Genomic DNA, 255,978 nt, shown 5'->3' with positions numbered 1-255,978 from the left:
AATCTAAATCCCATAGGCTGGGAGACACCAGGACCAGAGGTTAGTCGCAACCCAGTAAAAGGTTAACATGCATTAATTCTCCAGTCAGTACACTATTTGAACAGTGAGGACACTTGGTGATGAGTTGTCCAGCAATACATAATGTGAGGGAGTGCTGTCCCGGGAAATGTGGTTCTTGGGGACATTTTTTACATCCTGCCTCTAGTTCTTAGAAGGCTAGGGAGTCTATCTTGTTAGCTGAGTATAATGCAATCAAAAGCCCAGACAGGGTGGGACTATTGTAAGGGTCATTTCATTGCATGGAGTACTCCCTGGTCTATGAATCCACAATTCTGTGTATAAATAGCTGTGTTATGTGCACTGAAGATGCATGCTACTCCCCTACATTCTGTCTCAACTAATGTGTGGGGAAAATCTATAATCACTGCTTTACAGAAGAGGCCAGAGCTATTACTAAGGGGTATACAGAGACACTCAGGAGAGCTTTGGCTACTGGATCTGGCGTGCTCTAATGTCTACCGCCAGCAGCGATGAGGCCAACCTAACAGATGTATTCAGCTTGAGTACATGAGCTCCGTTACACACACGTAAACAATTATATATATATATGTATTAAGGCCGTTTGGCCTGTATTTGTGGGAGGGGCTTAAATTAATTCACTCCCCTATATAAGGGACACCCCTTACCTGACTCATATCGTTTGAGGTCAGCATCAGAATGCTTGCTCCCTTTATATTATCCTACGCTTATGCTGGATCCTTACTCCATATACGGCTATTTGCCCCTTACACAAATATATATATATATTGTCATGCCTTAATTATGATATCCTCTTACTTCCTGGTTCCACGGAGCTTAGCCACACCTCTTTATGACACGGTCTCCCTATTTAATCCGACCGCACCAGCTGATCGACGCTGGATTATTGAACTACGTTCCGTACTCACGAACCGGCTGCAACATCATTGTGAAAGCCCTCTGTTACCGGACCGGACTGGAAGACTTAAAGTTCCCTTCACCTTTCCTCATCCACGACTAAAGCTGAACTCTCACCATTCAGGATAAACCGCCTCTGAGGAGATCTCGGGAACCAGTGTTCTATGTGCCGGAAGCTAAGTAAAACCTCTGTGATAAGCGTTGCATCTCAAAGCTGTTATTTCCTGTCTCCAAAGTCCTTCGTTAAAACAAACTCGTTACAGCTAACTTCAACTCATACTTTGTCTCAGTTAGCTGCATCTGTCTTACTTCAGTTTAAGTCTATGGAACAGCTATTGTAACTTCTTATCATCTAATTAATTAATACTACTAAAGGACTCTTTCTGCTTCAGTCATCGTTTACTACTTAAAGCTACAGTGCATATAATTGTGGACTTCAGTTATCGTTTACTACTTAAAGCTACAGTGCCTATAATTGTGGACTTCAGTTATCGTTTACTACTTAAAGCTACAGTGCCTATAATTGTGGACTTCAGTTATCGTTTACTACTTAAAGCTACAGTGCCTATAATTGTGGACTTCAGTTATCGTTTATGACTTAAAGCTACAGTACCTGTAAATTGGAATTAAAGTCAATACCTTTTACTTTTTATAATAAACATTCAAACTATAAGAAATCTGCAGTTGTGTTCCTTCATAACAAATGTTTAGACGTGACATATATATATATATATATATATATAAATAAAGAGTTATATAGTCTTTCTAATTTAAAATACTATTTTAAAAGCATATAAATAATATCTTGTATTATTTTGAAATTGAAATCTTTTACAATATGATATATTTGTCCTTATACCATTACATTTTAACATTTAAAATGTATCTCACACACAATTACTGAATGAAAAATATTTTGCGTTAATATTTTTTACAGTTTTAATTGAGCGGTGGGTGGGGGCCAAATATAAAAAATCCCCCCCCCAGGTGACCCCCCCAAAAATTACCCCTACCTACCCCCCTCATCCTAAAAAATAATGAGGGGGGACCCTTGTCTAAATACCTGTAAAAAAAAAAATAGACTTACCATTTGATGTCTTCTTTCTTCTAAAATCTTATTTTTTCAGCCCCAAACCGGGGTCTGGAGTGCAATAATACCCTACATGTATATCTTTTCCCCTATTAATGTCCCTAATTGAACCTTAAATACAACCTCTATCCAACCCCTAATCCAACCTCTAATCAAACCCTAATCCTACACTAATCTAATCCATAATCTAACCTTTAATCATACTTATAATCATACTCATAATCCTACTTACTATCCCAGTCATGATCCCACCACCTAATCCCACCTTTCAAGGGATTCCCTCTGTTGATGTTAGTTTCCACCTCATGTGTTCATGTGTTAATAAGTGGGTACGGGCTTAGAAAAATATCTCTCTGAGATTTTACATGTTAGCTGACAACAGCAAGGTGATTTGTTTGTGTAAGAGGTTTGGATTGATGTGGCAGGTGAGCTTACAATTAAATGGTCATTGGAATGAAACTAAAAACACCTGCAGTGCAAGTAATAATAAATATATACAGGTAGGTAAAGACTTTTGAACTAATGAACTGTAGTTTCTCACTTGTATTGTATATTGTACCTCAATACAAAATAAATAGTTGCTAGTCAACCCAACATCCATGGCACTTTAGAACATTCATTGAGAGTTTTTTAACTAAACAGTGAACTTGATGAATTTAAAACTCAAGACCAAAGTTTCAGAGTGTAAAAAAACAACACATGTATTTTGATCTCCATTTAGCAATTCCCTTTTCTCTTTTTAATGAATTAACCCCATAGTCACTAGATTTGGTAATGATATATCCACTGCCATGGATCTCCCAGCTGCTCATACAATACGACTAATCTACATCCACTCATGCTGATGTCAGCTATTACATGTTCCTTGCCACAAATTCCATGTCCCCTTTTACTTCTTTGTTTACTCATCTTCAGCCACAGATATTTTGTCCATCCCTCAACCACCCACCACATTTACTGCTACCCTCTGAAACCAACTTACAAGTTATCTAATGATATTTACTCCCAGCCAGACTCTTTGATACATCCACAGTATCAATTCTTAAATTTTTAAATGCAGCTCCTTTTGAAGACCATAGTCTGATAGTATCCTGGCAGCCTTGGCCTGTTAAGGGACACTTCAAGCAACATTAAGACTACATCCTGAATCTCTTCCTGGAGAAAAGTGGATGTGACTGATGAGAAACCTGCAAGAACCCAGATAAGGTTTTTAAACCATTTTAAAATGGTTTGACTTCTTACACTGGGATGATGCCAGGGCAGTCTTGGACCACAACCACTACATCAAGCTATGGTAGTTATGGTGTTTGGAGTATTCCTTAAAAAGCAAGTTGCAGAAAATGTGACTGGCTGCAAAAAGGGGACAGCAGATATTTAATTTTTTTATTGTGTATATATATATAGTTTGGGAGGTCCTGTACTCCAGCTTCCTAAACAGTTGTGCCCGGTGCTTAACCACACAATAAAAAGATATATTAAAAAAAAAGTCAGCACTCAAGGACTTATCAGTTATATGCCCTGAGGAAAGTTTGCATCCTGAACTGAAACATTGACCTATTTTGGATTAATAAACTGAATAAGTCCTTGAGTGCTGAATTATGGTAAGCACAGGAATGGTAATAATTGTGCTTATATCTTCTTCCATATTAGCAAATATATTCCTGCCTTGATTCATCATTCAGTCAAGAACCTGTTACTAAAGCTTCCTTGCATCCAAACTCACACCTGCAGGACTTCAACAGGAATGACCCCTCTGTATGGAATGAACTCCTACACTACATCAGAATGCGTTTGTTCCGTAAAAAAATCCTTTGGAGAAGAATATCAGTTCACCCTTTAATTCCTCTGCCTTGACAACTTTGCTCTACTGTCTCATACCCAATGTGCTCCTTCCTCACAAATTATTGTCCAATCTTTAAAGATATATCCATATAATTTGATTCCCTTCCATTCCTCTCTGTATTTATTTGTCAGCCCTTCAGGTTGTGAGCTTTATAGAGAGGGGAGAAAAACAAGTAGCAAGAGAGGTGAGAATGGACAACAGCTCAATTAGCCTGCCATTCGGTGGGTCAAATCTCAAGCTGGTTTTAGCTCATCTTGTGCCATTACAGAGAGAATATATCTGAAGCATGTCAGACTGGTCCCACCTACATGGGCAGTCCAGATCCGAAATGCCAGCAAGTTACAGCAACCCCAGACGATCGTTTCAACCTTGTAAGCTATCATCAGTGAGGTATAGCAGATATCCCTCTACACCCTGTTCCAAATTATTATGCAAATTCTATATAAGTGTCACAAAGATTAAATATTTTGTTTTTCAGTTTAACTCATAGATGGCATTGTGTCTCAGGGCTCTTTTGATCACTGAAAACAATCTCGGACACCTTTGATAATTAGATTGCCAGGTGAGTCCAATTTAAGGAAAAACTACTAAAGGAGGGTGTTCCACATTATTAAGCAGAGCACCATTTTCATGCAATATGGGGAAGAAAAGGGATTTCTCTGCTGCCAAAAAGAGTGAAATAGTCCAATGCCTTGGACGAGGTATGAAAACATTAGATATATTACGAAAACTTAAGCGTGATCATCACACTATTAAGAGATTTGTGACTGATTCAGAGCACAGACAGGTTCGTGCAGATAAAGGCACATTCAGGAAGATTTCTGCCAGATCCATTCATCGGATCAAGAGAGCAGCTGCTAAAATACCATTACATAGTAGCAAACAGATATTTGAAGCTGCAGGTGCCTCTGGAGTCCCACGGACATCAAGGTTTAGAGTCCTCCAGAGTCTTGCAACTGTGCATAAACCTATTCTATTCGGCCACCACTAACCAATACTCACAAGCAGAAACAGCTGCATTGGGCAGAAAAATACATGAAGACTAATTTTCAAACAGTCCTGTTCACTGATGAGTGCTGTGCAACCCTGAATGGCCCAGATGGATGGAGTAGTGGATGGTTGGAGGATGGCCACCCTGTTCCAACAAGGCTGTGACATCAGCAAGGCGGTGGTGGAGTCATGTTTTGGGCCAGAGAGAGCTGGTTGGCCCCTTTAGGGTCCTCAGAGGTGTAAAGATAACCTCTGCAAAGTATGTGGAGTTTCTAACTGACCACTTTCTTCCCTGGTCCAGAAGGAAGAACTATGCTTTCCGTAATAAAATGTCAGGGTACCTGTGGTCTCTACCTCCGAAAGAGGTAGAGACTTAGCTGATCCTCCATCCAGACGGTCTGATGGCTCCCTTCCCCGCGGTCTATCCGGTCATGCTAGGCCGGCCGCGAGGGAGTGACTGCCTTTTACAGCATCTAGGCAGGAAGTAGTCATCAGGACACTCCCCCGGAACGACCTGTCAGTCAATTGCTGCAGGACCAATCAGGACGCCTCGGAGGCGTGGTTACTGCTCTGAACAGGGTATTTAACAGAGCTTCTTTCATTAAGCTCATTGCCCTGTCGTGGTTCTAGCTTGTTCTAGTCACTCAGTGCTTGTGTATTCTATTATCCCTTTTGGTTTTGACCCGGCTTGTTTACCTTACTCTGCTTATCTCTGTTACCCTTGATTCGGCTTGTCTCTCGCTTACCTGTCTTCTGTTACCCTTGACCTCGGCTTGTCTTTGACCATTCTATACTGTACTACTTACGTTAGTCCAGCCATTCTAAGGTCCGGTATACGTATCTGGCTACTGTTTGTACTCTGCGTGTTGGATCCCTGTCCCGATCCTGACATAAAATCATCTTCATGCATGACAATGCACCATCTCATGCTGCAAAGAATACCTCTGCATCAATGGCTGCTATGGGAATAAAAGGAGAGAAAGTCATGGTGTGGCCTCCATCCTCCCTTGACCTCAATTCTATTGAGAACCTTTGGAGCATCCTCAAGCAAAAGATCTATGAGGGTGAGAGGCAGTTTACATCCAAACAACAGCTCTGGGAGGCTATTCTGACATCTTACAAATTCATGCAGAAACTGTCCAAAAACTCACAAGTTCAATGGATGCAAGACTTGTGAAGCTGCTACCAAATAAGGGGTCCTATGTTAAAATGTAACGTGACCTGTTAAAATGTTTAAAAAGTTAAAATGTTGTTATAAGTTTGATTGAAATAGTTTTTGATTTCAGTAAATATGCTGCAAACACAACAAATGACAATTTTCAGTTCTTTACAACCTATAAAGTGTTTTGAAACTTACTGTGCGTAATAACTTGGAACAGTGCATTGTAAGTTTTTTATATTAAAAAAAAATACTGTTATCATTAGGAGGTTTGTTCAATAAAATTTGAATTGTACACTTAATAGTTAATAACATGAGAATTATGCTGACTGTTATTTACATAAATTATTTAGGTAAATGAGAAAAATATAATTTGCATAATAATTTGGAACAGGGTGTAGGCACTGTGAGCAAGGGTACTCTACTCCTGCTGTTCTTAAATGTCAATATTGTTTTGTTAGAATTAATTGCCTTGGTTTGCCTATTATTATTATTATTACTATTTATAAAGCGCCAACAAGTTCCCTAGCGCTGTACAACGGGTGGACTAACAGACAGGTATTTGTAACCAGACGATTTGGACACACAGGAACAGAGGGATTAATGGCCCTGCTCACCTGAGCTTACATGCTAGAGGGAGTGGGATATACTGACACAAAAGGTAAGGGTAGGGTAAAAATGTAGGTTGCTAAGATAGTATTCATTGAGGGCTTAGTGTTTTGTTTTGATGACAGTTGCAGGAGCGGAATCATGGTGCGGGGAGGGGGGGAGTTGTTCACAGTTTAATTGATATGCTTTCCTAAAGAAGTAAGTTTTCAAAGATTTTTTGAAGGAGTGGAGAGTGGGTGAAAGTCTAACAGAGAGGGGAAGGGCGTTCCATTGGAAAAGTGCAGCCCTCGAGAAGTCTTTAAGGCAAGCATCAGAGGTAGGAGTATGAACAGAGATTAGACGTAGGTCTCCGGCAGAGCATAGGTGCCAAGATGGAACATATTTGGAACATATTTGTGTATTAGTGAGGATAAGTAGGTCAAAGCAGCATTGTGTAGGGATTTGTAAGCAAGTATCAGGATCTTAAATTGAGTCCTATATCTTACGGGAAGCCAATGTAGGGACTGACAAAGAGGGGAGGCATGGCAGGTATGGGCGGACAGGAAGATGAGCCTTGATGCTGCATTCATTATAGACTGTAACAGGGCAGGTTGGGAACACATAAGACCACTGAAAAGTGGATTACAGTAGTCAAGGTGAGAGAGGACAGTGGCATGGAAAGCACCTTTGCCATATCAGGCATTAAATAGGGTGGGATGCGTGCAATATTTTTGAGATGGAAGCGGTAGAATTTGGCGATTGATGATGTACATGAGGGGTGAAAGAGAGGTCGGTGTCAAAAAGAACACCTAGGCAGCGAGCCTTAGAGGCAGAGTGGATGGTAGTGCCAATGACTTGGAGGGACACAGACAAGGGAATAGCAACACTTGAGAGAGGAAAGACCACAAGTTCTGTTTAGGACAGGTTCAGTTTAAGGAAATGATCAGCCATTCAGTTGGAAATAGCAGAGAGCCAGTCAGAGGCACGAGTCAAGAGGGGTGGTGAGAAATCAGGAGAGGACAGATAAATTTGCATGTCATCTGCATAGAAATTATACCGTAAGCCGAAGGAGCAGATGAGTTTACCAAGGGATGCAGTGTAGATTGAGAACAATTGGGGACCAAGGGGAACACCAAAGGAGAAGGATTGGGGAGAAGAGCCTATTGTACCGTGCTGCAGAAAATGATGATGCTATATAAATAATTGTACATATAAATATACAGGTGTGCTCAAAAGTTTGCATACCCTTGGAGAATTGATAACATATAGAGGCTACGCAAACATATATATAATATACGCAAGGGGGTAATTAGCCATAGTGTCTAACCATTTTAAGCAGGTATATAACCACAGGAGATAAGGTGGGTGTTCAATTTGGACAGCTTAGACACGGTCGGTCTTAACATAGATTTTGATCTGTTTCATTTTAAGTGACCCCTTTAGAACAAGGATTCCTTTTTTTCCCCCTTAATTTTGTAAGGAATTTTAAATAATGTAGTTGGTGTGATTGTTTTCTTTTGATATTTTTGAACTATAAATTTTTTTTGTATAAATTAGAGTTGAGCGGACACCTGGATGTTCGGGTCCGGTGGGTTTGGCCGAACTTTGAAAAAAAGTCCGGGTTCGGGCTCGAACTTTACCCCGAAACCGAACCCCAGTGAAGTCAATGGCGACCTGAACTTTTGGCCACAAAAATGCCTCTTAAAAAACTCCTGATGCATATATTTTTTTTAATTTTTATTGTGGTAGCCCACAAAATATTGGGACATACAAAAAAAGAAACATTTGCGGCCTGCGGTGCATTTCTTGCACGCCTGATGCATGGAGAAATGCTCAACTTCTGATGCATGGAGAAAAGGCCTTCACAAGCCTTTGCTAATGTGTACCTAGTTTATACTAAGTGACCCATAGGTTGAGGAGGCGGTGACCGTGGCGGTGGAGGAGGAGGATGAGGTAGCCAACACTGTTTTTTATATATATATATATATATATATATATATATATATATATTTATTTATTTTTAATTGGGGTAGCCCCCAAAATATTGGGACATATAAAAAAAGACAACTCTGTTCCGCAGAGTAGCTGATGACATTATAGTTGCGCAGGCACTTTGTTGACTCTAGAGAACCTCGGGCCAATCGCACATCCCCGTGGCGGCGACTTTGCATGTAGATGTCATCCATATCAACTTTCGATGCCAGTTTCTGCACCTAACATGGTGACCATGGGGAATCAGGGTTCCATTCCATACAGGGACCCTGAGAAACGGCTACCACATGCAAGAAAGGCAGCAGGCGTGCAAATGACCCACTCCCGATGCAGGAAGGTAGTGATGACAAATAACAATACAGGACTCTTTAGAGGCCCTGTAATTGTAATGAGTCCACTTGCAGCAGGGTGACAACGCCAAAAGCGCTCACTGCCACTACAGTAAATGTCACATCCTGTTCCAAGTTGCGTGTCAGTCTGGTGATGGTTTCTGGTATCCAGTACTCTTTTTACTGAAGCTGCATCAGGGTCCTGCACCAGGGTGTGTGCAGTTACCCTGCACCAGACCCTGCTAGTCCATTCCACACTGTGACTCCTAACTTCAACATGAGGCATACTGGGTCCCGGTCGTCCGACTGCCGCCCAGACAGTGTCTGGGTCCTGGTCACCGGACTGCCCACCTCACTGTGAAACTACGAATGGATCGTTAAATCTGGTACAAACCTTTGCAGTTCGGGTTCACTCATCCTTTGATCGCTACATGTATTACTTGAATAACTGGTAATTCTCAAGCTATACATGCCGACGAGTGCTAGGGGACGGCCGCTCTGCTTTTGCACCCTGCTCCCTCTTATGCTGTGCTGGTGCCTCTGTGCGACCAGCGCCTCTTCCTCCAAACTGCACACGTCACTCGCATGACCTTGATTCCATGTGGGGTGTAGGACCTCATCATCCTCCACATCATCTTCCACCCACTCCTCAACCCTGCCCTCCTTGCCGGTATGCACACTGCAGAAAGCCACAGCAGTTGGCACCTGTGTTTTTCCAGCATGTAAAGTCTGCAAAGGACATATGGAAATTGTTTTAGAATTGTATCCAGGCAACAGTTTTCCCTATAAACTGACCTCTCAGTTTGACTTGTGAGGGTATTGCCCCAGAATTACAATATTTTTAAAGTACCTGTTAGCTATTGATCACTGGTTTAAATATAGCAGCTTGTTATCTGGTAGTTTCTAGTGTAGAAAATATCAATCTGTTTTCTATCACTTAGATCTGTGTAACAAGTGTAGTAGGTGTGAAACAATATTACAAGTGACCGATGTAGTAAATTCGAAGCAAAGTTAAGCTTCGATTTGACTCTCAGATATGAAGTGAACACCCCAAATATACTATTTTGCACCAAAAAAAAAAAATACTTTTTAAAACTCCACTAAAAACTCCACTCTGCACTAAAGCAGCAGATTAGCAGCAAAACAATTAGAATGTTTACAACTGTGCAGTAAGCGCACTATTTGACGCTTCTATTTGACTCTCAGATATGAAGTGCACCACAGGCCACAAATGTACTATTTAGCAGATTAGCACCCAGAAAATAAGAATGTTTACAACTGTGCAGTAAGCGCACTATTTGATGCTTCTATTTGACACTTCTATTTGACTCTCAGATATGAAGTGCACCACAGGCTGCAAATGTACTATTTAGCAGATTAGCACCCAGAAAATAATAATGTTTACCACTGCGCTGTAAGCACACTATTAGACACATCTATTTGACTCTCAGATATGAAGTGCACCCCACTAAAATACTATTTAACAGTTTAGCACCCAAATAATTTTAAGTTTTAAAACTGCAATGTGACAGCAGTATTTGACGCTTCTATTTGACTCTCAGATATGAAGTGCACCCCACTAATGTACTTTTTAGTACCCAAATAAAAATAAGTTTTAAAACTCCGATGTAACCGCGGTATTTGAAGCTTCTATTTGACTCTCAGATATGAAGTGCACCCCACCCCACTACTGTACTAGTTTGCAGAATGATTTCCTAACCTGTCCCTATCAGCGGTAGCATCCTCTCCCTACACTAATAAGACTGCATGTGCGTGCGGCCCTACACGACTCCAGCTTATATATATAAAAAGACTAGGTCACATGCTGCACCGGCCAATCACAGCCATGCCATTAGTAGCCATGGCTGTGATGGCTTCTAAGGGCACACAAGTCAAACGCTTGTTGATTGGCTGCCCTGCATCCTTTGAAAACGCACCATTAAATCGCCGAACACCGAACTCCAACCCGAACGTACAGTGATATGTCCGTGTTCGGGTCCGGGGTCCAAAAAACCTAATGTTCGGTACGAACCCGAACTTTGCGGTTCGAGTTTGCTCAACACTAATATAAATCTCTTACATTATTTTTAAGTCGACAGCAGTGAGATATATGCAACTATATAGGTTGGATGACCTTTTCTTTGAGTTAGCAATTCGGCGAAACGTTCCACAAAGTAATAGCAATCCGATCGGGAACAATCGGCACGTTTTGGTAAATATTTGTCTATGTAGTGTAAAAACTGTGGGAGGAGTTAGGGTGGCAAATTTGGCTATAATAAGAATAATAATAATAACTAGAAAAGCTACAATTTCTGGGGAAATTGTGTGAAGTGTTCTTGCATCCACCAGTAGTCTACAACTGGAGTGGGCGGAGTAACTGTTATCATTTATATAGCCCATTTAATTGCAACGTTGTTGCCCAAAGCGCTTCACAGTTACATTAAAACATACAGTTATACAAACCATTAGCAGGTGCAAAAGGCCCTGTCTATGACATCACTAGCTGCTGCAGCCTTGCCCAGGTCAGAGTATTTTTGCGGTTGCCATCTTCAAACGGTCGTATTTTAAAAACTATAAATCCTACAGTGAAGAGCTTTATATTGTGAGAATCACAAGACCCATACCTACATTTTGATGTATAGTTTGTCTCTGAGATATTAACAATGAAGGCACAGTCGCAGTTTAGAAATTGCCCTTCAAATGTGAGCTTTGCAGAGTGGAGTTTCAATGAATGTCAATAGACTGCGTGAGTAGCAAACAAATGCTCATATTGCGAAAACAATCAGGACTATGGCTTAGCCGTGGACATTTTTAGTGGCAGCAGGGATAGCTGAACGTTTTGATATAAGATTTGTGTAGGTGGGCCTGAAAATGAGGGAGTGGTGGCAGTTTAGAAATCATGTCCTGATTTTTCAGCTTATGCCAGCTCCCACTCTAGCTTTGCCATTCATTCCTATGGGACAAATTTCGCCACAAGAACGACGATATTCCGAGAACCATTCGGCGAAACGTTCCACAAAGTAATAGCAATCCGATCGGGAACAATCTGCACGTTTTGGTAAATTTTTGTCTATGTAGTGTAAAAACTGTGGGAGGAGTTAGGGTGGAAAATTTGGCTATAATAAGAATAATAATAACTAGAAAAGCTACAATTTCTGGGGAAATTGTGAAGTGTTCTTGCCTCCACCAGTAGTATACAACTGGAGTGGGCGGAGTAACTGTTATTATTTATTTATATAGCACATTTAATTGCAACGTTGTTGCACAGTTACATTAAAACATACAGTTATAAAAACATTAGCAGGTGCAAATGGCCCTGTCTATGACATCACTTGCTGCTGCAGCCTTGCACAGGTCAGAGTATTTTTGCGGTTGCCATCTTCAAACGGTCGTATTTTAAAAACTATAAACCCTACAGTGAAGAGCTTTATATTGTGAGAATCACAAGACCCAGACCTACATTTTGATGTATAGTATGTCTCTGAGATATTAACAATGAAGGCACAGTCGCAGTTTAGAAATTGCCCTTCAAATGTGAGCTTTGCAGAGTGGAGTTTCAATGAATGTCAATGGACTGCGTGAGTTGCAAACAAATGGTCATATTGTGAAAACTATAAGGAATACGACTTAGCTGTGGACATTTTTAGTGGCAGCAGGGATAGCTGAACGTTTTGATATAAGATTTGTGTAGGTGGGCCTGAAAATGAGGGAGTGGTGGCAGTTTAGAAATCATGTCCTGATTTTTCAGCTTTTGCCAGCTCCCACTCTAGCTTTGCCATTCATTCCTATGGGACAAATTTCGCCACAAGAACGACGATATTCCGAGAACCATTCGGCGAAACGTTCCACAAAGTAATAGCAATCCGATCGGGAACAATCTGCACGTTTTGGTAAATTTTTGTCTATGTAGTGTAAAAACTGTGGGAGGAGTTAGGGTGGAAAATTTGGCTATAATAAGAATAATAATAACTAGAAAAGCTACAATTTCTGGGGAAATTGTGAAGTGTTCTTGCCTCCACCAGTAGTATACAACTGGAGTGGGCGGAGTAACTGTTATTATTTATTTATATAGCACATTTAATTGCAACGTTGTTGCACAGTTACATTAAAACATACAGTTATAAAAACATTAGCAGGTGCAAATGGCCCTGTCTATGACATCACTTGCTGCTGCAGCCTTGCACAGGTCAGAGTATTTTTGCGGTTGCCATCTTCAAACGGTCGTATTTTAAAAACTATAAATCCTACAGTGAAGAGCTTTATATTGTGAGAATCACAAGACCCAGACCTACATTTTGATGTATAGTATGTCTCTGAGATATTAACAATGAAGGCACAGTCGCAGTTTAGAAATTGCCCTTCAAATGTGAGCTTTGCAGAGTGGAGTTTCAATGAATGTCAATGGACTGCGTGAGTTGCAAACAAATGGTCATATTGTGAAAACTATAAGGAATACGACTTAGCTGTGGACATTTTTAGTGGCAGCAGGGATAGCTGAACGTTTTGATATAAGATTTGTGTAGGTGGGCCTGAAAATGAGGGAGTGGTGGCAGTTTAGAAATCATGTCCTGATTTTTCAGCTTTTGCCAGCTCCCACTCTAGCTTTGCCATTCATTCCTATGGGACAAATTTCGCCACAAGAACGACGATATTCCATGAACCATTCGCCGAAACGTTCCACAAAGTAATAGCAATCCGATCGGGAACAATCCGCACGTTTCGGTATATTTCTGTCTATGTAGTGTAAAAACTGTGGGAGGAGTTAGGGTGGCAAATTTGGCTATAATAAGAATAATAAGAATAATAATAATAATATATATGTGAGATAACATTAAGTGGTCTTGCTATGCAAGAACACTTAATAATAATAATATATATGTGAGATAACATTAAGTGGTCTTGCTATGCAAGAACACTTAATAATATATATGTGAGATAACATTAAGTGGTCTTGCTATGCAAGAACACTTAATAATATATATGTGAGATAACATTAAGTGGTCTTGCTATGCAAGAACACTTAATAATATATATGTGAGATAACATTAAGTGGTCTTGCTATGCAAGAACACTTAATAATAATATATATGTGAGATAACATTAAGTGGTCTTGCTATGCAAGAACACTTAATAATAATAATAATAATATATATGTGAGATAACATTAAGTGGTCTTGCTATGCAAGAACACTTAATAATAATAATATATATGTGAGATAACATTAAGTGGTCTTGCTATGCAAGAACACTTAATAATATATATGTGAGAAAACAGTAAGTGGTCTTGCTATGCAAGAACACTTAATAATAATAATATATATGTGAGATAACATTAAGTGGTCTTGCTATGCAAGAACACTTAATAATAATAATAATAATATATATGTGAGATAACAGTAAGTGGTCTTGCTATGCAAGAACACTTAATGATATATATGTGAGATAACATTAAGCGGTCTTGCTTTGCAAGAACACTTAAATAGCACTCTATGGACAATAACCACCACTACAGGTTAGCATAGTAGTTATGGTGCCATTAGACCATGTATGTTTTCTCTGAGGGGTTTTGCCACCAAAACAAAGAGCCCCATAGCATCCGTGGCCCAGTTTCCTGGATATCAATTTCATCTAGATATTAAAGCCATTTACTGTGAGCGGATGTGTTCAGCCAGTGATTGGTTTTATAATATGAAAGCTCTGGTTTAAAGATGGCAAAGCACGGGACCAGGCTTAGCAAGCCTCAGGAACCATGGTTTTGTTAAATCACTCAAAAACCAAGATCTGAGGCATGCCACTAGAAACCACTATATAGGCATGAAGTATTTAGAGGGTCCATTTAGAGGCTCTATCAGATGTACAGAGATATTGTATCATATCTAAAAAGCTAACCAGAAATCCGCACAGTCAAACTCCTTACTTGTTTATAATAAAGGTTTATTGGCAATTTTAATGATATACTGTGCCATGCACCTTTTTATTTGTTTTTTATTATTTTTTATTACAATGCATCCTGTTTTTACCTCTACAGTAAGGATCTCACCAAGAATCCCAGGTGGGTATTATACCACCTACGCTGTATATAGTGAGCGGGTTACCTGCTCAGGAAAATGTGAGTACGTTTTATATATATCTACTCCTGGTCGACTATTTTAAACAGTGAGCACTATTGTGGATTTTGGTCTTGTGATTTTGGTCAGTGTTTTTGGTCTTGAATATACCCTGCTGTGATGATACCGGTTGACCTTCCATCGATATCCTATAAGTGGGGGATCAATATCACTGCATGTGCATCATACTAGAGCTGGTTTTAGCTCTCTTACATGTAAGTGTACTGGAGTTATTTTATCCTTTGTATTTTATCTCAGATTTACTACACTGTTGGAGTCTATTTCTTTTTTTTATCTACGGACCTTGAGAATCCTTGGTGACTAGCAAGCCTAGGGAGGAAGAAACTCTGCACAGGTGTTTAGGAAACCTTATCTGTTTCAAAGACTCAAAATTTTGGGATTGCTGCTATTTATCCCCTTTCTTGGGTATATGTCTTATTATTTTTATAAGATTTTAGCTACTGTGTTTGGCTTGTGTACTTTCCCCCCCTTTGATCCCTCCATTCCATCCTTTGGCGCACCCTATTACCTTGTTTTGCCAGAATTATAACTGTAACAGCATCATGGGAGATGTAAGCAGGTCTGCCATCAGGGGTCATAACCATGGCGGTTGTCATGGCCCCGGTGGCCCTTTGGAAGCCGGCTTGGAGGCATGTCTCCAGGGGCCAAGACCTTGAGCTGTATTAGCAGCCCTGGATGTAATACGCAACATCAAAGTGCCGAACGTTGCCTAACCATGATCTAGTTCTTAGTCTTGATACAAGCTGACACACCACACACCCAAGTTAATGAGTGTGGAGCATTTCCTAGATCTTTTGGGATTCCCAGATAACTGTGCTATTCCTTTTAACCTTATCTTGGGAATATCTACTATACAAGGCCTTTCACGAATTTACTGTTTTTACCATTAAGTGTCTAGGTATATTTCCTATACTAAACCTGTTATATTGCAATTACATTCAGGTTCTTTGGTAAATATCCTAAAGGGATATTTTAACACAGCTCTATGCAGATCTTTTTCAGATTGTGTTTACACTCATAGTATGAATTATACAACACTCCTTAAAGGGACACTATAGACACCCTGACTATCACTTCATGTAAATGAAGTGGTCTGAATGCCATGTAATCCTGTTTTAACCCTTTCAAGGGAAACAAATTCTAGCCTGCAGAATGCCAATGATTTCATTGCAAGGGTTAAAGGCCTCTATTGGCTGACATTAAGACAGCTAATAGAGGTGCTTCTTACAAAATAGAAGTGTAAAACTGATTGGCACAGTGTGGTGTTTTGCTGCAAATGTGTACTAGCTTTTCATTGCTTTCCTATGGGCACACATTGTATTGACTTATACAATGTGGAATTTTACGACACTCCTTTGTATTGGCTTAGATCATCAATCTCGATGATCTCAAGCAAGGAGGTGGAGCTTCCTCACAGACACCGGCACTGTGCAGGAGAAAAGGTAAATACACTTTTTCACTCTATGCAGGTGGGGACTGGGGACTTGATCATCCGATCTGGCACTATAGAGTTAGGATTCTACAAGGAGCTTCCCTGGCTCACTCAGCTACTTCAATCAAAGAAAATCAAGAGCTGGCTTCTTTGTCATTCTACATGTTAATCCATAGCTGAGGTAAGAAGTCCTCATACTGCTCTTTTAATACCTTGAGGAGTTATATATATTTCACCTAATCAAGAGGCATGCAGATGGCTGGATACAATATATGGGTGAAAAAGAGAAGGAGACCCAAAAGTGAACTTTCTTTTAGTTTCACATCCGAATCAGGTTGCAGAGGAAAAAATCATTGCATGGCCTAGCCATAGCCCTGTGAGATCTGCCGATCCAAAGATTTTCAACTACACACTTACTGTTACAAATGTTGCCCCATGTTGTTTAAATCAGACACATTCCGTGGGTTAATTGAGGATGTCAAGCTCTCAAATATTGAGACATTCTCTTATTTCTCCTTAGCCTGAAGAAAGACTTCTCCTTAGCCTGAAGACAGACTTAGCATTCATATTTTAGTATGGATATGTGTTATTCCCCCTATTTGATGGACTATTTGAGAAGTGCAATATGGAAACTCAGTGTAGACATCAGCTTGTCTCTGTCAGTGTAAGCGAACCTGTTTCTTTCTCTGTAATAACCTGCCATACTGTGCTGGAACATTCCTGCTTCACACAGGGGTCAGACTCAATCTGCTTTACAGTGCACCTGCCTCTACTATATCTGTCAGTCTGCATCTGTCTGCTTGACTCTGTCACTTAATGAGGCTATCTCTATCTAAGAGTGCCGCTGCCCTTTTGTCTGGATGATCCTATGTTTGTGTGCCTGCTTCAGAAATCAGTTAGAGAGATTAGAAACATGTATATTTGTTTATTTAGCAGTTATAACAATCATTTTAATTTATTTGTGCAGTAAGTGGTTATTGAGGTAAACTCCATCATCATAATCTAGGTCTCCACACAAAAAAATACACAAACTCTGGGCTAAATTAAGTACACATATTCACATAGTAAGTGTATTTATTAACCAATTTATCCAATTTATCCATTAAACATACTTTATTATAATTTATTTTTCAGCTTTAAAAAGTTTGACATTATTAGGCACATTTCTCTTTTTCCCCATGAGATGTTCTTTGGAATTCATGTGAGGTTGAAACAATATGATAAAACATTTAGGGACAAACATGCAGATAACCAGAGCCCAGCTTGATGATAGAATAGCAAACAATTCCATGGCTACTGTGTACATGCCTCGGGCACTGAGTGAGGCTGGAATATAGGACAACCAAACACTGAGGAAGGCTAGCATGCTGAAGGTGATGAATTTGGCCTCGTTAAAGCTATCTGGTAGTCTTCTGACCAAAAAAGCAACAATGAAACTGATGCTGGCAAGAAGACCCAGGTATCCCAACATACACCAGAAGGCAAATGGTGAACCTTCATTACATTGAATAACAATAATTCCAGATTTTATTTGGGTGTTGTGCTCCAGGAAAGGAGGTGAGAGCAAAAGCCATAGGATGCAGATTAATGTCTGAATAACAACACATATAAAAACACTGTAATAATACACAAGAGGTTTAGTCCACTTCTTAAGACTGCTGCCTGGTTTTGTGGCCTTGAAGGCTAAAACTACCACAATGGTTTTGGCCAAGATGCAGGATACACCAAGAGCAAAAACAATGCCAAATGTAACCTGTCGCAAAAGACATTTTGATAGTTGGGGTTGCCCAATGAAAATCAAAGCACAGAGGAAGCACAGAGACAGGGATATCAAGAGTAGACAACTTAGAGAGTAATTGTTGGCTCGAACAATGGGAGTAGTCTTATAATGAATAAAAAGTACAAAGATAACAATTGGAACTAATGAGGAGGAAACACTTGCAACAGCTAATGTTGTACCTAAGGGATCTTCATAGGAGAGAAATTCGTGAGGTTTAGGCATACATACGTTCCGTTGTAAATTTGGCCACATATCCCATGGACATTTAGAGCAATCTACAGAGTCTGAAATATAAGTAGAAAAAATGTAAATTGTTGCTAGCTCTTCTTCTGAATAATGCACACTATTAATGTCTCTTCTTCTCTACCTGTTTGGTTAGAGATCTCGCCTTGGGGACAAAGAACACATTGAAAACAACATACTGGTTTTCCAGATATGGAAGACTTTCTATATCCTGTTGAACAGCTGTCACTGCAAACTGAGATAGGAATCTGGAATAAGGAATGAGTAATAGGTTTATTGCATGTTCACAAAGATGTATGGTTTAAGAATCTTTTACGATTTGGTAAAGTTTGTTAGCGTTTTTCTATTTTTTAATTAAGTGCATAGTTACTATACTTTGCAAAATACACCATAGATCCAACTTACTAACTGAGCAAGGTATCATTAATATTGGTTATTTAATTAAAGTCTTAGAGTGCATGAAAAGGTCTCAGTATCTCAGGGTGCTTAAAGGACACTATGGGCACTCAGGCCACTTCAGCTCATTAAAGTAGTCGGGGTACACTGTCCCAGTCCCCTTAACTCTGCAATGACAATTATTACAGTTTTTAATAAACTGCAATAATAACCTGCCAGGGTTAACTCCACCTCTATTGGCTGTTTTTAATAAACTGCAATAATTACCTGCCTTCTGGGTTGTTAGAAGAATATTGGTCGCCTGGTGCTGGACATCCTCACACTATGCATGAGGACATCCATTGCCACCCGAAACCCCAAACATTCCTATAAGTGAAGTCCTAATGGGAGCACCGCGCATGCGCATTAGGTGCCCTCCATGAACATCAGAAATCAGGTAAGTGACAGAATGGGTTTCTAGCCCTTTGTGCACAATGGGGTCCGCAGGAGAAGTGGGCATTATAGGGAGCTATAGTGCCAGGAAAACAACTTTGTTTTCATGGAACTATAGTTTCATTTTAAGCAAGTTTTAAGGGAGAAAAAACTTGCTTGCTCTAATACTTGTAATTACGTTTAAATTCTTAGAACTTAGATGATTAGATTCATAGAAGCAACAAGTGATAAACCTGGTGGTTTTTGAGTCCCATAATTATTATTTTATTATAATTTTATTATTTATATAGTGCCATAAGATTCCGTAGTGCTGTACAATGGGTGGACTAACAGACATGTAATTGTAACCAGACAACTGGACGTACAGGAACAGAGAGGTGAGCTTACATTCTATAGGGAGTGGGGTATAGTGGCACAAAGGGTAAAAGTAGGTGTACAAAGTAGGTTGTTATAAAAGTATTCACTGAGGGCTTAGTAGGTCATTTTTGACAGTTGCAGGAAAGGAGTCATGGGGCTTGGGGGATAAAAACCTGCTAACAGTTTAATTGATATGCTTTCTTGAAGAATTGAGTTTTAAATGATTTTTTGAATGAGTGGAGACTGGATGAAATTCTTACAGAGAAGGGAAGAGAGTTCCACAGGAGAGGTGCAGCCCTGGAAAAATCTTGGAGGCGAGTGTTAGAGGTGGGAATACTGACAGAGAATATACATAGGTCTTTGGCAGAGCATAGGGGCCTCGACGGGAAAGACTTGTGTATTAGGGAGGATAGGCAGGTTGAAGCAGAATTATATAGGGACTTGTAAGAAAGCACCAGAATCTTAAATTGAGCCCTATATCTAACTGGAAGCCAATGTAGGGACTGACAGATCAGGGAGGCGTGGGAGGTGCTAGCGGACAGGAAAATGAGCCTAGCTGCTGCATTCATTATATATTGCAATGGTGCAATCTGCGAACACGTAAGACCACTGAGAAGAGCATTGCAGTAGTCCAGGCGAGAGAGAACAAGAGTGTGGACCAGCACCTTAGCCGCATCCGGCGCTATGTTTTTGAGATGGATGCGACAGGATTTGGCGATTGATTGGAGGGTGAAGGAGACGTTGGAGTCAAAAAGAACACCCAGGCAGCGAGCCTGCAAGGGACGGTAATGGTAGCGACATTGACTTGGAGGGAGACAGAAACGGGAGTATTAATACTTGAGGAAGGAAAGACCAGAAGTTCTGTTTTGGACAGGTTAAGTTTAAGGAAGTGAGCAGCGATCCATTTGGAAATCAAAGAGAGGCAGTCAGAGACACGAGTCAAGATGGGCGGAGAGAGATCAGGATAGGACAGGTAGATTTGCGTGTCATCTGCATAGAAATGATAATGAAAGCCAAAGGAGCTGATGAGTTTACCAAGGGAGGCAGTGTAGATAGAGAACAGTAGGGGACCAAGGACAGAACCTTGGGGGATGTGGACAGAGAGTGGTTGGGGGGGAAGAGGCACAGTCAGAGAAAGAAACACTGAAAGAGTGCTGGGAGAGGTAGGAGGAGCACCAGGAGAGACCAAAATTACAGAGAATGTGAAGAAGCTGTTGATGATCAACAGTGTCAAAGGCAGAAGAAAAGATCAAGGAGAATTAGGATAGAGTAATGGCCGCGAGATTTAGCAACAATTAAATCGTTGGATACTTTGGTCACAGTCATTAAGACAGAATGACTAGCACGGAATCCAGACTGAAGAGGATCAAGCAGAGAGTTGGTTTCGAGAAAGTCAGTAAGTCTGGTGTACACAACTCTCTCGAGGATCTTGGAGGCAAATGGCAGTAGCGAGATAGAGCGGTAGTTGGATGGGGAGTTGGGGTCAAGGCTGGGCTTTTTCAGACTTGGGGTTACAGTTGCATATTTGAAGGGTAATGGAAATGTGACAGAGGAAAGGGAGAGATTGACAATTTTAGTGAGAGGAAGAGCAAGAGAGGGAGACAAAGTGCGGATGAGATATGAGTGAATAGGATCGAGGGAACAGGTGGTGGGGTGGAAAGAGAGGACCAGAGCAGAGCAGGTAGCAGGTGCGAATGAGTGTAGAATGGTGGAGGGAGTGGGGTTGGGTGATATATTGGTAGGGGAAGGAGAGAAATTAACATATATTCTGTTTTAATATAAAATGGAGATGCTGAATCACCAATGGCACAGATGATGCAACCGCAGCACCCCTGCATTCATACTCCAACATTAAACAGAAACACACCCCTGTGTTTCAATGTTTCTATGTGTTCAAATGCCATACTGCATTTAAAAACAGCCTGGCATGCAAACACAAACAATACACACAAACACCTCTGATTTAAAATACTAATACTAAAAACCATACCGCTGAATTCAAAAACCAACATTGTACACTGTAAACAAAAACAACCCTGCATGCACCAACCCTACTCACAAACACACCTACACACATTCAAATACTAACATTATAATAAACACAACACTGCATTCCAATACAACCCTGCAACCATGGACAAATGGTAAATCTACTGCATTCATACTATCATCAGTTGTTAAGTTGTAAGAAAGTTCAGATCTTACTGATTCCCCATACGGCAGGGTTTACGGATAGTGTAAGTTTTAAGGTAATGTAGGGGTTTATAGTGTTTGAGTAGTGCAGAGCTTAGTGTTACTGTAATATAGGATTTCATGTTTTGGAATTTTGTAATATCAGGTTAACATTTAGGGACAGAGTAGGGTTTGTAGGGATTACTGTTTAGTGTAGGATAGGAGTTAATGCTAGTGATCGTATATAACAGTTCAAGGGTTAATATTTAGTGTTGTGTGTTATTGTAGTAGATAATGCTTAATATATTGTGTAGTGTAGGAGTTAATGTTTAATGTTCATTTCTGGGTGATGTAGGAGTTAATGTTTAATGCTACGTTTTAGGGTGATGCAGGGGTTAATGTTTAAGGTTATGTTTTAGGGTGATGTAGGGGTTAATGTTTAATGTTCAGTAGATATTGTAGAGTTAGGGGTTAAGTGTAGAATGGTTTAGAATGCTAGGCACATAGGTGTAATATGTAGCCTATAGTGTGCTAGGCACAATCGTGTAAGGACAGCTGCCTAAGATTAGTAGGAGTTTGTTCCTGAGCAGCATCAATTTCATCTGCTGCAATTCAAATGGCTGCAGGTGTTGGTCAAAAGTGCAGCGCCCACTAAACTCAGAGGTATTCATTTCATGGATGTCCCAGTTCTGCTTGGAGAAAAAGGAGATCTGTGAATTATTTCTTGTTCATTATGGGAAATAATTGCACAGTTGACAAACCATTGCCATCTATAAAGTTTGGGATTTAAATCAAGTCATAGGAAAAAATTAAACATATACATTTCACATATTTGCCACACATTCTTGATGTCTTTGCTATCTCACCTGTTTTTCACCAGTGCCCCACTGAACAGCATTTGTGTCAATAGTAAAAGCATTTCCCCTGTCTGCTGCGGTATCATAACTGCCCACGGTGACCTGTCTGATTCTTCCATCAGGACCGAGCTGCCAATTTACAATATCATACAAGGCTGGGGGATCTCCATTCTCATTGAAGAACAATTCCGTCCCACTGCTCATCCTAAGATGAACTCTCTTCATATAATGTAAAAGCTGTTCAGAGAAAACAGAAGCCATGTACATTTACTACGTTTACTACTGCAAGTATTGGAAAAAAAATACTGGTAACGTAAAGCAGAATTTCTTCTAATTGTTAGTTGGTGCCTTTCAGGGGATTTAAATTCATAACCAGTTGTCACTTAAAAGTAATTAGTATTAATGCTTCAAATAAAGGCTGACACTAGAGAACTTGTGAAAAATGTTACTAGTATAGTCAAGTGAAGGCATGACAGGGCCCTAAATACAGACATGCAACAAATCCCCAGATAGCTTAGGTCTGAGCGCACATTATTACTGAATGGCGCTCAGACCACACACATACAGTTCAATTGCCATGGAGCCAAAGTCTTTTATTACACAAATAGGCTCCACGGCATAGCTATCTGGGTTAAATTAGTTCAATCAGTAAATCCGAGAATCTACAGAAATACATGAATAGACCTTTCTGCATAGGAAAATAAAGTATTTAAATGCCGGTCCATAATCAAAAGGCAGCAGGCAGGCAACCAGGCTCCTCCAATGCACAGTGGCGAGATTGGTCTTGTCACACTGATAATGTCCCAACAAGCCGAGATATCGGTGAAGTCCTTCGGGGGTCCCAGAGAGCCGGATGGGACAAGATGATGCTGGGAGAGGATGAGTCATCATATACCTCGGAGGATATCCCTTTCAACTAGGGAGAGGGGCCATCCCTCAATTCACCAACGAGACCTATTGGTATGAAACTTACCTCTGCTTAAAATGTCACGGCTGTCCAGCTGAAAGATATACTTGTGAAACTCAGAGCCAATAGAGCAGCAGATATGGCCTACTTTAAAATGGCTATTTAAAGCGCCACCTCTCAGATCACTCTGCTGGAGGCCTCTTCATGCACCCAAGACCCCAGGCTTGAATTTTATGAAAATCGCTGACATACAAAAAACACAAATGACCACCAACGACAGAGTGGATGCCATATAGCACCAAAAACATTGCTATAACCTTAAAATATGCAGAGTCCTAGACTCGATGGGTCTCTCTCACTTACTGCATTATGTTCAAAGACTGCTCAATACTCTGTTGCCACCGAAGCAGGCCAAAGCGGTGAAGCTGGATAGCATGTTCTGTCTTCCAAAACTATCCACAGCACCAACAGTTGCTTATCATCAGATTCCAATCGCTATCTGACAAAGCCTTGCTACTCACAGACGCTCGGGGGAAGACCCCAGTACACTTTAAAGACTCATCTCTGATGCTGCTCTCTGATCTTAATGGTAGCAACATTAAATGGTGCAGGTCACTACGACCTCTACTACAGCCCCTTCAATCAAAAAAAAAACCTTGTACTGATGGGAAATAGCGAATCAGCTCTTATTCACCCCCATAGGCACCACCTACCGAGCACGGAGCTACGCGGAACTGGAATCCCATCTAAATAAGCTGGGCTTCAGAGGGCCACAGAGAGTGGCTGGACTGGGACTGATACACTTGGACCCCTCTACCATCGTGGAGTTCACCCCCCACACGGCTCTGCACCCGGCACCAGTGAGAGTAACCTGAAGGCTACACTCCGGCAAGTCACCTTTCCTACATCTGGGTGGCCGCCAGGTCCCATCCATCTCCACCACTGGAGATCATTATGGCTCATGAGCTTCAGCTCCAGCTTTGACTTTTTCTCTGTTCCTATGATGTTTATTTTTCTGGTAATTTTTTTTATTTTTCTAGTACTTTTCTGATATATTGAATACTCAGCCCTATTTAGTTATTAGACGTGACAGGGTGTATCACACTGCCACGCTGGCCCCTAGGAAGCCACATATCGGGGGAAATAATTGGCATTTGCATTATGTGAACCCCCTCCTGACCAGGTAATGATACAAAATCAGAGGCTTACTTATGGTACTGGGAGGGAGGTAATTCCCTACAGGGATGTAATAGACTCAACGACCCAGCATCACTTTTGTACCTCTCACGTACCCTAGGGGTAATACTAGTAAGAGTCTTATATAGACCTTTTAACGCCATACTTATCTATTTATTGTTGTTCATGTTGTTTGAAACACATACCTAACATTTACTGCCATATAAGCTCGGCCGGCTCCTCAGACAAATGTGATGTCCCCCTTTCTGTTTAGATATTAGAAGTAAATTACAGTACCTTGTGATGTTTGAATATTCAGAATGAGATATGTAATTATTCAGTTCATATGTGTTTTTATGCTACTTTAAACATAAAACAACAGTGTAGTATGCAAACTATCTTTGTTTATTATCGAGGTACCTATGCTTACTCATACCATTACCAAACTGTGTAATCACTATATGCACTGTCAAAAATAAAGAATTAAAACGATATATCTATAAAAGTTCCAAGAGTACAGACTGTCTTGCACTCTGAATACTTCTGCATCTATGAGTTTTTTAAGTGTGGTTGTATGTTTATTTTTAAAGCTTCGGTTTTGAGTAAGTCAATGTCTGCTTTCGACTGAGTTGTAATGCATAGATAAACATTTCTGCATATTCTCTACAGTTTGACCTCATAAGGAATTTTTTGTTACGAAAACAAGTATTTGTTAAAATGTGTTATCCTTGTTAAAACTGTTTAATTTTTGCTTACATGAAAAGCTCAATACCTGCCAAGGCTTGAATTTCCAAACATCCGCACATGTTCCATTTGCAAACGGACCTTTCCCTTTAGTGCACATGCTGAGATCATGCAGAGCTTTAGCAATAACATGGACTGCTAGGTAAATATTGTAGGTCACCCTCAAGTTAGATACATCATTGTAATCATTCTGGAGAGTTTCTAGGTTTTCTGATCCTGTACATTTTTTTATTGAGGATTCATTAGAGACTGTGAGGTTTTTATCAACCAGGAATTTACAACTAAAAGCCTGCTCCCAGAATATTTTTACCCATTCTGCTCCCAGAGACATAGAAGGATGAATCCCATTCAGAAAGTATTTAAAGCCAGGCATGGTTCCTCTGTAAAGAGCAAAGCCAACTGTTCCAGAGAGAAGTGCAAAATATTTCTCCACTGACAGAAATAGAGAGGTAGCCCAGGCCTCACTGGCTACCCATATCTTTCCCGATACATTCTGCTTCAACATTTCCTCTAGAATGTGGACCAGGCTTTGAACATTAGTAACAAAGACTACCACCTTTGCTGTTGACTCTTTGATAACCCGTGCAACATGTGGAGCATTGCGGTCTTCCCTGCTTATCAATATGTTCTCAGTGAAGGCCACGCATGCTCCAGCCTTTAGGATTTCTTTTTTGATCATTTGGATTGCTTGTTGTCCATAATCATTGTCAATAGCTACCAATCCCACCCAAGTCCATCCAAAATATAGCAGTAGCTGAGCCAGTCCTTGCGATTGGAAAGTATCACTGGGAACTGTCCTGAAAAAGGAGTTGAACTGTGTTCGATCACTGAGGAGAGAGCTGGTGGAAAAGTGGCTGATCTGTAAAGGATAAGTAATTTAATATATTTTTATTACAATTAGTTTCCATTGCCCAACTCATTACAAAATGAAATGCACATTTTTCTCGATTTTTCACACTTACCTGCAAGAAAAGAGCAGAGGACTTGTAGCAACTGCCTGCAGGAACCAACTGAAACAAAAGGATTCATGGAAAAGGAACGGGTGTGGAAACAAAAACCAAACATTTAAAGGAATCCAAGAGACTGGGAATTCCAGGAACGGAATACAGGAATTAACCCAGAAAACCCAGCATAATGAAAACCAGACATGGAATAGGAAACCAGAAAAACCAAGAAAACTAAACAAGAATTGAATAAAGAGTACTGGATGCCAGAAGCCAAAGCCAGACATCTCCGCAGAACAGGACAGGATGTGACACCACTAAGGTGAAAACATCTTGTGATTTATGTTGGAGATCCCAGATCATAATGGTAATGTAGAGACACATAGGAGAAACTTACACTAGCTGGACAAATCGTATAATTATAAATTGGAAGAACCTTAATTCCATCTTCTTTCAAACTTTTTTCCTTGTAAAACCCATAATGTTTTGAACTACAGCAAGAGAAAAACAAGCTTTCTGCATTCAAGGGAGGTATCTTTGTGGGTGGGCTATGAGTGAGAAGAGGGCCTCCGGGTATTGTAGAAATGTGGAATATGTGCAAGTTTTCTTTGTTTGTGATGTACACCTTGTTCATTTTGTATTTTTTTCTAAGGTTATATTATGCTGGTTTTATGTCCAAAACAATGGCCACCTGTCCACCTTGCCTTGTTCCAGTGGGAAAGTCCTGGTTTCAAGATACTAATCTAATACATGTAAACACATTTTATTAATTAACAACTGATGCATGGGAGTGGAAAATGCCCCTTGTAGGCTGTTGAACAATATAAATTGTATGTATAACTATGTGTATCTCTCCAATATTGACAATGTTGCTGTATGGTTCAATTAATCTATCTATTCAGCAACAGAACTCTGAGTCATGCCCAGGCTCAACAAGCACAATTTGGTAACCATTTTTTTAATTTTTACTGACAATACTTTCAAAAATTCATTATGCATTTGAACAGTCATTATAATAATGATTGTACAATATATTATCTGAAAGCTGTCATGGATATAGAAGGCATCTAGTCAACCTGCAATCTGAATTCTGCTAGAAAATAAAATATATTTCATGTTGTAATAGCTATTTCAGCATCATGATGTCAGGATATTTATATCGGCAGACATGTTGTGCTAAAATAGAAATTAAAAGTGTATATTGTCAGAGTCACTCAGAACAGAGCAGACTCCATTTTGGATTTCAGGCTAACAAAGAGACACATAATTGTCTTTTTGTAACTAAACACTAGCATGAGCTAAGGAATGCATTATATAAACAAACCAAGTGATACAATGAGAAAGGGGGATGGAATGCTATGTCTAAGTGTTAATGGAATAGAAATAATTCTAAACGCAGACATTAGTGACAGAGAAGATTAGTAATTAATTTTACTTTCTAAATTTTACAAGGTCCCATTGTAAAGCAAAAGTTGAAATTAAGTTTAAACTGTCAGTTTTAGAAATTACGACAAAAATTGCCGACACAAAGACTGAGGCAAATGCTTTGAACTGACAGAAAATTTAAGTTATAGGTAGTCATATAGATAAGCCAAATTACGTCAAAATCGTCATCAGGAAAAGTTAACTATTACCTGGATAGGAAGGTTTAGTGAGGCGAGACTGCCCTCTATGGACCAAATACCTAAATTGCAATCTGCAGGTTGACCACACCTTCAGTTTCCTATTGGCCTTATCAACTGATGACGTACAGAGAATCTTTCCCTTTAAAAAGTTAGGACAAAGGGAAGAGAGGTAGTTGAAGTTAGGAGTTGAAGTTGGAGTTTGGGCTTTCAGATTCGGACATGCAGAGAGGTCTATGACAGATATTCACTCTGGGACTAACTAACTGTAACAGAACCTTACCTTTGCCTGGGAACATTTATTGCTAAACCGGCCCTTTAACCACTAACCAGGTACATGCACATTAACAGAGACTATAACCACAATGGAATGTGCTTACCTGGTTCATGTGGATTACTTTTAACACAGTTCGGGACATTTAACCACTTTCGTCTATTTTATGCAATCCGTACGGTAGAGATTCATTATGTATAAGAATGAACACAAACTACCGAACACCGGACCACCCTGCTATTCAATTATGTGGTATTTTACCTCCCAGGTCGGCACTTACCATCCGTATGAAACGCACAAACTCTTTGTTCCAGTTGCTAGGTGGCCGACATTTCGGGACTTTTACATGTGTTCGCGGCCATCTTAGTTCACGAACAGCGGTGATATGCCGTCGAGTGTCTGAACCAAAATCAGACACTCGAGTAGGCGAACACCGCTGAGACCTCCATAACACCGTAAATTCGTGCTGGAACTACCGACCTTGCTGCCGTTCGGTAGAGAGACTATACCATATATAGGGATCTTAGCAACCATCAGGAAACGCACGGATGGCAGGATTTTCGTGCCTTTACATCACACGAACGAGGACCGACCGCAAGGCCAAAACGTATGGAACTATTTTTGGCTAGTGTGCCTGTGCGGTCGGTCAAAACTTTAAAGGTCCATAACTCCCGAACCCCTTTAACCGAATGGGATGATTTTTAAGTATGTTATTTTCCCCAGATTGGTGCTATCTGGGGATACTGAATTTATGAATGTACCCCAAGTATTTGGGGTACATCCAAAACTCGGGTAAAAATGTGTGTGTGATAATTATGTTAACTGTTTATCTGAGGGGAGGAAATGTGTGGGATGTAACATGTTTGTAATTGGTTACTGTCCTAATTATGTAGGTGTCTCCCTTTCATGGGCAGAATCGCATAAAAGGAGAATCCCTGTCATTAAAATTTAGTTCTTCTTGCCCCTTCAAAACGTAGCCTCGTCTCGTTCTTGGAAGGGGATTTATACTGCATTATTACTTCACTTTTTAACAGCTGAACCTGACTCTCCTTTTGGATCTTGTGGATGGGAATAACAAACTTCATTACTATACAGCAACTTACCGGGAAAAAGGACATCTCCAACGGCTGATACCCTCTCACTACCTGGGTAGCCGTTACACTAACATTCAAACTCTCTTGGACCCAACTCAAGAAACACATAGAATTTTATTCTTACTTTCAGCAACACTATTTTACACTATTACTTACACACCTCCATTCAATCAATCATTCACGCATACAACCAATCCTGGGACTACCTACTCATCTGATGAGAACATCTACTTAACTGGTAATTATGCTGGTTTTATTTAATTAATCTAAATTAATTAACAATCTAATAGCATGATATATGACTGGATAAATCACGGTCAGATTTCAATATTTAGAAATCTTAGTTAACTAAAGAATATATAGTTATAAACATTCCATTCTGCAGTTGGAATTAAGAATAATTATATATATTAGTGTGATATTATCACATGTTAGCATACCGTTGTTTTTATCCAGATGTATTGATTTGCTCTAAAATAAGATAAGGTATCTTTTTAGGCAAATTAAAATTCGGCTTATAGAATCTGGTAGATTATTCTTATTGGATGGTTCCAGGAAATGATTAATGAGCTGGTTTAATTGTTATTTTATTTGAAAATTACATAAGAATAGGATATTATATGCCTAGGAGGATCTAGCCAGCATTTAAAGGGTTATTCAGTTAACTGTTAGCCAAGGTTTTACGACTCTTCGCTGCACTGTGTGTGAAGTTTTACTTTCTGTCTGAAGTACCTCATAAATCTTGTCTTGACAATTGATGCTATTAGCCATTGAACGTGTATAGTCATGCCATTGTATTGCATACTCATGTTATACTAAATATTCACTGATTATTATCATGCATGCTGCCTAATATATTATTATTTTATTTGTCACAATAAATTATATCTATTTTTATAACAAATTGTGATTTTATTTGTATGGAATACATTTCACTTACATGATAACGATCTTCTAGATCTAAGAGAATTGAAATAGTGGGCAATTCGCGACTGTTTAATATTATCATCCCATAAATATCCCCACAATGAACAGTAAACATATGTCTTACCTGTGGGTATCGGTATAACCCTAGGATATGAGCTATCAGCATGGAGTAAGTGGAGATGGAATGACCAATAATAGCTGCCAGGGGAGTATTTTGACGGCATCTATAATTTGGCAGAGATTGACCTAGGCCAGTCAGCAACTGCAGGGTACCTGCTATTGCCCTCTGTAGAACTGTACAGGAATCGTGGATCTCGAACCCCAGTGTGATATTGGGTAACAGACCTGGGTTCTGGTTGATTTCCATCACAGCAAATATCATCGCCTGGATACGCTGATAGGTCTCGAATCGGAAACTTAAAAGATGAGCAACAGAAACTTAAAATCATATGGGTATGTTTTTGTTCACATACATAAATCATTTTTGCATTTTATCTCCTTTATATTGATTTTATTGGAACTAACATTATAAATATATTAAGCAATTTAATTTTCAAAATAATGCCTTATCATATGAGTTAATTATTTTCTTTATCTACCTTTCTTTTCTGCAAAATAGCACATTGCTTACTATCCATGGAAGACAGACAGAACACCAGAAAGACAGACAGACAGATACCATATCAAGAACACAGATTACTTAATTGTGGTGTTGCTGTAAAGACCAAATGTATGCAATGTATACATCAAACCTACTTAAAATCACATTTCATTCAAATAGATATGGTGAGATTGGGGTACATTGAAGAAGGATGCTTAAACACTGTATGATTACATGGTGGGTCTAAGTCACTGTATTTATGAAATAATTTTAATTCGCCTTAATGTGTATTTTGCATATATGTTTTTTAAAGCAGCACCTTTATTAAGAAATGTATGTTTCTTGTGTGACCCCCAATTTCCTGAAACAGATTCCTTTCGGGCTGAGAAGCCAGCACCCAGCACCCAGCAGTTAGTATGTTTATCTCCATTGTATAGGTTAGTGCTGGATTTACTGATATGCTGTCTTATCTGTTCAAACTAAGAGGAATAACAGTATATACAGGGAGTGCAGAATTATTAGGCAAGTTGTATTTTTGAGGATTAATTTTATTATTGAACAACAACCATGTCCTCAATGAACCCAAAAAACTCATTAATATCAAAGCTGAATATTTTTGGAAGTAGTTTTTAGTTTGTTTTTAGTTATAGCTATTTTAGAGGGATATCTGTGTGTGCAGGTGACTATTACTGTGCATAATTATTAGGCAACTTAACAAAAAACAAATTTCAATTATTTATTTTTACCAGTGAAACCAATATAGTTAAATAGTTAGATAGCTGAAAAGAGACTTGCGTCCATCAAGTTCAGCCTTCCTCACATTTGTTTTTTATATAACATCTCAACATTCACAAATATACATTTCTGACATTCAAAAACATAACAAAAACAAATCAGTGGCCAATATAGCCACCTTTCCTTGCAAGGACACTCAAAAGCCTGCCATCCATGGATTCTGTCAGTGTTTTGATCTGTTCACCATCAACATTGCGTGCAGCAGCAACCACAGCCTCCCAGACACTGTTCAGAGAGGTGTACTGTTTTCCCTCCTTGTAAATCTCACATTTGATGATGGACCACAGGTTCTCAATGGGGTTCAGATCAGGTGAACAAGGAGGCCATGTCATTAGATTTTCTTCTTTTATACCCTTTCTTGCCAGCCACGCTGTGGGGTACTTGGACGCGTGTGATGGAGCATTGTCCTGCATGAAAATCATGTTTTTCTTGAAGGATGCAGACTGCTTCCTGTACCACTGCTTGAAGAAGGTGTCTTACAGAAACTGGTAGGACTGGGAGTTGAGCTTGACTCCATCCTCAACCCGTAAAGGCCCCACAAGCTCATCTTTGATGATACCAGCCCAAACCAATACTCCACCTCCACCTTACTGGCGTCTGAGTCGGACTGGAGCTCTCTGCCCTTTACCAATCCAGCCACGGGCCCATCCATCTGGCCCATCAAGACTCACTCTCATTTCATCAGTCCATAAAACCTTAGAAAAATCAGTCTTGAGATATTTCTTGGCCCAGTCTTGACCTTTCAGCTTGTGTGTCTTGTTCAGTGGTGGTTGTCTTTCAGCCTTTCTTACCTTGGCCATGTCTCTGAGTATTGCACACCTTGTGCTTTTGGGCACTCCAGTGATGTTGCAGCTCTGAAATATGGCCAAACTGGTGGCAAGTGGCATCTTGGCAGCTGCACGCTTGACTTTTCTCAGTACATGGGCAGTTATTTTGCGCCTTGGTTTCTCCAAACGCTTCTTGCGACCCTGTTGACTATTTTGAATGAAACGCTTGATTGTTCGATGATCACGCTTCAGAAGCTTTGCAATTTTAAGAGTGCTGCATCCCTCTGCAAGATATCTCACTATTTTGACTTTTATGAGCCTGTCAAGTCCTTCTTTTGACCCATTTTGCCAAAGGAAAGGAAGCTGCCTAATAATTATGCACACCTGATATAGGGTGTTGATGTCATTAGACCACACCCCTTCTCATTACAGAGATGCACATCACCTAATATGCTTAATTAGTAGTAGGCTTTCGAGCCTATACAGCTTGGAGTAAGACAACATGCATAAAGAGGATGATGTGGTCAAAATACTAATTTGCCTAATAATTCTGCACTCCCTGTAATGTAATGTATATGTCATGCTTAGAATCAGAATATATCTGCTGAATAGTCAAAGGACCATCCTAGTTTAACAAATGTGAATACAAATAGGTAAATCCTAATCTATGAGTGTTGGTTGCCTCCTGGTGACCTACGTTGAAAAACATGTATTAATTTTGTAATGCATTATAAACCAATTATGCCTTTGCAGTTCACATTTCTATCTTGTAAAGAAATATTAGGTACAATGGTATGTTACATAATATTCTATTTGTTTTTCTCTTCCCTCTTTTAAACAGGACATTATCAGACAAGAAAAAATAAACATTTGTTCAATAAAAATAAGTCTCACTCTATGCAGAAAGCAAGGGGTGGTTCCTCTTTGTAGATAAATTTAGGGTATATTTTGTCCAAATGAATAGGCATCACCCCACCAATTATAATATCTCCAGGAGCTGAAATGCCTGGGAGTTCAGTGCTGGGTAATCTGCAGCCCTGATCAGTTGAATGTACTATCTGTATAACAAAGAAGACTATAAATGTCCACATGGTCTCCAACATGCCAGCCAAAACCATGTAAATGCTTTCTGGACCATGTAATGGAAGCACAATATATTCCCAAAATGTTCTAGGTTACAGCACAAGTTCTGGAGAGAAAAACAAAATATTAATAGTATGGATCATAAAATGAACGTGTTCTATCTGCAAAACATACATTGAACTACTTAGCTTGGTCCATATGGTCTTTCATTTAGTCAGTGTGGTCTCTAAATTTAGAGGTATTTTCTGTAAAGGATATTTCTGAGAAAAATGGAGGAAATATGGCAGTGAAAATCCAACATGTTTTGGACCATTTTTACAACAATTTAATAAATATGAACAGATTAGAGAACAAAAATAACAGATACTTCACAATACGTTGACACATCTCCTTTATTGTATTTTATTTCTTTTAATCATGGATCCCTGTAGAAAAATGTGTGTGCTTGTGTTCAACAATACAATCAATGTCACTTAAATACTCTCCAAACACCACTAAAGGCATTATATCTAAATTAAAGCCCAGGATAAAATATAATGAACATTAAGCTCTAATTCTATCTTAGAAGAGATAACCTCAGCTCGTGTTAGTGAATAGCAGTTCTCCATTTGACATCTAAGGGGACATCACTATTCAATATGCTCACCTCTAAAACAAAATCTAACTCTATAATTGCTATGACAAAGAGATCTCTGAAAAAAGCCCTTGAAATTGCTTCTGGTAACAATACTTTAAACAGAAACATATTGCTTAATGTAAAAAAACTTTTTTGCTAAAACACAAGATTCAATTCTCTAAAATATGAGTTTAAATTTAAAACAAAACATCAGGATAAAATAGAAAGCTCAATTATGTCCTAAATGTGGTAACATAGGTTGATAAATGAAAAATAATAGAAATATAGAAAATTAATGAAAATTTATTTTTAAAAGATTTATAAGATTTATAAGATCTGTTCTATGTTTAAAGATTGAAAGTTTTTAATTGCACAAATTTACACATATGTATTGCTCAAAGTTGTAGGTTACACTTACCTCATTCTTTCTCCATCTCAAATTATTTCGAAGTGAAACCTCATTTTATAGTCACAGCGAGGTGCCCGTTCATGGATAAATAGAAGCTACGTCTCAGCATGTGAATAGATTGTGCCCCCGAGAATTTCAATATACACTTCTCTAGTTCTGAGATTGATGCCCTGAGTGGTATGGCAGTCTTGGGATTATATACATAGTCTGGGAATTTCTTATTCCCTTATATGGGACAGACACTTTACCTGCTCACGGTATTGACTATTGTGGGTATTGTTAAAAATTTTACATTTTAGCCAAAACAACCAAAGAAAACATAGCTGACCAATAGAATAATAATTCTGGCCCTAATATGTGAAATGCACAATACACACTTTAATTAATAATCATTTATGATGTGTCAAAAGATTTTGTCTCAAACTATTTGCAAATGAACAATAATCTGCTCTTTCCATTTTAACAGCTAATTTAGTAAAACACTAAATTAATAGTTTGTGTGATTAGACATCTATTGTGAAAGTTAAAAATAAATTATTTTACAAATATAGATATGTGTTTATATAGGTATAATATAGTATTTTAGTGATTTCAATATGATTACAGAAATTATATTTAAAGGGAAAACAAACTTGTCCCACCTCCCACGCAACCCACCTCCCCCACTCCCTTCATGGAACACTTTGGAACGCAACTCAGGCTCACCGGGAGTGATATGACGCAAGACACACAGCCAGACAGCATCAGCCCAATTTTGGAGGGACATATAAACTAGCCAGAGAGGAGGTTTGACAGCACTGAGGAAGTCCACATTGGATCCAAACCGTGCCTGCTGTTACCTTCATTTGGACTTATTTCAAAGGATTACAATTACTGTGACTTTTATATGGCTTATTTGCATTGCTTATATATATTTTTAAGTCTTGCAGTTTCTTATATATATTTTTTAATAAATTAATTTTTAATAGTAAAGTATATTTTTTTAACCTTATATCCGGCACAGTTTTTTGGGCATCTATCACTAGCCTGTACAGGCACCCTTGAGGATGACACTACAGAGCCTGATATGGCTCTCATTTTGTGAGTTTTATTCCATTTGCACAGATTGAATATTTATTGCTATTATACAGAAAGCACTATGTGTATTTGTTTTTCTCTTTTACAGATTATATAATTTCTCCTGTATATCGACATATAAGTATATCTTGTGTGCTCACTGTGGGTTTAAAATCTGTTCTGTATTTATATATTGTTTTTAAGGTGGTTATTACACCCACTGTTTATATATTACAGGTTTTTTAAAGCTCCTACACAACAATCTCTTTAGCTTTGGTGGAAAATAGAATTGTGAAAAATAAAAAGAAAGAAAAATAAATATTAAAACAAAGAGAGAGGTCTGAATGAGACTATAATTGTAGTCTAGGAAGTTTCTTATATTTCACAATTCTTATATACACTTGTACAAATGTATTAACTGTCACAACGTATCAATATTGGTCACTTGATACTCTGTTAGGTAGAGTAAATGTAGCTAAAGCAAAATTAAAAAGGCAATTCCCCAGTTGTATAATTCAAAGTATTAATCTTAGAGAGAGTCTATACAATACCAGGAAGGTTCAATATATTAAATGCTTTCACAATTTGATCAATAAGACTTGATCTCTATAGGAAATTGGACAAAGAAGAGGGTTTGAGAGTTCATAGAGGTGTATTGTATTTATTATTATTGAGGTGCTAAAGGCTTAAAAGTATAGTGATAAACCTCTTGTGCAGTCTAACCCAAGTGAGTTTAAAAATCCAAATAAAAGTCTACAATGTGACTGGAGTGCTAGCATATAAGAAAAGCCACAATTTGAGTAGCATAAATTAGAAATACAATTTGATTATTAACTTGTTCCCAGGTGTCTGAGGCTAATAACTGCAGTGAATCTCAAGTCAGTGTGACCTTTCCAAGGAAGTCACAAACTGACTGAAACACTAGCCACCCTGCCACCCTGCTCTGAACACGGTTCCTCCTCCTCCTCCTCAATCCTCATCATCCTCCTCCTCATCCTCCAGACCCTGGCTGGACAATTGTGTACCTGGCCTATGCTGGTGCAGGAACCCACCCTCCAAGCCACTTGTGAATGACTGGCCTGATAACCGTGGAAATGACCCCTCCTCCTCCTCCTCTTCCTCCTGTGCCACATCCTCTTCCATCATCATCCGCAGCGTTTTTTCAAGGAGACATAGAAGCGGGATAGTAAGGCTGAGAACGGCGACATCGGCACTGGCCATGTTGGTGGAGTACTCGAAACAGTGCAAAATGGCACAAAGGTCTCGCATGGAGACCCACTCATTGGTGGTGAAGTGGTGCTGTTTCGTAGAGCGACTGACCTGTATCTGAAACTCCACTATCGCCTGCTGCTGCTCGCACAGTCTCTCCAGCATGTGCAAGGTGGAGTTCCACCTTGTGGGCATGTCGCATATGAGGCAGTGAGCGGGAAGGCCGAAGTTACGCTGCAGCACAGACAGGCGAGCAGCAGCAGGGTGAGAATGCTGAAAGCGTGCACAGACGGCCCGCACTTTCTGCAGCAGCTCTGATATATCTGGGTAGTTTTTCAGGAATTTCTGCACCACCAGATTTAGCACATGCGCCAGGCAAGGGATGTGCGGCAAACCGTCTAGGCCCAGAGCTGCTACAAGATTTCGACCATTATCGCACACCACCAGGCCGGGCATGAGGCTCAGTGGCAACAACCACTCATCGGTCTGTTGTTCCATGCCCGTCCACAGCTCCTGCGCGGTGTGGGGTTTTCCCCCCAAACATATCAGTTTTAAAACAGCCTGCTGTCGTTTCCCCCTGGCTGTGCTGAAGTTGGTGGTAAAGGTGTTACGCTGGTGGTGGTAGAGGAGGAGGAAGCGGAGTAGGAGAAGGAGGCAACAGGAGGAAAAGAGAAATGCCCTGCAATCCTCGGTGGCGGAAGGATATGCGCCAAACTGCTATCTGCATCAGGCCCAGCCGCCACTACATTTGCCCAGTGTGCAGTTAGGGAGAAATAGCGTCCCTGCCCGTGCTTACTGATCCACGTATCTGTGGTTATGTGGACCTTGCCACTGATGGAGTTGCGCAGTGCACACCTGATTTTGTCCATCAATTGGTTGTGCAGGGAAGGGATGGCTCGCCTGGAGAAGTAGTGGCGGCTGGGAACCACGCTTCTATTTGACTCTCAGATATGAAGAACAGGCCACAAAATGTACTATTTAGCAGATTAGCACCCAGAAAATAAGAATGTTTACCACTGCGCTGTAAGCACACTATTAGATGCTTCTATTTGACTGTCAGATATGAAGAACAGGCCACAAAATTTACTATTTAGCACCAAAACAATTAGAATGTTTACAATTGCGCTGCAACCGCAGTATTTGACGCTTCTATTTGACTCTCAGATATCAAGTGCACGCCCCAAAATGTACTATTTAGCAGATTAGCACCCAGAAAATAAGAATGTTTACCACTGCGCAGTAAGTGCACTATTTGACGTTTCTATTTGACTCTCAGATATGAAGAACAGGCCACTAATGTACTTTTTAGCACCCAAAAATGTTTAAGTTTTAAAACTGCAATGTGACAGCAGTATTTGACGATTCTATTTGACTCTCAGATATGAAGTGCACCCCACGAATGTCCACCCCACTAATGTCCTATTTCGCACCCAAAAATGTTTACTTTTTAAAACTCCGATGTAACCGTGATATTTGAAGCTTCTATTTGACGCTCAGATATGAAGTGCATCCCACCCCACTAATGTACTAGTTTGCAGAATTCTTTCCTAAGCTGTCACTATCAGCGTCAGCATCCTCTCCCTACACTAATAAGACTGCATGTGCGTGCGGTGCTTCGAGACTCCAGCTTATATATAGAGGCTGGGTCACATGCTGCACTGGCCAATCACAGTCATGCCATTAGTAGGCATGGCTGTGATGGCTTCTAAGGGCACACAAGTCAAACGCTTGTTGATTGGCTGCCCTGCAGCCTTTGAAAACGCGCCGTTAAATCGTCGACCACCGAACTCCAACCCGAAAATACAGTGATATGTCCATGTTCGGGTCTGGGGTCCAAAAACCCTAATGTTCGGTACGAACCAAAACTTTTACGTTCGGGTTTGCTCAACTCTAATCAAGAACACACCTTATTATCTGACTACCTCTTTGCATATATAGACTCCTCCATTAATCATTTCATCACCTGCACTGGTCCATCTACTCTTGTTCTTATCTTTAGGACTATAGCAAAGCAAAGGCACACTGCACTGTGGACATTTCCTGTCCCTTGTAGGGATGTGCATGCGGGTTAGTAAAAAAATTGTCTGCTTCGACAATTCGGACCAATGGCATTCGGTTCGGGACTTCCGAACTACCGAACTTCGGCAATTCAGAACTTCAGCAATTTGGGACTTTGGTAATTTGGAACTTTGGTAAATCAGAACTTCAGCACTTCGGACATTCGTAAGCATCCGAATGTCCGCATTGCATGAAACAAATTTGAAATGTCTAGTAAGTGGTTGTGGTGGCTATTCTGGGCAACCCTAACCCCTAACCTTAACCCTAACCTCTAACCCCTAACCCTAACCCCTAATCCCTAACCCTAACACCCAAGCCTAGCCCTATCCCTATCTCCTAACCCTAATCCTTAACTCCTAACCCCAAACACCTAAGCCTAACCCTAAACCCTCACCCCTAACCAGTAACCCTAACCCCTAATCCTAACCCCAAACCCTAACCCCTAACCCAAACGACCCTAATCCCTAACCACTAACCCTAACCCCTAATCCTAACGCCCAAACCCTAAACCCTAACCCTAACCTCTAATCCAAACGCTAACCCTAACCCCAGACCACTTACACACCTGTAGGGCTCCCAGTGCCAGGATAGTCAACACAACCACTTACACATCTATAGGGCCCACAGTGCCAGGAATTAGCTTATTAGTCAAAATTCCTGTCATCATTCACTTAAGTTTCCCTCCCTTTCTCATGTTTTGACACTTTTCAGAAATCCAAAGCACTTCAGAACTTCGGCAATTCAGAAAGTCGGTAATTCGGAACTTCGGGAATTAGATTCGGTTTGGTACTTCCAAACTACTGAACTTCAGCACTTCGGACATTCATAAGCATCCAGATGTCTGAATTGCATGAAATTCATCCAAATGTATGTTCGGAACGTAAACAAATTGCACATGTCTAGTCCCTTGAAAGTCTAATTATCCTCCTCTGCACTACAGTCGACCCTTATACCCTTATATCTTTTGTGTTATCATCTGATAAATTGATCCCGTTTAAAAAAAAATAAGAAAAGCTATAGATTGCATGACTTTAATGACTGTAATTTATTATATCAAAATAATTGTTTGTGTTTATTTTTTTCAATAAAAAACATACTTGAAACTTGAAAAAGAATATAAAAAAATCCCTGCTTTAATAAAGTAGCAAGATACCACATAGAGAATATACATTAGAGATTATGTGCTTTACTTTGAAGACAATAATGCAGTAACATATCACAGACTTTAAAGCAGCATCACAAGTCTCTTACGATGTACACTTGATCTTGTGAGGCTCTTCTTTGAAGAATGCCTTTTGCAAATATTGAACTTTTTTCCCACAGAGATAAATTGCGATAATCACGGTTCCCCTGAGGTTTTACAACTATACACTGTGGCTTGGCTAAATCAGACGCTGACAGTAATTACATGGGCAATTTAACATCCTACCCTAGAGTAAACTGTGGCATGGTTAAATGTGTGTATAAGCTGCCTTCTTAACAATTTAACCATTATATTACTGTTAACCCCTCAAAATATTTCTTATATGTATTAAGGCTGATGAATACTATAGCTGTTGCTTTAGCCCAAGAGTAGTGGGAAATTGAGTGCAGGGTGTAATATAGTGTGTTTTTATTTGCTTCGGTATCACACAACCATGGTAAAGTGCTGCCGCCCACCCCATGTGTTCCCTAGTAATGATTAATGATTAGTATAGGGTGTTTTAAGAATACCCCTCTCTGTCGCATTAGAGATTTTGACTTTTAGCTAAAAGCAGCAAGGTGAATGGCCAGTGTAGGACTCACCTATGAGGTTTGCCTTGATGTGACAGATGAGCTTACACTTTCATGGCCATCTGAGTGATACTAATAGCCTCCTGTTATTTAGATGTGCATAGGGATTTGGGACAGTGGACAGGTTACATTTTTGTTTTTGCGCAATGTATTTTGGCTGTTGAATACTATAGAAATTGCTGCCCCTCAAGAGTAGTAGGAGTTTGAGCAAAGGGCCCAATTTTGTGTTCCCCAAAAACATTTATTGAAAAAAGGAATGCATCACTAGTATGCAAAATTAATAGAAACTAGGGATATTTTAGTCATACCTAAAAAAGGTATCGATATATGTACATTTACATGCTTTTTTCTTTTCACAGCAGCTTTTGAATCTGTGTTAGATGATATTTACTACTGATAATCTAGGCATCTGCTAATATTACAACCTGTATATTGTAACATATATATTGCACTTATTGCAGGGTTTAAAAAAAAAAAAAAACATAAAAAGTAGACTAGAACAGGTGTTCTTGACCTTTTTTTGGGCAGAAACCCTAAATAAATTACACGGCAATAGCTTGGTGACTTGGCTACTCATTTGTAAAATTAGCTTTGTGTCCCAATCTTTTCAGTATAATAACCATTTTCATACTAACTCCTGTTTTGCCTTGTCATTTGGTAGGCTAGAACTGGGCAAACCATTGATTACTGTAAACAGTCAATATTATGTACCTGTTTCAGCCATTTAGAACCAGCTAACATATGACAGAGATACAATTTTGCATGCCATCAACTTGGAACGAGACTTCACACATTCATCTTGCCACTTCAAGGCTTTATGAATTGCTGAAAGTTGAAGAACATCACACACCTGGCACTTATTGTCTAATTAAAGGGACACTATAGTCACCTGAACAACTTTAGCTTAATGAAGCAGTTTTGGTGTATAGAACATGCCCCTGCAGCCTCACTGCTCAATCCTCTGCCATTTACGAGTTAAATCCCTTTGTTTATGAACCCTAGTCACACCTCCCTGCATGTGACTTGCACAGCCTTCCATAAACACTTCCTGTAAAGAGAGCCCTATTTAGGCTTCCTTTATTGCAAATTCTGTTTAATTAAGATTTTCTTATCCCCTGCTATGTTAATAGCTTGCTAGACATAGAAACATAGAATGTGACGGCAGATAAGAACCATTCGGCCCATCTAGTCTGCCCAGTTTTCTAAATACTTTCATTAGTCCCTGGCCTTATCTTATAGTTAGGATAGCCTTATGCCTATCCCACGCATGCTTAAACTCCTTTACTGTGTTAACCTCTACCACTTCAGCTGGAAGGCTATTCCATGCATCCACTACCCTCTCAGTAAAGTAATACTTCCTGATATTATTTTTAAACCGTTGTCCCTCTAATTTTAGACTATGTCCTCTGGTTGTGGTAGTTTTTCTTCTTTTAAATATAGTCTCCTCCTTTACTGTGTTGATTCCCTTTATGTAGACCCTGCAAGAGCCTCCTGTATGTGATTAAAGTTCAATTTAGAGATTGAGATACAATTATTTAAGGTAAATTACATCTGTTTGAAAGTGAAACCAGTTTTTTTTTTTCATGCAGGCTCTGTCAATCATAGCCAGGGGAGGTGTGGCTAGGGCTGCATAAACAGAAACAAAGTGATTTAACTCTTAAATGACAGTGAATTGAGAAGTGAAATTGCAGGGGAATGATCTACACACTAAAACTGCTTTATTTAGCTAAAGTAATTTAGGTGACTATAGTGTTCCTTTAATTTACAGAGTGAGACCTTCCTTCTCTCATCTCAAACAATCATGGCATTTTCTGAAAGATGAAAATCAAGGTGCAATGCCGTGTGACAAATTATTCCATAACAGGTTACACACATAGGTACCTTGTATCTTTGAAATCATCATACAAAATAGAGGGTTAGACAGGTTTTCCACAAACGTGTTACCTGATGTTAGCAATATTTAATTCCAAAGCAAATGTTTTAAACATCAACACCCAGTGTTTACTCGACCCACTTAAGAAATGTGCTTTTATATTGTAATGTTCACATTAAAATTGAATCCAATGTCTCACCAAGTACATTACAATATAAAAAAAAAATGAAATTAATCTAATTTTCACTAAGTAACATTTCACTATAGGCCTCATGAAAACTGTTACATCGTGAAATATGAAGAAATGCTTATCAAGAAAAAGTGTTTTTTCAAAGAGTTACATTTTATAAAAATTTCCCCAGAAAGCAGCATTTGTACAGTGACTTTGTATTAGATAACAAAGAACAGATATTTCCAAATATGGAATTGCAAATGTGGTAGGCAATAAAGCAGAGCGTGCAAGGAGATTAGGGAAAACAAGGTATCCTGAATTAATCTACAGTAAGTTAAAGGTACAAGATGTACAGTAAGTCACAGAATCTAGAAAAGGTTCTGAGTTGCTTGACAATGATCCTATAATTCCGTTTCTATTAAATAATTATTAAAAGCTTTTGATGATAAGAAAAGTATAGATATTTATTCAATGTTATACTTAACCCTTAGGGCAGTCATTACAGCGCTGCAGAATATGTTAGTGCTATATAAATAATTGTAAAATTAAAATGCTGCCACTGCTTCTTACATTATTTTCTTGATCAAACCAACTTTAATGCTACAGTACATTAACAAATGCAAATCAAAATCTCGGTAGCAAAATCAACTTCCTATTCTACATTTCACTTAAATAGATTATGGAAGTGAATATGTGTCTTTGTGAGAAAGTATGTATTAATATAAAATGATAGAATTCTAGTAATAAGAGAAGATGGTCATTTTGACTTACCCTGGTATTATTTGTTTGAAATGTTTTTTTCTATTATGCATTTTGTAATATAAAGCTGTTGAAATAATACACAATCAAAATACCACAACAACGGTCGTAAGATCAACATAATAAAGTGGAAATGTTACATACGGTTGTCTATAACCTTATGCAGTTATGAAAATCATAGTTAAGCAGAGACGGCAATAATCCACGGGTATAAAAAGGGGGACCACACATCATCCGTGCGGGACACGAACAAGAGGGTACTGACAACTGAACAGAAAGGGAAGGGGACTGCTACAGTATTAAGCAATAGATAAAATGGTAAGTAAAAGAAAATAGATGCCAACCAGCCTCCCCCTCCCCCCCCCCTCAAGAGTCCACCAACACTGTGGGCACTCGAAGGCCAATGCCTGTCCATATGACTGCCCCCCTGGATAGAGTACACAAATCAGCCGCCCGCTGCACCTCCGTGGCGCCTCCAGAACTTTGATGGGGCGATATAAAAGCTGCCAGTTTTCTCTCCCATCACTGGTCACTCAGAGCACAGGGTGCACAGTCTCTCAGTCACTGGTCTGCTGGAGATCTTTGCAGCTCAGCAGAGGGGCTCGCAACAGGAGCCGCGAAAGATGGCTGCCTGTTAGCCCGGCTCTCCGGCCATGCCCCCCTTACCCTGGTGTTATTTGTACCAGTAACAAAAAAATTAAGGGCTACTAATCAATCAATAATTGCATAAGAACAATAAATTATGATTTGGCTTACTGTTTGTTGTGACAAGGATCTGTATAACGTGAAATCATGAGATTATCTAAGTGAGAAGTTTAGTAGTTGGTACAATACATTATTTAAAAATATAAAGTGGCATTCTGTCTGTACAATAGTAAGATTGATTCAATTTGCATTGCATTACTTTTGCTTCACAGAAGATCATCACATCAAGGTTTGAAAATATTTGCATGACTAGTAGGGTTATTTGCTAAAATAAGAAATCAAGGTGAATTCAAAGTTAGTTTCACATGTAAAGCCAGAGTAGCCAAAATGGAATCATAGTTGACTTAAAGAATATTGCGGTTTGGCTGTTTTGATATTACATTTGAAATGCAATTTAGTGAATAACCGTGTAAGAGTATGTTAGAATTAGTTCACATATGTGTAAGAGCATTTAGAATGACCTACATACACTGATCAGCCAACATTAATTCCACCTGCCTAATATTGTGTAGATCATCCTCATGCTGCCAAAACAGCTCTGATGCATCAAGGCATGGACTCCACAAGACCTCTGACAGTGTCTTGTGGTATCTGACAGATCCTTTAAGCCTTGTAAGTTGAGGCAGAGCCTCCAAGAATTGGATTTGTTGCTCCAAGACATTGATTGAGACCCAGGGAATTTGCAGTGTTTATGTTGTGTTGTGTTCCTCAAAACATTTATGAACATTTTTTGCAGTGTTGCAGGGTGCATTTTTCTGCTTAAATATTCCACCGCCATCAGGGAACACGACTGCCATTATAGGGTGTGTGTGTGGATTGCAGCAATCTCTAGATGGGTGGTATGTGTCAAAGTAAAATCCACATGAATGCCACAACCCAAGGATTCCCAACAGACCATTACTCAGAGCATAACACTGCCTCCTCTGGCCTGTCTTCTTTCCATAGTGCATCCTGCTACCATCTCTTCCCCAGGTAAAAGATGCACACACTCCCGGCCATCCACCTGATCTAAAAGAAAACGCTGCAGCTATGCAGCAACATATGCAGCAAACTGTGATGCACTGTGCCAGAATTATGTTTTTCAGCAATTTGTGCTACAGTAGCTGTTCTGTCTGATCAGACCAGGCAGGCCTGCTTTAGATCCCCACGTGCATCATTCAGCCTTGGGTGCCCATGACCTTGACACCGGTTCACTGGTTGTCCTCTCTTGCACCACTAGACTTGTCATTTTGGAGATGCTCTGACCCAGTTGTCTAGCCATAACTATGTAGCCCTTGTCAAATACAGATCTTTTCACTTGCCCAATTTTCTTCCTTCCAACACATGAAATTCAAGAACTTAATGTTCACCTACTGAGAATATACCCCACGCATAGACAGGCACTATTGTAACATTATAATCAACATTATTCACTTCACCTATCAGTGGTTTTACTGTACCTTATTCTTTCTGCACCCCAAGCTCTTTTTATACATGAAGAGAATTATCCATCCTGCAAATCCTGTTCTTTCTTTTGTTAACTCAAAACTGCAGCTATGTCCCAGAGTACATATACCTGAGAATACAGAGACTCATAGCTCTAGCAGACAGACTGATGATAGGTTTCTTGTCATGAGCCATGTGTGCAATTTGCTTTTAGAAAATTATAGAATTTATTAGAGAAGCCTGGGGATCACTTATTCATTTATTATGAGAGCTTCCTATTTTTTGGTCACGACACAAACAATACACTTTGATGTTGGAAATGTTCTGGATGACATGGATTTCACATAAAATATCCTATGTATGATCCAAAACAGGTGCAGTTCTGAAAAAAATGCTTTATAATAAACATTCAACATGGAAGCAAAAAAAATACAGAAAAGCCAAAAAGATACTGCTCTGCAATTAGCCTTTTGACCTAAAAGTGCTATTATTTTGCACCGCTGATTACTGCACATGGAGTAGAAATTCATATTTTTGTATTGTTTATTTTTTATCATTCTTTATCTACTCTGATCAGGTACAATTTTACAAAAAATGACACAATGTCAGTGTATCATGTTTTAATTCACCATTACGTAACGGAACACATTCTATAATGGTCATTTTTCGCATCATTCTGTGTTGTGTGAGGTAGTAGCTGATGTGACACAAAGTAAGTCGTTTTTGGGCATCAAGAGAAACTAGCTTTGGAGCATAATGTCAGTGTCAGTGTCAACCTTCTGCACTCCAGATGTTGTGGACTACATCTCCCCTGATGCTTTGCCAGCATTATGGCTGTAAGAGCATTATAGGAGATATAATACACAACATCGGAGTGACGAACATTGCCTAAGCCTGGTCTAGCTCTTAGTTATAATTCAAGCAGACACAACACACATCCAAGTTAATGACTGTGGAGCATTTCCTAGATCTTTTTGGATTTCAAGATAACTGTGCTATTCCTTTTAACCTTACCTTGGAAATATCTATACTATATCTAATACTATACAAGGTCTTTCACGCATTTACTGTTTTTATCATTACGTTTCTGGGTATATTTCCTATACTAAATCTGTTACATTACAATTACATTCGGGTTCTTTGACAAGGAAGAATTTTCAGCCTGCAGAAAGCCTCACTTCAAGGTCCTAATAGAATGGATACTTTAACACAACCATTGGTATATCTTGGTCAGATTGTGTTTACTCCTCTAGAAGGAGTTATACAACACTCTTGGTTGTATTGGTTAGATCATGACTCTCAATGTTCTCAAGAAAGGAGGTGGTGAAGAGCTTCCTCACAGATACAGGCACTGTGAGAGAGGTGGGGGCTGGAACCTAAACATCTAACATGGCACTATATAGTTAGGATTAAACAAGGAGCTTCCTTGTCTTACACAGCTATTTCAATCAAGGAAAATCAACATCTGGCTTCTTTGTCATTCAACATGTTAATCCATAGCTGAGGTACGAAGTCCTCATACTGCTCTTTTAATACCTTGATAAGTTGTATAAATTTCACCAAATCAAGAAGCATGCAGATGGCTGGATACAATATAGAGGTGTGAAACAGAAGGAGACCTAAACGCGAACTTTCTTTTAATCAGGTTGCAGGGGAAAAAAACATTGCATAGCCTAGCGAAAGCCCTGTGAGAATTGCTGAATCAAAGCTTTTAAATTACACACTTATTGTTACAAATGTTGCCCCATGTCGATCAAATCAGACACATTTCAGGGGCTAATTGAGGATGTCAAGCTCTCAGAATATTGAGACATTCTCTTATTTCTCCTTAGTCTGAAGAAAGACTTCTCCTTAGCCTGAAGACAGACTTAGCATTCATATTTTAGTATGTATATGTGTTATTCCCCCTATTTGATGGACTATTTGAGAAGTGCAATATGGAAACTCAGTGTAGACATCTGCTTGTCTCTGTCAGTGTAAGCAAACCTGTAAGAACCTGTAAGAACCTGTAAGAACCTGCCATACTGTGCTGGAACATTCCTGCCTCACACGGGGGTCACACTGAATCTGCTTTACATTGCACCTAGCCTCTGTGAGCTTGCTACTATATCTGTCAGTCTTCATCTGTCTGCTTGACTCTGTCACTTAATGAGGCTATCTCTATCTAAGAGTGCCGCTGCCTTTTTGTCCTATGTTTGTGCGCTTGTTTCAGAATTCAGTTAGAGTGATTAGAAACATGTATATTTGTTTTATTTAGCAATTATAACAATCATTTTAATTTATTTGTGCAGTAAGTGTTTTTTGAGGTGAACTCCATAATCCTAATCTCGGACTCCACACAAAAACACACTCTGTTCTAAGTGAAGTACACATATCTTTACTTTAGTAAATAAACCAAATAAAAAAGGGTAGGTTAGCGCTAATAATATAGTGGATAGGCAGCGACCTTATAGAGGGTAACCCTCTAACCCTATATATGAGAAATATACAGTATGGAAAAAGAAAGGCCTTTCTTTTTCCTTACAATTTATAAACCAAGTTTATGTTTGATATAGCTGATACTCTATAAACTCTTTAAACTGAAGTAGTCCTTCCACCCATTGCTTCTGTCATTACATTTCTCTTTTAGATTATTTATTATGCACAGTGCTCATATAATATACAATAAAACATACTTTATTCTAATTTATTTTTTTAGTTTTAAAAACTTTTGACCTTAATAGGTACATTTCTCTCTTTCCCCATGATATGTTCTTTGGAATTCATGTGAGGTTGAAACAATATGATAAAACATTTAGGGACAAACATGCAGATAACCAGAGCCCAGCTTGATGATAGAATAGCAAACAGTTCCATGGCTACTGTGTACATGCCTCGGGCACTGAGTGAGGCTGGAATATAGGACAACCAAACACTGAGGAAGGCTAGCATGCTGAAGGTAATGAACTTGGCCTCGTTAAAGCTATCTGGTAGTCTTCTGGCAAAAAAAGCAACAATGAAACTGATGGTGGCCAGAAGACCAAGGTATCCCAACATACACCAGAAGGCAAAGGGTGAACCTTCATTACATTGAATGACAATAATTCCAGATTTTATTTGGGTGTTGTCCTCCACGAAAGGAGGTTTGAGCAAAAGCCATAGGATGCAGATGAAAGTCTGAATAACAACACATATAACAACACTGTAATAATACACCAGAGGTCTAGTCCACTTTTTCAAGCTGCTGCCTGGTTTTGTGGCATTAAAAGCTAAAACTACCATAATGGTTTTGGTCAAGATACAGGATACACCAAGAGCAAAAACAATGCCAAATGTAACCTGTCGCAAAAGACATTTTAATAGTTGGGGTTGTCCAATGAAAATCAGAGCACAGAGGAAGCACAAAGACAGGGATATCAAGAGAAGACAACTTAGAGAGTAATTGTTGGCTCGAACAATGGGAGTAGTCTTATAACGAATAAAAAGTACAAAGATAACAATTGGAACGAATGAGGAGGAAACACTTGCAACAGCTAATGTCGTACCTAAGGAATCTTCATAGGAGAGAAATTCGTGAGGTTTAGGCATACAAACGTCCCGTTGCAAATTTGGCCACATATCCCATGGACATTTAGAGCAATCTACAGAGTCTGAAATATAAGTAGAAAAAAAATTAAATTGTAGTTATCTTTTCTTCAGAACAAGGCACACTATTAATGTCTCTTCTTCTGTACCTGTTTGGTTAGAGATCTCGCCTTGGGGACAAAGAACACATTGAAAACAACATGCCGGTTTTCCAGATATGGAAGACTTTCTATATCCTGGTGAACAACTGTCACTGCAAACTGAGATAGGAATCTGGAATAAGTAATAAGTAAAAGGTTAATTGCATGTTCACAATTGTGTATGGTTTAGGAATCTTTTTTGATTTGGTAACGTGTGTTAGCTTTTTTCCATTTTTTAATATGCATGTGAAATGCACGAGTGCATAGTTACTGTACTTTACAAAATACAGCATAGATCCAACTTACTAACTGAGCAAGGTATCATTAATAATGGTTATATTATTAAAGTCTTAGAATACATGAAAAGGTCTCAGTATCTCAGGGTGCTTACAGGACACTATGGGCACCCAGGCAACTTCAGCTCATTGAAGTAATCTGGGTCCACTGTCCCAGTTTCCTTAACCCTGCAATGATTATTATTGCAGCTTTTAATAAACTGCAATAATTACCTGCTAGGGATAACATCACCTCTAGTGGCTGTCTAGATAGACTTTCGGGTAATTAGGTACATTTTACATGAGGACATCCATTGTCACCCGAAACCCCATAGGAAAAAATTTCTATGAGGGAAGTCCTAATCAGAGCACCACGCATGCGCATTAGGTCCCCTCCACTAACATCAGGAATCAGGTAAGTGACAGAAGTCATTTTTAAGCCTTTGTGCACCACAGGGTTCGCAGGAGAGGGGGGCATTATAGGAAGCTATAGTGCCAGGAAAACAACTTTATTTTCATGGAACTATAGTTTCCCTTTAATCAAGTTTTAAGGGTGAAAGGGTACATTCTCAAATACTTGTAATACGATTTATATTCTTAGAACTTAGATGATTAGACTCATAGAAGAAAAAAGTGTTAAACCTGGTGGAAGCAAGGAGCAGGATGGGTCTCTGAATATCAGGAACGGGCAGCAAGGAGCAGAAAGAGTCAGCAAGGAGCAGGAAGGGTCTGTAAGAAGAAGGAAGGGTCTGCAAGAAGAAGGAAGGGTCTGCAAGGGGCAGGAAGGGACAAAATGAGCTCAAAGGTAAAGTAGCAGAAAGAATCAGAAAGAGCACAAAGGTAAAGTAGAAAAAGGAGCCGAAAGGGCCAGCAAAGAGCTGAAAAGGGCAGCATGGAGTAGAAAGTCGCAGAAGGAGCACAAATGTAAAGTAGGAAAAGGAGCAGAAAGGAATAGAAATGAACAGGAAGGGGCAGCAAGGATCAGGAAGGGGCAGCAATAAGCAGGAAGGGTCTGAAAGGAGCCGGAATGGTTTGCAAGAAGCAGGAAGGGGCAGCAAGGAGCAGGAAGGGCCAGCAATCAGCAGAAAGGTTGTGCAAGGAGAAGAAATGGACAGGAAGGGACAGAGGACCACAAAGGTAAAGGAGAAGAAAGAATCAGAGGGAGCACAAAGGTAAAGTAGAAGAAGGAGCAGAACGGGCCAACAAGGAGCTGGAAAGGGCAGCAAAGAGTGGAAAGGAGCTTGAAGGGGCAGAAGGAAAAGGAATGTAAAGGAGCAGAAAGAATCAGAAGGAGCACAAAGGTACAGTAGGAGAAGGAGCAGAAAGGAACAGCAAAGAGCAGAAAGGAACAGCAAGGAGCAGAAAGGGCAGCAAGGGCAGCAAGGAGCAGGAAAGTAAAGTAAGAAGGAGAAGGAACAGAAATTAGCACAAAGGGGCAGCAAGGAGCTGGAATGGGCAGAAGGAGCACAAAGGTAAAGTAGGAGAAGGAGCAGAATGGGTCTGAAAGGAGCAGAAAGTGATCAGAAAGAGAAAGGAGTAGAAGGGTGTAAAAGAGCAAAAGAAGCCAAGGAGGAGAGAAGACAGTGTCAGAAGAATAAGAAGACTGTGTCAAATTAAGAAGAAGTAAAGGAGATTTGAGCAAGAAGGACAAGTGTAGTGATCCCTCCACTTTATTCTGGACACCACATCATAAGGCTTTGGAACCTGGGCCTGGAAGGGAAACTTTGGACCTTCTCCTCTTCCCTGGTAAAAAAAAAATCTGTGTTAATGTGTCTTTTATTTACTAAGTGTCAGGAAGCACAGAGTGTCGTTGGCTAGGGGTGTCACTGATTGTCTAGAGCAGTCAGCTGGCCCTCTAAGCCAATCAGTAGCTCCCCATTCACAAAAAGTAAAACATTTTTATGAACCGGGAACTAGCGATTGACTTAGAGCATCAGCTTCAGCTAATCAGTGGCACCCATGCCTGACGTCAATCTGCACTTCCTGACACTCCATTTCAGAAGGCGAATACCACTGAGTGACCTGGAGATCTGGAGCTGTAGAAAGCCTTTGCGGTTAAACCATTTGAGAGCGGTTTAACCCCTTAAAAGAAAGAGAGCCACGAGGGGCCTCCTGGCACCATAGCATTTTCATTTAGATGAAGTTGTTATGGTGACCAGAATGTTCCTTTAATTTGCTTAACCCCTTAAGGACCAAACTTCTGGAATAAAAGGGAATCATGACATGTCACACATGTCATGTGTCCTTAAGGGGTTAAAAGAACACTATAGTGTCAGGAATACATACATGTATTCCTGACACCATAGTTGTGAAAATGCTATTTACCCTGGCTTTATGTGATAATGACTATGCCCCTCCCCTTCATGACACTGTCAAAAAGGAGCCAAACATGGATGTCATTATAATTATGCCCCCACCTGGAAAAATTCCTGCGGACGCCCATGACCTGGTCAGGGATTCCACTGATGCCCATTGCTCTCATGGTGCCCCAAACACTTTCCTGCTGTCAAACACTGACACTACAAAAAAACACCCCTGCATTCATACTCCAAGATTAAACAGAAACACAAGCCTACGTTCATACACCACACTGCACTCAAAAACAGCCTGGCATGCAAACACCAACAATACACACAAACACCTCTGATTTCAAATACTAATACTAAAAACCATACCCCTGAATTCAAAAACCAACATTGTACACTGTTCACAAAAACAGCCCTGCATGCACCAACACTACTCACAAACACACCTACACATATGTAAATACTGACATTACAAGAAACACAATACTGCATTCCAACACAACCCTGCAAACATGGGCAAATGGTAAATCTACAGCATTAAACCTATCATCAGCTGTTGGGTTGTAAGACGAATGCCCTATACGGCAGGGTTAATGATAGTGTAAGTTTTAAGGTAATGTAGGGGTTTATAGTTTTTGAGTAGTGCAGAGCTTAGTGTTACTGTAATGTAGGATTTAATGTTTTGGAATTGTGTAGTATGAGGTTATTTAGGGACAGAGTAGGGTTTGTAGGGTTTACTGTTTAGTGTAGTATAGGAGTTAATGCTAGTGATAGTATTCGACAGTGCAAGGGTTAATATTTCGTGTTGTGTGTTATTGTAGTAGATAATGTTTAATGTATTGTTTAGTGTAGGGGTTAATGTTTAGTGTTTAGTAGATATTGTAGAGTTAGGGGTTAATGTGTTGTCTGGTTTAGTATGCAAGGCACATGCTGTAAGGACAGCTGCCTAAGATTAGTAGGAGTTTATTTCTGAGCAGCATCGCAACTCAAATGGCTGCAGGTGTTGGTCAAAAGTGCAGCGCCCACTAAACTCAGAAGTATTCATTTCATGTATGTCCCGGTTCTGCTTGGAGAGAGAGGAGATCTGTGAATTATTTCTTGTTCATTATGGGAAATAATTGCACAGTTGACAAACCCTCTATAAAGTGTGGGATTCAAATCAAGTCATATGAAAAAAATAAATGTATATGTTACAGTTAAAGTGCAGAAATCAGTTAATGTGCACATTACCTAGTTAATCTGCAGATTAACTAGGGCGATCAGTTAAAGTGCAGAAAATAAATTAGTTTCTCAAATATTTCTCACATAACCTAGGTAATCTGCACATTACCTACTAGGCACTTGTTAAAGTGCAAAAACATTATTCTGTCCTCCATCTCTCTCTTAGGGACTCACAGCTCTTGAGGACACCATGGTGTGCACAGGCTGCTGTTCTGTTCTTGTCTGAACCACATAGTCACATACCTCTTCAAACTGTTATCCCGAACTGGCAAGAAACGAGGAGCCCCCGCCGCCACAAGAGAGCGAGCGCTTTCTGCACATTATGCAGCAACACCCTGAAATGATCCCAGCAGATGCTCTCCACTGTTCTCAATATCATCATATATTTGAAGACTGTCGGAATCAGTGGTCCATGAGCAGATCTTTCCTTGGTCTCATTCTCCTTGATGAGAGAAGTATTTCTCGGACTTACGGAGCAGCAGTGTTAGTAGCCAGCCCCCCCTCTGAGAAGTAACAAGCCATGAGTCTATGCTTTGAGAATTTGTTGGTGGAGGGCATTAAAAGGAACTTGCTCACAAAAAGAATCGAGACAGGTTCACATAGAATCTTTCTGCCTTCAGACGAGAAGTGAACGACTCTGCAGAGACTGCACTGAAAGGGTGAAACACGTTCTGCGAGGACGTTTTTGTAATAAATAATTTCCTCTTTTACCGAGGTAAAGAAACAAACATTTTGCACTTTAACTAGACGGAAGCAGTTAATGTGCACATTACCTAGGTAAAGTGTGAAAAACTCTTGATTCCGCACTTTAACTGAGCAAATCAGTTAATCTGTAGATTAACTAGGTAATGTGCACATTAACTGATTTCTCACTTTAACTGTAACATATACATTTCACATATTTTCCACACATTCTTGATGTCTTTGCTATCTCACCTGTTTTTTACCAATTCCCCACTGAACAGCATTTGTGTCAATAGTAAAATCATTTCCGCTTTCCGCTGCGGTATCATAACTGCCCACGGTGACCTGTCTGATTCTTCCATCAGGACCGAGCTGCCAATTTACAATATCATACAAGGCTGGGGGATCTCCATTCTCATTGAAGAACAATTCCCTCCCACTGCTCATCCTAAGATGAACTCTCTTCATATAATGTAAAAGCTGTTCAGAGAAAACAGAAGCCATGTACATTTACTATGTTTACTACTGCAAGTATTGGAAAAAAAATACTGGTAACGTAAAGCAGAATTTCTTCTAATTGTTAGTTGGTGCCTTTCAGGGGATATAAATGAATTCAAGTGAAGGCCCTAAATCAACTTAAATTTGGACTCAGTCCCCCAATACTGTTAAGTTAATGATGTAATAAATTAAGAAGTGTAGTTTTATATACAGGAAGAGAACTGGATACAACTAATCTACGTTATTCTAGATGTGATTTGTTATTAGCCATAAAAAAGCTTGACATGTGCACAGACGTTATTCGGCATGTGCTAAATTATAAATAAAACACTGACACCGCTTATTCTGTTGGAGTATAATGTCCACAGCTTTATTAATTATAACATCTTTAAATTAACAATTTAGGGTCATTGTCAACAGTAATAACTTTGTTCCGCTAGATCCCAAATACCCCCGACAATGACCCTACCAAAACAATACAAACATAACAATTATTACATAACGAATAATACCTGGCCTACCAAAGAAGCCCCCAACATTTTTTTACCTGCAGGGGTGTACCCAGACACCCCTACACCCCTAGGTTCGTCGCCACCGACGTGCTAGAACCTACCAAACACTTTAACTCTGGCCTACTCCAGCCTAGACCTTGGCATAACACTTTCATAACCCACAAAGATCCAGTTTACCCAAGCCCTATTTCCCGCCGCTGTGACCAAACGGGAACTACCACAAAACCTAGCGAGGGAGGGACAATTCACAGGTAAGGGCAGCTCAGATTAGAATGGCCTAAACTTAAAATGGCCGCTATATAAACTACCACTCTCCTCCCCACACCAGCTAGGCCCCGCCCCCTGACCTCCAGCTCACCTGCCAACTTTCTGGCCCTGTCAATGCCCACTCCCCCCCTGCGTTGCTCCGTGGGCTTCAGGTAAAAAAAGATTCAAACATTATTAAATTTAGATCACTATATAGATAGAAATGTTTAGATCTAGAGATTTATACAGCAGAACATGTTTGATGTTATAAAAAAGTTCTGAGAGGGGGGCGGGGCTTAACCGTGGGTCGGAGCGGACGCCATTACTCGCGGCTCCCGAGAAAAACGGCGCAATCCACTTAAAATCGGGGGCAGATCCGACCATCCGACCGGCAGACTGGCACCAGCACGACCTAAAGAGCTGGTACATGCCGTTTTTCCTGCAACCCGGGCTGCAACGGCGGAAAAAAAGGCTTGCGGCCTACCACCTACCCCAGGGCCTCAACCTCGAGGAGTGGCAGCACCCGTTCCAGTTCCTGGATGCTCAGACAAAGTCAGCCACAACCATCACGCCGGGGTACTTGCCTGAAATGGGAAGGAGATCACAAAGACCCCCACAGGGGACGCCAGGAGACTCCAGGGACATCGGCTCCATGCTTCAGAAGCAGGCCCAAAGTAAGATGGCGACGCCAGAAGCAGGTACAGCCACCAACACTCCCCAAAGTCCCACACAGGAGGAAACACAGCCTCAACTTGAACAACAGAGCTGTGCACAATTAGCTCCACCTTACCCTGACCTCTCCAACTTAGCCACCAAGGAAGACATTAGGGCACTACTAGCGGACTTCAGACAGACCTGGACAGCAGATATAGCTGTGCTACAGACAGATCTGCAGATAGTGACAGACAGAGTCCGCGCCACAGAAGACGACATCATAGACGTAAAACAAACGGTGTCCACTATGGGCGAATCGCTCCAAGAAGTGCAGAAAGCCCAACAAACACTTTCCCTACAACTTACTATGCTAGATGACCGCTCCAGACAAAACAACCTGAAGATCAGGGGGGTGCCCGAGACCATCTCAAAGGAGGAATTGCCCCACTATCTGAGGCGCCTGGTGACTTCACTAGTAACACCAACACAAGCCAAAAAAGTAACAATCGACAATATATTCCGCCTACCCAAATCATCCAGGGCCCCATCGCAGGCTGTCAGCGACATCCTTATCCACTGCACATCCGCCCAAGACAAGCGGACACTCCTAGCGGCACTACGAGACCGCAAGCCCTACCAGTTCGAGGGCTCAGACCTGTCATTTTATCAAGATTTATCACGACACACCCTACAGTGGAGGCGCACAATGACCCCAATGACAAGCCGACTTAGAAATGCCGGAATAATGTACCAATGGGCGTCACCAAGACTACTCAGAGTGCTCCACAACGGGAACACACACACCTTATCTTCGACAGAAGAAGCCCCAGCTCTCTTCAGGACACTGGGACTAGCCGCACCGCCTGACGACCCAGCAAACACCCACACTTGGGACCCAGCGACGGTAGTCCCCTTCACCCCGAGACGCAGACAGGAACCACGGAATAGGACTTGAAAGACTGCCAGACAAGGCCCACACAAACAACCAAAGGCCGCACCCGCACTACCTTAGCCCCAACACTTCTGTTAAGAGTTAATACTTCTGTTCGAACTGCCTACCTAGGCCAGCCCCATACCAAGGTGGTCATGTTTTACCCCTCCCCCCGCCTCCCCCATGGTTAGGGGAACAACACAAGCCTACCTACTCGCACTCAGCCACATAGGCCCTCAACGAGCCATGCACCTGATCTCCAGCCACCACAGTCATACAATGCTGGTACATTTTTGTTTCATAAACTATACCAAGCCCATAGGCAGTGCTGTACTCTACTCTACGGTAACATACACTGTGCCACTAAACTACCCTTAAGTATGGCTCACTACACACAAACCACACTCCTGTAACCTTAAGAGCGACCAGCTCTATCCTACACATAGTTCGCTCAACAAGTAATGCCACACACATAACGCCCACATGACCGATAGCCCCTTACAGTATAACAAAAGGATGGGCTGACAAGCTACGATCCGGCCACACTTATATAAAAAAAAAAAAAAAAACGTGCGTTGCTTCTCATGTTACTTAAAAGTTATCACCCACTTGAAGATCCACTTGTGTTTAACTACTGTTCTGTTAGTACGCTAAACCTGTTAATAAAATTGTAGACAGTTAAAAAAATATAAAAGGAGGCAGACACTCATAGGAGAGGTTGTGTTATGTTAGCATGCTCCCAAACTGTATGAAAAATGTACATCCCCTTCATTCTATTCTGTATCCCATTTAACATGTGCCTCAATAAAAGAAAGATTGACAAAAAAAAAAAAAGTTCTGAGAGTACAGACTGTCTTGCACTCGGGATACTTCTGCATCCATGCGTTGCAGGATTATTTTTAAAGCTTTGTTTTTGAGTAAATCAGTGTTTGCTTTTGACTGAGTTTCTAAACTTAGATAAACATTTCTCCATATTCTCTGCAGTTTGACCTCATACAGATTTTTTTGTTATGCAAATGAGTATTTGTTAAAATGTGTTATCCTTGTTAAAACTGTTTCATTTTTGCTTACATGAAAAGCTCAGTACCTGCCAAGGCTTGAATTTCCAAACATCCGCACATGTTCCATTAGCAAACGGACCGTTCCCTTTAGTGCACATGCTGAGATCATGCAGAGCTTTAGCAATAACATGGACTGCTATGTAAATATTGTAGGTCACCCTCAAGTTAGATATATCATTGTAATCATTCTGGAGAGTTTCTAGGTTTTCTGATCCTGTACATTCTTTTATTGAGGATTCATTAGAGACTGTGAGGTTTTTATCAACCAAGAATTTACAACCGAAAGCCTGCTCCCAGAATATTTTTACCCATTCTGCTCCTAGAGACGTAGAGGGATGAATCCCATTCAGAAAGTATTTAAAGTTAGGTATGGTTCCTCTGTAAAGAGCAAAACCAACTGTTCCAGAGAGAAGTGTAATATATTTATCCACTAACAGGAGTGGAGAGGTAGCCCAGGACTCACTGGCCACCCATATCTTTCCTGATACATTCTGCTTCAATATTTCCTCTAGAATGGGGACCAGGCTCGGAACAGTAGTAAAAAAAATAACCACCTTTGCTGTTGACTCTTTGATAACCCGTACAATATGTGGAGCATTGCGGTCTCTCCTGTTTCTCAATATGTTCTCAGTGAAGGCCACACATGCACCAGCCTTTAGGATTTCATTTTTGATCAGTTGGATTGCTTCTTGTCCATAATCATTGTCAATAGCTACCAATCCCACCCAAGTCCATCCAAAATATATCAGTAGCTGTGTCAGTCCTTGGGATTGGAAAGTATCACTGGGAACTGTCCTGAAAAAGGAGTTGAACTGTGTTCGATCACTGAGGAGAGAGCTGGTGGAAAAGTGGCTGATCTGTAAAGGATAAGTAATTACAAAATGAAACGCACACTTTTATAGAGATGTATGTCATTTCATTTTTTTTATAAGCTAAGAAAGATACTTAAGAAAGCAAGATGTATTTAAACAATTAAAGTTAAGAGTAAAACAACTATATTTTTTTCTAGAAAATATCTGAATCTTAAAATATTAGAATAAAATTGTATCTGTGTGAACATCACAGATCACCTGCAGTAAATTAACCTTGGAATGATATTATTGTGCTGAAAATTGAGTTGTATCTATAGTTGTAGTAATTTATTCTCTTCTAATATAACAACTAACGGCTAAAATACGACTAGTTTCTCCTATTACAATTTTTAATGTAAATTATAGGAAAAAATGTACTGACATACTTATCATTTAAATAAAAAATAAAAAAAACTATTTATATGTCAGTATAAGTAATTAAATATTAAATGAACAGTCCTTTTTGTGCAATGGAGGCAGGGGGAGAGGGGATCTGTGCAGGGAAGAACTTAACTGGTGTCTCTGCTAGGCTGCTCTTCCTCGTTACTCCGCAGGACAGGAGAGCAAAGGAAGTGACCTTGTGGCGAAACTAACCTCACCACTGGGTTATGGAGAAGCCTGATTGCCAGTCTCCTGCCTCATGACTATGGCCCCTCTCATCAGCCCACGCTAAACTTAAACCCCATAGCGATTTGACTGTGTTTGTGGGATCTGACTGCTGTTTGGATATATTGAGCGCTCAGATCCAAGCCATCTGGGGATTGGATGAATGGGGGAATTCTGTTCAGTATGATAGGAATTATGTATTTTTATGTGTTTTTTTTACTATTGTTGTGAATAGAGAGATTTTCTGTACCTAGAGATAGTTGGCTTACCACACCCAGTTAAGCCAATTATCTCCAGGATAGAGGACTCTGTGGAACTGGTTTGGGCTGGAAAATCCATGCTTCAGTGGTCACAAAGGACTTTCAACCTAACTTTTAAACCACTGGACCAATTTGTATGATTTTGACGTATGTTTGTATTTGGAATATGCTGAAAATGTAAGTTTTATGTGAATGTGATGTATAATTTTAAAGTTATGAATATTGTGTAAAACTGTGTATTTTCCTGCCTGTGATAATTACGTTAGCCCATTGTGTTTAGTAATTATATCACAGGCAGAGGGCAGGATTTTGTGTGTAATTGCTGGGAGTTTCTGAGTGTATTGTACCTATTGATTGGTTGTTCTGCAAAACCCTGTGGATGGTACTAATATGTAAGAATGTGTATATAAGGCCAATAAAGACACAGATCTGTTCGTCGGATTGGTGTCTTTGGTAGCTGCCTGTATATCTGGAAGGGGAATATCTACTAAACTGCTTTAACCCCTTTTATGCCCGGGGTGCTGTTACAATTCGTGGCAAGCGGCGGGATCATTCCCACAGCCCATAAGGACAGCTACAAGACAACAACAGTTCCTGGGATTTACAAATTGAGGGCAACGCATGTCTGAGTACAGTGACCCTGACAGCATCAGGATGGAACCAGCAGTGTTATACGATGAGGGTGTCATGGACGATTGGGATGCAGTCCGCAAAGGCATCTGATACCAGGCACTGAATAGCATACAGAACCAGCAGAGCGAGGGACTCCCCAGTGAGAAGCAGCGACAGCAGACACGAGTGGCACTGCGGATGCCCCTTCTGGGAAGAATGGATAAAGGAACTGGAGCACCGGGTATGGCAGGAGCTGTGGCTGGAAGATGCCTACCAGGCACTCTGGTGGTATGCAGCACAGTATATACCCTGGACAACCGAGCATGACAAGCCAGAGGGAGAGGAGTTTGATGGCCCTGGTTTGTTATGGGAGTCTTTTTCGGATCATGATTTTGGGAGCTCTACACAAACCCGGTTCCGTGACATCTTCGAGTGGAATGACCCTCACGAGGTGGAGCAAGACCTGGTCCACCTAGTAACCCGAGAGATGGAGTAAGACAGCAGAAAAGCAGAGTAACAGACCCAGATCCAGAACCCTTCATCTGGGAAGATATCGTGGAGATTTACTGGGAGGAACCCCAGGTGGCAGGTGGCAGGCGGCAGGTTCACCCGCCCTACAGCGATGCTGGGTGGTTGGCATGGAGCCCCAGAGGCAGATGGATTTGTAGGGAATAGAGAGCAGCGTCTCCTTCCCCCAGCGGCAGAGTGATTTGCAGGGAATAGAGAGCAGTGTCTCCTTTCCCCAGCAGCAGTGTGACATGCAGGGAGTGGAGAGCATCGTCTCCCCTCCCCAGCGTCAGTATCCCTTGCAGGAAGAAGAGAGCCCCGTCTCCCTTCCCCAGCAGCAGGACAATGTATTAGGAGTAAAGACAGTCGGTCTCCCTGCCCCACCTTTTCCCTTCTCTCTGCACTGCACGGAGACATGGCAAGCAGAGCAGGATCACTGCCAGGGCTACCTCAGAAGGTTGGAGCAGGGACCTTGCCGCCCCCACAAAAGTGCCACCCAAGAGGGACTGCCCCCTCCTTGCTACACCACTGAATCAGGACAAAAATGTGAATTTGTACTTTCTACATTTATTATCAGCTTGACTGGGATTAGAACCTAAGCTGGTTTTGAATGTTTAAAAAAAGTGGCAGAACTAAAAAGAAATGTATCTAACATATTCAAAGGACTGAAGTAAGGTATCTAGAAAATAGTGAAAATGTATATTCTTAATTAATTTGTGGAGGGGCGTACGTCTTCTGGGGAGACCAATTAGGAGAGAATTACAGTAATCGATGCAAGAGATTACTAGAGCGTAAACAAGTTCCTTGGCAGCATCTTGCGTAAGAAAGGGGCATATGCGGGCAATGTTTTTAAGTTGGAATTAGCAGGTTTTAGCAACAGATTGGACATGAGGCACAAAGGTGAGGCCGGAATCAACGTGACACCAAGACAGTGAGCTTGAAAGGATGGGATGAAGCAGGTACCGTCAACCTGCAGGGAGAATGAAGGAGGAGGATCAGTGTTATGAGGATGAAAAATAAGAAACTCAGTTTTAGACAGATTGAGTTTCAGAAAGCAGGAGGACATCCAGTTAGAGATAGAGGAGAGGCAATTGGGGACACGTTGTAGGACAGCAGGGGAGGTCAGGGGAGGAGAGATATATCAGGGTGTCATCAGCATACAGGTGGTAGTGGAATCCAAATGAACTAATGAGTTTGCCAAGAGAGGAAGTATAGAGAGAGAACAAAAGGGTACCAAGAACTGAACCTTGAGGGACTCTGACTAAGACAGGACTAGGAAAGGAGGTGCTGTTGGAAAAAGAGACACTAAAAGAGCTTTGGGAGAGATAGGAGGAGAATCACGAGAGGGCTGTGCCACAGAGACCGAGAGATTGAAGAGTTAGGAGAAGGAGGCCATGATCAACAGTGTCAAAGGCAGCAGAGAGGTCAAGAAGAATAAGTATAGAGTAGTGGCCTTTGGATTTGGCTGCGATTATGTCATTTGAAACTTTAATAAGAGCAGTCTCAGTAGACTGGAGGGGGCAAAAGCAAGATTGAAGAGGATCGAGGAGGGAGTTGGAATTTAGGAAGTGAGTCATACGAGTGAAGACAAGTCTTTCTAGAAGCTTTGAGGAAAAAGGAAGCAGGGATATGGGGCGATAGTTGGAAGTGGAAGGTGGGGCTAGGGATGGCTTTTTTAGGATGGGTACGACAGTAGCATGGGGAGCAGGGACAATGCCAGATAACAGAGAGCAGTTGAGGATGTGTGTTAAGGATGGTACAAGACGAGGGGTGAGAGCTCTGATGAGGTGAGAAGGTACTGGATCAAGCAGACAGGTGGTGGGACGAGAGGAGAGGAGAAGCGCAGCCACTTCCTGTTCAATAGCTGGAGGGAAGTCTTGGAGGGTAGGGATGGTATGGTCTAAGTGAGGTTGAGATAGAGAGGGGAGAAGGGGGGAGAATTCATTCCTTAACTGTTGAATCTTGTCAGTAAAGTAACATGCAAAGCTATCAGCTGAGAGATTAGTTTGTGGGGTGGTCATGGCAGGGAGAAGAAGAGAGTTAAAAGTATTAAAGAGATGCCTAGGATTGCGCGAGCAAGAACTAATGAAAAAAGAAATTTAGGACTGTTTAGCAAGGGTGATGGCTGCACTGTATGAGCGTAAGACCAAATTATTGTGTAGAAAGTCTGACAAGATGCAAGACTTCTTTATGAGTGAGGAGAGGGCCTCAGGGTATGGTAGAAGTATGATATATGTGCAAGTTTTCTTTGTTTGTGACGTACACCTTGCTCATTGTGTATTTCTTCCAAAGGCTTTGTTAAGCTGGACTTATGTCCAAAACAATGGCCATCTGTCCCTCTTACCTTGTTCCAGTGGGAAAACCCTGGTTTCATAAAACTAAACTAAGACTTAAAAACACATTTTATTAATTAATAACTGATGCCTGAAGATGGACAATGCTCCTTGCACTTTTTTTTATTTCATAACTTTATGTTGCCTGGGGATGGACAATGCCCCTTGTAGACTGTTAAATACTATAAATTGTATGTATAATTATGTGTATCTCTCCTATATTGACAATGTTGCTGTATGATTCAATAAATCTATCTATTCATCAACAGAACTCCGAGCCATGCCCAGGCTCAACAACCACAATTAGGTAACCATATTTTCATTTTTACTGACGATGCTTACAAAAATTCATTATTAGTGATGTCCTGAACAGTTCGCCGGGAACTGTTCGCCGGCGAACATAGCTTGTTCGTGGCGAACACGGCGGGCGAACATATGCGATGTTCGGTCCGCCCCCTATTCGTCATCATTGAGTAAACTTTGATCCTGTACCTCACAGTCAGCAGACACATTCCAGCCAATCAGCAGCAGACCCTCCCTCCCAGATCCTCCCACCTCCATGACGAATAGGGGGCGGACCGAACATCGCATATGTTCGCCCGCCGTGTTCGCCACGAACACGCTATGTTCGCCGGTGAACAGTTCCCGGCGAACTGTTTGGGACATCACTATTCATTATGCATTTGAACAGTCATTATAATAAAGAAAATATATTAACAGAACCTGCTGAATTCTGCTAGTAAATAAAATATTTTTCATGTTGCAATAACTATTTTAGCTAGTAAATAAAATATTTTTCATGTTGCAATAACTATTTTAGCATCATGAACAGTAAACATATGTCTTACCTGTGGGTATCGGTATAACCCTAGGATATGAGCTATCAGCATGGAGTAAGTGGAGATGGAATGACCAATAATAGCTGCCAGGGGAGTATTCTGACGACATCTATAATTTGGGAGAGATTGACCTAGGCCAGTCAGCAACTGCAAGGTACCTGCTATTGCCCTCTGTAGAACTGTACAGGAATCGTGGATCTCAAACCCCAGTGTGATATTGGGTAACAGACCTGGATTGTGGTTGATTTCCATCACAGCAAATCTCATTGCCTGCATACGCTGACAGTTCTCGAATCCGAAACTTAAAAAAGAGCAACAGAAACTTAAAATCATCTGGGTATGTTTTTGTTCATATACATAAAAAATTTAGCATTTTATCTCCTTTATGTTAATTTTATTGGGACTAACGTTATATATATTAAGGAATTTAATTTAAAAAATAATGCCTTATCCTATGAGTTAACTATTTTCTTTATTTACATTTCTTTTCTGCAAAATAGCACATTGTTAATTATCCATGGAAGACAGACAGAACACCAGAAAGACAGACAGACAGATTCCATATCAAGAACACAAATTACTTAATTGTGGTGCTGCTGTAAAGACCAAATGTATGCAACATATACATCAAGCCTACATTCAAATAGATATGGTGAGATAGGAGTACATTGAAGCAAGATGCTTAACCCCTTAACGACGAGTGACGGACCTGCTCCGTCACTCAGGGGAGAGCCTTAATGATGAGTGACGGACCAGGTCCATCACGCATTAAAATTAACCCCAGATCGCTGCGGCGTTCACGGGGTTAATGGTGCTCCGGTCTACCTCTGTATTAGAGGCAGACCGGGAGCACCCGATAGTGCTGCCCCAGCACCGGTGCTCGCTCTGCACTTCCTGGTTCTGTGTGAAGTGCAGGGAGATGGATCAGTGATGATCCTTCCCCCTGTTAAAAAAATAAATAAAGTTAATTTAAAATCCCACCCCCCTTTACCCATTTTAATAACAAATTAACCCCTTCCCTGCCAATTGATCACTGACCACAGTGATCAATTGGCATGGATTACATTTTACTGTGATCTGATTTTTTTTTAACCCTGAGGGTTAATTCTTTTTTTTTTTAACCCTCAGGGGATAATTAATTTTATTAATTAATTTAAATATTTTCAAATTATATATTTAGCTAGCTGGGGTGGGGGGAAGTTAGTGGGGAATTGGGGGATTTGGTGTTAGGCTAACTAGGGGTTAACGTTAAAAAAAGTTTTAAAATAAGCTCTAAAAAGTTAAAAATTAATTTAAAAAAAGTTTTAATAATGTTTAAGTAAAAAATAAAAAACACCCCCCTTTACCCAGTCCAAATAAAAATTAACCCCTTCCCGACAGTTGATCACTGCCTACAGTGATCAAAATACAGATCACAGTATTATACTGTGATCTAATTTATTTTAACCCCTGAGGATTTACTTTTATTTATTGTTTAACCCACAGGGGTTCAATTTATTTAATTAATTAATTTCAATATTTTGAAAAAATAAGTTTTAAAAAAACTGGAATGGCTGTGTCCCAAATGTCCACATATACCTGGCAAAGGTACATACAGGGGTACTGCTGTACTCAGCCGACATAGCTGAGCAACATATGAAGTATTATACAGTCGTAGCACACATAAGGTTTGCAAAATATACTGTGCAAACTCACTTTGTGTGTCAAAAAGGTAGAAAAAACGCTTATTACCACTACACTTGGTACAAGCTAGCGGAAAAATGATCCCACGCTAAGGTTCAAAATATGCCTTTTGAAATACCCTGGGATGTCTTCTTTAAGAAATGGTATGCCTTTACGGTGTAGTTGTAATATGTAGCCTGCTCAAGTGCTCCAAATTGGAACACGGACGCCTCAAAATCCTCCATGAAAATTCACACTTAAAAACTTGAACTTGTCACGTCTCTTTTACAGCACTGTAACTTCAGAAAATAGTGTCTAGGTCATACATTGGGCACATTGTTTTACTCAGAAGAGTAAATAGTGCCATAGACATACAATGGGGGTGTCCTTTTACTCAGAAGACGTAGCTGAGCATAATTTGGGGGGTTTGAACTTAGTGGCACATATGAAATATACAAAATGCCCAGCAAAAATGTAATGCGTATGGAAATAATGCCCAAAATTATTTTTTACCACATACTTTGGCATATATTGGTGAAAAAATGGGAGCATGTTAAGGCACAATATGCACCATATGAGATACCCTGGAGTGTCTACTTTTACAAATGGTAGGCCTTTGTGGGGTTTTTTGGAACAGTCAAACTGCTATAATACTATAATGGAAGCATAGGCTCGTTAAATTCATCTCTCAAAATTCTACTGTGAATACTGAAAAGGACAGGTCTCCTGTATGGCACTGTAGATTCACAAAAATAGTGCCAAAGACATACAATGAGGGAGTCATTTTACTCAGCAGATGTAACTGAGCACAAAATAAAACTTTGTACATGAATAGCACACACCAACTTTACAAAATACACATGAGAAGTTCTTTGTTATAAGTTTGTGTGCCAAAAAAACAGAGGTTGACAGTGAAATGGCTTTGCAGAAAGTGTCAAAACAACCTTAGGTAAATAGCCTGTGATGTCTACTCTATATAAATATATACTTTTGTGTGGCAATTTTGTTTTCTTTTATGGCTATTAAGCTTACAAGACAAAAATACCAAATTCTTAAATAGCTCCACATTAAAAGTTTATTTTTCTTCTGTAACTACCAAAAAAACCTTAAAATCCCAGACACCTTATATATTCTGTAAATCAGAACAACTAAATGAATTTATTTTTAATTACTTTCCTTAACCTGCACTAATTATGCACACGTTATTATTGCAAAACCTGTAAAAAATAATAATAATTTGTTTCATTTTTTTTGCATTTTTCTGTATTTTTTTTATAATAAATAAGCATTTATATATATTTAACTGCATTTAACTGCAATTTCCGTTTTACTAATTTATTGCACTGGCATATATTATATATCTTTATATATATATATATATATATATATATATATATATATATATATATATATATATATATATATATATATATAAAGATATATAATATATGCCAGTGCAATAAATTAGTAAAACGGAAATTGCAGTTAAATGCAAACAATATATATATATTGTTCGTTGTGTGATGTGTCCTGAGGAAAGCCTGAGTGTATCGGGCTGAAACGTTGACCATTTTTATTTGGAACGAATAAAAGTTACATTTTAAAGAAGTCCTTGGAGTGCTTTCCATCTTCACTTTACTTTATATATATATATATTTGTGTTAAGGGCTCATGATAGTACAGAAGATACAGACACTGTTAGGTGTGGGATGGTATTAAAAGAACAAGTCGGTTGTGGTGTGCCGAAACCGACGATGAGGTAGGCCTGTAAATAAAGAGGGCCCACCAAGAAGAGATGTAAGAAGAAAGAGTTAATAATGAGGAGTGGGTGGGAGGGTGATGCAGCGCTGACCTCGAGCGGTATGGAGCCAGGTAAGGGGTGTCCCTTAAGTAGGGAGAAGGTGAGTCATACGCCCCTCCCACAATTACAGGCCAAAAGGCCTTAATACTTGTGTTAAGGGCTCATGATAGTACAGAAGATACAGACACTGTTAGGTGTGGGATGGTATTAAAAGAACAAGTCGGTTGTGGTGTGCCGAAACCGACGATGAGGTAGGCCTGTAAATAAAGAGGGCAAAAAGTAGAAAATCACATTTATTACGAAACGAGCAATATACATACTTTAACCAGACATATCTTGAAAGGCATTTCTAACTTCTTGTACTGGGTTAGGTATGTATCTAGAGTATGCAGAAGACTTCCAGCGTCCTAGTGACTTGATAACATGTACTGGAATGTTTGCACTGGACGCTGTAGTTGCTGCTCCTATGCGGAAGGAGTGGCCCGAATAGTTAGTTGCTTGTAGGCCTAGTTGTGTAAGTAATGACCTGACGTGGGTCATGAAGGTGGTGGTAGTGAGTACAGAACCTTGTAGAAAGAAGAGTGGTTGAGATGGTGATGCTGTTGTAACCTGGGTATATGTGTCCAGTAATGTGACGGGGCACCATGCGTTGTGGGTAGGATAGTATCTAACCTCTACCGGAGGTGCGTGTTGATTGGTTTTAGAGTGATGCAGAGCCAAGATATAGTAGTCCATGTGTTTTGTTAAGTGTGAGTGAAGCAGAATGTGAGTGGACTGGGTTGTATTGATGGCGGTAAATTCTCGTGGTCTTAAGAACCCATAAAAGGCCAAATAGATAGCTGTTTTAATAACAAGGTTTGTGTTGGTGGCAAAGGGTTTTAAATCTAGTAGTTTGGAGAGATCTTTGAAAATATTAATGTCTATGGGTAGTCTTTGTGCAGTACGTGGGGGTTCGGATCTCTGAATACCCCTAAGGATGTTTTTGATCTGGTAGGAGGACATGAAACTAGTGTTGTTTGGTTGTAATGTTAACATATGATGTTGTACGCCTGTTAAATATAGCTTGATTGTGTTGTATGATAAATTGAGTTTGAGGTGGCAAAAGGAAGCAAAACCCAACAAGGATGTCATAATGAAAGGTTGTGCGATATTGTGTGATGACAGAAATCTTTTGAATAGAAGGAAGGCTCTATCATAGGTCTTCCGGGTATTGGAGGATAGCGCTAATTGTGACAATGTCCGGCTGTGTTGCATGATAGCGTCTAATCCATTACTAGTTGTTGGAAAGGTGGAGTGGTCGTGGCTGTGCGTGCAGCTGACGGCAGTATTTGTCGAAAAGCCTGTAAATTGAAACGAGACAAATGGTCAGCAGCCGTGTTGCATATACCTGGGACATGCACACAAACCAAGAAAAAATTGTGACACGCAGCCAGCCAGGTGAGTTTCCTCAAGAACCTCATAATGGTCAGTGACTTGGATCGACCTTTGTTGATGATGTGACATGTTGCTTGGTTGTCTGAGTAGCAACGTACCGACGCACCTGCCCATAGATGCCCCCACGTCACGGCAGCTGCCACAATGGGATATATCTCAAATAGAGCTGAGGTAGTAGAAAAATTCTCCAGGTCCTGAACCTCTGGAGGCCAACTACCCCAAAGCCATTCGTTCCCGTAAATTGCTGCAAAACCTGTGGTAGACGCCGCGTCTGACCAGATGGTAGGTGAAGAGTCAGACAGTTCAGGGAGGAACATGCTTATCCCATTCCAGGTGGTTAAAAAATTTCTCCACATAAGTAGGTCTGCCGTGGCGTGGGTATCCAGGGGTAACCTGTGTGCATCATTGCCAAACAATGGGAACATGTGTAAGAGCCGTGAGATGAAAGCCCGGCCTTGAGGTATAATGCGCATGGCAAAATTTAGTGACCCAAGTAGAGATTGCAATTCTTTGCGGTTGCAAGTACCGAGGTGTAGGTAGAGGTTGATGTTGGTAAGGATGTTCTCTATCTTGGTGTGTGGCAGGCTGGCTTGCATGTTGGCTGAGTCTAATATGATCCCCAGGAAAGTGATGACTGTATCTGGTCCTTCGGTTTTGGTGGGGGAAACCGGGACGCCCACCTGTTCGAACAGACTGATGGTTTCTATGAGGCTACTGGGTGGGGAAATATTGTCTTCGATTAGTAAGAAATCATCCAGGTAGTGTATAACTGTAGGGCATCTAGCTACATTTAACAATAACCAGCATAGTGTTTCGGCGAATACGTCGAAAATGGCCGGACTACTTTTTGAACCAAACGTTAAGCGTGAGAAAAAGTAGTAGTACCCGGCCCACTTAATGCCATGCAGATGCCATAGTGTAGGGTGGATAGGCAATAATTTGAAGGCATTGGTTATGTCAGTCTTGCTGAGCCATGCTCCAACCCCTGCCTGCATGATAGCCGTAATGGCGTGGTCTATGGTGGAGTATTGCAGGGAAAATTCCTCAGAGGGGATAAGGGAGTTCAGACTTGGTGTGGCAGAGGTGTGAGGTGCCGACAGATCGATGATAAGTCTTTGTTTATGGGAAGACTTCCCCGTGACAATACCAATGGGATTTGTCCTCCATGTGGTGAAAGGAGAGGACTGAAAGGGACCTAATAAGAAGCCCTCTGCCACTTCTTTGGCTATAAGAGTGCTGACCACTGTAGGGTTTTGTTGGGCAGATTGCAGATTAGGGCATTCAAGGATTCCTGTAGGCATGTGTATTAGACCAGTATGGAATCCTTGCGATAGACCAGTGATGATGAAGTCTACCAGGTGTCTAGATGGATGTAGAGACAGTAGTGCCGTGAGTACAGAAATATTTATATCCGTTAAGTATTGTTTAGGGTACATTTTATTTGGACACATGGTTTTCGCATGTGCCCTAAAACATTTGGAACATATGTGCAACAACCTACATCCGCTGTAATTACAAGCCCCAACATTGAAATTATTACAAATTTGGGATTTCCCCAAAAACTTAATAGGACGTCCCAGTTTATCTTTGGGCGTTTTTTCTGCTGAACCAACGGGACCAGTGCCCTGTGAAGTAGTGGGTTCGTTTGCCGTGGTAGGACAAAAATTGGCCGTATGGGCCATGGAGGAGCAGTGTGCACAGGCCGGTGTTCTTAGACCTGCAAAGTGTCTGCAGAAAATGACCGTATCGATCTTACTCCAGTTGGATCTTTTCCCGTACTGAGAGAAGGCGCCAGACACTTTGGCAGAAAAAGATCTATGGTAGTCATAGAAAGCTGACCCACCATATTTGTTGCCCAGGTCCACCAGCCTGTGCATATACAGGTCAAACTCCTCACGTCTGTGGGGATATACAGTACACATCACATCTCGATAAATACCGAAAGCTAAGACAAATTCTGGAATGGTAAGTTTCCTATTTAAACGTGCATCCCTAGATTTTATCACCACAGAAACATCGTCGTAAGCGTAAGTTTTATGTTCCACTATATCCTGGGAGGCAATGAGTAGTGAGGCCAGATTGACATCTTTACCTTCCAGGATATCTTTTTTGAGGTGTTCAGGTATCATGTGAGCAGGGTGAACCTCGTCATCGTCCGAGGTGATGGCTGTGGAGACTGATTGCAATCCTGCCACTGCCGTGGGGATCGCCGCGGTCCTTCCAGCCATGGTGAGGGCTGTAGTGACCGATTCAAGTGACTCCAGCCTAGAATTAACCTTGCTCATAGAAGCCATGAGGGATGTGAGCATGCCATGAATGTCTCCTGGGTTGGACTGGCTAGATCCTTCCCCGGCATCCCTATTGTCGGTTGAGGTGTGCAGTAATTTGTAAAGTTCTGCTTTCCTTGCCGTTGCTGGGAAAGGAATATGTCGTCTCTTGAGTTCGCTAGTGATGCGAGGGATAGTCCACGACCTAAAAGAAGCTGGGCTAGCCATATCCTCCTCCCGTGATGGAGTGTTTTCTCTTGCTGGAGTACATGGGATGGAAAAATCCTCTACCCCTTCTTGAGACATACTAGATGAGAAAATATATGGTTAGCGTGAAAAACCCCAGGGGATGTACTGGCAAGCTAATTATGCCGGATAAGGCGAAACATTAATCTTGTTATTTGGTGAAAGGTGAGGCCCTACTAGTTGCCAAGTGGCTGTGAGAGGCTCTATCTATGCGTTGGCGCGAGGGGTTACTGAGGCCGCTTGTCGTAGCGGCAGGAGTTCGTAGGCCTCTCGGTGACAATAAAAGAAAAAACAGGGGAAGGGAGTGACGGGTGACGCCCTCTCTATACTTTGCGAGGCGGCTAACTTACGTGTGGCCCGGGGGGCGTTACCTCCGAAACGTTGAGGCGGGGTGTTGGCCTCGCGGACCACTAATCGATAGGCAAAAAGCCCAGAGGGGAGATACCTATTTGGGCCTATAACCCCTACCATGCCAGTACTCTAAGTCCTATGTAGGGATGGAACCGTATGTGATATACGGTGTGAGCAGGCTTAACGTACCTGATAGTATGCAAGTGATTGATAGCGACAGGTATAGAAACAACCTGGAAAACCTAGAGGTTGGAAACAAGATACGCCAAGTGTGAGATTTGGATCCTTGATACCAAAGACTAAACACTGTAGTGCGTTGATATATTCATATGTAAGGGAAATGTATATGAATGGTGTCTACTTAACTGGTCATATTATGCGTCTCTATGGTGATGGGAGTAACGAGTATGCTTGCTAGCGTTAGTAGTCTAATGTGGTGTAGTATTGTGATTATGTAGTTTAATTTAGGGTGATTAAATAAAACTTCTACAGGACTATGTAAAAAGGAAAGTAATCATGTAATTTTATTATAAAATACCGAAATATTGACGTGTGAGTGGTTGAATCAAGGCGTGTGATTTAACCCGAAAGTACATGAAATAATTTACGACCGAGTTCTTGTGTATGTAATTTGAGTACATAAAGAAAAAGTCAGCATATGACACGTGCCATGTAATGAAAAGTGTACATGGTGTGTTTACACAGGGAGAGAGAGAAAAAACAAACCGTATGTTTAAAACAAATTCTCTAGGTGCAGATGGAGGATACATAAATAATGTAAAGTTTGTTTAAGCAAAAACTATGTATATACCAGTAATTAATATATTATTATCTAAAAATACATAGAGTCCTAACCCAAGTATAATTGATGTGAAAGCATAATTGATGAAAAACCATGCTATAATCGTTATATGTATATGATACCCAGACTGTAATACTTAATGAACTAAAATCTGTATAGGAGAGGGGAAGGAGAGAAAAAAAAAAAAAAAAAAAGAGAAAAAAAAAAAAAAAAAAAGTATATATATATACACACAATAACCTACTACCAGGTATTTACAACTGAAAATATAGCAACCAACTGAAAATAACAAGAGTGAAAAGTAAAGCACATGAATACTACATACTTAGTGCAAATTTTCCGGCAACCAGAGGGTTAAAAATGCCTGAGACTTTGGCCGTAAAGCGTGTGGCCGTAAAGTAAGGCTGAAAACGATTGCGACGCCGTGGGAAGTTATCCGGGCGACGGACTTACGTTTTGAGAAGTCCTGAGGACTCGATCAGCGACGAAGACCGTTTTTTTTGTGCGTGGCTGGCCGTGGAAAGACCCTGCAAGGAGTTCCTGGACACAGCTGACACTGAAGAAAAACGCGGAGTTTCCGAAAACAAGATGGCGCCGTCCGTGAACCGGAAGTGGATTCAGGATGCAGCGCTGACCTCGAGCGGTATGGAGCCAGGTAAGGGGTGTCCCTTAAGTAGGGAGAAGGTGAGTCATACGCCCCTCCCACAATTACAGGCCAAAAGGCCTTAATACATATATATATATATATATATATATATATATATATATATATATATATATATATATATAAAGATATATAATATATGCCAGTGCAATAAATTAGTAAAACGGAAATTGCAGTTAAATGCAAACAACAACAAATGCAAAAAATGCTGTTGTCATTAAGTGCAAGACAAGCTTCTGAAGCTCTGTTCTTAAGGGGTTAAACACTGTATGGTTATATGGTGGGTCTAAGTCACTGTATTTATTAATACATTTTAAGTAGCCTTAATGTGTATTTTTCATATATTTTGTTTTTAAAGCAGCACCTTTATCAAGAAATGTATGTTTCGGGTATGCCCCCCAATTTACCGGAACAGATTCCTTTCAGGCTGAGCATCAGCACCCAGCAGTTAGTATGTTTATCTCCATTGCATAGGTTAGTGTTGGATCTACCGATATGCTGTCTTATCTGTTCAAACCAAAAGGAATAACAGTATATGATGTAATGTATATGTCATGCTCAGAGTCAGAATGGATCTGCTAAATAGTCAAAGGACCATCCTAATTGTTGGAGGCCTCCTGGTGACCTACGTTGAAAAACATGTATTTATTTTGTATTGCAGTAGAAGCCAATTATGCCTTTATAGTTCACATTTCTACCTTGTAAAGAAATATAAGGTACAATGGTATGTTACATCAGATTCTATTTGTTTCCTAACTGAAATGTGTAGGTAAGGTTTTCTCTACCGTCTACCCTATTTTAATCAGGACATTATCAGACAAAAAAAAACCCATTTATTTGATAAAAATGTCTCACTTTATGCAGAAAGCAAGGGGTGGTTTCTCTTTGTAGGTAAATTTAGGGTATATTTTATCCACATGAATAGGCATCACCCCACCAATTATAATATCTCCAGGAGCTGAAATGCCTGCGAGTTCAGTGCTGGGTAATCTGCAGCCCTGGTCAATTGAATTTACTATCTGTAGAACACAGAAGACAATAAATGTCCACATGGTCTCCAACAGGCTAACCAAAACCATTTAGCTGCTTTCTCGACCACTTAATGGAAGCACAATATATTCCCAAATGTTCTACGTTACAGCACAAGCTCTGGAGAGAAAAACAAAATATAAATAGAATGGATCATAAAATTAATGTGTTCTATCTGCAAAACATACATTGAACTACTTAGCTTGGTCCATATGGTCTTTCATTTAGTCACTTTGAGAAAAATTGAGGAAATATGGCAACACCAACAGCTTTTAGACCATTTTTACAACAATTTAATAAATATGAACTGATTGTAGAACAAAAATAACAGATACTTCACAATACTTTGACACATCTCCTTTATTGTATTTTATTTCTATTAACCATAGATTACTGTAGAAACATGTGTGTGCTTGTGTTTAATAATAAAACCAATGTCATTCAAATACTCTCCAAACATCACAAAAGGCATTTATCTAAATTAAAACCCATGGTGAAATACAGTGAACATTAAGCTCTAATTCTATCTTAGAAGAGATAACCTTAGCTTGTGTTCGTGAATAGCAGTATCCATTTGACATCTATGGGGACATCACTATTCAATATGCTCACCTCTAAAACAAAATCCAGCTCTTTGCTATGACAAAGAGATCTTTAAAATGCTTCTGGTAACAATACTTTAATCAGAAACATATTGCTTAATGTACAAAATCTTTTTGATTAAACACAAGATTCAATTCTTTAAAACATGAGTTTAAATTTGACACAAAAAAAATCAGGATAAAATAGAAAGCTCAGTTATGTTCTAAATGTGGTAATGCAGGTTGATAAACGAAAAATAATATAAATATATAAAATTAATGAAAATGTATTTTTTAAAAGATGCACACAGATCTGTTCTATGTTCAAAGCATTTCAATGCACAAACAAATCTGCACATATGTATTGCTCAAGGTTGTAGGTTACACTTACCTCATTCTTTCTTCATCTCAAATGATTTCGAAGTGAAACCTCATGTTATAGTCACAGCGAGGTGACCGTTAATGGATAAATAGAAGCTACGTCTCAGCATGTGAATAGATTGTACACCCGGGAATTACAATATACACTTCTCTAGTTCTGAGATTGATGCCCTGGGTGGTATGGCAGTCTTGGGATTACATACATAGTCTGGGAATTTCTTATTCCCTTATATGGGACAGACACTTTACCTGCTCACGGTTATTGACTCCAGTGGGAATAGTTAGGAATTTAACATTTTAGCCCAAAACAACCAAAGGAAATATAGCTGACCAATAGCATATTCATTCTGGGCCTAAAATGTGAAATGCACAATACACACTTTAAATAATAATCACCTATGATGTGTCAAAAGATTTTGTCCCAAACACTTTGCAAATTAACAATAAGCTGCTCTTTCCACCGTAACAGCTAATTTAGTAAAACACTAAATTAATAGATTGTGTGATGAGATATCTATTGTGAAAGTTAAAGGGATTCTCCAGTGCCAGGAAAACAAACCCATTTTCCTGGCACTAGAGAATACTGGAGTGCCCCACTCCCTCCCGCCCCCCATCCCATGTCGCTGTAGGGGTTAAGAAGTCAGCCGGTGGGGGAGACCTAATGCGCATGCGCTGCAATGGCAAAAAAATACAAAAAATATGACGCTGGAGGTTCGTGAGGGATTACGAATCCGGAAGCGCCCCCAGTGGCTGTCAGGCAGTCAAAAAATATACATAGATAAATATATATATACACTGCTCAAAAAAATTAAGGGAACACAAAAATAACACATTCTAGATCTGAATAAATTAAATATTCTTCTGAAATACTTTGTTCTTTACATAGTTGAATGTGCTGACAACAAAATCACACAAAAATAAAACAATGGAAATCAAATTTTTCAACCCATGGAGGTCTGGATTTGGAGTCACACTCAAAATTTAAGTGGAAAAACACACTACAGGCTGATCCAACTTTGATGTAATATCCTTAAAACAAGTCAAAATGAGGCTCAGTAGTGTGTGTGGTCTCCACCTGATGAGGTGGCGGATGGTCTCCTGAGGGATCTCCTCCCAGACCTGGACTAAAGCATTTGCCAACTCCTGGACAGTCTGTGGTGCAACGTGACATTGGTGGATGGAGCGAGACATGATGTCCCAGATGAGCTCAAATGGATTCAGGTCTGGGGAATGGGCGGGCCAGTCCATAACATCAATGCCTTCATCTTTCAGAAACTGCTGACACACTCCAGCCACATGAGGTCTAGCATTGTCTTGCATTAGGAGAAACCTAGGGCCAACCGCACCAGCATATGGTCTCACAAGGGGTCTGAGGATCTCATCTCGGTACCTAATGGCAGTCAGGCTACCTCTAGCGAGCACATGGAGGGCTGTACGCCCTCCAAAGAAATGCCACACCATTACTGACCCACTGCCAAACCGGTCATGCTGGAGGATGTTGTAGGCAGCAGAACATTCTCCACGGCGTCTCCAGACTCTGTCACATCTGTCACATGTGCTCAGTGTGAATCTGCTTTCATCTGTGAAGAGCACAGGGCACCAGTGGCGAATTTGCCAATCTGTACTGTAGGATTACTGTGCTTGATTGGCCATCAAACTCGCCTGACCTGAACCCCATAGAAAATCTATGGGGCATTGCCAAGAGAAAGATGAGAGACATGAGACCGAACAATGCAGAAGAGCTGAAGGCCACTATTGAAGCATCCTGGTCTTCCATAACACCTCAGCAGTGCCACAGGGTGATAGCTTCCATGCCACACTGCATTGAGGCAGTAATAGCTGCAAAAGGGGCCCAAACCAAGTACTGAGTCCATATGCATGCTTATACTTTTCAGAGGTCCGATATTGTTCTATGTACACTCCTTGTTTTATTGATTGCATGTACTATTCTAATTTACTGAGATTGTGGATTTGGGGTTTTCATGAGCTGTAAGCCATAATGTAAGCCATAATCATCACACTTATGACAAATCACGGCTTGAACTGTCTTGCTTTGCATGTAATGCGCCTATCTCATATATTAGTTTCCCCTTTTACGTTGCATTACTGAAATAAATTAACTTTTGCAAAATATTCAAATTTTTCGAGTATCACCTGTATAAGTATATCTTGTGTGCTCACTGTGGTTTTAATATATTTTCTGCATTTATATTGTTTTTAATGTGGCAGGGGAATACTACCTTTATTACACCCACTGTTTACCCACTGTTTATGTAATACGTTTTTTTTTTTTGAAGCGCCTACACAACTATCTCTTTATCTTTGGTGGAAAACATGATTGAGAAAAATAAAAATAAAGAATATTAAATATTAAAACAAAGAGAGAGGTCTGAATGAGAGGTCTTATATCTCACAGTTCTTATATACACTTGAAGCTCCTTTCGTTGCAAATTTATTAGCCGTCACAAAGTATCAATATTGGTGTGGCAGGAGCACTGCTTATTTGTGCATTTTACCCCATGTATTGTGTGTTTTTCCCTATATTTTGTGTGCTGTGCTTTGTTACCCCATTCAGGAGCGTTCAAACGAACGGAACGCATTCGGCTCCCGAACAGAGACCACCCCAGTGCCCCATTAGTATGTTCACACCAATTATTTGGAACGTTCGCACCAGTAACATAAGTGTGAAATCACAAGGAAAACAATTAATGAGTGCTCATATAGAATTACATAGTTACATAGTTACATAGTTAGATAGCTGAAAAGAGACTTGCGTCCATCAAGTTCAGCCTTCCTCATATTTGTTTTTTGCTGTTGATCCAAAAGGCAAAAAAAACCCAGTTTGAAGCACAATTTTGCAACAAGCTAGGACAAAAAAAATCCTTCTTGACCCCAGAATGGCAGTCAGATTTATCCTTGAATCAAGCAGTTATTACCCTACATTGAAAGATTATATCCTTGAATATTCTGTCTTTGCAAGTATGCATCTAGTAGCTGTTTGAACATCTGTATGGACTCTGATAAAACCACTTCTTCAGGCAGAGAATTCCACATCCTGATTGTTCTTACAGTAAAAAAAAACCTTTCCTTTGCCTTAGACGAAATCTTCTTTCTTCCAGTCTAAACGCATGGCCTCGTGTCCTATGTAAAGTCCGGTTTGTGAATAGATTTCCACACAATGGTTTGTATTGGCCCCGAATATATTTGTATAATGTTATCATATCCCCTCTCAGGCGACGTTTTTCTAAACTAAATAGGTTTCAATTTGTTAACCTTTCTTCATAGCTGATATGTTCCATTCCTTTTATTAATTTTGTAGCCTGCCTCTGCACTTTTTCTAGTGCCATGATATCCTTCTTTAGAACAGGTTCCCAAAATTGCACAGCATATTCAATATGTGGTCTTACCAGTGATTTATAGAGAGGCAAAATGATATTCTCGTCCCGAGAATGAATGCCCTTTTTCATGCATGACAATACCTTACTGGCCTTGGCCACTGCTGATTGACATTGCACATTGTTGCATAGTTTGTTGTCTATAACAATTCCCAAGTCCTTTTCGTGTGTTGTTATCCCTAATTCACTTCCATTAAGGGTATACGTTGCTTGTGTATTCTTTACGCCGAAATGCATAACTTTGCATTTTTCAACATTAAATTTCATCTGCCATTTGAGTGCCCAGTCCTCCAGTCTATCTAAATCCTTCTGCAGCAAAGCAATATCTTGCTCACATTGTATTATTTTACAAAGTTTTGTGTCATCTGCAAACACTGAAACATGACTTTCAATGCTGTCTTCAAGATCATTTATAAAAATGTTAAATAGAAGGGGTCCCAGAACAGACCCCTGAGGGACACCACTTGCCACCTCTGTCCAGCTTGAAAATTTACCATTAACAACAACTCTTTGTATTCTGTTTTTAATCCAATGTTCTACCCAAGAACAAGCATTTTCATTGAGACCGATTTCCTTGAGATTGAACACTAATCTTTTGTGTGGAACTGTATCAAATGCCTTGGCAAAATCCAAATAGATCACATCCACTGCAACACCCTGATCTATACTTCTACTTACTTCTTCGTAGAACGCAATCAAGTTAGTTTGACATGACCTGTGCTTCACAAAACCGTGCTGATTTTTGCTGATAACCATATTCTTTTCAAGGAATTCTTGAATATTATCCCTTAATAACCTTTCAAATATTTTACCAGCCACAGAAGTTAAGCTCACAGGTCTATAATTTCCAGGCAAGGATTTTGAACCCTTTTTGAATATAGGAACCACATCTGCCTTCCTCCAATCCTCCGGAACACTTCCTGAAAGAAAAGAATCTTGAAAGATTAAAAACAGAGGTTCACTTATTTCTACACTTAGTTCCTTAAGTACACGTGGATGGATACCGTCAGGCCCTGGAGCTTTGTTTATATTAACTTTCTTTAGTTGCTGCAGCACATTGTCTTGAGTTAACCAATTACAATTATTCTGCAAGTTTTTAGTAGCAATCATTTGCACATCTATTGCCATGGGTTCTTCTTTAATATATATGGAGGAGAAATAGTTATTTAGAATTCCTGCCTTTTCTTGGTCTTCATTAACTAACACCCCCGTTTCAGTTTTAAGTGTACCTATACTTTCATTTTTTTTTTTTTTTAGAATTTATGTACTTAAAAAATGCTTTGGGGTTGGTTTTGCTCTCTTTAGCTATCATTTTTTCATTTTGAAGTTTAGCAAGTTTAATTGCCTTTCTGCACGCATTATTTGCTTTCTTATATCTTTTATAAGATGCATCTGATTTGTCTGATTTAAATGCTTTAAATGCCCTTTTCTTATTTTGAATCTCTTGTTTTACTTCTCTACTAAGCCACATTGGTTTTAATTTGTTTCTTTTATATTTATTTCCCAATGGTACATACTGAGAAATGTACCTTTCTAATATTTGTTGGAAGATGATCCATTTATCCTCAGTGTTCTTTTCACTAAAGAGTTTATGCCAGTCAATATATTGTAAAGCTTCCCTTATCTTATTGAAATTGGCCTTTTTAAAATTATATGTTTTAGTATACCCCATGTGCTTTTGTTTTTTTGAGTTTATTTCAAAGGACACTATATTGTGATCACTATTTGCCAAGTGCTCACCTACTTGAATGTTGGTCAAAAGGTCAACGTTGTTTGTTAAAACCAGGTCCAGACAAGCGTCCATTCTAGTTGGTGCTTGTACAAGTTGTGACATGAAGGTGTCATTTAACAAATTTAAAAACCTAATTCCCTTTGCTGAGCTACTAGTCCCTATGTCCCAATTTATGTCTGGGTAATTAAAATCTCCAATAATTAAAGTGTGAACCTTCCTTCGTATAGAGTGTGAACCTTCCAAGGAAGTCACAAACTGACTGTAACACTAACAGAGCCAAGTCTGCCACAAGTAAGACACCATGAAGGATTTTTGTAAAAATAATCTGTAGGCAATAAAACACTAACAAAGTCAAAGTCCAATCTGAGAATGTAGAGGCAAATAAAAGTCAAAAAGATTATAAAGTATATGCACTTTACTTATGCGATAGGGTAGAGCGTAAGTTTAAACTTAACTTAACTGAACTTAATCCTAAATAGATCAGGCTTATACACAAGCTTCTACCCTCACACCTTGCTGCTTCAAGGTAGCCCCACTTCACTAATACTAGTAAGTGCGTCCTATTGTGATAGAAATTACAAGTAATGGTTATATCCTATCCTCAATTCTAAAAAGATTTGCAGATGCCATCTACTCAATGCACATTTTGGCACTGGAGTGTGCCTTTCTCAAAAGCAAAAAGGTGTAATTAAATAGAAATTGGCATTTTTTTAAAATAAATTTATCTTGTTACGCCTCCTTGACTGTCAATCAGACAACCAGTCCTGTTACTTCCTGGTTTGTTTAGCTCAGTGCAGCTAAACTTAAGAGGCAGCAATTGCCCAGAGCACCTGTCTTGCAAAGACTTCTAATTGATCTGCATTGGGAAGTCTGTGATTGGACAGCCACAGAAAGTCTGGGCTAAGTTAGAAGGAGAGTGTTTGCAAAGGCAGTAGACAAGAGATTTGAAACTTTTACAAGCTTTTTTTAGTTAAACTTACAATTAAAAAAATAAATAAATAAATCCATGTATATTTTCATTTGGGTTATATCTACCAAATGGCTAGGCTATTTTTTTTTTGTGGGGGGGGCGGGGGGAGGGGGGGGTAGAGGAGAGAGAACTTATGAAGACAAGTAGAAAACAACTGTTATACCTAAAATTCTTTATTTGTTATATTGATTACACAGTTGAGTATTTAGTAAATATGTATCTTATAATTGTTTTTTTTTTTTAACATGTTGACATATTTCCATTTATGTGTTTTGTGCATAGTTATACATATATATTGCTGAGCTATAGCAAGCATTATAATAGGCAGAGTAGTGCATAAACAATTTGAGAGTGTGAGATAAGGCATATTTACGATTGGCAGAGTATCTTAAAGAGACTTGGTTCAGCTGATACCCTCCTTGGGCTTAACAAAGTCCTGTTGCAATCTTGCTGTCTGTAAGCACCGCAGACTAATCGTGATCATCCACGAGGCGCGGAAGGCTAAGACAGGAAGAGGATGCGATGGAGCGTGCTGGGAGCCATCTCTCTGGGCAGACTGAGATACTGAGACCTGTAGGCTGATTTTGTGCTGCTTTTGCTGGCCCTATGTGCCTCAGTCTTCTCCTACAGATTTGGATCTGCCTTGAGCCTGGAACTAAGGCCCTGCACCAGGTCTTGTTTGGTAAGCACCAGAGTGGGAATCCACCACGTATTTGCTCAGTAGGCTGCTGCAGACGGCGGGGTAGTTTCTGCCAGAAATCTGCCAAGGTTGCATCGAGTGAGAAGGGAAAGCTGGCATAGGTAAGGTAAGCACTAATTGCACTGCATCTGCCATTTTAGCTGAGAGTTCTGGACTGCTAAGTGGTATGGTAGTGCCATGGGGTCTTAAAATCACAGCAATAGTAGGGGCCACTGGGTGTGGATCGGGATCACCCCCACCAGTCCGAAGGGGTGGGGGGAACAATTTCACATAGCCTCGGGCATCCGGTTTGGTACAGGTAGGCAGGATAGCAGGGCAGCAGCCGTCTGTCCCACTCACTGCTAGAGTAGGCCTCATAAACAAAAGTTGCAATCCTCTCTTTGCAACCAGCACCCTCTTCATGCAAAGGTCTACAACTATTAGTCGTCAGATAGGTATAAGATCAGCTTTTATGAGCTTAAATGTCGAAAGATTGCAAGAGCTGCTCTCTCATGCAACGATATAGCATCCTGTATCTTTATTTCTGTGCATTGTATATTATCAAATTTTGATTTGCATCATGTGTAGTATGGTGAATTATGACTACAGATGACATCAAAGGGGTAGTACCTGACCGTTTCCCCCCAAGAACCTTACTAAATACATTGAGAAACTTTAAAGTAGTAACATGTAGTCTGCAGTGTGTGTTATAAGAGATATAGTTCAACAGTAATCATTTAATGGTGACTTGTTTTTTTAGAAAAAAAAATATTTCTTTTATTTAATGCTAGTAAGTTCACAATAGATGTGTAATACAGTAGGTTTACAGTATGTTTAAATTAGTGCCCTGGAGAGCATAAATCTCGTTCCATGAGTGCCTAATGTGTTACTCAAAATTGTGAGTCCAGAAGCGCCATAATTGGTGGTCTATGACAACCTTCAGTGGGGTTTATGGCAGTGAGAGCTACTGTGATGAGCATATAGATTGATAGGTAAAAAGAAATGTCTCATGGGGGGGGGGGAGAAAAGGTGTAATTTGGGATCTTGAGCTATTGCGTTTTTCATGTGAGTTACTAATGGTAGTGTTGTGCACGTGGTTTCCCTAGAGCTTGGCAGCTGCTTCTAAGTGCTGCTACAAAGTGTGTGATTGGATATATTTCTGGAGAGGTTTACAGAATCTTCAACTGTCTAAGATTTTGCTAAGAGTTTTCTTTTTTACTGTTACAGGTAAGATTCATCTGTAGGAAAAGGTTACTGATTGCACAAGGTTTGATTTCCTGTTGGTAATTGGTAAGGCTTTTCATTTGATTAGCTAGGTGCTTGCTATTGATTGTTGGTTAATTAGCTATTGTTTGCAAATAAGCATATGCCTACTCAGGTGTTAAACATTCCTAGTGGGTGGTGCCTTTAGGAGTGTATATAAGGGTTGTAAATATTAGCTTGGCTAATAGAGCTTCTAAGTGTGTGATTAGAGATATTCTGGAGAGAAACTGGAGGTAATCTGAGATATTCAGGAGGATAAATAAAAAAAAAAATAAGATTTGTTTGCTTTAAATTATTCACCTCATTAAAATGCCAGACTTAGTTCAGTGTAATAGCTGTTATGCATTTGTTTCACGTTCCACTTTTTGGAGACTTGGATGCTGTCTAATCTGTAGACAGTTCTCTATATTGCAGCAGGAGATTGTATTTTTGAAGTCTGAGATTTGTAAATTATTTGGTAAACAAACTCAGGCTGGAACTGCTGCAAAGCCACTGCCACAGAGACATACTAGGAATGGCAGATGGATAACTGTAGAGTTGTGGATAAAAGGCATATTGCACAGTGTGTTGCTCTACATAATTAATTTTCTACACTTTCAGAGTGTAATGGTGTTATGGAGACAGGCTCAGGCACTGAGGGTAGTGTTGTTGTGGAGATAGGCTCAGGCACTGAGGGTAGTGGTGTTGTGGAGACAGGCTTAGGCACCAAGTGTAGTCAGTGGCGTACATACCAGGGTCGCAGGGGTCGCGGCTGCGACCGGGCCCGTCCCACCAGGGGGCCCGGCCGCCCCTGCGACCCGGTATGTAGCCACTGGGCCAGCCTCTTCTCCTGGGGGGCCCTGGAGCCGGCCACCTCAGGGCCCCCCGAGGCTGGCCCTGCTGTTACCCCATGGCCGGTCCTGCGGGCGCGCGAGGGAGCACTCTCCCCTAAGTGCTTCCTCTTCAGCTCCCTCGCGCACCGCACTGATACCGGAGCCGGAAGATGACGTCATCTTCCGGCGCCGGCATCCCTACGCGGTGTGCGAGGGAGCTGAAGAGGAAGCACTCAGGGGAGAGTGCTCCCTCGCGCGCCCGCCAGCCTGACTGCCCGCCCAGTGACCGGCCGCCCAGGAGCCCAGCAGCACCACTGGACCCCAGGGAATCCCGAAAGGTAAGGGGATTCAATAAAAAAAACTGTGTGTTAGTGTGAGTGTTAGTGTGTGAGTGTTAGTGTGTGTGTGAGTGTTAGTGTGTGAGTGTTAGTGTGTGTGTGTTAGTGTGTGAGTGTTAGTGTGTGTGTGTTAGTGTGTGAGTGTTAGTGTGTGTGTGTTAGTGTGTGTGTGTTAGTGTGTGAGTGTTAGTGTGTGAGTGTTAGTGTGTGAGTGTTAGTGTGTGTGTTAGTGTGTGAGTGTTAGTGTGTGTGTTAGTGTGTGTGAGTGTTAGTGTGTGTGTTAGTGTGTGTGAGTGTTAGTGTGTGTGTTAGTGTGTGTGTGTGTGAGTGTGTGTGTGTGTGTGTGTCTGCTAGTGAGTGTCAGTGAGTGTTACTGTGTGTGTGTCTGTTACTGTGTGTGTGTCTGTTACTGTGTGTGTGTCTGTTACTGTGTGTGTTTGTGTGTGTGTGTGTGTGTGTGTGTGTGTTTGTGTGTGTGTGTGTGTGTGTGTTTGTGTGTGTGTGTTTGAGTGTGTGTGTTTGAGTGTGTGTGTTTGAGTGTGTGTTTGAGTGTGTGTGTTTGAGTGTGAGTGTGAATGTTAGAGTGTGTGTGTCTGCTAGTGTCAGTGAGTGAGTGTGTCTGCTAGTGAGTGTCAGTGAGTGTGTTACTGTGTGTGTCTGTTACTGAGTGTGTTTGTGTGTTAGTGAGTCTGTTTGATGTCTGTTAGTGAGTGTGTGTTTGTAAGAGAGTGTGTATGTATGTCTGTCGTTGAGTGTTTCTCTGTCAGTAAATGTGTGTGTCTGTTAGCTAGTGTGTATGCGTCTGTTCGTGAGAGTGTGTGTGTGTCTTCTAGGGATCGACCGATTATCGGTTTTACCGATATTATTGGCCGATATTCGGTATTTTCGGCAATATCGGTATCGGCCAATATAGCTACCGATATTGCCGATAATACCTCCTAGGACCGTCAGGCTCATTGCAAGCCTGGCGGTCCTGGAGGGGCCGGCAGCAAGCGCTGACTTACCTTGCCAGCAGCTCCTGCAGCTCCCGAGTGTAAATCTCGCGAGACCCGCGGCCGCAGAGCATTGCCATGGGTTACCACGGCAACGCTCCGCGCGGCACTAAGGGCCGCGAGATTTACACTGAGGAGCTGCTGGCAAGGTAAGTCAGCGCTTGCTGCCGGCCCCTCCAGTACTTAAACCACCGGACCACCAGGGAATACTATATCCCCCTTCCCTGGTAAGAAGCAGGGAGGGAGGACCAAAAGAAAAAAAAAATGTAAATATAATTTTTTTTTAAAATAATTAACATAAAAAATCCCCCCCATTTTACACAAATTACATCACTACACAAACACACACACACTGCATTACACACACACTGCATTACATACACAGACACACACACACTGCATTACATACACACACACACACACACACTGCATTACATACACACACACACACACTGCATTACATACACACACACACTGCAATACATACACACTGCATTACATACACACACTGCACTACACACACACTGCACTACACACACACTGCATTACATACACACACACACTGCATTACATACACACACACACTGCACTACACACACACTGCATTACATACACACACACTGCATTACATACACACACACACTGCATTATATACACACTACACAAACACACACTACACAAACACACACACTGCATTATATACACACACTACACAAACACACACACTGCATTATATACACACACTACACAAACACACACACTGCATTATATACACACACTACACAAACACACACTCTGCATTTACTATACACACACTACACAAACACACACTCTGCATTTACTATACACACACGACACAAACACACACTCTGCATTTACTATACACACACTACACACACACATACACACTGCATTCACTATATATACACACTACACAAACACTCACTGCATTCACTATACACTCTGCATACACTATATATACACACTACACAAATACACACTGCATACACTATACACACAGCTCCGCTGTCTAAATACACTTCATCCACTACATGTGGCATGTATATTTTGTGCATTTACCGTTAGAAATAGTTTATTTTTTCAAAATGGTAAATGTACAGAATATCGGCAAGTTATCGGCTATCGGCCTGAAAGTTCAAAGATTATCGGTATCGGTATCGGCTCTAAAAAATCAATATCGGTCGATCCCTAGTGTCTTCAGCACTTACCTTTCTCCAGCGCCGGACTCCCTTGGCGCAGGGGATCCCTCTCAGCTCCGAATGCGCGGCAAGAGCCGCGCACGCATTCAAACCGCCCATAGGAAAGCATTACTCAATGCTTTTCTATGGACGTTCAGTGTCTTAGAATCGCGGAAGCGCCTCTAGCGGCTGTCAGTGTGACAGCCACTAGAGGCTGGATTAACCCTCAGTGAAACATAGCAGTCTTCTCTGAAACTGCTATGTTTTCAGCTGCAGGGTTAAAACTAGAGGGACCTGACACCCAGACCACTTCATTGAGCTAATGTGATCTGGGTGTCTGTAGTGGTCTTTTAAGTGTGTGTGCATCTGCATGCACTGGCGTACATACTGTGGTCGCAGCCCTGCAACCCCTGCGACCAGGTGCCCGCCGCAATGTGTTGCGGCCCCGGCCCGCCAGTGTAGGCGCGCGGGGGGGGGCCCACGGATCAATTTTCGCACCGGGGCCCCATGGGTCATGTGTACGCCACTGAGTGTAGTGGTGTTGTGGAGACAAGCTTGGAGACTATGGCGAGGCCTAATAGAAAGCAGTTGTTGTTGGGGGATTCTATCATAAGAGGTGTGGAGATGGACAATGGTGGTCTTGTGAGATGTCTTCCCGAAGCTACTGCTCACAGAGTCAGGAGACATATTTGTAATATTGTTAAGCGAGCAAAGCAGGAAGGAGAATTGGATGTACTTGTCCATCTAGGGACAAATGACTTGGCTTGCAATGAGGTTTCAGAGGTAAAGGAAGTTTTTAGTGTTTTTGCCAATGATATATGTCAGGTTGCTTCCACACTGTCATTCTCTGAAGTTCTGCCTGTGCATAACACTCAGAACGACAGGCGAGTGATGCATATTAGGGACTTTTACTTGTGGCTTGGTGAATGGTGCCAGGAGCAAGGATTTGGCTCTATTTCTCATGGTAGCTCTGTTTGGAATGGAAATAAATAGTGATGTCCCGAACGGTTCGCTGGCTAATAGTTCCTGGCGAACATAGCATGTTCGCGTTCGCCACCGCGGGCGAACACATGCGATGTTCGGTCCTCCCCCTATTCTTTATCATTGAGGAAACTTTGACCCTGTACCTCACAGTCAGCAGACACATTCCAGCCAATCAGCAGCACACCCTCTCTAGCAGACCCTCCCACCTACTGGACAGCATCCATTTTAGATTCATTCGGAAGCTGCAACCATTTTTTTTTCTTTTCCATTTATTATTTTTTTTTTATTTATTTTTTTAGTGCACATAAATGTTACAAGCAGATAGTCTCCCAGACACTCTGTATTACTGCAGATACTCTCTCCAGACACTCTGTGTTACTGCAGATACTCCCTCCAGACACTCTGTGTTACTGCAGATACTCCCCCCAGACACCCTGTGTTACTGCAGATACTCCCTCCAGACACTCTGTATTACTGCAGATACTCCCTCCAGACACTCTGTGTTACTGCAGATACTCCCTCCAGACACCCTGTGTTACTGCAGATACTCCCTCCATACACTCTGTGTTACTGCAGCTACTCCCTCCAGACACCCTATGTTACTGCAGATACTCCCTCCAGACACTCTGTGTTACTGCAGATACTCCCTCCAGACACCCTGTGTTACTGCAGATACTCCCTCCAGACACTCTTTATTACTGCAGGTACTCCCTCCAGACACCCTGTATTACTGCAGATACTCCCTCCAGACACTCTGTGTTACTGCAGATACTCCCTCCAGACACTCTATGTTCCTGCAGATGCTCCCCCAGACACCCTGTGTTACTGCAGATACTCCCTCCAGACACTCTGTGTTACTGCAGATACTCCCTCCAGACACCCTGTGTTACTGCAGATACTCCCTCCAGACACCCTGTGTTACTGCAGATAGTCCCTCCAGACACTCTGTGTTACTGCAGATACTCCCTCCAGATACCATGTGTTACTGCAGATACTCCCTCCATACACCCTGTGTTACTGCAGATACTCCCTCCAGACACCTTGTGTTACTGCAGATTCTCCCTCCAGACACTCTGTATTACTGCAGATACTCCCCCCAGACACTGACACAGAGCAGAATAGGGACTTTCCCCCTACATAAGGTCACTTGGCAGATATGGATTGACACCTATCCTAAGGATCCCTGATACACACTGACACAGAGCAGAATAGGGACTGTTCCCCCTACAAAGGGTCACTTGGCAGATATGGATTGACACCTATCCTAAGGATCCCTGATACACACTGACACAGAGCAGAATAGGGACTGTTCCTCCTACATAGGGTCACTTGGCAGATATGGATTGACACCTATCCTAAGGATCCCTGACACACACTGACACAGAGCAGAATAGGGACTGTTCCCCCTACATAGGGTCATTTGGCAGATATGGATTGACACCTATCCTATGGATCCCTGATACACAGTGACACAGAGCAGAATAGGGACTGTTCCCCCTACATAGGGTCACTTGGCAGATATGGATTGACACCTGTCCTCAGGGATCCTGATAGACACTGACACAGAGCAGAATAGGGACTGTTCCCCCTACATAGGGTCACTTGGCAGATATGGATTGACACCTGTCCTCAGGGACCCTGATACACACTGACACAGAGCAGAATAGGGACTGTTCCTCCTACATAGGGTCACTTGGCAGATATGGATTGACACCTGTCCTCAGGGACCCTGATACACACTGACACAGAGCAGAATAGGGACTGTTCCCCCTACATAGGGTCACTTTCCAGATATGGATTGACACCTGTCCTCAGGGACCCTGATACACACTGACACAGCTAGCTTGTACCAAGTGTAATGGTAATATGCGTTTTTTTTGCCTTTTTGACACACAAAGTGAATTTGCACAGTATATTTTTCAAATCGTATGTGTGCTACGACTGTACAATACTTCATTTGTTGCTCAGCTATGTCAGCTGAGTACAGAAATACCCCCGTATGTACCTTTGCCTGGTATATGTGGATATTGAAGGGGCACATTTGAGACACAGCCATTCCATTTTTTTTTTCAAACTTTGAATTTTTACGCTGTGTCCATGTCCCATTTTAGAGTATTTTACAAGGCTATATATTCCAATTACACCATAAAGGCATACCATTTCTTAAAGAAGACATCCCAGGGTAATTCAAAAGGCATATTTTGAACCTTAGAGTGGGATCATTTTTCCGCTAGCTTGTACCAAGTGTAGTGGTAATAAGCATTTTTTCTGCCTTTTTGACACACAAAGTGAGTTTGCGCAGTATATTTTGCAAACCTTCTGTGTACTACGATTGTATACCACTTCATATGTTGCTCAGCTATGTCGGCTGAGTACAGCAATACCCCCGTATGTACCTTTGCCAGGTATATGTGGACATTGAAGGGGCACATTTGAGACACAGCCATTCCATTATTTTTTTCAAACTTTGAATTTTTACGCTGTGTTCATGTCCCATTTTAGAGTATTTTACAAGGCTATATAATCCAATTACACCATAAAGGCATACCATATCTTAAAGAAGACATCCCAGGGTAATTCAAAAGGCATATTTTGAACCTTAGCGTGGGGTCATTTTTCCGCTAGCTTGTACCAAGTGTAGTGGTAATGAGCATTTTTAAATGTATTTTTTTTACTTTGTAAAACTTTTTTTACTTTGTAAAACCCGTTTTTAAACTTTTTTTTCTTATTAAATATTTTAAACAAACGTAACTTTTTTTACACTTTTAAATTTTTTTCTAAACTTTTCTTTTACCGTTAACCCCTAACTAGCAGTAAGCAGCACTAACCATAAATTCCCCATTTTCCCATAACTCCCACCCACCCCAGCTAGCAAAATATATAATTATAAAATATTTTAATTAATTAATTAATTAATTAAATAAATTGAAACCCTGAGGGTTACAAAAATAAATAAAAGTTAATCCTCAGGGGTTAAAAAAAATTAGATCACAGTAAAATACTGTGATCTGTATTTTGATCAATGTAGGCAGTGATCAACTGGCGGGGAAGGGGTTAATTTCTATATAGACTGGGTAAAGGGGATGTGGTATTTTTTTTACTTAAACGTTACTAAAACATTTTTAAACGTTTTTTTAACCTTTTTAAAGCTTATTTTAAAAGTTTTTTAACGTTAACCCCTAGTTAGCCTAACACCAAATCCCCCAATTTCCCACTAACTTCCAACCATCCCAGCTAGCTAAATATATAATTTTTAAATATTTAAATTAATTAATAAAATAAATTTAACCCCTGAGGGTTAAAAAAAAATAATGAACCCTCAGGGGTTAAAAAAAAAATCAGATTACATTAAAATGTATTCCCTGCCAATTGATCACTGTAGTCAGTGATCAATTGGCAGGGAAGGGGTTAATTTTTTATTATAATGGGTAAAGGGGGGGTAAAGGGAGGTGGGATTTTAATTTTACTTTATTTTTTTTCCACCAGGGGGCAGGATCAGCACTGATCCATCTCCCTGCACTTCACAGTGAACTTGGAAGTGCAGGGAGGCGGAAGGTGAGTATACACAGCACATGTGCTCGCTCTGACATGCTGTCAGAGTGGGCACATGAGCTGGGACAGCCCGATCCGGTGCTCCCGGTCTGCCGCTAGTGCAGAGGCAGAGCGGAGCACCGTTAACCCCGCGATCGCCGCGATTGCGGCGATCTGGGGTTAACTTTAGTAAATGACAGAAATTTTCCATCAACGGTCCTTAACTGAAGGACAAGGTTGACGGAAAATTTACGTCACCGGTCGAGAAGGGGTTAAACCTAATGGATAGTACTATATCTGCTCTGTGTTATTTCTCGAAATATGCTAGAGACTGAGGAGAGAGAAAAAAAAAGTCAGAAAATAGACTGAAAATGGTATCCCCCTTCCTCCTTACAAACAGTAAGGGAAGTTTCAATGTGTCATATTAATCATGGAGGAGGATGTTCAAATGAGCTGTCCCATTTAACTGTTACAGTAGCATTACAGAGATTGACAAATATTTCAATAGCATATTTTAAATAGGCATGTGCACGGGGAAAATTTTCGGTACGGTTCGGCATTCCGAAATTCGGGATTTTCGCAATTCGGGACTTCGGCAATTCGGCACTTCAACACTTCGGAACTTCGGCAACTTCGGAACTTCAGCACTTCGGAACTTCGGCACTTCGGCAGTTCAACACTTCGGAAATTCGGCAACTTCTGAACTTCGGCACTTCAGCACTTCGGAACCTCTGCACTTCGGAACTTCGGAACTTCGGCAACTTCGGCACTTCGGAATTTCGGGACTTCGGCACTTCGGGACTTCTTTTGCAGCTGCTTAGTAGATAACTCCCTAATTCCCGCGGTATTAGGGAGTTATCTACCAAAAGGCTGAAAGACCTAAATTGGTCTTTCAGACAAATTTACTAATACTAAGTAAAAATTACTTAGTATTAGTACATTTTGCACCTACTCACTATACCGCGAGTAAGGGCATGTCTAGTAAACAGTGAGCAGCCTGTGTCCTAATGTCCTCCCCCTGGCCCCCACCCCTGAGTGGTGGGTGGGGCCCCTAAATTGGAATAAGGGGGGGAACCTAATGTCCTCCCCCCTGGCCCCCACCCCTGAGCGGTGGGTGTGGGCCCTAAATACTAAAAAAGGGGGGACCTAAGGTCCTCCCCGCTGGCCCCCACCCCTGAGCGGTGGGTGGGGGCCCTAAATACTAATAACGGGGGGACCTAATGTCCTCTCCCTGGCCCCCACCCCTGAGCGGCGGGTGGGAGCCTTAAATACCAATAGGGGGGACCTATTGTCCTCCCCCCGCCCCCCACCCCTGAGCGGCGGGTGGAGGCCCTAAAAAAATGTCCCCCCAGGTGACTAGGGGTCCCCCCCAGGTGACTAGGGGTCACCCCCTCCACCAAAAAATAAATTATCCCCCTACCTACCCCCCCACTCTAAAAATAATAAGGGGGGACCTTTAACTAAGAACCTGTAAAAAAACCAACAACGTACCATTCAATGTTTTCTTTTTTCTAAAATCTTCTTTTTTCAGCCCCCAAAAAAGTTAAAAATTATTTTTAGGGTGAGGGGGGTAGGTAGGGGGATATTTTTTTTGGGTGGGGGAGGGGGTGACTAGGGGTTTGGGGACCCCTAGTCACCTGAGTGGGGAACATTTTTCTTCAGGGGTGGGGGCCGGGGGTGGGAGGACAATAGGTCCCCCCTATTGGTATTTAGGGCCCCCACCCGCCGCTCAGGGGTGGGGCCAGGGGGAGGACATTAGGTCCCCCCTTATTTTACTGTAGGGCCCCTACCCACCCCTCAGGGGTGGGGGCCAGGGGGGAGAACATTAGGTACCCCCCTTATTATAATTTAGGGCCCCCACCCACCGCTGAGGGGTGAGGGCCAGGGGGAGGACATTAGGTCCCCCCTATTCTGATTAAGGGCCCCTACCTGCCGCTCAGTGGTGGGGGCCAGGGGGAGGACATTAGGTCCCCCCTATTATAATTTAGGACCCCCACCCACCGCTAAGGGGTGAGGGCCAGGGGGAGGACATTAGGTCCCCCCCATTCTGATTAAGGGGTGGGGACCGGGGGGGCAGTTTTTTTTTAACAGTTAGCAGCCACAGACTGCTCACTGTTTAATAGACATGCCCCTACTCGCGGTATAGCGAGTAGGGGCATAATTTACTAATACTAAGTCATCTGTACTTAGTATTAGTAAATATGGCTGAAAGACCAGTTTAGGTCTTTCAGCCTTTTAGTAGATAGCTCCCTAATACCGTGGGAATTAGGGGGTTATCTACTAATTCATTCCTGTCATTCCATTGACTGGCCACGTAACTTGCATTTTATATGAATGTATGTTACTTGATTGTTGTAAGTGTTGCAAATGCTTACAGGTGAATCCTGGCTATGTTTGTATACTTTTTATTTAAAATTGTATACAATGTAACATTGTTCTTCTTTCACTGGTTAAGTATATTAGTACTTAGGCAATACTGTGCTTCGGAACTTCGGCACTTTGACACTTCGGAACTTCGGCAACTTCGGAACTTCGGCGCTTTGACACTTCGTAAATTCGGTAATTTTGGAACTTCGGGACCTCAGCAATTTGGCACTTCGGATATTCGGAAGTACCCGAATGTCCGAATTGCCCGAAATTCGGCCGAATTCATATTCGGACCAAAACGAATTGCACATGTCTAATTTTAAATGCATTTATTTAATAAGTATATGATTTAACTGTATTTATTGTAAATTGTACTAATAATAATGTCTTTAGGGTCTATACAATTACATATAAGCAAGTTATTTGACTATTTTACTTGTTTATTTTTATCTTTCATGCATGCTAGTAACATTACATTTCTGCTGTTACAGAAGTATCTGTAAGTGATGGGTGAGATATTGCAAGATATGGTATACTTTATAATTGTGCAAATTTACAAAGTAAAATGTTTCAATTTTCCTGAAAAGATATCTATATACATACTTGCTTTTATTATACATTTGTGTGTTAGCGGTGTAGCTCATATTTCAAACAAATGTTATGCTTATTATTTTTAAACAAACAGTGCTTAATAGTCAAGGGGGATTCCCTCATTGACCCTATCATGGAGTCACGACCAACCAAAATATGTTAAGGTATATATAGGTCTGTCATCAGGTGGATGTATATATGCTTCTTAGGATGTATATATGCTTCTCATCCGAAAGCTATGTTAACCTAACATTCCATCTTGCATTAATTATTAAACATTGCAACATGGGGGGAGAGGGGTTGTTAGCATGTGTTGTGCCTTGAGAATTGGAAGCCTTTTAACATTAGCAATATTGTCAGCTTATGAACATACTATACATATATCATTATCATTATTGGATCATCAAACCTATCTTTCTTTATGTGTCATATACAGGTATATTGTAAAACTCTATTGTATGTTGTTTAAAAATAGTTTCATGCAGTAAGAGTTTTATATGTATCCATCCAAAGTTATAATTCAAATCCTCAATTACTTATGATAACAAACTGTTTTTCAGCTGAATGACTTGTATGACTTACTATTGAGAAATAATTATCTATAGCATTTACATGACATCTCCAACAATTTGTCGGCTTTAGCTTAAATACATTCTGGAATGTTGACATCTAATGGATGGACATCTTAAATAGGACTGGACTCTATTACTAAAGATACGGCTAAATCTAGTAACAGTTTACAGTTCTCATAATGAAGCCCATCAGGATATTGCTATTCAGTTACAAAGTATAGGCGTGTGTCTTATAACACAGTCTACCGCAACGTTCATCATGGCAAGCACATATATGATTAGCTTTCTTTAAAAAAAAATTCATGGAACCCCACCGTTACCCCATATTAGTGGGTTAGAATTATCACCTGTTCATTTCTTCATAAGCTTTCTTAAAAAAAAAATAATGGAAACCCACCGTTACCCCATATTAGTGGGTTAGAATTATCCCCTGTTCATTTCTTTGTAATTGATATGTAAAAATAACCTGTCTATGTGATGTTATGTGTGCAATGTTTCTTGAGTAACTTCAAAATGTATTTCAAGATTTACATGAATTTTAATGTACTAGTTGAAGCAATTGGATTTACACCAAGTTAAAGGTTATGTCATCTCTTTCATTCTGAAATGAATAGCAGGCTGATGCATAAGGAGCCATTCATCATCAAAGTCCAGAAACCATTAGACAGATCAGTTAAACTTCTAATAGTGACTTTTTACTGATAGATAGCAAAACAAGATCCTTTCTATATAATAGCAAGTTAATTTAAAGCCAGTGTTCTATCGGGTGGATAAGTCACAGGTTTTCTCACCCTGGAGTACCCTGAGCTTTCTTCATGAGGTGCTCTCTGGAGTTCATATTGGATCTTAATAGTATGATGAAACATTTAGGGACAAACATGCAAATCAATAAAGCCCAACTAGATGTCAGGATAGCAAAAATTTCCATGGCTACTGTGTACTTTCCAGTGGAACTAAGAGAAGCCGGGATATATGACACCCAGACACTGAGGAAGGCCAGCATGCTGAAGGTGATGAACTTGGCTTCATTGAAGCTATCAGGAAGTCTCCTGGCCAAAAAGGCAACAATAAAACTAACAGTGGCCAGGAGACCGAGATATCCTAACATGCACCAAAAGGCTGTAGGTGAACCCTCATTGCACTGAAGAATGATACATTTGGGTTGTGTTTCAATATTGTGCTCTGGAAAGGGAGGTACTAGAGTCAACCAAGCAACACACAAGCAAAATTGCAGAACTGAGCAAATACAAATCATTGCATATGACACTGTAGGAGTTGTCCATTTCTTGAGATTACTACCTGGTTTGGTGGCCATAAATGCAAACACCACCATAAGAGTTTTGGCTAGGATGCAAGAAATGCAAATGGAAAAAACCATTCCAAATGTAGCTTGACGTAGAAGGCATTTCTCAGGTTGTGGATAACCAATAAAAGCCAAAGAACAGAGAAAGCAAAATGTCAAGGATACTAAAAGAATACAACTTAGTGAATAGTTATTGGCTTTCACAATAGGGGTTGTTTTAAACTTTATGAAAATCTTTAAAATTGCTATCGGTAGCAAGGAGGATATGGCACTTATTGAAGCCAATACAGTGCCCAAGGGATCTTCATAGGAGAGGTACTCAATAGGCTTTGGAAGACATTTAGTTTTCACTGGATTTGGCCACATATCCCATGGACACTTAATACAATTGAAGGAGTCTGCAAAAATACAATATATATAGATAATGTGTACATATTTATATCTTTACTTCAGGCCATCCATCCATCCATAAAATCTTCCATCAACCATCCATCCATCTTCGCATAGCAGTAAAACATATCAAATAAATAGAAATAAAAAAGTCAGGTTTTAGTTATTTTCACGAGGGGATCCCAATTTCTTCTGTTTCTACTATTACTAATTTTTATTAATGTACTTGGCATTTTATTCACTAACCAGACAGTATTAGTCAAACTTGAGTCCTCACAGTTCAAACCAAATTTCTCAAGTTATTGCAAACCACTGTTTAATGAACAATCCTATAGCTCAAACAAAATCACAAGTTCTGTTATTAACTTGCCTGTTTGATTGGAGATCTCCCCTTGTGGACAAGGAACACATTGGAAGCAGCAAACTGGTTCTCCTTCTCTAGTTACCTTCCAAAAGCCAGGAAGACAGCTCTGACTGCAAACCGAGACAGGGATCTTAAGGAGATATGGAGATATCTATGTTTGTTTTTATTTTAGTACTTTGAATTTTTATTGGAAAGCTTTATCTTAGGCTATACATTGCAAAAATCCAACAGAAATCTTACTTTAAATTGTTTGAGTCAAAATAAAAAGATTATTAAATCATTTATTTACAGAAGTCATCATTAAATCTATATTTTAAAGACAAAGGCGAAGATAAAGACAAGTCATTCAATTTTGTTTTCCTAACAGGCTGCAGTCATTTCTGATTCAAACAAATGAAATCAAGGCAAAAAGCTGTAATCCTAGATAGTCAATTTGATGGGAAAATGCTAAAAAATCTCTCTCTCCACTACCAAATGACAACAGAACATTCATGTGGGTATACAAATAGGGGAAATCGCTGTCTGAACCTATAAAAAATTAATAAAACATAGTGAAGACTGTTACAAATACGAAATAACAGACACGTTCTTGAGTGCACTCACAAGATGTAGGAAGGCAAATCGCTCTGAAATAGCCACCACCTACTCCTGTAGGGGGGTCACACTGAGAATACACTGGATCTTGTAGATATTAAAATCCGGAAACCAAAAGTAGAGCAGGAACAAAGTATGGTAGAAAAAAGTATTTATTCATAAATACAATAAAAGACAGTGCCTTTTATTGTATTTATGAATAAATACTTTTTTCTACCATACTACCATTTGTTCTATTTTGGCACCTATGTGGAAAGTTGCCGTTGGGAAGCTGTTGTTAAGTTAAGTTTATTTTTATTTATTTATTATTTTGTGTTTGCACAGTCTATTCGAGTGTGTATATTGTTTTGTAACAGAACATTCATGCCTGGTGAGCAGAGGTTCACCCCTGCTTAGTATCTCATGAACCTTGCATGCTTGCAGCCAGAGGCATAACTAGAAACCACTGGGCACCGGTGAGAAAATTGCCTTGGGACCCCCATGTGTCTCATTTCCCCCCAGCTACATCATGTGTCTTATTCTCTTCCCCCAGCCCCTCCATGTGTTTCATCCCTCAATGTGTTTCATTCACCCCCGCCCCTCCATGTTTCTCATTTCCTCTCCCCAGCCCCTCCATGTGTCCCATTCACCAGCATCCCCACATGTGTTTCACTTACACTGCCCCTCCATGTTTCTCAATTCCTCCCCCCAGCTCCTTCATGTGTCTCAATCCCTTCCTCCCCCCAGCTTCTTCATGTGTCTCAATCCCTTCCACCCTCCAGCCGCCTCCCCCCCCGATTTGTATAATTCTCCTCCCCAGCCTTTCCATGTTTCTCATTCCCTACCTCCTGAAACCCCTTTGTGTGTCTCATTCCCTCTTCCTCAGCCCCTTCATGTGTCTTATCCCCTCTTTCCCAGCACCTCCATGTGTATCATTCCTGTGAGGGAATATATCTTGATTCCAATGTTCAGCATAATATAATTAAGGCCTACATCTAATGCTCTTTATACGTAATTAACTTTTTCTCTTTAAAAAGCTGTATACGTGTCAGCATAAATTAAGTTCTCTATATATTCTAGCCCCCACTGGAGCACTTATTGGGAGAAACTGTACATTGTTTGACTGTTTGCTAGCTAATTTTATCTGGGACCTTCCTGTCTTATGAAATATGTAACCACATATTGTTTTGTAAACTAATTTTATATCTTATGAAACATGTAGCCACATTAACTAATTATATATTTTACTTTCCAATATTTAACTACATTATTTATTTTTAAACCTTCAAGCTAAGCTGCAACAATATTGTGTATAAATACACCCTACTTATAAACGAACAGAAGTAATTCTGGACTCACAACCATCTGTGTCATGTGTTAATTCCTTCTCCAGGTGCCTGATATAATTTGGGTTCCCCTGAATATAAGTATTGGATCCTTTGTCCATATCATTCCCTCCACCACAACACCTCTATGTGTCTCATTAAGTCTCCCCAGCCCCTCTATGTGTATCATTTCCTTCCAGCCCCTCCATTTGTCTCATTAAGCCTCCCCAGCCATGCCATGTTTATCATTCACTCCCATTCAACAGCCCCTCCATGTGTCTTTCCCCCCTCTTCTCCTGTACCTGCTCACCATGGTACCGGTCCGGTCTTACAGGAAGTGCTCTTTCAATTAGCACTTCCGTTCAGACCATGATCCACACAGTCACTCTACATAGAGGGGAGGAGGCAGGAGGGGAGCAACATAGTTGGCATAATAATGGTGGCCCAAGGTTGCAAGGGTCACAGCTGCAGCTGTACCACCTGGAGTTACGGGCCCAGTCGCAGCTGTGACCCCTGCAACCATGATAGTTATGCCACTGCTTGCAGCAGTGAGTGATTTTTGGGCCTGACTAACCCTGTTATTAATAACAAATATAATTTTGATGAAGAGATAATGGGAGTTCCCTCGTGGTTCCATTTTTCAGATTCGCTATTAACTAACTACTAGTTAGTATCTAAAAAAAGATAACGAGAGGGTATATGTTTTGGAAAAAGACTACACAGATATTTTTGTGATATTATTTTCATGGGAACTTGTTGCAAAAATATTCCATCCATGTTGCTACAATGCAATGCAATGAACTTGGTATGTAATGTTTAATCATTTTGAGATTTAAGTTCATACCTCTTGATATCCTGAGGGCCAAAGGATGGCACTAGTGTTAATGGTTAAGACTTTACCCTGGGGAGCCGCAGTGTCATAGCTTCCAACTTTGATGTTTCTCATGGCGCCAGCTGGACTCAGCTGCCAATTCACAATGTCATAGACAGCAGGTGGGTCTCCATTTTCATCAAAGTAAATCTCTCTTCCACTGTAAAGCTTGAACCTCACCTTTTTCATATAGTACAGGAGCTGTAAAGCAGGAAAATGATGAGGTATAATCTCATCATTTTATAAATAAGACTTCTTATGACTGATTGTGATCTCTATGATTGAATTGCAATCACACTGGTACAATACCATGTAGTGGAGGTCAAGCTCACAAATATTCACATTTTTTTTCTTAGAAATGAATTAAATGTCTCTTAGGTTCATGTGACCCAGACTCATCATTCTACATGGTGTAACAAATTTAAAGTCACTCTGATGTGACTTCCCATAGCCTACTTTTTACCCCAGTGTTTACAGACCTAAAATGTAACATTCTTCATAATCTAGCATATCCATTGTACTTGAGCTTCAGTACTCAGGCTGAGTAGCTCCCTGTGAAGATCCTTTTTCACAGTAGAAATTCATTCTTCAGTGATTACAGCTCATTCCCAAAACACTAGGCGTCACATAGTGTAGGGAAGAACAACAGCTTTGCTTTACTGAAAACAGCATGTCGGTTTATTCCCTCCACAGCCTCATTTACATACAAAAGGGTTACAGTGGTACAAAGTTTCCTTCCTGGTCCTTCACCTTAACACTTCCTCACCACCCTCCCTCATACCTCCCCGCTTACAACAGCACAGTGAGCCCAAGCCAACCAAGAGCCGTATGTACTTGGGATAGTAACAAATTACACTACATTTCCCAAGACAATCAATAGCAGTATGTACTTGGGATAGTAACTAATATCACTGCATATCACAAGACAATCAATTGCAGTATGTACTTGGGATAGTAACCAATTACACTACATATCCTAAGAAAATCAATAGCAGTATGGACTTGGGATAGTAACTAATTACAGTACATATCCCAAGCCAACCAGTAGCAGTATGAACTTGGGATATTAACCAATAACACTACAAAACTTAATTACATCAGTGTGAATGCCACACTGTGTTTAAAAGGAGGGATGGGGACAGACAATAGGTTGAGGACCACAAGAGAGATTTAAAGAAGTGGCATGGCAGGCACTTTGAACTTGGCTGGACTTGTCCTTGGGTCAATGGGACAACACCCTGCTAGAAAAACAAGGAGAAGGGGGAACTTACCAAACAAATATATTTCACACACCCTACACCAACACTGGGCACACAGTGATCAAAGCATATATTTCATCCCCATTGATTTTGACTACTGTCACATCTACTGTTTTTGCAAACTTTTCAATAAAACAAACACAAATTCAAAGCCAGTAGAGCTGTAATTTGGAAGGACGTAATTACAGATTTGGCTATTCTAGAGTTTATAAAATAATTAGATATCACTATGTAGTATGTACCCCAACAAAAACAAATGCACACATTTAATTATGCATTTTTTTTAATTTGATTATATCTAAAACAGATTGCCAAAAGATGCAGATGTCTTGTATTTAGCATTTGTAAGCCCCCTTCTTTCCCACCCCAGACTTTCCGTGGTTGTCCAATCACAGACTTCCCAGTGCAGCTCGATAAGAGGTCTTTGCAAGGCAGGTGCTCTAAACAATTGCTTTTGAGTTTAGGTTCACTGAGCTAAACTACCAGGAAGTAGAAGGACTTTCTAATTGACAATCATGGGGTGGAACAAGGTTTATTTAAAAAAAAAAAAAGTGACAATTACAAAAAAAGTGACAATTACTTTATAAATCTTCACATTTTGTAAAATGAAAAACGAAAGCAAGCTAATGTGTTTATTGTGTTTGGAGTGTTTTTTTTTTTTTTTTTTATATATATATAACTACCACTAGTCTTACAAAATGGATTGTATATTAAATGTAGTAATCTCTGCATTAATTGATAGAAGATTGAATGAATAATTAGTCCACTATTTTTCTAGGTTTTATTTTTTTAAATAGTCAAATCAATTATAATGGAATAAATAAGCCACAGTAAAAAGGTTATTCATTATTTTAAATTCAGGGTATAGTGTTTTGAAATAAAACTCCAGAATTAAATAACAATTTTAATTCTTAAAAAAAACAACAACAAAAAAAAAAACGTTTCTAGGAACATTTCTAGGAATAAAGTAGAAATTCCTAACCTTTTCTTTTTAATCATTTGCTTTACTATTTTGGATTTATAAGCAGTTAAAAGTTTCTGTTTTCTTAATTTTAAATTTTATAAATGTATAAATAAATGTAAAAAGGAATTAAACTATTTTGAAAAGATGAGATGAAAAACAGGAAAACAACAGATCATTTTGATAAAGAAAACAAAGCAAAATGAACTTCACAAACTGTCCACTAAATAGCGACACATAAGGACAAATAGAAATTATATTTTGGACTCAATCTCATGAATTGCCAATATGTGTAAAAATAAAAAAATAAGTTATCCAATCAAAACTGAGCTCTCAAAAGAACAGCAATAATTATTAAAAAAAAATTTGTTGTGGAAGCACATAAAGAAATATATTGCCAGGCAACACTTCCAAGTCCTAGAGTATATGACAGAAAGTAAAAGTTATAAATGTCATGCAAAAATATTGTGATCTGTCAATATTACATATCTGCAGTTAGCTGTGTGAGACATACAACTTTAATAAACAAGCTTTAATTATATGCAATATTACCTGATATGGCATGAAATTGCGAATGTCAGCACACAACCCTTGAAAATATGGACCTTTCTCTTTTCTGCACCTTTTCAGATCTTCCAGGGCATTGGCCACAACATGCACTGCAATGTAGACACTATACGTAGTTCTTAATCTGGTGACATCTGTGTAGATATTACGTACAGTCTCTATATTTTCTGACCCAGTACACTCTTTTTTTGGACTATCTAAATATCCTGTTTGGTTTTTATCATCCATGAATTTGCAGTTGAAGGCTAACTCCCAAAATATCTTAATCCATTCTCTTCCTAAAGACATGGAAGGATGTATCGTATTGAGGAATTCCTTAAGCCCAGGTATTGTTCCACTGCTGAAAGCTAAACCTATTGTACCCGAAAGAAGATTGGAAAATTTTTCCAGGGATGTCATGGTGGTTATGGACCAGGCTTCACTGGCAACAAGTACTCTCCTTGTGATATTCTGTTTCATCATTTCCTCTAGAATAGGTACCAAATCAATACTGGTAGCAAAGATAATCACAACTATAGCTGTTGAAGCCTTCATCACCTTGACTATATGTGGGGCATTGCGGTCTGGACGACTAGTAAGAATGTTTTCAGTGAATGCTATGCATGCTCTAGCATCGACTATCTCTTGTTGGACAAGCTGAATTCCTTGCTGACCATAATCATTATCCACAGCTAGAAGTCCAATCCAGGTCCAGCCTAAATGAAGCACCAGGTGTGCAAGTCCTTTGGACTGAAATATATCACTGGGAACAGTTCTGAAGAAGGAAGGGAACTTTTTCCGATTACTCAGGAGGGGACTGGTAGCAAAATGACTGATCTATTTGGAAGTAAAATTGGATAAAAGCACTGCTTAAAGACTAGTGATAAAAAAAATAATGGGCATTAAAAACAATCAAAGATAAGAATATACTGATGAAAGAAATATGCAAATACTATAAATCAATCCTTGACACCCTTACATGTTATGGTGCATAGTAGTTTTGAAAGAAATATCTAAAAATGTTCCAATTAGAAAAATGTTACTTGTACAACACTTACCAGTGGGTAATTATAGAGACCTAGAACGTGAGCCAGGAGGATTGAATGTGTGGAAATAGAAGGTCCAATTATGGAAGTTAGAGAAATATTTCTAATACATCGGTAATTTGGTATGGCTTTGTCGTGTCCTGTTATCACTGCCAAAGCTCCTTTAAGGTCATTCTGGAGAACATCACATGAATCATATGCTTGAAAACCCAGAGTGACGTTGGGGAGGATGTCTTTGTTTCTGTTGATCTCTGACACAGCAAATCGCATTGCTTGAAGTTGCTGTAAATTCTCAGAGTAAAAACTTAAGAAAATACAAGAGAATAGAAATGATTACTTAATTAATTAGCTCTATAAAATCCAATTTCACACAGCTTTTATTTTGATAAAAGAAGAGAAATGTATTTCCATGTTCTAATATCTACATCATAAACATTCAAGAGCCAAGCTATATACCAGATATACAGGGTTAGTAAAGAGCTATATCCCAGATATACAGGGTTAGTATAGAGCTATATTCCAGATATACAGGGTTAGTAAGGAGTTATATCCCAGATATACAGGGCTAGTAAAGAGCTATATCCCGGATATACAGGGTTAGGAAAGAGCTATATCCCAGATATACAGGATTAGTAAAGAGCCGAGCTGTATCCCAGATATACAGGGTTAGTAAAGAGCTATATCCCAGATATACAGGGTTAGGAAAGAGCTATATCCCGGATATACAGGGTTAGGAAAGAGCTGTATCCCAGATATACAGAGTTAGTAAGGAGTTATATCCCAGATATACAGGGTTAGTATAGAGCTATATCCCAGATATACAGGGTTAGGAAAGAGCTATATCCCAGATATACAGGGTTAGTAAAGAGCTATATCCCAGATATACAGGGCTAGTAAAGAGCCGAGCTGTATCCCAGATATACAGGGTTAGTAAAGAGCTATATCCCAGATATACAGGGTTAGTAAAGAGCTATATCCCGGATATACAGGGTTAGGAAAGAGCTATATCCCAGATATACAGGGTTAGGAAAGAGCTATATCCCAGATATACAGGATTAGTAAAGAGATATATCCCGGATATACAGGGTTAGGAAAGAGCTATATCCCAGATATACAGGGTTAGGAAAGAGCTATATCCCAGATATACAGGGTTAGTAAAGAGCTATATTCCAGATATACAGGGTTAGTAAAGAGCTGAGCTATATCCCAGATATTAAGGGTTAGTAAAGAGCAGAGCTATATCCCAGATATACAGGGTTAGTAAAAAGCTATATCCTGGATATACAGGGTTAGGAAAGAGCTATATCCCAGATATACGGGGTTAGTAAAGAGCTATATCCTGGCTATACATGGTTAGGAAAGAGCTATATCCCAGATATTCAGGTTTAGTAAAGAGCTGAGCTGTATCCCAGATATACAGGGTTAGTAAAGAGCTATATCCCAGATATACAGGGTTAGTAAAGAGCTATATCCCAGATATACAGGGTTAGTAAAGAGCTGTATCCCAGATATACAGGGTTAGTAAAGAGCTGTATCCCAGATATACAGGGTTAGTAAAGAGCTGTATCCCAGATATACAGGGTTAGTAAAGAGCTATATCCCAGATATACTGGGTTAGTAAAGAGCTATATCCCGGATATACAGGGTTAGTAAAGAGCTATATCCCAGATATACAGGGTTAGTAAAGAGCTATATCCCGGATATACAGGGTTAGTAAAGAGCTATATCCCAGATATACAGGGTTAGTAAAGAGCTATATCCCGGATATACAGGGTTAGAAAAGAGCAGAGCTATATGACAAATATACAGGGTTAGCAAAGAGATGAGCTTTATTCAACATGTACTGGGTTGATACGGAGTTTAGCTTTACCCCAGATATAGAGGGTTAGCAAAGAATCAAGCTGTATCCCATATATAAAGGTAAAGTGTTAAAGGTAAAGAGCTATACTATATATTTACATGCAGGATTAATACAACACTGAGCTATTTTACAAATGTATAGTTTAGATCTCTGAAACTTGTTACACATTCCATTCATGATTCACATCCTACTTGACCTAAAACTTGTACAATTTGTAGCATAGGCTGACTTCACACATCACAAGTTGACACACACATTTTTTTCAATTTTGGAGGCATAGAATCAGGAGAAAAAAATGAGATAATTTCCTGGTACACGGAGATATTCCTCCAACATGACCCAGAGACCGTTCACTCCACAATGAACTCTCAAATGTTTAAATAACTTTGACTGATGTGACATTTTAAATCTTTTTATGATTGGATTAAGAATTTGAAGGAATTATCTCCATGATTCATTAGAATAAATCTTGACATGGAGATCAACATCAAGAACACACATTATTATCTGACTACCTCTTTGCATATATAGACTCCTGGATGAATCATTTCATCTCCTGCACTGGTCTATCTACTCTTGTTCTCATCTTTTACTTGAGGACTATAGCAGAGCAAAGGCACACTCCACGGTGGACATTTCCTGTACCTTGAAAATCTAATTATCCTCCTCCACACAACAGTCGACCCTTTATCATCTGATAAACTGATCCCATTTGTAAAAAAAAAAAAGGAAAGCTACATATTTCATGACTTAACTGTAATTTATTATATCAAAATTATTGTTTGTGTTTATTTCTTTTTTTATTATTTATTTATTAAAGTAGCAGAATACCACATAGGGAATATACATTACTTTGAAGACCATAATGCAGTAACATATCACAGACTTTAAAGAAGCATCACAAATCTCTTACGATGTACACTTGGTCTTGGGAGGCTCTTCCTTGAAGAAGACCTGTTGATAGACTTTGTCCAAATGCAGAGGTAGCAGCACTCCTATCACGATATCCCCAGGCTGTGACATCCCACTGATCTCTGTAATGGGCAGTCTGCATTGCTGTCCTTCAGAGTAAAAAGCTGAAGTAAGAAGAAAAAAGATCGAGTGCCAAGTTGCCATGTGGAAGAAGGACTTCATGCTTTCAAAAGTTGGATAAGGCTGGACCTGTGAACACAACACAACATTGGCCAGTTTATGAAGCGATGACTCCATAAAAACAATAAGGCTTTATCAAATTACTTACATATAAATTGTTTCAATTCCCGTTTACAGAGAGAGTTTAGGAGAATGTATGAGGAGTCAAAAAACATGCCATAGATTTCATTTAGCACTCTAAGTTTGTGCTGTGAAGCAAAGTTCTTCTTTATTCTACAGGATGCAATGCCGTGAATCATGGGGAATTCATAAAAAAATTTAACTATTAGGCCAAAATATTTGAACTGGAAAACATCTCCAAGTTAGCTGTTTCTAATTTGACTATTTTAGCCTAAAATATTTTAGATCAATTTGTATACTCTACAATTCACAGTTTAGTGAATAACCATGTAAATTTATACTTAAAATGGCACCTGAAGCACCATAACCATTACAGTTTTATGTAGTGGTTATGGTACTAGGAGTGCCCTGGCTCTCCTCCCATTTTAAGTAGTCAGACCATTTTTAAATAGTATGATGTCTTATATGGGGTCTGCCGAATGCCACTCCTCACCTCCACTACTAACACCGGAGAACCAGAAGGTCGTAAGTAGGAACTTATGTTGGCCCTCCTAAGCTAAACCCTGCAGTGTACAACCTAGATCATTGGTTGAGAGTATCAGCCCAGCTTGGAATGCTCTTTGAACTCAAATTCTATGCCACTTGTTTGCCTTTACTAAACTAGGTCCTCTCCAAAATGTTAAATTCTACAGTATGTATCAAAAACTTAAATATTTTACATGGCTACATTACAGAATATCAGCAATAAGATGATTGGAATGTTCATCCACAATGAACCGAAACAGCATGTTAAGTGTCACAAATGTAAGAAATATAAAATATTTTTTTCTTTTTCATTTTTGTTGTATAGTTACATATTAGAAGATACATGTATATATTTGCAAAGAAAAGTTGTGCTGTTAAACAATATCTTGTGTACAGTGTTAGAACTCATACATGCTAAGAAAATGACATAATAACAGTGAGATATGCTACCACACTTTTAAGAAGGTAAAATATAATAGATTTTTAATAACAAAATGAGCACTGCTGAAATATTAGTAACAAAATGGCCAGTGACATAATGTTAGCTAGCAAAAGAACAAATATCAAAATAAACTGCATTAAAGCATAATTTCTTCAAAAAAGAGGGACTGCACAGGTAGGTCAAAATATATGCAATGACTGTCAGATCCAACTGTATTCACAGTATTTGCAAAGAGCCCAGGCATACGTCAGCTCTTATAGTGCAGACATTAATCAGATCTCTGAGATATAAATGTTTCAGTAGTGATATGTGGTCTTTGTCAAGTCATTAAAGTATCAGTGACCGAATGCAGTGACAAAAAAATATTTGACCGAATAGTCCATATTCTGTATGAGAATGGTGAATGGCAGAATGACCTGTAGCAGATTTAGTATTACAAGGAGTTGCCTGTAACAGAATGAGCGGTCACAAAAGAATTGAAAAGAAGATGGTCAGTTGCAGATGAACTTATGCTTACCAAGTTATAAGAAGGTTAGGATGAAGTCGGTGATGGAAAGGTATATATCTCGGTTATTGTACCTGACTTAATCTTCATGTTTATTAACAGTCCTTCTTTTACTGAGAGAATATTTATAGTGTTAAAGATATGTTTGCTATGAACCCTTTAAGTCCCACAACCATTTATGTCCCATAAGTGTGTGAAATACTATTGCAAATATAGAACTTTTTCCCCCCAGGGAGATAAATTTCGATAATCACGGTTCCCCTGAGGTTTTACAGCTATACATTGTGGCCTGGCTAAATCAGACATTGACAGTAATTACATGGGCAATTTAACACCCTACCCTAGAGTAAACTGTGGCATGGCTAAATGTGTGTATAAGCTGCCTTCTTAACAATTTAACCATTATATTACTGTTAACCCCTCAAAATATTTCTTATATGTATTAAGGCTGATGAATACTACAGCTGTTGCTTTAGCCCAAGGTAGTGGGAAATTGAGTGCAGGGTGTAATATAGCGTGTTTGAATTTGGTTCTGTATCACACAGCCATGGTACCGTGCTGCCACCAAACCCCATGTGTTCCCTATTAAGGATTAATGAGATTGTAGGTTGTTTTTAAGAATAACCCTCTCTGAGATTTTGACTTTTAGCTAAAAGCAGCAAGGTGAATGGACTCACCTATGAGGTTTGCCTTGATGTGACAGATGAGCTTACACTTCAATGGCCATTTGAGTGATACTAATAGCCTCCTGTTATTTAGATGTGCATAGGGATTTGGAGAGTGGACAGGTAACGTTTATTTTTTTGCTCTATGTATTTTGGATCATGAAAACTATAGAAATTGCTGCAACCCTAGAGTAGTAGAAGGTTGAGCAAAAATGTATTATTAAGTCCGTGGCAGACATATTTAACCCCTTAACGACGAGTGACGTACAAGGTCCGTCACTCAGGGGAATGCGTTAATGACGAGTGACGGACCTTGTCCGTCACCTGTTAAAATTAACCCCAGATCGCCGCAATCGCGGCGATCGTGGGGTTAATGGTGCTCCGGTCTGCCTCTGCATTAGAGGCAGACTGGGAGCACCGGATCCGGCTGCCCCAGTACATGTGCCCGCTCTGACAGCATGTGCACATGTGCTCTGTATACTCACCTCCGCCTCCCTGCACTTCCGGGTTCAGTGTGAAGTGCAGGGAGACAGATCAGTGTTGATCCTGCCCCCTGGTGACAAAAAAATTAAGTTTATTTAAAATCCCACCCCCCTTTACCCCCCCTTTACCCATTTTAATAAAAAATTACCCCCTTCCCTGCCAATTGATCACTGACTACAGTGATCAATTGGCAGGGATTAAATTTTACTGTGATCTGATTTTTTTTTTTAACCCCTGAGGGTTAATTCTTTTTTTTTTAATCCTCAGGGGTTAAATTTATTTTATTAATTAATTTAAATATTTTAAAATTATAAATTTAGCTAGCTGGGGAGGGTGGAAGTTAGTGGGGAATTGGGGGATTTAGTATTAGGCTAACTAGGGGTTAACGTTAAAAAAAAGTTTAAAAATAAGCTTTAAAAAGTTAAAAAATTAAGTTAAAAAAAGTTTTAATAACGTTTAAGTAAAAAATTTAAAAAAATAAACCCTTTACCCAGTCCAAATAAAAATTAACCCCTTCCCTGCCAGTCGATCACTGCCTACAGTGATCAAAATACAGATCACAGTATTATACTGTGATCTAATTTTTTTAACCCCTGACGCTAACCCTCAGGGGTTAAATTTATTTAATTAAATAATTTAAATATTGTATAATTAAATATTTTGCTAGCTGGGGTGGGTGGGAGTTATGGGAAAATGGGGAATTTACTGTTAGTGCTGCTTACTACTAGTTAGGGGTTAACGTAAAAAAAAAAGCTTAGAAAAATGTTAAATCTGTAAAAAAAAGTTTTACGAAAGTTTAGGAAACTTTAAAAAAATTAATAAGCAAAACAAAAGTTTAAAAAATAGTTTTAAATGTAAAAAAAGTTTTAAAAAGTAAAAAAATACATTTAATAATGCTCATTACCACTACACCCGGTACAAGCTAACGGAAAAATGATCCCACGCTAAGGTTCAAAATATGCCTTTTGAAATACCCTGGGATGTCTTCTTTAAGAAATGGTATGGCTTTATGGGGTATTTGGTTTATATAGCCTGGTAAAATACTCTAAAATGGGACATGGGCATAGCATAAAAATTTAAAGTTTGAAAAAAAAATGGAATGGCTGTGTCCCAAATGTGCCCCTCCGATGTCCACATATACCTGGCAAAGGTACATACAGGGGTATTTTTGTACTCAGCAGACATAGCTGAGCAACATATGAAGTATTATACAGTGGTAGTACACATATGGTTTGCAAAATATACTGTGCAAACTCACTTTGTGTGTCAAAAAGGCAGAACCACTACACTTGGTACAAGCTAGCGGAAAAATGATCCCACTCTAAGGTTAAAAATATGCCTTTTGAAATACCCTGGGGTGTCTACTTTAAGAAATGGTAGGCCTTTGTGGGGTAGTTTGAATTTAAAACCTGCGAAGAGGCTTGGAAATTGCACATAGGCCCGGCGTCAAAATTCAAAGTTCGGTAAAAACTGATATGGCTTGGTCTCCTATATGGCACTGTAGCTTCACAAAATAGTGCCATAGACATACAATGGGGGTGTCCTTTTACTCAGAAGATGTAGCTGAGCATAATTTGGGGGGTTTGAACTTAGTGGCACACATGAAATATACAAAATGCCCAGCAAAAATGCAATCCGTATGTAAAAAAATGCACAAAATTATTTTTTACCACATACTTTGGCATGTAATGGTAAAATAATGGGGGCATGTTAAGGCACAATATGCACCTTATGAGATACCCTGGAGTGTCTACTTTTACAAATGGTAGGCCTTTGTGGGTTTTTTTTGAACAGTCAAACTGTTATAATATCCCAAATGGAAGCATAGGCTCATTAAATCCGTCTCTCAAAATTCTACTGTGAATACTGAAAAGGACAGGTCTCCTATATGGCACTGTAGCTTCACGAAATAGTGCCAAAGACATACAATGGGGGTACCGTTGTACTCAGCAGAAGTAACTGAACACATAATAAAACTCTGTACAGGAATAGCACACACCAACTTTACAAAATACACATGAGAAGTTCTTTGTTATAAGTTTGTGTGCGAAAACCCCCAAAAAACACAATTTTACTCCAATATTTAGCAGAGGTTGGCGGTAAAATGGCTACGTAGAAAGTGTCAAAACAACCTTAGGTAAATAGCCTGTGGTGTCTACTTTATATAAATATATCCTTTTGTGTGGCAATTTTGTTTTCTTTTATGGCTATTAAGCTTACAAGACAAACATACCAAATTCTAAAATTGCTCCTCATTAAAAGTTTATTTTACTCCTTGTGCTTTGTGACCTGTAACTACCAAAAAAACTTAAAATCCCAGACACATTATATATTCTGTAAATCAGAACAACTAAATTAATTTATTTTTAATTACTTTCCTTAACCTGCACTAATTAGGCACACATTATTATTGCAAAAACTGTAAAAAAAACATTTTTCATTTTTTTTGCATTTTTCTGTATTTTTTTAATAATAAATAAGCATATATATATATATATATATATATATATATATATATATATATATATATATATATATATATGTTACATCAAATGAAAGCCCTTTCTGTCCTTTAAAATACGGTATATAATATGCGTTGGTGCAATAAATTCGTCAAATGCAAATTGGAGTTGAACGCAATCAGCAAAAAATGCAAAAAATGCCGTTGTCATAAAGTGAAAGACAAGCTTCCGAAGCTCTGTCCTTAAGGGGTTAAGAGTGGATACAAAGTAGACAAGGGATTGCCCATAGACAGTGCACTGCAAATAAAATTGACAATGTCCACTGCTTCCCTAATATATAAAGCCATTAAGCTGAATGTTCACATAAAGCAGCATAGATGAAGTATCCTGTAAAGCAAGCATGTCAAGCTCAAAGTCTAGCACGGGCCACATAAACAAGGTTTAAGTTTATGTGGGCCACAAAAAAAACTTCCATTTTCATAGAAACGTGGGTTTATTTTGTAAAATGTCTGTATTAAAAAAAGCAGCAACCCCCTCTACTAAATCCCATTCCCCCCCTCTACTAAATCCCATTCCCCCATATACTAACTCCCAATCACACCCCATATATACTAAATCCCAGTCACCCCATATACTAAATCCCAGTCCTCCCCCTCTACTAAATCCCAGCCCCCCCCTTTTATTAAATCCCAGTCCTCCCCCTCTACTAAATCCCAGCACCCCACTCTAGCCAACAATCAGACTCCACTCATATTGCCGCTGCCAGTATGCGACTCCGGAGTCCGGACTCTGGTATTTCCCAAATGGCGCCATCCACACCCTGTGCCAAATCTGATCCTCCCACTACTTCTTGAAACCCTGTGAAGGTGGAGCATGTTGATGTCACGTCGGAATGTGACGTGGTGTTGCGTGCCTCCATGCACCTCCAGGTACTCCACTGTCCAGTCGCAGCCAATGCAACCCTGACCAACACACACACTCACTGACAGACACACACTCACTGATAGACACACACAGACACTGACAGACACGCACTCACAGAATGACACACACACACTGACAGACACACATACTCACTGACACACACTTACTGACAGACACACACACACACACACTCACAGACAGACACACACACAGACACTCACAGACAGACACACACACTCACTGACAGACACACAAACACTCTTACACATTCTTGCACACACATACTTTTCTTTATTGCTCCTTATCTTTTGGAGCCAATGTGGGTCCTCTCCCTGGGGTCCTTCTAACTGCTCCTCACTGCTCCCTCGCACGGTTTAGTGATGCAGGGTGCCATAATATTACGTCATATTCCAGCGCACGGCTTCCCTACAGACATGACAAAATCCACATTCAGACCAAATGGTTGAAGGGTTTTGAGTCTATGGATCCAGAATCCCTCCCTTTGTCGGAGTTTGGTAGTAATATCCCCTCCTCTTGCATCTAAATGAACCTGCTCAATGATGGTCCATGAAAAATTGCACATTTTGAATTTTGGGCATGAGTTGCAATGTGTAGGAACTGAATGGTTCTGGATGCCTTTTCTTATATTATTTAGATGTTCTAAGAAGCGCACCTTCGCTTTCCGTCCTGTTCTACCCACATATTGGGCCCCGCATCCACACATGAGTAGGTATACTACATTGGTGGATAGGCATGTGGCGCAACCTTTGATTTTAAATTCCTCACCAGTTGTTCTACTTTTGAAACCCTGTATACGGCTTGGCATCAATCTACATGCCTTGCACTTTCCACAGGTGTAAAATCCCTTTCTACTATTTTTCACCCAACTTTTGTTCAATGTTTGAAATAAACTAGGCGCAAGATGGGTTGATAGATTTCTCCCCTTTCTATATATAATCTTGGGCATGTCCGGCAATCGACATCCCAAGAATTCGTCTTGTTGCAGAATAGACCAATGTTTCTTAATTATTTTGTTAATTGAAAAGGCTTTGGAATTATATTGTGTATTGAATGAATATTCAAATGGGTTCTTAGATCCCATTAATTGTTTGGGTCTATCGATCAGAAGGTCCCCTCTATTAATGTCTTTAATTCTGTGGGCCTCCAATTCTAGTTGGTTTCTCTTATAACCCTTTTCTACAAACTTTTTCGTTAGAAGATCTACTTGCTCCACATAAAGTTCCTCATTAGAACAGTTCCGTCTCAATCTCGTGTATTGGCTTTTTGGAATTCCTGCAAGCCATTTAGGGTGGTGACCACTATCGGATTGGATGAAACTGTTCGTGTCCGTGGGTTTGAAAAAGGTTTTTGTCTTAATTTTTGAATCTTCAATAAAGATTGTTAGATCCAAAAAATCTATGGTTATGGAATTGAAGGCTGGTGTGAATACCAATGAGAGTGTGTTGTTATTTAAATAGGAAAAAAAGGCCTCTAGTTGTTCATCAGACCCTTTCCAGATAACAAGGATGTCATCAATATACCGACGCCAGAGCACCAGGTTTGCCCCAAATGGACTGTCTGCTCAGACGAAAGTCCGTTCCCAACTGTCCATGAAGATGTTAGCGTAACTGGGGGCAAACCTGGTGCCCATGGCCGTACCCTTGATCTGTAGGAAAAACTCATCATTGAACATAAAGAAATTATGTGTCAGAATGAACCTGATGGCTTTAAGAAGAAAAGATCTGAAAGTAGAATCTAAAGTACCGTCTCCCTCAAGTTGTTTTCTTACTGCCTCTAACCCTTGGTTATGATCTATAACTGAGTACAATGAATTCACATCTAGCGTTATCCAGATGTAATCCTTTTGCCACTCGATTGAATCTAGTTCTTGTAATAGATGTTTCGTGTCCTTCAAATAGGACTTAGCGGCTTGCGCATACTTTTGCAATGAGTGGTCGATGAATTGGGATAATTTACATGTGAGTGAGTCTATTCCACTTATTATAGGCCTTCCAGGTGGATTCGTCTTAGACTTATGTACTTTCGGAAGAAAGTAGAAAGTCGGGATTCTAGGATGTTCTTGGAAAATAAATTTATAAATGTTGGTGTCGACGATATTATTGGTTAGGGCTTCTTCTAGTAAGTCTTTTAATTCACTCTTAAACTGTATATTTGGGTTGTTCATCAGCTTAATGTACGTAGTATTGCCTAAGTAGAATTCCGTGGACATGACCACTATACCCCCCCTTTATCTGAATTTTTGATGATAATATCATCTCTTTTTTTCAGTTAGTTCAGGGTTTGTATTTCCTTTTTTGTCATGTTATTACAAAACTCTTTTTTGCTTGTTAGTTTTTCTAGGTCTTTTGCTACCATTTTATTAAATACTTCTATTTGGCTTCCCTTATCGTAAGGGCAAAAGGTTGATCTGGGTCTAAATTTCTTGAGGGGATCTACTTCGTGTTTAGGTTAAATTTTTTGTCCCAATGGATCCTCTAATTCTTTTTTAATGAAAAATCTTTTTATGCTGAGTTTCCTAATGAATTTTTGGAGATCTATGTACACTTGAAATGGGTCTGGGGGGATGTTAGGTGTATATTTGAGGCCTTTTTGTAATATCAAACATTCCTCCTCAGTCAAATGTATTTTGGAGATATTAAAAATTCCCATAGATTCCTCTTTTTCCTGTTGTTCAATGATTATGTTTCCCTCTCTGGACTTATTCTCCTTCTCTTCCCTGGAGTATCCTGATTTGTTAGTGGGGTGAATCGATTGGTTAATTCTACCCTGTTCTGTTTTGGAGCAAAGTATTGGGTAATCTCTTTTTTCTTTTTTACTCTTTGGTCTTGCCCCCTCTCTAAAAAATCTCTATTCTGTAGGGTCTCTCTTTCCAGATGAACCTCTGCTCTATCTGATCTAAATTCATTATGTGTTCTCGCTTTCCATTTTGATTGCTGATTGTATGTAGGGACATATTTGTCTCTCCTATTCGGGGTATTTTGTCTACGACTCTCATTCTCTTTATCAAAGGGACGGATATCATATTTTACAGGTTTTCTTTTGTTAAAATTAAAATGAAAATTTGGAGTACTGCGTCTGTCTTTTTTACATTTGATGGAAAAGGGTTGAGTTTCTTTATCTTTTTTGTCTCTTCTATATTTATTATTCTTAGTCTCAGCTATTTTTTCGTCCATTTTCTGAACTCTGTCATATACAATTTTTTCTTTTTGTATATACTCAGGACTTTTTTTGTCAAAGGTATTATTCTTCTCTAAATTACCCAACTCCTGTGTTACATTATTAAGGTTTTCTTTTTCATAGTCAACTATAATTTCCATCAAAACTATTGCACATGTTTCTAACGCCTTGTCCCATCTATCGGCATGGTGTGAGTTTTCAAGCCCATTAGCAGGGGTTTTAGACAATCTCAGTCCTCTGGGTATGAGGCCTTCTTTAATATAGCCCTCTAGGAACGAGATCTCCCACCACTTTTTAGTCTCTTTGATAGATAGTTTTTCTAATGTTTTAAAAAACATTTCAATTCCCTGATTGCTATTCTGGGATTTATCGTGGCTTTCTGTGAAAAGGGATTGGAACTTGTCTGCCCTCCTTTGTTTGAGTTCAGAAAACATGTTATATGTGTCTGGTCTATTACAAGAGGAAAAAAATACAATACAGAAATATAGGTTTTAGACCACCCTGGTGCAGTATTCAAAATAAATGTAATAATTACTTCCCTTTTGTTAGGTATAGGTATAGCAAAAGGATTCCTCTCAATCCTCAATACAACTTTAGAAAATACAGGATATACCTAAGCCTATAAAACAAAAGAAAATGCGCTCATAGGGGATTAACGTCAAAACATAAATTGCCCCTTAATAATAAGTCTCACTCACAGAATTGAAGTGGTTTTCAGGCACATCAAATACGTGGATCTTCACGACTTTCTCACAGTAAGAATGATGAGTGTATCATGAAAAAGATAAAAAATTGCATAGTATAGCACTGTATTAAAGTATGAAATTAGCTTTTAATGTTTGCACTTACAATGTAAAAGGTATAAAAAGGCCCATCAGTACAAATCTGTTTGTCCCATCGCTGTAGAGTATGGTAACCCTCAAAGAAATATCCAGCAGGAAAAAACAGGTACACAATAAAATAAAATAAATAAAATACAGTAACAAATAAACAGCTCACTCTACGCGTTTCGTCTGTCCTCCAGACTTCCTCAGGAGTGATGAGATGCTTCAAATCTTCTGTGGACTCCATCTTCTTTTTATAGGGCTTCCCGCCGGTTTTTTGGGTCAATTTCCTCTATCAGCTGATTCCGATCAGCTGTATTTTGAAAAGTCCGTTTTCACTCTCCATATATGGAGTTCCGGAAAACGTCAGTGGAACGCATATGCGTTCCACCAACCCGGAAGTGTCCTCATTCTTGTCGGCCATGCGGAAGTCCCATATATCACTGGAACGCAAATGCGTTCCACTTCATTCACCACGGATCTCACAGGAACCACAAAGTCCCCGGAGTGAAAAGCATGTATAGAACAAATGGAATAAAATGAAATAAAGTAAAATCAGAGGTGTTTCATCAATAGCTGTCTCTCTATATATTCTCTAAACAGTGTCATTCATAAATCAAATTTCAGTACACATAAAGGATCAAAATAGAACGCCGAATACAGAGTGTAAGCCCATATAGTGCGTCTATACACCATCCTTATTGTGCAGTAGTATCCCACATATATCATAGTACATAATTAATATTACATTAATGGCTATTACTTCCTTTGAATGTGGGCAAAAGACTAACAAAAAGAGTGATAACATAGAAAAACCAAGAGGTGATAAAAGGGAACAAAAGGGAGAGGTGTGCAAGAATAAGAGGGTGAGCAAAGAGAAGGATTCTGGATCAATAAAATAAAAATAAATATAAAAATAAACATAATAATAATAATAATAAAAATAATAATAATAAAAATAAAAATGGTAAACAAATAAAATGTAAATATTATAAAAAACAAATTAAATCAAAATCCACATTCAGACCAAATGGTTGAAGGGTTGTTTATTTTTATATGTATTTTTATTTTATTGATCCAGAATCCTTCTCTTTGCTCACCCTCTTATTCTTGCACACCTCTCCCTTTTGTTCCCTTTTATCACCTCATGGTTTTTCTATGTTATCACTCTTTTTGTTAGTCTTTTGCCCACATTTAAAGGAAGTAATAGCCATTAATGTAATATTAATTATGTACTATGATATATGTGGGATACTACTGCACAATAAGGATGGTGTATAGACGCACTATATGGGCTTACACTCTGTATTCTGCGTTCTATTTTGATCCTTTATGTGTACTGAAATTTGATTTATGAATGACACTGTTTAGAGAATGTATAGAGAGACAGCTATTGATGAAACACCTCTGATTTTACTTTATTTCATTTTATTCCATTTGTTCTATACATGCTTTTCACTCCGGGGACTTTGTGGTTCCTGTGAGATCCGTGGTGAATGAAGTGGAACGCATTTGCGTTCCAGTGATATATGGGACTTCCGCATGGCCGACAAGAATGAGGACACTTCCGGGTTGGTGGAACGCATATGCGTTCCACTGATGTTTTCCGGAACTCCATATATGGAGAGTGAAAACGGACTTTTCAAAATACAGCTGATCGGAATCAGCTGATAGAGGAAATTGACCCAAAAAAACGGCGGGAAGCCCTATAAAAAGAAGATGGAGTCCACAGAAGATTTGAAGCATCTCATCACTCCTGAGGAAGTCTGGAGGACAGACGAAACGCGTAGAGTGAGCTGTTTATTTGTTACTGTATTTTATTTATTTTATTTTATTGTGTACCTGTTTTTTCCTGCTGGATATTTCTTTGAGGGTTACCATACTCTACAGCGATGGGACAAACAGATTTGTACTGATGGGCCTTTTTATACCTTTTACATTGTAATTGCAAACATTAAAAGCTAATTTCATACTTTAATACAGTGCTATACTATGCCATTTTTTATCTTTTTCATGATACACTCATCATTCTTACTGTGAGAAAGTCGTGAAGATTCACGTATTTGATGTGCCTGAAAACCACTTCAATTCTGTGAGTGAGACTTATTATTAAGGGGCAATTTATGTTTTGACGTTAATCCCCTATGAGCGCATTTTCTTTTGTTTTATAGGCTTAGGTATATCCTGTATTTTCTAAAGTTGTTAGGAGACCCAGACAGTTCCCGATTCTGGTGCTTCCGAGATGAGCGGGGAGACAGGTTGGACCTTTTGTGGCAGAAGAGCGGCAGTTTTCCCCGGTTCCAGATAGGAAGTGATTCGGGGCGGAGGTACCTAGCCGGGGTACAGGGAGCTCTGCTACAATTGGTGGTAGCGGTGGGATAGCTTCCTAGCGACTGGGGAAATGTCCCTAGGGTACATGCACATCTTCTGGAGAGGGAGAGGGATAGCGCTAGCACTCGTGCAGCATCCTTGTTGGGAAAGGAGTTCCAGAGGAGAGTGTTGAAGGGATTGACTTTCTTCAGAGGCATTCCATAAGTAGAGGTGGCCATAGACTTGGAGCAGGCAAGCCTCTGACTCTTACTCAGAGTTTTTGTATGAGGTGCGGTAGCAACTGGCCTGGTATAGCTCTAATGTTTTGATGGAGACCTTACAGGCGAACTGGAACCAGGTGACCATCAATATACAAGCCAAGAGATTAAAGTGACCTGTGCGACCAGAGGCGCTTAAAATATAGTATAAACATGCAATATTAAATAGCAGCTACAACACTATAATGTGGTTCTCTCTAGTCAACCAAGTATTTAGAGTGTAGGTTGGAGATTTAGGTAGGGTGTGATAAAAATCAGTCCTCTCCCAAAAAACTCAGTGAGTGGAGCGCTAAAGCGTACTTACCCCTAAAAACAGGGGTGTCAAATGTCCCAAGTAGAAGTTGAGTACATAAAACAAAAAGATAAAAGTATAATAGTGAAGTATGCTAGGGCTGATGTGCAGGTCCTTAGGTAGAAAAAATGCAACACTGTTTTTAGGGGTAAGTATGCTTTAGCGCTCCACTCACAGAGTTTTTGGGGAGAGGACTGATTTTTATCACCCCCTGCCTAACTCTACAACCTGCACTCTAAATACAAGCCAAGAGAGACCACAAGTTCCTGATGGCTAAGACCAGGGGAGGAGGTCTCCAATGAAAAGAGCTTTATTTGTATATTTCAGAAAAAAAAAGAACAATCATATATATAGATGCCAATTACTCTCTATGAAAATCAATTAAAGTTGGTAGTTTTCATAAACACCACTAGAGGGCCCAATGTAAACTTGAATTGGACCAAAATGCTTTGTAAAAATATCAGAAAAAAATGAAAGTGGTGAAAATAGTAAAAAAAAAGTGGTTGCAAGTTAAGATTAGGTGGTGAATCTAATCTGTGAGGATGTGCCCACAGATTAAATTGACTTTACATCAGATCTCAATCAAGGGAGCAGAGGTAGTTATAGTTGGCTTCACTCCCCAGAGGGAGATTGCAACACACCGAGAGGTGGTAGAGGCAGCCAGCCTACTTCCCCAGCAGCAGAGTGCAACTTCAGCGGAAGAGTTGGCAGCAGGGTAGAGTGTTGCTAGACTATGTCAACAACAGTCAGTGGCGCAGGACTCTCGAGTATCAGCTACCGAAGTTGCATCCACCACTGCAGCTGAAGTGCTGGCTTAGGGACAGCTGGCCTCTTTCCCCAACTACTAAAAGAGGATATTTGTCCTGTATTTGTGGAGTGGACTACAGCCTCCACCAGTGTAATCCTTGGATGCTTGGAAGCCAGCCCAGATCTTAACCCCTGTGGCACGGGAACCCTGGCCACTCCACTACCTCCCCAGCAGCTGGCAGAGTTACTTGGATTGGAGACAGTCAGTTTCCCCCCCCCCCCCCCCCCCAGCGGCAGTGCTTGTTACAGGAAGAGGAGACCCCAGCAGCAGAGTTTTGAACAGGTAGAGGAGACAACCGGTGGCAGTGTACACTGCAGGGAGTGGAGACAGTCGGTCCCCCTCCTCAGCAGCAGTTGGAACTACCGGGAATAGAGACAGCCGGTCTGCAACCCCAGTGGCAGTCGGAGTTACCAGGAGCCGTGGATAAAGATGCCCCTCCACAGTGGCAGGATGAGTTACCGGGAGTGAGAACAGCAATTCTCTCTCCGGAGATGCAGCTTGGGTTGCCGGTAGTGGAGGTTGTCAGACTCCCTCCCTAACAAGACAATGTACGTATAGGATGGAACTTTGTTCAGGAGACTACAAGGTTGGCCGGACACTTTGAGGCGGGTTGCCAGACTAACTCAGTAAAAGAACAATTGGAGGTTTGGTACCTGGTTAGTCTACCTTTGGGGGGGGGGGGGGGGGGGATATGTAACAGTAGTCACTATCACTGGGAGCAGAAGGACACTTTACAATGGTTTCCAAATGGCTCCTATGTCTCAGTCACCCAGTGCCCATTATAGGTGTTTATACTGTGTGTGTGTATAATGTAAAATATTTTGTCTGCTCTCCTGTACTGCTGAGGATTGCTACCAACTAGTTGGATTTAGCTATGGAGCCTGTGTAGTACCCTCTGTTGGTAGCAACAGCAATATGCACTACCTAAATAGCAAGGCTAGGCAATTTGGGTATTCAGGTAGATTTTTATATTGCAAATTCTGCAGGTAGGAGAGATATTTTGTGCTTGTTATAAATATGTTACTTTGCTATTAGAATTTCCTGTATGTTTTGTGACATGTTTTATTATTTGAATTTTATTATGTTTGTCACAGCAATGTTTATGTAATGATCATATGGGCTAGTATCAAGTAAAATAACGTATGTTAGTTTGCCTGATTTGTAAGGATCCCAGTGACAGAGTTTTCAGACCTGTTTGTTGGTTGCAGGATCCCTCTAGCCCTGGGATAAAGCAAGAGAGCTAGGCCTGAGATCCGCAAGAGCTATAACATTGCAGGCGGATGTGGATACCTGCCTGGAAGAAGGACTGCAGTGTATGAGGCAGAGGGGACAATACCTTCCTGGAAGGAAAGCTGCAGCCTGGTCTATGAAAGATCTCCAGAAGGACCCTAGTCAAGCTTCGGTGACTGGGGCTGACGCGTTCCAGGTTCCTTGCAAGTGGCTGGGAAGAGGACTGGGTGGAGGTACTCAGTCAGAGTACAGGAGCTCCATCACAGTAAGTCACAGAATCTATAAAAGCTTCTGAGTTACTTGACATCGGTGGTGCTGTTGTAACTGCCCCAGATAAATACCTTGGCTTATTGCAGAAGAAGGAATGGTAAACTGGAGATCCAGATACTAGAGGAGGATTTTCCCCAGCTGGAGAATCCTGTTATCGTAAAACATTATTAAAAGCTTGTGTTGATAATAAAAGTACACATATTCAATTGATGTTATACTAATCCTTGAGGGCAGTCATACACCGAAGACCTCAGCATTCATTACAGCGCTGCATAATATGTTGGTGCTATATAAATAATTGTAATTTAACAAAAATGAAATTCAGTCACTGCTTCTTATCTTATTTTCCTAACAAAACCAACTTTAATGCTACAGTACTGTAACAAATGCAAATCAAATCTTATTAGCAAAATCAACTTCCCATTCTACCTTCCTCTTGAATAGATTATGGAAGTGAAAATGATTAATTGTGAGAAAGCATGTATTAATCTACAATGATATAATTGTAGTAATAAGGGGAGATGATTATTTTGACTTACCCTGGTATTATTTGTTTTAATTTAAATTTTTTTTTTGTATGAATTTTGTAGTATATGTATATAAGGTGTTGAATCAACAGGCAGTGGAAATAGCAGTACCTCATAGATATGTGCACCAGTGAAATTTTTGTTTTGTACGAATAATTTCGTACTGAATAAAAATGTGATTAGTCAATCCTGAATTTTTTCCGTAAACCATTCGTTTTCAAAATGAAATGAAGTTTTCGCTACCAGCTCCCTCCTTGTAATGAAATGATATTAATTCCTACCCCCCCACCCACATAAAAACCGATGGGGGTCACTATGACCCCCATATTAATAAAAGGGAGGTTAAATCCTCCCACATGCCCCTACTTGTGGCATGTTGGGAGTAGGGGCATGTTGCTTAAACAGAGAGCAGCCAGTGGCTGCTTTCTGTAATTTAACACTAAATATAAATCAGTATTGGGGTCACTATGACCCCCATATTGATAAAAGGAAGGTTAATTCCTCCAGCATGCCCCTACTATTTGTGGTCCCCACCCATGACCGGCGGGTGGGGACCGGCGGGTGGGGACCACCAGCGGGTGAGGACCACAAATTATAAAGTGACTAGGTGTCCCCAAGCTCCTTGTCACTCCACCCTCCAATAAAAATACCATGAATGCAACCAATCAGTGTTATGAGCCAAATTAAATAGCATGGATTATTTCTAAAGAACTTTTCCACATTGTGAAAAATAACTTAGAGCATTCTGATTGGTTGGATTCCAAGCCAACCAATCAGAGTGCTGTGACAGGTAAATATAGAGGTTTATCCATCAGTCTCTTCATTTACCTGTCAGAGCATCTGATTGGTTGGCTTAGAATCAACCAATCAGAATGCTCTAAGTCAAATTGCAGGGCGTTGGAAGACTTTATAAGCCATTCCCTGCCCTGCAGAGCTTATTCTGTGTGGAGCCCTCCATGGCCCCAATACTGCTGCAAGAAAGTCTGAGCTCCATCAGCTGATTGTCTGCACTAAGCAAAGCCTGATTTCAGAATTATCAAGCCCCAATACTGCTGCAAGAAAGTTTGAGCTCCATCCGCTATTTAATTCATATTAGAATAAAGGGTTATGCCCGGCGAAGGATTGTTTACCCAGATTGTGACTCTTCTCAAGCCTAGTAAGGATCCAAATAAATGTGACAATTTTCATTGTATTTCATTGCTCAACAACAATACCAAATTATATACCAAAGTTTTGGCTACTAGGTTGGCCAAAATAATCCCTAATCTTGTTAAAAACAATCAGGTTGGATTTGTGTTAGACAGACAAGCCACGGATGGCACTAGGAGGTTTATCAATGTTATTCATCAAATTAGAACAGATCAAGCGCCTTCTCAGCTTCTTTCATTGGACGCGGAGAAGGCATTCGATAGAATACATTGGGGATACTTGAAAGAGGTTTTGTTTAAATTTGGTTATATTACTCCACTAGTAAATGCAACATTTGCTCTGTATCACCATCCTACAGCTAGAGTGCCGGCCACAGGTTTCATCTTACTAGTGGTACAAGACAGGGTTGTCCCCTGTCCTCTTTATTTATTCTGGTGATGGAACCCCTGGCCGAATTAATTAGGAATGACCAGAAGATAGAGGTTGCGATTGATGGTGTCACTCATAAGATTGGACTCTTTGCAGACGATATAATTTTGTCTTTAACGAACCCGGTTGCGTCTCTTGATTCCTTGATGCACATATTAAAACAATTTGGGTATGTTTCCTATGATAAACTCAATGAAACTAAGAAGCAGGCTTTTCCCTGTATTGTTCCACGGCCTGTCATGGATGGTCTGAGAGATGCCTTCAATTTTGAGTGGAGGGAATAACATGTGGTTTACTTGGGCATTAGCTTAACCAAAAACCTGTTGAACATGCATGCGTGTAACTTGGCAAAAGTCTGGCCAAAACTACAGAAGGAGATGAACAGATGGAGGGAGCTGGAGATATCATGGCTGGGTAAAATACATTCATTAAAGATGGATATTCTCCCGAGAATACTATACTTTTTAAGGGCCACCCCACTGTCTATCCCACTTTCCTTTTTTAAGAAACTTTATTTGGCTATTGTAGCAGACTGTGTGTTACTGCACAGTATTTTATTGTTGGCTGTCCCTACCCCTAATTGTTAAAGTATTTCATTCCATCCTCCATGATTCAGTACACTGAGAAAAGAACCAGGTAATCCCCTATCTGTTGTGTCATTCGTCTGGTTGTTCGGTAAAAATGTACTTTGAACCATCTGAAGTTGTGCCATTCGACAAATGAACAAACTACCGAACAACCAGGCCACCCCGGAGAGGAGCGTGGCACTAATTGACCTCCCCTATCGTTATTCACTTTACCTCAATTGACAATTACCCGAACGCACTATGTATTCCCTGGGTGGCCGCCGTTCAGCATACGAACACGTGGCGGTGGCCATCTTGCCATACGAACGCACCAGCAGTGTTTGGTCACCGAGTGTCTGGTCAGGCAAGCCTAGTAGGATCAAATTGTCTACACTGTAACATTTTAGAGAAAATGGTGGTTTGGGTGTACCTGAAGTTATTATTTTGCAAAGAATGCCACACAGGCCTTTAAGTATAATCTGACTGCCGATCTACCTCAGTGGTTATTAGTTGAAAAAGAAAAGTAACTTCCATATTCGACTAAGGCACATATTCCCATATGTGGTGGCATTGCCATGTTTACAATTATTTTGGAAGAATGTACATACAATAATCAGGGATATTACTCCGTCTGTTGTGAATTTGACTCCAGAACTATGTTTATTCAAGTCTTTTTGTGAAAACTTTACCAGGGATACAATAATGGTAGGCCACGTCTTGATAGCGACCACTATGGTAAGAATCTGACTTAATTCCTACTATTAAAAAGGTATTAACATTGGTCCTAGAGCATAAGTGCTATGAGATGCACCTCAGATTGCCATCAAACACAACAGCATCATTAACTTACCACTGGAACATACTCTTTATCTTGAAATTTTAGCTGGATTGTAGTTTATGTGCCTCTCCTTTTACTCTTGTTCTGTTTGTACACTATTTATCGCCAGTACATGTACATGTATGAATAATGTATTATAACAAACCTTTTATTGCCAACTTACTGTACCTTATTCTGTCTGCACCCTAAGCCGTTTCGAAGGCCTCTCATTATGCATTCTGAAAATCCTGTTCTTTCTTTTGATAACTGAAAACTGCAGCTACGTTCCAGAGAACATATTCCTGAGAATACAGAGACTCAGCTCTAGCAGACAGACTGATGATAGGTTTGTTGTCATGAGCCATGTGCGCAAATTGCTTTTAAAAAATTATAGAATATATTAGGGAAGTCTTGGGATCACTTATTATAAAAGCTTCTTGTTTTTTGGTCACGACACAGGCAATACACTCTGATGTTGGAAATGTTCTGGATGACATGGATTTCACATAAAAGATCCTATGTTCGATTCAAAACAGCCGCAGTTCTAAAAAAAATGCTTGATAATAAACATTCAACATGGAAGCAAAAAAAATACACAAAAGCAAAAAAGATACTACTCTGCAATTAGCCTTTTGCCCTAAAAGTGCTATTATTTTGCACCACTGATTACTGCACATGGAGTAAAAATTCATATACAAGATCACTCATGTACAAGATCACTCATGTACAAGATCATTCATGTACAAGATCACAGTTGATAAAGAATGATAAATATATATATATATTTATCATTCTTTATCAACTGTGATCTTGTACAATTTTACAAACTGACAAAATGTCAGTGAATCCTGTCTCAATTACGTGATTGAGCACATTGTGTGAGGTAGTAGCTGATGTGACATAACGTAAGTAGTTTTTAAGCATCTTTATCATTTTGTGATCTATTTATTTTCAGAAGATATGTGGTGGACTACTCACATAGTAACAGAGCATAACGTCAGTATTTTAAAAGATTAGTCTAGTTCATCATTATAGCTGTAAGAGCATTATGGAAGATGTAATACACGACATCGGAGTTACGAACATTGCCTAACCCTGGTCTAGTTCATTAATTAACTTAGCCAAAGCCCTGTGAGAATTGCTGAATCAAAGCTTACGGTTACAAATGTTGCCCCATGTCGATCAAATCAGACACATTTCAGGGGCTAATTGAGGATGCCAAGCTCAAGCTCAAAATATAGATTCTCTTATTTCTCCTTAGCCTATAGAAAGATTTAACATACATTTTTTTAGTATATATACATGTAATTGCTCCTTTTTGATGGACTATTTGAGAAGTGCAATATGGAAACTCAGTGTAGACATCTGCTTATCTCTGTCAGTATAAGCGAACCTGTTTCTTTCTTTGTATGTACCTGCCATACTGTGCTGGAACCATGGGCGTCCACAGGACTTTTTCCGGGGGGGGGGAGGGGGGGAGGGCATAATTATAATGACACCCATGTTTGGTCCCTTTTTCAGTGTCATGAAAGGGAAGGGGCATAGTCATTATCACATAAAGCCAGCGTGAATATCGTTTTCACAACTATGGTGTCAGGAATACATGTTTGTATTCCTGACGCTATAGTGTTCCTTTAAACAAATTAAAGGAACATGCTTGTCACCATAACAACTTAATCTAAATGAAAATGATTTGATGCCAAGAAGCCCCTGGGTGCTCTCTTTCCTTTAAGGGGTTAAACTGCTCTCAAATGGTTTAACCCCAAAGGCTTCCTCCAGCTCCAGATCTCCAAGTCGTTCAGTGGTATTCAGCTTCTGAAATGGAGTGTCAGGAAGTGCAGATTGACGTCAGGAATGGGCACCGCTGATTGGCTTGAGTAGTCAGTTTATGCTAAGCTAATCGCTAGTTCCCGGTTCATAAAAATGTTTTACTTTTTTATGAATGGGGAGCTACTGATTGGCTTAGAGTTCCAGCTGACCACTCTAGCCAGTCAGCGACACCCCTACCCAGCGGAACTCTGTGCTTCCTGACACTCAGTAAATAAAAGTGAACACATTAACACTGATATTTTTTTTACCTGGGGAGATGAGAAGGTACAAAGTTTCCCTGCCAGGTACCAAAGCCTTATGATGTGGTGACCAGAATAAAGTGGAGGGTTCACTTCACTTGTCCTTCCTGCTCCAGTCTCCTTTTCTTTCCTTCATTTGACACAGTCTTCTTCTTCTTCTGACATTGTCTTCTCTCCTCCTTGGCTCCTTCTGCTCCTTTACCTTTCTGCTACTTTCTGCTTATTTTGCGCCCTTCTGCCCCTTTCTCTTTATGATCCCTTTCTCCTCATTGCTACCTTTTTCTGCTCCTTCTCCTACTTTACATTTGTTCTCCTTCTGTAGATGGATTCCCCCATCTCTCACTTACCTGATCTACAGGCTGTCTCTCCCCTCCCCCTCCCTCTATAGGCTGCCCCCCATGCCTCACTTCCCTGATCTGTAGGCTGCCCCCCATGCCTCACTCCCCTGATCTATTGGCTGCCCCAGGCCTCAATTCCCTGATCTATTGGCTGCCCCCCCATGCCTCACCTCCCTGATCTATAGGCTGCCCCCATGCCTCACTTCCCTGATCTATAGGCTGCCCCCCATGCCTTACTTACCTGATCTGTAGGCTGTCTCTGCTGGCTGCATGTCCTGCTCCCCTGTGGTTTTAGTCAGCAGAGAGAAGCAGGGATAAGATGTAGCTTTCTATCCCTGTCTCTCTCCATACACAGCGCCGGCACCGGTATTGCAGTGCATTTTCAATCTCACACAAAAAATAGCAGAACAAGTTGAAAAATCCCACGGATGCCGATGGCTGGAACATTCATGCCTCACACGGGGAGGTCAGAATCAATCTGCTTTACATTGCACCTGCCTCTGTGAGCTTGCTACTATATCTGTCAGTCTGCATCTGTCTGCTTGAGTCTGTCACTTAATGAGAATATCTCTATCTAACACTGCCTCGGCCTTTTTGTCTGGATGATCCTATGTTTGTGTGCCTGTTTCAGAATACAGTTAGAGAGATTAGAAACATGTATATATTTTTATTTTTAGCAATTATAACAATCATTTTAATTTATTTGTGCAGTAAGTGGTAATTGAGGTGAACTCCATAATTCTAATCTAGGTCTCCACACAAACACACATATTTTGGGCTAAATTAAGTACACATATTCATATAGTAAGTGTATTTATTAACCAAATTTATGTTTGATATATTTGAGAGTCTATAAATTCTTTAAACTGAAGTAGTCCTTCCACCCATTGCTTCTGTCATTAAATGTCTCTTATTTTTTTACATAGTGCTCATATAATATACAATACATTACAACAAACTTTATAATATTAATTTTTTTCAGCTTTAAAAACTTTTGACCTTTTTAGTCACATTTCTCTCTTTCCCCATGAGATGTTCTTTGGAATTCATGTGAGGTTGAAACAATATGATAAAACATTTAGGGACAAACATGCAGATAACCAGAGCCCAGCTTGATGATAGAATAGCAAACAGTTCCATGGCTACTGTGTACATGCCTCGGGCACTGAGTGAGGCTGGAATATAGGACAACCAAACACTAAGGAAGGCAAGCATGCTGAAGGTGATGAACTTGGCCTCATTGAAGCTATCTGGTAGTCTTCTGGACAAAAAAGCAACAATGAAACTGATGGTGGCAAGAAGACCTAGGTATCCCAACATACACCAGAAGGCAAAGGGTGAACCTTCATTACATTGAATGACTATAATTCCAGATTTTATTTGGGTGTTGTCCTCCACGAAAGGAGGTGAGAGCAAAAGCCATAGGATGCAAATGAAAGTCTGAATAACAACACATAGAACAACACTGTAATAATACACCAGAGGTCTAGTCCACTTTTTCAAGCTGCTGTCTGGTTTTGTGGCCTTGAAGGCTAAAACTACCATAATGGTTTTGGCCAAGATACAGGATACACCTAGAGCAAAAACAATGCCAAATGTAACCTGTCGCAAAAGACATTTCACATGTTGGGGTTGTCCAATGAAAATCAGTGCACAGAGGAAGCACAAAGATAGGGATATCAAGAGAAGACAACTTAGAGAGTAATTGTTGGCTCGAACAATGGGAGTAGTCTTATAACGAATAAAAAGTACAAAGATAGCAATTGGAACTAATGAAGAGGAAACACTTGCAACAGCTAATGTTGTACCTAAGGAATCTTCATAGGAGAGAAATTCGTGAGGTTTAGGCATACAAACGTTTCGTTGTAAATTTGGCCACATATCCCATGGACATTTAGAGCAATCTACAGAGTCTGAAATATAAGTAGACAAAATGAAAATTGTAGCTAGCTCTTCTTCTGAATAAGGCACACTATTAATGTCTCTTCTTCTGTACCTGTTTGGTTAGAGATCTCGCCTTGTGGACAAAGAACACATTGAAAACAACATGCCGGTTTTCCAGATATGGAAGACTTTCTATATCCTGTTGAACAGCTGTCACTGCAAACTGAGATAGGAATCTGGAATAATTAATACGTTTATTGCATGTTAACATTTGTGTATGGTTTAAGAATCCTTTTTGATTTGGTAATGTGTATTAGCTTTTTTCCATTTTTTAATACTGCATGTGAAATGCACAAGTGCATAGTTACTGTACTTTACAAAATACAGCATAGATCTGACTTACTGAGCAAGGTATCATTAATAATGGTTATATTAAAAAAGTCTTAGAGTGCATGAAAAGGTCTTAGTATCCCAGGGTGCTTAAAGGACACTATAAGCACCCAGATCACTTCAGCTCGCTGAAGTAGTCTGGGTGCACCTTCACAATTCCCTTATCACTGCAATTAATATTATTATTACCTGCCAGGGTTAACAACATCTCTAGTGACTGTTTTGAATAAACTGCAATAATTACCTGCATTCTGGGTTGTTAGGAGAATATTGGTCACCTAACTTATGCTGGATGTCCTCACACTATGCATCCATTGCAGCACGAAACCCCCAGCATTCCTATGAGGAAAGTCCTAATGTGAGTGCCGAGCATGCGCATTAGGTCCCCTCCACCAATATCAGGAATCAGGTAAGTGACAGAAGGGTTTTTTAACCCTTTGTGCACCACGGGTCGGCCGGAGAGGGGGGCATTATAGGGAGCTATAGTGCCAGGAAAACAACTATGTTTCCCTGGAACTATAGTTTTCCTTTAACCCCTTAAGGACACATGACATGTGTGACATGCCATGATTCCCTTTTATTCCAGAAGTTTGGTCCTTAAGGGGTTAAGCAAGTTTTAAGAGTGAACAAGTACATTCTCTGTACTTGTAATTAGATTTAGATTCTTAGAACTTCAAATTCTTAAACCAGGTGGCTTTTGAGCTTTTGAGTCCCATAATGCTGAGTTACTTCTTTTAATATTCTGTTTTAATATAAAATGGAGATGCTGAATTAACAGCGGCACAGATGATGCAACCGCAGCATGGCCCATTTCTCTCATGGTGCCCCAAACACTTCCCTGCTGTCAAACACTGACACTACAAACAATACACCCGGGCATTCATACTCCAACATTAAACAGAAACACATACCTGTGTTCAAACGCCACACTGCACACTAAAACAGCCTGGCATGCAAACACCAACAATACACACAAACAGCTCTGATTTTTAAATACTAAAGCTAAAGACCATGCCACTGAATTCAAAAACCAACACTATACACAAAAATAGCCCTGCATGCACCAACACTACTCACAAACACATCTACCCACTTTCAAATACTAACATTACAATAAACACACCACTGCATTAAAATATATCCCTGCAACCATGGGCAAATGTTAAATCTACAGCATTCAAACTATCATCAGTTGTTGAGTTGTAAGACAATCAAGATCTTACTGATGCCCCATACGACAGGGTTAAGGATAGTGTAAGTTTTAAGGTAAAGTAAGGGTTTATAGTTTTTGAGTAGTGCAGAGCTTAGTATTACTGTAATGTAGGATTTAATGTTTTGGAATTGTGTAGTATGAGGTTAATATTTAGTGACAGAGTAGGGTTTTGTAGAGTTTTCTGTGTAGTGTAGTATAGGAGTTAATACTAGTGATAGTATCGTATAGTGCAAGTGTTAACGACCTCCCGCACACTTTCAAATCTTCCCCAGGCCTAAAATACTTTAAGAGATCTGTGACAAAACCCCTATTTTGCCTTCCCTAGAGACATTCTCCTCCTCATTTCTGGAATCTGTTTAAACTTTGGTTCTCTTATCCTCCTCACATTCGGGATTATAAAGTACTGAATACCGACCACCCCCCTGGCTCATTAAGTTCAAAGAAACCGCAAGAATTAAGTGCTCTCTCTGTGTTGCCGCCATTCGTATAACCGAACCCCATGTGGTGGAGAAAATGGTAGCCATCTTGTTGTACGAAAACAGGCAGAGTGACATGGTCGTCGAGTGTCTGGAACTCTGAGGCGGACACTTGACGGCGCAAACAACGGCAAAACCATGCGAAAGCCTGCTTCCATTTGCGGCAAGCCAGGAGAGCGCTCTTCGGTAAGTTTGTTAGGATGGACCTCACGAACAAACGCTATGAATGAGCCAGGGGAACCGTTCGCCTTTTCGTACATTTTGGAACTCCCGAACAGGACCATCCGCTACTTCTAGAACTGTGGAATATATTCCTTTATGCAAATTATGTATTTTTGTGTGTTTTCTGTAAATTGTCATTTTTGGCTAGTCATGGTGACATGGCATTTTGGGGACATTTTGTGGGTGTTTGTGGGAGTTTCATGGGCATGTTTTTGTGTCCTTTTGACCCTGGATTAAAACAGAACAGTTTACCCCTTCATGAGGTCTTGGCTCATGTTTGGGGGATTGGGAGCCATATTCACTATATTCACTACTATGCCTTTGACTTGGATGATTCTTTCATGGATATGCTCAGCTGGAGTATTGAGATTCGTTACAAGATCCCTCTCTACATATCTCAAAACAGAATGTTCCTGTCATGGTAGATTATATGTTTCTTACCTGTTCTATGTTACTTTTTGTGTATATATTGTGCATTAATATAGTTTTTTTTCTTTTATTGCACTCTATTGTATCAATGCAATGTTTTGTGGACCCAGGACATACTTGAAAATGAGAGAAATCTCAATGTATCTTTCCTGGTAAAATATTTACAAGGAAACGTTTGTGATATTCTGTCCTTCAAATAAATACCAGTAGCACCTTGGTGTGCACACAGCCTCTTGTTTGTTCTATCTACCCTGGTAACGTATTTTATAAATAAATAAATACATTGTAGTAGACAATGCTTAATGTATTGTGTAGTGTAAGGGTTAATGCTTAGTGTTGCATTTTAGGGTGATGTAGGGGTTAATGTTTAATGTTATGTTTTAGGGTGATGTAGGGGTTAATGTTTAATGTTCAGTAGATGTTGTAGAGTTAGTGGTTAATGTTTAGTGTTCAGTAGATATTGTAGAGGGTTAGTGTGTAGTCTGGTTTAGAATGCTAGGCACATAGGTGTAATATGTAGCCTATAGTGTGCTAGGCACATGCTGTAAGGACAGCTGCCTAAAATTAGTAGGAGTTTATTCCTGAGCAGCATCGATTTCATCTGCTGCAACTCAAATGGCTGCAGGTGTTGGTCAGCAGTGCAGCGCCCACTAAACTCAGAAGTATTCATTTCATGTATGTCCCAATTCTGCTTGGAGAACGGAGATCTGTGAATTATTTCTTGTTCATTATGGGAAATAATTGCACAGTTGACAATCCATTACCATCTATAAAGTTTGGGATTTAAATCAAGTCAAAGGAAAAAATAAAACGTGTACATTTCACATATTTGCCACACATTCTTAATGTCTTTGCTATATCACCTGTTTTTCACCATTGCCCCACTGAACAGCATTTGTGTCAATAGTAAAAGCATTTCCGCTGTCCGCTGCGGTATCATAACTGCCCACGGTGACCTGTCTGATTCTTCCATCAGGACTGAGCTGCCAATTTACAATATCATACAAGGCTGGGGGATCTCCATTCTCATTGAAGAACAATTCCCTCCCACTGCTCATCCTAAGATGAACTCTCTTCATATAATGTAAAAGCTGTTCAGAGAAAACAGAAGCCAGGTACATTTACTACGTTTACTACTGCAAGTATTAAAAAATACATTTTACTGATATCATTTCATCAGTTTAATCAGTTGGCATATGAAATTATAGAAGTAATGAATAACGGGGGGTGCAAAAATAAACAACAGTACATAGAAATATTTACTTATTAGTATGAGTGTAGAGCCTCCTGACCTTTCTGAACAAACAATATAAAAGAAATCATAGCATATTACTGTATATCAGCAAATATAGATCTATTCAAGAGGTAATAGGTCACTCACACTCTCCAGAGCCACAACAAGCAGGTTCTGGCTATGATGGCAGTTGAATAAATAGCTTATTCAGGCTGTGAGCTTCCCTTCTATGAAGTCTCCTTCCTGGTACCGCATACAATATGAGGATATCCAATGTAGTAAAAGTGAAATAAACTTTACTTGTATGAAAACAAACAGGAAACAGCAATTGAATAAGCTAAAAAAGGTAAATAAAAGTCCACAAACACTAACACGTTTCAACCTGGATCAGCCTTTTTCAAAGTGTATATCATATGTGCAGAGACACGTGCAGAGATAAAATTACTCATGTAGACTGAAATACACACTGTCCCAAGCAGACACACATACACACACTAGGCCAAGCACACACACACACACACACATATAACTGATGCAGACTGTCACACATACACACACTGACCCAAGCAGATACACACTGACCCAAGCAGACACACACACACACAGTGACTAAAGCAGACACACACTGATCCAAGCAGACACACACACAGACACACTGACCCATGCAGACACACACACATTAGCCCAAGCAGACACACCCACACACACACACACTGTCAGATGCCGACTGGCACACATACACACTGACCCATGCAGACACACACACATTGATCCAAGCAGACACACACATTGATCCAAGCAGACACACACTGACTCAAGCAGACACACACACACACTGACCCAGGCAGACACACACACACACTAACTGATGCAGACTGGCACACATGCACACTGACCCATGCAGACACACACACACATTGATCCAAGCAAACACACACACAGATACAACAATACTAGTTAAAGCAGGCTAACATTCTTAAAACACACACTATCACACAAAACGCTATCTTACCTTAATGTCATATTGGCTCTCTATGTCTCTCTGTAAGAGCAAAAAACAAGTTGCTGGAGAGTGCTGAGAACCGAAAACAGCTAAATTAGCCTGCCCTTCGGTGGGTCCCCATTCAGTTTGCAAGCTGGTTTTAGCTCATCTTGTGCCATTACAGAGAGAATCAGGCCATGCATCTCAGACTGATTATATCCAAAATACAGGCCAACTGTCTCTGCACGAGAGATACAGCAACTCCAGATGATCGTTTCAACCTTGTTAGGCATCATCAGTGAGGTATAGCCAATATCCCTCTACGCAAGGAACTTGTTGGCATTTCGGATCTGGACTGCCCGTATGGGTGGGACCAGTCTGATATGTTTCAGAGATGTTTTCTCTGTAATGGCACAAGATGAGCTAAAACCAGCTTGAGATCTGAGCGGGGACCCACCAATGGGCAGGTTATTTCAGCTGCTGTCCGTTCTTAGTATACTCTTGAGCCCCGTTTTTTTGCTCTCCATAAATTTAAAGGGTAATTCAGACGTGAACCCCTTGCTCATGGTGCCTAGAGAGATATCAGCTATGACTCACTGATGATGCCTAACAAGGCTGAAAAAAATGTCTGGGGTTGCTGTGTCTCTCGTGCAGAGGGAACTTGCTGGCATTTCAGATCTGGACTGCCTGTATGTGTGGGACCAATCTGATATGCTTCAGATATGTTCTCTCTGTAATGGCACAAAATGAGCTAAAACCAGCTTGAGATCTGAGAGGGGACCCACCCAATAGAGCAGGCTATTACAGCTGCTGTCTGTTCTCAGTATACTCTTGCATCCTGTTTTTTATGTCTCTCTGTAAAGCTGCTGCCGGCGCCCCTTTACAAGCCTTTACATTTGTGTGAGGGGCAAATAAGGCCGTAAGGGAAATAAAAGGGGGGAATAAGTCGGTTGTGGTGTGCCGGAACTGACGTAGGTGTAGGCCTGTAATAAAAAAGGGCAAACACTAGATACCTGTTTAAAACAATCAACAAAACCTTAATTGCCTAGCTGAACGGTAAAAGCCGAGCGAGTAAATAGGTGCCCGGCACTTTAAACGGCACTCTGACTAGTGCAAGGGGAAGTAAGGTATATTAACCATGTTGGCCATCTAGTGTGGACTAAGTGTGGGGTAGAGAAGGTAATCAATAGACTGCATGAATTGGTGAGATTTCCTGAGAAAATGCTGCAAGATGACGTGGTGACTGTGGAAAATATATGGGACCACAAAAAACTGTGAAAGCAGGAATGGCGGCTCGACAACTAGACTACATAGTTACCTGCCCCCCCAAAAAAAGAAAAGAGACTAGCATCCCCCAATTCCGGCCTACCTCACATTTGTGATTAAACGGTTGATCCAAAAGAAGGCGAAAAACCCAGTTTGAACCACTTTCCAATTTGCAAAAAGCTAGGGAAAAAATCCTTCTTGACCCCAGAATGGCAGTCGGATTTATCCTTGGATCAAGCAGTTATCGCCCTACATTGAAGGTTGATGCCCGGTTCGTGATGACAGGCATTAAATAGGTCTGATAGTGATTAAAATACTTGGATGTTGATGGGAAATCTGGAAATTGAAAATTCACAGAACCTGAGACGCCTTGAGAATGGTGATAAACTGGCATGAGGACATGAAACTGCATGTGAATAGAAACCTGTACAACATGTAAAGTTGTAGACTGGATATGTAGAGTTGATGCAAGTAAGAGGTGGCAAAAAAAAAGTGAAAACCAATCGCAGATAACATATCAACAGAGACAGTAACATTATATGTGAGACAGGAACCTTGAAGGGGAAGAAGATCCTAACACATGCACTGCGAGTGCTAGAAAGACAACAGCTAGACGTGAAAGATGTCGACCACGAGCTTACAAGGCTGGCAGCCCGCGATCAGGCCCCGAAACTCTGGGAATGGTAGTGGCTACGGGAGAGGCCGTAGGCAGAGCCACATCAGAAAGCGTAGAGGAGGCACGGGACTGATCGTCCGAAAAAAAAAAGGTGCAGAAAGTCCGGTTTAGATCCAGCCAAAGCGACAGATGCCAGTTACCCTAAACTGCCATCCGAAACCGCCCCATAGACGACAGCTGACCGGAAGACTGCCAGGGGGGGGTGAAATAAGCCGACTCGTAGCCGAAAGGGATAACTTGGCCACTAAACGTTGTGGCAGGGTGTCGGCCTCTCGGTGACAGTTAAACATAAGATAGAATGGGAGTGACAGGTGAGGCCCTCTCTATGCCACAGTGACAGGCGACTAACTATGAGTTGGCCCGAGGGGCGTAGTACCTCCAAGTTTGAGGATGGGTGTTGGCCTCACGAGACCACTAACCTAGGCGAAGAAGCCAGTGGACACCTAGGACCCTGACAGCCAGCAACAGTTAACTAAGAGGGGAGGGTGAAGAGTGAGAGAGGGGAAGTACTGTGTGAATGAAAAAAGAGGGGGTGGTGTACGAGGAAGAATCTCATAGGGTCAACCGTAACTCGAGGGCAGAGTGAGCCCGTCGGAGTACAAGATGGTTAGGGTGTATGGAGTACTTAAAAATAGGAAAGGGAGAAAGAAGAATGTGCATACGTGTGTATGGCCCATGGGGCTCAGAAAGGGCTAGGTCGTGCGCTTGGAAACAAAACCCAAACGGTCCTTCTGGAAAATAACGTAGCACAAGTATGGCGGGCAGACGTGGCCCAGCCAAGTAGGGAAATGAAAAACCCAAAGCCAAAACACGGGACAGACTCTGCGACGGGACCGAAACCACACGTGAGTAGCAACTACGTAGCTTAGACCGCGTACTGACACAGCAAAACTAGAATGAGATACACCGTCCTTTTTTCTTTTATGGGGAGAATGCCATAGAAAGCAATGACACACCCCATCTATCAGTGCAAAAAAAATGGTATGTGGGCCGGCCACATGGACGCACGTACTGGTAGTTAGTGTAGATGGGTACATGGGATAGCACTGCAGGCAGTGAGGTGGTTAACAGCAATTTTTTTTTATATATTTGATTATAGATCCACTAAATTCTATATTTAGTTAAGTGACCCCACATATGTTCTCATCTAAATTATAGTAACCCCACCCGTATAATTACAAACGTGCAATTAGAGAGGGTTTCTGGAGGTTGCTGATTGATTAAGTGACCCCCATGGGCATGCTTTAAGAACACAAATTCACTCAGGTGTCAGCAGAAAATGAAATGGCATTTAAAAAAAAACAAAAAACATTCATTAAACCCAATACAGTTAAATTAACTAAGATTAGACAGTAAGTGGCTAGGCAGCCCTAACTAATATATATACTCAAATGTTCCCCAGCTTTGGACAAAGAGCAGAGTTCTGAAATATCGCTCATTGTGCAAGATCTTTAAAAACATTAAGGATACGAATTAAGCGATTCTCCCCCTACCCACCCCCTCAGGCCACATGCAAGCAGTGTCCATGTAATGTATAGATACATTTGGATCACCTCCACGGCTAGGCAAGCTGGACCCGCTGACAACACCACCACTGTTTAGGAATATGCCATGAGACAGCCACAGGCATCCGGAGGTAGACAGGATCCAGCCCCCGTCCAGAAACACCAGGGGGAATTCGCAAGAGTCCTGAGGTGCATTCGTGCAGAAAACCCAGAGCCTGGCGAAACGGCGGGCCAGTCGTAAAACACATCAGAAAACCACTAAAACCCAGAACATGCAAACCACGCAGTAAACTAGGGGAAAGAAAAACTCCCGAACGGAGGCAGGAAAACTCACGCCAACAGGAGAGTCTGACTGGAGAGACAGCCAACCGGAGCAGAGCCCAGAAATGACCGTGGATAAATCGAAAAACGGCAGGCCAGGTAAGGAGAAACACGAGGGAAGCAGATGGCGACCGGAAATAGTGACATGCGAATCGTTAATATACGTGCGGGATGGAGGAAGGTGAGTAGGGGGTTTAAGTAGGTTAACATGCCCCTCCCAAAAACTGCAGGCCAAGTCTTTACATTTACGGAAATAAGTATGTGTTAAAATGTGTTATCCTTGTTAAAACTGTTTCATTTTTGCTTACATGAAAAGCTCAGTACCTGCCAAGGCTTGAATTTCCAAACATCCGCACATGTTCCATTAGCAAACGGACCTTTCCCTTTAGTGCACATGCTGAGATCATGCAGAGCTTTAGCAATAACATGGACTGCTATGTAAATATTGAAGGTCACCCTCAAGTTAGATACATCATTGTAATCATTCTGGAGATTTTCTAGGTTTTCTGATCCTGTACATTCTTTTATTGAGGATTCATTAGAGACTGTGAGGTTTTTATCAACCAGGAATTTGCAACCGAAAGCCTGCTCCCAGAATATTTTTACCCATTCTGCTCCCAGAGACATAGAGGGATGAATCCCATTCAGAAAGTATTTAAAGCCAGCTATGGTTCCTCTGTAAAGAGCAAAGCCAACTGTTCCAGAGAGAAGTGCAAAATATTTCTCCACTGACAGAAATGGAGAGGTAGCCCAGGCCTCACTGGCTACCCATATCTTTCCTGATACATTCTGCTTCAACATTTCCTCTAGAATGTGGATCAGGTCCACATCAGTAGTAAAGAAAACTACCACCTTTGCTGTTGACTCTTTGATAACCCGTGCAATATGTGGAGCATTGCGGTCTTGCCTGCTTATCAATATGTTCTCAGTGAAGGCCACACATGCTCCAGCCTTTATGATTTCTTTTTTGATCAGTTGGATTGCTTGTTGTCCATAATCATTGTCAATAGCTACCAATCCCACCCAAGTCCATCCAAAATATAGCAGTAGCTGAGCCAGTCCTTGCGATTGGAAAGTATCACTGGGAACTGTCCTGAAAAAGGAGTTGAACTGTGTCCGATCACTGAGGAGAGAGCTGGTGGAAAAGTGGCTGATCTGTAAAGGATAAGTAATTTAATATATTTTTATTACAATTAGTTTCTATTGCCCAAGTCATTACAAAATGAAATGCACATTTTATAGAGATTTATGTCATTTCATTTTTTTTATTAGCTAGGAAAGATACTTAAGAAAGCAAGATTTATTTAAACAATGAAAGTTAAGAGTAAAACAACTATATATTTTTTCTAGAAAATATATGAATCGTAATATATTAAAATAAAAGTTTATCTGTGTGAACATCACATATCACCTGCAGTAGATTATTGTGCTAAATATTGAGTTGTATCTATAGTTGTTGTAGTCATTTATTCTCTTCTAATATAACAACTAACTGCTAAAATATGACTGGTTACCCTTATTATTATTTTTAATATCATAATTTATAGTAAAACGTATTAACATAATTATCATATCAATAATATACTTATTTTTATGTAAGTATAAGTAATTAACTGTTTACTGAATAGTCCATCCATTTTTTTTTTATAAATAATGATATCATATTCTATGCAGGGTTACATAATTCTGAAGTTGTTGTAATAGGTCTCTTTAGGACACTGGTCAATCAGGGTAAAAATTTGAATTTGTACTTTCTAAATGTATTATCTAACCTGACTGGGATTAGAACCTAAGCTGTGTTTGAATGTTCAAGAAAATAGGGAGAAATAAAAAGAAATGTATCTAACATATTCAAAGGACTGAAGCAAAGTACCCAGAAAATAGTTCAAATGTACGCTCTCAAAGGCAACATAGCCAAACTGGCAAATTTCAATGTGAAAAAACGGCCTTATATTTGACTCTGTAACTTTCAAAAATACTATAAAACCTGTACATAGGGGGTACTGTTATACTCGGGAGACTTCACTGAATACAAATATTAGTGTTTCAAAACATGTTAAAACAATGATGTCAACAGTGAAAGTGCAGTTTGTGTGTCAAAAATGCAAAAAAACTTCCCTTTCACTTACAATATCATCACTGTGATATGTTTTACTATTTTGAAACACTAATATTTGTGTTCAGCGAAGTCTACCGAGTAAAACAGTACCCACAATGTACAGATTTTAGGGTGTCATAGAAAGTTACAGGGTTAAATATAGTCTAGCAAATTAAATTCTCTGGATTTTCAGACTGGGTTGTCAGGCAGGTCCCCCAAATTGCAATCAATAAAATTACATAAGTATGTAAAAATATTATAATTTAAATATATGTACATATTTAGATATTTGAAGTCTATGTGTATATTTATGAAATTATTTATGTAATTATTTATATGGACATATGTATATTTTGTATTATTTTTAAAGGGACACTATAGTCACCTGAACAACTTTAGCTTAATGAAGCAGTTTTGGTGTATAGAACATGCCCCTGCAGCCTCACTGCTCAATCCTCTGCCATTTAGGAGTTAAATCCCTTTGTTTATGAACCCTAGTCACACCTCCCTGCATGTGACTTGCACAGCCTTCCATAAACACTTCCTGTAAAGAGAGCCCTATTTGGGCTTTCCTTATTGCAAGTTCTGTTTAATTAAGATTTTCTCATCCCCTGCTATGTTAATAGCTTGCTATACTCTGCAAGAGCCTCCTGTATGTGATTAAAGTTCAATTTAGAGATTGAGATACAATTATTTAAGGTAAATTACATCTGTTTGAAAGTGAAACCAGTTTTTTTTCAATGCAGGCTCTGTCAATCATAGCCAGGGGAGGTGTGGCTAGGGCTGCATAAACAGAAACAAAGTGATTTAACTCCTAAATGACAGTGAATTGAGCAGTGAAATTGCAGGGGAATGATCTATAAACTAAAATTGCTTTATTTAGCTAAAGTAATTTAGGTGACTATAGTGTTCCTTTAATTTTATATATATATATATATATATATATATATATATATATATATATATATATATATATATATATATATATATAAAGTATATTTAGATTTTTTGAAATTTATATTAATATAAAAAATTAGTGATGTCCCGAACGGTTTGCTGGCGAATAGTGCTCCGCTCCACCAAGCCCTTGTAAAGCATCCCACAATAAGCAGAAGCCACCAAATGGGCTGTAATCGCGGCTCGGATCACCCCCAGACCCCGAGGGGGGCACCCTCGAAACCCCAACAGGGACCGATGGACGGCTTCATACACTCCCAAAGGGGACCGGACAACGAGGCCGAGCCGACAAGTCCCGCACCGCCATCACCGGCCTCGACGACCTCAACTGAACCGTCAGCCTTAGATCGAATAGCAGAAGAACTATGCCTGATAGCGGCATCTATGGCAACTAAAGCCGACTTGCTCTCACATACCACCGCGATTCAAGATGCTCTAAGGGCAGAAATCGCAGGAATCCGTACCGAGGTTGGAGCCCATGCGGGCCGCATCCAGTCCCTGGAAGCCTCCCTTGAAACACAAACGGACAGTCTCACAGCAACTGACACGGCAATCTCTCGACAAGGAGAGCTTTTACTCACCATGAGGCGCGCTGTGGAAGACATGGACAACAGGGGGAGACGCGGCAATATTAGGGTCCGTGGGGTCCCTGAGTCAGATGGGGAGGAAAAGGCCAAAGAGCTGCTCTCTGCTTATTCAACAGCATTCTGCAAGCTGAGGCCCCTCCACGCTACAAATTCGATAGAGCCCACTGGGCCCTGCGACCACGCACGCCAGAAGACGGACCTCGAGACTTAATATGCTGCCTTCACTCATTCCCACTCAAAGAGGCAATTATGCGCAAGGCCAGAACAAAACCCACGTGGCCTTACATGGGTGCCCAGGTCTCTTTATACAACGACCTCTCCCCCATGACTCTGGATGCAAGACAGGCACTCCGCCCGGTCACGACCCTCCTCCGAGAACGCAACATCCCTTACAAGTGGGGATTCCCATTTGCCCTTCAAGTCCGCCAACGGGATGGCTGGACCACCGCCAAAGGCCCAGATGAAATCCCGCGCCTCCTGGAAGAGCTGAACCTGCCGGCCATACCTATCACAAACTGGATACTGGACCTGCCAGGCCAGAGACCTAGACCGCAACGGATACCTCGAAGATGCAGAGGGGGCTCCCCTCTGGGACCCCCACCGAGACGCCGCCCTGATTGGGGCAACCATGCGGAGTAAGTACGCCTGCATCCCCTACCCGCTCAGACAGTGCCCCTCTCGGCCTGGAACCCTTGCCTACCCCACTCAGTTACACCCACAGCTCCCACAGGCCCAGACAGTCCCCACCTTCACCAAGATTATTTTGTGGGTGGGAATAATTGGGACACTTTGGGGAGGGGGGCAAAGGGAGAAATATTGACAGTAATTTGCTCACACACAGATCCCCAATTCCCTGCCCACTGGCATACGGGTGAAAAGTTGTGCCTCCACCCCCACCGCATGAAGGGACGTGGCACTTATTCCACCAACATGCCAACCCCGGGGAAACCCGGCGGAGACAGCACAACCACCGTCACGTTGAGCCTGACCACCTTGGGGATGCCCCAGCTGACCCGGAGCACCGGCAGCAATTATAACCCTCACTAACCCGGAAGGCCTCACCACACCCCGGGGCTACGGGACGGGTGGGCCACCATGGAACGCCTTGGGAGGGTGGGGGATAGATAGATGGAGACTTCACCGCATCCTAACAGGAACTAGCACCCGACAGGGGACTCTTCCCTCATGAACTCTATGCGGAACACTAACGCCTCAATCTGCCACGAGAAAAGAAGCAGCCCGCTAAATGTATCTCGTGGGTTGGGGGGGACTATGGGGGGTAGAGGGGATTAGCGGGACGCATCTGCAGCTTAGGCCATAGCTCTGAAGCATCCGATCCCACGTTAGACCGGACGGAATACTACCCAGGCTGTTCACCGATATAGCCCAGGATTAAAGGGGCAGCTGGCAATAGACTGCACCTATGAACGCTAGTAATCGGGTTGCACGGACTGGGGGATTGGAGGTGCATGGCGGCTATAGGAGGGGGGGTTGGAACCGGGGGTAGGCTCACACACCATCCGCACACAAACACCCAGGACATGGACACACACACCAACCCGCACACACACAACCACGGAGTAAATACTCTTGTTAGCACACTGGCTCCGGCCAATCCGCTGGTGCCCCACCGGCCCAGAACACTGGAAGGGTACTGGGAAGGCCCGTATCTGAACATACGCATAGCCATAAGCACCCAGATTCCGAGGATTGGGGGACCTGGGCTGTACCGGTGACTGTTGGGGGGGGCAGGGTGAGGGATGGGGCGCACTGGGGGATATCCAACTCATCCACGCATAGCATATGGGACTAGGACACAAGCAGACGCACATTTATACGCTCACACAACTACACACATCTGTACACACACCCACATACCGTGCCCCCCCTCCCCCACCCGCTATGCGCTGGGGGGGAGGGGGCGCTAGCACTCATACATACGCTTATGCCCACGCGCACACCCAGCCCTCCACCCGCTGCTGGACCAGTGGCTGATACAGCTGACTGGACTCGGGATGCGCCCTTCTCTCGAAATTCCTGACCAGCGAAATTCCTACCCGACACAATACAGGGTTCAGTAAGACCCAAGCCGCAAACTAATACATTGGGCCTCATATACAGATACAGTTACGAATACAAATGTGACGGAGGCGGGGGGGCCAGGGAAGAGAGGAAAGGGGTTATTGGGCGAATGTTTATTGTTTATTGTTCTTGTTTTATATGCGGCTTGTTATGCCGTGCTATTCAATGTTAACCTATATTAATTAACTATGGAATGCTAATAAACTTGCAATCCTTATGCACTCACGGGCAAGGCGGAGACCGGACACGACCCACACACAGACCTAGACGACAATCCCTCGATAGGTGCCTAGGCTACGTACCTCAACCCATACCCGCGCACTGTATTGGACGGTGGAACTCACTGCATCCCAGTCTGGTAACTGAGACAGACCCCTAGAGTACTCCATCGTTGCACGGGAACCCCTCTCAGGTACCCCTATCAGAGGGTAGAACACGACTAGGGGACCACTCTCCACCCCAGTGGTGACGCCCTCACCCAAGGGCACTACTCTTTATCTACTTCTCCTAACCCACCTTTCCTACCTACCTCAACCCCCCTCAACACCTAAACCTACACCCACCCTTCCCAACCCCTATACGCTCGTAGTCGCATCCCGGAGCTCCTGGGGCCAACCCGCCTTGAGTTCCCGCCGCTGCCTGCCGGGCTAGGGCGGGGGACTGGGCCATCGCTGGGGCCGTACCGGGGAGTGGGAGAGAAGAGCTCTTGACAAGTCGTCTGAGGGACGGCCCCTGTGACAAAGGTGACCATGGTATATCAACCAGACCCCATCACCATCCTCACACTCAATTGCAGGGGACTCAACATCCCGGAGTGCAGAGCCCACCTACTGCGTGATCTGAGGAAGAAACATATTTCAGTAGCACTACTCCAAGAAACACACTTTCGGGCAGACGCTGTCCCGAAACTCCAGAATAAAACGTACCCGAAGACCTATCTTTGTAACCACCCGATACAACGCAAAGCCGGAGTAGCCATCCTCTTGGCAGCAAAATTGGAGTTCCAAGAGCTGGCTGTCATAAACGACCCCCAAGGTAGATATCTGTTCCTGAAAGGACACATACTGAGCAAAATGTACACCTTCGCTTCCATATACGTACCAAATAGAAAACAAGCCCAATTTCTTAGAAACACATTAACTAAACTACAAGATTTCGCGTAGGGCGCCCTAATACTTGGGGGAGACTTCAACGTACCCATGGATCCAATTTTGGACTCCTCAACGGGTCATAGCTGTATTCCACAACGCAACATTCGCCAAATTAAACAGTCGCTGAGCGACATGGACTTGGTGGACTGCTGGAGGGCCCTGCACCCCGACACAAAAGATTACACCCATTACTCGGCGTTACACGGTCGATACTCCCGGATCGACTATGTATTCACCAGACAAATCGGGCTCCCACACCTTCTATCCACCGATATTGAGCCGGCTACATGGTCGGACCATGGGGCGGTCAGGGTCACGCTTGAATCCCCACTCTTTTGGCCCACTCGATGGACCTGGAGGCTTAATGACGCACTGCTCCAGGACCCAGGCACAAAGGAACAGATCTCGCAGGACCTGGTCAATTACTTCCAAGACAACGGAGCGGCGACCATATCCCCAATCTCGATATGGGAAGCGCATAAGTGTGTAATCCGAGGCTCGCTCATTCGTATTGCATCCCAAAAGAAAAAAGACGCACAAAGAGAAATGGCTGATCTTTACAGACAAATCGCCACCCTGGAAGCCCAGCACAAAAGATCCCAACTGGTGACCACATACAGGGAACTGATACAAGCCAGACGACAACTCAAAGACCTTCTAACGAAGCGATACCTACGCTCTATTCAACGATCCAAAGGGTTTTTCTACACCCACGCCCACAAAGGAGGGAGATACCTCGCGAGACTGCTCAGGGACAACACCCCCCGAGCCCAGGTCCGCAAACTGCGATTAACCTCGGGCACCACTTCAATCCACCCAACGGAAATAGCTGAAGAATTCAGGACGTACTACCATAAGCTATATAATCTACGGACCCAGAATCACATGGACGACAGGGACATCATTGACGCCAGGACCCAGACATACTTGCGCAATTCAGGGCTACAAAAGTTGCAAGAAGAAACAGCAACCGCCTAGATGAACTGATTACAGAAGAGGAATTAGCGGCAGCACTGAAACGGACAAAAACGGGGAAGGCACCGGGACCGGACGGATTCTCCACGCCATACTATAAAACCTACACAACGCTACTATTACCTTGGTTAACTAAAGCCGTCAATGCGATTACAGAAGGAAAAACATTTGGAGCCGAATCCCTAGCAGCAACGATAGCAGTCCTACCTAAACCTGGCAAGGACCTGATGTATTGCAGTAACTACCGCCCGATCTCCCTTCTCAATGTGGATACTAAGCTATTCACAAAAGTACTATCTAACAGGCTCCAAGCTCCACTACCGGGCCTGATTCACGTGGACCAAACAGGGTTTATCCCAGGACGGGAAGCGAGGGATAGTACGTTGCGACTATTCGCAATTCAACACCTAGCGAAGAGGTCGCAGAGACACCTCCTCCTCCTCTCCATGGATGCCGAGAAGGCATTTGATCGGGTACAGTGGCCATATATGATAGCTACACTACAGGAAATGGGCATAGGGCAAAACTTTCTCACATGGATCAAAGCTCTCTACAACAATCCCAGAGCCGCAGACAGGGTCAATGGGGCACTCACGGCCGACTTCCCGATATCAAATGGCACGCGACAGGGGTGTCCCCTATCCCCGTTACTCTTCGTCATCACTCTAGAGCCCCTCCTACAACCAATTCGCCAAAATCAGGATGTGCAGGGATTCCCCTGGCAGGGGGGGATCCACAAAGTAGCCGCATACGCGGACGACCTCCTCTTCTTCGTTAGCAACCCGAGAACCACACTACCATGCCTACTGGCAGAATTCAATAAATTCAGCCTAATCTCGGGATTCAAACTCAACCACTCCAAATGCGAAGTGCTGAATGTGACGACACCAGGGGAGGAATTTACAGCACTGGAGACGTCGTTCCCGTTTACATGGTGTACCAACAAAATGAAGTACCTGGGCATATGGATAACACCTGACCCGAAAGACCTATATCACCACAACTACACCCCCTTGTTGAAGACGCTGCTCTCGGACCTAGCCAGGTGGTCATACCAACACATCTCCTGGCACGGACGAGTAGCGGTCCTCAAAATGAATGTCCTACCACGCCTTATTTACCCGTTTCAGACCATCCCAATCACTATTCCACCCTCATTCTTCAAAGCACTAAAATCTGCGGTCCTCAGATACGTCTGGAGGGGGAACGCTCAAGGCTCAAACACGAAACGCTCTGCCTGCCTAGGCATTGCGGGGGACTCGCTCTGCCCGACTTCAAGAAATATTACCAGGCAACAATCTTACAACGTATCCTAAACTGGCACTCGAAAACAGAGCAAAAACAATGGGTGTCTTTGAACGCCGAAGGGAATAGCGCAGCCCTACACTCCACCATATGGGATACACAGGGCCCAGGCATGCTGGCACGAGAAGCGGAGGAAGGTCCAATAGCCCAGACTCTGCGTGGCTGGAGACCTATAAGGGAACAAAAACACATATCACCAACGCTGAGCCCATTACTGCCTATTACCTATAACCGCAAAATAGGGGGAGGAATTCCCACACAGATTGGTCCATTCTCGGAAGGACGAGGACATGTACCTATACGTACGGTTCTACAAAACGGAGAGATCCGCTCCCTGGACTCGTTACTGAATGGCAGACCATGCTCTTTACAACTAATGCTCCGATACCTACAAGTAAAACATTTCCATAGCACGCTCCGCAATAGAGATCGTCTAACCCGAGAACTCACGTGGTTCGAGGAAAGCTGCATGAATGCAGTTGAGCTCGACAAAACGATCTTCACACTATATCAACATCTCCTGATTGGACACCTCACTGAACACGACACGTTCCATTGCAAATGGGAGACGCTCCTAGCTAAACCACTCACACGACAACAATGGGACAAAGCATTGCTTTGGCACCATAAAAGAACCATCAGTTCACAATTTCAGGAAACAAACTATAAACTGCTGGCCTCTTGGTATAGAACACCCTCGATCCTCCATAAAATATACCCATCCACCTCACCACTGTGCTGGAGATGCCTGACCGAACAGGGCACGACGATCCACATATGGTGGGAATGCAGCATGATCACCCCTTATTGGGAGATGATTAGAGAGGAAATACGTGAGATCCTGGGAGAAGGGATTGAATGGACGCCTGAACTAGCACTGCTCCACATATCGCCGCTGCCAATATCCAGATATAAGAAATCGATCTTACGACATCTATTGAATGCGGCCAAGTCGCTCATACCCATATACTGGAAGAAAACAGAAACACCGCAAAGGGAAGAATGGATACGCAAAGTAGAAGACATCCAGGGAGCAGAGGCGATACACGCATCACTCCTTGGCAGTGCCACCAAACACTCTGAGGCTTGGACACCCTGGTTCATGTACACCTCCAGGGGCCATTAGATGGATAACACTGAGGCTCATAGTGGGCGAGGGGGGGGGCGGTCTCGAGCGACGGCCTGGTCTCTGGGCCCGGGTCCCGACCACTCGGGGCGGCAGAGGTGCGAGGTTAGGAGATCTGGATTGTACCCTCTCCCTCCCGTCCATCCCCCCCTCCCTTTTCCTTACTCCTCTCTTCTATTCTCCACCACGTCCCCCCCCCCTACCCTCCCACATACTTATACCCCAATCCCCCTCTTACTGCTTTTACCTACATGACCGAAGAGCCGGAAGATCCCGGCACATATATAGATAGAAAGTAGTATATCTTCTAGACTGACTTCGTGCATAAAAACACATACCACACAAATCAGACAAACTGACGACTGGACATATAACAGCTTATGACACTGCTAGACAGAAACTGATCAACTATGCATAACACATATACACTGACCTCAATATACAACTGTAACCACTTCTTGACACACAATGGAGGCTATCCCGACGACATAGAACCAGCCCCTGACTAGAGTCCATGACTAACAACCAATGCAGAACAGGGCAGTAGTAACACGCCATCCAGCAACACACAGACCACACCTAAACACAGGCGGTGGTGACTCGGCATAGTACATGCTTGTCAACAACCCAACTGTAACGTCGTATATCATACTTTGCCTAAAGATGCATGGAATAATGCTTGTAATTGCTGAATACGTCTATTCGAACAACGGACCTGCGTGTCCACGACATTGTATCTAATGAGTATTGATTACCCTGAACAAAATCCTCGACAATAAAAGATTTACAAAAAAAAAAATAGTTCCTGGCGAACATCGCTTGTTCGCGTTCGCCACGGATGGCGAACATATGCTCTGTTCGGTCCGCCCCCTATTCGTCATCATTGAGTAAACTTTGACCCTGTACCTCACAGTCAGCAGACACATTCCAGTCAGTCAGCAGCAGACCCTCCCTCCCAGACCCTCCCACCTCCTGGACAGCATCCATTTTACATTCATTGTGAAGCTGCATTCTTAGTGAGATGAGGGACAGTGTAGCTGCTGCTGATTTTATAGGGAAATTGATAGCTAGGCTAGTGTATTCAGTGTCGATTACAGTCCTGAAGGACTCATCTGATCTCTGCTGTAAGGACAGCACCCCAAAAAGCCATTTTTAGGGCTAGAACATCAGTCTGCTTTTATTTTTCTGTATAATGTAATTGCAGTTGCCTGCCTGCCAGCCTGTGTGTCAGGCTCACAGCATATACTGTGCCCACTTGCCCAGTGCCACCACTCACTCACTGGTGTCACAATATCTTGCATTTAAAAAAAACTAAACTTTTTTGACTGTAATATAATAGCAGTCAGTTTCTTTCACTAGTGTGTGTTTCAGGGCCTGCCCAGTGCCACCACTCACTCACTGGTGTCACAATAGCTTGCATTTAAAAAAACAAAAAACTTTTTTGACTCTAATATAATAGCAGTCAGTTTCCTTCACACGTGTGCGTTTCAGGGCCTGCCAGGGCACAGTTTCACACCAGTGCAACTCATATCTGGTGTAACAGTAGTGTACATTTAAAAAAAAAAACCTTTTTTGACTGTAATATAATAGTTGTCAGTTTCCTTCACGCGTGTGTGTTTCAGGGCCTGCCAGGGCACAGTGTCACACCAGTGCAACTCATATCTGGTGTAACAGTAGTGTACATTTAAAAAAAAAAAATACAATTTTGACTGTAATAGATTGAATAGCAGTTAGTTGTCTGCCAGCGTGTGTGTCAGGCTCACAGCGTATACTGTGCCCACTTGCCCAGTGCCACCACTCATATCTGGTGTCACAATAGCTGGCATTTAAAAAAAACTAAACTTTTTTGACTGTAATATAATAGCAGTCAGTTTCCTTCACGAGTGTGCGTTTCAGGGCCTGCCCAGTGCCACCACTCACTCACTGGTGTCACAATAGCTTGCATTTAAAAAAAAAATTGGGGGACTGTAATATAATAGCAGTCAGTTTCCTTCATGATTGTGCGTTTCAGGGCCTGCCCCGTGCCACCACTCACTCACTGGTGTCCCAATAGCTTGCATTTAAAAAAACAACAACTTTTTTGACTGTAATATAATAGCAGTCAGTTTCCTTCACGCGTGTGCGTTTCAGGGCCTGCCCAGTACCACCACTCACTCACTGGTGTCCCAATAGCTTGCATTTAAAAAAAAAAACTAAACTTTTTGGACTGTAATATAATAGCAGTCAGTTTCCTTCACAAGTGTTCTTTTCAGGACGTGCCAGGGCACAGGGTCACACCAGTGCAACTCATATCTGGTGTAACAGTAGTGTACATTTAAAAAAAAAAAAATACAATTTTGACTGTAATAGATTGAATAGCAGTTAGCTGTCTGCCAGCGTGTGTGTCAGGCTCACAGCGTATACTGTGCCCACTTGCCCAGTGCCACCACTCATATCTGGTGTCACAATAGCTTGCATTTAACAAAAAAAAACTTTTTTGACTGTAATATAATAGCAGTCAGTTTCCTTCACGAGTGTGCGTTTCAGGGCCTGCCAGGGCACAGTGTCACACCAGTGCAACTCATATCTGGTGTAACAGTAGTGTACATTTAAAAAAAAAAAAAAAAAACTAGAAGTTTGACTGTGAAATAATAGCAGTCAGTTTCCTTCACACGTGTGCATTTCAGGGCCTGCCAGGGCACAGTGTCACACCAGTGCAACTCATATCTGGTGTAACAGTAGTGTACATTTGAACAAAAAAAAACTAGAAATTTGACTGTAATATAATAGCAGTCAGTTTCCTTCACGAGTGTGCGTTTCAGGGCCTGCCCAGTGCCACCACTCACTCACTGGTGTCACAATAGCTTGCATTTAAAAAAAACAAAACTTTTTGGACTGTAATATAATAGCAGTCAGTTTCCTTCACGAGTGTGCATTTCAGGGCCTGCCCCGTGCCACCACTCACTCACTGGTGTCCCAATAGCTTGCATTTAAAAAAAAAAAAACTTTTTTGACTGTAATATAATAGCAGTCAGTTTCCTTCACGCGTGTGCGTTTCAGGGCCTGCCCAGTACCACCACTCACTCACTGGTGTCCCAATAGCTTGCATTTAAAAAAAAACTAAACTTTTTGGACTGTAATATAATAGCAGTCAGTTTCCTTCACAAGTGTTCTTTTCAGGACCTGCCAGGGCACAGGGTCACACCAGTGCAACTCATATCTGGTGTAACAGTAGTGTACTGCTGGCCTCTTGGTATAGAACACCCTCGATCCTCCATAAAATATACCCATCCACCTCACCACTGTGCTGGAGATGCCTGACCGAACAGGGCACGACGATCCACATATGGTGGGAATGCAGCATGATCACCCCTTATTGGGAGATGATTAGAGAGGAAATACGTGAGATCCTGGGAGAAGGGATTGAATGGACGCCTGAACTAGCACTGCTCCACATATCGCCGCTGCCAATATCCAGATATAAGAAATCGATCTTACAACATCTATTGAATGCGGCCAAGTCGCTCATACCCATATACTGGAAGAAAACAGAAACACCGCAAAGGGAAGAATGGATACGCAAAGTAGAAGACATCCAGGGAGCAGAGGCGATACACGCATCACTCTTCGGCAGGGCCACCAAACACTCTGAGGCTTGGACACCCTGGTTCATGTACACCTCCAGGGGCCATTAGATGGATAACACTGAGGCTCATAGTGGGCGAGGGGGGGGGCGGTCTCGAGCGACGGCCTGGTCTCTGGGCCCGGGTCCCGACCACTCGGGGCGGCGGAGGTGCGAGGTTAGGAGATCTGGATTGTACCCTCTCCCTCCCGTCCATCCCCCCCTCCCTTTTCCTTACTCCTCTCTTCTATTCTCCACCACGTCCCCCCCCCCTACCCTCCCACATACTTATACCCCAATCCCCCTCTTACTGCTTTTACCTACATGACCGAAGAGCCGGAAGATCCCGGCACATATATAGATAGAAAGTAGTATATCTTCTAGACTGACTTCGTGCATAAAAACACATACCACACAAATCAGACAAACTGACGACTGGACATATAACAGCTTATGACACTGCTAGACAGAAACTGATCAACTATGCATAACACATATACACTGACCTCAATATACAACTGTAACCACTTCTTGACACACAATGGAGGCTATCCCGACGACATAGAACCAGCCCCTGACTAGAGTCCATGACTAACAACCAATGCAGAACAGGGCAGTAGTAACACGCCATCCAGCAACACACAGACCACACCTAAACACAGGCGGTGGTGACTCGGCATAGTACATGCTTGTCAACAACCCAACTGTAACGTCGTATATCATACTTTGCCTAAAGATGCATGGAATAATGCTTGTAATTGCTGAATACGTCTATTCGAACAACGGACCTGCGTGTCCACGACATTGTATCTAATGAGTATTGATTACCCTGAACAAAATCCTCGACAATAAAAGATTTACAAAAAAAAAAAATAGTTCCTGGCGAACATCGCTTGTTCGCGTTCGCCACGGATGGCGAACATATGCTCTGTTCGGTCCGCCCCCTATTCGTCATCATTGAGTAAACTTTGACCCTGTACCTCACAGTCAGCAGACACATTCCAGTCAATCAGCAGCAGACCCTCCCTCCCAGACCCTCCCACCTCCTGGACAGCATCCATTTTACATTCATTGTGAAGCTGCATTCTTAGTGAGATGAGGGACAGTGTAGCTGCTGCTGATTTTATAGGGAAATTGATAGCTAGGCTAGTGTATTCAGTGTCCATTACAGTCCTGAAGGACTCATCTGATCTCTGTTGTAAGGACAGCACCCCAAAAAGCCCTTTTTAGGGCTAGAACATCAGTCTGCTTTTATTTTTCTGTATAATGTAATTGCAGTTGCCTGCCTGCCAGCCTGTGTGTCAGGCTCACAGCATATACTGTGCCCACTTGCCCAGTGCCACCACTCACTCACTGGTGTCACAATATCTTGCATTTAAAAAAAACTAAACTTTTTTGACTGTAATATAATAGCAGTCAGTTTCTTTCACTAGTGTGCGTTTCAGGGCCTGCCCAGTACCACCACTCACTCACTGGTGTCACAATAGCTTGCATTTAAAAAAACAAAAAACTTTTTTGACTCTAATATAATAGCAGTCAGTTGACTGTAATAGATTGAATAGCAGTTAGTTGTCTGCCAGCGTGTGTGTCAGGCTCACAGCGTATACTGTGCCCACTTGCCCAGTGCCACCACTCATATCTGGTGCCACAATCACCGACATCATACCATTTGTTTTCTTCCTGGAGCGTGCCCTGCGAAGAGTGCTGGATCAGGCCGTAGATGAGCGTGAAGAGGAAGAGTTGTGGTCACCATCACCACCAGAAACAGCCTTATCAGCATCGCTTGCTGGACCTGCGGCAACGCTGGAAGAGGATTGTGAGGAAGAGGAGTCAGAGGAGGAATGTGGCTTTGAGGAGGAGGAGGAAGACAAACCACAAAAGGCATCCCAGGGTGCTCGTTGTCACCTATCTGGTACCCGTGGTGTTGTACGTGGCTGGGGGGAAGAACATACCTTCAGTGAGATCACTGAAGACGAGGAACAGGACATGAGTAGCTCGGCATCCAACCTTGTGCAAATGGGGTATTTCATGCTGTCGTGCCTGTTGAGGGACCCTCATATAAAAAGGCTGAAGGAGAATGACCTGTACTGGGTGTCCACACTACTAGACAGGGGCAGAGATGAAAGTAATCCTCCTCCTCCCACGACCACGCCGGCAAGGACAGGACGCTTTACCGGCGTGTTGTTGATAGAGGACATGCAGAGCATTTTAAGTCCTACGCATTGCCACAGCCCTTCGGGGTCCACTCTCAGAAAATGACTCGACTGACAGGTAGCAGACTACCTTGCCTTAACTGCCGATATCAACACTCTGAGGAGCGATGAAATCCTTGACTACTGGGTGTGCAGGCTTGACCTGTGGCCTGAGCTATCCCAATTTGCGATAGAACTTCTAGCCTGCCCCGCTTCAAGTGTCCTGTCAGAAAGGACCTTCAGTGCAGCAGGAGGTATTGTCACTGAGAAGAGAAGTCGCTTAGGTCAAAAAAGTCTAGATTACCTCACCTTTATTAAGATGAATGAGGGATGGATCCCGAAGGGACTGACACTGGGCGATACATTCGACTAAAAAAGGCCTGATGAGGGGGATGTAACAGGGTGTCGCGGCTGCCGGCCCACCGCGTGATATTTAAATCCCTAGCTCACCCCAGTACCTTGCCCTGTCGTGGTTTCCTGTTCCTGGTTTCCTGAGAGTGCTTTATCATTGTGAATCTGATTTCCTGGTATCCTGATCTTGGCTTTTCCCTGGTTATTCTGAATTCTAGTTTCCCTGACGCTTGTGTAAACGGTATTGTGTATTTTCTGGCTTCCTTGACCTCGGCTTTCCCTTTGACCATTCTCTGTCTCTAGCGTATTAGTCCGGACATTCTAAGGTCCGGTTTACGCTCTGTCCTTTTATTTTCCTTTTCTTGCCTATGTATATGTTTGCATAGGTTCTGCGTGCTGGACCACACTAGTAGTCGTGACATTGGGATTAAACTGATAAGAATAGTACTACTTAACACACCACTCCTATCTGGTGGCACATTAGATTGCACGCGCAGTGCCCCAAATTTGAAGAAGGAGGACCGACCAAGCATCTTTTTCCATCTCCCAGTTCCTAAAATCGATGCCTTATATACACGTCCCCTGATAGGGGACGTAACAGGGATTAAACTGATGAGAATAGTACTACTTAACACACCACTCCTATCTGGTGGCACATTAGATTGCACGTGCAGTGCCCCAAATTTGAAGTAGGAGGACCGACCAAGCATCTTTTTCCATCTCCCGGTTCCTAAAATCGATGCTTTATATACACGTCCCCTGATAGGGGACGTAACAGGGATTAAACTGATAAGAATAGTACTACTTAACACACCACTCCTATCTGGTGGCACATTAGATTGCACGCGCAGTGCCCCAAATTTTAAGTACGAGGACCGACCAAGTATCGTTTTCCATCTCCCGGTTCCTAAAATCGATGCCTTATATACACGTCCCCTGATTAAGGGACGTAACAGGGATTAAACTGATAAGAATAGTACTACTTAACACACCACTCCTATCTTGTGGCACATTAGATAGCACGCGCAGTGCCACAAATTTGAAGAAGGAGGACCGACCAAGCATCTTTTTCCATCTCCCGGTTCCTAAAATCGATGCCTTATATACACGTCCCCTGATAGGGGACGTAACAGGGATTAAACTGATAAGAATAGTACTACTTAACACACCACTCCTATCTGGTGGCACATTAGATTGCACGTGCAGTGCCCCAAATTTGAAGTAGGAGGACCGACCAAGCATCTTTTTCCATCTCCCAGTTCCTAAAATCGATGCCTTATATACACGTCCCCTGATAGGGGACGTAACAGGGATTAAACTGATGAGAATAGTACTACTTAACACACCACTCCTATCTGGTGGCACATTAGATTGCACGTGCAGTGCCCCAAATTTGAAGTAGGAGGACCGACCAAGCATCTTTTTCCATCTCCCGGTTCCTAAAATCGATGCTTTATATACACGTCCCCTGATAGGGGACGTAACAGGGATTAAACTGATAAGAATAGTACTACTTAACACACCACTCCTATCTGGTGGCACATTAGATTGCACGCGCAGTGCCCCAAATTTTAAGTACGAGGACCGACCAAGCATCGTTTTCCATCTCCCGGTTCCTAAAATCGATGCCTTATATACACGTCCCCTGATTAAGGGACGTAACAGGGATTAAACTGATAAGAATAGTACTACTTAACACACCACTCCTATCTGGTGGCACATTAGATTGCACACGCAGTGCCCCAAATTTGAAGTAAGAGGACCGACCAGGCATCTTTTTCCATCTCCCGGTTCCTAAAATCGATGCCTTATATACACGTCCCCTGATAGGGGACGTAACAGGGATTAAACTGATAAGAATAGTACTACTTAACACACCACTCCTATCTGGTGGCACATTAGATTGCACGCGCAGTGCCCTAAATTTGAAGTAGGAGGACCGACCAAGCATCTTTTTCCATCTTCCGGTTTCTAAAATCGATGCCATATACACTGATAGGGGACGTAACAGGTATTAAACTGATAGGAATAGTACTACTTAACACACCTTATAATAACGCAGAGAGAGGCAATGCAGAGAGAGGAGTCTGAAGAAGAGGAGTCAGAGGAGGAAGGTGGCTTTGAGGAGGTGGTAGACCAAACACAGCAGGCGTCCCAGGGGGCTTGTTGTCACCTTTCGGGGACCCTTGGTGTTGTACGTGGCTGGGTGGAGGAAGAGACCTTCAATGACATCAGTGAGGACAAGGAACGGGACATGGCTAGCTTGGTATCCAACCTTGTGCAAATGGGGAGTTTGCGGTTGTGCAAATGGACTGTTTGCGGTTGTTTGCGGTGCGTTAAACAGGGAGTTTGTTCTGTCACTGTGAAGCGGACGTAACCCTTACACTACCTGATCAATACAACATCATACCTGATGTTTTAAAGCAGGTTATTCCAAACAATTTAGGAATGTTAGGTGATTTATGCCCTTTATGGATTAAAATCAGACTCTGCATCAACTATGTAATTTTACATGGGAGTTTTGCCATGGATCCCCCTTCGGCATGCCACAGTCCAGGTGTTAGTCCCCTTGAAACAACTTTTCCATCACTATTGTGGCCAGAAGGATTCCCTGTGGGTTTTAAAATTTGCCTGCCTATTGAAGTCTATGGCGGGTTGCCCGGTTGCGGGTTGCGGAAGTTCGCGTCCGCCGTTCGCGAACCGAAAATGTTATGTTCGCGACATCACTAATCAAAATACAGTTAGAATAAAATTACACATATATATAATTTTGTAATAATTTTTATTATTTTTAAAAAAATTTATTTATTTGTAATTAATTATTATTTATTTTTTATAATATATATATATATAGGGAGTGCAGAATTATTAGGCAAATGAGTATTTTGACCACATCATCCTCTTTATGCATGTTGTCTTACTCCAAGCTGTATAGGCTCGAAAGCCTACTACCAAATAAGCATATTAGGTGATGTGCATCTCTGTAATGAGAAGGGGTGTGGTCTAATGACATCAACACCCTATATCAGGTGTGCATAATTATTAGGCAACTTCCTTTCCTTTGGCAAAATGGGTCAAAAGAAGGACTTGACAGGCTCAGAAAAGTAAAAAAATAGTGAGATATCTTGCAGAGGGATGCAGCACTCTTAAAATTGCAAAGCTTCTGAAGCGTGATCATCGAACAATCAAGCGTTTCATTCAAAATAGTCAACAGGGTCGCAAGAAGCGTGTGGAGAAACCAAGGCGCAAAATAACTGCCCATGAACTGAGAAAAGTCAAGCGTGCAGCTGCCAAGATGCCACTTGCCACCAGTTTGGCCATATTTCAGAGCTGCAACATCACTGGAGTGCCCAAAAGCACAAGGTGTGCAATACTCAGAGACATGGCCAAGGTAAGAAAGGCTGAAAGACGACCACCACTGAACAAGACACACAAGCTGAAACGTCAAGACTGGGCCAAGAAATATCTCAAGACTGATTTTTCTAAGGTTTTATGGACTGATGAAATGAGAGTGAGTCTTGATGGGTCAGATGGATGGATTGGTAAAGGGCAGAGAGCTCCAGTCCGACTCAGACGCCAGCAAGGTGGAGGTGGAGTACTGGTTTGGGCTGGTATCATCAAAGATGAGCTTGTGGGGCCTTTTCGGGTTGAGGATGGAGTCAAGCTCAACTCCCAGTCCTACTGCCAGTTTCTGGAAGACACCTTCTTCAAGCAGTGGTACAGGAAGAAGTCTGCATCCTTGAAGAAAAACATGATTTTCATGCAGGACAATGCTCCATCACACGCGTCCAAGTACTCCACAGCGTGGCTGGCAAGAAAGGGTATAAAAGAAGAAAATCTAATGACATGGCCTCCTTGTTCACCTGATCTGAACCCCATTGAGAACCTGTGGTCCATCATCAAATGTGAGATTTACAAGGAGGGAAAACAGTACACCTCTCTGAACAGTGTCTGGGAGGCTGTGGTTGCTGCTGCACGCAATGTTGATGGTGAACAGATCAAAACAATGACAGAATCCATGGATGGCAGGCTTTTGAGTGTCCTTGCAAAGAAAGAATATTGGTCACTGAATATTGGTCACTGATTTGTTTTTGTTATGTTTTTGAATGTCAGAAATGTATATTTGTGAATGTTGAGATGTTATATTGGTTTCACTGGTAAAAATAAATAATTGAAATGGGTATATATTTGTTTTTTGTTAAGTTGCCTAATAATTATGCACAGTAATAGTCACCTGCACACACAGATATCCCCCTAAAATAGCTATAACTAAAAACAAACTAAAAACTACTTCCAAAAATATTCAGCTTTGATATTAATGAGTTTTTTGGGTTCATTGAGAACATGGTTGTTGTTCAATAATAAAATGAATCCTCAAAAATACAACTTGCCTAATAATTCTGCACTCCCTGTATATATATATATATATATATATATATATATATATATAATATATATAGTTTATATATAAACTATATATGTTTGTAATTTTCCTTATTTTTATATTAATACACTTGGTCTGAAGTTCTTCAAGTGTCCTGTCAGAAAGGACCTTCAGTGCAGCAGGAGGTATTGTCACTGAGAAGAGTCGCTTAGGTCAAAAAAGTCTAGATTACCTCACCTTTATTAAGATGAATGAGGGATGGATCCCGAAGGGACTGACACTGGGCGATACATTCGACTAAAAAAGGCCTGATGAGGGGGATGTAACAGGGTGTCGCGGCTGCCGGCCCGCCGCGTGATATTTAAATCCCTAGCTCACCCCAGTACCTTGCCCTGTCGTGGTTTCCTGTTCCTGGTTTCCTGAGAGTGCTTTATCATTGTGAATCTGATTTCCTGGTATCCTGATCTTGGCTTTTCCCTGGTTATTCTGAATTCTAGTTTCCCTGACGCTTGTGTAAACAGTATTGTGTATTTTCTGGCTTCCTTGACCTCGGCTTTCCCTTTGACCATTCTCTGTCTCTAGCGTATTAGTCCGGCCATTCTAAGGTCCGGTTTACGCTCTGTCCTTTTATTTTCCTTTTCTTGCCTATGTATATGTTTGCATAGGTTCTGCGTGCTGGACCACACTAGTAGTCGTGACATTGGGATTAAACTGATAAGAATAGTACTACTTAACACACCACTCCTATCTGGTGGCACATTAGATTGCACGCGCAGTGCCCCAAATTTGAAGAAGGAGGACCGACCAAGCATCTTTTTCCATCTCCCAGTTCCTAAAATCGATGCCTTATATACACGTCCCCTGATAGGGGACGTAACAGGGATTAAACTGATGAGAATAGTACTACTTAACACACCACTCCTATCTGGTGGCACATTAGATTGCACGTGCAGTGCCCCAAATTTGAAGTAGGAGGACCGACCAAGCATCTTTTTCCATCTCCCGGTTCCTAAAATCGATGCTTTATTTACACGTCCCCTGATAGGGGACGTAACAGGGATTAAACTGATAAGAATAGTACTACTTAACACACCACTCCTATCTGGTGGCACATTAGATTGCACGCGCAGTGCCCCAAATTTTAAGTACGAGGACCGACCAAGCATCGTTTTCCATCTCCCGGTTCCTAAAATCGATGCCTTATATACACGTCCCCTGATTAAGGGACGTAACAGGGATTAAACTGATAAGAATAGTACTACTTAACACACCACTCCTATCTGGTGGCACATTAGATTGCACACGCAGTGCCCCAAATTTGAAGTAAGAGGACCGACCAGGCATCTTTTTCCATCTCCCGGTTCCTAAAATCGATGCCTTATATACACGTCCCCTGATAGGGGACGTAACAGGGATTAAACTGATAAGAATAGTACTACTTAACACACCACTCCTATCTGGTGGCACATTAGATTGCACGCGCAGTGCCCTAAATTTGAAGTAGGAGGACCGACCAAGCATCTTTTTCCATCTTCCGGTTTCTAAAATCGATGCCATATACACTGATAGGGGACGTAACAGGTATTAAACTGACAGGAATAGTACTACTTAACACACCTTATAATAACGCAGAGAGAGGCAATGCAGAGAGAGGAGTCTGAAGAAGAGGAGTCAGAGGAGGAAGGTGGCTTTGAGGAGGTGGTAGACCAAACACAGCAGGCGTCCCAGGGGGCTTGTTGTCACCTTTCGGGGACCCTTGGTGTTGTACGTGGCTGGGTGGAGGAAGAGACCTTCAATGACATCAGTGAGGACAAGGAACGGGACATGGCTAGCTTGGTATCCAACCTTGTGCAAATGGGGAGTTTGCGGTTGTGCAAATGGACTGTTTGCGGTTGTTTGCGGTGCGTTAAACGGGGAGTTTGTTCTGTCACTGTGAAGCGGACGTAACCCTTACACTACCTGATCAATACAACATCATACCTGATGTTTTAAAGCAGGTTATTCCAAACAATTTAGGAATGTTAGGTGATTTATGCCCTTTATGGATTAAAATCAGACTCTGCATCAACTATGTAATTTTCCATGGGAGTTTTGCCATGGATCCCCCTTCGGCATGCCACAGTCCAGGTGTTAGTCCCCTTGAAACAACTTTTCCATCACTATTGTGGCCAGAAGGATTCCCTGTGGGTTTTAAAATTTGCCTGCCTATTGAAGTCTATGGCGGGTTGCCCGGTTGCGGGTTGCGGAAGTTCGCGTTCGCCGTTCGCGAACCGAAAATGTTATGTTCGCGACATCACTAATCAAAATACAGTTAGAATAAAATTACACATATATATAATTTTTTAATAATTTTTATTATTTTTAAAAAAATTTATTTATTTTTAATTAATTATTATTTATTTTTTATAATATATATTTATATATATATATAATATATATATAGTTTATATATAAACTATATACGTTTGTAATTTTCCTTATTTTTATATTAATACACTTGGTCTGAAGTTTTATATTATCAGTGGCGTCGCTAGGGGGGGGCAGAGGTGGCCATGCCCCCCCCCCCCAGGTCAGGCTGTGCCCCCCCTTATGCCCCCCCAATTTAAAACAAAGTAATATGGCCAGGCTGTGCCAGCCAGCGCCTGTGTTTTTATTATCAGGAAAGTTCTGACAGCCGGGAGGGAGAGTCTAACCTCTCTATCAGAACTCCACTAATGATTTTTGTTGTTTCCGGCAGCTCAGCTGTTCTGAGCGTTGCAGCACACGGTGGCGCCGGTGAGCGGAGACCATAGAGAGGGAGAGTGAGCAGAGCGCGGGAACCACAACTTAGAGGCAGAGTGTAAGCAGCAGAGAGCAGAGCAAGAGCAGTGAGAAGAAGACATAGAGCAAGCAAAGGGAAGCAGAGTGAGCACTGAGGGAGAAGACACAGAGCAAGCAAAGGGAAGCAGAGTGAGCACTGAGGGAGAAGACATAGAGCAAGCAAAGGGAAGCAGAGTGAGCACTGAGGGAGAAGACACAGAGCAAGGAAAGGGAAGCAGAGTTAGCACTGAGGGAGAAGACACAGAGCAAGCAAAGGGAAGCAGAGTGAGCACTGAGTGAGAAGACACAGAGCGAGCAAAGGGAAGCAGAGTGAGCACTGAGGGAGAAGACATAGAGCAAGCAAAGGGAAGCAGAGTGAGCACTGAGGGAGAAGACACAGAGCGAGCAAAGGGAAGCAGAGTGAGCACTGAGGGAGAAGACACAGAGCAAGCAAAGGGAAGCAGAGTGAGCACTGAGGGAGAAGACACAGAGCGAGCAAAGGGAAGCAGAGTGAGCACTGAGGGAGAAGACACAGAGCGAGCAAAGGGAAGCAGAGTGAGCACTGAGGGAGAAGACACAGAGCGAGCAAAGGGAAGCAGAGTGAGCACTGATGGAGAAGACACAGAGCAAGCAAAGGGAAGCAGAGTGAGCACTGAGGGAGAAGACACAGAGCAAGCAAAGGGAAGCAGAGTGAGCACTGATGGAGAAGACACAGAGCGAGCAAATGGAAGCAGAGTGAGCACTGATGGAGAAGACACAGAGCAAGCAAAGGGAAGCAGAGTGAGCACTGAGGGAGAAGACACAGAGCGAGCAAAGGGAAGCAGAGTGAGCACTGAGGGAGAAGACACAGAGCGAGCAAAGGGAAGCAGAGTGAGCACTGAGGGAGAAGACACAGAGCGAGCAAAGGGAAGCAGAGTGAGCACTGAGGGAGAAGACACAGAGCGAGCAAAGGGAAGCAGAGTGAGCACTGAGGGAGAAGACACAGAGCAAGCAAAGGGAAGCGGAGTAAGCACTGAGGGAGAAGACACAGAGCAAGCAAAGGGAAGCAGAGTGAGCACTGAGGGAGAAGACATAGAGCGAGCAAAGGGAAGCAGAGTGAGCACTGAGGGAGAAGACACAGAGCGAGCAAAGGGAAGCAGAGTGAGCACTGATGGAGAAGACACAGAGCGAGCAAAGGGAAGCAGAGTGAGCACTGAGGGAGAAGACACAGAGCAAGCAAAGGGAAGCAGAGTGAGCACTGAGGGAGAAGACATAGAGCGAGCAAAGGGAAGCAGAGTGAGCACTGAGGGAGAAGACACAGAGCGAGCAAAGGGAAGCAGAGTGAGCACTGATGGAGAAGACACAGAGCGAGCAAAGGGAAGCAGAGTGAGCACTGAGGGAGAAGACACAGAGCAAGCAAAGGGAAGCAGAGTGAGCACTGAGGGAGAAGACACAGAGCAAGCAAAGGGAAGCAGAGTAAGCACTGAGGGAGAAGACACAGAGCAAGCAAAGGGAAGCAGAGTGAGCACTGATGGAGAAGACACAGAGCGAGCAAAGGGAAGCAGAGTGAGCACTGAGGGAGAAGACACAGAGCAAGCAAAGGGAAGCAGAGTGAGCACTGAGGGAGAAGACACAGAGCGAGCAAAGGGAAGCAGAGTGAGCACTGAGGGAGAAGACACAGAGCGAGCAAAGGGAAGCAGAGTGAGCACTGAGGGAGAAGACACAGAGCGAGCAAAGGGAAGCAGAGTGAGCACTGAGGGAGAAGACACAGAGCGAGCAAAGGGAAGAAGAGTGAGCACTGAGGGAGAAGACACAGAGCGAGCAAAGGGAAGCAGAGTGAGCACTGAGGGAGAAGACACAGAGCGAGCAAAGGGAAGCAGAGTGAGCACTGAGGGAGAAGACACAGAGCAAGCAAAGGGAAGCAGAGTGAGCACTGAGGGAGAAGACACAGAGCGAGCAAAGGGAAGCAGAGTGAGCACTGAGGGAGAAGACATAGAGCGAGCAAAGGGAAGCAGAGAGCACTGAGGGAGAAGACACAGAGCGAGCAAAGGGAAGCAGAGTGAGCACTGAGGGAGAAGACATAGAGCGAGCAAAGGGAAGCAGAGTGAGCACTGAGGGAGAAGACACAGAGCGAGCAAAGGGAAGCAGAGTGAGCACTGAGGGAGAGACACAGAGCGAGCAAAGGGAAGCAGAGTGAGCACTGAGGGAGAAGACACAGAGCGAGCAAAGGGAAGCAGAGTGAGCACTGAGGGAGAAGACACAGAGCGAGCAAAGGGAAGCAGAGTGAGCACTGAGGGAGAAGACACAGAGCGAGCAAAGGGAAGCAGAGTGAGCACTGAGGGAGAAGACACAGAGCAAGCAAAGGGAAGCAGAGTGAGCACTGAGGGAGAAGACATAGAGCAAGCAAAGGGAAGCAGAGTGAGCACTGAGGGAGAAGACACAGAGCGAGCAAAGGGAAGCAGAGTGAGCACTGAGGGAGAAGACACAGAGCGAGCAAAGGGAAGCAGAGTGAGCACTGAGGGAGAAGACATAGAGCAAGCAAAGGGAAGCAGAGTGAGCACTGAGGGAGAAGACACAGAGCAAGCAAAGGGAAGCAGAGAGCACTGAGGGAGAAGACACAGAGCAAGCAAAGGGAAGCAGAGTGAGCACTGAGGGAGAAGACATAGAGCGAGCAAAGGGAAGCAGAGTGAGCACTGAGGGAGAAGACACAGAGCAAGCAAAGGGAAGCAGAGTGAGCACTGATGGAGAAGACACAGAGCGAGCAAAGGGGAGCAGAGTGAGCACTGAGGGAGAAGACACAGAGCGAGCAAAGGGAAGCAGAGTGAGCACTGAGGGAGAAGACACAGAGCGAGCAAAGGGAAGCAGAGTGAGCACTGAGGGAGAAGACACAGAGCGAGCAAAGGGAAGCAGAGTGAGCACTGAGGGAGAAGACATAGAGCGAGCAAAGGGAAGCAGAGTGAGCACTGAGGGAGAAGACACAGAGCGAGCAAAGGGAAGCAGAGTGAGCACTGAGGGAGAGACACAGAGCGAGCAAAGGGAAGCAGAGTGAGCACTGAGGGAGAAGACACAGAGCGAGCAAAGGGAAGCAGAGTGAGCACTGAGGGAGAAGACACAGAGCGAGCAAAGGGAAGCAGAGTGAGCACTGAGGGAGAAGACACAGAGCGAGCAAAGGGAAGCAGAGTGAGCACTGAGGGAGAAGACACAGAGCAAGCAAAGGGAAGCAGAGTGAGCACTGAGGGAGAAGACATAGAGCAAGCAAAGGGAAGCAGAGTGAGCACTGAGGGAGAAGACACAGAGCGAGCAAAGGGAAGCAGAGTGAGCACTGAGGGAGAAGACACAGAGCGAGCAAAGGGAAGCAGAGTGAGCACTGAGGGAGAAGACATAGAGCAAGCAAAGGGAAGCAGAGTGAGCACTGAGGGAGAAGACACAGAGCAAGCAAAGGGAAGCAGAGAGCACTGAGGGAGAAGACACAGAGCAAGCAAAGGGAAGCAGAGTGAGCACTGAGGGAGAAGACATAGAGCGAGCAAAGGGAAGCAGAGTGAGCACTGAGGGAGAAGACACAGAGCAAGCAAAGGGAAGCAGAGTGAGCACTGATGGAGAAGACACAGGGCGAGCAAAGGGGAGCAGAGTGAGCACTGAGGGAGAAGACACAGAGCGAGCAAAGGGAAGCAGAGTGAGCACTGAGGGAGAAGACACAGAGCGAGCAAAGGGAAGCAGAGTGAGCACTGAGGGAGAAGACACAGAGCGAGCAAAGGGAAGCAGAGTGAGCACTGAGGGAGAAGACATAGAGCGAGCAAAGGGAAGCAGAGTGAGCACTGAGGGAGAAGACATAGAGCGAGCAAAGGGAAGCAGAGTGAGCACTGAGGGAGAAGACATAGAGCGAGCAAAGGGAAGCAGAGTGAGCACTGAGGGAGAAGACACAGAGCGAGCAAAGGGAAGCAGAGTGAGCACTGAGGGAGAAGACACAGAGCGAGCAAAGGGAAGCAGAGTGAGCACTGAGGGAGAAGACATAGAGCGAGCAAAGGGAAGCAGAGGGAGCACTGAGGGAGAAGACATAGAGCGAGCAAAGGGAAGCAGAGTGAGCACTGAGGGAGAAGACACAGAGCAAGCAAAGGGAAGCAGAGTGAGCACTGAGGGAGAAGACACAGAGCGAGCAAAGGGAAGCAGAGTGAGCACTGAGGGAGAAGACACAGAGCGAGCAAAGGGAAGCAGAGTGAGCACTGAGGGAGAAGACACAGAGCAAGCAAAGGGAAGCAGAGTGAGCACTGAGGGAGAAGACACATAGTGAGCAAAGGGAAGCAGAGTGAGCACTGAGGGAGAAGACATAGAGCGAGCAAAGGGAAGCAGAGTGAGCACTGAGGGAGAAGACACAGAGCGAGCAAACGGAAGCAGAGTGAGCACTGATGGAGAAGACACAGAGCGAGCAAAGGGAAGCAGAGTGAGCACTGAGGGAGAAGACACATAGCGAGCAAAGGGAAGCAGAGTGAGCACTGAGGGAGAAGACACAGAGCGAGCAAAGGGAAGCAGAGTGAGCACTGAGGGAGAAGACACATAGCGAGCAAAGGGAAGCAGAGTGAGCACTGAGGGAGAAGACATAGAGCGAGCAAAGGGAAGCTTAGTGAGCACTGAGGGAGAAGACATAGAGCGAGCAAAGGGAAGCAGAGTGAGCACTGAGGGAGAAGACACAGAGCGAGCAAAGGGAAGCAGAGTGAGCACTGAGGGAGAAGACACAGAGCGAGCAAAGGGAAGCAGAGTGAGCACTGAGGGAGAAGACACATAGCGAGCAAAGGGAAGCAGAGTGAGCACTGAGGGAGAAGACATAGAGCGAGCAAAGGGAAGCAGAGTGAGCACTGAGGGAGAAGACACAGAGCGAGCAAACGGAAGCAGAGTGAGCACTGATGGAGAAGACACAGAGCGAGCAAAGGGAAGCAGAGTGAGCACTGAGGGAGAAGACACAGAGCGAGCAAAGGGAAGCAGAGTGAGCACTGAGGGAGAAGACACAGAGCAAGCAAAGGGAAGCAGAGTGAGCACTGAGGGAGAAGACACAGAGCAAGCAAAGGGAAGCAGAGTGAGCACTGAGGGAGAAGACACAGAGCAAGCAAAGGGAAGCAGAGTGAGCACTGAGGGAGAAGACACAGAGCGAGCAAAGGGAAGCAGAGTGAGCACTGAGGGAGAAGACATAGAGCGAGCAAAGGGAAGCAGAGTGAGCACTGAGGGAGAAGACACAGAGCGAGCAAACGGAAGCAGAGTGAGCACTGATGGAGAAGACACAGAGCGAGCAAAGGGAAGCAGAGTGAGCACTGAGGGAGAAGACACAGAGCGAGCAAAGGGAAGCAGAGTGAGCACTGAGGGAGAAGACACAGAGCAAGCAAAGGGAAGCCGAGTGAGCACTGAGGGAGAAGACACAGAGCAAGCAAAGGGAAGCAGAGTGAGCACTGAGGGAGAAGACACAGAGCAAGCAAAGGGAAGCAGAGTGAGCACTGAGGGAGAAGACACAGAGCAAGCAAAGGGAAGCAGAGTGAGCACTGAGGGAGAAGACACAGAGCGAGCAAAGGGAAGCAGAGTGAGCTCTGAGGGAGAAGACACAGAGCGAGCAAAGGGAAGCAGAGTGAGCACTGAGGGAGAAGACACAGAGCAAGGAAAGGGAAGCAGAGTGAGCACTGAGGGAGAAGACACAGAGCAAGCAAAGGGAAGCAGAGTGAGCACTGAGGGAGAAGACACAGAGCAAGCAAAGGAAAGCAGAGTGAGCACTGAGGGAGAAGACATAGAGCGAGCAAAGGGAAGCAGAGTGAGCACTGAGGGAGAAGACACAGAGCAAGCAAAGGGAAGCAGAGTGAGCACTGAGGGAGAAGACATAGAGCAAGGAAAGGGAAGCAGAGTGAGCACTGAGGGAGAAGACACAGAGCGAGCAAAGGGAAGCAGAGTGAGCACTGAGGGAGAAGACACAGAGCGAGCAAAGGGAAGCAGAGTGAGCACTGAGGGAGAAGACACAGAGCGAGCAAAGGGAATCAGAGTGAGCACTGAGGGAGAAGACACAGAGCAAGGAAAGGGAAGCAGAGTTAGCACTGAGGGAGAAGACACAGAGCAAGCAAAGGGAAGCAGAGTGAGCACTGAGGGAGAAGACATAGAGCGAGCAAAGGGGAGCAGAGTGAGCACTGAGGGAGAAGACATAGAGCGAGCAAAGGGAAGCAGAGTGAGCACTGAGGGAGAAGACACAGAGCGAGCAAAGGGAAGCAGAGTGAGCACTGAGGGAGAAGACACAGAGCGAGCAAAGGGAAGCAGAGTGAGCACTGAGGGAGAAGACACAGAGCAAGCAAAGGGAAGCAGAGTGAGCACTGATGGAGAAGACACAGAGCGAGCAAAGGGAAGCAGAGTGAGCACTGAGGGAGAAGACACAGAGCAAGCAAAGGGAAGCAGAGTGAGCACTGATGGAGAAGACACAGAGCGAGCAAAGGGAAGCAGAGTGAGCACTGAGGGAGAAGACACAGAGCGAGCAAAGGGAAGCAGAGTGAGCACTGATGGAGAAGACACAGAGCGAGCAAAGGGAAGCAGAGTGAGCACTGAGGGAGAAGACACAGAGCGAGCAAAGGGAAGCAGAGTGAGCACTGAGGGAGAAGACATAGAGCGAGCAAAGGGAAGCAGAGTGAGCACTGAGGGAGAAGACATAGAGCGAGCAAAGGGAAGCAGAGTGAGCACTGAGGGAGAAGACATAGAGCGAGCAAAGGGAAGCAGAGTGAGCACTGAGGGAGAAGACACAGAGCGAGCAAAGGGAAGCAGAGTGAGCACTGAGGGAGAAGACACAGAGCGAGCAAAGGGAAGCAGAGTGAGCACTGAGGGAGAAGACATAGAGCGAGCAAAGGGAAGCAGAGGGAGCACTGAGGGAGAAGACATAGAGCGAGCAAAGGGAAGCAGAGTGAGCACTGAGGGAGAAGACACAGAGCAAGCAAAGGGAAGCAGAGTGAGCACTGAGGGAGAAGACACAGAGCGAGCAAAGGGAAGCAGAGTGAGCACTGAGGGAGAAGACACAGAGCGAGCAAAGGGAAGCAGAGTGAGCACTGAGGGAGAAGACACAGAGCGAGCAAAGGGAAGCAGAGTGAGCACTGAGGGAGAAGACACAGAGCAAGCAAAGGGAAGCAGAGTGAGCACTGAGGGAGAAGACACATAGTGAGCAAAGGGAAGCAGAGTGAGCACTGAGGGAGAAGACATAGAGCGAGCAAAGGGAAGCAGAGTGAGCACTGAGGGAGAAGACACAGAGCGAGCAAACGGAAGCAGAGTGAGCACTGATGGAGAAGACACAGAGCGAGCAAAGGGAAGCAGAGTGAGCACTGAGGGAGAAGACACATAGCGAGCAAAGGGAAGCAGAGTGAGCACTGAGGGAGAAGACACAGAGCGAGCAAAGGGAAGCAGAGTGAGCACTGAGGGAGAAGACACATAGCGAGCAAAGGGAAGCAGAGTGAGCACTGAGGGAGAAGACATAGAGCGAGCAAAGGGAAGCTTAGTGAGCACTGAGGGAGAAGACATAGAGCGAGCAAAGGGAAGCAGAGTGAGCACTGAGGGAGAAGACACAGAGCGAGCAAAGGGAAGCAGAGTGAGCACTGAGGGAGAAGACACAGAGCGAGCAAAGGGAAGCAGAGTGAGCACTGAGGGAGAAGACACATAGCGAGCAAAGGGAAGCAGAGCGAGCACTGAGGGAGAAGACATAGAGCGAGCAAAGGGAAGCAGAGTGAGCACTGAGGGAGAAGACACAGAGCGAGCAAACGGAAGCAGAGTGAGCACTGATGGAGAAGACACAGAGCGAGCAAAGGGAAGCAGAGTGAGCACTGAGGGAGAAGACACAGAGCGAGCAAAGGGAAGCAGAGTGAGCACTGAGGGAGAAGACACAGAGCAAGCAAAGGGAAGCAGAGTGAGCACTGAGGGAGAAGACACAGAGCAAGCAAAGGGAAGCAGAGTGAGCACTGAGGGAGAAGACACAGAGCAAGCAAAGGGAAGCAGAGTGAGCACTGAGGGAGAAGACACAGAGCGAGCAAAGGGAAGCAGAGTGAGCACTGAGGGAGAAGACATAGAGCGAGCAAAGGGAAGCAGAGTGAGCACTGAGGGAGAAGACACAGAGCGAGCAAACGGAAGCAGAGTGAGCACTGATGGAGAAGACACAGAGCGAGCAAAGGGAAGCAGAGTGAGCACTGAGGGAGAAGACACAGAGCGAGCAAAGGGAAGCAGAGTGAGCACTGAGGGAGAAGACACAGAGCAAGCAAAGGGAAGCCGAGTGAGCACTGAGGGAGAAGACACAGAGCAAGCAAAGGGAAGCAGAGTGAGCACTGAGGGAGAAGACACAGAGCAAGCAAAGGGAAGCAGAGTGAGCACTGAGGGAGAAGACACAGAGCAAGCAAAGGGAAGCAGAGTGAGCACTGAGGGAGAAGACACAGAGCGAGCAAAGGGAAGCAGAGTGAGCTCTGAGGGAGAAGACACAGAGCGAGCAAAGGGAAGCAGAGTGAGCACTGAGGGAGAAGACACAGAGCAAGGAAAGGGAAGCAGAGTGAGCACTGAGGGAGAAGACACAGAGCAAGCAAAGGGAAGCAGAGTGAGCACTGAGGGAGAAGACACAGAGCAAGCAAAGGAAAGCAGAGTGAGCACTGAGGGAGAAGACATAGAGCGAGCAAAGGGAAGCAGAGTGAGCACTGAGGGAGAAGACACAGAGCAAGCAAAGGGAAGCAGAGTGAGCACTGAGGGAGAAGACATAGAGCAAGGAAAGGGAAGCAGAGTGAGCACTGAGGGAGAAGACACAGAGCGAGCAAAGGGAAGCAGAGTGAGCACTGAGGGAGAAGACACAGAGCGAGCAAAGGGAAGCAGAGTGAGCACTGAGGGAGAAGACACAGAGCGAGCAAAGGGAATCAGAGTGAGCACTGAGGGAGAAGACACAGAGCAAGGAAAGGGAAGCAGAGTTAGCACTGAGGGAGAAGACACAGAGCAAGCAAAGGGAAGCAGAGTGAGCACTGAGGGAGAAGACATAGAGCGAGCAAAGGGGAGCAGAGTGAGCACTGAGGGAGAAGACATAGAGCGAGCAAAGGGAAGCAGAGTGAGCACTGAGGGAGAAGACACAGAGCGAGCAAAGGGAAGCAGAGTGAGCACTGAGGGAGAAGACACAGAGCGAGCAAAGGGAAGCAGAGTGAGCACTGAGGGAGAAGACACAGAGCAAGCAAAGGGAAGCAGAGTGAGCACTGATGGAGAAGACACAGAGCGAGCAAAGGGAAGCAGAGTGAGCACTGAGGGAGAAGACACAGAGCAAGCAAAGGGAAGCAGAGTGAGCACTGATGGAGAAGACACAGAGCGAGCAAAGGGAAGCAGAGTGAGCACTGAGGGAGAAGACACAGAGCGAGCAAAGGGAAGCAGAGTGAGCACTGATGGAGAAGACACAGAGCGAGCAAAGGGAAGCAGAGTGAGCACTGAGGGAGAAGACACAGAGCAAGGAAAGTAAAGCAGAGTTAGCACTGAGGGAGAAGACACAGAGCAAGCAAAGGGAAGCAGAGTGAGCACTGAGGGAGAAGACACAGAGCGAGCAAAGGGAAGCAGAGTGAGCACTGATGGAGAAGACACAGAGCGAGCAAAGGGAAGCAGAGTGAGCACTGAGGGAGAAGACACAGAGCGAGCAAAGGGAAGCAGAGTGAGCACTGAGGGAGAAGACACAGAGCGAGCAAAGGGAAGCAGAGTGAGCACTGAGGGAGAAGACACAGAGCAAGCAAAGGGAAGCAGAGTGAGCACTGAGGGAGAAGACACAGAGCGAGCAAAGGGAAGCAGAGTGAGCACTGATGGAGAAGACACAGAGCGAGCAAAGGGAAGCAGAGTGAGCACTGAGGGAGAAGACATAGAGCGAGCAAAGGGAAGCAGAGTGAGCACTGAGGGAGAAGACACAGAGCAAGCAAAGGGAAGCAGAGTGAGCACTGAGGGAGAAGACACAGAGCGAGCAAAGGGAAGCAGAGTGAGCACTGAGGGAGAAGACATAGAGCAAGCAAAGGGAAGCAGAGTGAGCACTGAGGGAGAAGACACAGAGCGAGCAAAGGGAAGCAGAGTGAGCACTGAGGGAGAAGACACAGAGCGAGCAAAGGGAAGCAGAGTGAGCACTGAGGGATAAGACACAGAGCGAGCAAAGGGAAGCAGAGTGAGCACTGAGGGAGAAGACATAGAGCAAGCAAAGGGAAGCAGAGTGAGCACTGAGGGAGAAGACACAGAGCAAGCAAAGGGAAGCAGAGTGAGCACTGAGGGAGAAGACACAGAGCGAGCAAAGGGAAGCAGAGTGAGCAATGAGGGAGAAGACACAGAGCAAGCAAAGGGAAGCAGAGTGAGCACTGAGGGAGAAGACACAGAGCAAGCAAAGGGAAGCAGAGTGAGCACTGAGGGAGAAGACACAGAGCGAGCAAAGGGAAGCAGAGTGAGCACTGAGGGAGAAGACACAGAGCAAGGAAAGGGAAGCAGAGTGAGCACTGAGGGAGAAGACACAGAGCGAGCAAAGGGAAGCAGAGTGAGCACTGAGGGAGAAGACACAGAGCAAGCAAAGGGAAGCAGAGTGAGCACTGATGGAGAAGACACAGAGCAATCAAAGGGAAGCAGAGTGAGCACTGAGGGAGAAGACACAGAGCAAGCAAAGGGAAGCAGAGTGAGCACTGAGGGAGAAGACATAGAGCAAGCAAAGGGAAGCAGAGTGAGCACTGAGGGAGAAGACATAGAGCAAGCAAAGGGAAGCAGAGTGAGCACTGAGGGAGAAGACACAGAGCGAGCAAAGGGAAGCAGAGTGAGCACTGAGGGAGAAGACACAGAGCGAGCAAAGGGAAGCAGAGTGAGCACTGAGGGAGAAGACATAGAGCAAGCAAAGGGAAGCAGAGTGAGCACTGAGAGAGAAGACATAGAGCAAGCAAAGGGAAGCAGAGTGAGCACTGAGGGAGAAGACACAGAGCGAGCAAAGGGAAGCAGAGTGAGCACTGAGGGAGAAGACACAGAGCGAGCAAAGGGAAGCAGAGTGAGCACTGAGGGAGAAGACACAGAGCAAGCAAAGGGAAGCAGAGTGAGCACTGAGGGAGAAGACATAGAGCAAGCAAAGGGAAGCAGAGTGAGCACTGAGGGAGAAGACACAGAGCGAGCAAAGGGAAGCAGAGTGAGCACTGAGGGAGAAGACACAGAGCAAGCAAAGGGAAGCAGAGTGAGCACTGAGGGAGAAGACATAGAGCAAGCAAAGGGAAGCAGAGTGAGCACTGAGGGAGAAGACACAGAGCGAGCAAAGGGAAGCAGAGTGAGCACTGAGGGAGAAGACACAGAGCGAGCAAAGGGAAGCAGAGTGAGCACTGAGGGAGAAGACACAGAGCAAGCAAAGGGAAGCAGAGTGAGCACTGAGGTAGAAGACACAGAGCAAGCAAAGGGAAGCAGAGTGAGCACTGAGGGAGAAGACACAGAGCGAGCAAAGGGAAGCAGAGTGAGCACTGAGGGAGAAGACACAGAGCAAGCAAAGGGAAGCAGAGTGAGCACTGAGGGAGAAGACACAGAGCAAGCAAAGGGAAGCAGAGTGAGCACTGAGGGAGAAGACACAGAGCGAGCAAAGGGAAGCAGAGTGAGCACTGAGGGAGAAGACACAGAGCAAGCAAAGGGAAGCAGAGTGAGCACTGAGGGAGAAGACACAGAGCAAGGAAAGGGAAGCAGAGTTAGCACTGAGGGAGAAGACACAGAGAAGATATAACTGGTATGTGAGCGCTCCAATTAATTATGCAGATCTACATAAAAATCAAGATGAAAATATCAATAAACTTCAATAAACTTAAAAATGACCAATCTCGCCAAGATCACCACAATGACCACCATAAACCACAATTGAATGTACTGGGTGAGTCTTATCTGAATCAGAATACTCTACACATATATATAAGAGTATAACAAAATATCATTTATTGTATAATAAACCAATCATAAAAAATGAAACAACATCTCAAAACGTCCAGTATCAGATGTAATCGTGATGAATAGTAAGGGGCCCCTTATTCATATTCTTGTCGACAAAGGACTGATGTAAAAAATCCGAGATGTGCACATTAGCATAAAAACTATATGTGAACTCAAAAAAGTTCAAGCAGTAGGCTCCAGTCCAGTCCGTGAAAAAATATATAAGTGGATAAACGGATAGTGCCCAGACGACCAAGCCGTCTTACGGAGAGGGAGCTCAAACACCAGCCAAACACCCTGGTCAAGACTAAGAGGGAAGCGATAGGGATGGCCCCAAAGGTGAAAAATCACATCCAGATATGGAAAACTATGGGGATATCACTTCAGCAACTTACCCTATCCGTCCGACCATCGGGTGAGAAACTGGGAGCACATAAACTCCAAACCGTGAGGGCTGCAGAAGACACAGAGAAAGCAAAGGGAAGCAGAGTGAGCACTGAGGGAGAAGACACAGAGCAAGCAAAGGGAAGCAGAGTGAGCACTGAGGGAGAAGACACAGAGCAAGGAAAGGGAAGCAGAGTTAGCACTGAGGGAGAAGACACAGAGCGAGCAAAGGGAAGCAGAGTGAGCACTGAGGGAGAAGACACAGAGCGAGCAAAGGGAAGCAGAGTGAGCACTGAGGGAGAAGACACAGAGCGAGCAAAGGGAAGCAGAGTGAGCACTGAGGGAGAAGACATAGAGCGAGCAAAGGGAAGCAGAGAGCACTGAGGGAGAAGACACAGAGCGAGCAAAGGGAAGCAGAGTGAGCACTGAGGGAGAAGACATAGAGCGAGCAAAGGGAAGCAGAGTGAGCACTGAGGGAGAAGACACAGAGCGAGCAAAGGGAAGCAGAGTGAGCACTGAGGGAGAGACACAGAGCGAGCAAAGGGAAGCAGAGTGAGCACTGAGGGAGAAGACACAGAGCGAGCAAAGGGAAGCAGAGTGAGCACTGAGGGAGAAGACACAGAGCGAGCAAAGGGAAGCAGAGTGAGCACTGAGGGAGAAGACACAGAGCGAGCAAAGGGAAGCAGAGTGAGCACTGAGGGAGAAGACACAGAGCAAGCAAAGGGAAGCAGAGTGAGCACTGAGGGAGAAGACATAGAGCAAGCAAAGGGAAGCAGAGTGAGCACTGAGGGAGAAGACACAGAGCGAGCAAAGGGAAGCAGAGTGAGCACTGAGGGAGAAGACACAGAGCGAGCAAAGGGAAGCAGAGTGAGCACTGAGGGAGAAGACATAGAGCAAGCAAAGGGAAGCAGAGTGAGCACTGAGGGAGAAGACACAGAGCAAGCAAAGGGAAGCAGAGAGCACTGAGGGAGAAGACACAGAGCAAGCAAAGGGAAGCAGAGTGAGCACTGAGGGAGAAGACATAGAGCGAGCAAAGGGAAGCAGAGTGAGCACTGAGGGAGAAGACACAGAGCAAGCAAAGGGAAGCAGAGTGAGCACTGATGGAGAAGACACAGAGCGAGCAAAGGGGAGCAGAGTGAGCACTGAGGGAGAAGACACAGAGCGAGCAAAGGGAAGCAGAGTGAGCACTGAGGGAGAAGACACAGAGCGAGCAAAGGGAAGCAGAGTGAGCACTGAGGGAGAAGACACAGAGCGAGCAAAGGGAAGCAGAGTGAGCACTGAGGGAGAAGACATAGAGCGAGCAAAGGGAAGCAGAGTGAGCACTGAGGGAGAAGACATAGAGCGAGCAAAGGGAAGCAGAGTGAGCACTGAGGGAGAAGACATAGAGCGAGCAAAGGGAAGCAGAGTGAGCACTGAGGGAGAAGACACAGAGCGAGCAAAGGGAAGCAGAGTGAGCACTGAGGGAGAAGACACAGAGCGAGCAAAGGGAAGCAGAGTGAGCACTGAGGGAGAAGACATAGAGCGAGCAAAGGGAAGCAGAGGGAGCACTGAGGGAGAAGACATAGAGCGAGCAAAGGGAAGCAGAGTGAGCACTGAGGGAGAAGACACAGAGCAAGCAAAGGGAAGCAGAGTGAGCACTGAGGGAGAAGACACAGAGCGAGCAAAGGGAAGCAGAGTGAGCACTGAGGGAGAAGACACAGAGCGAGCAAAGGGAAGCAGAGTGAGCACTGAGGGAGAAGACACAGAGCAAGCAAAGGGAAGCAGAGTGAGCACTGAGGGAGAAGACACATAGTGAGCAAAGGGAAGCAGAGTGAGCACTGAGGGAGAAGACATAGAGCGAGCAAAGGGAAGCAGAGTGAGCACTGAGGGAGAAGACACAGAGCGAGCAAACGGAAGCAGAGTGAGCACTGATGGAGAAGACACAGAGCGAGCAAAGGGAAGCAGAGTGAGCACTGAGGGAGAAGACACATAGCGAGCAAAGGGAAGCAGAGTGAGCACTGAGGGAGAAGACACAGAGCGAGCAAAGGGAAGCAGAGTGAGCACTGAGGGAGAAGACACATAGCGAGCAAAGGGAAGCAGAGTGAGCACTGAGGGAGAAGACATAGAGCGAGCAAAGGGAAGCAGAGTGAGCACTGAGGGAGAAGACATAGAGCGAGCAAAGGGAAGCAGAGTGAGCACTGAGGGAGAAGACACAGAGCGAGCAAAGGGAAGCAGAGTGAGCACTGAGGGAGAAGACACAGAGCGAGCAAAGGGAAGCAGAGTGAGCACTGAGGGAGAAGACACATAGCGAGCAAAGGGAAGCAGAGTGAGCACTGAGGGAGAAGACATAGAGCGAGCAAAGGGAAGCAGAGTGAGCACTGAGGGAGAAGACACAGAGCGAGCAAACGGAAGCAGAGTGAGCACTGATGGAGAAGACACAGAGCGAGCAAAGGGAAGCAGAGTGAGCACTGAGGGAGAAGACACAGAGCGAGCAAAGGGAAGCAGAGTGATCACTGAGGGAGAAGACACAGAGCAAGCAAAGGGAAGCAGAGTGAGCACTGAGGGAGAAGACACAGAGCAAGCAAAGGGAAGCAGAGTGAGCACTGAGGGAGAAGACACAGAGCAAGCAAAGGGAAGCAGAGTGAGCACTGAGGGAGAAGACACAGAGCGAGCAAAGGGAAGCAGAGTGAGCACTGAGGGAGAAGACATAGAGCGAGCAAAGGGAAGCAGAGTGAGCACTGAGGGAGAAGACACAGAGCGAGCAAACGGAAGCAGAGTGAGCACTGATGGAGAAGACACAGAGCGAGCAAAGGGAAGCAGAGTGAGCACTGAGGGAGAAGACACAGAGCGAGCAAAGGGAAGCAGAGTGAGCACTGAGGGAGAAGACACAGAGCAAGCAAAGGGAAGCCGAGTGAGCACTGAGGGAGAAGACACAGAGCAAGCAAAGGGAAGCAGAGTGAGCACTGAGGGAGAAGACACAGAGCAAGCTGTAGCGGATTGGTACCGGGCTGTCCCACGACATGTATGAGAATAAGTGTATTTGGTCATATGGCTGGTTTAATGTGTATGTACATGTATAGAAAGCATGGTATCCGGGTATAATGACAGTTAAATGTATGTAAAGAATTGTATTCCTCTAGTTGTTCGGTAGAATCATTCAAATAAAACAAGGGAATGAAACTACCGAACAACCAGACCACCCAGGAATGAGTGTGCCTCCAATTACCGTTTGCAACAATGTTGCAAACAGGTAATTGGCAATCAGTGCAGTGTGGTCTTTGTCCTCTGGGTGGCCGCCATTCGGGAAACAAACACGTGGCGGCGGCCATCTTAAACTACCGAACAGCGGTGTTTTGCCGTCGAGTGTCTGGAACTAAAATCGGACACTTGACTAGGCAAACACCGCTGAGACCTCCATACTTCCAGAAATTCGTATGGAAACTACCGAATGACCCGCCGTTCGGTAGAAAGAGCCCCATAAACAAGGGAATTCATTCAAACCCTCTCCAGGCTCTATAACACAGGCAATTCGCCTGTTTTCATTCCCTTGTTTGTGACCGACCGCAGGGCCAAAATGCATGGAACTGTTTTCGGATACTTTACCCATGCGGTCGGTCAAATCTTTGGAACCCCATATCTCTCGAACCATTCATCCGAATGGGCTAATTTTTAAGTATGTTGGTCCCCCAGAATAGAGCTATCTGGGGATGTTGGATTTGTGGATGTACCCCAAGTATTTAGGGTACATCCAAAACTCGGGGAAAACTGTGTACACAATAAGGGGATTATGATGCTAGAGGAGGGGAGGAGATCTGTGGGAGGTTACTACTTAGAGATTGGATAATGTCTTAAGTGTTAGAACCTCCTCCCTTGCATGGGAGAGGGCTTTATAAGGAACTGTGGAATAAAGCTTGTCAGACTACTCCTGAAACTGTGTGTCGTCCAGTTATTGGGATTGCGATGGGGATACTGCTGTATTACTTTACCTGCTGGAAACCTTGCCTGTGGACTTAACATCACCTTGTTCCTGAGCCGCACTGGAATCTCTAGTGGAGAATAGCTGTGCAAGATCGGCTCTCCGCTACATTGGTTGGCAGCGCTGGGATCCAAACTCACAGAGGAACAAGCGTAAATGGAGTACGGATGGAGATTGATTTTTCTGCGCTAAAACGCTCCACGCTAAAGGACCTCCTAGAGGCAAGGGGTATACAAGCCAGCAATAAGAAGAAAGCAGTACTTGTTACAGAACTCATGGCAGAGTACAGAATGGAGGGCGATTCAGTTCCGGCACAGAGGGAGCCGGGAGGAACACCACAAGGATCGGAATTCCAGAGGCAGGTTCAGTTCAGGCTATCCTTTTATGGGGAAAACCCCCCAACAGAAATTGTTACCAGGACAATGGCCGAGGTACAAGAATTCATCCTAAGGACACAGGCACCAGAACAAAGCTCTGCAATTAATGTGCCACAGGAAGGTAAGCCTAAAATACCATACCAGGCTTTTAAAACATATGTGGAGTCAGAGGAAGATATAGACGCTTTCCTGCAAGACTTTGAAAGACTGTGTGCACTGCATAAAATTAACGCAGAGGACTGGGTACCTATTTTGGCCGGAAGGTTAACCGGGAGGGCAGCAGAGGCATATCGGACTGTACCTAATGACGAAATAAGGAATTACAGTAAAGTGAAAGAATTTATACTCGCCAGGTATGCTATAACACCCGAGGCATACCGGCGGAGGTTCCGGGATCTAAAGAAAACAGAGAAGGACTCGCACGCAGAGTGGGCATGCCGATTACAGGGGGCAGCGCTCGGGTGGGTGCAAGCTAGCAAGGCACGTTCTATGGAGGATGTAATACAAATGTTGCTGATGGAGCAGTTCTATGAGGGAGTAACCAATGAGGTCCAGGAATGGGTAAGGGACAGAAACCCTACTTCCCTTACCGAGGCGGCTAGGAAAGCGGATGACTACCTGGATGCACGCAGGTCACAAAAACCTGCAGCTCCAAAAGCAACCTTTAAAACATTCGGGGGAAACAACTACACCCCAGCTCCACCGAGACCGCTACCACCACCTCCACCACCCGCTGCACAGCCCCGGTTCCGACAACCCACCGCTGGCCCCTGTCATCACTGCCAGAAGTGGGGACATTATAAAAGGGAATGCCCACAGCTACGGGACCGTTCCACCTGGATTCGTCCAGGCCCACCTCCACCCAGGGCGGCCGCAGCCCACCACTACCAGGACCTAGTCACCACCCCATATGGTTCCGCAGTCCCCATTACTACTGTGGAACAATGGGAGGTATTGCACGAGGCAGATCCGGTCCAGGCCAATGTGGATAATCTACGGCACCATCGACAGACGGTAGATCTGAATGGTACAGCAGTCCGGGGATTACGAGATTCGGGAGCCACCATCACTTTGGTACAGAGCCACCTGATTTCAGATCAGGCAAAACTGAACAAAACTGTTGCCGTCCGGGTAGCTGGGGGAGCAGTGTACCGGCTACCTACAGCAAGGGTACATTTACATTGGGGAGCGGGGGCAGGGGAAGTGGAGGTGGGGTTGATGCCACATTTACCGGCGGAGGTTTTATTGGGGAACGATCTGGGGAGGCTCACTTCTGCTTTTGAGCCCCAGTCACCCACCACAGGAGAGGTCAACCCTGTAGTCACCCGACAACAGGCCCGCACCCAGGACCACAACACACTGCCGGAGGTCCAGGTAAGCAACCCTACCCCCCCTCTAGAATGTGTCCCCTGGGCTCCACCTAATGAATTTGTAGCTGAAGTCGCAACAGACCCCACGCTTCAGGTGTATAGGGACAAGGTTGGCACGGGTTCCCCCGGGGCGGAGGGAGAGAAGTTTATCTGGGATAAACAACTTTTATACAGGGAAACAACCAAACAGATTACGGGGTTAGACCCGATAGCGAGGAGACAATTAGTGGTACCACAGCAGTACCGGGCTGAATTACTCCGGATAGCGCATGATATTCCGCTATCCGGACATCTAGGGGTTAGTCGCACCAGGTACAGACTAACCCAGAGTTTCTTCTGGCCAGGGATTAGCCAGGAAGTACGCAGATATTGCACGACTTGCGATACCTGCCAGAGAGTGGGAAAAAGGGGGGATCGCAGGAAGGCTAAACTTCACCCCTTACCCATAATAGAGGAACCTTTTAGCCGAATAGCGGTGGATCTGATAGGCCCCCTCAATAAAGTTAGCCCGTCAGGAAAACGGTATATTTTAACGGTCGTAGATTATGCCACCAGGTATCCAGAGGCAGTGGCTCTGACCAACATCCACGCTGAGACGGTCGCGGATGCCCTCATGCGGATATTCTCCCGGATGGGATTACCCAGGGAGATTATCTCGGATCAGGGTACCCAGTTTACCGCAGAATTCACCCAACACCTCTGGAGGATCTGTGGCATTAAGCCTATTATCAGCGCCCCTTACCACCCCCAGACGAACGGGCTCTGCGAACGATTCAATGGTACCTTGAAGCAGATGCTCCGAACCTTCGCAGAGACCCACAAGGACTGGGAACGATTCCTGCCGCACCTCCTATTTGCATACCGGGAGGTGCCGCAGGAATCCACAGGGTTCTCCCCGTTTGAATTATTGTTTGGAAGGAGGGTCCGAGGCCCATTGGATCTTATTAGAGAGCATTGGGAGGGAGACCGGAGCACAGATGGCACTCCCATCCTACCATATGTGTTGGCCTTTCGGGACCGCCTAGAAGCGTTGACCAAGACGGTACGGGAAAACCTTCAGGAGGCCCAGACCCGCCAGCGTACATGGTATGATCGGGGAGCCAGGGACCGTAGCTTTCAGGTCGGGCAGAAGGTACTAATTTTAAAACCTGTCCGACATGATAAGTTACAGGCCGCCTGGCAGGGCCCATATAAGGTGGTGGAGCAAAGATGCGATACCACCTATATTATCGGCCCCTGCACAGGGACTGGGGGGCGACGCATGCTCCATGTGAACATGCTGAAGCCCTACCACGAGCGTACTGAGGAGGTAACCGCTATCTGTGCCCCTAACACGGAAGAGTTTGACAGCTTACCCCTCCCCGATTTGCTGGGGGATGGGCAGCTGTCCGGAGATTTAGGGGAGGTTACGCTGGGAGATCGGCTGAGCCCACAGGAGCGGATCGAGGTACAGCAACTATTGGAAGAGAAACGCGACACGTTCTCTAATGTACCTGGATACACGCCTCTGGCAACTCACCGGGTCGAGACCCCAGGGCAACTACCCATGCGCCAGACGCCATACCGCATTCCAGAAGCGGTACGGGCAAACATGCGTAAGGAGATCGACGAAATGCTCCAACTGGGGGTGATTGAACCCTCAGACAGTCCTTGGGCATCTCCTGTAGTCCTCGTACCAAAGCGAGACGGTACGACCCGCTTCTGCGTGGACTATAGGAGATTGAACGAGAAGACTGTATCTGACGCCTATCCGATGCCCCGGATAGACGAGTTACTGGACAGAATGGCCAGGGGCCAATACCTCACCACTATTGACTTGTGTAAAGGGTATTGGCAAATCCCCCTGGCCCCAGACGCCATCCCGAAGTCGGCCTTTGTCACCCCATTTGGCTTGTACCAGTTTAAGGTCATGCCATTTGGGATGAAAAACGCCCCAGCCACCTTCCAAAGGATGGTGGATCGACTCCTAGATGGATTCCAGGACTATACATGTGCCTACCTGGACGATATTGCTATTTTTAGCAATACGTGGCAGGAACACTTAGCTCACATCGGAGCTGTACTAGATAGGATAAGGGAAGCAGGTCTGACCTTGAAGCCGGCCAAGTGTAGTATCGGCATGGCTGAGGTACAATACCTGGGACATAGAGTAGGGTGCGGTAAACAAAAACCCGAACCCGCCAAAGTAGAGGCTGTAGCCCAGTGGCCCACCCCTAGGACTAAGACCCAGGTTTTAGCGTTTCTAGGGACAGCAGGGTATTACCGGAAGTTTGTTCCCAATTATAGCGCCCTGGCCAAACCCCTCACTGACCTGACCCGTAAGAACCTTCCCCGCCAAGTAAACTGGACCCCGGAGTGTGAGCAGGCATTCCAACAATTGAAAAATGCACTGATAAATGCCCCTGTCTTGGCAGCTCCCAATCCAACTAAACGTTTTCTTGTTCACACAGACGCTTCTATGTTTGGATTGGGGGCAGTACTGAGTCAAGTCGGGGCCGATGGCGGGGAACATCCAGTGGCTTACATCAGTCGCAAACTGTTACCTCGAGAAGTAAGCTACGCCGCCATCGAAAAGGAATGCCTGGCTGTGGTGTGGGCCCTAAAGAAGCTACAACCCTATTTATATGGACAGCCCTTTTCCTTGCTCACGGATCACAACCCGTTAGTCTGGCTGAACCGGGTGGCTGGAGACAACGCCAGGCTGCTGCGCTGGAGTTTGGCACTACAGCCTTTTGACTTTAATATCCAGTACCGGCCGGGTAAGCAGAATGGAAATGCTGACGGGTTGTCAAGACAAACTGACTTAGAGAAATGATCCGTGAGCCCCCGGACATCCCCAAGCCGATCCGTGTTGGATCAGACTGTGTATGCCGGCTTGTGGGCAAGGGGGAGCAGTGTAGCGGATTGGTACCGGGCTGTCCCACGACATGTATGAGAATAAGTGTATTTGGTCATATGGCTGGTTTAATGTGTATGTACATGTATAGAAAGCATGGTATCCGGGTATAATGACAGTTAAATGTATGTAAAGAATTGTATTCCTCTAGTTGTTCGGTAGAATCATTCAAATAAAACAAGGGAATGAAACTACCGAACAACCAGACCACCCAGGAATGAGTGTGCCTCCAATTACCGTTTGCAACAATGTTGCAAACAGGTAATTGGCAATCAGTGCAGTGTGGTCTTTGTCCTCTGGGTGGCCGCCATTCGGGAAACAAACACGTGGCGGCGGCCATCTTAAACTACCGAACAGCGGTGTTTTGCCGTCGAGTGTCTGGAACTAAAATCGGACACTTGACTAGGCAAACACCGCTGAGACCTCCATACTTCCAGAAATTCGTATGGAAACTACCGAATGACCCGCCGTTCGGTAGAAAGAGCCCCATAAACAAGGGAATTCATTCAAACCCTCTCCAGGCTCTATAACACAGGCAATTCGCCTGTTTTCATTCCCTTGTTTGTGACCGACCGCAGGGCCAAAATGCATGGAACTGTTTTCGGATACTTTACCCATGCGGTCGGTCAAATCTTTGGAACCCCATATCTCTCGAACCATTCATCCGAATGGGCTAATTTTTAAGTATGTTGGTCCCCCAGAATAGAGCTATCTGGGGATGTTGGATTTGTGGATGTACCCCAAGTATTTAGGGTACATCCAAAACTCGGGGAAAACTGTGTACACAATAAGGGGATTATGATGCTAGAGGAGGGGAGGAGATCTGTGGGAGGTTACTACTTAGAGATTGGATAATGTCTTAAGTGTTAGAACCTCCTCCCTTGCATGGGAGAGGGCTTTATAAGGAACTGTGGAATAAAGCTTGTCAGACTACTCCTGAAACTGTGTGTCGTCCAGTTATTGGGATTGCGATGGGGATACTGCTGTATTACTTTACCTGCTGGAAACCTTGCCTGTGGACTTAACATCACCTTGTTCCTGAGCCTCACTGGAATCTCTAGTGGAGAATAGCTGTGCAAGATCGGCTCTCCGCTACACAAGCAAAGGGAAGCAGAGTGAGCACTGAGGGAGAAGACACAGAGCAAGCAAAGGGAAGCAGAGTGAGCACTGAGGGAGAAGACACAGAGCGAGCAAAGGGAAGCAGAGTGAGCTCTGAGGGAGAAGACACAGAGCGAGCAAAGGGAAGCAGAGTGAGCACTGAGGGAGAAGACACAGAGCAAGGAAAGGGAAGCAGAGTGAGCACTGAGGGAGAAGACACAGAGCAAGCAAAGGGAAGCAGAGTGAGCACTGAGGGAGAAGACACAGAGCAAGCAAAGGAAAGCAGAGTGAGCACTGAGGGAGAAGACATAGAGCGAGCAAAGGGAAGCAGAGTGAGCACTGAGGGAGAAGACACAGAGCAAGCAAAGGGAAGCAGAGTGAGCACTGAGGGAGAAGACATAGAGCAAGGAAAGGGAAGCAGAGTGAGCACTGAGGGAGAAGACACAGAGCGAGCAAAGGGAAGCAGAGTGAGCACTGAGGGAGAAGACACAGAGCGAGCAAAGGGAAGCAGAGTGAGCACTGAGGGAGAAGACACAGAGCGAGCAAAGGGAATCAGAGTGAGCACTGAGGGAGAAGACACAGAGCAAGGAAAGGGAAGCAGAGTTAGCACTGAGGGAGAAGACACAGAGCAAGCAAAGGGAAGCAGAGTGAGCACTGAGGGAGAAGACATAGAGCGAGCAAAGGGGAGCAGAGTGAGCACTGAGGGAGAAGACATAGAGCGAGCAAAGGGAAGCAGAGTGAGCACTGAGGGAGAAGACACAGAGCGAGCAAAGGGAAGCAGAGTGAGCACTGAGGGAGAAGACACAGAGCGAGCAAAGGGAAGCATAGTGAGCACTGAGGGAGAAGACACAGAGCAAGCAAAGGGAAGCAGAGTGAGCACTGATGGAGAAGACACAGAGCGAGCAAAGGGAAGCAGAGTGAGCACTGAGGGAGAAGACACAGAGCAAGCAAAGGGAAGCAGAGTGAGCACTGATGGAGAAGACACAGAGCGAGCAAAGGGAAGCAGAGTGAGCACTGAGGGAGAAGACACAGAGCGAGCAAAGGGAAGCAGAGTGAGCACTGATGGAGAAGACACAGAGCGAGCAAAGGGAAGCAGAGTGAGCACTGAGGGAGAAGACACAGAGCAAGGAAAGTAAAGCAGAGTTAGCACTGAGGGAGAAGACACAGAGCAAGCAAAGGGAAGCAGAGTGAGCACTGAGGGAGAAGACACAGAGCGAGCAAAGGGAAGCAGAGTGAGCACTGATGGAGAAGACACAGAGCGAGCAAAGGGAAGCAGAGTGAGCACTGAGGGAGAAGACACAGAGCGAGCAAAGGGAAGCAGAGTGAGCACTGAGGGAGAAGACACAGAGCGAGCAAAGGGAAGCAGAGTGAGCACTGAGGGAGAAGACACAGAGCAAGCAAAGGGAAGCAGAGTGAGCACTGAGGGAGAAGACACAGAGCGAGCAAAGGGAAGCAGAGTGAGCACTGATGGAGAAGACACAGAGCGAGCAAAGGGAAGCAGAGTGAGCACTGAGGGAGAAGACATAGAGCGAGCAAAGGGAAGCAGAGTGAGCACTGAGGGAGAAGACACAGAGCAAGCAAAGGGAAGCAGAGTGAGCACTGAGGGAGAAGACACAGAGCGAGCAAAGGGAAGCAGAGTGAGCACTGAGGGAGAAGACATAGAGCAAGCAAAGGGAAGCAGAGTGAGCACTGAGGGAGAAGACACAGAGCGAGCAAAGGGAAGCAGAGTGAGCACTGAGGGAGAAGACACAGAGCGAGCAAAGGGAAGCAGAGTGAGCACTGAGGGATAAGACACAGAGCGAGCAAAGGGAAGCAGAGTGAGCACTGAGGGAGAAGACATAGAGCAAGCAAAGGGAAGCAGAGTGAGCACTGAGGGAGAAGACACAGAGCAAGCAAAGGGAAGCAGAGTGAGCACTGAGGGAGAAGACACAGAGCGAGCAAAGGGAAGCAGAGTGAGCACTGAGGGAGAAGACACAGAGCAAGCAAAGGGAAGCAGAGTGAGCACTGAGGGAGAAGACACAGAGCAAGCAAAGGGAAGCAGAGTGAGCACTGAGGGAGAAGACACAGAGCGAGCAAAGGGAAGCAGAGTGAGCACTGAGGGAGAAGACACAGAGCAAGGAAAGGGAAGCAGAGTGAGCACTGAGGGAGAAGACACAGAGCGAGCAAAGGGAAGCAGAGTGAGCACTGAGGGAGAAGACACAGAGCAAGCAAAGGGAAGCAGAGTGAGCACTGATGGAGAAGACACAGAGCAAGCAAAGGGAAGCAGAGTGAGCACTGAGGGAGAAGACACAGAGCAAGCAAAGGGAAGCAGAGTGAGCACTGAGGGAGAAGACATAGAGCAAGCAAAGGGAAGCAGAGTGAGCACTGAGGGAGAAGACATAGAGCAAGCAAAGGGAAGCAGAGTGAGCACTGAGGGAGAAGACACAGAGCGAGCAAAGGGAAGCAGAGTGAGCACTGAGGGAGAAGACACAGAGCGAGCAAAGGGAAGCAGAGTGAGCACTGAGGGAGAAGACATAGAGCAAGCAAAGGGAAGCAGAGTGAGCACTGAGGGAGAAGACATAGAGCAAGCAAAGGGAAGCAGAGTGAGCACTGAGGGAGAAGACACAGAGCGAGCAAAGGGAAGCAGAGTGAGCACTGAGGGAGAAGACACAGAGCGAGCAAAGGGAAGCAGAGTGAGCACTGAGGGAGAAGACACAGAGCAAGCAAAGGGAAGCAGAGTGAGCACTGAGGGAGAAGACATAGAGCAAGCAAAGGGAAGCAGAGTGAGCACTGAGGGAGAAGACACAGAGCGAGCAAAGGGAAGCAGAGTGAGCACTGAGGGAGAAGACACAGAGCAAGCAAAGGGAAGCAGAGTGAGCACTGAGGGAGAAGACATAGAGCAAGCAAAGGGAAGCAGAGTGAGCACTGAGGGAGAAGACACAGAGCGAGCAAAGGGAAGCAGAGTGAGCACTGAGGGAGAAGACACAGAGCGAGCAAAGGGAAGCAGAGTGAGCACTGAGGGAGAAGACACAGAGCAAGCAAAGGGAAGCAGAGTGAGCACTGAGGTAGAAGACACAGAGCAAGCAAAGGGAAGCAGAGTGAGCACTGAGGGAGAAGACACAGAGCGAGCAAAGGGAAGCAGAGTGAGCACTGAGGGAGAAGACACAGAGCAAGCAAAGGGAAGCAGAGTGAGCACTGAGGGAGAAGACACAGAGCAAGCAAAGGGAAGCAGAGTGAGCACTGAGGGAGAAGACACAGAGCGAGCAAAGGGAAGCAGAGTGAGCACTGAGGGAGAAGACACAGAGCAAGCAAAGGGAAGCAGAGTGAGCACTGAGGGAGAAGACACAGAGCAAGGAAAGGGAAGCAGAGTTAGCACTGAGGGAGAAGACACAGAGAAAGCAAAGGGAAGCAGAGTGAGCACTGAGGGAGAAGACACAGAGCAAGCAAAGGGAAGCAGAGTGAGCACTGAGGGAGAAGACACAGAGCAAGGAAAGGGAAGCAGAGTTAGCACTGAGGGAGAAGACACAGAGCGAGCAAAGGGAAGCAGAGTGAGCACTGAGGGAGAAGACATAGAGCGAGCAAAGGGAAGCAGAGTGAGCACTGAGGGAGAGACACAGAGCGAGCAAAGGGAAGCAGAGTGAGCACTGAGGGAGAAGACACAGAGCGAGCAAAGGGAAGCAGAGTGAGCACTGAGGGAGAAGACACAGAGCGAGCAAAGGGAAGCAGAGTGAGCACTGAGGGAGAAGACACAGAGCGAGCAAAGGGAAGCAGAGTGAGCACTGAGGGAGAAGACATAGAGCGAGCAAAGGGAAGCAGAGTGAGCACTGAGGGAGAGACACAGAGCGAGCAAAGGGAAGCAGAGTGAGCACTGAGGGAGAAGACACAGAGCGAGCAAAGGGAAGCAGAGTGAGCACTGAGGGAGAAGACACAGAGCAAGCAAAGGGAAGCAGAGTGAGCACTGAGGGAGAAGACACAGAGCAAGCAAAGGGAAGCAGAGTGAGCACTGAGGGAGAAGACACAGAGCGAGCAAAGGGAAGCAGAGTGAGCACTGAGGGAGAAGACACAGAGCGAGCAAAGGGAAGCAGAGTGAGCACTGAGGGAGAAGACATAGAGCAAGCAAAGGGAAGCAGAGTGAGCACTGAGGGAGAAGACACAGAGCGAGCAAAGGGAAGCAGAGTGAGCACTGAGGGAGAAGACATAGAGCAAGCAAAGGGAATCAGAGTGAGCACTGAGGGAGAAGACACAGAGCAAGGAAAGGGAAGCAGAGTGGGCACTGAGGGAGAAGACACAGAGCGAGCAAAGGGAAGCAGAGTGAGCACTGAGGGAGAAGACACAGAGCGAGCAAAGGGAAGCAGAGTGAGCACTGAGGGAGAAGACACAGAGCAAGCAAAGGGAAGCAGAGTGAGCACTGAGGGAGAAGACACAGAGCAAGGAAAGGGAAGCAGAGTGAGCACTGAGGGAGAAGACACAGAGCAAGCAAAGGGAAGCAGAGTGAGCACTGAGGGAGAAGACATAGAGCGAGCAAAGGGAAGCAGAGTGAGCACTGAGGGAGAAGACACAGAGCGAGCAAAGGGAAGCAGAGTGAGCACTGAGGGAGAAGACACAGAGCGAGCAAAGGGAAGCAGAGTGAGCACTGAGGGAGAAGACATAGAGCAAGGAAAGGGAAGCAGAGTGAGCACTGAGGGAGAAGACACAGAGCAAGCAAAGGGAAGCAGAGTGAGCACTGAGGGAGAAGACACAGAGCGAGCAAAGGGAAGCAGAGTGAGCACTGAGGGAGAAGACACAGAGCAAGCAAAGGGAAGCAGAGTGAGCACTGAGGGAGAAGACACAGAGCGAGCAAAGGGAAGCAGAGTGAGCACTGAGGGAGAAGACATAGAGCAAGCAAAGGGAAGCAGAGTGAGCACTGAGGGAGAAGACATAGAGCAAGCAAAGGGAAGCAGAGTGAGCACTGAGGGAGAAGACACAGAGCGAGCAAAGGGAAGCAGAGAGCACTGAGGGAGAAGACACAGAGCGAGCAAAGGGAAGCAGAGTGAGCACTGAGGGAGAAGACACAGAGCAAGCAAAGGGAAGCAGAGTGAGCACTGAGGGAGAAGACACAGAGCGAGCAAAGGGAAGCAGAGTGAGCACTGAGGGAGAAGACACAGAGCGAGCAAAGGGAAGCAGAGTGAGCACTGAGGGAGAAGACACAGAGCGAGCAAAGGGAAGCAGAGTGAGCACTGAGGGAGAAGACACAGAGCAAGCAAAGGGAAGCAGAGTGAGCACTGATGGAGAAGACACAGAGCAAGCAAAGGGAAGCAGAGTGAGCACTGAGGGAGAAGACACAGAGCAAGCAAAGGGAAGCAGAGTGAGCACTGAGGGAGAAGACACAGAGCGAGCAAAGGGAAGCAGAGTGAGCACTGAGGGAGAAGACACAGAGCGAGCAAAGGGAAGCAGAGTGAGCACTGAGGGAGAAGACACAGAGCGAGCAAAGGGAAGCAGAGTGAGCACTGAGGGAGAAGACACAGAGCAAGCAAAGGGAAGCAGAGTGAGCACTGAGGGAGAAGACACAGAGCGAGCAAAGGGAAGCAGAGTGAGCACTGAGGGAGAAGACACAGAGCGAGCAAAGGGAAGCAGAGTGAGCACTGAGGGAGAAGACACAGAGCGAGCAAAGGGAAGCAGAGTGAGCACTGAGGGAGAAGACACAGAGCGAGCAAAGGGAAGCAGAGTGAGCACTGAGGGAGAAGACACAGAGCGAGCAAAGGGAAGCAGAGTGAGCACTGAGGGAGAAGACACAGAGCGAGCAAAGGGAAGCAGAGTGAGCACTGAGGGAGAAGACATAGAGCAAGCAAAGGGAAGCAGAGTGAGCACTGAGGGAGAAGACACAGAGCGAGCAAAGGGAAGCAGAGTGAGCACTGAGGGAGAAGACATAGAGCAAGCAAAGGGAAGCAGAGTGAGCACTGAGGGAGAAGACACAGAGCGAGCAAAGGGAAGCAGAGTGAGCACTGAGGGAGAAGACACAGAGCGAGCAAAGGGAAGCAGAGTGAGCACTGAGGGAGAAGACACAGAGCGAGCAAAGGGAAGCAGAGTGAGCACTGAGGGAGAAGACACAGAGCGAGCAAAGGGAAGCAGAGTGAGCACTGAGGGAGAAGACACAGAGCGAGCAAAGGGAAGCAGAGTGAGCACTGAGGGAGAAGACACAGAGCGAGCAAAGGGAAGCAGAGTGAGCACTGAGGGAGAAGACATAGAGCAAGCAAAGGGAAGCAGAGTGAGCACTGAGGGAGAAGACACAGAGCGAGCAAAGGGAAGCAGAGTGAGCACTGAGGGAGAAGACATAGAGCAAGCAAAGGGAAGCAGAGTGAGCACTGAGGGAGAAGACACAGAGCGAGCAAAGGGAAGCAGAGTGAGCACTGAGGGAGAAGACATAGAGCGAGCAAAGGGAAGCAGAGTGAGCACTGAGGGAGAAGACATAGAGCAAGCAAAGGGAAGCAGAGTGAGCACTGAGGGAGAAGACATAGAGCGAGCAAAGGGAAGCAGAGTGAGCACTGAGGGAGAAGACACAGATCAAGCAAAGGGAAGCAGAGTGAGCACTGAGAGGGAAGACACAGAGCGAGCAAAGGGGAGCAGAGTGAGCACTGAGGGAGAAGACACAGAGCAAGCAAAGGGAAGCAGAGTGAGCACTGAGAGGGAAGACACAGAGCGAGCAAAGGGGAGCAGAGTGAGCACTGAGGGAGAAGACATAGAGCAAGCAAAGGGAAGCAGAGTGAGCACTGAGGGAGAAGACACAGAGCAAGCAAAGGGAAGCAGAGTGAGCACTGAGGGAGAAGACACAGAGCGAGCAAAGGGAAGCAGAGTGAGCACTGAGGGAGAAGACACAGAGCAAGCAAAGGGAAGCAGAGTGAGCACTGAGGGAGAAGACACAGAGCGAGCAAAGGGAAGCAGAGTGAGCACTGAGGGAGAAGACATAGAGCAAGCAAAGTGAAGCAGAGTGAGCACTGAGGGAGAAGACACAGAGCAAGCAAAGGGAAGCAGAGTGAGCACTGAGGGAGAAGACATAGAGCGAGCAAAGGGAAGCAGAGTGAGCACTGAGGGAGAAGACACAGAGCGAGCAAAGGGAAGCAGAGTGAGCACTGAGGGAGAAGACACAGAGCGAGCAAAGGGAAGCAGAGTGAGCACTGAGGGAGAAGACATAGAGCAAGCAAAGGGAAGCAGAGTGAGCACTGAGGGAGAAGACACAGAGCGAGCAAAGGGAAGCAGAGTGAGCACTGAGGGAGAAGACATAGAGCAAGCAAAGGGAAGCAGAGTGAGCACTGAGGGAGAAGACACAGAGCGAGCAAAGGGAAGCAGAGTGAGCACTGAGGGAGAAGACATAGAGCGAGCAAAGGGAAGCAGAGTGAGCACTGAGGGAGAAGACACAGAGCAAGCAAAGGGAAGCAGAGTGAGCACTGAGGGAGAAGACACAGAGCGAGCAAAGGGAATCAGAGTGAGCACTGAGGGAGAAGACACAGAGCAAGCAAAGGGAAGCAGAGTGAGCACTGAGGGAGAAGAGCAAGAGGAGAAAAGAGCAGAGCAAGTAAGGGGGGGCTGAGAAACTAAGGTGGGGTAAGCAAGTAAAGGGGGGGCTAAGCATATAAGAGGGGTTGAGAAAGTAAGGTTGGGGTGAGCAAGTAAGGGGGGCTGAGAAAGTAAGGTGGGGTGAGCAAGTAAAGGGGGGCTAAGAAAGTAAAACGGGCTGAGAAAGTAATGTGGGGTGAGCAAGTAAAAGGGGGCTAAGAAAGTGAGGTGGGGTGAGCAAGTAAGGGGGGGCTGAGAAAGTAAGGTGGGGTAAGCAAGTAAAGTGGTGCTAAGCATATAAGGGGAGGCTGAGAAAGTAAGGTGGGCTAAGCATATAAGGGGGGCTAAGCATATAAGGGGGGGTTGAGAAAGTAAGGTGGGGTAAGCATATAAGGGGGGCTAAGAAAGTAAGGTGGGGTGAGCAAGTAAAAGGGGGCTAAGAAAGTGAGGTGGGGTGAGCAAGTAAGGGGGGGCTGAGAAAGTAAGGTGGGGTAAGCAAGTAAAGTGGTGCTAAGCATATAAGGGGAGGCTGAGAAAGTAAGGTGGGCTAAGCATATAAGGGGGGCTAAGCATATAAGGAAGGGGGGACTGAGAAAGTAAGGTGGGGTGAACAAGTAGAGGGGGGCTAAGCATATAAAGGGGGGCTGAGAAAGTAAGGTGGGGTAAGCATATAAGGGGGGGCTGAGAAAGTAAGGTGGGGTAAGCATATAAGGGGGGCTAAGAAAGTAAGGTGGGGTGAGCAAGTAAAAGGGGGCTAAGAAAGTGAGGTGGGGTGAGCAAGTAAGGGGGGCTGAGAAGGTAAAGTGGGGTGAGAAAGTAAAGGGGGGCTAAGCATATAAGGGGGGACTGAGAAAGTAAGGTGGGGTGAGCAAGTAAAGGTGGGCTAAGCATATAAGGGGTGGACTGAGAAAGTAAGGTGGGGTGAGCATGTAAGGGGAGGCTGAGAAAGTAAGGTGGGTTAAGCATATAAGGGGGGCTAAGCATATAAGGAAGGGGGGACTGAGAAAGTAAGGTGGGGTGAACAAGTAGAGGGGGGCTAAGCATATAAAGGGGGGCTGAGAAAGTAAGGTGGGTTAAGCATATAAGGGGGGCTAAGCATATAAGGAAGGGGGGACTGAGAAAGTAAGGTGGGGTGAACAAGTAGAGGGGGGCTAAGCATATAAAGGGGGGCTGAGAAAGTAAGGTGGGGTAAGCAAGTAAGTGGAGGCTAAGAATATAAAGGGGGCTGAGAAAGTAAGGTGGGCTAAGCATATAAGGGGGGGCTGAGAAAGTAAGGTGGGGTAAGCAAGTAAGGTAGGGGTGAGCAAGTAAGGGGGTTGAGCAAATAAGGGGGGTGAGCAAATATGGGGAGTGAGCAACTGAGTTTATAAGGGGGGGCTGAGCAAGTAAGGGGGTGGTGAGCAAGTAAGGGAGGGCTGAGCAAGTAAGGGTGGGGTGAGCAAGTAAGGTGAGGCTGAGCAAGTAAGTTGGAGCAGAGAGCAGAGCAAGTAAGGGGGAGCAGAGCAAGAAGGCGGGTGCAGATCAAGTAACCTAAAGAAAGGCGGAGCAGAGAGCAGAGCAAGTAAGGGGGAGCAGAGCAAGTAAGTGGGAGCAGAGTAAGTAGAGGGAAGCAGAGCAAGCAGGCAGAGTGGAGCCTTACTTACCGGAGACTGTGGACAGTTTACAGTGCAGCCACACGTAAGGTGTGCAGCTTGCAGAGGGAGTGAATGGAGCGGACAGTGTGGCTAAACCTTACCAGCCTAAAATTTCAGTTTGCAGAGGGAACAAGTGGAGTGGACAGTGCGGCTACACTTTACCTACCTGAAAGTGCAGTTTGCAGAGGGAGTGAGTGGAGCGGACAGTGCGGCTACACCTTACCTACCTGAGATTGCAGTTTGCAAAGGGACTGAGCGAGCGAAGCGGACACCAGACACTGGCATTACTACTGTAAGTATCGTGAACTTTAACTGAAACTTTAGAGTAAATGATATGTATGTACCCAGGATTACCTATTGTGTGTATAACAATGAAACAAGTAATTTTAGTTTTAGTTTGTGTTGGTAATGGATTCACCAACTTTACACAGGTAATAGGATGGTCAAGGCACACATTTAAAGCGATCCTATAGTGCCAGGAATACAAACCCGTTTTCCTGGCACTATGGGCTCTTGGAGTGCCCGCCTCCCTGGGGGTGCCCCTCCCTCTGCGCTGAAGGGGTTAACACCCCTTCAGCCACTTACCTTAATCCAGAACCGGGCTCCCTCAGCGCTGGTGACCTCTCCTCCCCCGCCGACGTCAGATCTCAAGTGTAGCCGAATGCTTTCCTATGGGGATCTTATTTGATTAACCCTGCAGTGCAAACATAGAAGTTTCTCTGTGGCAGTGCCTTCTCTGTCCCCAAACAGCAGGCAGGTTATGAATGAGGAGAAAATATAAAGCCCCATGTCCTTTTTGATTTGTGTCCAGTATATGAACAGTGTATTCTTCAATTGTGTTTAAAATGCAATTTCCCTATTCGGAAATAATAATAGTGCAGTGCTATTGGCGGCCTTGCATAATGATGATTTAACGTGCAATTTAAATGTATAATTAAAATGGGCCCTGGCTTTGAAACCACAGCACAGACAAAACAAAAAAGCCCTGACAACTGCTTATCGGGCCAACCTTGTCATCAATTTAAGAGGTATGAGGGGATAAAATTTAGAATAGTATTTTTAGTTTTATATGGTTTGTTTTTATATTTGAAATTTAAATCTGGTTGCAGGGGCAAGTCCTGTGGTTGCAGTTTAGTTTAGGGGCTCAAGATCTTTATATATATATATATATATATATAGAGAGAAAAAAGGAGAAAGTTCTTGCACTCACGCTGTAATATGCCTTAAGAACCGGGTGCTTTGCCAGGGCTTGAATATCCAGAAAATCCAACAAGGTAGCAGCACTCACGGAGTAATTTTAAAATCCAATCTTTATTTAGAACATGTTAAAATGAGGTCGACGTTTCAGTCCCACAAACAGGACTTTCCTCAGGACCAAACACATTTAATACATACAAAAAGTCAATTTATATACAAGAATACATGACATAAACGAGCTTACCCTCAGGTGAAGTGCATTTCCTGATCGGCGTCCTGTGCCGCCCTGTGCGCATGTGCAAAACAGGCTCCGCCCATATGACGTAATAACGTCATCACGCCCGTTTCCATGACGACCGGACGCTAACGCGGTCACCATGGGAACGGAACTACAACTGCCGAGATCAATAAAAAGAATCACCTTAGCCGTGATGGGACAACTATTGAAAAATGATTGTAGACTAAATGAAACTATATCGTACCTTTCATTCTTATTAACCTTATCTCCAGCTTGAAATGTTTTTATTATGATTAATGTAGTTGTTTTACCCTAACAAGAAATTTATTTGGGTAGAGTTGTACAGTAGAGTGCAAAATATATAACATAATAGGAAGAACAATGGCACACAGATTGGATAAAAAAGGCAAAATTCTGAAGAATAAACTTTGTTGTAGCCTGTTAATCTTCCCCTATGTAGTCCTAAGAGATATATACAACCATACAGCATGGTCTATGATAGATATCCTGAGTTTATGCTGTGTGTATTAAGTGGTAGAGAGTTATATATGCACCAAGTCATTACTGTTAAAAAGAATAAGTTTTTAAATCTTTTTAATGTTTTTTAAGCAATGATGATATATACATTATGTGATGTTGATTAGCCCCTTATAAAATACACTTATAAAATACCTTTATAGCACTTTATACATATGTTTTGAGCACTTTACACATGCCACATTTTGCACAGTATGCAATATTTGTTAGTTTCACTGTATTAACAATATAAGCACTTGCACTTTAATGTATATTCGCTATTAGCACTTTATATAGACAACACTTACAATCAGCAACAGTGGTTGCCCTATTCACCTGAATGTTTATCAGCAAATCACATAATTAATGCACTTTATCTACAATCATTTTTCAATAGTTGTCCCCTCACGGCTAAGGTGATTCTTTTTATTGATCTCGGCAGTTGTAGTTCCGTTCCCATGGTGACCGCGTTAGCGTCCGGTCGTCATGGAAACGGGCGTGATGACGTTATTACGTCATATGGGCGGAGCCTGTTTTGCACATGCGCACAGGGCGGCACAGGACGCCGATCAGGAAATGCACTTCACCTGAGGGTAAGCTCGTTTATGTCATGTATTCTTGTATATAAATTGACTTTTTGTATGTATTAAATGTGTTTGGTCCTGAGGAAAGTCCTGTTTGTGGGACTGAAACGTCGACCTCATTTTAACATGTTCTAAATAAAGATTGGATTTTTAAATTACTCCGTGAGTGCTGCTACCTTGTTGGATTTTCTATATGTATTAAGGCCGTTTGGCCTGTATTTGTGGGAGGGGCTTAAATTAATTCACTCCCCTATATAAGGGACACCCCTTACCTGACTCATATCGCTTGAGGTCAGCATCAGAATGATTTCCACTTCTGGGTCATCCAGACGCCATTTTACCTGATTACTCCATGAGGTTTTCTAAGCAGAGCTGTGTCAGGAATCCAGCCACAGGCTTTTCCGGCCTACCACCTTCTTTCTTCAATCCATCGCCGTTGATGGTGCCCAAGTGACTCACAAACCGTAAGTCGACCTACCCGTTACGCCAGGCATCAGTCCCACGGCACCATTCACGGGTCAGGTCCTCACTTTACGGCTGCATTTTGTCTAAGTCTGTTCTAAAACTATTGCATGTTCATGCATATCATTTGTTTAAACCCCCTACCAGTCTTTGGGTGTACTACAGGCTTCTTAGACATAATCACATTTCATGTACAAACCAACGAACCACCGCATTTTCGCCTACACACTGACCCCTACCGGTCATTCAGTGTACTACAGGCTTCTTAGACATTATCGCATTTCATGTACAAACCAACGAACCACTGCATTTTCGCCTACACACTGACCCCTACCGGCAATTCGGTGTACTACAGGCTTCTCAGACATTATTGCATTTCATGTACAAACCATCAAACCACTGCATTTTCGTCTGCACACTGACCCCTACCGGTCATTCAGTGTACTACAGGCTTCTCAGACATTATTGCATTTCATGTAAAAAACAACCAACCACCGCATTTTTCACCTACACACTGACCCCTATCGGTCATTCGATGTACTACAGGCGTCTTAGACATTTTTTGCATTTTCATATACAAACCAATAAACCACTGCATTTTCACCTACACACTGACCCCTACCGGTTTTTGGTGTACTACAGGCTTCTTAGATATTATCGCATTTCATGTACAAATCAACGAACAACTCTTTTTTCGCCTACACACTGACCCCTACTGGTCTTTTGGTGTACTACAGGCTTCTCAGACATTATTGCATTTCATGTACAAACCAACAAAACACTGCATTTTTCACCTACACACTGACCCCTATCAGTCATTCGGTGTACTACAGGCTTCTTAGACGTTTTTGCTTTTCATGTACAAAACAATAAACCACTGCCTTTTCACCTACACACTGACCCCTACCGGTCATTCAGTGTACTACAGGCTTCTCAGACATTATTGCACTTCATGTACAAACCAACTAACCACAGCATTTTCGCCTACATGCTGACCCCTACCGGTCAATCGGTATACTATAGGCTTCTCATACTTTATTTCACTTCATAAGCAAACAAACTAACTACAGCATTTTCGCTTTTATACTGACTCCTATCTGTCAAACGGTAGGATTAACCCCTTCAGGACACATGATATGTGTGACATGTAATGATCCCCTTTTATTCAAGAAGTTTGGTCCTTAAGGGGTTAAAGGGTATTTTAACATACAATCAGCATTTCTGACCCCTACTGGTCAACAGCAAAACAGTCTTCACATGTCATATACAATTTACCAGCCAATATAAATTACACATAAGATTGTTTTAAACATAACCATAAACCATAAATTAAACTCCAGCACGGGCTCAACTTCAGGTTTAATTCACAATAATTTACATTTCACATCAAGACCAACAGTGGTTCTATCAACACTGCCACCTACAGGTCTGTCAAGTACATTGACAATTTTCATGGGGTTTTACAAACACCAAAACACTGACACCTATAGGTCAACAGACAAACAAAATTTCACATACCAATCAGTATCCAACTACACTGCCACCTATAGGGCACTCGGCAGATCTCCAGTGCACTTGCATTTTGCAACACCATGTTCACTGACCCCTACCATTCAATAAGACATCCAACAATTCACATAGCAAGCACTATATCAACATCTGGTATAAATACATATATTATTACACAATAGCAGACGCATCTGTATATACGTAACTGGTAATATAGTTCACATACATTTTTCACAGCACGCTGCTCACACAACAGACTTTCCCCTAGCAAGGGGACATACAACATACAAGGTGGAGACAGACCACATTTTCACTTGTACATACGGCACTTAATGGGTTAAGATTGATACATATTTAACCAGTATGGCTACGATGTTTAATATTTACACATCACGGCACTTTACTTTTCACATATACTGTACGTATTAAGATAAGCTTGGTCTATGCCATATTTCCTTATGCCATACAGTTTTATCCATTCAGCTTACAGTTACTACTAAAAACCTATAGGGATTGTCAGGTTCAATACCATACTACCAAGTACATACACCTGCTCACGTAGTTATTCATCTCTTACCTTCCCTGGAATAGTAATAGTATACTGGCAATTAGGGTTCTAGGGCCCAATAGGTATTACCCCCTTTTTTTCTCTGCATTATGCTTTGGTTAGTGGTCCCGCGAGGCCAACACCCCGCCTCACACTCGGAGGCATACACCCCTCGGGCCACTCGTGAGCTAGCCGCCTCGCATTGTATCATAGAGAGGGCCTCACCTGTCACTCCCCTTCCTATTTTCTGGTTACTGTCACCGAGAGGCCAACATCCTGCCACAACGTTCGGTGGCCACTCAAAATCCCCTCGCGCCAAGCATAGATAGAGCCTCTCAAGCCACTTGGCAACTAGCAGGGCCTCACCAGTCACCAAAAAACACCAAGCCTAATCGTTTCGCCTTACGGCTTAGCTAGCAAGCCAGTACAAGAACCCTGGGTACAAATAATAATTGCAGTCTTTATTGTTATTTAAGTATTTCTCAAAAAGATGGTGAAGAATCACCTCTTCCTAGCACCCCGGCTAGAATTGATACACCTTCAAGCAGAGGAGATGTTGCTAGTCCAGCAGCAATCAGATCCTGGACGATCCCACACATTACCACCGACCTAAGGAGGTGACAAATACCCTACCCTGCTACAGCAAGGAAAGCAGAGTTATTCAAACTCCTCCATACATCAACGGACAACACGGAGGCAGGGGAAGGCCCAGCTACATCAACTCAGGTGACACCCAGGCTATACTAGCCTCACTCATAAACTCATGAGCCAAAAAATTTATGACAGACTGGCAATCTCGAGTTGGTCACCACAGCCCTCACAAGGCTGGGCCTCACGCTACTGTACAACCAGCACCAACCAAAACTCGGTTACCTGGTACAATCAATTCTTATGACACACAAGACGTTAACCCTGCACGTATGATGTCAGCACATTGGGGAAGCAAGGCATATATATGTATGATGATGTATCTGTGGTGGTCAGATCCAGGTAAATCGGGAACTGACCATCCCTTGGTTGGGTTGGCAATTGGAATATGCAGAGATGTTTATTTTTGCAGGTACCCATACAGAAGGGATTTTGTCCCAAACAAATGGACGAGCGCTCTCAGGCTCCAGGTACCAGCACCTCTGAACTACCAGAGACCATTGATATGAGTAGTTGCATTGCATATAGACTGTTGCATATATGTTCAAATGGTTCAGGGCACATGACAAACCATGTGTCCCAATACAACTTACAAATAACGTACACACCAATGCATTTTCAACACTACTGACTCATCACACTTCCAGACTTGTAGTAGATTTACTAAAGCTCTGGAGCTTCAAAGGTCTCCCATACAGGTATCATAAACACACCTTCAAGGAATATAGCATGCCCTCACTTACAGTCAGCACAACAAAACCATTGGCTATAAACACACTCATAGCCAAGATTTGCAGAGGGGTCTTCCAATCTCCACCATTTACAGCAGGGCACCAAACACAAACACATTGGTATTGTCACAAGGAATCTTCCCTTAAACAAAGACTAACCATAGACTTATTGGCACCACACACCTCCGCTACCCCAAGTCTCAACTCCCTCATACCCTCCAAGGAGTTTTCTTACTATACAACACCATTGATCTACCTTTACAGCTATCACTCAAGCATGGGTTGAAGCTTGGTTAAGTAAGACCAATATCATCAACGCAGTAAACGGCTACCATCTACCCTACACACTGGCACTTACATGGCATAAATTGGGCAATCCTTTCCCCGCTCAACTTTCCAGCTACAGATTAGCCTATCGATATTCGCAGATACTCTGTGCTGGTTATGATAACATATCCAGAGGTCTTACAGTCATACACTATCTAGAAGACTTCTTGTTGATCAAAGATAACATATTTTTCACTAGAAGCCTCACGGCAGCTTAGTCTGGTTGACCACTTGGGCATCCCAGTACCCCATAAGAAACAGAAGGCCCAGACACTATCATCACATTACTGGGCATACAACTTGAGTCAGCATCCATACACGCAAGTTACCACAAGACAAATAGGGAACATTCTCATCCACATCAATCACTACCTCCTGCTTAGTACTTACAACTGCAAGGAACTACAATCCCTACCAGGTTCCTTAATTTTGCCACGCCAATCATACCACAAGACCACGCTTTCACATCCAGAGTACTTTCCCCTTTTTTCCACACTTCCAACATGATGATCAGAGGATGTCCCTAGACACCTCAGCAACAGCAGACCTGCACATGGGGGGGAATTTCTTAACCACTTGGCATGGTAAAAGCATGTTCCTTCCAGGATTGTCTGACACTTCTCCAACCAGATGGTCAGACGCGGCGTCTACCACGGGTTTGGCAGCGATCTACCGGGAACGATTGCTTTGGAGCTGTTGGCCATGGCATCCAGGTTTGGAAATGTTTCCACCACCTCAGCCCCTTTGGGAGATCTACCCCATTGTAGCAGCTGCTGTGGCATGGGGTAAATCATGGTCAGGGTCATCAATCCGTTATTACTCAGACAACTAGGCACATGTCATATCATCAACAATCGCCACTACTCATCCATAAGGTCATGATATTTCTGGGGAACTCACTTGGTTGGCCACTTATCACATTTCACTTTCATGTACCAGACGGGGGTATACATCCCTGCCGATAATTGTCTCATTTATATTCCAGGCATGTTCATCATACGCTTCCTACAGCCGCCCATACAGTCACGGCCACGCTTTCGTTCCAGAGACAAAATCATGGATTAGACATACTCATGCAGCATAGCATGCACTATCCCACCTAGCACTTTCGTCCCATACTTATAGAACACATAACACAGCTTTTCACCTGGCTTAAAGAATCTCATTGGAACACGACATAGCTCAACCTGTGTCATAACATTTCTCCTAGGTTTTGCTTCTTTTTGCCACCTTAAACTATCTCACACACCATTAATTATATAGTTTACAGGCATTCAACAACACAGGATAACCTATGGCCAAAACTACCATAACTTCATGCTATCATACCAGACAAGAATATACTCAGAGGTTTTCAGGAATCCATTCTCCCACGTTCCTCTCAGAGATTACCAATAGCCATCCAACTTTTCATCCTTATCGGACCTATTAGATCTACAACCATTCAATTATACTACAAAGTCGGCCATTACCAGCCATGCACATTGCCTTTTATGCCGTTCTCAGGCCAGAGAATTCACTACCATCACCACCACTCAGACAGATCATTGTCTTCAACGATCCCACGTACGTAAACACATATTTCATTACCTATTGGCTCTACCACATTCCGAAACGAGTCAACACGGACCAACAGTAGAGATAACATACTATCCTACCCACAACAAATGGTGTTCACTTTCGGTCCTAGATTCCTACCTTCAAAAATTCTTCCAGGAATTAAATACTGTAATGCATTTAAGGAAATGTCTGGTTAATTTGTATATATTTGTTGACTGTATTAAATCTTTGATTATTCATTTTTGCCCTCTTTATTTACAGGCCTACCGTATCGTCGGTCTCGGCACACCACAACCGACTTGCTCCCTTTATACTATCCTACGCTTATGCTGGATCCTTACTCCATATACGGCTATTTGCCCCTTACACAAGTATTAAGGCCGTTTGGCCTGTATTTGTGGGAGGGGCTTAAATTAATTCACTCCCCTATATAAGGGACACCCCTTACCTGACTCATATCGCTTGAGGTCAGCATCAGAATGACCCTCCCACCCACTCCTCATTTCAACACTTTCTCTTTTCTTTCCATTTACTTTACTTTCTTACTCCTTGGTGGGCCCTCTTTATTTACAGGCCTACCGTATCGTCGGTCTCGGCACACCACAACCGACTTGCTCCCTTTATACTATCCTACGCTTATGCTGGATCCTTACTCCATATACGGCTATTTGCCCCTTACACAATATATATATATATATATATATATATATATATATATATATATATACACACACATGTTTTATAATTGCCCCCCCCACTTTTGTCACTGGCCCCCCATGTGCGCCCCCTAAATATGAATGCTGGAGATGCCACTGCATATTATACATAGATATAATATATGTGTGTGTAGGTATATATATATATATATATATATATATATATATTTTTTTTTATTTTTTTTTTGTATTTATTTTTTTCGATTTATTAATTTTATTTTATTTTTTTTTACTTTTTATTTTTTTTACTTTATTTAACTTTTTTAACTTTTTATTTACTTATTTTTTAGTTTTTCTTAAGTTTTTTTACCTGCAGGGGACTGCCTGTCAGTTCAGGAGGTCCCCCTGCTGGCAGCACAATGGACACCTATTGCGGCCATGTGACCGCTCATTCAGGGGGGAGTGATCACTCGGGGGCCCAGCAGTGAGGGGAGTATTGCACAATTCCGGGACATCGAGGTATCACTGCAATACCGTTAGAGCGGCTAGAAGCAATCATGATCGCTTCCAGTGCTCTAATTCCCTTAAGGACCATTTTTGTCAGACGTACCTGATATGTTTGAGGTCACTAATGGGGTAAAGGAGTATGTCCAGGACTATTGTCATTACATCCCATAGTTGTGACTAGAATGCCGGTAACAATTTGACGCTTCTACAGCTCTGAGAACACTGGATGCACCAGGTAAGTGCCAGACTACATTAAAAGGTTTTGACAGATTACACTGAGTGGCAATGCTAACACCATGACCACTGTATCTAGCGGTAATGGTGAGGGTGCTTGGAGCGTTCCTGTAACTGTATTTTTTTTTTCATATATACAAATTGTCCAGCTGGTGTAAGTTTCTCCTATGTGACCCTACATTACCATTATCTTGGATCTCCAATATAAATAGGGATTGTAATGTTTGTAGAATTATGTGAGCAAAACTTTGATTCCATCTTGTTTCAAACCTTTTCCATTGTATGCCTACATAAAGATAAAACCAAGCTTTCTGCATTCCAGGGTGGTGTCTTTCTTGATGGGCTATGAGTGAGAACAGGGCTTAGTGATATGGTAGAGGTGTGGAGTATATGCAAGTTTTCTTTGTTTATGACGTACACCTTGTTCATTGTGTATTTTTTTCTACAGGTTATGTTATGCTCGTTTTATGTCCAAAACAATGGCCACCTGTCCACCTTGCCTTGTTCCAGTGGGAGCTTCCTGGTTTCAAGATACTAAACTAAGACATTTAAACACATTTTATTAATTAACAACTGATGCCTGGGAATGGACACTATACATTGACCATTGAACACTATAAATTGTATGTATAACTATGTGTATCTCCCCAGTATTGACTGTTTTGCTGTATGGCTCAATAAATCTATCTATTCATCAACAGAACTCAACAAAGTCATGCCCAGGCTCAACAACCACAATTAGGTAACCGTATTTTAATTTTAACTGACAATACTTACAAAAATTCATTATGCATTTGAACAGTCATTATAATAATGATTGTACAATATATTATAACTAAAAGTTGTCATAGATATAGGAGGGATTTAATCAACCTGTAATCTGAATTCAGCTCGAAAATAAAATATTGTTAATGTTGCAATAACTATTTCAGCAGTATGAACAGTAAACATATGTCTTACCTGTGGGTATCGGTATAACCCTAGGATACGAGCTATCAGCATGGAGTAAGTGGAGATGGAATGACCAATAATAGCTGCCAGGGGAGTATTTTGACGGCATCTATAATTTGGCAGAGATTGACCTAGGCCAGTAAGCAACTGCAGGGTACCTCCTATTGCCCTCTGTAGAACTGTACAGGAATCGTGGATCTCATACCCCAGTGTGATATTGCGTAATAGACCTGGATTCTGGTTGACTTCCATCACAGCAAATCTCATCGCCTGGATGCGCTGATAGTTCTCGAATCGGAACCTATGCGAGTATAAAAGGAGCAACAAAAACTTGACATCATATTTGAATGTTTTTGTTCATAAACCTAAAAAAGATTAGCATTTTGTCTCCTTTAAATTGTTTTTTTTCGGGACTAACTTTATATATTCAGCAATTTAATTTCCAAATAATGCCTAATTCTATGAGTTAACTATTTTCTTTATCTACCTTTCTTTTCTGTAAAATAGTACATTACGTATTAGCCATAGAAGACAGACAGAACACCAGAAGGACAGACAGACAGATACTATATCAATGTTGAAAAAATGCAAAGTTATGCACTTCGGCGTAAAGAATGCACAAGCAACTTATACCCTTAATGGAAGCGAATTAGGGATAACAACACACGAAAAGGACTTGGGAATTGTTATAGACAACAAACTAAGCAACAATGTGCAATGTCAATCAGCAGTGGCTAAGGCTAGTAAGGTATTGTCATGCATGAAAAAGGGCATTCATTCTGGGGACGAGAATATCATTTTGCCTCTTTATAAATCACTGGTAAGACCACATATTGAATATGCTGTGCAATTTTGGGCACCTGTTCTAAAGAAGGATATTATGGCACTAGAAAAAGTGCAGAGGCAGTTACAAAATTAATAAGAGGAATGGAACATTTCAGCTATGAAGAAAGGTTAACAAATTTAAAACTCTTTAGTTTAGGAAAACGTCACCTAAGAGGGGATATGATAACATTATACAAATATATTCAGGGCCAATACAAACTATTGTGTGGAAATCTATTCACAAACCGGACTTTACATAGGACACGAGGCCATGCGTTTAGACTGGAAGAAAGAAGATTTTGTCTAAGGCAAAGAAAAGTTTTTTTACTGTAAGGAAAATAAGGATGTGCAAATCTCAGCCTGAAGAAGTGGTTTTATCAGAGGCCTCCTGGTGACCTACGTTGAAAAGCATGTATTTATTTTGTAATGCATTCTAAACCAATTATGCCTTTATAGCTCACATTTCTACCTTGTAAAGAAACATAAGGTACAATGGTATGTTACATCAGATTATATTTGTTTCCTAACAGAAATGTGTAGACAAGATTTTCTCTTCTGTCTACAATTTTTTTAAACAGGACATTATCATACAAGAGAAAAACATTTGTTTAATAAAAATAATTCTCACTTTCTGCAGAAAGCAATGGGTGGTTTCTCTTTGTAGGTACATTTAGGGTATATTTTGTCCACATGAATAGGCATCACCCCACCAATTATAATATCTCCAGGAGCTGACATGCCTGCGAGTTCAGTGCTGGGTAATCTGCAGCCCTGGTCAATTGAATTTACTATCTGTAGAACACAGAAGACAATAAATGTCCACATGGTCTCCAACACGCCAGCCAAAACCATTTAACTGCTTTCTCGACCACGTAATGGAAGCACAATATATTCCCAAGATGTTCTAGGTTAATGTGCAAGCTCTGGAGAGAAAAACAAAATATAAATAGAGTATAGATCATAAAATTAATGCGTTCTATCTGCAAAACATACATTGAATTACTTAGCTTGGTCCATATGGTCTTTCATCTTAGTTAGTTTGGTCTCTAAATTTAGAGGTATTTTCAATAACGGATATTTCAGAGAAAAATTGAGGAAATATGGCAGTGAAAATCCAACCCGTTTTAAACCATTGTTACAACAATTTAATAAATATGAACAGATTAAAGAACAAAAATAAAGCATACTTCAGCATACACTGACACATCTCCCTTATTGTATTGTATTTCTATTTACCATGGATCACTGTAGAAAAATGTGTGTGGTTATGTTTAATAATACAATCAATGTCCCTTAAATACTCTCCAAACACCACTAAAGGCATTATATCTAAATTAAAGCCCAGGATAAAATACAGTGACCATTAAGCTCTAATTCTATCTTAGAAGAGATAACCTTAGCTTGTGTTAGTGAATAGCAGTTCTCCATTTGACATCTAAGGGGACATCACTATTCAATATGCTCACCTCTACAACAAAATCTAACTCTATAATTGCTATGACAGAGAGATCTCTGAAAAAAAGCCCTTGAAATTGCTTCTGGTAACAATACTTTAAACAGAAACATATTGCTTAATGTACAAAATCTGTTTTGCTAAAACACAATACTCAATTCTCTAAAAGATGAGTTTAAATTTGACACACAAAAAAAATCAGGATAAAATATGTTTGAAATGTGGTAACATAGGTTGATAAATAAAAATGATATAAATATATAAAATGAATGAAAATTTATTTTTTAAAAGATGTACACAGATCTGTTCTATGTTCAAAGCATTTCAATGCACAAACACATCTACACATATGTATTGCTCAAGGTTGTAGGTTACACTTACCTCATTCTTTCTCCATCTCAAATGATTTCGAAGTGAAACCTCATTTTATAGTCACAGCGAGGTGACCGTTCATGGATAAATAGAAACTCCGTCTCAGCATGTGAATAGATTGTGCCCCCGGGAATTTCAATATACACTTCTCTAGTTCTGAGATTGATGCCCTGGGTGGTATGGCAGTCTTGGGATTACATACATAGTCTGGGAATTTCTTATTCCCTTTTATGGGACAGACACTTTACCTGCTCACGGTTATTGACGCCGGTGGGAATAGTTAGGAATTTAACATTTCAGTCAAAAACAACCAAAGGAAACATAACTGACTTAGAGAATATTCATTCTGGGCCTAAAATGTGAAATGCACAATACACACTTTAATTAATAACCATGTATGATGTGTCAAAAGATTTTGTCTCAAATAAGCAATAAGCTGCACTTTCCATTTTTACAGCTAATTTAGTAAAACACAAAATTAATAGTTTGTGTGATTAGACATCTATAGTAAAGTTAAAAATAAATAATTTTACAAATATTGATATGTGTTTATATAGGTATAATAGAGTATTTGACACAGTCAGTGCCACCACTCATATCTGTTTTAACAATAGCTTAAGCTTTAGATTTTAAAGAAATCATTTTTTTTCACTGTAATAGAAGATCAGTTAGTTGTCTGCAAGCGTCTGGGTGTCAGGCCTACTTCAGCGTGTGCTCTGCAGACCTGTGCCAGCGTGCTTTGACAGTTACCAATCATATCTGGTGTCTCTTTAGCGTGCTTTTACAAAGAAAAAAGGTTTCCAGTGTAAGCTAATAGCAGACAGTCAGTGTCCTTCAAGCGGCTCTGTCAGGCCTTCCTTCAGCGTGTGCCCTGCACAACCCTGCCAGCGTGCTTTGACAGTTGCCACTCATATCTTGTGTCTCTATAGCGTGCTTTTACAATCAAAATTTTGTTTCCACTGTAATAGAAGAGCAGTTGCCTGCCTGCCAGCTTCTGTGTGAGGTTCACATTGGATACTGTGCCCACTAGCCCAGTGCCACCACTCATATCTGTTTTAACAATTGGTTAAGCTTTAGATTTAAAATAAATAATTATTTTTCACTTTAATAGAAGAGCAGTTGCCTGCCTGCCAGCTTCTGTGTCAGGTTGGATGCCTTGCCCATTTGCACAGTCAGTGCCACCACTCATATCTGTTTTAACAATAGCTTAAGCTTTAGATTTTAAAGAAATCATTTTTTTTCACTGTAATAGAAGATCAGTTAGTTGTCTGCAAGCATATGGGTGTCAGGCCTACTTCAGCGTGTGCTCTGCAGACCTGTGCCAGCGTGCTTTGACAGTTGCCAATCATATCTGGTGTCTCTTTAGCGTGCTTTTACAAAGAAAAAAGGTTTCCAGTGTAAGCTAATAGCAGACAGTCAGTGTCCTTCAAGCGGCTCTGTCAGGCCTTCCTTCAGCGTGTGCCCTGCACAACCCTGCCAGCGTGCTTTGACAGTTGCCACTCATATCTTGTGTCTCTATAGCGTGCTTTTACAACCAAAATTTTGTTTCCACTGTAATAGAAGAGCAGTTGCCTGCCTGCCAGCTTCTGTGTGAGGTTCACATTGGATACTGTGCCCACTAGCCCAGTGCCACCACTCATATCTGTTTTAACAATTGGTTAAGCTTTAGATTTAAAATAAATAATTTGTTTTCACTGTAATAGAAGAGCAGTTGCCTGCCTGCCAGCTTCTGTGTCAGGTTGGATGCCTTGCCCATTTGCACAGTCAGTGCAACCACTCATATCTGTTTTAACAATTGGTTAAGCTTTACATTTAAAATAAATATTTTTTTTTCACTGTAATAGAAGAGCAGTTAGTTGTCTGCAAGCGTCTTGGTGTCAGGCCTACTTCAGCGTGTGCTCTGCAGACCTGTGCCAGCGTGCTTTGACAGTTGCTACTCATATCTGGTGTCTCTATAGCGTGCTTTTACAAGGAAAATTTAGTTTCCACTGTAATAGAAGAGCAGTTGCCTGCCTGCCAGCTTCTGTGTGAGGTTCACATTGGATACTGTGCCTACTTGCCCAGTGCCACCACTCATATTTTTTTTAACAATTGGTTAAGCTTTACATTTAAAATAAATATTTTTTTTTCACTGTCATAGAAGAGCAGTTAGTTGTCTGCAAGTGTCTGGGTGTCAGGCCTACTTCAGCGTGTGCTCTGCAGACCTGTGCCAGCGTGCTTTGACAGTTGCCACTCATATCTGGTGTCTCTATAGCGTTCTTTTACAACCAAAATTTTGTTTCCACTGTAATAGAAGAGCAGTTGCCTGCCTGCCAGCTTCTGTGTGAGGTTCACATTGGATACTGTGCCTACTTGCCCAGTGCCACCACTCATATCTGTTTTGACAATTGGTTAAGCTTTACATTTAAAATAAATATTTTTTTTTCACTGTAATAGAAGAGCAGTTAGTTGTCTGCAAGCGTCTGGGTGTCAGGCCTACTTCAGCGTGTGCTCTGCAGACCTGTGCCAGCGTGCTTTGACAGTTGCCAATCATATCTGGTGTCTCTTTAGCGTGCTTTTACAAAGAAAAAAGGTTTCCAGTGTAAGCTAATAGCAGACAGTCAGTGTCCTTCAAGCGGCTCTGTCAGGCCTTCCTTCAGCTTGTGCCTTGCACAACCCTGCCAGCGTGCTTTGACAGTTGCCAATCATATCTTGTGTCTCTATAGCGTGCTTTTACAACCAAAATTTTGTTTCCACTGTAATAGAAGAGCAGTTGCCTGCCTGCCAGCTTCTGTGTGAGGTTCACATTGGATACTGTGCCCACTAGCCCAGTGCCACCACTCATATCTGTTTTAACAATTGTTTAAGCTTTAGATTTAAAATAAATAATTTTTTTTCACTGTAATAGAAGAGCAGTTGCCTGCCTGCCAGCTTCTGTGTCAGGTTGGATGCCTTGCCCATTTGCACAGTCAGTGCCACCACTCATATCTGTTTTAACAATAGCTTAAGCTTTAGATTTTAAATAAATATTTTTTTTTCACTGTAATAGAAGAGCAGTTGCCTGCCTGCCAGCTTCTGTGTGAGGTTCACATTGGATACTGTGCCCACTAGCCCAGTGCCACCACTCATATCTGTTTTAACAATTGGTTAAGCTTTAGATTTAAAATAAATAATTTTTTTTCACTGTAATAGAAGAGCAGTTGCCTGCCTGCCAGCTTCTGTGTCAGGTTGGATGCCTTGCCCATTTGCACAGTCAGTGCCACCACTCATATCTGTTTTAACAATAGCTTAAGCTTTAGATTTTAAAGAAATCATTTTTTTTCACTGTAATAGAAGATCAGTTAGTTGTCTGCAAGCGTCTGGGTGTCAGGCCTACTTCAGCGTGTGCTCTGCAGACCTGTGCCAGCGTGCTTTGACAGTTGCCAATCATATCTGGTGTCTCTTTAGCGTGCTTTTACAAAGAAAAAAGGTTTCCAGTGTAAGCTAATAGCAAACAGTCAGTGTCCTTCAAGCGGCTCTGTCAGGCCTTCCTTCAGCGTGTGCCCTGCACAACCCTGCCAGTGTGCTTTGACAGTTGCCACTCATATCTTGTGTCTCTATAGCGTGCTTTTACAACCAAAATTTTGTTTCCAGTGTAATAGAAGAGCAGTTGCCTGCCTGCCAGCTTCTGTGTGAGGTTCACATTGGATACTGTGCCTACTTGCCCAGTGCCACCACTCATATCTGTTTTAACAATTGGTTAAGCTTTACATTTAAAATAAATATTTTTTTTTTCACTGTAATAGAAGAGCAGTTAGTTGTCTGCAAGCGTCTGGGTGTCAGGCCTACTTCAGCGTGTGCCCTGCAGACCTGTGCCATCGTGCTTTGACAGTTGCCACTCATATCTGGTGTCTCTATAGCGTGCTTTTACAACCAAAATTTTGTTTCCACTGTAATAGAAGAGCAGTTGCCTGCCTGCCAGCTTCTGTGTGAGGTTCACATTGGATACTGTGCCCACTTGCCCAGTGCCACCACTCATATCTGTTTTAACAATTGGTTAAGCTTTACATTTAAAATAAATATATTTTTTTCACTGTAATAGAAGAGCAGTTAGTTGTCTGCAAGCGTCTGGGTGTCAGGCCTACTTCAGCGTGTGCTCTGCAGACCTGTGCCAGCGTGCTTTGACAGTTGCCACTCATATCTGGTGTCTCTATAGCGTGCTTTTACAACCAAAATTTTGTTTCCACTGTAATAGAAGAGCAGTTGCCTGCCTGCCAGCTTCTGTGTGAGGTTCACATTGGATACTGTGCCCACTTGCCCAGTGCCACCACTCATATCTGTTTTAACAATTGGTTAAGCTTTACATTTAAAATGAATATATTTTTTTCACTGTAATAGAAGAGCAGTTAGTTGTCTGCAAGCGTCTGGGTGTCAGGCCTACTTCAGCGTGTGCTCTGCAGACCTGTGCCAGCGTGCTTTGACAGTTGCTACTCATATCTGGTGTCTCTATAGCGTGCTTTTACAACCAAAATTTTGTTTCCACTGTAATAGAAGAGCAGTTGCCTGCCTGCCAGCTTCTGTGTGAGGTTCACATTGGATACTGTGCCTACTTGCCCAGTGCAACCACTCATATCTGTTTTAACAATTTGTTAAGCTTTACATTTAAAATAAATATTTTTTTTTCACTGTAATAGAAGAGCAGTTAGTTGTCTGCAAGCGTCTGGGTGTCAGGCCTACTTCAGCGTGTGCTCTGCAGACCTGTGCCAGCGTGCTTTGACAGTTGCCACTCATATCTTGTGTCTCTATAGCGTGCTTTTACAACCAAAATTTTGTTTCCACTGTAATAGAAGAGCAGTTGCCTGCCTGCCTGCCAGCTTCTGTGTGAGGTTCACATTGGATACTGTGCCTACTTGCCCAGTGCCACCACTCATATCTGTTTTAACAATTGGTTAAGCTTTACATTTAAAATACATTTTTTTTTCCACTGTAATAGAAGAGCAGTTGCCTGCCTGCCAGCTTCTGTGTGAGGTTCACATTGGATACTGTGCCTACTTGCCCAGTGCGGCACTCATATCTGTTTTAACAATTGATTAAGCTTTACATTTAAAATAAATATTTTTTTTTCACTGTAATAGAAGAGCAGTTAGTTGTCTGCAAGCGTCTGTGTTTCAGGCCTACTTCAGCGTGTGCTCTGCAGACCTGTGCCAGCGTGCTTTGACAGTTGCCAATCATATCTGGTGTCTCTTTAGCGTGCTTTTACAAAGAAAAAAGGTTTCCAGTGTAAGCTAATAGCAGACAGTCAGTGTCCTTCAAGCGGCTCTGTCAGGCCTTCCTTCAGCGTGTGCCCTGCACAACCCTGCCAGCGTACTTTGACAGTTGCCACTCATATCTTGTGTCTCTATAGCGTGCTTTTACAACCAAAATTTTGTTTCCACTGTAATAGAAGAGCAGTTGCCTGCCTGCCAGCTTCTGTGTGAGGTTCACATTGGATACTGTGCCTACTTGCCCAGTGCCACCACTCATATCTGTTTTAACAATTGGTTAAGCTTTACATTTAAAATAAATAATTTGTTTTCACTGTAATAGAAGAGCAGTTGCCTGCCTGCCAGCTTCTGTGTCAGGTTGGATGCCTTGCCCATTTGCACAGTCAGTGCCACCACTCATATCTGTTTTAACAATAGCTTAAGCTTTAGATTTTAAAGAAATCATTTTTTTTCACTGTAATAGAAGATCAGTTAGTTGTCTGCAAGCGTCTGGGTGTCAGGCCTACTTCAGCTTGTGCTCTGTAGACCTCTTCCAGCGTGCTTTGACAGTTGCCAATCATATTTGGTGTCTCTATAGCGTGCTTTTAAAACCAAAATTTGTTTTTCACTGTTATAGATTGAATAGCAGTTACTTGTCTTCAAGCGGGTGTCTCAGGCCTACAGTGCGTGCTCTGCAGAACTGTTCCAGTGCACATTGCCAATCATATCTGGTGTCTCTATAGCGTGCTTTTAAAACCAAAATTTGTTTTTCACTGTTATAGATTGAATAGCAGTTACTTGTCTTCAAGCGGGTGTCTCAGGCCTACAGTGTGTGCTCTGCAGAACTGTTCCAGTGCACATTGCCAATCATATCTGGTGTCTCTATAGCGTGCTTTTAAAACCAAAATTTGTTTTTCACTGTTATAGATTGAATAGCAGTTACTTGTCTTCAAGCGGGTGTCTCAGGCCTACAGTGTGTGCTCTGCAGAACTGTTCCAGTGCACATTGCCAATCATATCTGGTGTCTCTATAGCGTGCTTTTAAAACCAAAATTAGTTTTTCACTGTTATAGATTGAATAGCAGTTACTTGTCTTCAAGCGGCTCTGTCAGTCCTTCCTTCAGCGTGTGCTCTGCAGAACTGTTCCAGTGCACATTGCCAATCATATCTGGTCTCACAGAAGCTTGCACGCATAGTACCACTAATCCCCAAAAAAATGACAGGCAGAGGCAGGCCACCCCGCAGGGGCCGTCGTGGTCGTGGTGCTGTGATTCCCTTTTGCCCTAGAATAATGCCCAGTTTTCAGAAGCCACGTACCCTGAACTTGAAAAGTTCTGAGGACTTAGTTGACTGGCTAACACAGGACACCCAATCTTGTACAGCCTCCGCTCGGAACCTTGACGCACCATCCTCCTCCAGCTTAGCTTCAGGCACCTCTCAAGATAGCACTCACCCGCCTGCCGCCACCACCAAAACTAGCACCACAGCCGCTTTACTTGGTATGTCAGAGGAGTTATTCACACACCCGTTTGAAGAAATGAGTGATGCGCAACCATTATTGCTAGAGGATGTAGATAACAGGGATATGTCTCAGGCAGGCAGCATTAAACACATGGAGGTACGGTGTGATGATGATGATGTTGTACCCGCTGCTGCTTCCTTTTCTGAGTTGTCAGATACAAGCGAAGCGGTTGATGATGACGATGCGTCCATGGATGTCACGTGGGTGCCCGCTAGAAGAGAAGAAGAACAGGGCGAAAGTTCAGATGGGGAGACAGAGAGGAGGAGGAGGAGACGAGTTGGAAGCAGGGGGGGGTCGTCGCAAGGAGCTAGTGGCACAGTCAGACAGCATGCATCGGCACCCGGGGTCAGCCCGACAGCACGCCAATCAACGCATGCTGTGTCCACCACCAGAATGCCGTCATTGCAGAGCTCAGCAGTGTGGCATTTTTTTTGTGTGTCTGCCTCTGACAACAGTGATGCCATTTGCAACCTGTGCCAAAGGAAACTGAGTCGTGGGAGGTCCAACACCCACCTAGGTACAACTGCTTTGCATAGGCACATGATCTCACATCACAAACGCCTATGGGATCAACACATGAGTACAAGCAGCACGCCTACTCTAAGCCGCCATCCTCCTCCTGGTCCAGCATCTTCAGCCACGTCAACCACTGCTGTCCTTCTTGCCCCCTCTCAACCATCCGCCACTCCGTCTCCCGCCTTGAGCAGTTCCCGCTCATCTGCCCACAGTCATGTGTTTCTGTCAAGGACATGTTTGAGCATAAGAAGCCAATGTCACCAAGTCACCCTCTTGCCCAGCGTCTGACAGCTGGCTTGTCCGAACTATTAGCCCGCCAGCTTTTACCATACAATCTGGTTGAGTCTGAGGCGTTCAAAAAATTTGTAGCTATTGGGACACCGCAGTGGAAGGTACCCGGCCGGAATTTCTTTTCACAAAAGGCAATCCCCAACTTGTACTCGATTGTGCAAAAGGAAGTCATGGCATGTCTGGCACACAGTGTTGGGGCAAGGGTCCATCTGACCACTGATACCTGGTCTGCAAAGCATGGTCAGGGCAGGTATATCACCTACACTGTGCATTGGGTAAACCTGCTGATGGCTGACAAGCAAGGAATGCGTGGCATTGCAGAGGAGTTGGTGACACCGCCACGAATTGCAGGCAGTCCTGCTGCCACCTCCTCTACTCCTCCTACACCATCCTCTTCCATACCTCCTCGGCTGAGTCCTCTTGTGCCGCTGCTTCTTGCTCCACATCAACGGCACCCCCCCAGCTCCCCAGGTACTATTCCACATCCCGGATACGTCAGTGTCACGCCGTCTTGGGTTTGACTTGCTTGAAAGCAGAGAGTCACACCGGACAAGCACTCCTGTCCGCCCTGAACGCACAGGTGGAAAAGTGGCTGACTCCGCAGCAACTGGATATCGGCAAAGTGGTGTTTGACAACGGAAAAAATTTGATAGCGGCATTGAAGTTGGGCAAGTTGACACATGTGCCGTGCATGGACATGTGTGTAATCTGATCGTACAACGCTTTGTGCATAAGTACACAGGCTTACAGGACGTCCTGAAGCAGGCCAGGAAGGTGTGTGGCCATTTCAGGCGTTCCTACATGGCCATGGCTCACTTTGCCGATATCCAGCGGCGAAACAATATGCCAGTGAGGCGCTTGATTTGCGACAGCCCTACACTTTGGAATTCAACACTCCTAATGTTCGACCGCCTGCTCCAACAAGAAAAAGCTGTTAATGAATATTTGTATGACCGGGGTGCTAGGACAGCCTCTGGGGAGCTGGGAATTTTTTTGCCACGTTACTGGACGCTCATGCGCAATGCCTGTAGGCTCATGCGTCCTTTTGAGGAGGTGACAAACCTAGTCAGTCGCAGTTGTGTGTGTGCGTGTGTATGGCTGTCTGCCTGTGTGTGTGTGTGTGACAGGGTGAAGATTTCTTGAACATGGGTGTGACAGGGTGAAGATTTCTTGCACAGGGTGCCCAAAGGCCTAAGGCTGGCCCTGCGCATGGGTCAGTGGCTCTGCACCAGACTTCCCTCCAATTGATCAAAGTTAAAGGATTTCAAGTGGACTGATTACAATTACAGGGCCTCTAAAGAGTCCTGTATTGTTATTTGTCGTCACTACCTTCCCGCGTTGGGAGTGGGTCATTTGCGCCCCTGCTGCCTTCCTTGCATGTGGTAGCTGTTTGTCAGGGATTTGTCAATCCATATCTGCCAAGTGACCCTATGTAGGGGTAACAGTCCCTAGTCTGCTCTGTGTCAGTGTGTATCATGGTCTCTGTGGACAGGGAACAGTCTCTATTCTGCTCTGTGTCAGTGTGTATCAGGGGTTTTGAGGACAGGTGTCAATCCATATCTGCCAAGTGACCCTATGTATATCTGCTGTCAGTACAATACGTGAAGATCTGGGGTTTCTCTGACTCTCCTCAGTAGTGTATCAAACAGAGTCTGCACTGTGGTAACACGGACATCTTCAGGACATAACTCAACTATTTGCAGATAGGCAGTCTGCAGCTTCTCTTTTTCACCTGTTCTCTTCTTTCTCTCATGCGTATTCTTGTCTATATGCAGGTGGTCTCTTGCCTTTCTTTTAACCAATTCGTTCCTTCCATATGGTTTCAAAAGATCTCTGGCATCATTACTTTCAACGCAAATAACGTCATCATAGTTAGTCTCCTCATTATTCACCGGGAAAAGAGTGTTTGCACTGACTACCCACAGCATGCTCTTGCCATTGCCTACTCCACCTTCAATGACAGGGTGCAAGTCCCAAGGAGAAGGATCATTCACTTTATTATCTGTCTTTATTTCACAAGTAGTGCCTGGAACATCCTCATGGGTCACAAGATGTAAATCTGGACTAATGTCAACCCCAGGGTCTGGAAAATCATCAATTTGAAATTTTTCGAATAATCCCAGTGGGCTGCCACATTCTTCCTCCTCTGATGGTATTAAAGTTTGCAGAGATTCACTATGGGGTGGTGTCAAGCATTTTGGAGAACAATTAAGCATCTCCATCCCAATACGTTTCAGATGTCCTATCAGCTCTTCCACCCTATGCGATACTATGGGAAGGCTACCTGTGACGTCATTACTCACGGCCCTATTTCACGCGGACACTCTGTGTCAGTGTGTATCATGGTGTCTGTGGACAGGGAACAGTCTCTATTCTGCTCTGTGTCAGTGTGTATCATGGTCTCTGTGGACGGTGAACAGTCTCTATTCTGCTCTGTGTCAGTGTGTATCAGGGGTTTTGAGGACAGGTGTCAATCCATATCTGCCAAGTGACCCTATGTAGGGGGAACAGTCTCTATTCTGCTCTGTGTCAGTGTGTATCAGGGGTTTTGAGGACAGGTGTCAATCCATATCTGCCAAGTGACCCTATGTAGGGGGAACAGTCTCTATTCTGCTCTGTGTCAGTGTGTATCAGGGATCATTAGGATAGGTGTCAATCCATATCTGCCAAGTGACCCTATGTAGGGGGAACAGTCCCTATTCTGCTCTGTGTCAGTGTGTATCAGGGGTTTTGAGGACAGGTGTCAATCCATATCTGCCAAGTGACCCTATGTAGGGGGAACAGTCCCTATTCTGCTCTGTGTCAGTGTGTATCAGGGGTTTTGAGGACAGGTGTCAATCCATATCTGCCAAGTGACCCTATGTAGAGGGAACAGTCTCTATTCTGCTCTGTGTCAGTGTGTATCAGGGGTTTTGAGGACAGGTGTCAATCCATATCTGCCAAGTGACCCTATGTAGGGGGAACAGTCTCTATTCTGCTCTGTGTCAGTGTGTATCAGGGATCATTAGGATAGGTGTCAATCCATATCTGCCAAGTGACCCTATGTAGGGGGAACAGTCCCTATCTGCTCTGTGTCAGTGTGTATCAGGGGTTTTGAGGACAGGTGTCAATCCATATCTGCCAAGTGACCCTATGTAGGGGGAACAGTCCCTATTCTGCTCTGTGTCAGTGTGTATCAGGGGTTTTGAGGACAGGTGTCAATCCATATCTGCCAAGTGACCCTGTGTAGGGGGAACAGTCTCTATTCTGCTCTGTGTCAGTGTGTATCAGGGATCATTAGGATAGCTGTCAATCCATATCTGCCTAGTGACCCTATGTAGGGGGAACAGTCCCTATTCTGCTCTGTGTCAGTGTGTATCAGGGATCATTAGGATAGGTGTCAATCCATATCTGCCAAGTGACCCTATGTAGGGGGAACAGTCCCTATTCTGCTCTGTGTCAGTGTGTATCATGGTCTCTGTGGACAGGGAACAGTCTCTATTCTGCTCTGTGTCAGTGTGTATCAGGGGTTTTGAGGACAGGTGTCAATCCATATCTGCCAAGTGACCCTGTGTAGGGGGAACAGTCTCTATTCTGCTCTGTGTCAGTGTGTATCAGGGATCATTAGGATAGCTGTCAATCCATATCTGCCTAGTGACCCTATGTAGGGGGAACAGTCCCTATTCTGCTCTGTGTCAGTGTGTATCAGGGATCATTAGGATAGGTGTCAATCCATATCTGCCAAGTGACCCTATGTAGGGGGAACAGTCCCTATTCTGCTCTGTGTCAGTGTGTATCAGGGGTTTTGAGGACAGGTGTCAATCCATATCTGGCAAGTGACCCTATGTAGGGGGAACAGTCCCTATTCTGCTCTGTGTCAGTGTGTATCAGGGGTTTTGAGGACAGGTGTCAATCCATATCTGCCAAGTGACCCTATGTAGGGGGAACAGTCTCTATTCTGCTCTGTGTCAGTGTGTATCAGGGATCATTAGGATAGGTGTCAATCCATATCTGCCAAGTGACCCTATGTAGGGGGAACAGTCCCAATTCTGCTCTGTGTCAGTGTGTATCAGGGGTTTTGAGGACAGGTGTCAATCCATATCTGCCAAGTGACCCTATGTAGGGGGAACAGTCTCTATTCTGCTCTGTGTCAGTGTGTATCAGGGCTGGGCTTTGAGGACAGGTGTCAATGTTAGGTGATTTCTGCCCTTTATGGATTAAAAGCAGACTCTGCATCAACTGTGCAATTTTCCATGGGAGTTTTGCCATGGATCCCCCTCTGGCATGCCACAGTCCAGGTGTTAGTCCCCTTGAAACAACTTTTCCATCACTATTGTGGCCAGAAAGAGTCCCTGTTGTTTTTAAAATTCGCCTGCCCATTAAAGTCAATGGCGGTTCGCGCGGTTCGCCGGTTCGCGAACATTTGCGGAAGTTCGCGTTCGCCGTTCGCGAACCGAAAATTTCGGGTTCGCGACAACACTACTCCCCAGCAAAGAAAAGGTTACCCAAACATGAGCCTAGACTTTATGAAGGGTACAACAGGAATAATATTTTATTGATGCCACACTGGCTTTTATGGAAGTCTCCCTGCAAGAGGACCTCCCAAAGTACACAAAAGCAACAACCAATCATAATGCTTAATTACAGTTAAACACTCCCTCTCTCTGCCTGTGAGATAATTAGGTAAGCTAAGGGATAACCCAATTATCTTCAGGCAAAGGGAACACATTTTCCCCAAAACTTGGAACACACCTTTAAATACATGGTATCCCCACAAATGGCATATCCCCTGATAGCCCCGATCTGGGAGACCAACCTATTCAAATTTCACCCAGATCGGTTCTGGGGTTTTCGAAATGTATGGAAGTCTTAGTTCACCGACTGCACACAAGGCTCCATCCAAAACATTTCCATTAATTTCAGTGTGCGCGGTTGATCAATTTCGAAAAAGGCATAAAAACAAACCACGAATGGAGCTCCTGGCTCATAGGAGCGATTGTTCCCCTTGTTCGTGGGAACCGAGCTACCGAACGGCGCTCTCCTAGCTGTTCGGCAACAAAAGGAAGCAGGCGTTCATATGTTTTCAGCGGTGTTTGGGAAGTTGAGTGTCCGATTTTAGTTCCAGGCACTCGACGACCAAGTCCCGCTGCCTCCTTTTGTGCAAACAAGATGGCCACCGTTTTCTCCTCCAAACAACGGACACCCAGAGAGAGAGAGCTCAATTGACGGGCTCAATTAATGAGCAAGGAGGCAAATCTACCGAACCAATAAAGCTCAAAATAAACAAATGGCATAAAAAATCCCGAAATCAAGTCTATTTTCTTCACACAGATGATATAATTTTGTCTTTAACGAGCCCGGTTGCGTCTCTTGATTCCTTGATGCACATAGTAGTGATTTGGGTATGTTTCCTATTATAAACTCAATGAAACTAAGATGCAGTCTTTGCCCTTTAATGTTCCACGGCCTGTCATGGATGGTCTGAGGGTTGCCTTCAATTTTGAGTGGAGGGAATAACATGTGGCTTATTAGCTTAACCAAAAACCTGTCGAACATGCATGTGTGTAACTTGGCAAAAGTCTGTCCAGAACTACAGAAGGAGATGGACAGATGGAGGGAGCTGGAGATATGATGGGTGGGTAAAATCAAATTATTAAAGATGAATATCCCCCCAAAATACTATCCTTTTTCAGGGCCACCCCACTGTCCATCCCACTTTCCTTTTTTAAGAAACTTCATTTGGCTATAATAAAATATATTTGGACAGGCAAACCTAGTAGGATCAAATTGCAACATCTCAAAGAGAATGGTGGTTTGGGTGTACCTGATTTTCAAAGTTATTATTTTGCAAAGAATGCCGCACAGGCCTTTAAGTATAATCTGACTGCCGATCTACCTCAGTGGTTACTAATTGAAAAAGAAAAGTTACTTCCATATTCGACTAAAGAACTGTTATGTTTACCTCATAGTTTGCACCCTAAAATAAGGAAAATACTTCCCGCAACCAGGACAACGTTAAAGACTTAGGATATAATGTTTAGGCAGATAAAGGAATGGTTTTGTGGTCCAGGGCCCTGCCAGTGTCCATTTTAAAATATGATACTCCACGGGTTGATGTTGATTTCTGGGGGTTCCTCTCTCTACTTAAACTGGATCATTTTTCCTCAAATAATTCATTGTTACCGTTTGAAAAATCTAGATTAAAACATGATTTAGAAGATTTAGATGCCACTAAATATAACATTGTAGTTACCAGATTAAGTGAGATATTTGAAGTCCCAATACTTGATAACCCAGGAAGGAAACATATTATATCATTATGTTATTCTTATATTAATGCCAAGCCCCAAACCAAATTGGATTACATAGTCGCATGGGAATGGGATCTCCAGAGAGAGATGCCCCTGGATTACTAGTTGGCCATTTCTATAAATTTAAAGGTATCACCCAGTGTTCAGCTCATTTGGAGAACCACTATAAAGTTTTATATCGGTGGTATCTGATGCCATCCAGGCTCCAGAAAATATACCCCAATTCTACAAGTCTTTGCTGCTGTGGCTGTGGGCGTTTATAATATTCCCATATGTGGTGGCATTGTCCATATTTACAATTATTTTTGAAGAATGTACATACAATAATCAGGGTTATTACTCCTTCTGTTGTGACTTTGAGTCCAGAACTATGTTTATTCAAGTCTTTTTGTGAAAACTTTACCAGTGGACACGATAATGGTTGGCCACGTCTTGATAGCGACCACTATGGTAATAGTCTGACTTAATTTCTACTATTAAAGAGGTATTAACATTGGTCCTAGAGCAAAAGTGCTATGAGATGCACCTCAGATTGCCATCAAACACAACATAATCATTAACTTACCAGTGGAACCTATGGGAGGATAATGTTAAATGAAAATACTCTTTATGATGACATTTTTGCTGGATTGTAGTTTATGTGCCTCTCCTTTTACTCTTGTTCTGTTTGTACACTATTTATCGCCAGTACATGTATGAATAATGTATTATAACAAACCTTTTACTGATAGTATATACTTACTGTACCTTACTCTGTCTGCACCATAAACCGTTTCTGAGTCCTCTCATTATGCATTCGGAAAATCCTGTTCTTTCTGTTGATTATTGCCATCTGCAGCTACGTTCCAGAGAACATATTCCTGAGAATACAGAGACTCCGCTCTAGCAGGCAGACTGATGATAGGTTTGTTGTCATGAGCTATGTGCGCAATTTTCTTTTAAATGAATATATTAGGGAAGCCTTGGGATCAATTATTATGAGAGCTTCTTATTTTTTGGTCACGACAAATACAATACACTCTGATGTTGGAAATGTTCTAGATGACATGGATTTCACATAAAAGATCCTATGTTCAGGTGCGGAAAAAATGCTTGATAATAAACATTCAACATGGACGCAAAAATACAGTAAAGCAAAAAAGATATTGATCTGCAATTAGCCTTTTGACCTAAAAGTGCTCTCATTTTGTACCGCTGAATACTGCACATGGAGTAGAAATTCATATATATATATATATATATATATATATATATATTTATCATTCTTTATCTACTCTGATCTGGTACAATTTTACAAAACTGACAAAATGTCAGTGAATCCTGCCTCAATTGCGTGATTGAGCACAACAAACAAACAACTTCCCTCCCTCCCACCTTAATTTTATGTTTTGTTCTGTCACAGCTAGCGGGGAGCGTGTCCTTGCCAACAGGGTTGGGGAGCAGATGGAATGTCAGGAGATGGACAAGGTGGGTCTCAACCTCCCCTGCTCTGTAAGGTAAACTTTTAATTTACCGAATAGGACGTGCCCACCGAGCTAAAAGCCGGCTGGTGGTAGAGCATTTAAGATGATGGAAATTTTGGTTTGGACGAGGGGGGAAGCGAGACACCAGTGGGTAAAGTTTTTGGTGCATAGGCACCTGGTTAAGTTCGTTGGCAAGGACGGTTATTTAAGTTGGAGGCTATAGGGCAATAAGTGTTAATTTATATGTCAATTATGGTATGAATATATATTTATGTGTTTGTTTATATTTGAATTAATGGAAAAAGAATAAAGTTCGGATGAGTCCTACAGTTGTAAGTTTAATAAATGCTGTGGCCTGTTTCATCCAATATTCGTTGTCTGTTGTTATTGGGGGGATAAGTGGGGTAGTCTCTTTACTCTTAGTTGCACCACATTCCCTGCTACGTACATACATGCCTCTGTGAGCCTGCTACTATATCTGTCAGTCTGCATCTGTCTGCTTGACTCTGTCACTTAATTAGGCTATCTCTATCTAAGACTGCCGCTGCCCTTTTTTCCTGGATGGTCCTATGTTTGTGTGCCTGTTTCAGTAGTCAGTTAGAGAGATTAGAGACATGTATATTTGTTTATTTAGCAGTTATAACAATCATTTTAATTTATTTGTGCAGTATGTGGTTATTGAGGTGAACTCCATCATCCTAATCTAGGTCTCCACACAAAAAAATACACAAACTATGGGCTAAATGAAGTACGCATATTCACATAGTAAGTGTATTTATTAACCAATTTATCCAATTTATCCATTAAACATATTTTATTATAATTTATTTTTCAGCTTTAAAAACGTTTTACCTTATTAAGCACATTTCTCTCTTTCCCCATGAGATGTTCTTTGGAATTCATGTGAGGTTGAAACAATATGATCAAACATTTAGGGACAAACATGCAGATAACCAGAGCCCAGCTTGATGATAGAATAGCAAACAGTTCCATGGCTACTGTGTACATGCCTCGGGCACTGAGTGAGGCTGGAATATAGGACAACCAAACACTGAGGAAGGCTAGCATGCTGAAGGTGATGAACTTGGCTTCATTGAAGCTATCTGGTAGTCTTCTGGACAAAAAAGCAACAATGAAACTGATGGTGGCAAGAAGACCAAGGTATCCCAACATACACCAGAAGGCAAAGGGTGAACCTTCATTACATTGAATGACAATAATTCCAGATTTTATTTGGGTGTTATCCTCCAAGAAAGGAGGTGAGAGCAAAAGCCATAGGATGCAGATGAAAGCCTGAATAACAACACATATAACAACACTGTAATAATACACCAGAGGTCTAGTCCACTTTTTCAAGCTGCTGCCTGGTTTTGTGGCCTTGAAGGCTAAAACTACCACAATGGTTTTAGCCAAGATACAGGATACACCTAGAGCAAAAACAATGCCAAATGTAACCTGTCGCAAAAGACATTTTGCATGTTTTGGTTGTCCAATGAAAATCAGAGCACAGAGGAAGCACAAAGATAGGGATATCAAGAGAAGACAACTTAGAGAGTAATTGTTGGCTCGAACAATGGGAGTAGTCTTATAACGAATAAAAAGTACAAAGATAGCAATTGGAACTAATGAAGAGGAAACACTTGCAACAGCTAATGTTGTACCTAAGGGATCTTCATAGGAGAGAAATTCATGAGGTTTAGGCATACAAACGTTCCGTTGTAAATTTGGCCACATATCCCATGGACATTTAGAGCAATCTACAGAGTCTGAAATATAAGTAGACAAAATGAAAATTGTAGCTAGCTCTTCTTCTGAATAAGGCACACTATTAAAGGAACACTATAGTCACCTAAATTACTTTAGCTAAATAAAGCAGTTTTAGTGTATAGATCATTCCCCTGCAGCCTCACTGCTCAATCCTCTGCCATTTAGGAGTTAAATCCCTTTGTTTCTGTTTATGCAGCCCTAGCCACACCTCCCCTGGCTATGATTGACAGAGCCTGCATGAAAAAAAACAAACTGGTTTCACTTTCAGACAGATGTATTTTACCTTAAAGGGACACTATAGTCACCTGAACAACTTCAGCTTAATGAGGTTGTTCAGGTGAGTGCTACAGCTACCCGGAGCCTTTTTCTTGTAAGCACTGTATTTTCTGAGAAAATGCAGTGTTTACATTGGAAGCTTGGAACACCTCTTGTTGCAGTCAATCAGACGGCCACCAGAGGGACTTCCGAGTTCAGAGGCCCTAAAAAGGCCTCTCGTCCGATGCATTCTGGGTGAATGCATCAGACGGGCTATCAGCACACAAAGCACTGTGAACGCGCTTTGTGTGCTGATAGCCTGTCAGCACTGCTGCGGGCGTGGCTTCAGCTGACAGCTTCAGCTTCAGCTGACAGCTGAAGCCCGAACCCACAGGGAGCTGACTGTCCACAATAGTGGTTGAAGGGGGGGGGGGGGAGACCTACTCTCCTTCCCCCCCCCGGCCCCCACCGCTGTGCGGCGGGTGGGGGCCCTAAAATTATCAATAAGGGGGACCTACTGTCCCCCCCCCGGCCCCCACCCCTGTGCGGCGGGTGGGGGCCCTAAAATTATCAATAAGGGGGACCTACTGTCCCCCCCCCCCCCCCGGCCCCCACCCCTGTGCGGCGGGTGGGGGCCCTAAAATTAAAATTATCAATAAGGGGGGGACCTATTGTCCCCCCCCGGCCCCCACCCCTGAGCGGTGGGTGGGGGCCCTAAAATTATCAATAAGGGGGGGACCTACTGTCCCCCCCGGCCCCCACCCCTGTGCGGCGGGTGGGGGCCCTAAAATTATCAATAAGGGGGGGACCTACTGTCCCCCCCCGGCCCCCACCCCTGTGCGGCGGGTGGGGGCCCTAAAATTATCAATAAGGGGGGGACCTATTGTCCCCCCCCGGCCCCCACCCCTGTGCGGCGGGTGGGGGCCCTAAAATTATCAATAAGGGGGGGACCTACTGTCCCCCCCCGGCCCCCACCCCTGAGCGGTGGGTGGGGGCCCTAAAATGATCAATAAGGGGGGGACCTACTGTCCCCCCCGGCCCCCACCCCTGAGCGGTGGGTGGGGGCCCTAAATACAAAGGGGGGGGACCCTAGTTAACCCTCCCCCCCCCCCAAAAAAAAATATCTCCCTACCTACCCCCCTCACCCTAAAAATAATGAGGGGGGAACATTAACTAAAAACCTGTAAAAAAATAAAAAGAGATAAAAAAAACTTACCATTCGATGTTTTCTTTCTTCTAAAATCTTCTTTCTTCAGCCCAAAAAAGGCCAAATAAAAATCCATAATAACCGACGCAATTAAAAAAAAAAAAAAAAAAAACCGAGCGCAAAAAAAATAATCCATCTTCACCCATGGAGGGCTCCGCGCAGACTGAGCTCCGCAGGGTGGGCAAGGCTTATAAAGCCTTGCCCCGCCCTGCAATTAGGCTAAGAACACTCTGATTGGTGGGTTTAAACCAATCAGAGTGCTCTTTGTCATTTTACAAGCGTGGGAAAGTTCTTTGGAATTTTCCCACGCTTGTAAAATGACACAGAGCACTGTGATTGGATGGATTTCAAGCCATCCAATCACAGTGCTCTGTGTCATTTTACAAGCGTGGGAAAGTTCTTTGGAATTTTCCCACGCTTGTAAAATGACACAGAGCACTGTGATTGGATGGATTTCAAGCCATCCAATCACAGTGCTCTGTGTCATTTTACAAGCGTGGGAAAGTTCTTTGGAATTTTCCCACGCTTGTAAAATGACACAGAGCACTGTGATTGGATGGCTTGAAACCCATCCAATCACAGTGCTCTGTGTCATTTTACAAGCGTGGGGAAATTCCAAAGAACTTTCCCACGCTTGTAAAATGACAAAGAGCACTGTGATTGGATGGCTTGAAATCCATCCAATCACAGTGCTCTGTGTCATTTTACAAGCGTGGGAAAATTCCAAAGAACTTTCCCACGCTTGTAAAATGACACAGAGCACTGTGATTGGATGGCTTGAAATCCATCCAATCACAGTGCTCTGTGTCATTTTACAAGCGTGGGAAAATTCCAAAAAACTTTCCCACGCTTGTAAAATGACAAAGAGCACTCTGATTGGCTCAAACCCACCAATCAGAGTGTTCTTAGCCTAATTGCAGGGCGGGGCAAGGCTTTATAAGCCTTCCCCACCCTGCGGAGCTCAGTCTGCGCGGAGCCCTCCATGGGTGAAGATGGATTATTTTTTTTTGCGCTCGTTTTTTTTTTTTTTTTTTTTAATTGCGTCGGTTATTATGGATTTTTATTTGGCCTTTTTTGGGGCTGAAGAAAGAAGATTTTAGAAGAAAGAAAACATCGAATGGTAAGTTGATTTTATCTCATTTTTTCTTTTTTACAGGTTTTTAGTTAATGGTCCCCCCTCATTATTTTTAGGGTGAGGGGGGTAGGTAGGGAGATATTTTTTTTTTTGGGGGGGGGGAGGGTTAACTAGGGTCCCCCCCCCTTTGTATTTAGGGCCCCCACCCACCGCTCAGGGGTGGGGGCCGGGGGGGACAGTAGGTCCCCCCCTTATTGATCATTTTAGGGCCCCCACCCACCGCTCAGGGGTGGGGGCCGGGGGGGGACAGTAGGTCCCCCCCTTATTGATAATTTTAGGGCCCCCACCCGCCGCACAGGGGTGGGGGCCGGGGGGGGACAGTAGGTCCCCCCCTTATTGATAATTGTAGGGCCCCCACCCGCCGCTCAGGGGTGGGGGCCGGGGGGGGGACAGTAGGTCCCCCCCCTCATTGATAATTTTAGGGCCCCCACCCGCCGCACAGGGGTGGGGGCCGGGGGGGGACAGTAGGTCCCCCCCTTATTGATAATTGTAGGGCCCCCACCCGCCGCTCAGGGGTGGGGGCCGGGGGGGGGACAGTAGGTCCCCCCCCTCATTGATAATTTTAGGGCCCCCACCCGCCGCACAGGGGTGGGGGCCAGGGGGGGACCTACCTTATTGATAATTTTAGGGCCCCCACCCGCCGCTCAGGGGTGGGGGCCGGGGGGGGCAGTAGGTCCCCCCCCTCATTGATAATTTTAGGGCCCCCACCCGCCGCACAGGGGTGGGGGCCGGGGGGGGACAGTAGGTCCCCCCCCTTATTGATAATTTTAGGGCCCCCACCCGCCGCTCAGGGGTGGGGGCCGGGGGGGGCAGTAGGTCCCCCCCCTCATTGATCATTTTAGGGCCCCCACCCGCCGCACAGGGGTGGGGGCCGGGGGGGGACAGTAGGTCCCCCCCCTTATTGATAATTTTAGAAAGCGAGCTGAGCTGTCAGTCAGACAGCTCAGCTCGCGAACGCGCATTCCGCGCACATGCGCGGTAAAGCGCTCAGGTTCTTCATAGGGCGGCATTCAATGCCGCTCTATGAAGAACGCGATTGGTCCAGCGCGAAGCCGTCCCATTGGGCCCCGCGATTTCGTCATTTTGACGAAAAAGGGGGCGCGGCCTAGCGGGGAGCTCGGCGCTGGAACGGAGGTAAGTTTTTAATATAAAAACACCGATTTTTTTTTTTTTTAATTAATGAAAGTTCATATAAAAGCAAGAAGGAAGGCTGGGGGACCTGTCTTTCTTGCTTTTATATGGTGACTATAGAGTCCCTTTAAATAATTGTATCTCAATCTCTAAATTGAACTTTAATCACATACAGGAGGCTGTTGCAGGGTCTAGCAAGCTATTAACATAGCAGGGGATAAGAAAATATTAATTAAACAGAACTTGCAATAAAGAAAGCCTAAATAGGGCTCTCTTTACAGGAAGTGTTTATGGAAGGCTGTGCAAGTCACATGCAGGGAGGTCATAAACAAAGGGATTTAACTCCTAAATGGCAGAGGATTGAGCAGTGAGGCTGCAGGGGCATGTTCTATACACCAAAACTGCTTCATTAAGCTAAAGTTGTTCAGGTGACTATAGTGTCCCTTTAATGTCTCTTCTTCTGTACCTGTTTGGTTAGAGATCTCTCCTTGGGGACAAAGAACACATTGAAAACAACATGCTGGTTTTCCAGATATGGAAGATTTTCTATATCCTGTTGAACAGCTGTCACTGCAAACTGAGATAGGAATCTGGAATAATTAATATGTTTATTGCATGTTAACATTTGTGTATGGTTTAAGAATCCTTTTTGATTTGGTATCATTAATAATGGTTATATTATAAAAGTCTTAGAGTGCATGAAAAGGTCTCAGTATCCCAGGGTGCTTAAAGGACGCTATAGGCACGCAGATCACTTCAGCTCATTGAAGTAGTCTAGGTGCACTATCCCAATCCCCTTAACCCTGCAATTATTATGATTGTTGCAGTTTTTAATAAACTACAATAATTACCTGCCAAGGTAGTGGCTGTTTTTAATAAACTGCAATAATTACCTGTCAGGGTTAACTCCATCCCTAGTGGCTGTTTTTAATAAACTGCAATAATTACCTGCCTTCTGGGTTGTTAGACGAATATTGGTCCTGGATGTCCTCACACTATGCATCCATTGCCTCCCGAAACCCCAAGCATTCCTATGAGAGATGTCCTAATGTGAGCGCTGCACATGCACATTAGGTCCCCTCCACCAATGTCAGGAATCTTGTAAGTGAAAGAAGGGTTTTTTAACCCTTTGTGCACCACAGGGGTCCGCAATAGAGTGGGCCATTATAGGGAGCTATAGTGCCAGGAAAACAACTATGTTTCCCTGGAACTATAGTTTCCCTTTAAGCAAGTTTTAAGAGTGAAAGAGTACATACTCTAATACTTGTAATTAGATTTAGATTCTTAGAACTTAGATGATTAGACGCATATGTGAAGGAAAGCCCTATCACTACAGACTCATTTTGGATATTTGGTTTGTTTTCAACATTTTGTTTGCCTATTTGTTCGGTAACCAAATGGAGACCCCTCCCCCCCCGCCTTGGAACACCAATTAAACTATTAACACTATGTATCATTAGTAAACCACATAAAAGGGATTCTGTCGATCGCTATACTGATTTCGGCCAGGCACTCTCCTAAACACCGATCTACTTCCACGCATGGCCCGTTCGCATACTATTTCATGTCCAGAAACACCGTTCGGTAATTATAAACTACCAAACGCGGGGAACCTTATCCATGAATCAGCGTTCATCTAACTCTTATGGTGTTCGTGTAAAAACCCCGCGAACAGAGACCGTCTCTTGCCACATTTCTTCTGGAACTGTTTTCGCCAACCTCCTTGTGGCAGACTGGTCAAACTTCCCTGCGATCACGGATCTGGGTGATTTTCGGATATATTGTTCACCCAGATCCCAGCTATCCAGCTGTGGGGTTTCACTGTATTTTGGGGGTACTTTTGGGGTGTTTTAAAAACACTGTATTTTTCTGTCCTGGAGATAATTGAGCTTAGCCCATCCTCTAATTCAATTATCTCCCAGGCTCAGAGGAGAAGTTTGTAAACTGTATAAAAATGATGCTTGTGTGCCATTAAAATTGAGTCTTTATCCAGCATTAAGCCTCGGCTCATGTGTGCGGGGTTATGCTATGCCTGTGTCTACATTCTGCCTGGAAGGATTATATACTGTCTGTTAAGGGAAAGGGACCCAGGACGGTCAAAGGAAGTTAGACCATCACATCATAGAAGCAAAAAGTGTAAAACCTGGTGGCTTTTGAGTCCATAATCCCGGGTTACTTCTTTTAATATTCTGTTTTAATATAAAATGGAGATGCTGAATTACCAATGGCATAGATGATGCAACCACTGCAGGGCCCCAGCAGGTCAGGGGTCCCACTGATGCCCATTGCTCTCATGGTGCCCCAAACACTTCCCCTGCACAGACACAAAAAACACACCCCTGCATTCATACTCCAACATTAAACAGAAACTCATACCTGTGTTCAAACGCCACACTGCACACTAAAACAGCCTGGCATGCAAACACCAACAATACACACAAACAGCTCTGATTTTTAAATACTAAAGCTAAAGACCATGCCACTGAATTCAAAAACCAACACTGTACACTGTACACAAAAACAGCCCTGCGTGCACCAACACTACTCACAAACACACCTACACACATGCAAATGCTGACATCACAATAGACACGCCACTGCACTTAAATACAACCCTGAAACCATGGGCAAATGTTAAATCTACAGCATTCAAACTATCATCAGTTGTTGAGTTGTAAGATAGTTAAGATCTTAATGATGCCCCATACGACAGGGTTAAGGATGTGTAAGTTTTAAGGTAATGTAAGGGTTTATAGTTTTTGAGTAGTGCAGAGCTTAGTATTACTGTAATGTAGGATTTAATGTTTTGAAATTGTGTAGTATGAGGTTACTATTTAGTGACGGAGTAGTGTTTTGTAGAGTTTTCTGTGTAGTGTAGTATAGGAGTTAATACTAGTGATAGTATAGTATAGTGCAAGGGTTAATGACCTCCCGCATAATTTCAAATCTTTCCCAGGTCTTAAATACTTTAAGAGATCTGTGACAAAACCCCTATTTTGCCATTCCCAGAGACATTCTCCTCCTTATTTCTGGAATCTGTTTAAACTTTGGTTCTCTTATCATCCTCCCATTCTGGATTGTAAAGTACCAAACACTGACTACCCCCCTGGGTAATTAAGTTCAAAGAAACTGCAAGAATTAAGTGCTCTTTTTGTGTGGCTGCCAATCGTATAACCGAACGCCACGTGGTGGAGAAAATGGTGGCCATCTTGTTGCACGAAAGCAGGCAGAGGGACTTGGTCGTTGAGTGTCTGGACGTCTGAGGCGAACACTTGACAGCGCAAATAATGGCAAAACCATTCGAATGCCTGCTTCTGTTCGCGGCAAGCCAGGATGGACCTCACAAACAAAATGCTACGAATGAGCCAGGGGAACCATTCACCTTTTCGTACGTTTGGAACTCCCAAACAGGACCAACCGCTACCTCTAAAACTGTGGAACTATATTGGGCAGACGCCTCATTAGCGGCCGGTCAAAATTTCACCCCGGTGGCGTTTCGGCTGTGTTTGTGGGATCTGAGCGCTAATTGGACAACTTGGGCACTCAGATCCAGGCTATCTGGTGATGTATAAACTATGAGGGTTCCTTTATGCAAATTATGTGTTTTTGTGTGTTTTCTGTAAATTGTCATTTTTGTCTAGTCATGGTGATATGGAATTTTGGGGACATTTTGTAGGTGTGTTTGTGGGAGTGCCATGGCCGTGTTTTTTGTGTGCTATTACTGTATAAAAGCAGGCCATTGAGCCTGGATTAAAACAGAACAGTTTACCCCTTCATGAGGTCTTGGCTCATGTTTGGGAGATTGGGAGCCATATTCACTATAATTACTATGCTTGTGACTTGGGAGATTCTTTCATGAATATACATTAAACGAAGAAAAGCTACCACAACATAGTCTTAAATTAGAGGGGTAAAGGTTTAAAAATAATATCAGGAAGTATTACTTTACTGAGAGGGTAGTGGATGCATGGAATAGCCGTCCCGCTGAAGTGGTAGAGGTTAAAACAGTAAAGGAGTTTAAGCATGCGTGGGATAGGCATACAGCTATCCTAACTATAAGATAAGGCCAGGGACTAATGAAAGTATTTAGAAAATTGGGCAGCCTAGATTGGCCGAATGGTTCTTATCTGCCGTCACATTCTATGTTTCTATGTTTCTATGTTTCTATACTCAGCTGGGGTATTGGGATATGTTACAAGATCCCTCTCTACATATCTCAAAAACCGAATGTTCCTGTCATGGTTGATTATATATTTCTTACCTGTTCTATGTTACATTTTGTATATATTGTGTATTAATATTGTTTGTGTATTTTATTGTACCCTATTGTAACAATGCAATGTTTTGTAGAGCCAGGACATACTTGAAAACTAGAGAAATCTCAATGTATCCTTCATGGTAAAATATTTTATAAATAAATAAATTATAGTGGACAATGCTTAATGTATTGTGTAGTGTTAGAGTTAATGTTTAGTTTTGCGTTTTAGGGTGATATAGGGGTTAATATTTAATGTTATGTTTTAGGGTGATTTAGGGGTTAATGTTTAATGTTCAGTAGATGTTGTAGAGTTAGGGGTTAATGTCTAGTGTTCAGTAGATATTGTAGAGGGTTAGTGTGTAGTCTGGTTTAGAATGCTAGGCACATAGGTGTAATATGTAGCCTATAGTGTGCTAGGCACATGCTGTAAGGACAGCTGCCTAAGATTAGTAGGAGTTCGTTCCTGAGCAGCATCGATTTCATCTGCTGCAACTCAAATGGCTGCAGGTGTTGGTCAGCAGTGCAGCGCCCACTAAACTCAGAAGTATTCATTTCATGTATGTCCCGGTTCTGCTTGGAGAAAGAGGAGATCTGTGAATTATTTCTTGTTCATTATGGGAAATAATTGCACAGTTGACAAACCATTACCATCTATAAAGTTTGGGATTTAAATCAAGTCAAAGGAAAAAATAAAACGTGTACATTTCACATATTTGTCACACATTCTTAATGTCTTTGCTATTTCACCTGTTTTTCACCATTGCCCCACTGAACAGCATTTGTGTCAATAGTAAAAGCATTTCTGCTGTCCGCTGCGGTATCATAACTGCCCACGGTGACCTGTCTGAGTCTTCCATCAGGACCGAGCTGCCAATTTACAATATCATACAAGGCTGGGGGATCTCCATTCTCATTGAAGAACAATTCCCTCCCACTGCTCATCCTAAGATGCACTCTCTTTATATAATGTAAAAGCTGTTCAGAGAAAACAGAAGCCAGGTACATTTACTACGTTTACTGCTGCAAGTATTAAAAAATACATTTTACTGATTGTTAGTTGGTGCTTTTCAGGGGATATAATTTCATAATCTTATCTGAATACTTCTGCATATATGCATTTTTAAGTGGGATTGCAAGTTTATTTTTAAAGCTTTTTTTTTAGCAAGTCAGTGTCTGCTTTCGAGTTGTAAAGCTTAGATAAACATTTCTCCATGTATGTACGTAGCGGGGAATGTGGTGCGACTAAAAGTAAAGTGACTACCCCCCTAATAACGACAGACAACGAATATTGGATGAAACAGGCCACAGCATTTATTAAAACTTACAACTGTAGGACACATCCAAACTTTATTCTTTTTCCTTTAATTCAAATATAAATAAACACATAAATATATATGCATACCATAATTCACATATAAATTAACACTTATTGCCCTACAGCCTCCAACTTGAATAACCGTCCTTGCCAACGAACATAACCAGGTGCCTATGCACCAAAACTTTACCCACTGGTGTCTCGCCTCCCCCCTCGTGCAAACCAAAATTCCCATCATCTTAAATGCTCTACCACCAGCTGGCTCTTTGCTCGGTGGGCACGTCCTATTCGGTAACTTGAAAGTTTACCTTACAGAGCAGGGGAGGTTGAGACCCACCTTGACCATCTCTTGACATTCCATCTGCTCTCCAACCCTGTTGGAAAGGAAACGCTCACCGCCACAAACCCCGCTGTTTTACACCTAAAATTAGTGGGGAGCCCCACCACAACTAACCAAGGCCTGTTCCACCACTTCCTGCATGGCAAGACGAAAAAAGGTCGAGCCCGACCTCCATACCCATAAACTCTTTGGCTGCCACGTGTGCAAAACACCCTGTGGCGAACCAAAATCCCCTACACTCAAAAACACACCTAGAGGCCCTACAATTATTGTGTCATACAGCAGCGCACCATGCCCTGATTATGGGCACGCTGCCAAAAGATACGGGAAATGACCTCTGACCAATTATTATTATTTTTTTTTTATTATTTCATTTTTTTACATTTATGTATTTGTACTTTTTTTTTCTAACTGCCTTAGTTATAACATATGATAAATACTGTATAACACATCCAGAATTTAGTTTAATAATCTCTGTTCTTTCCAGGAACCAAAACGTTAAACATAAATTACCATAACTGAACACATTTAACTTAACACATAGTGACATAAAGTGAACCCAACACCACGCATCACAAAACAACTAAAGCACGCACCAATACCCTCTTAGGGGCAGACGCCAAATACCACATTGGCATTGTCCCAAGCTCAATGCCCCCCAGGTGGATAACCTGAACCGTTGGGAACAGTGGGACAGTGGAGAACCTGTTCCGGGAGGAGCCGGACCCATTCCATACCTCCGGCACCAAACAAAACGAACCTCCATTTCAGAAGACGCACAACCCAATAGCTCACTTCCCAGACGGACACCCGCATGCCACCCGGGATTATAACCAGAAAACAATACATCCAGATATTTTCTTTTTCCAATTGCACCCTGGGAATTGTTACTCGTACCTAAAGAACCGGGACTCATTTAACTACCTCAAAGGAATGAATGGTTGAGCCACCGCCGCTGAGCATTGAATCCGCAACCCCCCAGGGATTAAACAAATTCTACGAAACCAGCATTACTTCACTGAGCCATCTCACCACACCCCCTCCCGGATCACTGGGCCATGTGCGCCGACATACCCATCCTAACAGCCTCCCAGGCAGCGCTAAACCGAAAGGAATGCCACCATATTCCTTGCTGTCAATTCCCAGAACCATCAGACGCGAGCGAAAAACCCAAAGAATTTGGAATGGGAAAGAAAAGATCCCATCCGCATAACCCCAAGAGGGCCTGTGCATACTGGGCGCAGCCCACAGTGCACCTGAAAGGAAAAATTACAATAGCCGACCCCCTACACCCTACTCAAAAACATCCGACCATGATTGCCAAATACTCATAGTGATATGATCCACAGGGCGCCGAATGGTGGCAAACAATATCCTGGCCTACTATGAATCACCAATTCCCAATGTACATGGCCCCAACGAATTCCAGGGAATAGGCAAAAGCAAAGAGACGGGCCTCAAAACAGGTTACCCGACCAGAGGGGGAACCCCACCCAGTCTTGTCAGGAGCATAGCGTCCAGGTGACCTTAGAAACCGATCCACGGCCCACTCCATCACTTTGCCTTAACGAGCGACCAGATGTCTGCCGGGGAACGCGTCCTCACCAGATCCGTCTGAGGGACGACCCCCCGAAACTCCGACCACCAAGAACAAGAGAGAGCATCCACCATCACATTGTGAACTCCCGGTATACACTCTGCCCTACAATACACCTTGAGACACAAACGTCGAAGTATCAACCGCCCAAGCAAGCGAACCAACAAATGGGAAGATGCCGGCAGCCGATTAATGGCCTGCACAACTCCAAAATTGTCGCAGTGAAAACACCCTTCAATCGTGAAAAACTTAACCCCCAGACCTCCACCACCACCAAAATGGGAAAAAGTACCAAAAAAGGCAAGATTCTATGTGAGCCCAGAGACACACCCACTATGAGGTCACACGGCAGCACACCAACTAGAGCCCAGAATGCCCCCAAACCCCACCGAGCCAGCCGTGTCCGGAAAGAGGTGGAGGATGGCGTTAGTAACCTCCGGCCTTTCAACCCGTAGGACCAGCCATTAGATGCAGTCAAGAAGGAGTCCCAAACCGCCAAAAAATCCTCCCGCAGAGGCCGAGTGAACCGAATGAAATGGCGAGTTAAAGACCTGCCCCACGGGTAGGATCCCACAGGCAAACTTCCGCTTACCCAGGAGAGACTGCAGCAGCGCAGCTGAACTTAGTGCCGCCCTCCTGGCCAAGGCCACCTCGCGCCGGAAGCCTTGAATCTTATCCTAAGACAAGCGGCATTCCCCTGCCAAAGAGTCAATCTCCATGCCCAGAACGTGGAGACAGGTGACCGGGCCCACCATCTTGTAGTGTGCCAATGGGACACCGAACCTATGGAACACCTCAACCAAAAACCACCGCAGTATCGCATAGTTTGGCGAATCGGCAGAACCCACGCAAAGGAAAACAACAAAGCAGTGCAGCAAGGAGCCAATCCCTGCCTTCTTCCTCACCACCTAGTCCCAGAACGTGCTGAAGCATTCAAAGTAAAAGCAGAACATGGAACACCCACCGGGAGGCACACATCCACGCCATACCTGTTCTCAAACACACCCAGAAGATGGTGGCAGTCCGGCTGCACCGGCAGCAAACGGAAAGCCAATTCCACCTCAGCCATGGCCAACAAGGCCCCGCCTGGGCCCACGGCCCCCCAACATGTCAGCCGCAGCATCAAAGGATGTAGAAGATATTAAGCAGAGTACCGAAAGGATGTCATCAGTCCGGTAGTGGAGGGTTCTTAAAGGGACCCCCCATGCGACCCAGAGATACTTCGTTGCCCAGATTCCCTAGCCATCTGAGGGGACTTCCGAACCGAGCGAAGGCTCCCAACCCACAGTGAAGAGGGTGTGGGGGGAACCACAAACCATGCGCAAACCTGCCTAACAGGATGTCAGCAGCCCTCCGATTCCTATAGCGGGTGAGCCAAGTGCGCCAATTTACCACCTGCTCCACGCAGCGGGAGACGGGATGGGCTCCCCCACAGGTGGACTATTTCGCATCCTCCTCCACGCCTGGAGGAGCCTCATCCTTGGGGAGGGGGGGGGGATAAAACCTCCACAATGCCCCCCTCCCCCCCCACAAGCGCAAGGCCAAAATTAGTTTTTTTGCATTTTAATATATTTTATTATTTTATTATTTTTGTTTTAGGGGATCTCTGGTACTAGTACTTCTCCTAACCTGACCAACACATATAGGTGGATTCACGTGCCACGTTAGAAACACCTAAGGCTGGAGACACCTCTGCCACAGCAGGCGTGCGGCACCTGACACCAAGGCAGAGATGCCACGGACACTTGTCCAAGGAGGAGGGAACCCCGTGACCCCAGGGGCCGCCTGAACCCCTTGTGAATGCAGCGAGGACCCAGCTGCCCGAACATCTAAAGAGGGGAACCCCCAGCATGTGCACCCCGCTCCCAGAAACCTGAATACCCCCAAGCCCGGGCTGAAACCCACCCAGCGAGGGACCCCAACCTGCAAAGAAGAGACTGAAGTGTACTCACCGGCCGATGCTCGAGTAACCTCCCGCAGCAAAGGAAGCAAAGAAGATCCAGACAGGACAGAGCATGTTTCATTTCTTCACTGTGCAGACTAGCAGGAGCCACCTGCTGGACAGTCCAAGGAACTACAGCCAGATCCTGTGAGAAGAGCAGCGGCGAGGAGGTAAGCTTCACACTCCCAGAGGAGCAGCCGAGGTGAGTAGCCAGCAGGCACAGGTGACCAAGGGCAGACACAGAGGAACCAGGCAGAGGAAGGGAACCCAGAGAGGGGGGTGAGAGGAAGGGAACCCAGAGAGGGGAGGGGGACTAAGGGAACCCAGAGAGGAGAGGGGGGGAGGAAACCGGGGAGCAGGGAAGCCAGGGAGCAGAACAGGACACTGAAAGGGTGGGGGGGGAGGAGACAGGGGAGAAACCAAAAGGAGGGAAGGGAGGAGGGGAAATGTGAGCAGAACCTGGCGGGAAGAGAGGGGACCCCCCCGGCCGAACCACATCCCCTGAGGACATAGCAGAGCCCGGTGAGGACCCCTATCTCCCCCCAACAGCAGCACCAGTGTGCCCCACGCAGCCCCACAGGGAGCCCACTCACCACCACTGCCGGGTACAGGTCCGCCGTCGCGCCGACCACGTGGCGCCCGAGAGGGCCGCCCAGCTGCTCCGCGCCAGCTGGATTGCGCCGACCGTCTTCTGGCACCCCCGGCCCGCTGCACAAGGGGGATCCAACTGCGTGCCAGAAGGCCATACACGTCGGCCCTGGCTCCCATAAAGGGCCCAGGACGCTACATCAGGACTTAAAGGAGCAGGCGGGCGTGAGTTCCGGCCCATGCTCCTGCGGCCCACAGGGAATGTGGCCGCGAGGGAGGTCCCCAGCAGAGGCCTGGCCGCGGGGGGGAACCGCACTGGCAGCCAAAACAGGGTAAAGGGAAGAAATTGCCCATGCAGGTGCCAGCCATCCAGGGCAGCTGAGGCTCCAAGGCACAGGATGGCAGAAAAGCATGCAGGCCCAGGACAAACAAGAGCGCAGAGGAAGGGAAGTTGTTTGCTGGCCAGAATACCAAGAGGTAAGATGATCCCTGCCCCCCCTACAAACACATAACCACTCCCCTAAACACATACAGCCAATCACTAGCACCATCCCCACACTCATACATGTGCCCTTGTCCGTTTAGCTGTGCTGACTCCCCAGGGCCTTATTCTCTACAGTGTGATTTCATAAGGATTTTTTTGTTACAGAAATAAGTATTTGTTAAAATGTGTTATCCTTGTTAAAACTGTTTCATTTTTGCTTACATGAAAAGCTCAGTACCTGCCAAGGCTTGAATTTCCAAACATCTGCACATGTTCCATTAGCAAACGGACCTTTCCCTTTAGTGCACATGCTGAGATCATGCAGAGCTTTAGCTATAACATGGACTGCTATGTAAATATTGTAGGCCACCCTCAAGTTAGATACATCATTGTAATCATTCTGGAGATTTTCTAGGTTTTCTGATCCTGTACATTCTTTTATTGAGGATTCATTAGAGTCTGTGAGGTTTTTATCAACCAGGAATTTGCAACCGAAAGCCTGCTCCCAGAATATTTTTACCCATTCTGCACCCAGAGACATAGAAGGATGAATCCCATTCAGAAAGTATTTAAAGCCAGGTATGGTTCCTCTGTAAATAGCAAAGCCAACTGTTCCAGAGAGAAGTGCAAAATATTTCTCCACTGACAGGAATGGAGAGGTAGCCCAGGCCTCACTGGCCACCCATATCTTTCCCGATACATTCTGCTTCAACATTTCCTCTAGAATGTGGATCAGGTCTACCTCAGTAGTAAAGAAAACTACCACCTGTGCTGTTGACTCTTTGATAACCCGTGCAACATGTGGAGCATTGCGGTCTTCCCTGCTTATCAATATGTTCTCAGTGAAGGCCACACATGATCCAGCCTTTATGATTTCTTTTTTGATCAGTTGGATTGCTTGTTGTCCATAATCATTGTCAATAGCTACCAATCCCACCCAAGTCCATCCAAAATATAGCAGTAGCTGAGCCAGTCCTTGGGATTGGAAAGTATCACTGGGAACTGTCCTGAAAAAGGAGTTGAACTGTGTTCGATCACTGAGGAGAGAGCTGGTGGAAAAGTGGCTGATCTGTAAAGGATAAGTAATTTAATATATTTTTCTTACAATGAGTTTCTATTGCCTAACTCATTACAAAACAAAATGCAAATTTTTCTAGATGATATGTATGTAATTTCATTTTTTTATAAACTAAGAAAGATGACTGATTTAGTTTGATACTTAAAGCGGCACTGTCATGCCGAATTCCGTTTTTTTTTTAACCCCCCTCCCGCCTCAACTACATCCAATCGACCCCCTAGTCACCCCCAAATGCCCCTATGTCCCCCACATTACCTATTTTTTATTCTTTATTTTCTGCCCGATCTTTATTCAGGGCGCCGCCATCTTTGTGTGGGTAGGTGAAGTCCCTATGGGACACGTCATCTACCCACACTACACAGACTGTGAGATTCCCGCACATGCCCAGTGAAACACCTGGACATGCGAACGGGAATTTCACCCATTCATTCATCAGACAGACGAATGAATGAATAGAAAAAATCAGACGAACAAACTAACACTGTGTATCAGTGTTAGTTTGTTCGTTCAGTTTATTACAAGAAGGGAGCTACCGGCGTGCAGCTCCCTCCTTGTAATATGTAACTATAGAAGCGGTGGGGAGCAGCTCCCCACCACTTCATAAGCCCCCCAGGTCCCCCCCTCACTCTATGGGGGTCAATATGACCCCCATAATAGCACAAGGGAGATTAAAATCTCCCCAATGCCCCTACTCGCTATATCGCGAGTAGGGGCATGTCCACTAAACAGTGAGCAGCCTGTGGCTGCTCACTGTAAAAAAAAAAAAAAAAAAAAAAAAAAAGGGGTAATAAGGGGGGGACGGGGGGTCTACTGTCCTCCCCCGCCGGCCCCCACCCCTGGACGGCGGGTGGGGGCCATAATGGGAATGAGGGGGGACCTACTGTCCTCCAGCCCCCGGCCCCCACCCCTGGGCGGCGGGTGGGGGCCCTAATGGAAAAAAGGGGGGGGGGGGACCTACTGTCCTCCCCCCCGGCCCCCACCCCTGGGCGGCGGGTGGGGGCCATAATAGTAATAAGGGGGGGGGACCTACTGTCCTCCAGCCCCCGGCCCCCACCCCTGGGCGGCGGGTGGGGGCCCTAATGGAAAAAAAGGGGGGGGGACCTACTGTCCTCCCCCCGGCCCCCACCCCTGGGCGGCGGGTGGGGGCCATAACGATAATGGGGGGGGGACCTACTGTCCTCCCCCCGCCCCCACCCCTGGGCGGCGGGTGGGGGCACTAAGTAAATTCCCCCCCCCCCCCATCAAGGTGACTAGGGGTGCCCAAGCCCCTAGTCACCCACCCCCCACCCAAATAAAAAATGCCCCTACCTACCCCCCTCACCCTAAAAAATAGTGAGGGGGGAATAAAATTGCTAACCTGTAAAGTAAAATTAAACTTACCATTCGACGTCTTCTTTTTTCTAAAATCTTCATTTTTCAGCCCCAAAAAAGGCCAAATAAAAAACCATCATAGCCGTCGAACTAAAAATAAAATAAAAAACCCGAGCGCAAAAAAAAAACCCGACGAAAAAGAAAAAACCCGAGCGCACAAAAAAATAATCCATCTTCACCCATGGAGGGCTCCGCGCAGACTGAGCTCCGCAGGGCGGGGCAAGGCTTATAAAGCCTTGCCCCGCCCTGCAATTAGCCTAAGAACACTCTGATTGGTGGGTTTAAGCCAATCAGAGTGCTCTTTGTCATTTTACAAGCGTGGGAAAGTTCTTTGGAATTTTCCCACGCTTGTAAAATGTCACAGAGCACTGTGATTGGATGGCTTGAAATCCATCCAATCACAGTGCTCTGTGTCATTTTACAAGCGTGGGAAAGTTCTTTGGAATTTTCCCACGCTTGTAAAATGACACAGAGCACTGTGATTGGATGGCTTTAAATCCATCCAATCACAGTGCTCTGTGTCATTTTACAAGCGTGGGAAAGTTCTTTGGAATTTTCCCACGCTTGTAAAATGACACAGAGCACTGTGATTGGATGGATTTCAAGCCATCCAATCACAGTGCTCTGTGTCATTTTACAAGCGTGGGAAAGTTCTTTGGAATTTTCCCACGCTTGTAAAATGACACAGAGCACTGTGATTGGATGGATTTCAAGCCATCCAATCACAGTGCTCTGTGTCATTTTACAAGCGTGGGAAAATTCCAAAGAACTTTCCCACGCTTGTAAAATGACAAAGAGCACTCTGATTGGCTTAAACCCACCAATCAGAGTGTTCTTAGGCTAATTGCAGGGCGGGGCAAGGCTTTATAAGCCTTGCCCCGCCCTGCGGAGCTCAGTCTGCGCGGAGCCCTCCATGGGTGAAGATGGATTATTTTTTTGTGCGCTCGGGTTTTTTCTTTTCGTCGGGTTTTTTTTTTGCGCTCGGGTTTTTTATTTTATTTTTAGTTCGACGGCTATGATGGTTTTTTATTTGGCCTTTTTTGGGGCTGAAAAATGAAGATTTTAGAAAAAAGAAGACGTCGAATGGTAAGTTTAATTTTACTTTACAGGTTAGCAATTTTATTCCCCCCTCACTATTTTTTAGGGTGAGGGGGGTAGGTAGGGGCATTTTTTATTTGGGTGGGGGGTGGGTGACTAGGGGCTTGGGCACCCCTAGTCACCTTGATGGGGGGGGGGGGGGAATTTACTTAGTGCCCCCACCCGCCGCCCAGGGGTGGGGGCGGGGGGAGGACAGTAGGTCCCCCCCCCATTATCGTTATGGCCCCCACCCGCCGCCCAGGGGTGGGGGCCGGGGGGGGGGGGAGGACAGTAGATCCCCCCCCCCCTTATTACTATTATGGCCCCCACCCGCCGCCCAGGGGTGGGGGCCGGGGGGGAGGACAGTAGGTCCCCCCCCCCCTTTATTACTATTATGGCCCCCGCCGGCCAGGGGTGGGGGCCGGGGGGGAGGACAGTAGGTCCCCCCCCCCTACTACTATTATGGCCCCCACCCGCCGCCCAGGGGTGGGGGCCGGGGGGGAGGACAGTAGGTCCCCCCCCCCTTATTACTATTATGGCCCCCACCCGCCGCCCAGGGGTGGGGGCCGGGGGGGAGGACAGTAGGTCCCCCCCCCCCTTTATTACTATTATGGCCCCCACCCGCCGGCCAGGGGTGGGGGCCGGGGGGGGGGACAGTAGGTCCCCCCCCCCTACTACTATTATGGCCCCCACCCGCCGCCCAGGGGTGGGGGCCGGGGGGGAGGACAGTAGGTCCCCCCCCCTCATTATCTTTATGGCCCCCACCCACCGCTCAGGGGTGGGGGCGGGGGGGGGGGACAATAGGTCTCCCTCCCTTATTTTACTTTACGGCCCCCACCCGTCATTTAGGGGTGGGGGGCAATATTTTTTTTATTTTTTTTCTACAGTGAGCAGCCACAGGCTGCTCACTGCTTACTAGACATGCCCCTACTCGCGGTATAGCGAGTAGGGGCATATTATTTACTAATACCAAGTCATTTTTACTTGGTGTTAGTAAATTTGGCTGAAAGACCAATTTAGGTCTTTCAGCCTTTTAGTAGATAGCTCCCTGATACCGTGGGAATTAGGGAGTTATCTACTAAGCGGCTGCAAGATGCAGCCACAGCAATGAATAGCATCGGAGTTTCATTCATTTGAATGAAATTCCGATCCGAACAAAGTACCGAATTGCATCCTAACACCAATGGAGAAACTCTTCTCATTCTGTTAGGATGCAATTCGGCAGTTTTGCCGGCGTTCTGTCTAAGTGACAGGACGTTCGGCAATACTGACAGGAAGCATTGTGGGAACTGGGAGGAAAGCTAGGGATCATGGGAAAATTGCTCTGACCAGCGGAAATGAAGCACACTTTGCTCCTCCGCTGGTCAGAGCTGGTCAAGCGGAGGAATCCCATAAGACAAAGAGTCCCTACTTTGTCTTATGGTTTTAAAGAAAACTAAAGAAGACAGGAAGAAAAGAATAACAGATCCTGAGAGAGGGGGAGAAGAGGAAGAGATTGAGGAAAGGTAAGTTCGGCATGACAGTGCCGCTTTAAGAAAACAAGATTTATTCAAAAAATGAAAGTTAAGAGTAAAACAACTAACCAGTATATTATTTTTTTCTAAAAAAAATATATGAATTTTAAAATATTAAAATAAAAGTTTATCTGTGTGGACATCACAGATCACCTGCAGTAGATTAACTTTGGAATGAAATTATTATGCTAAAAATTGAGTTGTATCTATAGTTGTAGTAATTTATTATCATTTAATATAACAACTAACTGCTAAAATATGACTGGTTTCCCCTATTATTATTTTAAGTATCATAATGTATAGTAAAAATTTTACTGACATAATTATCATTTAAATAATATACATATTTTTATGTAAGTATAAGTAATTAACTGTTAACTGAATAGTCCATCCATTTTTTTTATAAATAATGATATTATATTCTATGCAGGGTTGCATAATTCTGAAGTTGTTGTAATAGGTCTCTTTAGGACACTGGTCAGTCAGGGTAAAAATGTGAATTTATAATTTCTAAATGTATTATCTAACCCAGGCATAGGCAACCTTCGGCACTCCAGATGTTTTGGACTACACCTCCCATGATGCTTTGCCAGCATTATGGGTATAAGAGCATTACGGGGGATGTAGTCCACAACATCTGGAGTGTCAAAGGTTGCCTATCCCTGATCTAACCTGACTGGGATTAGAACCTAAGCTGGGTTTGAATGTTCAAGAAAAGTGGCAGAACTAGAAAGAAATGTATCCAACATATCCAAAGGACTGAAGTAAAGAATCCAGAAAATAGTAAAAATGTATATTCTTTATTAATTTCAATAAGAAAATCTGTATTAACCCCTTAGTGACCAGACCGCTTTTCAATGTTCTTAACATTTGGGACAAGTTCTGTTTTTACATTTCTGCGGTGTTTGTGTTTAGCTGTAATTTCCCTCATACTCATTTACTGTACCCACACATATTATACACAGATGGTCTCGCCATTAAATGGTATTTCTAAAGATACTATTATTTTCATATTATCATGTAATTTACTATCAAAATAATTATAAAATATTATGATTTTTTTTTAAAAAACAGACCTTTTCTAATCTTGACCCCCAAAATCTGTTGCGCATCTACAACCGCCAGAAAACACCCATGCTAAATAGTTTCTAAATTTTATCCTGAGTTTAGAAATACCCAATGTTAACTAGTGATGTCGCAAACATAAAATTTTCGGTTCGCGAACCGCGAACGCGAACTTCCGCAAATGTTCGCGAACCGGGCGAACCGGGCGAACCTACTGTCCCCCCCTGGCCCCCACCCCTGAGTGGCGGGTGGGGGCCCTAAAATTAACAATGAGGGGGGAACTACTGTCCCCCCCACCCCCACCCCTGAGCGGCGGGTGGGGGCCCTAAAATTAACAATAGGGGGGACCTACTGTCCCCCCCGGCCCCCACCCCTGAGTGGCGGGTGGGGGCCCTAAAATTAACAATAAGGGGGGACCTACTGTCCCACCCCCACCCCCACCCCTGAGCGGTGGGTGGGGGCCCTAAAAATAACAATAAGGGGGGACACCCCTCCCCCGCCAAAAAATGTATCTCCCTACCTACCCCCCTCACCCTAAAAATAATGAGGGGGTGACCTCGGTTATTATGGTTTTTTATTTGGACTTTTTGGGGGCTGAAGAAAGAAGATTTTAGAAGAAAGAAAACATCGAATGGTAAGTTGTTTTTATCCTTTTTTTTTTTTTTACAGGTTTTTAGTTAAAGGTCCCCCCCTCATTATTTTTAGGGTGAGGGGGGTAGGTAGGGAGATAAAAAATGTTGGGGGGGAGGGGTGACTAGGACCCTTTGTATCTAGGGCCTCCACCCACCGCTCAGGGGTGGGGGCCGGGGGGGACAATAGGTCCCTCACCTTATTGTTATTTTTAGGGCCCCACCAACCGCTCAGGGGTGAGGGCCGGGGGGGACAGTAGGTCCCCACCTTATTGTTATTTTTAGGGCCCCCACCCACTGCTCAGGGGTGGGGGCCGGGGGGGAGGACAATAGGTCCCCCCTATTGGTATTTAGGGCCCCCACCCGCTGCTCAGGGGTGGGGGCCAGGAGGGAGGACAATAGGTCCCCCCATTGGTATTTAGGGCCCCCACCCGCTCAGGGAGGGGGGCCTTTTTTTTTTTTTTTAACAGTGAGCAGCCACAGGCTGCTCACTGTTTAATAGACATGCCCATACTCGCGGTATTGCGAGTATGGGCAAAATTTACTAATACTAAGTAATTTTTACTTAGTATTAGTAAATTTGGCCGCAAAAAAAAAAAAAATAGGGGGCGGACCGAACATCGCATATGTTCGCCATCCGTGGCGAATGCGAACACGCTATGTTCACCAGGAACTATTTGCCAGCGAACCGTTCGGGGCATCACTAATGTTAACATGTTCTTAGCAGCACTTTGCTATTTCCAAACCATTTTTTTTCAAAATTAATGCAAGTTACATTGTAACACTGATATCAGTAAGGAATCCCTGAATAACCCTTCACATTTATATATTTTTTAAAAGAAGACAACCTAAGGTATTAAACATTTTGACTCTTTTCACGCAACCATTTTACCACAATCTATGCCACAATCACGCAACAATTTTACCACAATCTATGTATATATATATATAATTGGTGTTTTTTTTTTACACACATAGCAATTAAAGATTACATGTACAAAGCACTTTAAGGGTTACTGCCAAAGTACCCTAATATGTGTTCAGCGACGACATCTCCTGAGTACAGTGATACCACCCATGTATAGGTGTGTCAGGTTCTCTGGGGCTAAAATACCTTATTTGGAGGGTGCACATTCCAGTTTTCCAACTTGGAATTTTCACAGCTGGTCATCATGCACCCATGTCCTATTTGGGACATTTTTGAAGCTGGCCAATGTTATTAACCCCATCAAACCATATATTTTTGAAAAGTAGACAACCCAGGGTATTCAATATGTGGTATGTCCAGTCTTTTTTAGTAGCCATTTAGTCACAAACACTTGCCAAAGTTAGCATTTATATTTGTTTGAGCAAAAAACTATTATGAACTCTAACTTTTACCAGTGTTTGTGACTAAGTGGCTACTAAAAAATACTGAACATACCTCATTTGCAATACCTTGAGTTGTCTTCTTTTGTAAATGGCATGCCATCATGGGGGTAATTCTCATTTCTGGACCAGTAAAACATATTAAAACAATATCATCAGTGAAAGTACAGTTTGTGTGTAAAAAAATGCAAAAAAACTGTGATATGTTTTACTGTTTTGAAAAACTAATATTTGTGTTAAGCGAAGTCTACAAAGTAAAACAGTACCCCCATGTACAGGTTTTAGGGTGTCTTGGAAAGTTACAGGTTTAACCCCTTAAGGACCAAACTTCTGGAATAAAAGGGAATCATGACATGTCACACATGTCATGTGTCCTTAAGGGGTTAAATACAGTGCTAGCGAATTAAATTCTCTGGACTTTCAGCCTGGGTTGTCAGGCAGGTCCCCCAAATTGCAATCAATAAAATTACTTAATTATGTAAAAATATTACGTAAATATGCATGTAGAATTTAAATATGTATACATATTTATATATTTGAAGTCTACATGTGTATTTATGAAATTATTTATGTAATTATTTATATGAACATATGTATATTTCGAATTCTTTTTATTTATATATATATATATATATACATATATATATATATATATATATATATAAATTCATTCTAAGTGTGTTTTGATATATATATATATATATATATATATATATATATGTATATATATATCAAAATACAGTTAGTATAAAATTATATATATTTTTATTATTATTTTATTATTTTTACTTTTTTATTAATTATTATTTATTTTTATAATATATATATATATATATACAACATATATAGTTTATATACAAATTATATACGTGTATAATTCTGCACCAAGTGTATTTTTATATTAATAAATGTATATATTGGGGCGGGGCCTGACCGCGGACAGGAGCAGACGCACATTGCAGCAGCTCCTGCATATTCACGCTAAATGCACTAAAATTACAAGGCGCAGAGCCAGCAAATCGGCAAAATCGGACCTAATCATCGAAGGGGACTCTCTGCACTCCAAGCAGATACCACGCATGTGGACTTCCGAGCCGGTTCTGAGCAAACAAATTTTGCGGCCTAGCAGCATGGTCGGCCCGGGGGAGACGGCCGCTCTCCCGCCACCACAACTCAAGGCTGATCCCGGATTGGGTTCCTGTCCCCCCCCCTATGGACCGGCGGGGGTTATCCCGGTCCCCACCGACCCGGCAAGTATGCTATCAGCGTCTCCTACTGCCTACCGCATCGTGGGCTCCAACTACACCGGGCCTTACAAAATAATGGACACATATCACTCACCAGGGCCAATACCTCAACAGCCACTACTCACGCAGATACCATACTCACCCGATTCTGAGAGAGACTGGAACAGCGCTCTACTGCCCAAATACCTCCTACACAAGGAGGGAAAGCAGAGGGACCTGAGGCCATGAAGCGGAGTGGGCCTGTCCTGGGCTCAGCACCATGCTCAACCCATGCTCCACGTGTTCAACGCCCACCCGGGCTGAGGGCCATCCAGAGTCCCCCTCCGAGGCAACACCCGCACCGCCGGAAGGCCACCCGCCGCAGGCGGCGGAGGAGGAAGATCAGGGCCTTTCATGGCGCCCGCACAGGGAGAGACCCGGACCTGCGGAATTCCCGGGTCTGCAGGACATCAATGCCGACCCCATACCAGGCCTGGGGCTGGGGAGAGGCCTCATTCTGCCCGCGGATTACCATCACTCCCCGAGCACTTCAAGCATCGGTTTCCAGCCCGCCAAGCACCGGGATCGGCTGACAGCATGGTCGGAAGATGGAGTCCAGCCTCCCACCCATGGAGGACCTTACAGCAGAAGGACTTACTATACACAGGCGGACTCTGACTCACTGCTACCGCAGCACGTATATATCACACACATGAGACACACACCACTTACCACTCCACCTCACTATGATACCATACTCCTATCACATCACTTAGTCAATATTGCAGGAATGGGGCTGCTCTTCGAGGGCATGGATTCCCACTTACACCAACAGCACTGTGCAGTCTACAAGCATGACACCACAATCACTTCACTGACAGCACAGGATGCCGGCAGCATTAATGCCTACAACGTGTGCTAAGCCCCAGGCTGCCTCACCATTCAGCTGTCCGGGATAGGAGACACATTACACTACACCACACCACACGCTTGCCGATCAGGTGGCTTTAAGCACCATCAAGTGGGCCTAAACATGCTATAACCCCACTTACTATATCTCAGCCTAAGCTTGACTAATTGCAAAATTGCAATCTCTTTTTGCATGCTACCATACATACAGCTTACTCATATGTGATTTTTGTATTGCATGTTTAATTTATCAGAAAATCTAATCTGCCCTATGACTATAGTGGGGCAGACCGCAGTCGATTCACCTGTTTACTCAGTCTATAAGCATGACTGCTAGAACAAGCTGGTTTAACACTTAGCATGTAACCTTGCCCACATTGGTACTATGATAAGCAGAGTTTAAGTAATCTCTTTCTGTTCCAAAGCTACAATTTAGCCTAGCTCGTTAGAATATGTTTACTTATTCTAGACATGTAGCAGTTTTTCCTGGAAGCACACTATAACTCATGTTGATACCCTTGACCTGTTTGTTTATATAAAAAATTGTATTGTATATATGCTTATTGTTTGCACCAGCTGTCGTGGCAGTGCAAATTTGATTGTTCACTCTATGTACAAATAAAATAAAGAATTTAAAATATATATATATATATATATATATATATATATATATATATATATATATATATATATATATATATATGTGTATATATTAATAAAAAATACACTTAGTATGAAGTTATATATATTTATATATATATATATATATATATGTATATAGATATAATAAATGTGTGTGTATATATATATATATTTATTTATTAACGTTATTTTATTTATTTTTTAAACTGTGTTTTTTTAACTTATTTTTATCTTTTTTTTCACTGCCTGTCAGTTCAGGCGGTCCACCTGCTAGCAGCAGTATAGACACCTATTGCGGCCATGTGACCGCTCTTTCAGGGGGGAATAATCACTCGGGGGCCCAGCAGTGATGGGGGTATTGCACAATGCCTGGACATCGAGGCATCGCTGCAATACCGTTAGAGCGACTGAAAGCGATCATGATGCTATTGAATTATAGCAAGATAAAACCAAGCTTTCTGCATTCCAGAGTGGTGTCTTTCTTGATGGGCTATGAGTGAGGACAGGGCCTCTGGATATGGTAGAAGTGTGGAGTATATGCACGTTTTCTTTGTTTATGACGTACACCTTGTTCATTGTGTATTTTTTCTACAGGTTATGTTATGCTGGTTTTATGTTAAAAAAAATGGCCACCTGTCACCTTACCTTGTTCTAATGGGAGCTTCCTGGTTTCAATATACTAAACTAAGACATGTAAACACATTTTTTTAACAACTGAGGCATGGGGATGGACACTATACACTGACTGTTAAACACTATAAATTGTATGTATAACTATGTGTATCTCCCCAATATTGACAACTCTGCTGTATGGCTCAATAAATCTATTTATTCATCAACAGAACTCAACAAAGTCATGCCCAGGCGCAACAACCACAATTAGGTAGCCATATTTTAATTTTAACTGACAAAAAAAATTCATTATGCATTTGAACAGTCATTATAATAATGATTGTACAATATAGTATCTAAAAGCTGTCATAGATATAGGAGGGATTTAATCAACCTGTAATCTGAATTCAGCTAGAAAATAAAATATTGTTAATGTTGCAATAACTATTTTTGCATTATGAACAGTAAACATATGTCTTACCTGTGGGTATCGGTATAACCCTAGGATATGAGCTATCAGCATGGAGTAAGTGGACATGGAATGACCAATAATAGCTGCCAGGGGAGTATTTTGACGGCATCTATAATTTGGCAGAGATTGACCTAGGCCAGTAAGCATCTGCAGGGTGCCTCCTATTGCCCTCTGTAGAACTGTACAGGAATCATGGATCTCAAACCCCAGTGTGATATTGGGTAACAGACCTGGATTCTGGTTGACTTCCATCACAGCAAATCTCATCGCCTGGATATACTGATAGGTCTCGAATTGGAACCTGTGCGCGTATAAAAGGAGCAACAGAAACTTGACATCATATTTGAATGTTTTTTTTCATAAACCTAAAAAAGATTTGCATTTTATCTCCTTTATATTGATTTTTTCGGGACTAACTTTATATATTCAGCAATTTAATTCTATGAGTTAACTATTTTCTTTATCTACCTTTCTTTTCTGTAAAATAGCACATTACTTATTAGCCATAGACAGACAGAACACCAGCAGGACAGACAGACAGATATTATAGCAATGTTGAAAAATGCAAAGTTGTGCACTTTGGCGTAAAGAATGCACAATCATCGTATACCCATAATGGAAGCGAATTAGGGATAACAACACACGAAAAGGACTTGGAAATTGTTATAGACAACAAACTATGCAACAATGTGCAATCTCAATCAGCAATGGCTACAGCCAGTAAGGTTTTGTCATGCATGAAAAAGGGCATTAATTATCAGGATGAGAATATCATTTTGCCTCTTTATACAGTGCCTTGCAAAAGTATTCACCGCCCTTGGTATTTTTCGTGTTTTGTTGCCTCACAACCTGGAATTAACATGGATTGTTTGAGGATTTGCATCATTAAATTTACAGAACATGCCCACAACTTTGAATATATATATATATATATATTTTGTGAAGCAAACAACAAATAGGACAAAATAACAGAAAAAGTCAAAATGCATAACTATTCATCCCCCCTAAGGTCAATACTTTGTAGAGCCACATTTTGTGGCAATCACAGCTCCAAGTCACTTTGGATAAGTCTTTATGAGCTTGCCACATCTTACCACTGGGATTTCTGCCCATTCCTCCTTGCAAAACTGCTCCAGCTCCTTCAAGTTGGATGGTTTGCACTTGTGAACAGCAATAATTAAGTCTTACCACAGATTGTCTATTGGATTGAGGTCCGGGCTTTGACTAGGCCATTTCAACACATTTACATGTTTCCCCTTAAAGCACTCAAATGTTGCTTTAGCAGTGTGTTTGGGGTCATTGTCCTGCTGGAAGGTGAAACTCCGTTCTAGCCTCAAATCACGCACAGAGTGGTACAGGTTTTGCTCAAGAATATCCCTGTATTTAGCACCATCCATCTTTCCCTCAACTCTGACCAGTTCCCCAGTCCCTGCTGCTAAAAAAAAAAATCAACAAAGATGGTGTTCTTTGGGTGATGTGATGTGTTGGGTTTGCGCCAGACATAGTGTTTTCTTTGATATCCGAAAAGTTCAATTTTAGTCTCATCAGACCAGAGCACCTTCCTCCATACATTTTGGGAGTTTCCCACATGCCTTTTCGCAAACTCAAAACGTGCCATCTTGTTTTTTGCTGAAAGTAATGGCTTTCTTCTGGCCACTCTGCCATAATGCCCAACTCTATGGAGCGTACGGCTTATTGTAGTTCTATGTACAGATACTCCGGTCTCTGCTGTGGAACTCTACAACTCCTCTAGGGTCACCTTAGGTCTCTGTGCTACCCCTCTGATTAATGCCCTCCTTGCCCGGTCCTTGAGTTTTGCTGGGCGGCCATCTCTTGGCAGGTTTGCTGTTGTGCCATGTTCTTTCCATTTGGTTATGAAAGATTTGATGGTGCTCCTGGGAATCATCAAAGATTTGGGTATTTTTTTATAACCTAACCCTGACTTGTACTTCTCAATAACATTGTACCTTACTTGTTTGGAGAGTACCTTGGTCTTCATGGCAGTGTTTGGTTAGTGGTACCTCTTGCTTAGGTGTTGCAGCCTCTGGGGCCTTTCCAAAAATGGTGTGCATATGTAATGACAGATCATGTGACACTTAGATTGCACACAGGTGGACATCATTTAACTAATTATGTGACTATATGCACATGCCAATTTTCTAAAAATAGTTTTATGTATATATTTTTCTAATTTCACTTCACCAACTTAGACTATTGTGTTCTGATCCATCACATAAAATTCATATTAATAAAACATTGAACTTAAGACTGTAATGTAACAAAATAGGTAAAAAGTCAAACTGGTCAGAGTTGAGGGAAAGATGGATGGTGCTAAATACAGGGATATTCTCGAGCAAACCCTGTACCACTGTGCGTGATTTGAGGCTAGGACGGAGTTTCACCTTCCAGCAGGACAATGACCCCAAACACACTGCTAAAGCAACACTTGAGTGGTTTAAGGGGAAACATGTAAATGTGTTAAAATGGCCTAGTCAAAGGCACTGTATGTTAAAACCAAAAAGAAATAACAATATGTAATGGAATGTATATGTAATGCTTAGAGTCAGAATGGATCTGCTGAATAGTCAAAGAACCATCCTAGTTTAACAAATGTGAAGATAAATAGGTAAACCCTAATCTATGAGTGTTGGAGGCCTCCTGGTGACCTACGTTGAAAAGTGTTTATTTATTTTGTATTGCATTAGAAGCCAATTATGCCTTTATAGTTCACATTTCTACCTTGTAAAGAAAAATAATGAATAATGGTATGTTACATTAGATTCTATTTGTTTCCTAACTGAAATGTGTATGCATGATTTTCTCTACCATCTACCCTATTTTAAACAGGACATTATCAGACCAGAGAAAAACATTTGTTTAATAAAAATAAGTCTCACTTTGTGCAGAAAGCAAGGGGTGGTTTCTCTTTGTAGGTAAATTTAGGGTATATTTTGTCCACATGAATAGGCATCACCCCACCAATTATAATATCTCCAGGAGCTGACATGCCTGCAAGTTCAGTGCTGGGTAATCTGCAGCCCTGGTCAATTGAATTTACTATCTGTAGAACACAGAAGACAATAAATGTCCACATGGGCTCCAACATGCCAGACAAAACCATTTAGCTGCTTTCTCGACCACTTAATGGAAGCACAATATATTCCCAAAATGTTCTAGGTTAAAGCGCAAGCTCTGGAAAGGAAAACAAAATATAAATAGAGTATGGATCATAAAATGAATGTGTTCTATCTATGGAACATACATTGAATTACTTAGCTTGGTCAATATGGTCTTTCATCTTAGTCAGTGTGGTCTCTAAATTTAGAGGTATTTTCTATAAAGGATATATCTGAGAAATTGAAGAAATATGGCAGTGAAAATCCAACACGTTTTAAATCATTTTTACAACAATTTAATAAATATGAACAGATTAAAGAACAAAAATAACAGATACTTCACAATACTTTGACACATCTCCCTTATTGTATTCTATTTCTATTAATCATGTTGAAAAATAAGTGTGCTTGTGTTGAACAATACAATCAATCAATGTCACTCAAATATCCTCAGAACATCACTAAAGGCATTATATCTAAATTAAAGCCCAGGATAAAATACAGTGAACATTAAGCTCTAATTCTATCTTAGAAGAGATAACCTCAGCTCGTGTTAGTGAATAGCAGTTCTCCAATTAACATCTAAGGGGACATCACTATTCAACATGCTCATTTCTTAAAACAAAATCCAACTCTATAATTGCTATGACAAAGAGATCTCTTAGAAGAGCCCTTTAAAATGTTTCTGGTAACAATACTTTAAACATAACCATATTGCTTAATGTACAAAATATTTTTGCTAAAACACAAGACTCAATTCTCTAAAATATGAGTTTAAATTTTACACAGAAAATCAGGATTAAATAGAAAGCTCAGTTATGTTTTAAATGTGGTAACGCAGGTTGATAAATGAAAAATAATATGAATATATAAAATGAATGAAAATTTATTTTTTAAAAGATGTACACAGATCTGTTCTATGTTCAAAGCATTTCAATGCACAAACAAATCTACACATATTCATTGCTCAAGGTTGTAGGTTACACTTACGTCATTCTTTCTCCATCTCAAATGATTTCGAAGTGAAACCTCATGTTATAGTCACAGCGAGGTGACCGTTCATGGATAAATAGAAGCTACGTCTCAGCATGTGAATAGATTGTACACCCGGGAATTTCAATATACACTTCTCTAGTTCTGAGATTGATGCCCTGGGTGGTATGGCAGTCTTGGGATTAAATACATAGTCTGGGAATTTCTTATTCCCTTATATGGGACAGACACTTTACCTGCTCACGGTTATTGACTCCAGTGGGTATTGTTTGGAATTTAACATTTTAGCCCAAAACAACCTAAGGAAACACAGCTGACCAATAGAATATTCATTCTGGGCCTAATATGTGAAATGCACAATACACACTTTAATTAATAATCATTTATGATGTGTCAAAATATTTTGTCTCAAACACTTTGCAAATGAACAATAATCTGCTCTTTCCATTTTTACAGCTAATTTAGTAAAACACTAAATTAATAGTTTGTGTGATTAGACATCTATTGTGAAAGTTAAAAATAAATTATTTTACAAATATAGATATGTATTTATATAGGTAAAATAGAGTATTTTAGTGATTTCATTTTTATTACAGAAATTATACCCTTGCCACCCCACCCCTCTCCCCATGAAGGTGCAGAAGGGGTTAAAAACCACTTCTGTTACTTACTTCGGTCCAGCGCCGATGTCCCTCGGCGCTGGCTCGGGTACCCCTTTGTTCTTCGTTAGCCGTCGGGAAAGACCTAATGCGTGGCAATGACCACACTTGCATTAAGATTTCCCTATAGGAAAGCATTATATAATAGTCTTGCCTTGTTTCTGTACTGGATACATGTCTGCTGCAGAGCCCCCCTATCCAGTTCCTGGGAGGTCTGCATATCATCAAGCTCCTAGCTCTTGGGATCCGCAGTAGCTGAATCAGGGCCCTGGCATGTGGCCGCAAAAACGCTGGTGCTCAACACCAGGGGGCGTGTGGCTACCCTGCCCCAGGCCCTGATAGTCCATTTCCACGCTGAGGCTCCCAACATAGATCAGGTATACTAGGTCCCGGTCACCGGACCGCCACCCCTGACAGGTTATTAGCAAATTAATCACCCTCCAATGTCATCTTTAGTCCATCCAGCCTCTTATGATTGAATGTTGGTCTGCAGTAACTGTTATAATGTGTGCAACACTCAATTCTGTCCACACATTCTGTCCACACATCTGCCTACTAACATCCTCTCACACAGAAAATGCTTTATAATTTGCTGATTTTGGTGGAAGATTCATGATTTTAGGATTCTGCCCGGCTGTCTTGACATTGTTCCTTTGTGTCCCACTTTTGAGGACACCAGGGAGATGTCATTAGACATACTCATGCTCTTCTCAGGGCTTTAAGGCCCTACAATGAGCACCAAAACACTGACTTGATAAAGGCCAAAATGTTGTCTCCACTTCCTTATTTCAACTAAAAAGACTGCCTTTTAGAAGAAACCTCAGGTGTGCCTGGATATTTCTTTTTTTCATATAATGTCTTCAGGGGTTGACCCTCCCCTTCTGGAGCACCCCTTTCTGGAGCACCCTGTAGGAAGTATTCACCCCTTTTTTAGTGTGTGCATTTTACTCTTGTTTTTTTTTTTGTAAACACCCTCAGTGGGCTGGCCTGGATGATTGACAGGCACTGTTGTAGAAACATCAGATGTATGAACACACTTAGAAGATAATATGGCTCTGACTGTGCTGGAATAAAGACCTATCTGGGTACATGCAGGTCGTCCAAAGTAGACTTTTAATGAAACACAGCGGCACTGCCAGCAGTCCGGTTATGGTTCATCCAGTATTAACTATAGTCATTTAATTTCCTTTGGAGAGAGAGACCATGTTTTCATTCATAGTGAATTACAAAAAACAATGCTTAAGAGAATACTGTGAATGAACAACAGCTCATGTAACTTGCCCTTCGGTGGATCCTTATTCAATTCTCAAGTTCGTTTTTGCTCATCCTGTGTCATTACAGAGAGAACCTAAACCATTTGCATGTCAGACTGACCCCACCAAAAATGGTGATACATATCCAATATGCAGACCAGCTCCCTCTGCATGACAATCATTTTAGCCCTATTAGACCTTATCATTGAGGTATAGCCAAAACCCCATTGGGCACAGTGAGCAAATGTCCACTTCTGGATTACCCTTTCACCTTATGGAAAGCAAAAAAAAAAAAAAAACCACCCACAATGAATAGTAAATAGGTCAGACTACATACAATAATACATTCACTGATATTTTGATTTTATTTGGTGAAAGACACAGCGTCTAGTCATTGTAGGAATTCCTTTCAAGTACATATAATAGTGTTGCACTATAGTTCTCAAATATATCCACTGCTTTCCTATTGTTGTGCCCAATAATTATCCAAAGTCTCTTTGCATTTTGTCTGCTAAAATTATGTACTCTCTCCACAGAAGTGTGTTTTTTTAACCCTTTAAGACCGGAGGGCGTACAATTAAGCCCTATTTTAAGCGTCTCTAAACGCCGCCGGTTGTAATTGTACGCCCTCCGGTCTTTTCTTACTTACCGCGGTTGGGGGGACTCCCAGGGAGCCCCCGCAGCACATCCGTCCTCTTCCGCCCCCCCCCCGACCATGTGAGAGTGAGGTCCTTGTGAGGACCTCACAATCACATGGCCGGGTTAGCTGGC

The 255,978-nt window shown here is 43.1% G+C and overlaps 5 protein-coding genes across 5 annotated transcripts; all 5 read right to left on the bottom strand.

Annotated features, from left to right (window-relative positions):
* Nucleotides 1-17,610: 17,610 nt before the first annotated feature.
* On the bottom strand, nt 17,611-34,697 carry LOC134601899 (vomeronasal type-2 receptor 26-like). Its single transcript, XM_063446404.1, has 5 exons — nt 34,693-34,697; nt 30,537-30,828; nt 22,734-22,961; nt 18,635-18,758; nt 17,611-18,551 (listed from the first exon to the last, which is right to left on the bottom strand). The coding sequence occupies exons 1-5, from the start codon at nt 34,695-34,697 to the stop codon at nt 17,611-17,613; spliced, it is 1,590 nt and encodes a 529-aa protein (XP_063302474.1).
* Nucleotides 34,698-48,413: 13,716 nt separating this feature from the next.
* On the bottom strand, nt 48,414-75,046 carry LOC134601898 (extracellular calcium-sensing receptor-like). Its single transcript, XM_063446403.1, has 6 exons — nt 75,042-75,046; nt 63,823-64,114; nt 57,832-58,662; nt 54,156-54,383; nt 49,427-49,550; nt 48,414-49,342 (listed from the first exon to the last, which is right to left on the bottom strand). The coding sequence occupies exons 1-6, from the start codon at nt 75,044-75,046 to the stop codon at nt 48,414-48,416; spliced, it is 2,409 nt and encodes an 802-aa protein (XP_063302473.1).
* A 20,197-nt stretch (nt 75,047-95,243) lies between these two features.
* LOC134601897 (extracellular calcium-sensing receptor-like) lies at nt 95,244-114,403 on the bottom strand. The gene is made up of 7 exons (XM_063446402.1): nt 113,833-114,403; nt 105,869-106,031; nt 103,107-103,398; nt 102,055-102,885; nt 99,256-99,483; nt 96,520-96,643; nt 95,244-96,157 (listed from the first exon to the last, which is right to left on the bottom strand). The coding sequence occupies exons 1-7, from the start codon at nt 114,401-114,403 to the stop codon at nt 95,244-95,246; spliced, it is 3,123 nt and encodes a 1,040-aa protein (XP_063302472.1).
* Nucleotides 114,404-128,262: 13,859 nt separating this feature from the next.
* On the bottom strand, nt 128,263-203,539 carry LOC134601896 (extracellular calcium-sensing receptor-like). Its single transcript, XM_063446400.1, has 5 exons — nt 203,282-203,539; nt 138,201-139,031; nt 132,756-132,983; nt 129,275-129,398; nt 128,263-129,191 (listed from the first exon to the last, which is right to left on the bottom strand). Exons 1-5 carry the CDS (start codon nt 203,537-203,539, stop codon nt 128,263-128,265), a joined length of 2,370 nt encoding a protein of 789 aa, XP_063302470.1.
* A 1,182-nt stretch (nt 203,540-204,721) lies between these two features.
* LOC134601895 (extracellular calcium-sensing receptor-like) lies at nt 204,722-252,307 on the bottom strand. The gene is made up of 9 exons (XM_063446399.1): nt 252,084-252,307; nt 249,196-249,487; nt 237,462-238,292; nt 236,162-236,296; nt 231,705-231,932; nt 227,166-227,289; nt 222,057-222,970; nt 205,564-205,647; nt 204,722-204,889 (listed from the first exon to the last, which is right to left on the bottom strand). The coding sequence occupies exons 1-9, from the start codon at nt 252,305-252,307 to the stop codon at nt 204,722-204,724; spliced, it is 3,000 nt and encodes a 999-aa protein (XP_063302469.1).
* Nucleotides 252,308-255,978: the final 3,671 nt, after the last annotated feature.

This window comes from Pelobates fuscus, chromosome 3 (genome assembly GCF_036172605.1).
Source record: "Pelobates fuscus isolate aPelFus1 chromosome 3, aPelFus1.pri, whole genome shotgun sequence".
NCBI classification, from domain to species: Eukaryota; Metazoa; Chordata; class Amphibia; order Anura; family Pelobatidae; genus Pelobates; species Pelobates fuscus.
Note: the sequence above shows the minus strand (reverse complement) of the source record. Positions and strands in the feature narration are given on the sequence as shown.

What these genes read in the sequence shown, in the direction of transcription:
- LOC134601899 (XM_063446404.1), bottom strand. An exon ending in GGTTATACCGATACCCACAG is followed by an intron (nt 22,962 to 30,536) that starts GTAAGACATATG and finishes TTCTCTGAACAG; the next exon opens with CTTTTACATTATATGAAGAG. An exon ending in GGGGCACTGGTGAAAAACAG is followed by an intron (nt 18,759 to 22,733) that starts GTGAGATAGCAA and finishes TCCTTATTCCAG; the next exon opens with ATTCCTATCTCAGTTTGCAG.
- LOC134601898 (XM_063446403.1), bottom strand. An exon ending in GGTTATACCGATACCCACAG is followed by an intron (nt 58,663 to 63,822) that starts GTAAGACATATG and finishes TATCCTTTACAG; the next exon opens with ATCAGCCACTTTTCCACCAG. An exon ending in CGAGATCTCTAACCAAACAG is followed by an intron (nt 49,343 to 49,426) that starts GTACAGAAGAAG and finishes CTTATATTTCAG; the next exon opens with ACTCTGTAGATTGCTCTAAA.
- LOC134601897 (XM_063446402.1), bottom strand. Translation starts at nt 114,403, where the DNA reads ATGTCCACGGAATTCTACTTAGGCAATACTACGTACATTAAGCTGATG. An exon ending in CCCAAGACCAAGTGTACATC is followed by an intron (nt 103,399 to 105,868) that starts GTAAGAGATTTG and finishes TATTTTCTTAAG; the next exon opens with TTTTTACTCTGAGAATTTAC. An exon ending in GTCTCTATAATTACCCACTG is followed by an intron (nt 102,886 to 103,106) that starts GTAAGTGTTGTA and finishes ACTTCCAAATAG; the next exon opens with ATCAGTCATTTTGCTACCAG.
- LOC134601896 (XM_063446400.1), bottom strand. Translation starts at nt 203,539, where the DNA reads ATGAGATTTGCTGTGATGGAAGTCAACCAGAATCCAGGTCTATTACGC. An exon ending in GGTTATACCGATACCCACAG is followed by an intron (nt 139,032 to 203,281) that starts GTAAGACATATG and finishes TATCCTTTACAG; the next exon opens with ATCAGCCACTTTTCCACCAG. An exon ending in GGGGCAATGGTGAAAAACAG is followed by an intron (nt 129,399 to 132,755) that starts GTGATATAGCAA and finishes TAATTATTCCAG; the next exon opens with ATTCCTATCTCAGTTTGCAG.
- LOC134601895 (XM_063446399.1), bottom strand. Translation starts at nt 252,307, where the DNA reads ATGGTTTTGTCTGGCATGTTGGAGCCCATGTGGACATTTATTGTCTTC. An exon ending in GGAAATTCAAGCCTTGGCAG is followed by an intron (nt 236,297 to 237,461) that starts GTACTGAGCTTT and finishes CTCTTCTCACAG; the next exon opens with GATCTGGCTGTAGTTCCTTG. An exon ending in AGTTAGATTTTGTTGTAGAG is followed by an intron (nt 204,890 to 205,563) that starts GTGAGCATATTG and finishes TGTGTTCTACAG; the next exon opens with ATAGTAAATTCAATTGACCA.